Genomic DNA, 288358 nt, shown 5'->3' on the forward strand with positions numbered 1-288358 from the left:
TTTACTTCAACAACCTAGCAGACCAATGCTAACAAATACATTCAGGATAACGGCCTCTTTGCCCCCCGAGTAAAACAGCTCACTGCCGTGCGATTCTAGGGATGCGGTCCTCAAGTACTGCTAATCACTAGATTTCAGCATTTTTACACACGTGCTTTTAAGGCTGGCAGCAGCTCTTCGTATTTTTGAAAATACAACATACTTGAAACTACTTGTTACCTTTTTTCACTGTCTGGAACACACGAGCCTCAACCTGTAAGAGCTCTCCAGTGAAAATTAAGATCACCCTGCATCAAATACACATTAAGGAAGGAACTCTCAAATCTAAGTCTCTATCTTATCTATCTTGACAAATAAAAGTTTCTGAAGACCCCAAACAATCCTTCTAGTGAACAAATGGAAGACAATATGCAAGCAATGCACTAATTGAACAAGGATTAGAAGTGATGATGGATAGCAGAAAGGAAATGACATCTGAGATTATTTAACTGATATTTGTGTCATTAACCACCATTTCTACCATTAACAGGGCAGATACCCTTTAAAAACAGAACAGTCACTACCACAACGGTCTTTATGTACTTTCTGTATTACAGAAGTTAAAATACTTAATCATGTCACAGAAATATGCCAGTGAAAGACTGCAGGTGATTTACTGTGAATGTCTAAATCACAGTAGTGACATTTGCGACGACTGTTTTCAGACAACAATGAATTTTCTGCACTTGTCTATAATAACTTTTGCCGCACTGAAAATGATCTTTTCTGGGATCTCTTCTTGTATTTTTTATAATTTTTGGATGATAATTATAATTCGACAGATGGACAGTAAACACAGGAACCCTTTTTAAAAGAAGTATTTTTAAATGGAGTAAAATTGAGAATTTTAAATATCCTCTCCGGGAGTTCCAGACTTCACCAAGAGATGGCGCAATTAGTCCTTGAGTTAATGTCCTCACTTGACCTTTTCAGAAGTCTAAATATCCACGACTCTTCATCTTCTCCTCTCCTTTCACTTCAGAAAGAGAAATGCATATTATCGAAATAATTCAGAATTCAAGCAGAATTTACTAATTCATTCAAAACTTCTGAGCTCTATTTTGTTTTTCTTACAGACATTGTTTAAAATGAAGTTTGGTTTCCAAGAATGACAATACACTTTCCAATAAATTTTTAGAAGAAGGATAAAGAGTTTACTCTTGTTAATTCTGAGATCTGGTTATATGATATTTCAGCCTTGAATAATAAAATCAGTACTAACTGCTCAAAGAGATGAAGTAAATACAATTTATAAAAATGCCACAGGTTACAATCTGCCTTCTAATTTATTAACATTAACCTCTCAAGTATATGAATATCCATGTTTTAAAGTTGAAATATGAAGATATAGACTTTCATGTATTTTATACGAACCTTTTGTTGGACTAGGCAAAAAGTTGTCACTTAACTCCATTAATCCATGAAAGCTGATTCAGAAAACTTTAAAACTTGATACATGCAAGACATCCCAGTAAAGATACTATTTACTAGAGCAAGGATTATTAATATGATTAAGGATAGCAAGGCTGGACCACAGCCACATTTAATACCATGGGTTTTCAGGTGTCAGAGCCCATCCGAACAGAGCAATTTGCAGGCTCAGGATCCCAGATGACACTTTTGCTAGAAAGGTTCTGCTTTAGTTGTGGCTGAGCTGCTCTTCACAAATGCTGTCACTTAGGGAACCTGTAAGCACTGATGACAGATCTTCAAAAGCATTTAGACATCTAGATCCCTTTGATTTCAGTAGAAGTCAGACTCAAACACTTTTGAGTAAGTGAGGTTTCTTCCTCTCAGAAGACACTCATTTTTTGGTATTTAATCCCTCATGTACTCTTTCATGTTAATGCAGAGTTGAGTGTATAATATGTTCTCAATAAATAACAGTAATATATATGCTAATAGTAATTTGTCTTTCATTACCTTTAATTTCAAAACATATGATGTGACCTGTTATTATCCCATAACGTGACTTTTGGAAATACTGCTTGATTCTTACTTGAACAATCAAGTTCAAGCACTAATGATTTTACAGTAGTAATCGGACATGATAGTTAAACCATCACCTAACCACTCTTCTTTCTCTTCTCTTCCCCCGTCACCTATATTCCAACTTTGCAATACTCATTAACCTCAAGCCATTCTGAGGAGAGAATTCAGAGTGAAGAAATGGAAGGCAGTTCTCTGCTATTAAAATACATTCTTAGAGTGGCAGACACAGTGTGTTTTATAACAATTACAATGCATATTTCTGCTTTCTTATTATTGCCTTATAAAAATATAGACAATCGAATGTACTTAAGGAAACTAGTAATAAGCAAATGCTAATTAGTTCATAAGAAGATGCAATTTTTAAACCTGAGCACTTAAAATCATGTATCTCAATTGGTATTTGAGCTCTCATATACACTGTTTCATTTTCACAGATACTGTGAATGTGTTATACATATTTATGTTACTGTCAGCAGTTATGTGGTAAGTACAAAAATGATCTTTGATGTAGATTCTTTTCTAAACAGATCTATGAAATTATCTCTATATTCAGTGATTGCAGTATCAGCCCTAAGTGTTTTTTCTCTGTGTACTTACAACTTAATGACTTGAGGATTACAGATTACTGCCCTAAAATATGCAGATACAGATATTATTTTATTAAGAAAAGTTATATGGGAATAGTTGCAGTTCAAAGTCCTGTTATGTTTGAACTCATGCCCTCAATACATCTTGCTAGCTAGAAGGTAAATCCTTTTATAGGATCTTTCTACATTTCTGGGCAACTCTTCTAAGATCTTGAATGTTTGTGTTTTCCTTCCCTACTTACATAATAGTTTGAAATCATGAAGGATATATTTGCTTCCTACCCTGGGGTAGAAGTTGGGGACACCATATTTCTGTGTAATAAATTAAATTCCGTTGTGGGGCTATTATACAAGATAGAACATCTTTTCTTCAACTCAGTTTGAATGGAAAAAAATAAGAAAAATTTATGTATATGAATCACATTATAATTTGGTTTGTCTTCTGGCTTAGTAGGAACAAGGCAATCAATCAAAGCAGTCAAATGCAAAAATAAAAAGCCTTATTTTAAGTCGGTGTACTTCTATTTCTTGTCCACCTCCCTCAGGCTTCTCTTCTTTTGCAAAGATTAGTCTTCTCAAGTTCCTTCTGAAAATCATTATTACTTAGTATAATTATAAGCTTTGTGTCTGTTCAGATTGATAACTCTTTCAGTATAATGACAAAAGTGAACCCTAGCTATAGCTTTAAGGAAGAGTCATGGTGGGCCTGATCCTGAATGTTCATTCACTTCCCAAAATCTATGGTAGGATTAGAACTAGCATTTCCCATTCTACAGTTCTGTGAAGATGACTTATCACGCAAGATAAGAGCCATGATGATTTATTTTTAGGCAAGATATACTTGTATATAGGTTTATTTATTTGTCCTCGTTTTCTCAGAAGGCTGCAAAGATAGGATTTGATTTTTTTCTTTCTTTCTGACATAATATTTTTTGAGGGAAGAAGTGTTCTTTTAGGCCTGGGGGGGATCAGATCTATGTACTGCAAAACAGGATGAATCAGAAGCGCAAAAGAACTGTCTTTTGTCTCCAAAAAGCCTGTGTTTCTGGGATCCTATTAGCTTTTATGCTAAAGTCAAGAAACCAAAGTCCCTTCTGAATCTTAGGGCGTTTTTCCTGAAAGCCATAAAACTACAACCACTTTAATAGTAGTTATGTCTTGTTATTTTACAATGTCTTTGGCATTTTTGTTTTACTAGAATGAGAACATAGATTAGTAGAGCAGCTTTTATACTCAAGTCACTTCAAAAGAAAATGAGAGAAATTTTGGTAACAACATAGGCAAGCAGAGCAACTATTAGGCTTTTAACAGTAGCTCCAATATAGCTGGTGATACCTGAACCTGTTTAACATGAGAAAAGGTGATGAAGAAACAAAGAGTATCCCCTACACTTAATCATCGTGGCTGCTGTATCTTAAATTTCCATCCCTAAAAGAAACAGGGAAGTCTTCCACTGAAGGGAGGTGAGTTTTCTTGGATCATTCTAGTTTGTGCTGTGGTTGAGAATGAGATGAAATAAGGCTGTCATTTTCCAGTAACTGGAAAATGCATTTGTATTTAACAGATACCACTGAGACAATTATCTTCTTGGGAATCCCTTAAATGGGTGCATTTTCTGACAAGGATTTGTATTCCATATTCATCTCCATAATAGCGGATTCTACAGGAAAGAATGGACCTGTTGGTAATTTGGAGTTGTTCTCTGCTGATTTTTATTTCTCATGTATTTGGCCCAAAATATTTTCCTCTTGATGTATAACAGGACTAAATTGAAACAAACTGATTTCCTATATTGTACATCATTGTAAGGGTGGAAATGGTTCTATTACCAAACTTCATTCACTTTAACTTTTCACTTTTTAACTACTTAACTGAGACCACTCAATTTATAATGATTACTCAAAAAATCTGCAGATTCACACTCAGATTTGGAGGAGAAAGGGAATTATTTAACATATCTTAGTTGTGAATCAATGCTGGCTTTTAAATAAAAAATTATTAAAAAACAGCACTTCCATTTAAGCTGAAGGGGTTGTGAAACAATTACTGCCACTGAAGACATATGACAATTATACAGAGTACAAATATAATCTTCAGTCAATAAAGCAGAACCAAAGAACGATCTTGAGCTGGTTAAGTGACAAACTGGTGCCACGATTTTCTCTGCTTTGAATTAAAAGTTAAAATAACTTATGGCAAATGGATGCAATTATATGAATATGAAAGTGCAAAGATTCTGATTCAAAGAACAAACGATTTATAAAGGTGAGGGCAATTTTCTACTAGTACTATCCAGGATTACTAAACTAGGGTTTAGTACCTACTAACTTATACTTGTATTTATAACTACCAGCTGCAGTCATACAGCAGTCTATGGAAATTTCCCTTTGGAAAATGACAGACATTTGGATCTCCTTTTAAAGGTGTTTAACTACCTAGGTCTTCATGGAGTCAGCCACTGTAATGTTAAAGGTCCTTGCACATTTTATGTTTGCTGACACAAATAATGTAGCTATAGGATTCCCAGTAGGCACCAGTCCTTATGTTCAGACATCTTTGCACATATCCACATCATGCTATGAAGTGTGATGCAGAAATCCCTGAGCTAGAAGGAACATGAGTCAACACTTCTGCTCACAGCAGAGCTACTCTGGAAGCAGTATAGTTGTGCTAGTGCAGCACTGCCACTTACCTACAAGATATATTTCATGGCGGTACTATTGTTGAATCCAAACAAGGCTGAAAGGAAGACTGCCTGGGGCTTTCTGTACTATTTTCTTATGCAATGCAGATATATCTTTTGTCAAATAAAAATGAGATTGTTTCCTAAGTCCCTTGGACACACTAAATTGTCTTCGTTGTTCAAACACAGCTGTTTAAAATCAACTTTTCCAAGTTGAAATTTTGTGACCCAACTATATGGACTGACTTTCAGCGTCATTTCTGGATTTTAAATGTTTAAAATAAGCATCTAGCTGCAACAGCTAATATTGCTGGCAATATAGGAAACCACAGTGACTTTTAAATATATTGTCACTCTGAATATTGCTTTATTTGAGATCTTTTAATTTCCTTATGCAGACAATACATAAAATCATAGCCAAGTCCTGTTGCAAGCCAGATGCTTTGATTATAACATTAAGATGCTGGTCTGAAGCAGAGCCAAAACTTAAAATGAGCCTACAGCTGATCTTACACATACAACAAGGAATATATATAAACTGCCTTATAACGCCACTCTGGCTGCCAGGAACTAATGGCAAAATAGTTTCACTGGATTGGCTCCCTTTTTAATCAGCTATACAGGCTGAGCAGAAGCCAAGCAGCCTGGGCCAAATGCAGGCCTGTTTTGAGCTTTTATTGGCTTGTCCACTTCTAATCACAAATCAAATAGAAAATAAGCACTTTAGCTAGTAACATGTTAAACTACTAGTCAATGGAAAAAGATCTTCAACAGTGATGGCTGCATGTTTTAGAAAACAATATAAAATAGTTTGTAACTCACCACCAGCCACCTCAGAGGGAGGTAGTAATGACAAAAGATAAATGCAAAAGCGAGCCTTGGCTACGCACAATATTATAGTACACAAAGTTAAAAAAACAAATGTTTAAAGGCCTCTAGGGATACATAAGGAAACCTGTTCAGAGTGGAAAGTCTTGTTGAGAGACCTACAAGGCAGTATTTAGTTTTTGACTTCCTCACAATGATGTAGTCTCAAGAGGAAATATTCTTGTTAAACAAACAAAGAAATACAGAGTCAAATTCTGTACTCAATTTAAGCTTGTGCAAAGACTGAGTTCAGAGAACCTGCTTTGGATTTCCAGCAGTGTAGCTAGGACAGATTCAGCTCATACATGCAAGGGAATTATTAAGGAGTGACTTTACTGAAATGAATGCACTTAATTCTTTGCCTAAAGGGAGATCTCCTCCCTGCTGGAAATAAAACAAGGAATTATGTGATTGTCCTCACTTTATATCAGGTTCTAGTCTTTGGCTATTGTATAATTTATGTAAGTTGACCATAGTCCAGGAAAGGAGTTTATGCATAAGACCACCACTGTGTGTGATCACCCCATAGGCTACTTGTCTTATGCTAGAGCTTGGTTAGAGGAATACTGAAGAGGCCAAGTATGCTTTGCACTGCTGGGGCTTTCCTATCTGCTTAGAGAACCACAAACTGGCCAGACCTTCCTGATTCTCAGTATCGCTAGCAAGTGAGTGTGAAGCCATAATGATTTAGCATTATCTTAGCAAAAAACTCAAAGGGGAAAAAACCAAAATTATTTATCAGTATTCACACAACTACACATCTCAGTTGTCTTCATCTTTAGTGAACTCATCTTTGCATCATCACTGTGACTCAGAAAGTACTTTTATCTCCACTTAATGGGTGGGGAATTGAAACAAAAAAGAGATTAAATGACTTGCTTAAGGAAAACAAAAAAGGCATGCAATGAAGCAAGTGATTAAACCCTGTGAGGACAAAACCTGGCCCTGAAAAACTGGAAAAGTTGCAGAAACAGAAAAAAAATGTGTAATCGAAAGTATCATGGGAGAGCAGCAAGACTGAAATTCACAGCTAGCCGAACGATTAATAAATTTTTGACAAATGTGGGATTTGAAAGAACCTTGCGAAGTTTGAGAAGTGTATTATGTAAGTGTTTGCAGAATTCTGGTCTAGAAGCTAGACAGACATATTTCAGAAATCTAAACAGAAATCATCTGAATGAAAAATGGCTGCATTTACACACAAGAAAGTTGTAAAGCAAGACTGCTCAAAATATGGATGTTTGGGAGCCAGCTAGTAATCATAGCACTACAAGAAAGCTGGAGGTAATTTTTATAAAGGCGCAGAAGGGAGCAAAGCAGAATAAGCTGGGGTGGAAATACTTTGCCAGCTGCTGGTGGGTGACGTGTGGAGCTGCAGCCTACATATTCCTCCCTGCCCTGGAGATTTCAGATGTCCTTCCATATAAGTTCTGTGTGGTCCACTGAATTCAATAGATTTTGGTAGCTGAGCAGCTGCACTCAGTTTACACTCCTCCTAATGGTAGGCACCCTTCAATGCACAATGAATTTCCTATCAAAAAGACTTTCCATACCACATGACTTTAATTCCAGACACTTTTCCATATGTTTATGACTTCAAATAAAACTCTCCAGCTAACAGGATACAAATTCAAAAAGCATGGAATCCTGATCTGCTGTAATTTCTGTAATCTTTTAATGCTCCATTGCCTCTTTTTTAAATGTGTTTCCCATACAGCAGATTTCAAACTGACCAGGATTAGTACTTTATCAATTTTATATGCCTGAAATTACAAATATGTATATACATGCATATATATACATACATATGTATATAAACACATATAGAGAGCAAGAGCCAGAGCCAAAGAGAGTAATGGCTTCCTAGAGCATCATTCATCACTGTTCTGTACTTGCATGCCCCTCAGAGTGGAAGTCCTTGAAAGAGAGACCAGGATAAAAATGAGCGCTGCTTCTAAGAAGAATGGATGCCAGGAGGTCTGGGAGAAAGCACTGGAACCCTTTAGGGTAAATAATCTACTTTCAGAATTCAGGTCTACAGGTGTGGGGGTCAAACCCCAGAATCTGCTTCTTCAAAAAGCCTCCCTTCAGCAGGTATGGGTTTCACAGACATTTGATAGGGCCAACAAAAGCTGGTAAGTTTGGGCCCAAGAAATATTTACAACTATTATAATTGATGGTAGTGCAAGCACTGGAAACCCCTCAACAAAATGTCTGAACTATCAGTGAATGAAAATTCTGAGGGTTCCAGAGTGCAGTCTCAAATGGAGCAAAGTAACTGTTACTCCAGGGAGCAGCAGCAAATACAAGTCATTGAAAACATTGTTCTGAAAGATCCCTGAAGAATATAACTAGCAGCAAAAAGGAAAAAAAAAAAGTAAGATAGCAAAAAGAAAAAAATAAATAACCAAGCAAAAGACAGAAATGCATAAGCACCTTAACAGTAAGAAAAGCTAGTATGCTTCACTGAATAGTTTTCAAGTAAATTCGCTCCTGTCAGTAGTCTCCCCTCAAACTCGTGGTGCCTTTCACATCAGTACACTGCTTGTGTGAAAGAAAGTATGAATACTTGCAGAACTGGACCAGAAAGGCCCACACAAGCTCTTAGTTTTAACCTTTGCAATGATGGTTCAGGTGAAATCCAATGGACTTTAATGGAAACATTAATATTAAAGTCTTATATTGCAAACGCACACAGAGTAACCTTAAACAAATGAGTAGTCTTACTAACCTCATTGTCAATGACTGGAATGCTCATCTATTTTGAATTACTCCTGAGCAGATTTCTTGCAGAATTATGGTATTAACTAAAGTCTATTTAAGTAAAAGGAAACAGTCTGACTGATCATGTATGTTGGGGGGGGGGGGGGGGGAAGGCCTAAATGGAAAGCTGGTCTGTTAGAAAGCATGAATTAACTGGGAGGATTAACAGAACTTTAACCCCTGTCATTGATCCCTGATTATGTCTCCCCCAGAAGCACATCCACGTCTCATCCTCACTACGATTTTCTGACGCTGGATGGAGGGAAGCAGAGAAGTAATGGCTTTGCACAGCAACCAGGAAGTCTGCATCTGAACCCTACATCTGCCTCTGAATATAACCTGACCCAGAGACTTGTCTTCATCACAGGAATTCCAAGTAAAACTAATCAAGTTTGAAGAGCTTTTCAAACACATAGGAACAAAAGCCATTAGTTGTATATTTTGTAAATTAAGGCTTTTCCCCCTATTACACAAGTACTGCTTCACTTTTGGCCACAGAAACCAACTACGCTGTGCTGCTCTTGGAAATGAATCGCAGAACATGATTCTAATAATTAAAATGTCTATGCTGACAGACACAATACAGTCCTCCTCTCTGATATACCTGTACATTTTGCAACTGGCAGAATTGTGTAGGCATATTGCTGAGACGAGCTGTCCAAGAATTAGAGGCTGCCAGGTAACTACCAGGCATTTAGGCAAGGGGATTAGAAATTTGAGTAATTTTAATTCCATATAGCCTGAAATGTGATATAGCCAAAAAAAAATTTTTTTTAGACTCTTTCTATGATTTGAAACACAGAACTGAGGCATAAAACATAGCCTAAATCACATCCATTACTGCATCCCTTGAATCCTTCTCAGGTCTTGCTGTACTGGACTGTGTAAGTGGAAGAAGAACACATTTTGTCGTTATGAAGTCATTCATATCCCAATCTCACAGCCAGGTATGCTAAAGCTTTGCAATCTTTAAACCTGAATTCAGGAATTCTAGAAAATCCTTACTGATCAAGATGTTGCTACAATATGAAATATGATTTCAATATAACAGTTTTAGGGGACTTCAGACTCTGAGAAGGTACAGAATTTGCAGAAATTTTACACTTTACAGTGTAAAATCTTTTTGAAAGTTACTTTTCCAGCTTGAATCTCCCACTCAGATTCTGATGTCCAGTTAAAGATCTCTAAACTTCTCATAATTATTAATAGCCACATAGAAGGAATGAGTATGCAGAAGAGATGTTATCTTGCTACGTTGATTATCCCATGTTTTGAAAACACCGGTGAGATTCCAACTCTACTTTTGAATAAGTATGATACGGAAGCTCTGTACTTCCAAGTACAATTCCCACTTTCTGGAAAGATATTAAATGTTTTTTTCTAAAAGCCTGATCCGACAGATGTTCTTTGAGAACATAATTGAAGTTCTCTGGATTGCTATTCTGTTTGAGTTACTGATCTTGCGTAGAAATTTGCTGTACTGGAGGTATTTTCGGTGTGGTCAGTGTTGCAGCAAAATACAAATCTTTAATAAAGCCTGAAGATATTTTGTTATTGACTTCCTTGGGAATAAAACTGCACTCACTAGATGCACCTCTGAAAAAAATTCTTCATGTGACGGTTGATGGCTACATTTTGGGTGGAATTTGACTAGTCTCAGAAAGCTGAAATTTTTCAGAGTCCAGCTCAAAGGGTACAGACTTAATAGGTGAGTGTCATGTCATGCCATGGTCTTTCAGAGAACTGATGATGATTATTTCTAATATCAAAACCAATCACTATAAATTCCTCCCCCCACACACCTTTTATTTACCGTTTTTCTTCTTGGTCCTTCTTCTGCTTTTTGTTCTATTTTGGAGCTGCACTAGTATCATAGAATCAAAGAATCAAAAAACAGTTGAGATTAGATGACATCTCTGGAGGTCCAGGTCAACTAGAGCAGATTGCTCAGGGCCTTATCCAGTCAGGTTTTCAGTATCTTCAAGAACAGAGCCCCCACAACTTCTCTGGGCAACTTGTTTCAGTGTTCAACTATCCTCACAATAAAGAAATGTTTTCTTACGTTCAGATGGAATTTCCTCTGTTTCAGTTTGTGTCTGCTGCCTGTTTTGTCACTGGGCACCACTGTGAAGAGTCTGACTCCATCTTCTTCACACCCTCCCATCAGGTGTTTATACACATTGATAAGATCCCCCCTGAGCTTTCTCTTCTCCGGCCTGAATGATCCCAACTCTCGCAGCCTCTCCTCCTATGACAGATTCTCCAGTCCCTTTATCATCTTTGTAGCCCTGTGTTGGACTTACTCCGGTAGATCTATTTCCTCCTTCTACTGGGGAGCCCAGAGCTGGAGGCAGCTCTGCAGATGTGGTGAGTAGAGGGGAAGGATCACCTCTGGTGATGCTCCTCCTAATGCAGTTCAGGTGGCTGTGGGTCTTCTTTGCCACAAGGGCACATTCCTAGCTCTAGGTCAGCTTGGTGTTCATCAGGACCCCAGGTCTTTTTCTTACAGCAAAAGCTGCTTTCCAGTCAGTCTGTTCTTTTACTGGTGCATGGGTTTTTCCTCCCAACATGCAGGACTTGGAATGTCCCTTTATTGAACTTCATGAGGTTCCTCTCTGCCCATCTCTCCAGTCTGTTGAGGATCCTCTGAATGGCCACACACCCATCTGGTCTGCCAGCCACTCCTCCCAGTTTTGTATCATCTGCAAATTTGCTGAGAGCGCACTCTTCTCCCATCATCCAGCTCATTAATGAAAATGTTGAATGGTATCGGCCACATTACTGGCTCCTGAGGGACACCACTACTGATTGGCCTCTACAAGGACTTTGTGCTGCTGATCAGAAATTTCTGAGCCTGGCAGCTCAGCCAGCTTTCAGTGCACCTCACTGTCTATTTCTCTAGCCCATACTTCATCAGTTTGTTTATGAGGATCTTATGGGAGACAAGAAAAGCCATGCTAATGTCAAGATAAACAACACCCACTGCTGTCCCCTCATCCACCAAGCCAGTCATCTCATTGTAGATGAGATGACTGATTGCTATCAGATCGGTCAGACAGGATTTCCCTTCGCAAATCTGTGCTGACTATTCTCAAATCCCTTCTTGTTCTTAATATGTTTGGAAATGATCACCATCACAAATTGCTCCATCACCTTCCTGGGTACCAAGGTGAGGCTGACTGGCCCATAGTTCCCCAGATCCTCATCCTTCCCCTTCCTGAGGATAGGAGTGACATTTATTTTCTTCCGGTCCTTGGGAACCTCCCCAAGTCATCATGACCTTTCAAATATTATCAAGAGAGCTCTTGCAATGGCATTGGTCAGCTCCCTCAGCACTGCTGGGTGCATCCAATAAGGTCTCATAGACTTGTTTATGTCCAGCTTGTTTAAGTGTTCCCTAACTCCATCCTTCTCTACTTAGGGTAATTCTTCATTGCTCCAGAATTCCCATGGATCTCAAGGGCCTGAGATTCCCAAGGGAAAATATAACCATTAAAAACCAAGGCAAAGAAGGCATTCAGTCTTCTCATTTCTGTGTCCTGGTTTGCTTGTACACTTCTGTGTTGCCCTTCCAGCAGATATCAGGGTGGTTCAATCCCCCCAAAAGGACCAGGGCCTGCAAATGTGAGGCTTCTTCCAGTTGTCTGAAGAAGGTCTTGTCTACTTTCTCTTTCTGATCGGGCAGTCTGTAGCAGATATCCACCACAAAGTCATTCATGTTGGTCCGTCTGCTAATCCTGACTCACAAGCCCTGCGCTGGCCCCTCATCATCCCCAGGCAGAGCTCCAGGCATTCCCGCTGCTCTCTCACATAAACAGCAACTCCCCCTCCTCACTGTCCTGGCCTTCCTAAAAAGCCTCTGTGCAGCCATTGCAGTCATATGACTCATCCCACTATGTCTTCGCGATCCCAATGAGATCATACTCCTGCAGTCACATGCAGACCTCTTAATTCCTCGTTTGTTCCCCATGCTGTGTGCATTAGTGTATAAGAACATCAGATGGGCATCTACTTGTGCTTATTTCCCAGAAGCAGTATGAGAGCTCTCCCCATCGTACTGTCCTCTCCGCATTTCCTTATTTGGGTGCATGCACTTGCGGTGGGTCCCCTTCTATCCTGTTTTGTCATTTTTGAGAGCCTTCTTGTCCACATCACCCTGCACCCTTTGCTTGCCAATGCAGTTGGGCACTTCTTCACGTGGTCATGGGTCATTTCCCTCCCTCCCCCATCATTCCCAATTTAGCTCTCCTTACAGGTTGGTCAGCCTGTTGGCAAAGCTACTTTTGCCTTGCTTAGTCAAGTGGATGTCTTCTCTTCCCAGCAGTCCCTAAACCTCAAAGAGGCTCCCATGGTCATAAAAGCAGATTCCTGTTGTTGACACCAGGACCCATCCCCTCTTCCCAAAGCTCTTTCCCTCACTGGTAGGACTGAGGAGACACCACCTGGGTCCCCCCCCCCCCCATGTCCTTCAGCCTCATCCCCAGGGCCATATAATCATTTTTGATACCCTCCAGGTTACCCCTAACAGTATCGTTGCTGTGCATGCGGAACAGTAATGGAGGATAATAGTCCAAGGGCTGGACAAGCCTTGGCAGTCTCTCTGCAATGTCCTGGATTCTAGGCCCCAGCAAACCCCCCAGGCAGCAGGTCAGGACAGCAGGGGGGGCCTCCCTCCCCACAGGAGAGTGTGTCCCACCACCACCCCTTGCCACTTCCTCTTAGTGCTGTTGTGTGATGGAGGCTCAGCCGGTTCTCATCCTTCTTGAGACAGTATGTCCCAAGGAATTTACTTCTCTACTTACTGACTTTGGCATCGGTAGATTTGTGTTATTATAAATACTTCAAAATTATCCATTGTATATGCATAGAAGATACTTCTCATGCCATTACTGCTCACTTTGGATATGCCATCAATGACATGTAAGGATAACAAAGTATAGATTTAAACAATTATTATAGTATGTATTTTACTTGTAAGAGGAAAAGCATGGATATTTTTGATGAGTCTAAGAGAAAAGTTTCAATGACCCTTGGAGAACTCTTAGCACAGTTGCAAGTATGGCTGCACCAAGCAAAATTACTCATTGGGGCAAAGCTAATTCTTAGTTTTTTAATGTGAATTTCAAAGAAAATTATGTTGGAGTGCACACCCTCTGTCCTGGTGAAAAATGCAACTTCCCCAGCTGCAAATATCCCAGAAGGAAAATGCTGCTAATCATAAAATCATAAAATCATAGAAATGAAGGGATAGAAAGACCCTCATCTAGTATAACCCTCTGTACACAGGCAGGATAAAAAATACTTGGAACTATCCTAAATTTCTTACCTTCTCTCTGTTTTATTGTAGTTTCACTGTGATGCTAGGGTAAATCTTTCTCTCTCCTTTCCTTGAGTTTCCTGCTTGTGAAATTTAAACAACAATATTGGAATTAATATTTGAAAAGTGTGCTGAAATTTAGCATTAAATATTATTTCTTCATCTTAATTATGAATCATAACTGTGACTTTGATCCCACATATAGCAGGGACTGCACATAAGCAGAAAATGCAAGGAAAAGGTCACAGTTCAGATCACAGATATAGTTTTCATGACATGATATACAAAGGCTTATTTTAGATTACAGGGAAAGATATAGGAGCACATGTTCCACTGGCTTCAGTAAAGAGCTTCTATTTACAGCAGCTCAGTATCTGCTTGGCAGTTTTATGTAAACATTAACCAGCAAGTTTGATCAACTACTGAAAGACATTTATTGAAAATAATAGTGAGATAACCTGTGCAAGTTTGGTTCAAAAAAGAACCCAATATAAGGATCTTTAAAATATGACCTATAAGATGCCAAATGTATTGCTTTGGAGCCAAAGTCTTCACAGCTCCCAAAGCTGATAGAAGTGTTATGGATAGGAATGCAGAGGGCAAATAAGGACTTTTCAAGAATACTGGACGTCAAAATGAGGAAAGAAAATATTCAAAATGAGAAAACTTACAGAGCAATAAAACCCTCTTGGGATCCCATTATTTTAGCCATAGCTGTGCCTCACCAATTCAAATCTGCTTGCAATCTCCATTTTATGTGTTCAGAACAGATTAATAAGATTTAACAACTCAGCAATGTATAAATACCAGAAGATTGCTCAGTCAGGCAAATGGACACACTCAAATCTCAGGGTAAATAACAAGAACACAGAATAGAGTAGACAGAAAATTTCACTCTGCATCCCCATAGAATGTTTCAGGGTCCCTCTCCTCCGGGTTTGGCTGCCTGCCCTCAAGGCCACTTCCAAGACAGTGCAGCTGTGGGACCTGGGATGGATCAGATTGCTAGAAAAGAGCTGTGTGAGAAGGGGCCTCAGCAGCACCCTCCCCACTTCGCTCAGGAGCTGCATGTCATCACCCTGAGCCTTGCTTGGCCAACAGTGCCATGCCTGTGCCTAGCCATGAGGACTCATACCTCGCTGGCCCAGACCCTGACCCATGGACTCGACTCCCTGGGTTGGTCCCAGACGAGTCCTGTCACTAAGGACTGCTGCCCCGTGATTGCTGGGCTCTGGCTGACCCTGGCTACTGTTGTGAGCCTGCTTGGCTCTTCTTGTTCAGGTGCTGTGGGACTGCACCCTGTTGGTGACAGCGCTGCCTAGCTGTTATTCCCGGCTCCTGGCTCACCTGCCCTTGCAGGGCACTCCCACTCTCAGGGCTCCCTGACAGGAGGTAAGGCTTCTCTTAACCAAAGAAAGAGCTGATCCCTCTGAGTAAAGTCTCCTCAACTTCATCCAGATAACAGGGAATCCACGGTGCTTGGAATCTCAGGATGGGATCCAAATCACAGAATCACAGAATGACTGAGTTTGGAAGGTACCTGTGGACATCATCTAGTTCAAACCCCTCCTCAAGCAGAGTCATCTACAGCACATTGCCTAGAACCGTATTCAGTTCAGTTTTCAATATCTCCAGGAACAGAGACTCCACTCCACTCTCTGGGCAACCTGTTCCAGTGCTCTGTCACCCTCACAGGAAAAAGGTTTTTTCTCATGTTCAGACAGAACTTCCAGTGTTTCACTTTGTGCCCACTGCCTCGCGTCCTGTCACTGGGCACCACTGAAAAGAGTCTGGACACATCCTCTCTACACCCTCCCTTCTACACATTGACAAGATCCCCTCTCAGCCTTCTCTTCTCCAGGATGAACAAGCCCAGCTCTCTCAGCCTCTCCTCATATGAGAGATACTCCAGTCCCCTCATCATCTTAGTAGCCCTTTGCTGGACTTGCTCCAGTAGCTCCATGTCTCTCTTGTAGTGGGAAGCCCAGCACTGGACCCAACACTCCAGGTGTGGCCTCACCAGGACTGAGTAGAGGGGAAGGATCACCTCCCTTGACCTGCTGGCAATGCTCTGCCTGATGCAGTCCACGATACCATTGGCCTCCTTTGCCACAAGTGCACACTGCTGGTTCATGGTCAGCTTGCAGTCCACCAGGACTCCCAGGTCCTTCTCTGCAGGGCTGCTCTCTGATGGGTCTGCCCCCAGCCTGTCCTGGTGCATGGGGTTATTCCTCCCCAGGGGCAGGACTCTCCAATTCCCTTTGTTGAATGCCATGAGATTTCTCTCTGCCCTTCTCTTCAGCCTGTCCAGGTCCCTCTCAATGGCAGCACAGCCCTCTGCTGTAGCGGCCACTCCTCCCGGTTTTGTAGCACCAGCCAACCTGCTGAGGGTGCACTCTGTCCCTTCATCCAGGTCACTGACGAAGAAGTTGAACAGGATTAGACCCAGCATTGACCCCTGGGGACACCGCTAGCTCCAGGCCTCCAACTAGACTTTGCACCACTGATCACAGCCCTCTGAGCTCTGCCATTCAGCCAGTTCTCAATCCACCTCGCTGTCTGCTCATTTAACCATACTTTCTCAGCTTGCCTATGAGGACGTTACGGGAGACAGTGTCAAAAGCCTTACTCAAGTCAAAGTAGGCAACATCCACTGCTCTCCCCTCATCTACCCAGCCAGTCATTCCATCATGGAAGGCTAACAGGTTGGTTAAGCCTGATTTCCCCTTCCTGAATCCATGCTGACTACTCCTGATCACCTTGTTATCCTTCACATGCTTGGAAAGGGTGTCCAGAATGAGCTGCTCCATCACCTTTTCAGGGATTGAGGCGAGGCTGACTGGCCTGTAGGTCCCTGGGTGCTCCTTCTTGCCCCCTTGGAAGACTGAAGGGACATTTGCTTTCTTCCAGTCCTCAGGCACTTCTCCTTATCTCCATGACCTTTCAAAGATGATTGACAGTGGTCCAGCAATGACATCGGCCAGCTCCCGCAGCACTCAGGGCCCATGGACTTGGTATGTCCAGTTAGCTTAAGTGATCCCGAACCCGATCCTCCTCCACCAAGGGCAAGTCTTCCTTTCCCCAAACTTTTTCCCTGGTCTCCAGGGCCTGGGATTCCTGAGGGCTGATCTTAGCAGTAAAGACTGAAGCAAAAAAAAAGAAAGAAAGTGTACAGATTCTAAGTTTGTTGATTTTTCTCTTACTATAAACCTAGTTACTGTTACACAACTGGCTTTCTAGTAAATGGAAATAATATAACACTAGATAACTGAATATTCTCCTCAGTATATACATCATCTTCCAAAATGGTTTGACTTCATCTGTCTTTTTCTCATATGTAAATCAGTGCAGGCAAAATAGAAGCTTCTTTCTCTTGCTGTTAGATAAAAAAGCTGCAGGGGTGGAAGACCCTAACAATAACAAAAAAGCTGAGGGTCTGCACCTAGAAAGTGATGCAGAACTTCATTGTACAGAATCTCTCAGTGTTTAGTAAATGGAGACAGAACATTGTGGCAGAACAGGACAACATCTTTACCCACAAGACCCTGAAATGCTTGCCTACATGTAAGCATAACTGTCGTGAGCTTTTATTGGATTTTGTTGGAGCAACTAACCAAAAGGGATGAAATAATGTCACCTGGCATTCACTTTATAAGCATGTATACACTAAAAATAAAAATTGAGAATGCATGTAGCTTTAATTCAGATTGGTTAAGCCAAGATCTATACCAGGTTAAGCAAAGACCTAAATCAGGTAAAAATACCATGCGAGAAAAGGTAATTTGGCTCTTAATTCTTTTTTTTTCTTTAGAGCATACTTTATTTTTATTTAGGGTTTAACATCTCAGTGTCTTCGCTCTCTCAGGCACTCATTAAAATCAATGGGAATCTGAAATGCTCCAATAGTGATAGAAGCTGGCCTTTGCCAAAGACACGGCTCAAACTTTTGACACTACTCTTCAGTAGAATTAGTGCACTATGGCTATATGCAACAAAGTTATTCTGCAGGCCTGCTTGCACTAACATCAAATGGAGATTTTGTCTGTGTACTGTAACTACTGCAGGATAAGGTTCTGCAAGAGATTTCAAGCCTAATCCTGTGAATTGCAGAGCACTCCCTGGGAAGTGTTAAGCCATTTCAAATCCCATGGATCTCAACAGGCTTTAAAGAACAAGTATTAAGGACTTACAGCTCAATTCTACCCTCATCATATACACTGAACTTTCACTGAAGTCCATGGAGTGATGGCTGACTTCATGGCTGACTACTGTTTGCAGTGAAAGCAGCTGCATCTTAAAATTTAATGTGTTTTATATCAGCCTTAATCTTAGTAATGACACTTAAACTTATAGCTGACTAGGCCCATTTGCTAAAACTGTATTTTATTACCAGGCTTAAGAGATTTAAAATAAATAAATTTTAATAGTGGCAGGTTTTGCCGCTATTGATTTCTATAATAAATTTGAAACTGTGACTTTCCTTATTCCTTTCCTAGACTTTTAAAGTCACAACTGCTTTCTGGCTTAGTTAAAACTCTATAGAAGAAATGAGATACCCAGATTATCAGTGGTTGTTACTGTATGATTTTCATTTGGATGACATCCTTCACTGGGAGATCTCACACACATTATAGCTGCCAAGAGAATGTTCTGGTAGTTCTCAGAGACTGCTACCCATGCACATCACCCCTTACGGGATGACTGTCCCCTGATAAAACAACTTAGAATATTCCACAAAAGTGAAATTGGAACTAATGGCTTCTGTTTAGTTTCTCTCCCTGGAACAGAACTCACAGTGAATGGAGCAGTTCTCATAGATTTACCGACCTTCACAAAAATTCCTGTCTCATCAGCTGGGAGGTAAGTTCATTTGGCAGCCAAATCCAACCTAACTGAATTCTAATTTTGTTATTTTCTGTATAATAGGTAGTTCACATTAGAAACAACAGGAAACCATGCTGGGGACATATCTTAGAGGACTCAACTTCTGTCAAATTTTACTAGTGAAAGTGGATTTTGCAACATAATCTGCAGCTGATATGAGCTGCTGTGAATCAAACCCAATTATGACTTTGGCACTGATGCTGCCTTAATGATTCCCAAGTATTTCTTCTACTTTAACAGAAGACCTTGGAAACTGAGGATACCTCTTTAAGGAACTACAGAAAATACAGCTCAGTTTCAAAGCCAAACTCTGGAAGACATAAAACCTGGAAGACAATCAAAAGCAAGATCCTTGTATTTAAGCATGTCCATTAAGAGATTCTGTGGTATTTTTTCTGCTTCTCAGGTATTAAAACACAATCTGAGACCTTAGGACAGTAAACAGTGTCCTATATGGATGAGCCCTTTTGTATCAAACCAGAATGGCATCTCTAAAGCTGTGAAAAGCCTTTGTGAGACTGTTTGGGTTATGTACCCCTATACCTAATGCCCTGTTCTTACCAGTGTCCTTAGAAGACCTGTGTGAAACTCAACATTTTGAAACAATTAATGCTGTGAATTTGGCATTCACTTAGTTATTGAATTAGTGAATCCAGGGAAAGGATACGATATTCATGATACCCTAATGCCAGGCATGAATGGAATGGCACGAGAGCTAATGAATCAATAGAATGGATGTGATATACCTGATCCTAATACCAAGCACGGGTTGTCTGCACGGACAGAAGAGGAAGAAAGGATGGAATGGGTGAGGAGGCTGAATACCGCTTTTTGATTTATGCCATTGCCTGAGGTCACCTACAGCTAGGCTTAACTACCCCAGTATGAAAGGGCTTTCAAGTTCTTTAGCTGATCTTGGCATACTGCAGATGTAGCAGAAAGCTGACTGGGGGTCATCCTACAAACACTGTGCTGAGTGTAAAGCCACCCCATGGATATGCATGTATGTGCAGATTGCCCCCCCCAAATTAAGGCGCTGCTTGTGAAGTCCTGTTGAGAAAACAAGAAGGAAAGTCTACATGATCTAAGTGAGCTGGCTGCTCTTCACTTTTCATATAGACATGCAGGCAGTTCAAGAGGATAATTTTGTTCTCTGGACCACATTTGGGCTTTTTCTCACTCCTGAAGTGTCAGTGTAGGCTTAGCCACCAACTCAACGGAAGCAGAAGCAGGTCCTTTTGGATCCCATATACCACATTTGGCTTTTGTTGGTGAACGTGGTCCCAACATATTAAGACACTCAGCAATTTCCTGGTCTTTAAAAACTGACAAACTGTAGAAAGACTTAGATGGATTTACTTACATTTACTTTTGTTTCAAATTTGTCATCATTTCACTACCTTCTGCTCAAATTCATCCTTGAGTCATAATACCAAGTAACATAGCCCTTCCCAAACAAATTTCTCTCAAAGTATTCATGACTTTTGCCTTTTCTTAAGTTACTTTTAGTGAGAGTCATTTTGATGTTATTAACATCTTGTAAAGGTTGCCTATTGCATCAATGTTCAGGAATAAAAGTGTTGGTTTGTGTTAAAATAAGAATTCTAATTGAGAACACAACCTCTTATCATAGTCTCTGTTCCTAAATATGAGCTCTGCAGAGTCTTTCAACATGTTGGCAACACAGAAGATGCCAAAATGCATCCAGGCTGAGCTTGAGCTAACCCATTCTCCTGTCTCTGATCATGGCCAGAAGCATCTAGAAATGACAGAACTGCACAACATGCAGCAAACATGAAATCATTCAGCATGGCTTCATCAAGGGGAAATCATGCTTAACCAATCTGATAGCCTTCTATGATGGAATGACTGGCCGGGTAGATGAGGGGAGAGCAGTGGATGTTGTCTCCCTTGACTTCAGCAAGGTTTTCGACACTGTCTCCCATAACATCCTCATAGGGAAGCTCAGGAAGTGTGGGTTGGATAAGTGGACAGGGAGGTGGATTGAGAACTGGCTGAATGGCAGAGCTCAGAGGGCTGTGATCAGCAGCGAAGAGTCTAGTTGGAGGCCTGTAGCTAGCGGTGTCCCCAGGGGTCAGTACTGGGTCCAGTCTTGTTCAACTTCTTCATCAGTGACCTGGATGAAGGGACAGAGTGCACCCTCAGCAAGTTTGCTGACGATACCAAACTGGGAGGAGTGGCTGATACACCAGAGGGCTGTGCTGCCATTCAGAGAGACCTGGACAGGCTGGAGAGGTGGGCGGAGAGGAACCTCATGAAGTTCAAGGAAGGTAAGTGCAGGGTCCTGCACCTAGGGAGGAATAACCCCATGCACCAAGACAGGTTGGGGGCTGAGCTGCTGGAAAGCAGCTCTGCCGAGAAGGACCTGGGAGTGCTGGTGGACACCAAGTTAAGCATGAGGCAGCAATGTGCCCTTGTGGCCAAGAAGGCCAATGGTATCCTGGGGTGTATCAGGAAGAGTGTTGCCAGCAGGTCAAGGGAGGTGATCCTCCCCCTCTACTCAGCCCTGGTGAGGCCACATCTGGAGTACTGCGTCCAGTTCTGGGCTCCCAAGCACAAGAGGGATGTGGCACTGCTGGAGCAAGTGCAGCGAAGGGCTACAAAGATGATTAGGGGACTGGAACATCTCTCTTATGAGGACAGGCTGAGAGAGCTGGGCCTGTTTAGCCTAGAGAAGAGAAGGCTGAGAGGGGATCTTATCAGTGTGTACAAGTATGTGAAGGGAGGGTGTCAAGAGGATGGAGCCAGACTCTTTTCAGTGGTGCCCAGAGACAGGACGCAAGGCAACGGGCACAAAATGAAACATAGGCAGTTCCATCTGAACATGAGAAAAGACTTCTTCACTGTGAGGGTGACAGAGCACTGGAACAGGGTGCCCAGAGAGGTTGTGGAGTCTCCTTCTCTGAAGATATTCAAAACCCACCTGGATGCGATGCTGTGCAATGTGCTTTAGGTGACCCTGCTTGGGCAGGGGGGTTGGACTAGATGATGTCCACAGGTCCCTTCCAACCTCAACCATTCCGTGTGTGATTCTGATTTATTCTTCATGTCTCTTCCCGATTTCAAATGGATTAGCCTGTCCCTGGAGCATGCTGAGCATTGTGCCTCTCAAAATATTGAGAAGATTTAATAAAGTCATTGTGCAATAATTTTGAATGCTATAAAGATTTGCATTTCCATATTTAGGGAAAATATTATGAATTCTCTTATCCTTTTCAACACAAGTTATACTGCTTCTATATATATCTTGGGATTTAAGTCTGAATTTAAGTTTGGATTTGAAGAAAAGTCTGAATCTGGCTTAGTACTATAAGACTAATTCATGTCCCCACATCCTGGGCAAGAGCCTGGATACGAAGTACCAAACTATACCAACATCTGAAACACAGATGTTTGAAACTCTGTGGATGAGACTCATCCCACCTTCCTGTAATGGGCAGTCCCAGTGGGGACAAAACAAACCTAACAGAGCAAAGCCACATCGCCTTCACGTGTGCTCAGGCCGTCACCAAGGGCTGAGTCACTAGGAAGACGCCTTGATGGTCTGGAGCCATCTTGATACGGCGGTACCCTTTTGGAAGCTGGATTTGGGTGACCATAAGCACGGGCAGGCACTCTATGCCCGTGGTGAGGAACGCCAAGAGGCCAGACCAGGTGGAGGGGCCCTGAGCTGCCTGCAGGTGAGGCAGTGGCACCGAAGGCGGTGGGGAAGGGGCTCCCTCCCCCCAGGAGGGCCCAGCATGGCAGGCAGCTGGGGAGCAGCGAGTGCCCGCGCAGGCAGCCCCGGACATGCTGCGACGCCAAGTCCCAGCTGGGTGGCGGGCCGCCATGGCAGGAGGGCGTTCAGCCGGGGCGCGGCCAGGACGGGGCCTGAAGTGTAAAGGTCGGCCAGAGAAGGCCTCAGCCGCCGCCTGCCCACGCAGGTAGACATGGCGCCTCCCCCGCCCGGAGGCGCCGGCACGGCCACGTCGCCTACACGCGCAGCCGCCCGCGCGCATGCGCCAGCAGCCGCGCAGCCGCCCTGACCGCGGAGCGGGGAGGGGGGGGGGCCAATCTCGCGCTGACTCACCGCCGCCTTCCAGCCGCGGGAAGGAACTGACGCTGCCGAGCGGCGGGACGCGCCGCCGCCGCCGTCGGGGGAGGCCTGCGCGCTCGGTGAGGTGAGGTGAGGTGAAGTGAGGGCGGGGGGGGCGGGGGGGGAGGGGGCTTCGCCGCCGCGGCCTCTGCCGGGGCCCGGCCGCCCGGGGGTGTGACCGTGCCCGACCGGTTGCGAGTGTCGCCCGGTGCCGGGGCGGGCTTTGCAGGGGCCGCCGGGCCGCGGCGGCGCGGGGGCCGCGGTAACGGTTACTCAGCTTTTTATCCCCCCTCCCCCCCACCCCCGTCGTTTTGATGAGGCCTGAAGCGCCGCGTGCGCCCCTGCGCGACCTTTGGGCCGTTGACGGGTGTTCTGGGGAGCGGTTTGGATGCCGGTTGCTGCTGGGGCTGGCTGGCGCGCCTGTCCCTTTGCATTTCCGCGGCTCGCTGTGTCACAGGCCTGCGTGGGCGCAGCTGGGGGTATGGCCCGGCGCTGCGCAAAACCAGGCAGTTTAGGTCCCGCGCTGTAATGACTACTGGGCTTTTAGTAATGGCTATTGGAATTTCTTCTTTTTAAGAAAACAAACTCTTGTTTTCTCTTAGCATTTACAGATGATTTTGTTTTACCAATATTAAGGTATAGATCAGTCACCAGTAGCTCTCAACTTTGTCTTTCTCTACAGTAAGTGGACTTACCCTTCTAACAAATATCAATGTATATATTCCTGTAATAGGCAGCACTAGTAAAACAAAACTTTCTCCAGATCTCCTTTAGTGTTGGCTTTGCGCATTCAACAGAGTGGCGGGAGCGTTTGTGTGTATAAGTCTATGTATTCTCACTACTCCAGTTTGGTAGGGACACCAAGTTGAGTCAAGGGTCCTTAATAATGAGCAAAAAGCAATAAATATGGGAAGTGTGATCTAAATGCTCCCAATGAAAAATTTCTGTGCTTTGTTATATAGTCTTCCTTAACTTGTATGTTACAGTAATTGCTTTCAGTAAACTGATTTAGCCCAGGTCGTAAGCTCTAATACCAAGATAACCACTGTCTGGTACAGCTGCATTAGCATTGCTTGTACTTAAATAACATTATGTCACTTACAGTTCAATTTAACTGTGCCAGGGAAACAAACAAGGGCCCCTTTCCTGTAGCTTGTCTTTTTTCTTTTAGTCTTGGGTGGGGCAGAAGTCTGTCTGTCTGCCGAGTTGATGATGTAAAGTGCCTCTTCAGCACTGAGGATAGGTAAAATACAGCTCAGGACGAACAAACAAAAACTTGTCAGGACAAGCAAAATGTAGTTAGTTACAGCCTAAAAAGAGAGGCTGCTGACCTATATAAGAAAGGTTTTGGGGACGTTTAGGGGCCAGAGCATCCTGACTGAGACCAAGCTATTTTGTCACTGTCCTTTGCAGCATATTAGAAGAGACTGCTGTAAGAATCTGCAAGATAATTATTCCTTTTCATAATATTCCTATGTAAGTTTTATATCTTTTTTTCAGGGGCAGGGGGGAGAATTGAGATAAAACTTTTCATGTGGAATCAGTTCTGGATAGGGATGGATTTGTTTTAGGGTGATACTGCTTACTTTGCAAGAACAGTATTTTGTATAACACTAATGGTCTCTGACAGGTGTAACATGGAAATAAGTTATACAGTGTTTTGAGAATTATGAACTTTAAAACAAGTTGTTAGGTGTATGTGATTTTTTTTTTTTCTTTTTGGGACCAAATGCTGTCCCAAATGTCACAAGCTGGGGTAAAGTTTTTAAGTAGTTTTCAGAGCAGGTGCTGATAGGCCATAGAGACCGTGGTAAGCTGACATGCTGTGGCCCTCCAGGTTTTTGTGGTAAAATACGGCTAAAAATAGGAAACTTTTCTGCTGTTGCTTTTCCAATTCTTGGGATTATTGTGTGGCAATTGTGCCATTCATGGGAAGGAGAGAAGGGGGTTGCAAGAAATACTGATGCTAATATCTATTTATAGTAGTGCCTTGGCATGCTGACAACAGTAGGCGGTAATCAGAGTTTCTAAAACTGAGGAAACAGATCAGACTTCAGTGTATTTTTGTTTTTTTGATTAATAGGAAGAGGTCCCTGAATAAAGTAGCTATCTGAACTGAAAAAGAAAAATCCCTTTTTGCTTTCTTTCTTTCTTTTTACAGTTTTAAAGTTTTGACCTAACCTTGATAGCTTTTATGAATTCAATGCTGAGAATGCAAGAAATTAAGTTAAGAACAAGTGAGCTTAGGCTGAACCTTACTAATAAGAATTTTCCACACAGACATGTCTTCCTTTTCTTTTTGCATGTTAAGGAAACAAGCCAGTGGTTTGGCATAGCTGACTCCAAAGTTAGTGCACGGTCACGCTGTTTTGCTTGAAAAATATTCTTCTTAACCCCACCTTGTAGTGGTGGTATTGTTAGCAACTGATATGCAGGGATGAAAAAGCAGATGTTTTACAAACTCCAGGTGTAGATACTGCTGAGGTTCTGATTTATATCTTATGATTGGAATCTTCTGCTGCATGATTTTGCCTATCTTTAGGTGCTCAGTTCCGACCTAGAGCAGCTGTGCTTCTCCTAGACATGCTGCTCTTACCGTCTTGCTGTCTGATTATAGCATCATTCTCAGAGTGCACAAATGGTTGTATGATGTTTCTATGGAAGTTATCTGGCAAGGGGAGGACCAGAAATGATGCACTGAAAAGTGGGATATAGATGAATAAATGGCATCATGGGGAGGTGTGTTTAGTTTAGCAGGTCCTAACCATTTTTTGTTTGTGGTGTTGGACTGGTAAGTTTGGTGGGCCTCCAAATGCTAACGTGAATATTAAATGTGTTCTTTCAAAGTAAAATGTATTTTATCAAAGGGTAGTAACCACAGCCCTTTGATTGGGAACCACTTCTTTAAGGTTTTTCTTTTGGTGATTCTAAATGCACTAAATATTATCTGTGAACTTTTCCCCTCTTTTTCTCAGAAGGGTGAAATGTTAGTGGAACTCTGACAGCACTGGAGGTGTCTTACATGATCTGTTTCCTTGGGGGGTCTCAGAGTCAGCAGAGAGGATGTAAGTGTGAATAATCCACTGTGAGAAGGAGGTCGTATTTTTGCTCAGATGAATAAGTATGACATTATTCCTATAGGTTAGCAGGAATATAAAATAACACCTAATGTATGTATTGTACTAATACAAAATTATAGCACTCAAATAACAGCTTAGTGACTAAGAGAGCTATTCTATTATGTAACTGAGATAAAAAACTTTCTGCCCTCTGTGCAAAACCCCCTTGGGAAATGTCATAATAAAACAATTTATTTAAAATAAGTTTTAGTCTGTTTGGGGTTTTTTTTCTGCTCATAGTACTTGGCCATTAAGTGTTACAGAGCCAGGTGTATTTCTTCCATATATCTTATAGTTTCTAATTCTTCTATGTAGTTTTTAAAGAAAGAAAACCTTCCTTGCTTAGTATTAAGCATGTAGGTAAATCCTTGGCAGAGCCTTTTAGCGTGGACAGAAGTGCTTTGGTAACATCATTGTGGTACTTGAAGTTCTCCTTGTAGAAAGCATGAGATTTCTAGCTTGTCAGGTTTCCAATACTATTGTGTTTCTAACCCGCTCTTGAAAAAATACTGTTAGAGTTGGAGGCAGTGGATTCCTGCATTTTTACAACGTTTTACAATTCCATTGCCATCTAAGTTTTGCAGTGATGCACAGGGTGGCCTCTTTATTTCTGATTGGTCAGGTTCCCAATTATAAAGTTCAGATCAGATACAGCACAAGCATCTGTCTAGATGAGGATGCAGCTTTCTCTCTCATTCCATTCTGTGATGTTATTTCCATCTGGTGCCTTTAGCTGAAAATGGGTAGAGTGCAGAAAGAGGAGAGTGAGGAAAGAGAGTAGCAGAGTACAGATCCTGAGCTTCAGGAGAACAGATTTTGGCTTACTCAGGAAACTTGTGGCAGGATCCTATAGGAGGCAGCTCTGAAGGTCAGAGGAGCTCAGGAAAGTAGGCAGGACTATAAGCAAAACATCTTTCACTTACAAGAACTCAGGAGACCAGCTAGATATAATGGGAGACTACCTTGGTTAAACAGGGAGCTCCAGTGCAAAAGGGCAGCAGACAGAAGGCAGAAGCAGGAACAGGCTACAAAGGAAAAATTTAGAAACGTTGCCTGGGTATACAAGGATGGTGTTAGAAAAGCAAAGCTCAGTTGGAGTTGAAACTTGCAAGGGATGTTGATGACAGCAAAAAGAGCTTCTGCTGCTACGTTAATAGTAATAGGTTGAACATGGAAAGCATAGATGTTTTCAAGGTGCAAAGAGAGCTGGCCGATGCCCTTGCAAGGTTGCTCTCTATCACCTTTGAAAGGTTTAGGAGTTTGAGGAAGGTCTGCAATGACTAGAGAAATGCAAATGTTGACTCATCTTCAAAAAAGGCAAGAAGGTAAACCTGGGGAACAGCAAGCATATTGGACTCACTTCAGTCCCTGGGAAAACCATGAAGCAAGTCCTCTTTGAGCGTGTTTCTGGGTGCATGAAGGAGAAGGTGATTGGAGGAGGATCCAGCAAGCTACTGGCTAGTGAGCCTAACCTTAGTCCCTGGGAAGGTTATGGAGCAAATCCTCTTAGAGGCCATTTCTATACACATGAAAGAGAAGGTGACTGGAAGCAATCAGCATGGGTTTACCAAGGACAAATCATGCCTGACCAACCTGATTGCCTTTAGTAAAGAATAAAATGATTTGATTTGTGGTCAAGGGGAGAGCAGTGAATGTCATTTACCTCAACTTCAGCAAGACTTTCAGCGCTGTCTCCCATGGTGTTCTTGTATCAAAGTTAAGATGTTACAGCCTGAATGGGTGGCAACCAGATGGATTAAAAAAAAAGCAAACCCAGACTGGTTAGATGATTGAACTTTGAACATTGTGGTTAATGAGTTCTACTCTGCCTGGAGGCTGGTCTCAAGTAGGGTACTGTAGGGGTCTGTCCTGGGATCTGTCCTGTTTAATATCTTTATCAGTGATCTGGAGGAGCAGACAGTGCATTCTAATAAAGTTTCAGGTGCTGGACACAAATTTGGGTGTACCACTCAATATACTCAACGGCTTGACTGCCATTAAGATGGACCTTGGCAGGCTGGGGGAACAGGCTGACAGCAATCTCACAAAATTCAACAAGGATGAACGCATGGTCTTGCCCACAGCCGTGACAATACATGCTCAGGCCAGAGAGGCTGAGGCTGGCTCTCTGGGAGCAGGGATGGCCTCGGGGCGCCACACAGCAACTCCGGCACCAACGGGGAGGGTGTCAGGGGGATGTAGCCAGGCTTGGCAGAGCCTGTGTGGAGCAGGACCAGGACAGCCAGCATGCAGGCAGCGCTGGGGCTCCAGTGGGGATGGCAAGAAACTTTTCCCCCCAAGGACAGTCCAGCAGTGGAGTTGGGCCAGAGAGGTTGTGCTGGTTCTGTTCTCAGTGGTTGTCAAGCCCTGACTGGGTAAAGCCCAGACCGGCCTGCTCTGCCGCCATGGCTGAGCCTGCTTTGAGTGTGAGGTTGGACTAGAGATCTGCTGAAGTCACTTACAGCCTGAATTATCAAGTAATCCCATAAAAGTGCAAGGTGTTCTCTGCACACAAGCAAGTGCCATCACTGAGGATGGATGCTGAAGACTGGAGGACAGTTTAGATGGTCTTTAAATTCATTAACTTCTGCTGATTCATGTATTGCATTCTAAATATCTTGCAGAGGTTTGGTATAGACCAATTTAAATTGGGGAGCTGTTTCTAATAGGAAAGAATAGATTCCTAGTCTGCCTGGAATAATTCATTTTTGCAGCTTATGAAGGTAGTGTGCTTCTAATGATCTCCTACTGTTTCTTCTTTTCACATGAATAAAAAAAATTACTTGCCAGCTGGTAATGTATAATTCTAGTGTGTAATAAAAAAAAAAAATGTCCGGGTGGGAACCTTCCATTATGTTGCAGATTGTTATGTAAATCTGGAGGAGGTCCAGGGTTGTGTGTGGCTCAGTTTGTATATACAAATAAGTTGAATGTGTTCAGACCCACTGGACATGCTCAACAAATTTAGATGTGCCCATAATTGTTTGCTGTGTTGATATTTTTTTCCTTTCAAAAATAGCAAGCTGTTAACTCTAGTTTAATGTGTGTTAGTTTATTATATGAATACCTACTGTCTCAAAATGCAATGAAATATACTTTAAGCCAATGCAAACCCATACATGCATCATCCTGAATGGAGTTAACTGGTTTATTCTTAAAATTGTCAGAAATGTAATTCACAAGTAGTAGGGAGTATTCTGCCAGTATAACTGCCAAGGATTTTATATTCACTGAGGTGGTAACTATTATTAAATTTCCTGCTGTGAATGGAATTTGTTCTGGCATGTAGTGCATTTGCATGTTTCCAGGTTTGATCTTGTCTTTTTCAAAATTAATGGCAAAATTCTTAATTCACCGCATCAATAGCATATCTTGAAGCTGGAGTACTGTGTGTATATATTTTGCCTGAGTGGTTACTGCAAAGATTTAGCATTTCAGGGAGTGCTGGATTTGGGTTTTTTTTTTTTTATTTTAAAGAAGCCATATGGCTTATCATCATATGATGTGCCTGAAGGTGTGTTTACATTGAACTGAAATGTCTGAGTACTTGCTGTTTGCCACCAGTTTCAGCAGTGTATAACAAGGCAAGCTGGTTTCTGATCTCCCTTCAGTTTAGGTTCCTGTGTGCATGTGAGTGCCTGCATACACCAACTTCCTGAGAAACTTGGAAAGTTTGAAAAATTTGTTTTTCTGTCAAGTGTTCCAGCCCCTAAATACAGTTACCACTTACAGTATCACACAAGCTTATTTGTTTTACTTCTGTTTTTGCATGAAATACTTGTAATATTTGTGGAGAGTTTTACGTTTTAAATCATGTTTCAGGAGCTCTGAACAGTCCTCATGCATCATATGGCTGTGCTGCATGGAACTATTCACAAGCAGTAATGTATTTGCTCCAGATTTAAGAATTGGTGATGACCTGCTCTTCACACAAGAGCAATAGATGTTCATCATTTCTTGGGTTTAAGCCTGTAAAGTAAGATGCTGTGGTGGACTTCAGAGGGGGAAAAATGCGTCAGTGTTTTGTTTCCATTTTAACTACAGCATGAACTAATGGATTATGGAAGAATCTTGAGTTTGCATCTCTGCCACTCACTTTAGTTATTTGTATGACTTCAGGAAAGCTATTTAACTTTTTGAGGTGTCTTTTTAGCTACCTGCAGAATGAATGTGCTTATTCTCTGTCCTTATTATTTAATGCAGTAACTTTCAATTCCTTGATTTGTAGACCTCTAAAGTTTTCAAAGAAATTATGTATGCCTCTGGAAATGCAAATATGTGAGTTGCTGTCTGGCATATATAAACTTGCTTTTCTTAGAAGTCACCAGCTCTTTAGAAGTAGTTGTGAGCTCCTAGAGGTTGATGGACCAGAGTTTGAAAATCACTGCTTTAATGCTTATGTCTGCTGTTAAGTGCAAAATGAATCTTGAGTATTTTTTTTCTGTAAATAGCATACTTTCTTGCCTAGTCCTAAGCCTTTTTTTAATGTCTCTTGCAGAGTATGAGTTAGTGTCATATGACAGAACCAAAAATGTCAGACGATATCAAGAAACGGTTTGAATTTCCTAATACGCTTATTCAATCGCAGGTAATTGATTCTTTTTTTCTTTTTAATGTTAATTGTCTGTGAAACCTTTGTTACAAGGCCTACTGCCTGGCTGGGTAAGGAAGCCATATGCTTTTTGCTCCCAAGCCAGGAACCTATAAAAGTCAAGTATTCTCAAGTTGCAAAGAAAAGCTGATTGTACCAACTGTATAATGCAGACATTGAATATAACTGCTCATCCCTGGAAAGACTCTACTTTACAGAGAAATCAGAAACTTTCCAGGACTGAAAGGTTTAAGTGGTATCAAATGCTTCATAGGGTCTTAATGACCCTATGATCTTAAGAGAAGCCAGGGGTTACCAGATGTCATGTGTTGGGCTGAAGTCCTTGGCAATACTTTACACAACTGTCTTTAGAATGGGTCTGATTTTCTCCTGTGTGGTGAGAGCTAATGATGAATTAATGCATTCTTGTCAGTCCTTGATGAATAACCATGTAGAGCTCCACTGTGATCAGCAGACTAAACTCCTTTATTTTCAGATCCATACACTGGCTGCCCATCATATCTGTCTGAAGCCTTCTCATGTAAATAAAGTTTTTATCTTAATACTTTTACTGGACAGTGAGGAAGAGAGTAATAGGCTCTGTTTAAAAACAGAGCTTTCCTGCTTTAGACATTTCTCTTTTTTTCAGCATCAGAAATGTATCTGTTGAGCTGTAAGATCATAGCTAACTTCCCCCACTTTCTCTTCCTTTTTGTTTTAGTCTTTCTCCTTGCTTGCCTCAAAAACTGTATGCCATGAAATGTATTTTGAATTCAAGGTAGTACTTGTAGCCACTTGTTTGATGGAGGAAGTTGATGCGAATACAGTCTGTGCAACCTGATGCCTCTGTTGCATTTTCACTTCAACTGAGGCTGCACTGATATACAATAATCCAGTTTTAAAGAGAGATGCAGAGGTCCCCTTCTGTTCAGCTTGGCATTTAGGAGAGGATGGCATGTCCCTGAAAGCTAGAGTTCACCTAAACTCTAGCAAAATGTCTTGTACTACTGATGAGTTCACATCATCTAACTTTTATGAGTAACACTTGGCATCTTTGAACCAGTTCAGTTTTCAGTGCAGAAAAATGTCCAGTGTTGCAAGGGGTGCATGTACTGCTAAAATCTTTTTTGGTCTACCACTACAGCTGCTTATCGTTAAGGGTTGCTAGTACTGGATTTTGTGTTATTTTGATTATTTCACTAGCTTCCACCTGTTTTCTGTGGCTCCTCAAAAGCATGCCATAATCTTCAAACTATCATCAGGTCAGGATTTGACTTCCTAAGGAACCTCTTCTCTTTTTGGGACCAACCAAGACATCTGCTCTGTGGGAAAAGTAACTTGCAAAGGCAGGGGTCAGTGAATTCAGGGTGTTGAGAATAGTTTTGTAGGTTGAAAGGTTTTGCTGATTAATCAGGTTCTTGGAATGCAGTGGGCTAATCTACAGTCTGACTTTCCTGTATAGGTTATTGCAAAAGCTTCTCTCTATTGATAAGCTTTTTTTGAGTGTAATGAAAATGGTTTTAAAGATGCAGATGTCAGTTTATATTTGAAATCTCTTATGAGCAGGAAAAAAGAAAAAGAAAAATCATAGATGATTTGCTTCTAAGTGCACTAAAATAAATCTAATCTGCGTTGGAAGCATGTGGCTATTCTTGCAATGGGGTAGCTGCAGAGAAACAGAATTATTTGACTTTGTCCCATTTTTTCTTATTCAGTTTTCACAACAGCAAGATGCCCAGAGAATAAACTGACTAGTTTTTGTTTGCTTGTTTGTTTTAGTCAAGATCAGGTCATTCATAAAATAAAATGGGAACACACAAACATCACTTTTCACTTTCAGATTATGTATCCAAACTTTTGAAAAGCATAGTCCTTGTAGTCTAGGAATGTTCCTAGTGTCATCTTTTCTGGAAATGTAAATTGTTATCTGAAAGTGCTACTGCTTATTGTGTCCAGCTAGCAGCTAATATCTAAAGCAGTGTAAATAAATGCTGAAGGAGAAGGAACCTGGAAACATTTAAAATAATCTATCTTCCTGTCTCTCTACACACTAACAAAACAGAAATGCTGGTTTGGATTTTTTTTGTCTTGTTGGCTTCCCAGTTTCGCTTTGCCTGCCCTAAGGCATTAGCGATGAGTCAGAAAACCAAAGCCTAGATTCAAACACCCTGAGGCTTTTGAGGCTGCTTCGGTATTTCAGTCCACATTTATATTTTTAAAAGCAGACTAAGGAAATCGGACATTCCTTCTATTAAAATAGAATGAAAAGTTTAATCTTACATCCCAAATGTAAATGTAAATTCTTTAAGCCCTGTTTAAGGAACAGCATTTTTTTGGAGGACCTTAGAAATTCAGGTATGAATCTTGTTTCGTGATCTTTTTGCCACGGTATAGCTTATGAGGAATACAGTTTAAATCAAACACCTGCTTAAAGTAAATAAAGCATTTCTGGCAATAGATATACTGTCAGATATGTAAAGTGCCTAAGCACTAGAGTGTATTTATGGTTAGTGTTCTGCTGAAGTGCTGCAAGACTTTGGGCAAGTTGCTTAACTTTGGGTAAGTTGCTTAGCTGTGCTCTGTTTTACTACCTCTCTTGCTTCCTCTGCCTTGTGTAGTAAATGATGCAGTATTTGCCAGTGCATGTAAGTACACTGAGATCTGTACAGTAATGGAGCTTTAAATGTCTGTTAAAGCTAATACTCAGGAATTGCAGATAATTTAATGTATCTGGTTCTAATCTTAAAAGAGGTTCTGTACACAGAGGCCCTTATATTTATGTGGAGCCCTGTGAAGGCTTGCTTCTCTTGTGCAGCAGGCTAACAGTAAAAGGTGATATGGCAACATTATGGAGGTTTTTGGCCCTAAAATACACTTCAAACAATAAGTTTGCTATTGTTTCTAGTTCTTGCATCCGTATCTTCCTTGGCCATCCTGTCAATACAGCAATGGTATAAAGTCTTCCTAATGGAGGCATGAAAAATAATATTTGATCTGTATGTGGTTTTATTTCTTTTTCTTTTGTAGGCAGTGGCTCATCTGATCGCTGCAGTACTGAAAGAAAATGTTTCTTCAGGCAAGATAAGACAGGCCTCCGACCAGGTCTGTGCTATTCTTTCATTTCTATCTCTTCTCTCCTGTCCATAGATGCTTACCTTTTTCTGTGGATTCTTCAGTGTGCAATTTTAATAAATCCTGAAAGTTAGGTAAGGTACTCAACAATATGTTTCTGGGCATACAGGTGGACACTGTAAATCTCTGAGATCAGAAGAGTAGTTTTACTTCATGCTAAATAGTATCAGACTGGCGAATACTAACATCTAGCTATGCTCAGTTGAAGAGAGTTTTATTTAAGTATATTTGCATTACCATGAGTGAAGATTCTGTCTCATGGTGAGCCATTTGAGTAGAAAAATTTGAGCAGAAAATTCTTTTATGTTTCTATCAAAATTTCAAAACATGTTGGATTTCACATATCAGCATTGGTGTTTGTTCTTTCATGTTAGTAGAGCTCATACTTTCTTTGGAGTCAGCTTGATGCAAGTGTGTACTTCTCCCTTTGGTTTGGTCAAGCTTGGTTAAGTGGAGGTCTCTCGTGTTAACAGAGAGGCATATGAAAAGCTGACATTTCCAAGTGTCAAAGTAATGCAGAAGAGGGATTAGTTAGGATTTCCTTCTCTTTTTTCCTCTCCCAAAGCTGAGTTGTACAGAAATGAGCAGAAAAAGGAGTTTTATGGATTTTTTTTCCCCCAGTCTGAAAACCAAAAACTAACAAACCCAAAACCAAATGTGAAAAAAGCCAAATTTTGATATGAGGACATGCTGAAGGTGCATAGTTTTTCTAATAGAAGTTCCCTTAATGTTCATGATCACATTCACAAATATCATTCTGTCTTGAGCTAGAAGGTGACTCCTCCTTCCTCTCTCCCCCACTTCTGCTTCCCCCTACTACCCAGACAGTTATTGAACAGAAAACCAGTAACAGCTTCTAAAATATTAATAAAATAAAATGGTTCCACTTACACATTCCATGCTCCTTTTTTCAGTACAGTTTCAGTGTTCAGTTGTTTAAAAATATTTTGCTTGTTTCTCCTCTTGAAACATACTAAGTCACCAAACATCGATCCTGTGAATGCAAGTTTAGCATCAAAATAAGTAGTAGGTTTGAAGGATACTGCCAAATCTTTGCATTTACCAGCAAGTGGAGAGAACTGAGGGCTTCATTTGATGAATAGAGATGGCTTGCCTTTGGATAGCTCTTTGTATACCACCCATAGCTGTTTGCGCTACACCCTGTTGTAGATGTGGTTCAGTTTTACAACAGTTCCTGAACTATCTCAAATTACAGCCTAATTTTTTAGGGAAACTAAAGTTACTGCTAGTTTACCTGAATAGGCCACGTTGCAAAATTCTTATGACTTATTATTCCTCAGAGACTCCTGTCCCTACTGCTGGGATAAGCAACTGGGGACAGCAGACTTGGGACCTGTCCTCAGGAAGGCCTTTCTTTGGTCACAGATGAGTTCCGCAGCTTCCTCTTTTGTGCTTTATAAGACTTCAGAAGAAGTTGTTGAGTAGGGCTTTACTTAAAAGTGCTTTTGAGATGAACACAGAGAAATTCATGTCAGCCTTCTCGTTGCTTATTTCTTCTTATTTTGATTTCAGACTCCGGCTCTGAACTTGCTCTGGGAAAAGTGCTGCAGTGAGAATGTGACCCTGAGAACAGCCTGCTCTGAAGGATTGGTGACACTTGTTGCAGAGAAACACGCTGATCTCAGCTATGTTCTTCATGGAGCTCTCAACTTAATTCCCTCGGCCAGGTAGTGTGTTTGCTGGATTCTGTCATTCCTTTTGCTGTTTGCCTTATACATGTAGTGGAAGAGGTGCGGCTCTGTGGATGAGAGCATCTTCCACAGGCCCTGGCATTAAGGGCTAATTTTGCCTTGCCCTTCTGCCAAAGGCTGTTGCTACCATCATAGCAGTGGCTGTGTGGGTCTGTCTCTTGAGATAAGAATTCATAGACCATTCCATCATGGAAGCTGAAACTGGTGGTAGGTTAGGCTAATACTCTGAACTTTGAACTGTAGCACCTCAGAAATCAATGCACTGCCTAGTTTTGCTGCCCCTTTCATGGGAAAGGGGAAAGAAAATGGCAGCGACCTCCATCATGGTATGGGAGAGGGGAAGTAACTTCCTAATCAGCCCAAATCACCAGTTGGTCACCTGGAGTCATCATAAGGCACTAGCTGGAGATTAGGGATGCTGGATTTGTTCCCAGGTTTGCTAAAGAATAAATCACTTTACCTAACTCTGAAGATATTTCCTCTTACAAAATGCTACAAATATGATGCTAACATCTCTCATTGGTGTTTTGAATTAAACTACCTTTGCAACATGCTGAGAGAATGCAAACTGTTGTATGCATAATAAAACTTCCAAATGGGAAGCTAGATGATGTTTTGGGAGGATGTTTCCATTCAAGTTTTCCTTGGTCTGTTTCTGTCTCTCTTCAGACTTTTGGCAGATGTATGGATTTCAGTAATAAGCCTTTCTATTTCCTGCCTAAATAATGGTAGTGTCCTTGCTTAGTCAAGGCTACTAATTGATGCCACACCTGCTATGTATTATGCTGGTGGCTTCAGCATGGAGGTTGTAGGAACCATGCCATTCAAGATATGTTTTTCAGTCCTCCTAACCTTCACACAATTAGTTTTAGGCTGAGGTTTCTCATCTGAGCCAAAGGTGAGTCTAAGTTTGAGAAAACTCCTGTGAAACACTTCTGAAGAAATCGGATCATGTTCAAAAAATTCTGTTTGTCCTTGTGACTGACTTGTTCAAAGTTGGGTTGGAGTTAGGATCTTGTCATGGTGATGCTGACTCTATGCTGAGTTTACAGTATTTGGATTTGGATCTGTAGGAAAGTTTTTGTAAATTATATGTATATATTTATAATATGAATAATTTCTGCAGACTACTGTCGTCCAAAGGACAAAATTCAGCTAGTTCAATCTGGGGTCAAAGGAAGAACTTGAATTGTTAACAAGAAGTTAAACCTGTGCTTTAGATGATGAGAATCTGAGTCCTATGGCATAATTGGAGAGAAAGTTTCATTAGCTGTGGCTCACAGACTAAGAAGAAAGTGAAATTCCTGTGCAGTCAAGCATTTGTTGCAGCATCAGCAATTTACATGGGGATGTAATGTTAATACAATTTTGTAATTCAGGAAAAAGAAAGTGTAAAATGGGATATTCAAGACTGAGTTAACCTTAAAAACAAACTTGTGGTATAGCAGAGTTAAGGGGCTTGGCTCTGTCCCCATTTCCACACCATTCTCAGCTTTTTCTTTTTGAAACAGATCCATGTGCGAGACCAACATCATGTTGGCTGCTATGGTAAGTGCTGGCTGTGCTGGCAAATCACCCAGGAACCTTTTTTACTTATATTTTTGGCATTTCTTCTCAAGCTGCCACAATTCAAACCGCATCCACTATGGATTGCAAAGCAGAGTTTTTATAGCTTAACCACAAAGGTCTCTAGGTTTAATATGTCTGTAGCCCCAGGAGTTGATTAACCTAACAGTTTCCGACTGCTTCACTTCAATGCTGATCCATTTTTTTGTCTTAGCCAGCTGTTCCTTCATTCTATTCCCTGCCAAGTTTTCATGCAGATTTGCTCTGGGGCTTTGCACTGCTGGGTGCACAGTGTCTTTGAAAGAAAGTAAACATGAAATTGGCAGCCAACAGAAAAGCATATGCAACTACTGAGCTCCATTCAGTACAGGATGGAGCTAGGTGAATGTTTTATTGGTAAACGCTACTTGTTTTGTGTTCTCACTTCTCTCCCTTCTCTGTTATGATGAATTTAGCAAGAGCTTAGTACGCCTGGTGTTTTTTATTTTGTCAGATGTATCAAATTCTGTGCTAGGGAAGACAAGTTGCATTGCCAGTATGCATGTCCAGTGCTTATCTGTGTTGACTTTTTTGTGGTTCACACTATCTGCTTATTATGCAAATGAAAAACTACTCTTGTCTCTGGCTTATCATCCATATTTGGTTTCTTATAGTCCATGTTTGGTTTCTTCTGAGGCTCCTGAAGTCTAAGCTTCAGGGAACATCCTGAGGGAGATTCTTCTTCTCAGTATGATGACAGTATGATTTCCTCTGCTGATAGAAATCATCATAGGCCCCTTCTGTTTTAGTAGAAGGAAAAATTCTGTGGTCTGTATTCAGTAGTGGATAAGCATAAATAATCAAGTTAGTTTATTCAAAACCAGTGAAATAATGAAATTATTGTAATATCTAAGGAATTATTGCCATACTATATTCGTGTATAAGTGTTCTTAAAATGCTTTCCTCACCTGAGCATTCATGCCTACAGTGAGAGCAAATCTTGGCAATATGTCATGCCAATGTGTGACTTTAGTTCAGGAATTGAATACAAAACCTAAAGCAGGTTCTGTTCCTCTGTTCTCCCCCTTGCATCTCACCTGGGAATTAGGTCCAGAAATACTGGAATTCCAGAACAATGAGGCCTGCTTTCTAGTTGTGTGTTTTATTGCTTGTTTTCTCTCTCTTCCTAGTTACTCTGTTGAAATTGAGGGATATGCTATCAGATTTACCACTTAACTGGCTCTTTCTAGTCTTAAATTATCTAAAAGGTTAAACACTTTTCCCCTTCTCTCTATACCCATTCATGTGTCTTTTATTTACTATATTAGGGTCAGTAAACCTACTATGCTCCTCTTTTTTCAGCTGCTTGGCAAGAGGACTCTGCCTAACCTTATATTTTCTTGTATAATCATCATTCGGTGTTTTGATACTCAGGTGTCATGCCAACCTGTAATTTTAATGATTACAGGCACATCTTATAACTGTATTCTATCAGCATTGATCTGGGTCAGTGTTTTCTAGCACTGTTTGCAAGAGTATGAAAAAGACACAGCAAAAGGGAATATACTTCTCTGCCACTATTAGGAGCACAAATCTGAACAGTTTCTGGTAGGAAGATTCACTGTGGAATCTGTGGTCATTCCATGGTGGACCCTATCAGCTTACACCAGACATTCATTCTGGAAAGTCTGTTTGGAGGTGGTGATGAGTATAATAAATATCTGAAAGTGAAAAGTGATGTTTGTGTGTTCCCATTTTATTTTATGAATGACATGAGTGTGGGATTATGATTCAATAATTAGATAATACTTTGCCTTTTTCGTTTTTGAATTTTCTGTGAAGTATATGATAAATATCAAGCCATAAGTATATGGGAAATATCAAGCCATATGATTTTTCTTTTAGATTAAATATTATTACCTCATCAGAGGAGGCTGGTGACATTTCAAGTATTGTCTCTGTGAGAAGTGTGCTGATGTATTTAGGCTGGTCCAGCCTGTACGTGTCAAAACTTAGTTTCTTTTAATAGTGCCTATGTAAAGTCTCAGTGTTCTTAGATAGAAATTGCATAAATTTGTTCAGATTTTTTGCTATCACTTAAAAGTCTAAATTTACATAGGTCCATTCATAATCAAAGTCCTTTCTGAGGAGGTAATTTTCAGTGTAGGGGATTTAGATGCTTTCTTTTGGTAGACAATTGCATAGTTGAAATTTCTGTGTACTATGATGGGTGTTTACCCTTATACGTGCATTCAGAGAAGAGCTGATTTTCAGGTTTTACCATATTTTAAAACACCAATTTCAATCAAATTAGGGACAGAAAATGTACTTTTGGAATGATTTTCTTCTACTAAATCCATCAGAGAGATAAATTAAATTCTTATCTTTGCTATAGTATCATCATTTTGCAAAAAGAAAAGCAAAAGACATGTGGATGCATGACTTGGCCAAAATTTTGGAGCCAGCTGTGAGGAGGTCCTTAAGGAGAACTTAAGTCTTCCTGGGTGTCAGTTTTGTGACTGGGTTCCTCCTCTTATGTAAGAATCAACTAATCCAGCTCTGTACATAATAGTAATGTATTTCTTTTTGCCAACAGGAATGTGCATGGTTTGGTAAAAACTATTTGGAAATTACTACAAATGCAAGCTCTTCAGCTGGGAAAAGATGGAGATGAGACTGTCTGGAATTTGTATGCAATCAGGTGAGTTTCACATCAGTTTTGTGTAGACACCCTCATAACTTCTTGTCTGATTTCCAGCAAAAACACAGTGTTGATATTGGCCTTTAGTCCCCTTTTTTTTGTAGTTTTGACCCTGCTAACCAATTTTGACAAAATTTCATAGTAGAGTAGTAAAGGTTCAAGAGATACTAAGTCTTGCAAACTTCATGGGAGGAAAAAGGTGACTGCATAGAAGACAAAGAATCTACCTGATGGGAAGGCTGCATTTTTGAACTTAGCGCCTGTTACCTTTATAAATGCCTAATTGTGGGGGAAAGGTGTTCTTCAAAGTTCAAGTCCCTCTGGACACTAAACAGCATAAGCCAGTAATCTCTCAAAGAGGAGGTCTTACTAGTCCCAGTCCTCACAAAACAAATCAGTAATTTATCGCAGCCGCCACTATGTATGCTTGGCAAGTGTTAAAACGATCCTTAACATACCGAGAACTGATGTTCTCTGAAGCAGTCTTTTCATTCCTTTGGACCAGCAACAACAAGTGAGACAGTTTTAGCATTAAAGGCAAAGACTGCTGTGAAGCAAGTAGAATTACCAGAATGTATGATTGCCAAAGCTTAACTTTCTGAGGTGTTTTGCTGCATTTTTAATCCAGCTCTGGAACTGCTTCAAGGCCTTAGTTATGATATTTAAGGATCTCACCGGACTAGGTCTGGAATAAATCTAAGTTTCTTTCTTTTCATAATGTGCTAAAACAAAACATGATTTAGGTAACAGTCCCAGCAGAACTGAGCTTCCTCTGTTTAAGAGAACTCCTGAATAACTTATAATGGTGTATTTTTAGTTGAAAGTTTCAAGGAGTTTTATAGTACAGAGATAAGATTGCCGCCAGAAGCTCAAAAGGGGATAACAGCAACAGGAGGGCTGTGTGAGTGGGAGAGAAAAAACAAATTTGAGGACTCGTTCATATGTAGTAGCTGGATGATATGGTGATAGTCCCTTTAATGACACTTTTATTTTGAGTAGACTGCAGACTGCTTTCCTCTCACCTGTTTTTTCTGCTTTGTTTCTGCTGTCAAAGTAAGGTTTCTAAATGCTTTTACTATAAAAGAGGTTGCTGTGTAAAAATGATTTCAAAATGCATCCAGAGCTACTAACATAGAGCTCCTTGTCGTGCAATAGCAGTCTTCATAAAGGGACATCTTGGTGTTTCCAGCAAGCTCTACAGAAACCATGAGTCAGTGTTGACTTTCATAGGCACCACTGTATCTTCTTCTGGAGAAGATCCTAGCTCTGGTAGAAGTCATGAACTTTTTCAAGGTTTTTTTTTTTTTATGCAGGTAAGAGCTATCAGTGTAGAAATGTTGTAGCTGTACTTGTTTAAGGATATAAAAGGCAGGTTTTGGTAAAGAGGAGTCATGTCTTTACTTAGACAAAATAAAATAGTAAGAAATAGAGGAACAAGCTTTGGGGAACTTGATGCAGGGCTTGCATTACTGAAATCTGGTGTACTTTTGTTTTTCTAGCTATATCAGTTCTTTCTACAAAGGTTAGGCTTTTACAGAACAGTTTTAATTGAGAAGGCAGGTATTGAAGAATAGTGAGATGGAACTCTTTTGGAAACTTTTTCCCTTTAGTAGTAAACAAACTGTTTATTCAGTCTTCTGGTGGAAGAGCCTACGTTAAAGCAACTTAATCCAGTCTCCAGTGAAAAAGTAGACTATGGCTGGAATGTAGAAGCAGCCTCTCCCCAGGTAGGCAAAAAAAAGACCTTTTTTTGAAGAAAAAGTACTGGTAGCGTACAAGGAAGGTGAATTTTGACATTTCAAAACTGTTTAAATTAATAGAGAACTGAAAATAAGCACCAGTCTTACACTTGTCCTAGACTCAGCCTGCTTTTGTTTTCTCCTTTTGCTTCTAATTAACTTTACTGAAGGGAGAAGTCAAATTTGCTGTTTGACTATGTTTCAAATATCTAATGGATCAAGGCCCTGTGACTTGATCTTTCAATTTCTAGTGTGAAAAAAGGTGTGTCTTTATTCAATGACTTGTTACATAACAATTTTTTATAGTTTACTTCTATCAAGTACTATAGCTTATTTCTAGCTAATTACTGTATTGCTCCTAGGGTTATTGCAAAGCAGTCATTAAAACTTAGTTTTGGAAAGAAAAATGAGAATATATACAATACTCACAAATAGTACCATCCTATTGTAATTATCCATATAATAAGGTGTCAACTCAGTGCATAAGTATTCCATACAGAAATCATCAATGGAGAATTGAAAGTGTTCTAAAGTAGTTTGCTATTGTCATCTCTCTTAGGACATTTTTAATATTACAAGGTAATAATTAAAAATGCCTTTCATATGTTAATTCTAGACAATATTATTATTATTTTTAAATATAGTTTCTCATTGAGATTATGTAATGTCATGAACTGTTCTTGGAAAGAAATGGGAGAAAATAATGTCTTGTAATTTGGGGGATTTGTCTAGTTCTTTTATCTCATTTTCTTTGGGGAAGTTTCTGTAATTTTAATGCTATGATTCTCCACTTTCTAATCAACACTGGAAAATAGAGAAGGGATTATCCTTATTTTTTACAAAAAGCAGGAAATGTTCATTTGACCCAATTAAACTGGTAGAAAACTGTGCCTTGCTTGTCACTTAGTTTTGGTCTCCCTAATCCTTTTTAGTAAGCTCTTTAGCTATCTCTGTTGTGTTTTGTTTTTTTTTTGGGGGGGGGGGGGAATTGGCGGGGAGGAAGGACTAATATTCCAAAGATGGTGAAATATCAAAACAAATATGCAGGTCTTTTTTAAAGATGTGTAAAATGAGTGATGCAGTTTTTAAATTGGCATATAGATTGCTTTGCACTGTTGTTCTGAGGTTGGGACCAGTTGTAGCAGAGACAGAAGTAGCCTGGAGGTTGGTCTCACTATGCACTAGAATTGGGTGCTCCCTATGGCTTTGTTATCTCTCTTATCTGACGTAAAGGTCTGCTGATTTCATATGCATATTAACATACCTGTCCAGTAACCTAAGCTCAAGTTGCATCGAGCAGGAGAGCAGGGAGGTGAGATGTTTATGGTAAGCCTTGTCAGCGTTATCAGTCCAGGTGGATTATAGCATGCATTTACCTTTCTGTTAAAACATTCATGAATGGAGAAGTTTCCCCCATCCCAAATCCTTCTCGTACAGGGAGCTGCATTTTACTTAGAACTGTCTTGCACTTTGTTATGCCAGTAATCAGTTTGTACTGATAACATGCTTGATGATAAAAAAGAAGACTTTGATATGTGTTTGATATATTTTACAGTAGGTTTATTATTTTTGGTGTTTGATCAATTTGGGGGAATATAAGGCAGATAACATGCATTTCAGATTTCAGCCAGGTGTTCCCCTGGCCTGAGAATGTGTGTTTTATGAGTGAAGAGATAAAATGTAGGATTCTAACTGCTAAACGCATTTGTGATGCAAAAAATAATTATTTTTCACCGTTGCCATCTTGAACTGAATTTTGTCATATCTCTACTAAAGCCTCACGGGTGGGAGAATAATTGTAACAAGAAATACAGTAAATGCATTCATGGAGAATACTTAATTACGTGAAATAGATTTTCAGCATTATCAGGCTAAAACACAACTTTGGCTATACATTTTTGCTGAAAGTTATTAACATTTGCTTTAATGAACTTATATTTTACATTATTCTTAGTGATTCACCATGCATGTTTTTTATTGTCTAAATGCTGGAAAGCTGCACCTCCCATGTCTTATCGGCTTACAACCAACACTCTGAAATCAAAATTCAAAGCAAGCAGAAATACTTTAAAAATGCATATCTGATGGAGTAAAGTGCTGTGCTGTGTTTCTGAAAGGACCAGAATCACAGCTGTATACATGAAAATGCATGGTAACTACAGACATTGTTTCCTCAGACAGAAAAAGCAATCTGTCACTGAATTGATGATGTAAATCAAATTGTAATTCTCCTGCATTCAGAGATAAAGCAAGAAGTTTGAGTTGACTTAAAGGTTAAAAATAACTTTTGCTTTATTGTTGCCCAGCATAAGGTTAATCTTTCTCTCCCTAGACACTCATGAGTTTGCATGTGGATAGTTGAATCTAGTTGTTCATTTCACTTTATCATAAGTCCTTGCCAGTGGGATCAGTATAGTAGCATTTTTATATCATTTAAAGATATACATCTTACAGTGCTCTGCTAGCAATGCTTTACTTAGGGTTGAAAATAAATTTCCATATACACATTTCACTTTTCCTACCACTAATAGCATTATCAAGTGGAATTTTGGGGAGCTGCACATTTTCATGTTTCATTATTAATCACTAGGCACTCTAGAGCTTAGGTTTTTTTTATCATCCACCTCAGTGCAGTCACATTAGTCTCAGAAGACACAAAATCTGTACATAAAAGGCTTATTTATTCTGGACACTAGGCCATTTTAATTTTAGATTTGTAGCGTTACATGCTCCTACTTTATGAGGGTTCTACTGACTTTAGTATCACAGCAGCATTTAGATGATTAATATTTTCTTCTAATTCAGAAAGGTGATTAGTTCTTTTAACAAAGATCTTGAAATAAGCAAGTGCTGTAACTCTGTATGGCTTTACAGGGCTATGTTCTTTCAAAGTCCCAGCATGATACGTGAATAATATTCCTATTTTGCTGCCCTAAAAATGATCCTGTCTTCTGTCTGTGATTCTGCTGGTCTCCAGTACCAGAGAGTCAACACATTTGTGTCTTGCATGCTGTTGTCTTAAAAAGTTGCAAAGGGGCATTAGCTTTAGCTTTTCCAGCCTTTGTACACAGATCGTAAGAGACTCTGCACTTTAACAAAAGATTTGCAAAATTAAGGAAGGTGGACATCATGAAGGCCGTGTAGGTAAGTAAACAAATTTTAGAGAAGTGAATGTAGGAGGTGCTGGACTAGAAGTGAGGGACAGATCTGTAATATATGGACAGTTTATGGTCTTAATTAACATCTGTTTTCTGAACATGATGCAAATACTCCAGCACATCAGCCAGCTTTCTGAAAGTCCCTACTTGAAATTCTTTATCTGCTTGAATAGGAACACACCTGTTTGGAGGAAAAACTGAGCAACAGAGGGAGAATCCAGTGCAAAGAATTCCATTCTGTGCTTGGTAAACTGTTCTAATGCCTGATTTTCTTCAGTGAAATTTCATTCTCTTTTTCTACTCTGAATTTGCCAGTTTCAAATCCAAGCTTCTGGTTCTTGTTTCCTAGCTTGACAGTTTTTTCATACTGCTTGACAGGCAGTATGAAATCTGTGTTCTCTATGAGGATGCTTAGACTTCTATGACACTTATCCTTTAATCTAATCCTTAATAGCTTGGGCTTACACTGAGATATGTATTTTCCCAATCCTTTAATTGTTCTTAATGGCTGTCCTCTAAACTTCTCCAGTTTTCGGAAAACGTACTTGAAGTGTGGACAGCTTAGCCTGTAAATTGAGGGAAATAATTGTGTATTTTACTTAGTGTGCTTGTTAAATGACACCTTATTGTGTCCAGTTTTGGGTCTCCTGGTACAAGAAAGAAGTGATAAACTGGAGTGAGTTCAGTGGAGGGATACTAGGATTGTCAGAGGGCTGAAGCATATGCACTGTGCAGAGACAGTGAAGGAGCTGGGCCTGTTTAGTCTGAGATATTGCTTTGGGGAGACCTAACAGCACCCATCCAAGCACTGAGAAGAAGGTTACCACAAGTGCAAAGCCAGGTTCTTTACTGAGGTGTTTGGTGGAAGAATGATGGGCAGAAAGTGTATGTTGAAATAGAGGAGGTTCTAACTGAATATAAGAAAAAACATTTCACTGTGAGCAGTGGAGCAGGTTGCCCAGAGAGCTAATGTAAATTTCCCCTACATTGAATATAATGCTGAAATAAGTTGTCATCTGTAACTCTTGGAATTATCCCAGTCACAGGCAGCAAAAGACTACAGCTCTGAGACTGAAATCTGCTGTGACCACTGTTTTTTCTTCCATACCCATTAAGTGAAGGTGCTTATCCTGCTTTCAAGAGTGTTTTTGGCAATTCCAAAGAGTATGCCATCTAATGTTCTGTTTGTTAGAACAAGAATCATTAAGTACATGAAATTATGTGCTTTCAGGCTGCTGAATGGTTAGGAAGCCGAATTCATTATTTTTTTACATTTCTCTCCCCTTTTTGGTCCATATGATTCTTTTTAAATGCTAAAATGGCACTGGCTTACAAACTGTTCAGTTAATCCAGGTAGAAATCTGGACATCTGCTCCTGAAGAACTTGTCCAGCTACTTTATTTTTACTTCCTTCTCCTGCGTGTATGTATAGTCTCATTATCTTAGCACGAGATCACTTCCAAATTTAACTTGTTTTCTTCTTATTACCTGCCTGAATAGCTTGAAAGCTACTAATTAAAGTATTTTTATAAAGATTTAAATACAATATGTTAAAGTACTCTCCATTTTAAACTTCATTAAAGAGGTGGCAGACATAAGAACAGAGTCTAGCTATCAGGTTCTATTGCTAAATTTCCTTCTGTCTTTAGGCATAATAGCCTCTTAATAGCTCTCAGTTTCAGAAATCCATACAGATACTGAATGTTTTTGCTCAGTCATTATCTGCGGTTTTTCTTTGTTATCAATATTATTAGTTCTGCTGTTTGAGTCCTCTTCCTGAGAATGTTCACATGCTCTTGTTTACATACTATAGCAATATATTAGCATTATTTGCTGTCTTTAAACTTTCTTGGAGATAGTGAAAAAAGATCTTTGGTTATACTTTTGAGTCTTAGTAGTGTACAGGTTCTAAAGTGTATATATATGGGATGACTTAGCAACAGTTTTCTTTATCTGATTTGACTGTATTCCTGAGGGTTTCATGCTGTTTGTTTAAAGGCACAGTTGCCTTCATGCCTAAATAGAAATTACCTGAGTATGTTTTAGCCTTCTTCCTAACAAGTTTTATCTATAAATATCCTCTTGAGTTAGACCAGCTGTGTCTGTGCTGATGTCTTGAGCACTGCAATTATGTCTCCCTCAATAAATAAAAGCTATTTTTTGATGGCTAAAAGCATATTACCAAAACCTTCTGCTTTGTGAATATCCTTCAGTGGCAAACTGTTTTGTAAGTCAGAACAAGATTTCCCCCATTTTCGCACTGTAAGATCCAGTGCAGTTTGAACCTTTTGGAGAGAAAGAGTTCACCAAAAGTTACTTTCACTTCAAGTATTTTTGAGATTTTTATTAAAAGAAGTTTATTGCAGAATCTAAATAACCTTCAGGTCAGCGCTGTTACCTAAATTACACAGCTACAGAGTTCAGTGTGTCATATTTGTCTGTAGTCTTCTACTGAAGTAGAAAGAGCAATGTTTGCAGTTTGCTTTGTTGGTAGCTTTATTCTGACCAGATCTTGAAGAAAACAAGAGGAATTAAGTACGAAAAATATTCTGTAACCAGCTTGCAAAACTCATCAGACTTTTCATTCAGCTAATGGTGATGCTTACTACTGTCTGACTAACCGTCAACCCAGTTAGTTCCCCAGAATTCTAATAACAATAACATTGAGAATGCTAAAGTAGCATAATAGGCAGCACTTCATTTAGTTTAAACATATTTGTCTATTAGATCTTTTTTTTTCAGGAAAAAGATCTATGGGTGTAGCATATCTCTAAGGTGTCCTGTTTACAGCAGATGGGTATTGCCTCTCTAGCTCGCTTAAGAGAAGCCTTAAGGCATCATCACATTATGTAATTCAGCTACACTCTTTAATGAAAAAAAGAACTGTTAGTCTGATATTTATGTGTATTTAATTTTTTTGAAGATATGGGACTCCTGCAGATCTCAGTTGCATCACCTGAAACTGGGATTGCTTAGTACTGCTCGTAATGACCCTTGTGACTTGATGCAATGCTGTTATATATGAGCATGTCTAAATGTATGTTTGTGTTTGTCTTCTGTAATAGACGATATGCCTCAGCTCTTGGGCTTTCTTCTCTTAACAGGTTTTTAAAAAAACATTAACAAACAAAAACACCACTATAAATCCTTTCTAAAAGGTTCATTCAACTACATCAGTCACAATAATATAATTAACAGAATTTAAATGAAACCTAACAGCTTCTTCACTTGCAGTGTTCCAGATCTGCTGTTCTGTGAGCTCACATGCATGAAATTCCAAAAAAAAAAAAAAAAATTGAGAGCAGATTTAAAATGGTAGGTCTGAGGAACAGTCACTGTGGTTAGCTTCAGGGATGGGAGACTTGTACCTGTGGACCCAGACTTTCTGAATAAGCAATCAAGTTTAATTTTGTTTCCCAAAGATCCTGTGAATATTGTCTTTTTATCGTATGACGGTCTTGGCAAAGCTAGTAATGGCGTTAGTAATGGCAGGGGGTTAAGTTGTCTGTTTCTACAGCTGATTTTATTTGTGGCTAGTTGCATGCTCACTTTCTGCATTACGGATCCAAATATGATTTCACTGTTTTTCAGAAACACTCCTCATCCATTAATCAGTGTGCTTGAAAACAGACCTGATTGCTGGCCAGTTCTCCTGCAGCAGATAACAGCATTTTTCCAGCAGTGTCCAGACAGGTAAATAAACAGACAATCCTACAAAAAGCAGCAAGCAGAGGTAACTAAATCATATCAATGTAATTTGTTCTTGAAAGCAGCTACAGTGGTAGAGAAATGTATGCAAATGGTAAGGATTTTATCTTTAGAAAAAGATAACTTTAAAACTTAATTACACAATTCAAGGGCTAAAAATGGAATCATAATAAAATGCTAGGATACATTTTTTTAAGAACTGGAAAAAATATTTTTCTACAGTTTTTTTCTTAACTTTTCTATTTTTTTTTATGGATGGGAAAAATTGTGCAAAGTTTATAATGCCTTTGGAATTTTTTTGAAAGGAGTCAGTTTTGATTAAATCTTTTTGTGAATGTCTTTTGCTTTGTAAGCGTGTAAAAATAGAAGCCTAGTAAAGTTAGAAAATTGATCCCCATTATATGTTAGATATTGTGGCTACTTGAACTATTAATGAAAAAACAGCTTACTAATCCCACCAGAAACAATCCTCTCCTATGTATGTTGGCATGTGGAGTTTTACAGGCATAAAAAATTATCTGTATTAACCAAGAAGCCAAAATCTTGACAAAAGGGAAGACAGCTAAGCAGGTACAAATCATCTGTACAAAATGGAGGATGATACAGAGAAAACAGAAGATCAGATCTGTTTGTCTATTTTTATTAAAGGATGATGTTTTTAGAAATTAGGTATTCTTCCTGTTTAAAAAAAAAAAAAAAAAAGGTACAGCCTTATTATAAAATATCTTTAACAAGAAACAATCCACCCGATAAAGTAAGGCAGAAGTACCTTTGCCAACAGGCTGGCCAGCCTGGTATAAGGAGGACTTTAAACTAGGAACCGCATGGGAGGGACGAAATGACCAATGATCAAGTGAGGAAGTACTGGATGAAGTTTGCAAGCAAAGGGTCTAGGGCGATGTGAACAGAAGGGACCTCTTAATCAACAAAACATAGTTGAAGCAGAATCACCCCAAGCATATGTATGTAAAAAAAGGAAGCACCTGTGGGACCACTTTAGGGGGAAAGCTCTCATGCCCTTTTAGGGAGATCGGCATACTGAGGTGCCTCTCTGAAGTGCCTATACACTAATGCACACAGCATAGGAAACAAATCAGAGGAATTAAGAGGTCTGCATGCAGTTACAGCTACAATCTTATTGGGATCATGGATGTGTGGTGGGATAGCTCATGCAGCTGGGGCATTGCCATGGATGGCTACAGGCTTTTTAGGAAGGATAGGCTGGGACAGTGAGGAGAGGGAGTTGCCCTCTATGTGAGAGAGCAGTGGGAATGCCTGGAGCTCTGCCCAGGGATGGTGAGGGGTCAGCTGAGAGCTTGTGGGCCAGCATTAGTGGGCAGCCCAACAGGGGTGACACTGTGGTGGGGGTTCTGCTGTAAATCACATGATCAGGATCAAGAAGCAGTTGAGTCTTCTTCAGACAAGTGGAAGAAGCTTCACTTTCACAGACCTTGGTCCTTATGGGGGATTTGAACCATCCTGATATCTACTGGAGGGGCAACACAGCAGAGCAGAAGCAAACCTGGAGCCTTCTGGATTGCACTGACAACAACTTCCTGGCACAGGTGATGGAGGAACTGATGAGGGGAGATGCTTTGCTGAACCAGATACTTATAAACAAGGAAGGACTGGTTGGGGATGTGAAGGTCGGAGGCAGTCTGGCTGCAGTGACTGTAAGATGGTAGAGTTAAGGATCCTGAGAGGAGACAACTAGGCAAAAATCAGGATTACAACTCTGGATTTTGGGAAAGCAGATTTTGGACTGTTCAGGGATCTGCTGGAAGAATCCCATGGGATATGGCCCTGGAGGGAGGTGGGCTCCAGGAGAGCTGGTTAATGAATTCAAGGATCACCTCCTCCAAGCTCAAAGCAGTTTGTCCCAACAAGCAGGAAATCAAGTAAAGGCAGCAGAAGGCCTGCATGCATGAAAAAGCTCCTCCTGACTAAAGTCAACTAAAAAGAAGAAGCAGATAGGAGGTAGAAGCAGGGACAGGTAACCTCGGAGGAATATAGAGACACCATCCAAGTGAGATGGGGTTAGGGAAGCCAAAGCCCACCTGTATTTGCATCTGGTGAGGGACATGAAGGACAAAAAGAAGGGCTTTTACAGTCACATAAGCTGCAGGGAAGGGAAATTGTGGACCCACTGCTGAATGGGGCAGGGGCCTTGGTCACAAAGAACACAGAAAAAGCAGAGATACTGAATACCTTCTTTACCTCGTTTTTTACTGGTAAGACCAGCCTTCAGGAATCCCAGGCAGATTCAAGAGACGAGAACGGAAATGTGGAACAAGGACTTATTCTTGGTGGAGGAGGATCAGTTTAGGGAACACTTGAACAAACAGGACATACACAAGCTCATAGGTGCTGATGCAATGCACCCACAAGTGCTGAGGGAGCTGGCTGATGTCACTAAGGCTGCTCTCTATCTCTTTGAAAGGTCATGGCAATTGGGGGTGATTCTTGACTGAAAAAGAGCAAATGTCAGTCCTATCTTCAAGAAGGAGCATCTGGGGAACTAAAGGCCTTTCAGTCTCACCTTGATCCCTGGGAAGGTGAGAGAGCAAATAATCCTAAAAAAACATTTCCAGACACATGAAGGACAAGAAGGTGATCAGGGGAGTACTCAGCATGGATTTACAAAGGCGAAATAGTGCTTAACTAATCTGATAGCCTTCTATGATGAGAAGACTGGCCTGGTGGATGAGGAGAGGGTAGTGGATTGTTTATCTCTACTTTACTAAGGCTTTTGACATTGTCTCCCATAAGATCCTCATAGAGAAAATGATGAAGAACGAGCTAGATCAGTGGGTAATGAGGTAGACTGAAAATGGGCTGAACTACCAAGCTCGGAGGATTGTGATCAGCAGCATAATGTCCATCTGGAGGCCAGTCACTAGTGGTATGCACAAGACATTGATACTGAGGCTCATATGGTTGAGCATCTTCATTAAAAACCTGAATCATGGGAAAGAATGCATCCCCAGCAAGTTTGCTGATGATACAAAACTGGGAGGAATGGTTGACCAGATGGTTGGGTTGCCATTCAGTGGGACCTCAACCAGCTGGAGAGGGAGACAGAGAGGAACCTCATGAAGTTCAACAAGTGCCAAGTCCTGCACCTGGAGCTATTAAGCCCATGCACCAGGAAATGCTGGGGCCCTACTAGCTGGAGAGCAGCTTTGCAGAAAGCACACCTGGGTCCTGGTGGACAACAAACTGACCATAAGCTGGCAATGTGCCCTTGTGGCAAAGGCAGCAAGGCCAACAGCCTCCTGCAGTAGGCGGAGCATTGCCAGCCGGTTGAGGGAGGAGATCCTTCCCTCTACTCAGCCCTGGTGAGACTACGTCTGAGGTGCTGGGTCCAAGTCTGGGCTCCCCAGTACTAGAGAGATGAAAACCTACTGCAGTGAGTCAAGCGACAGGCCACAGAGAAGACAAAGGGACCGGAGTGTCTGTCATATGAGGAGAGGCTGAGAGAGATGGGAGCATTCAGGCTGGAGAAGAGAAGGCTCGGGGGGGGGAGCTTATCCATGTTTATAAACACCTAATGCGAGGGTGTGAATAAGATGGAGTCAGACTCTTTGAGGTGGTGCCTGGTGACAGGACAAGAAGCAATGGGCACAAACAAACAGAGGAAATTCCATCTGAACATAAGAAAACACTTCTTTACGGTGAGGGTGGTTGAACCCTGGAAGAGGTTGCCCAGAGAGGCAATGGAGTCTCTGTCCCTGGAGATACTGAAGAGGCAATGGAGTCTCTGTCCCTGGAGATACTGAAAACTGGACTGCACGCAGTCCTGGGCAACTGGCTCTAACTGACCCTGCTTTGAATAGTGGTGGGGGGAGTGGACCTGATTATTTCCAGACGTCCCTTTCAACTCAGCTGTTCTGTGATTTTTTCTAAAATATCCAAGCTACCAACAACTTCAACATTGATTCATGCTTATCTCCAAGGAACTTGTTCAATAAAGCTTGAATGCAAGATACCAAGTGTTGTACCAGCCTTACAATCTAATCTTTTAATGATTTTTTACAATCATGTTTATGCATTTCAGATGAAAGGGATCTTTTTTTTTCCTGTTTTCTAGAAGATTTGTACAATCTGACAGAGTAATAGTACAGTGAAATTAAATTTTATATCATTGTTCCAAGTAAACAGATAAAACAAGATTATTTATTCATCTCTAATTTCTAGTGGGCCTAGGCTATATCCTCAATAGTAAGAATTTCAAGCAAAAGTATGTTTTGTCCAATCAGAGTAATTTTTACATGTTATTTGCAGACTTGTTCCTCCACTCAGCTGCTAAAACTGGTACTCCTGAAGAGTCTTGTCAGATGCCTGACTGATGGAGTGAACTTTGGATTTTTTGCTGGTGGCTTGTTTTGAATTTAAACAACAGTTGTTCTTGCTGAAAGGGCAAATGTCTTAAATTTTGTTGCTGCTTTTTGTGCAAAGGTTTCTGTAGAAAAAAGTTCTAGATTGAGAAAATGTTGCTGTAGCTTTGTTACTGACTTTTTTTTATTTAAGCTTTGCAGGAGGATTGTGCCTTGTTGGAAACAGATTCCCAATTTTGATTCCCAGTATATTTTTTCATGTATTAACTGTTAGCTTTATGTGATTATTTTTCTTAGTGTCAAGAACAGGCAGGGTTGCTAACAAAGTCAAGTCAAAAGAACTGTTCTGTGGTAAGTTCTTTTCCAAAAACCAGTGCTGGTTAAAGCAGTTCCTGTTTCACAGCTCCTTCATACAATTGTTTGTAGACCATCGGGTGAAAATTGGCAAAGAATGGAGGAGTTTTTTATATGAAAACAGTATTTCTGAATGTTGCTGTCCAAATACTGCTTCAGTATGGTGCAGAGTCCTCTTATGGCATTCAGCAAGGAAAGTAATTTTCTTAAATTGATAAGAAAAAAAAGAATAAAATATAGAATGTCATTGTAACCTGCAAATATAAATTGAGGTGGTATTCCTGCTTAAATACTGGGTCTTTTGCCAATGTACTAAATTGTACAGTTGTTATGTTATCTCATGATACTGCTAGGTGCTAGTAAGTCAAACTAGTTTTTCCTGTGAGATTTAGTAATGCCTTTTTTAAAAACTTTCTGTAAATTTTTGCATTGTGTAAATTATTCTGGATCCAGGGAGTGTTACATTGCTTGGTTTTCCTTGTTATTTGTTCAGTTTTCAGTAGAAAGTAGTCTCAGCAACTTTCTTTCTTGAATTGCAGGGCACAGAGTTCATGTGTTGATATAATGGTTCCATTTCTAAGATACCTGTATTGTGAACCATCTCAGTTACGTGAATATGCAGAGCTGAGAATGGGCCTACTGAAGATCTTATTAAAGTCACGTGGTCCAAAGAACAAGGAAGCGCCCTCTGTGCTGGAATCCCAGATTATTCTACTTCTATGTGATTTGGTTCCACACCTTCAGGTGAGTTGTAGCCTGATCCCACCTTTTATGTTGCTTTATTAAACCAATGACAGTATCATTTGCACACCCGTTGAGTGTGCAAATACAGTGCAATCTTCCATTTCCTATAACTTGATTTGTTGGTAGTATAGAATTCTAATATACCAGTTCTTCCTGGGGAAAGGTAAAACTTGTAAAGTGCTCAAATCTGCCAGTTGAAGTGTAAAATGAAATACGTTTGCAGTAATTATTTGCCATTAACAGCCTCTGTAAATATACAGTAAATGTACATGAGAGACAATGTTATGTGGTGGTCTTTTTGTCAAAAACATGCAATTTTTAATTTGACATGGGTAATATTAGAAATGAAATAAGCTATATGAGGAGCACTCGTGTACTCCTGCATAAATCCTGTCTGTCTTGCTGTAACAGGGATAGCGCATCTCAAGGTAAAACTTAATCCCTTTTAGAATATGCTGAAGTTTTTGAATGTACTTTTAAGTTGCACAGTGATATTTGCTGGGAGCTAGGGGCTTAGTCTTTTTATCCCCTTTGGATAGGGGGCTGAGTTCATTTCTCTTCTCTGATGCTTTGCTGTGACATTGGTCAAGCCTGATTATTCTCTCTGTACCTTTTTCCTTCCTCTGTAAAATGTGTAGAATGGCACTTTTCTATTCAAATAAAATCACTCAGATGTGAGATGCTATGGTATTATTGCTAAAGAGAGAAAGGGGTTGATAATATTGATCATAAAAAGCTGAATAGGCTTGATGTGAAGATATTGAAACCTTCTTTCTCCACAGGATTTTTACCAGTAGAGTGTATTTTCTATGGACAGCTACTTTTTACTGTCTCTTGGACACATAAAAATACTTATTATGTACATTTATCTCGATTCAAATCTACTCTTTGTGGGTGACAAGTGCATGCTGGGTTTTTTGGTCACAGGAATGATTCTAGACTGTCTTAAATCTGCCTGGGCTTCAATTTAACATTGTGTCCTGAATATATGAACAAGCTTTCAACTTGTTAAAAATAAGCTATAAAAATGGCACCAAAGAGCACTCATAAAATCAGTTATGAGCATTTTTTTCCTCATGCTCATTGGCACTTTCACCTTTTTCTTAGAAATGTGTTGCTTTCTTAAACTTATATGAGTACCTTTAATTTTATCCACTCTATGATTTTGCCCTGCCCAGGATGAGCCTTTCATAATAGAAGTGAAAATATTTGCTTCAGGAACCTTCAAGCCAGTTTGTATTGTTTCATAATTTGTCATTGCTTCTCCTCTGAACCACGAATCCATTTTATCCTTTCTTTACTTTTAGTCTTATTTAATCCTCTGTATTCCATAATTACTGATACACTTCCTAATCACTTTGTGTTATGATGTGAACCACTGGTCAGAGGTACAGTTGGCCACCTACAGATGCCTCTGGTGATGAATTCAGTGGGCAAGATGGTCCCAGTTAGAGCAGATAATTCTTTGTTCTTTGGTCCCTCAGAATATCTCTAGCATGGGCAAGATTAGGACCTTATCCTTAATGCTAGCTCCAGAACTTGGATCAGAAGAGCTGGGTTTGACTGGAGTTAGAATATTCAAGAGCAGAACAGGTGTCATATCTAATGCTAATGCATTCTGAGGCAACCTGCTGCTTGAAACCTCTGCTCGGCTTCCGGAGCGTAGGGATCTTGCTTTTGGGTATGGTATTCCAGCTTTTCTTTCTTTACTAGGTAAGCTACATGGTATTCTAGAAGAAGGGAATACTGCTGCTGTTACGAGAATACTTACCTGCTCTATGGAATCCCCATGCAGTTCATTTTTATTTAGCAATGGCTGAGGGAAATGCAAGGGCCAAATTGAATGCATCAGGAACAGGCAATTTTTCTCAACAGCCATTAAAAAAAAACTTTTTATTCTTTCATGTGTGTCTAATTTTACTTCAGAATATTAAATGACAGTTCATATATTGGTAAGAGATTCCTGGATTTAGTCTCTAGATGTTTCTCCAAAGTCTTATTAATACTCATAATGGAAAGATTGCATAGCTAATCGAACTTATTTTAAATTTGAGAGATAGGAAAGGAGAAATAAAAACCACAACTGATTTTTTTTAACTACCTTTTACTTTACAGCTTAAGGACTTGGCACAAGTTACAGAAGCCTTGTATTTTCTGCAAGAGCTATTTCTAAGCCTACTGTGCTATCCTGTGTTTTGGAAATTCCAGTTATCCCAATTTTGTCTGCAACTGTTATGCTTCTGTGAAGTATGTTTAAATGTAACGGGAGAATGTTCATCTGTGATCTCCTTAATAGAGGACCACTTTGAGCTCTTAAAAGAGGTAGGATTTCATGGAAAAGTAAAAAATAATATTAAGTGGAAAGAACATCATGTTAAGATTTCAAGGCATCAATATGTGGCATTCATCTGGAAGTGACCACTGTTTTGAAATCTGTGGGGGATTTTTCTTGGTTGAAAACCTTTAGAAGGCAGAAACTGTAATTAACTTATTCTGTATTTATCAGTTAGTCTTTTAGTGTGGAAATTAAACTGAGCTGAAATGGTTTGAAAAAAGTAACAAATCAGAATGTTGTAGTTTTTCAATCAGAAGAGCACTTCTATTACACTAATTGTGTTCTTTGCTGAGTGCATTGTGTCACTGTGTGTGTATTCACTATGATACATGAAGCAGTACCTTACAGAGTTTTGGTTGCTGCCAATTTCCACCATTTATCCCCACTGAAAAATAAGGAAGACTTGAACTCTTTTCTTTCTTCCTCTGTAGGTTTTTCCAATGGAACAGTATATAATTGGTTTAGCATTACTACTCCTGCTAACACCAGCAAGTCAGCAGAAGTCTGTCTTGAGTCTAGGTAAAGTGCTCCTTGTGAAAAAGGAATCCACACTCTTAAGACTGTCTCTTTGTTTCTTTCTCTTTAAAGAAAAAAGTAAACATCTAATGCAATGGCAATAAGGATAAATTTTCCTGCTGTACTGCCTTTCTACATGGATGTAAATGAACTCCCTGCTATCCTGCAGCTTATGTATGTTTCATTTTTGTATCAACAGTAGGGTATTCTCAACTGAGAATGCCTCATGCCTCCTGAACTGTTTGTTTCCACAGATCTTAAGAGCTCAGGCCTGGCAGTCTTGGCAATGTTCACTGACTTTCAACTAATGATTTTGGTTAATGCACTGGAGTCATTTCATAAAGTGAGAGACTCTGCTACATTCCATTATTATATTTCTTGCTGTCAGGTGCTGTGGTGTAAAGGCCAGAAATGTATGTGCCTGTAGATAGGCTTGGAGTTTTACCAAAAAATGTTTTGTATTTTAACTCTAGTATGCACTTACTGTAATTCTTGAGACTGTTACTTTGCTTGATCAGGATGTTTCCTAGAAATGTTTGTGTCATGCTTAAAATTACAACTGATGGTTCCTTTTTCCAAACCGATTTTTTTTTCCCTCCTGAATAGCCTACAAGCTCCTTTCCTGTTCAGAAACCCAGAACATCCCAACCACAGCCCTCGTTTTGGTGATGCCTGTGTTACAGATCTTATCTTCTACAACAGTTGGGGACTGCCTATCAGAGGAAGATTCTGGCACTACCAGGCAGCAGTTGGCTATAAATCTTTTGGAAATGTTACAACAGGAAGGTGTGAAGGATAAAAAGGAATTGGTAAATTTTAAGTTAGGCTTTTCCCTTCTTTGGTGTAGGAAGCATTCAGCAGTTTCAGTGCATTATACCTAGCTGACTAGGAAAGACTCTGCATGTGTGAGCTTGTTGGTGTGATATATTTTATGGAAACAGTCAAAAATACACATAGCACATAAAACAGACTGCTACTAAAGTGAAAGCATATTTGTGTGCTAGACATGGTTTTATTTATGACATGGGCTTTTTTCCTTTTAGAGACTACAGATTAAAGAGTTCACCTGCATTATTGGTTAAATAACAGGACTTGGTAGAGAACTAGCTTATCTATAGTTTATTTTGTCTTTTTAAGACTCTTGCTTATTCTCATTATCTTCATCTCTTTCTTAACATCATATGTGCCTGTTAGCCACCACTCTCTTTGAGGAGAAGAAAGGAGTTAGCACTTAGAAGCACCGCTAATTGTTTTTCAGCAAATTACCATGGATATTTTCATCTGAACTTTTTGTTTGTTTGCTTTTTTATTTACTTATATGCTTCTTAGCTGCCCTCCCATCCCATGCCCTTCTGTCCCATCTGTTCTGAAGATAGGTGATAAGAGGTCCTTTTTGGTCAAGACATTCTTTGCACTGTAGAAGTTGAACTCTTCACACCCTTGTTACCTGAGGTGAGGGAGGGGTGGTGATGTGATGGCCTGAAGACAAAAAAAAAAAAAAAAGAAAAGAAAAAAAAAAGCCAGTTCAGTTTATGCTGTGTTTCATTGTCCCAGAACCCCTCACCAGCTTGATTTTCCATTTTTTGTAGGTCTAAAAATCAAGCCCATTTGCACTCTTAATGAAAGATAGATGTTTTAGTCTCTACTAAAGCCTGCTTTCCTAATTCTGCTCTGAAAGAATGGCCTCTAGGCTGGCTGCAAGGGTGGAGAGCTGCTCACCTTCCCTTGAGGTAACTCGCCAGGGGGCAGCCTGTACTGTCACTGGAGGTTTATTTCCATAGCAGGTGTCCCAGGCACTTGAGTCCTGTATGCTTGGTGTCACTGGCCCAGCTACACAGCAGCTGCAATAAAGAAGTGACAAGCCTGGTCGAAATCAAGATAGAAAGTAGTTTAGTTTTGAATGCTTGTGATTTTTTTTGTGAACAACAGGGCGTAGCTGAAATGCTCCTAAGCCTTCTTTTGACAGGCACCTCAAAGCCGGTGCTTGGCATAGCTTTTCTTAGGTTGCTATCTGTGTTTTGAGAAGCTAGTTTAATGTCTTATGAAATTGTTAGGTTGCTGTAGGACACGGATTATGGTATATTGTATAACACTGGCTTTCTGTAAGGCAACTTTGCTATAGTAATTATGATATTTGGTATTTTCTCTAGAAAGAAAGCTTTTCTATTAAGGGTTTAAATAATTTCTGATAACTTTAACCTTTTCTGCTAGCCACTTGAGGCTGGAAAAACTCTTGTTTTCAGTAGGAATTCTCTAACCAGCTGACCACTTCTGGCTCATTGGTAAACACGCATTCCTGGGAAGTTTGTAGCAAGTAGTGTGATAGATTTTTGGTAATATGTGTGAGGCAATGCGAATGAAGAGACAGACGCTCATTTTGCCTGGTTACTGTTTGCAGAAAGTGTGTGATAAGCTTTGGTTCTTGATTGAAAGATTAAAAAATAATAATAATAAAATTCCTATTTAATGTTCCCATGAGTTCAGTCCATTTGTGCTGCAGGATCTGATAGGTGCTAAGAGAATATAAAGAATTTTGATCACTTAGACTTTCAGCAAACAGTTGTTGTTCTTTTAACTGGTAAGAAAGAAGAAGGAGCAAGTGCGTCTCCACAGAACAGTGAGCAGTCTTTGAATAACTCAAGAGCAAACACAGTTGAGTTATGGTGTATTGTCTTCAAGGGCTTTTTTTGGTTGTTGGTGGTGGGGAATTGTTCCACCTGCACTCTCAGGGTTTTGGAAAATGTTAGAACATGGCTAATCTGAACAGCTGCTATGCCATTGAGGGATTTACATGTATTTTTCTGTGCTGGCAGCTCGAGGTTTTCTACCAACCAGGCTGGAATGAGGTGTAGTGCTAAAGTAAAAATATGGTGATGGCTTCTTTTCATGCAGGTGAAATAAAGACAAACAGGAGGGAGTATGATCGTGTGTCAAAATCTTTGGGAAAGCAGTGAAGAACGGGGAATATCAGCTCAATATTTCAGGTCCTACCAATTCTAGCTTTTTTTTTCCCAAGCATTGAAAAAATTGACTGTAAATGTCTGATCTTGATTTCAAATCTTAAAATCTTGTAGGATCAGGCAACTAAACATTATAGCCTAAAGGTATTGAAGCTCTTCTTAAGCCACTGTATGTCCTTAGATAAAGTTTAAATAGTTGTATCAATACATGGCAATTTCACAAGTGTGTACCCAGAGGAGGATTTTGGCGCTAAGTGATCTTGCCTGTGAGAGAGATGGCACTGTAGGTTGCTGAGTTTTTCACAAACAGTAACTGTAATGGAATAAGTATTGGAATAAGTTAATTCTAAATTAAATGCTATTTTAAAAAGTCATCTAAAGTACAAGGGCATTATACATCCCATTAGACAGTATAAATTTATGTTGCATTGAACAATGTGATTAAAACAGAACTGTGCAGTTTTATGCAGAACAGCTATTGCCACTCAGTGATAATCTCTTTTCCCTTGTAATTCAAAAGTGAATGGGCCCTGCACCTGATGAAGTCTGAATTCCACTTCTAATTTTCAGCTGAGGGTCTCTCTTTCAAATGCTTTCTGGACCTGCTTCTTATATAAGTATTCTGCATATAATCACTACCTGTCAGCTATAGCCTTGATAATGGAAAGACATTTCTGAAAGCATCACATTTTCTGAGCAAACAAAGAATTAGTAGGACAGAGTAAAGTGGTTTGTTTTGGATGAGGGTTTTTTTTTGTTTTTAACAAAAAATTCTGAACTTACATATTAGTTTACAGGAGCTTTTAAAATATATATATTTTTATATATTTGAAAGACCTGACTGGGGAAGAGTAAAAGAAACTGTGACTTCTCATTTGATATTTTACTTCTTTCCTACTTCCAAACCTGATCTTCCATAATTACATCTATGGAACATTGAGTTCTGAGAAGTGAAACAGTTAATGTTGATTCACTTTTGTTTAACTTAAGCCATGGTGTTTATAGAGTGCTATGAAAAGTTAAGGGAATTTCCTTAAAATATATAATTAAGAAACTGATAGTTTCATGATGTACATGCCATTGTCAGGAACAGAGGTTTTTAATGTACTCCTGTTTTATTGTTTCCATTTTAATGAGGAAGTAGTACTTAATTATCTGCAGGAGCAGGAATGATGGATGCCAAGTAAAGGAAGAACTCCTGAGCAGGCAATTAGCAACATATTCAATCATCTTTAGTGCAAGAATTCTCAGAGAAGATTGCAAAGAAATATACTGCGGTTTCAGTTTGCTCTTTACAATTACTGAGTTGGGACCCTCAACAAAAGATTTATTTTGGATGACAAAACTTTATTAGCCATGTTTTTTGTTGTTGTTGTTCTTTCATGGTACTGTACTTATTTGATTATTTTTCTGTGCGTACATGTTTTGCTTGTTCTCAGATGTCCAGCAAGCTCCTCTTCCCCATAACCAGTACTTACAGTTCGTTGTATACCACCTGGAAGATCATAGAGCTCATGAAGGAGAGGTCTGCAATTACTGCTTGGTTGATTTCAGTGAGATCACTGCTACCTATTACAACTCAAGTCCCTAGCCATGTTTTTCTTCTGCTGGCTTATCTCCTGGTCCAAGAAAATGGAGACAGTCTTCGTGGTGTACTCAGTGCTATTACAGAAGTAGCCAAGGCTGATTGTTCTCAGGTAAAAATGTATCTTAATGAATTTCTCTGTTCTTCCCTCATCGGTGCCCATTACATTAATGACAATGTGTAACCTGGATTTATGGAAAACATCCTGACTTTTCAGTTTGTTTTGCTGTAGATTGTTAGAGCTACACTGTAGCTGAAGAGTTTAATTCCATCCTGACTGAGGGGAGTAGCTCTGAAGTACTGGTGGTCTTTCAGGGTGGGGGATATTAGGAGAAAGAATGTGTTTTTCAGAGGACAGAGAGAAAAATTGTCAAGGGAGACTGAATTCTCCTGGGTTTCTGTATGTTTGGTAGATCGGTTAAACTCAATGTGTTCTGAGAATTGTGATTTTTATTTTTATTTTTTACATTCTGTCTGGTTCCCTACCAGGGGGCTACCATCTTTAACATGCTCTTCAGAAGTATCAAAACTTGGAGGTTTATAAGCTGTGAATTAACAAGCACAGAGTAACTCAGCTGAAAAGAACTGACATAACAACTGGGGTTTAAGTTCTAGTGGTCTAATTTGGGATCATGGCATAAGAAATTGAGAACTTCCTGACCTCATCACAGACTTGCTGCAATTGTGCAAGCAGACTTTGATTCTTTCCAGGCTTTAAAAGGGTTCATTGTTTAAGGTGTAGAGCAAGGTTTTAATAAACTTTGTAAAAACATTGATCTTTAATGCAAGATGTTTAACAGAACTGCAAAGCGTTACAAAATATATGTTGTTTCTTGGGAGGGTAAATCCAAGCTGAATTTTCAACATGTTCAACTGGGTATTTTTGAAACTTTTCAGTGGCAGGGCAAAAGGAGACTTCTAGCTATAAAATATTTGTATGTCATCTACTGCAAAACAGTGGTTTTGTCTCCCTTTTCGGTTACTTTTTAGTTATTCAATCTTAGGAAAAAAGATTGGTTTATTTGCTGATATTACCTAATAAATAAATATGAAAATACAACACAAGAAAATTGAGAAGAGGCCACTAAATGATTTCTGGGCTTTGGTGACCTCATAAATCTTTCTCCATGTCCTTTTATGGTTACTGAAGGACTGCTGTGTCCCTTGATGTGTATAGTCTTGCTTCTTAAAAATATCTGAATATCTGTACTGTCTTTCTGTCTGCTTCAGTGCTAAATTGAAGCCAGATTTAGGCAGTGTGTTTATACTTACCTACATTTATCTTTCGAGGTTATGCAGGTATCTGGCTTTTTAACCTGGAAATAGTAACAGGCAGTGCAGGAGGCATTATACAGAAACAGTCAAATATGTCTCATTGTAAAATAAAAATGTGGTGAAGGAAAAGTGTTGCTTCAAATTTCAGATGTATCATAAAGACAAGCTTTATTTGCCTAAGTCTTTTTTAATTGCTTTCTGTTTCAAATAGATAACATACTCCATAGCACAAGAGTTGCAAAAAAATACAGCTTACGGAATATGTGCTTCATCATTTAGGTGCTGAGCCTTGTAGTTCAGATCCAGGGAAGTACTCCAGGATGTGCTTACTGTTGAACACATGCTGAAATGCTGTACTAAAAATGGCCCATTATGCAGTGTTTTTGGAGATAACTGCATTTCCTAGGCTGGAAAACTTTTTAAACCAGGGCCAGCTTCATTTTCTGTCAATTGACTGCTGTTAACCTTCCTTTTCATCTGTTCTCAAAGCTCTTTCAAGCTATTGTTTGTTTTGTTTTGTTTTCATGTGTGGGTGCATTTCATATGCACTCAGTGATACAGATTTGGGAGCGTGTTTTCTTTAAATGTTCTCTCATCTTGTTTGAATTTTTTGCATTTTGTAACTTTATTTCTAGCATTGCATTTGATAGTATTGTTGTGTTTTAATTAATTTTTGTGGGTTTTTTAATTATTTTCTATTTCTAGGTTTAAATGATATTTCAAAGTTTTTTTGTTTCATATTTTTAGACAGTTGAAATTTGAGGACAGCTATATTAAGGCCTCGCATTTGTTTTTTGCATCATAGGTGGGAAAAGTAGTTTGGACTCCTCTGTTCAGACACATTTAATTTAACAAACTTAGAAGTCTAGATTTCAGTCTGGAAAATATCACAGACTTCTGCTGTGGAATTACTCATCAGGGTTGTGAGCATTATGTGGTCATAAAAGAATGTATAGAATGTGTTAATTTTCATGAACTGTAAGATCATTGCTGTGAAAAAAGAATAATATGTATTGTGTGTTAGCCAAACCAACAAAAAGCTTTTGGATGAATTGTTCTGCAGTTTAGTTTAGTTTTCAAGAAGTGGATAACCTCCAAACACATTTAACTCGTTGCATTTCTTACTGCAGCTTGCGGAAATAGACACATACAGCACTTTGGAGGAAGGAATAGAATAAGAAAGGAAGGTTTCTTTGACTATATGACCAAATGACTTTGGTTCATTGTGGCTTTTGTAGATGCAGCATTGATTTTTGTCTAGAAGTAAACAATGGATGCGGCATATTGGCAAGAAAATTGTAAATTAAACTGAGGGGTGCAACCAGCTTGAGCAGTCTGCAACTCATCCGTAGCACATTTCAAATCTGAAGTAGCCATCGCCATCAGTGAAATGGAAAAAAAGTTAAAGGGTGATTTGCTGTTGTAGTATGTTCCCGCCTATGTGTGAATTAGAGAAGTGTTGTTGTGCTTCACTCATTTTATTGTTTTTTGTTCCTATTTCGTGCCACGCACGCAGATAGTGTTTTTGCTTATGTTTGAGAAAGGTATTACTTTGTTTTAGTGAATTCAGATTGTTGCAAACTCAAGGTAACAGTGGTACCACAGAGCCTGAACTGCAGTGTTAGTTATCTGCTGAATCCTTAAATTGTGCTGCCTTTCAGGCTCTTCTTACCCTTCCAAATAAGAATGGGACCCAGTTCTTTGGTTTGTTTTTGAAGTATTTGTTCAGTGTCCTTGCTGTGCTCCTTGTTGATTAGTATATAGAACAGCTGTCCTGCGGTGTTGAAAAGTCTGAAGTCAATGGAACTGTGGAGGTGCTAGAAGGAAGCTGGAACTGGCTCCTCAAAGTTTTTGGTGGAAATGCACAAAACAAAGTGCTTTTTATTCTTTTCTGGATGTTTTATTCTGTTTCTTACTTTGTCCACTTAGTCATTCTTTCCTATTTTCTTAGAATTCTTGTGATTTTCCTGCACAAGGATGTATCCTTTCTCTCTCGCTCTCTCGTTTTTTTTTCTCCATTCTGTTATGCTCTGACTATGTGTAATGGAAAGAAAGAAATACATTGCAGTAATACTTCCTAGATGTATTTTTCCCAAAAGTGTTAAAGCCCTAGAACAACTTACACTAGTAGAACAGTTTCCACAATGGTGGTGACATTGCTGACCACAGAGTACAACAGTGTGCTGATAATTTTTGAAAGAGCATGGTGTACAGTTCATTCAATTAGTTGTTGCTTAACTGTTTTCAGAGTGAACGGAAACCCTGAGCATTTCTTTAGCCTTTCTTAACAGATGGCTTCATGTATTTTAAGTTAGAATATAAAAAACATGTTTACTCTGTTGCAGGGTTAAAGTTCCTCCTTTGCCTTGCCTTCCCTTTGTTGTTGTGTCCCCCCGCTGCAGCCCCAAAAGCTGGAGAATTGAATGTTGTTTCCAGAAGTGTCGGCTAAAGTCTTTGGAAAATTTTTGTGTAGTCTTTCAGGATACAGGTTTACTCTGGTCATCCAGTTCACAGAGAGAGAAAGGCTGTCTGCATTGCTAACAATACTGAGGTTTCTGTTGTGAAGTGTGTCATAAATGAGTTTATTATTATCAGAGATCTGGTTTTTTGAGTTGTATATGCTATACTGAACTGGAGGGAAGGGTCCGCATAATACACATTGCCAGTTAACTTTTTTTTTGACAACTGCAGTTGTCAAAAGTGGTTTTTCCCTTGAGCTGTTTCAGCCCTTGTTTGAACAGTTTACTTACTGTGCTAGGTGCAAAGCTTAAGGTGTATGAAATACTGAGTATATATATTTAAATGCAGCTTTGAAAATTGGCAGTATAAAAGCAAGCAATCTCTAGTGTCTCACCTCCAGGAGGCATACAGAGATCCTTGATGCAGGTGTGCTAGTATTAGGATGGTGTTGCTGGAAAAGAGCACTTCTATTTTTTGTGTCATTTACAACTACAGTTTTAAGGAAGGGAGTGGGGCTAATCAAAGTGAAGAACACTGTAAAGTTTACAGATAATGAATATTGTGACCCAATCGTGGCAATGTGATCTTAAGCCAAAAGTCAGAGATAGTCTTCTGGATATACTTCCTGTTCCTACTGCAAGAGATTGTTTCTTGAGGTAAAACACGCAGATTGAGGTAGCTTTTTTGGCACGATAATTATTAGAACTTCCTTTCCCCATTTTAGATGAGAAGCATCTAATTGTGTTCAAAGGGGCAGAAGTGAGCAAAATGAACTGAACTTGCATGTAAAAACAAAGCTGAGCTGACGTGGAACACATCTCTTCCTTAACTTGTTTTTTTTCTTGCAAATCCATTCCTGTAAGTCTGAATTCAAAACTAGTAATAACAGCATATCCCAACTCTGAGTAGTTTAACATGTCCATTAAGTATTGTATAACCAGGGATACAGGCTGTAGGCTTTGTAAATAAATTAATTATTCTCAGGGAAAAGGGTAGATGAGTTATGGCTGCATGTTGTGACATGTGCAGCTGAAGTACATCTGCCCTTTCCTGAGAAACTTTTCTTCAGTTCTGATCTAAAGTGCTGCAAGTAAGGCAATTTGTTCTTGTGACGGGCTGGCCATGTAAAAAACACCAGCATAACTCCTGGAAATTCCAAGTAAAGTCTGTTTTTATCTGTAGACTGCCTCTAATTCAGTTTGCTGAAGTAGCTCATTGAGTTGTGTGATGAATTAATGGTGTATTCCAGAGCTTAAAAGAGTGAAGGTGTGATGCCCTGTTTCTTAACTATTTGATATTGTTGTTCAAAATGCAATTTAAAAATCACTTAAAGCAATAACTTGCTGAAAGAAATTACTTAAGTAAGATGGCACCTGAGCAGAATGGCCTGAACTGAGGCTGTAGGGAGTGATTCTTTTTTGAATTTCATTTGTGTAAATTGTAATAGCTCCACTGACTTACATGATTACAGATTTAGGGACAAATTTAAATGCAAGTCAGCAGAGTGTGCAGGAGCTCTAGGCAGGTACAGTGAACATTTTAGCATGAAATGAGTGGCTTTATTTGCTTTGTCTTGTTCTGCCTATTTTAAACCTAAGCTTTTGTACCCACAAACAGTAAATGAAATTAACAGACACAGCATCTTAAGCTAGCCATCGTAGTCCATCTACTTCAGAACCATCTTTGAGGTAATGGAAAAACTCCTTCCCATGACTGGGAAAAATGGCTTGTGTTCAAATGCAGTGATAAAGAGAAGTTTAAATTGCATCATATTTTTCTTTTTCCTGATGATCAGCAGAAGTCTATGTGAATTAGAAATTGTTGTTTAAAACATGAAACTCAAACCATAATTAGTTGTCATCCTCTAACTCGCTTGTATTTGGTTTGCTAACGGGGTCTGTAAATAGTAGGTTTTCCCTCTTTTAGATTATTGTTGACTTTAAGATACTCTGCTGCAGAGCATATGAAGTATTTTAATTCAGGTGTCCTTTTTACTGGTACAAAGCCATTTTATAATTAGTAATACAGCTGTCACTCTGCGAGGCAATGTTTGGAAATTTGGAATAAGAGCAATATTGTGTTTGACTGGGGTGATATTTCCCTTCTCAGTCTTCAGTAGGTGCTCCCAAGGAGACGTGATACTTTGCAGTAAGCAAAATCTAATGATAATTTTTATCCCAAAATATCCTAACACTTTTTAAAACTGCGACTTACTGGCTGGTTACAGTCCGTGCCAGTTGAACTTGGAATCACACAGCTACTGTCTTGATTGTGACAAGTTATTTTAGTTCTGAGTCTACTTAATGGCTCCAAGGAGAATTCTAGTGCAGCAAAACACTGCAATGAAAGGTTATCATATTGCTTCTTGTAGGTGGGGTGCTCTCTAAGGTAGGAAGAAGTATCTAGGACTGGTCTTTCTACTGCAGTGAAAGTAGTTAATAAAGGGGGAGGAAGCATTGGAGCACATATATGGGGGAAGTAAGTGATTACTTTGATAAGGCAAACTTTTAATGGGGAATGTGATGACAGCAACAAAAAACATATTCAGGGCAAATTCATACTTTGGGAATTGCTTTGTTTCTGTGTTTTATTTAGTTCTGTGTAAATAAATGATCCCTTAGAGAAGATGAGAAAAATAAGTGGTAAAACAGTGTTTAGAATGTCTTCTAAGTTAGGAAAGAGGACCACACCAACAGTGTGGTTAGGTATAGCAATAGCATTTTGAGTCATATCTCTCTCTCTCTCTCTCTCTCTCTCTCTCTCTCTCTCTCTCTTTTTTTTTTTTAAGTCATCAAGATAATCAGTATTCTGCTACTTCATGGTTTGAATGATTACTGCTTGTAGCTTGTCAATATTCAGCTGAAAAGCTAGGAGTGATTGCTGTGCCAAGATCTCAGTTGATCTTGTGTTTCAAGATAAAACAGAAGTGGGAATGTGTGTTTAGAATGCTGTCCTTCATTGCTTTCCTATTTATTGCAACTGCACAAGAGGGATTCCCAAACAGGATGTCCTTTCCCACACTGAGTAATGCTTTCATATAGAGACTAGAGTCTTTGTATTAAATTAATAGAGCCTTCCAAAAATCTTGTTAGGTGTAAAAATAATTGCAATATCTGTTTTTGCAGACATTGATCTGGCTTTGTTTTGGTTTTGTTTCTTTTCTTTCCTTTCCCTGAAGCCTACAGAGGAGTGTTGTGTATGTACCTCCTCTTTCCCCACTGAATGGAAGCCTGAAAGCCTTTTTATGGTGCAAAATGAGCGATTACATTTGATCACTGTTTAGCTGACACATTTTGGAGTAATGTCCTGAAACATTCTGGAAGAAAGTCCAGAAATCTTTTAAAAGGCCAAAGAACAAAAAGTAGTGCATATGTTATTAGGCTGTCTTTAATTGAATCACTGCTGAGGCTGCCCTGACACATGCTGTTCGTGAAAGACTTAATACAGTCCTTCTAATCGGATGAATTGTCTTGTTGTGCAAAAACTGTTATTACACTCTATGTGAAACCAGCTGTGCTTCAAGGGGAAAAAATTAAATCATCTGACTGAGAGGTCACTGGTGAATAGTAACGCAAGATCTATTACCATTATTAGAGGATTATGAGGCTTTAGAGAACATCCATTCTTTTATGGTCTTTCAACTGCTGAAATGAAATATTTTAGTGGTAAATGACACCCTTCTGGGAAATTTATCAGAAGATGCATTACTTTGTGTTCTTTGGAGAGGGGGATAGGAGAAAAAAAGGCAAAATGTTTTTTTTCCAGGTGAAACCATTGTTAAGGATCTGTTGAACTGGATTTGGCTTGCTTAAAAGTGTCTCAAGGGATGCCTAATAGTATTGTTCTATGTCTGATCATGTGAATTTTGGAGAGTTGCTGTAGGAGAATGGTCATGTTGTAGTCACTTCTTGTGGACAGATTCTTGGTGATATGAGTTTATTGGTTAGTGCACTGGAGCACGTGAAACTTTGGGGAACAAAAACTGGTCTCAAGAAGAACCAGGAGCACTTTTGAAAACCCACCTTGTTTTATAACATGTATAAATAAAACCTTATTGTCATTTACGCACTTCAGTGAAGGGGACAGTTCTTCAAATGTGCGTATTGTTCAGTACTGTTTGTCTTGCTCACAGGATATTAGAGAGTGCTGAATGCTTTTTAAAATCTGGTCATTTCACTGCCTTGCCTACTGAAAAACTGTGCTGGTGCTACACCACCTTCAAAATTCAGCCCTGCATTTCCCAGAAATAAAACCTGGAGCACTTCTCATTTCAGCAACATTTCTTTAGTGCTTTTTGTTCGGATCCTTGTGTAGGGCAATGAAATGATCTCTTTAATGTTAAAATTGACCCAAAAGAACACTCCAAGATATACATTCCTGCTAAGAACAACTGGCATGAATAATGTAAAGTGACACCCTACATTTAGAATTTAATTTGGGGGCAGTGTATTTGTTTTTTGGATTACATTGTTTGAAATGAGTTTTTCCTTTTGAACACAGTTTTGTTTGGTTTGCTGTTCTCTGTCTATCTCTTATTCTTTGTTCTGGCACAAGGACTGTATGGGGGACAATTTCATGTCAATAAAATGTAAGGAAATGTGAAGAAATGGGAGAGGAGAAGTTTAGCAAGGATCTTCCTTCCTTACTAACTATCTTTTCTTATGTTGTGCTTTTTAAGAATGGTAACTGTCTTTAGCTTTAAAAAAAAAAAAAAAAAAAATCAAATCACCAAATTGCCAAGGGTGAGAACAGTCATCAATCCTGTTGATGAAACTGCAGTGATTTGCCTGGCATGTTTAATCTTACTTTTAAAGAGAGGGCTGTTAGGATAACTGGGCATCATTTTGAGATACAGTTCATTATTGAAAACAAAACAAAACCCTGAAACCCTTTGCTGGGTTGCTAAGGAGAGACTTGACCTAACTGCTGCATCTTTAGGGATGACGAGGGATGCAGACCACACTGTTGCTAGGCAGCAGGTTCGTCTCCATCTGAGCGGGCTCCTATGTACCAAGAGCTAATTTTTCTTCATACTGGCTTTTTGAAACTGTTAAACCTTTGGAGATTTAATATAAATTGGTACAGAAATTAGTGCCAGCATTGTTTATCTGTTATATGGTGGAAGTGAGAAGCAGTTTCATTGTATTGGAACATTTTGGATTTTTTTCTTCATCTTATAATTTGAATATGTGTATTCACCTATTCAGAGCAAGTATACTTTAAAGGACAATATCTCTGTAGAAATATATAATTGGCCTTATATTGACAAGTGATTATTTTTTTCCCTAGAATTCTCTGTAGAGCTTAGCATCTCTTTACTAAATGTTAGCATAAATCTCATAGAGAACTTTCTTCTAATTCCTGTTTAATGCAGAATAAATGTCATAACTAGAAAATTAAGGCAGACTCAGGACTTGGAATAAACTTTTCCTGACAAATGAGGGAGGTTGGACCTGAGGAAGCTGACCTTTAAGGATTTGAATGCTTTTCTAACTAAAGACTGTGACAATCTTTTTTTTTTCTTTTTTTCTTTTTTTTTTAATATCATTGAGTCTGTGATTGTCATATAGTCCACTGTATCTACAACTCAGGAAAAATGTAAGTAGCCTTTTGATTAGAGAACTAGCTTAAGACTTGATGGAGTAGTGCAAGACCCAATGTCTGGCAAAAGGAGGAGGCATTTTGGGGAGAGATCTGTGGAAAGGAAATTGAAAAAGGAGCTTGAGCATTATAATGACACATCTGACATCTCTATTACTGATGTTTTATTTAGCCTTTTTGTGCAGTACAGGGTGAACCAATGACAGCATTTATCAGGGATGGATATGTTTTTTAAAAAAAGCCCCAAGTTCTGAGATTCTTAGACTTGAGACTCTTCCCTCCATCCATGCTGCATGCCATACTTTCTGGCTAACATTATTTATCAGAAGACTTTTCTTCCCTGTTGACCTGTTAACGGCTCTAAATAACACTGTGTCCCTCAGTGAAGAAGCACCCACTAACTTCTCTGATAACTTTGGGACTTTATGATGGCAGTGCAGGCTGATGCACTGGTTTTAATGATTGTCCCACCTGAAGGCATGGGATGTCCGTGGTTTGTTGATCACCCTGGAATTACATTTAACTAGTCAAAGATTTAGGTAACTGTAATTCAGTAGTAGGTGATTTATTTTTGTCTTAACACCCAATTGCAACAGGTGCCCAGAAATAAAACTGCTTCTGTCTACCAAACTTCCTAGCTTCCGATTTTTTCTTCTTCCTGTATTATTTGGTTTCTGTGCAAATCTCCTTTTCCTAGGGTTTGTCTTACCAAAAGAGGATTTTGATTTGAGAATGCTGAGCCTTTAACACTCAGGTCTTCCTTTGGGTTCTATTTAATTTAATCAGGAAGTTAGTTTTAATACTCTTCTTGTGTACTGCTGAATATCCTTTTCTCTTAGGCATTGCTATTTTCCCTTTGGCATGCATAGAGTGGGGAACATTGATATCTGCATGGTCCATAGGTTAGTCTTACAGTTCAGGAGTGGGAAGGGAAGGTAGGGCAATGATTAAATCTCACCTTTTGAATTAAGGTTTAATTTTCCATTTCTGAATGTCACTTTAAGAAGCTGTCATACACAGCCACATGCTCATGTGCTGTAGTTTACTGCTACTACCCTTCTGTCAATGGAAGTGTCCATGGGGCACTGCTCTTAATAGCGTCACTGAAATGGTTGGGATTAAAGAGGATTTGCAGTGTGATGCTGAACACTTGTGTCAGTACAACTGAGGGATACTGCAAACTGCAGGATAGAGGCAAATTGTCAGAGAGGGAAGGTATGGGTGATGCGTGGGAAGGAAAATTTAAGGAGCTTCTTATATTTGCTGGTTGAGAAAATGTAGTGCCAAACTGCATTATTTTTCACCTGCTGAAGCTTAATATACATTTCACATTTATGATGACAGTACAGACATGCATAGTTGTATGCAAGTATATCCTGGATTTAATGCAGACAGGTTGCTACTGTATCTGGCCTGGAACCAGAGTTGATGTTAATCAAACTCTGCCATGTGCTGTTGAGTTTGGAATGACTTACTTTGCCCACCTCCTTTTGTACTTTAGGAGTATCTATGTAACAAGGAATAGTCCTTATGGTATAAGAGTAATAAAGTATTGTGACAGTCTTGAAAGTGTCACCAGTGGTCTGAAAGCCATTTAGGCTAGGAGGAATGTGCTGATTAAGGCACATGATAGCATAAATTCACATAAGCCCATGGAGTGTGGGAGGAAGAGCCCCACTTGCTACATATGCCTGAAATGCCAGTGTAAGCCATGCAGAGAGTAAAATGAGGTGAAAGAAAGAGACTGATCTTGGACAAACAAGAAAAGGCAGTTCAGAGAATTACTGAGGAGGTAAGAACCAAGTGTTCAGCTCCCTACCCCAGTTACCATAAAGTTCTGTTCCCTGGTGATGCTGTGAGGTGGGTCGTGCTCTTGGAGTCGTTCCTTTGGCTTCTGTGGTAGAGAGATTCATCTCAAGAGCCGCATATGATGGGTCTGACAGGAACTTGGGGTCTAGAAGAAATGTACTTGTTTTCGTAAGAATTAATTTGAGAGTTTAAGGAGGATGGGGTATGTTACTTCTCAGGTAATAATGGATGCAGGTACAGCAGTGTATGCTGACAACCCACAGAAGGGTGTTTAGGGGGTCTCTCTTGAGTTTGAGAATTCAAAAGTTGGAATATGTGCCCTGTTCTAGAGACTTTGTTTAGGAATGTAGGCTTCTCTGGAGGGAAGACCAGTGCCTCCCTCACAAAAAGCATGAGGTGGAGAGACAGGTTCAGGACTAAGGAGAATGATTTAGAGAGTGTCTGATTAGAAAGTGTGTGCACTTGGGGAGGGACCAGGGAATACTCTGAAAGGGATGGGAAGAGGCTTCACAGAGACAATTTGAAATTAAGTACTGACCTTGAAGTATTGCTTTTAATTGTCATTGCTTCCTGTGTGACTGTGAGTAAATTACTCATAGCCTCTTTGTCTCCATTTCTCACCTGCATAATGGGAGTGATAGCCCTAACTCGTTGGCTGTTTTGGGCATGTTATGCATACATATTATGTAATAATGCTGCAAGGAGACTATCATGTCAGTCCAGTAGAACTGCAGTCTTTTTTGCAGGTGGGATTGCTTACAGGTTTGCTTATTTTTCTATGCTTCTGCTCAAAGGTTTTTTTTGTGCTCCCTATTTCTGAGCAACATGCAAGGTGAACTCTTGGCCCAAGGTAACAATTGACAGTTTTGTCATCGTCTAAAATATCACCCTGTACCTGTGTTAGATTGCACCCTTTACTGGGGCCAGGGAACTTCAGCTTCCTTGTATGTTTTTTAACAGTTGTTCCTTGAACACTCAGCATTTTGAAATGCTCCAAAGAAAAGGAAAGGAAAAGGTGTGTGATTCAACCACACTACATATAACAGTATTAAGCCTTTTACCTGCTAATTGTAGTGCACCATTTTAAAACTTGTTTAGAATAAGGTTAAAATATGTTGAAACCAAAAGGAAGGGATGTGTTTCGGTGGTCTTGAAAGGAAGACATTATTTACATGAGGAATGTAGCTCAGCTCTTTGATATCTTGTTGTTCTTTTAAATAAAAAAGGGGCAAAGTAATATAAAATAGACTCTCAGCTAAAGAATTTTTCTAACAGCTTCTCATCCTCCTCTTTAAAAAGTAGTAAGGTTACTCTCACCTATCTGAAAACTGATGAAAAGCAAGGATTAGAACAAATGGTGTTGTGGTAATGTGTTGTATTTCAGCCAAATTCAGGGGCTGTTCTGGTAAAAATCATATTTATGTTTGCTTTAGTAGAAGGAATGCTAAATATCTCATAACCTACTTTATATTGTTGTAAAATTGGTCTTACCTTATATAGTTAATGGTAATTTAGAACTTCATCAAACTTATCTCTGGCTGCAGCTGTCTTAGGCTACTTTGCTCTGTTGAGACAAGATTGTTCGGTAGGCCTCAGATAGTGTTGTTTAAAAACGATGATTGCAAAGGTTCAGGCTGGAGCAAAGTACTGAAGAATATAATATGAAACCCAAATCTTGTCGGACACTGTTCTTGTCACCCATATATTTTCTCAAAATCTTTAAGTTAACTAAGGTAATCAGAGTGTTTGTTATAGGTTTAGGTGTTTAAAAAATCAACAACAAAACACACAGGCAGGTGTGGACAAAGACACACACTCCTATCCCAGAAGAATGCTTGAAATAAATCTAAATCTGTCACTCAGAGTTTTGCATATTCAAATAAGCTGTTCTCCACCATCACCTTGGGTGTTTATACATACTATAAAATATGCAGGAGTAGATGGATAAAATAGTCTACATTTATTTATCTTTCTGAAATCCTGAAAATGTTAATGGATGTATTTTATGTAGGTTACATTTTGAAATCTACGGTTGCAGCCTAAATTCTTATAAAAGCACCTGTACAGATTTTCAGTCTTCTATTTACATGAATGTAACAGATCTGATGGTACATGTAAGATGGGATGTTTTAAAATAGCCCATTTGCAATTTGCATATTCCTCTGCCTATTAAAATCTTAGTTCATCTAAAGGAAAAAGTCTGTAACTCTTTATTTGTCAAACCACTCATTATGTATACAAAATCAGAGGATTGAATGCTATCTCTTTGGAAAAAATCTGGCTTCATATGAAGTTTTAGCTTGATAGATACTGCCCTCATCTGTTTGTCTGCTGCCTTCTCTTTCTTTTTGCTCTTTTGTGCCATTCTGTTTTTGTGTAAAAGAAAACGACCTAGACAAATTTAATTCCTACAAAAGCTGAAAAGCCATCCAGCTTACCTTCAGACCAAAGGAGGTCTGAAAGAAAAGTGGTGAGGGAAAGTTTCTAGCCAAAAGGATGCCTTAGTTTGAAATATTCAGGAGAGAAAGCAGTGCACTATGAAACTTGTGTTGAAAATGTTCCTGTGTGTGAGAATCTGCTCAGATGAATATTAGCTTAAATTCTTGGCCACATTTATTGACTCTGTTTTTACCAATTTGCAGTAAAACCACTCCTCTGTCTAGACAGATGGCAGCTACCTTTATTGATGTAGACAACAACCTTGGGAAATAGGAAGGGGGAGTGAGACTAGTCCCTTAGTTGAAAATTTGGGGAAATTTTGGTTTATAAAAGGATTCACTCTACTAAGAAATGCAAAGTAATATTTGGAAAACATTAATTAAAAACTTGTATTATATTTAATTCCATAAATATTAAATATAGAATCCAAACCAAGGATTTAAAATTTGTGGAAACACAGATCTGGATTGCTCAATTATAAAGATAGTGATGTTTTGTAGAACAAAAAGTACATTTGATCTGTACTTTGGAACCAGTAATTACAGAGGGAGGTATGCAGAATCCCAGAGCTCTTGGGTTCTTTTTATTATTCTTCCTCTGTCAGAAGACTGGTGTCTTCTAAGGGTTGAGATGGACCTTTGTACAGTGAAAAGTTTTATCATCTGAAGACATCTTCTCATGTAAAAAAGCATATCAAGAGAATGCTGTAGCTGAATTTTCCATTTTTTTAACCTATTATATATATAAACCTCCTATCTGCTTAAAGGGTCAGCCTCACCAGAGTAAATTTTCAAAGGGTTTTGAGATCTCTGAATTATTTCATTAAGACTGGATTTGAGAGTTGCTCTGTCTGTCAGCCAGGCACAGTAAGTATGGGATTACATATGCACTAGTTCTGTTCTGAACCAACAAAAATGTCTGATTTTTGGTTTATTCAGCAGGTTTTCTAAAGTTACAGTTATTTAAGATTATAGAAGGAAAAAAAATGCCTTGGGAGAGTGATACACTCACAAAGTAAACATTAGAAGTGAACTGGAGAACTTTGTACCCTGCTTACTGTGTAAGGAAAATAATTTCTGAAAGCTAGAAGACTCAAAAATAATGTGTCTGCATCTTACTACTAAATACCAAATTTCCTAATCAGTTTTTCTGCTCTTGGGAATGACAATATCTTTTAATATAGGTTATATCTATGGAAGACTAAATTGTGCAACTAAGTGAAAACAAATACTATTGTGTAAAAGCAGAATATAAGCCAGTGCTGTGTGATTTCATTTAAGTATCATGAAATCAAGTAAAAAAAAAAAAAAAAAGCAAGCCCATCAGCAATAGACTTGATTTTACAACATAGTGATCTGCATCTCCACTAGAAAAAATTGGAGGGCCTGCAAGTATGAAAATACTGAAAAAATCCTTCCCTAAATGAAGGGGGAATGGAGTAAATAAGTCTCCTTTCCTTTGCTGTCACTTTAGAGGCAGGTCTCTAGAAGTTTGTTACCATACACGAGCAAAATGGAGTAAATCATATTGCATTATATGACAGGTTGCAGGATACGATAGAATTATAGCAGCATCATTAGAATTCCTCTCTAATAATGGATATGAATTAGAATCATTTCTTCATTGATGTGGTATGTGAATATTTTAATATATCACTTTTATTTATTCCTTTTCATGTGCCTATAATAGAAATTTCAAGTAAAAATGAATTTATTATGGAAATTAGAGAGGAAGTGGGAAACTTTGAGCTATTTATGTATTCAAGTTCAAGAGGTAGAGGCTACATGAATAGCTGTAAGCATAAAATACAATTTTAAGTAGCTATTTTGTGGAATTCCCCACGTGGAAGGAATTCTTCAAATACTGGTTTGTGTAAATAATCATTGCTTTTCAAAGGGAGACCGGTGTATAGTGTCACCACAATATACATTGCATCAGCATTTACTTTTGGCAGTAATATGGTACATTTAGATAATGTTGCCCAGTGATTAAAGGATTCTTTTGAAAATTGAGATGGATTCCTGTAATAATATGTTTGAGCCCCTGCAGTCTTTTAATATCTTAGCAATACCCATTCCCATCTCTAAAAAGGGGCCAGTGAGTTATGTGCTAATTGCAACAGCCTTTATAAATATCTTCTGAGGTCTGTGGATGAAGACTACTGTTTATATTTGGGTCTGGAACTCCTAATTCTGTTAATTTTTTCTTGATTTTTCTTGCAACAGTTGAACAGTTATTTAAGTGTTCTGGATTATCCCAGTAGTTACAGCTGAACATGCATAACAGGGCGCTTCCAAGATGATGACTTGAAAAGAAGAAATAAGTTGTAAATCTTGTGAAATTACAGATATCTTGAATTTTCATGTTTTCCCTATTAGCAAAAGATTAATGCAAAAAGATGTGAGATTTTTTTAATATGGTCTCATAAGTTCATTGTCTCTTATGTAATACTACTTACCATGTTGGCAACCACGTTCCAAATTTATTTCCTTTTTTTATTCTATTTTAGGTCCCAAATCTGATCCCAGTTCTAATGTTTAAACTGGGAAGACCTCTGGAGCCTACATTGTACAGGGATATATTGTACACACTACCCACACTGGGTGTACACAAGGTCAGAATGAAAAATTGTTAGTAAAACAAAAGCCATCAATGGCATATCATTTACTTACAATCAGTGAGTGATTTAGACTGAAAAAGCTTCAGCATAACTTTATAATATTTATGATGGGCTATGACATTTGTTTTAACAGTGTTTTAAAGTGTGCATCGTGCTTACCTGTTTGTATTATACTATTATTTTGTTTATATATCCTACGAAAATGCACTTTAGATTAATTGTGCACTAAAATTTGTCAGAAAATGAGTTGGACCCTCGTTCTGATGTTGTGAAAGGCTTAATTACCTATTTGTGATACTTGGCCCAAATAATGATTTATAGCACTCTCCTTGTTCTTGGACTTTAAAAAAATTTTTTTGTTTTTTTAACTTCTTTCAGGTCTGCGTAGCTCAGATTCTACGTGCAATGCAGATGCTGGGGAGCACACCAAAGCTTAGAGCTATTACTCTGCGCCTGATGACATCCTTATGGGAAAGACAGGTTAGAAAAATGCTGTTGTGTCACTATGAAAAGATGTAGTTTAAAAACTTTTTCTTCTAACCAGGGAAAGTGTTTCATTTTGGAGCATTGCTTCCATTAGTGTATCATTATCAGCAGTATAAAGCAGATGGTGGAAGTGATGCCTTTATTGATTCTGTATTAGTGAAAACTTTCAGTAGTATGTCTTTTATGAAACCTGATTTTCATTTCATCAGGTCTAGGAATAGAATTATGAAATTTGTTTTTGAAGTATGGCTTTCTGCTTTGCATGATATGCAGTACAAATCAGACCTGTTGAGGTATTTCCGTTAAGTTACATGGCAATAGTTTGCTTATTTGTTTATGAAATAGCAATAGAGATTTGATTTGTAAAAGCCAGTTGGATCTCAACACAGCATTAGTCTCCAATGATGAAGGAAAGTAAAATATGATATGCAACATAAGTGGTCATTTAGAAGTCATGTAAAAATGCTAGCAACATAATGTCCTGTCACCAACTTTGCGAAGCATGATAATAATTTAAAATTAAATCTCTTCCAGGATCGGATTTACCCGGAACTGCAGAAATTCATGGCAGTATCTGATATGCACTCTTTGTCTCTTGACAAAGATGCTCAGTGGGAAAAGCTGATTGCTAAAGCTGCCTGCATAAGAGATATATGTAGGCAGAGGTAAGCACAAGATTTTATTGTCTGTTATCTTTGTAGGGAGAAAACCTAGGCCTTCTGTTAAAACTGCATGGTTATTTTTAGCTAGTCTGCTTTAATTGTGGGTAATGTTTTTCTGGATGTCTCTAACAACTCCTGAGTCAGTGTGTATCTCAGCAGCTAATCAGATTTGTGTTTTATTATAACTAATAGAAAGCATGTATAAGTAATGTTAAATTAAAATGAACAGAGACCAGCTGTCTTCCCCTTGAAACAAAACAAGTATCTCACACTGCTTCAGAACAGATACTTAAAGCATACCATACTCCACTCCCCCCAGTTCCCGGTTTTAGTCTGTCGTAGTTGTCCCTTGTACAGAAGCAGTACTCATTGAACTCTTGTATATAGAGTAGAACTTCTGTGTACGTGTGCATATTGCTCTATATCTTCATGTACTTTTGTTTTTTTTTTTAGGCCATACCAGCATGGAGCAGATATGTTGGCTGCAATTTCCCAAGTATTAAACGAATGCACAAAACCTGATCAAGCTTCACCTGCAGCCATAGTGTTACAAGGTCTTCAGGCACTTTGTGAGGCTGAGGTAACATTAAATTGGCCTGACCTCATAGATCATGGTTTTTCTTCTAGCTGACCTTTCTTTAGAGTGCTTTAGACCATCATAGAATTTTTTTTCTTCTGATAAATTTAATTCCTCTATTCATGCATTCATTAATTGTCCCTGAGAAATCAATACTGTGATCTTTCATTGCAACAGCTCAGCCTTTCAGGGCGGGGCTTGGAATTTTAAATCAACATCACAACTTGTGTCAAAACATCCTTTAATAAATTTTATCTTCAGATTTGAAAAGAACAACTGTCTGGTACATAATTCTGATTGGCTGAAAAGTTTATAAATCATCTTATTTCTGATACCTTCCCACTTGCCTGCCCTGCTGAGTGTCTCATTCACCTACTGTACCTGATAGTGTGTAAAATTGCTTGTAATGGGGAGACTCCCATTTTAGTCTAGTGTATTCATTAATCATGTAGACTGTCAAGCACTGAAACATGTTGCCTAGAGAGGTTGTGCTGTCTCCATCCATGGAGGTTTTCAAGGTCCAACTGGATAAAGCCCTGAGCAATCTAGTCTGACCTTATAGTGACCCTGCTTTGAGCAGGAGATTGAACTAGAAACCTCCTGAGGTCCTTTTCAACCTGAACTGTCCTGTGATCTTACGATACGCTTGAGTTAGGAGCCAGGGCTCCTTGTTTTCCCAGTGACATCCCTGAGATGGTACAGGCACAGACGTGCTGTGAATCACCCTCTAGGCACACCATGGACTAAATGGGTCATCTGAGTTAGTGGACTAATGATAGACTGCAGGAATATTTGCTTATCCCTGTTCTGCCAAACTCATTTTAAGTTTTTTCCACTTCCTCACTCTTAGTATAGTGTTTACCACAATGGGACTGATCCAGTAAAAGACTTCAGTCATTACTACATTATACATGTGAAATCATGTCAGCCCCTCAAGAACAACATAGTAAATGGTTAGCAGTCCATAGACATTAGTATTCAATATAGTAAAGAAGCTTCAGACATGTGGTTAGGAACTAACTTATACAGGATAATTATTGTGTTTGCTTTTGGTATAGGGTTTGGTCCTTCTTGACTTTTGTATGGTTTCTTTCAATACTGGCCTCAATTAGTATTTAAGCAGTGTTTTCCCAGGCTGAATTATATTTAGAATTCATTTGACTTCTGTGAATGAAAGCAGGAGTTGGGCCTGGGACAGAAGTTGCATCCTGCTGCTATAAAAAGCCCATATGAGAACAGAAGTACTGTACCACTGGTGAGAACTGGGAATGCTGAGACAACTCTCAGTACTCAGAAGAGAAGAAAGGAAGGAAATAATCACTTTGCGGATAGGTACCACTTCTTCCTCTTCTAATTCTTGCAGGTCCTCTTTAAACTGCTTTGCTTCCCCAGTTTCATGCCAAAGTATTGTTTTGGGAAAACAGATCTGCCACCCCGGGTTGCTTAAACTTCAATAAAGAATTATCTTGTGGTTTGGTAAACTGGGTAACCATTTGGGCTAAGTAATGTAGTCTGTCCCTTATTTAGTATTTAGACTCCAGTCTGCAGAGCAGAAACTTGAAAGGGTATAATCATAGGGATTGGTTAAAGGGTTTTGTTTTGGTGCTTTTTTCATTCTGCCACTGTCTCAATAGATAACCATGGGAAAGGGTTTTAATATCTTTGTCTGAGGTTTTCCATGTGCGGTACAGAAAACAGGTCAGAATGTTCTCTGCTTAGATGAGGATTTTAGTGAGAATCTGATTTTAGTCAATATCTGCACCAGTATAATAAAATATGACTTCATATGTGTAGTGTCGGCATAGCTGATATCAGAACCCTATACACTGTGTAATTTTTGTCAACTCTGAGTTCTGAGAGTCTCAGAAAAGCTCCTTTGTGAAAGTAATATTATAATAAAATCTGTGGTAATGTTGGGTTTTGGATTATAACTGTGAAAGAATAATTTTTCATTGAGTTGACTGCAGTAATTGGTGTAAATATAATGGCTTAACCTAAAGCAAGTAACACTACATGACTTTCTTATATGGAGCTAAGAGTATTGGGTTTGCTTTTGTGTGGTTTATGAAGATAGCTAAATCCTTCTTTTATGTTTTTGTGAGCATAACAAAAGGCTTTTAAGGAGAGGAGTATGCAGTGACTTGCATGTCAGAAATGCAAAATACACACAGTAGTTCTTGCCAGGCCATATTTCCTAATTCTGGTCAAATCTTTCGGGTTTTTTTGCCAGTGTGATTTCAACAGAAGCCAGTGTACTTTCTATGAGGCCATCTGTGCTGGTTTCTGATTGATTTCATGTGTGCAAGCCAAGAAACACTCAAGAATTAAAATGCTAAGCATAGTATTTTAAACTCTTTTCCAAGTTGTTTGTGGAAGTGGTTTCTTGCTGTTTACTCCATCAGTCCACATTTATTTGGTTTTTGACCAAAAAGAAACCAGCATAGCAGAGCAATATAATGAACTAAAATGTTGTGTGAAGAACAAACTGTGTTGACTGAGTTTGACATTAAGTAGCAATTATAAAGCTGGACATTGTTTAATCAACATGCAGTTAATAACTTTGCTCTTAAAATGGTGGTATTTTATTGAGATGTTATCAGAAGATCCGTTCCACTCTTCCCCTTGGGCTAAAGTTTCTCCCCTGTTTCCCTTTATCAGGTCTGGTTCACTCCTCATTATCTTTTTTCCCCTCACTTTATATCCCTGGCGTTGTACATTGGTAATACCATAATTTTTTGAACCCTGTAGCCAGTAGTGTAGGTGCAGTTCCCTAACTGTGCAGAAGATCTACTGTTGAAAGGAACTGCCAGGCTCTTTGTCTTGTCCCAAGATGAACTTTCTGTACAGGCAAAGAGTCTTCCCCATGTACTGAATGAGCAAGTCACATCTGGAGTACTGTGTTCAGTTCCAGGCCCCCCAGTACAAGAGAGACATGGAGCTACTGGAGCAAGTCCAGTGAAGGGCTACAAAGATGATTAGGGGACTGGAGCATCTCTCTTATGAGGAAAGGCTGAGAGAGCTGGGCCTGTTCAGCCTGGAAAGGGAAGGCTGAGAGGAGATCTTATCAATGTGTACAAGTATGTGAAGGGAGGGTGTCGAGAGGATGGGACCAGACTCTTTTCAGTGGTGCCCAGCGACAGGACGCAAGGCAACGGGCACAAACTGAAACACAGGCAGTTCCATCTGAACATCTTAGAAAAAACTTCTTCACTGTGAGGGTGACAGAGCACTGGAACAGGTTGCCCCGAGAGGTGGTGGAGTCTCCTTCTCTGGAGATATTCAAAACCCACCTGGATGTGATTCTGTGCAATGTGCTCTAGGTGACCCTGCTTGAGCAGAGGGTTTGGACTAGGCGATCTCCAGAGGTCCCTTCCAACCTCAACCATTCTGTGATTCTATAAAATGTTAACCTTACTGGCCTGCCTTCAGTCTGACTGGTGTGTTGAAACACCCACCATCAGAATATTTGTAATTTTAAGTATACACTTGATTTCCTAATTCCCTGCTACTGCTCCTACCAATCCTGCTGCTTCTTCTCCTCCCTTTATTTTCCTCCGTTCAAACTCTGTGCTTTATGCCCTTGCCAAATAAAATCATGTTACCAGCTCCTCATTCAGGTCAGCCACCAGAATCCGTTTTAATGCATCTTCATAATTGGTGCAATTCCTGGCTTTTGAAAGCTGGAAATGCCAAAGTTAGGTTCATAATGTAACCTTAATTCTTCCGCTTATGAATGTGCTATGTTACATATTCACAAACAATTCCTCCTTCCACACCTCCTGCCAAAACCCAACCTCTTTCAGTCTTAGATATATAGTGATCTGGCAACTTCATTTTCTGTTTTTGCATTAGTACATGTGGCATAGTAGTGCAGTCTAACTGCATGTCTGTTTATCTTCTCTTCCTCTTTCTATTTTTGCTATTCCAAGCTTTGCTGTTGTACGTATTTTGACACTTAGCTTGCTTTTTTCTCGTGACTGAAACAAAGTTCTAATGCTGTGTTTTGGTTTCACCTGTAAGATAGCTAGTACTCTTGCACTCTTTGTAAGAACTGGTACATACAGATAGCTTCAGGAAGACGAATAGTTTCAGGAAGACCGGATTTGCTAGTGTATTCTAAGTGGAGAAGCTACAACTTTTTCTAAACTTGGGAAAGCTTGATTTTCTTCTAAACATATAGTTATTTGGCTTACATTTTTAATCAGTTTTGTTTTAAACTGTATAATTTAAAAAACTTACAGCAGCTATTAACTTGTATGTTACTTCTCCCTTTTGGTCTCCAAACTCATGTTGACTTCACTGTAGATACAAATTATGGAAAATTGTGCTCTAAATCCTTATAATTTGTTAGCAGAAACTGGAAAATGGCTTATATACTCCACAAAAAGAATTCGCTTTTTGTAACTGAAACCTCAATGTAAACATTTCACATTAAAATGTGGACGAACTGTGTAGGCAGACAAAGATCACTTGTCAGCCAGTTTTACTGTGGAAATGGCATTGATGTGGTGATTTTTGCTGTTAATCCTCAGGAATAGTACTAGTGCTTCTGCCTCTGTGCACCACCATTTTGTCACATCAGCTGTTTTTGTAGTATTGGGCAAAGTGCATTTGGAAAAGAAGAGGTAGTTTAATTTAATTTATTCTTAAATATTTATCAATAAATTTGAAGTGTCATCAAGGGGCCTTTTTCCTTAACACAGTGCATATTAATTATGTAAAACAATGGTATGCCCTTTACTTTTTGCAAGTTGCAGGTATTTGTGTAGCTAGCTGTTAAGTATAACCCATTGCAGTAGAGGATGTCTGGTGCCTTTTGCTGCAGTTACCTAGAATTTACCTGTACCAGCAAGATTCTGGTAGATTTTGTCCTAGTTGTAGTTTAGAGGAAATTCTGAATACTTCAGGTGATCAGCGTGAAAGATGGGGAGCTGCTATGAGATAAATGATTAATACTCCATGTTGACTTGGTTACTGACAGAATAACTGACCGGATATACCGATTCAATTTTAAGGCTCTAGAGCAAAGCTAGAAAGGAAGACAACTAGTTCAAGAATGGTCACTTGAGGATCATTTTGGGACAATGACAGACATAGGTGTGCTGAGGAATCTGGTTTGCCTTTCTACTGCACCTATCAGATGGTTTTAATAAGAACTGTGACCCTACTGGGATACCTATCTCTCTTGTGCATACTCTAGGAAGAGATATTATGGCTGCTAGGAGGTGTTGGAGTTGTTCACAAAGCCATTAAATGAGACATATTCACAGCTGTATTTGCTATGTTATTTGAAGACCCCAGTTCGGCTTAGACCTTTTTTTTTCAGAATACCAGGAGTTTTAAGCAGTGTGAATATGTGTAGACTTTAAAAAAAAATCAAGAAGAAAGCACAAAGAAATCCTTTTCTCATATGGTATGTTACTTTGGAATAGAAAATGCATAGCCTGCCAGAAGATCATTGTGCACTGCCTATGCTAATGATCTCAGAGAAACTACCAGCTGTGCCAACCGTAGGCAGAACTCTTGAACTGTTGCTACACAGGTGTTGTGGTCCACAACATGACCAAAAGCAGAGGTATGTTGGAACTTGCTTTCCCTGGGAGAGGTTATGATGTCTGTGGGTATCAAAGGATGCAGCCAAACAATCACAAAGAGCTGTGCAGGTTGCAACCAATTTTGCTGCTGTTACTTTGCAATTATTACAGCCACAATTTCTCATTATAAAGCAAGTGAACAAGTCCCTGAGCAAGCTGATCCAGTTGGCCCTGCTTTGGGGGATTGGGCGAGGTGACCTCCTAAGGTCTGTTTTAACCTCAGTTATTCTCCGTATGGATAATTCTGTGATAGACCTGATGCACCAGTGTTGCTGAGATTTGATGTAAATGGATGTTTATCTCAGAGATGAAACTGTGCCCCAAATGATGTGCTCTGAATTTCTCTTCCTGCTACTGGGAATGAAATTTATTTAAATGTTGTCCTTCCCTCTCTTCCCATAATCTTGTCACCCTCTTAGGACAGAAGGTTAGCTGAAGCAAGAGTGCTTTTCTCCTTGAAATCAGTAAATATGGACTTCCAGTTTTTGCCTTCCGGCAACTATGTTTCCAGTCAATGCTGTGTCCAGCAGTAAGTTTGCCATTAAAAAAAAAACACACACACACAAAAAAAAAACCAAAACACAAATGTAAAACTGAATGCACTGTATCAGAAGCCCAAAGGGCCTGTAAGTTATATGGTTGTTAATGTCTCAAGATGGCAATGACCTGTCACCCCAAAAAAAAACAAAATGAGAAACAGCAATAAATATGAAGAAAAAAACAGACTTAAAAAGAACTTGCACCAAAGCTTTACCTTTGTGTGCCTAGATCTATGAATATACATTTTCTGATCAGCAGTGATTCTCTTTCTAATATTTCAGTATCATGAATAAAAGCTTTTCATCTTTCTAGGTTCCTAGACAGTGTTGCAGTTTCAGAAAACAGCCTTGTACAGTTAAGCCATAACCAAGGAGTCACATGGCATTTTCTCAGGATTCATGACCTGCAGAGAGAGTTCACCTCAGGCTGCTTATCACAAATAGTCAGCTGTTCCAACATAAATGTGCCATGCCAAGGTCATTATTGCCATTATAACCTTTTTATTCTTTCACTTTTTAAAAATGTGCATGTAAAGTACCTCTCTCTTCCCTTTCCCAGTGTTCCCATCCCCTTGCTCTGGGGTTTGCTAACAGCACAACATTTGGGGTAGTAATTTTCAGTAGGACTGCTCTTATGTCAGATAATTTTAGAGAATTCCTTTTGGAAGAAACCTGGAGAATTTTCCAGTTTAACATTTTAAGAGTTGAAAATAATTTATTAATGAAATGTGATGGTATAGCAATGGAGTTTGAAGTACATGATAGGCCAGAATGCACAGCTGTATTCAGTGATGGTTTTAGTATCCTCTGGCTTCTGTATTTATTGAATGGCAGATGATTTTTAGCCAGATTTAATCACATTTGGTTTTTGATCAGTTCACCAAGTTTATTTGTCAGAAGATGCATGAGGTCTGCTTCAGGAAACAGTCAGTGATCAGCAGTGTTTGGGCACAGATGAGATATACTGTATAGTCTAGATCTTCTCAGAATAAAGCAATAATTTGTAAGCTGTGATATATTCGAAGCTGCAGTACTTTTTCTAAGAAACAAAAAACACACGTGCACACATGCATCTATCCCTTAACAGATCTCTCCTCCCAGACCTGTCCTTGGTCCTTTCATGCATTTCTTTATTATGTCCAAATTTAAATTTGATGTGAAATATAACAATACAAGTGAACTCATATTGCTTCTGTTGTGTTTTTGCAACAAAAAATTGTTTCTTCCTCTTTGACACCAGCAGTGTTCAAAATGAGAAGAAAGCAACTTCCTACAAGCTCCTGTGCTATCGGTTGAGAGTCCAGGTGCAATATATTACCTTGGGTGGAAAATGTGTAAAGCAGACATAATTTATATTTTGGCAGAGGAGAATGGAATCACTTGAAGGATGTGTGTTTGTTTTCAAGGCATCCAATGAGAAATAAAACACACAAATATACAGCTGTGCATTTTAAAGTTTTTTCAAATTTAGTCAAGTTATTCTTTTGCATTCTTAAAGAACTATAGTTTCCAAAAAAATAGAATTTATGACTTCTGGATGCAGCAATGTGATTGTTTTCAAATATTCGCATAACAATAATAACTGTAAAGAACCAGAAGTTGGGCAGGGCTTTTACTAGAACTGACTCTTTGATACTGAGTTACAGAGTTTTCATTTTTAAGCTGTCAGGGGCAGAGCTATTAGACTAGCATCTTATAGGCCCATCTGCTTTAGCCTGGGAATTCTGTTGGAAGTGTTCCATATAAGAGCACAAACATTTTGGGTGATGTAAGTCTCTGGATTTCCATCAGACTCTGAGGGGGCTCTTAAAAAATCAGAACCATCAGACATTGGGAGGATTTAAATTTTGTCAGTAATGACAGAGCAACCTTGCTCAGTGTCTGCAAGTTGTGATTACCTGAATGAACACCACTCACCTGAAAGTAATATTATTACTAAAATTATGGTAATGTCTTTGCAACTGTTCACTTACTAAAAAGTACTGATACAGGCTGATGCTTATTTTTGTTACCTTGTTGCACTGAATTTGGAATGGGGTCTGAATTCAGAACAACACGTTCCCAGTGTGGTGATGCATGATGTCCTAGAAATGTGAGCGGTTCCTCAATACAGAGCTTTTCAATTAACTATCAGAACAATATGTGTCTTTCTAAATTGAAAAAACATTGGCTTTGGAGAAATCCATTGACGTTTAACTGTGTTTAGCTTCATGCACAGTTATTTAATGAGCCCAATGAAAATGATTCTGTGTTCAGTAGCAGTCCAGAGTACCACATACTGAGAAGAAGAGAGCATCTCTTCAAGACAAGAATGTTGTTGTTCTCTCTTAGAGATAAGAGTGTTAACGCTGCTCAGGCCTGCCAACATGTCAGTGTTCTGCAGGACTTGAACCTTCAGCTCTTTGAGCTTGTAATTTCTGTGAGGCTGGAGTTGCACAGCTAGTGGACTTTGGACTACTAACTGATACTGTGCTTCTGGGACATTGTCTCAATGCCTGGCCAGTCCCTCTAGACCTCATCCAAATTAGGGATTTAAAAAAAATTTTTTTTCTTCTTTAGGGTTTCAGACATTGGCAGCATTATGCCCAAGGGTGAACCTTGAAACTTCACTAGCAAAATTTTCTTTGATGGCTAAAGTACTTTCTTTTGTTTCTACCTCCTTTTACTTCAAAACAAAACAAAATAAACATCTGAAACCCATATACCAGAAAAACACACAAAAAAGTGTTGTTCTTTCCTCATGCCCTGTAGAACAATACAGCAACAATAGTGAGTGAGGAAATGGAAACATTTGATTGTGAAAGGCCAAGAAGACAGTGTGTGAATGTGATCTGAGCTTATTTTGTATGATCCAACTTCTTTTCTTACGAGTTAATCTCTCAAATAATACAAGTTCTTAGCCTTGATATATTTTGGGACTGTGCATTATATTCTGCATGCTGTGATACTGAGACAGCATTTTGGTGGCTGCAGTTCAGTAACGCGTTTCAGCACGTGCTCAGCCTGCTAAAGACTGACAAGTTAATAACAAAAAATGCAGAATCATCAAAGCAGTGTATACTGGCATACATGGATTGCAATACTGAAGAATGCATCTTTCTGTAAGTTAATGATGCCTATACTCTTCAATCGAATGTTTAGCATTTGGAAAATTGGTTGTATCTTTTAGCCAGTTTAGCAATTGGAAAATTGGTTGTATCTTTTAGCCAGTAGAAAAGTTGAATTTCTGCTTGACTTGCACTTCTCAATACAGATATACGCCAGTAAATTTCAAATCATTTGTACATGAACACAATCTCTGCCATTAGCATGAATGTTCTGTACACACAGAAAAGAAAATAAATCCCTTCTATTCATGAAAGCAAAAACAGTTTAAAATGTATTTTACAGTGGATTTTTATGGTTTGGAATGGTTTTCAATGTTGACATAGCTATTGAAATACTAATTGCTGTAGCACAGTCTAATAGCAACTGTGTCATGTATAACAGTAATACTGCACTAAGTACATGTGATACTCAAATGTGCATGAATGTGTATAGAAAACACTCCTCTGTAGAATTCTGTGTCAGATACACCGTATGTTAGTTGTAATGCTATTCTTGGCTGCATATCAGTAAATGGAGGGCCAACATTTTTGGCACACCAGCAGATCTTTGTTGAATATATATAACTTGGTGCCTACACTAACTTCTAATGTTTCCTTGTATGTTTTTCTTTTATTATGCTCTATGCCCTGTGCGTCTTTAACCCTCTTTCTTTGTTCTGTTGATATGTGGCTAAAATGAAGTGGTAAAGCTGAAATGTGAAGTACTTCCATGGTATTCTTATATTTCATAAAATGGTATGCTTACTGTGTTTATTAGTAAGCTGGATCTGGACACTGGAATTTTCCCTTTAGTGACTTTATGACCAACAGTACACAACCGTTAAACAGTCTTAAAAATGAAGTATTGCTTTTTACAGCAATAGGAGCAAAGTTATTAGAGAAAGAACAACAACAACGAAAGAATATTTATCTGAAAGCTTACTGTGCCCCAGTGGTAGGCTAGGTAGACCAAACTCTGACATGGCCCAGGTGTTTTGAACTGGTTGTCCATAACACGTGTTTCTCTAAGCACTGCTCGTGTTCTTCTGTTTGTCACTGCTCCTGAACTTTGGCATCTCCAACCAAAAGATGATTGAACCATAATTCTCTGAACTAAAGTTTCTAATATTTTCTCTTAATGATTCTCTAGCATCTGCTCAGAGGTTTCTTAACTTGAACAGCCTTGTTCCTTGCACCTGTAACTTTGTTAGTGTTAAACATGACAGTGTACAGTTTTCATAAACTATCACCACTCTGTCCTATGACTTCTCCCCTAAGTCCTTTAGTTCTCCCTGTCAAACATCATCTGATCTGTGATCTTTGTAATGTCAGCATATATTTTAATAACTGTAGTTGTGTGAAGATTGCCTTTTGCATTACTAGACTGATTAAAGATCATTAGGATTTGCTGAGCAGATCTGAGAGGGAGGAAGTGTATTGCAGAAAACTATAATGACGCCATTGGAGCCTTTACCATCAATCTCTTCAATTTCTTTCCTTTAGTGCGGGGGAAGGGACAAAGCAGGGGTTATCACCTTGCTGAGCAGAGTATTTTTGTTCTAAAAGAAATTCAGGTGTTCTGCTAATCCAGACATGTTCTGCGCCCTTCCCCTCTCCCTGGCCTCAGGTAGCAGGTGTGTGGAAAAGGATTGCCTTTAATTCTTACCTCATTTCTCAAATTGTTTGCTACAGTTGTTCTGTGAGCCCCTGTGTCACTGCCAACCTGCCAAAGTCTATTGCTAACTTCATATGAAGCAAGTTATGTGATGATGAATTACAAATTTTTATGTTCATTGTTTCACTGTTCTGTACCTAGTGTTGGGTATGGCTATCTCATAGATGATAATAAAGATTTAGTATTTTCTGACTAACCTCCTTTGAAAGCTCTTATGCTTATGTAATATGACAAGGTGACAAGGCTTCAGTCACACAAAATTTCAGGTGCATGCAAGCTGCAAAGAAATATGCAGTGTCCAAAACCAATATATTATTTCAATGTAGCTAATAAACATCTGACATATGTTGTTCTCACATACTTCACTTGCCTCCATCTGCCTTTGGGGCTAACTCTGAAAATGCTAACATGTCTAGTCATTCCATACAGTTGTCATAACATGCAATTTGCCATTGCTTAAGTGTGGTACAGACATGTACAGACGTTTGAAACTTTAGTCAGGTTATTGCCTTTTTTTTGGCTTACCGTGATGGTTACCTGATACTGGAGAACATATGTGATCCTCTAAGAAAGAATGACATGAAACTTACTTGTTTAGCTAATTATGTTTTAGTCTTCCTATGTGGTAGTATTGAATCAAACTCCATGAATATACAACTTGGCTTTATATGTTTCCCTGCGTTAAATATGTTTCAAGATCCATTTTCTTTTTGCTAGACAATCAGCTTGTTACCAAGTTAAAACTTCTGGATTGTTTAGTTTAGTTAAAACTTCCAGTCTTAATAGATATGCCTCTCTTTTTCAGTACTGAAGAAGTATTTCTGTAATTCTTGCAAAGAGCGTTTTGAGAGATGGGAAAGAGAGGCATTGTTTTTACTCAGAATGTAATCAGAGTAAGTGTTTCTAGCTGTCAGTGTTAGTTACCAAAGAAATGTATTCATGTGTTTGCTGCTCCTAGAAGGGAGTCAGCTCAATAGACACTCTTAAGAGCTTCATCTTCAGTTTTTGAAATTGCTCTCTAAAGTGTTTTTCAGAGTCACTGGAGTGATTGTTTAATTCAGCAATTACTTCTGATACCCAGCATGCTGTTTTTGTCGGTGCAGAGTAGCACAAAAACTATCCTCAGTGCATTTATGGAATATTTTCATAAACATAGCTTTATTTAATTTCACTGCATAGATGGCTATACATTTCTCCCTTAGTCTTCTGTCTTGCTTTGCTTTAGTTTCATAGATGTGGAAGAACTTTTCATAGGCTTTGCTTTGTTTAAAGAAAAGTCCTGACTTACAGTTCTGGTGTATTTTCCTCTTTAAAAGGCTGAGTACTTGCTCAGGCCTTGCTCTCCCGTAGCTATTTTTTTCTTTTAGACTTTTAATTCTTGCATAGTTATGGGTTTGGGTTTTTTCTTCTTTCTGTGCAACTTTTCTTGTTTTGCTCCTTTGTTGTTGCATTGGAACCTGAACCCTGAAAGACAAATGGAAGCAACAGGTTATTATTCCAGACAGAATAACGCAGGTATGGTGGCAAGGTCTGAAAAATTAAATTCCCCACGGGGAGCAGTGTGAGGTTTGCTCAGATGCTGCAGAGAAATTACTGAAGTTTTCATTAGAATATATTGCTTCTTGCAGAGAAGGGATGTGGGGAACTTAAAGAATCTCCCAAGGGAAAACAGAAAACCTTCAGTACCAATAATACTGTGTAGTCTAGCTTTTCATGGACCTTGAATACTTATCTCTGTGACTTTTGGTTTAATTATTCTGTCAGACCTGGGCCACTGGCTGAGCATCTTACTTCCATTTTTCAGTGCTTCAAAATGCCAAACTTGCATTGTGTTGACTGCTCATTGATCCATCATAAGATCTCAGCAGGTGAAAATAAACCAGGTGAGGATGATTGGTCCTACCCAGCCTTTCATGTCTCACTCCTGTGCTGCAATTAGAGTAATAGTGTACATGTGTAGTCATTATTTTCTTCACTGTGAAAAGCTGATTGAACCTGTTGTGGTGAATAGCTAGTTAGTAGCCTAGTAGTCTTTAAGATTTTTAGAAAGTAGGATGAATACAAAAGACATCCTAGATGGCAACAGTGTTTTTAACCCAGAGAAGCATTCTAAACATCTAACTTGAAACATTCTGAATGTTATTTAATACAGTAGTGTCTTGCTGAATGTGCAGACAGTCTGAAGCATAGGCTCATTGATGTACAGACTGCTCCTTTTTTATCCCAAGTGTACGTTAGTCCTGGAGGTAAATTTTGACATTGCGATTTATTAGGTATATCAAAACACAGAAAAATTTTTTTTTTTAAAAAAATAGAGATTGGTAATGACTAAACCTAACACAGAAAGAGTGGGTTTGGAGAAGGCACATGTACTATCCTTACTTTGCTCAGCAAAGGGTCTGTGCAGCTGCTGGTAAAGTCAGCATGTGAAATCATGGTGTCCAACATACATAACAAAAGCTGATCTTTTCTCCAGAGATCTTAAGGTTCAGTCTAAGCTCTAAGAGATGACTACATATAAACGCTTGAACATACAAAAAAGTTGACTTGCATGAAGGACAGATCTTATGCATCAGCACTCTAATAGTTGTGAATAACTTTAGGTGTCATGGCAAAGAGGAATCAGTAAGAGAACAGTGAAATAACTTGGTGAATATATAAGAGGAACTCTCACCCAAAAGGAGCTACATAGAGGACAGTGGAGGTGCTGGTGTATTTATTGAAAATAAAACAGGCAAAGGAGTTAAACTGGTTCTATGAGCTGACTTTGCAGTAAAGATTGTTCTCCTGCTACTGAAGGAAAAACAAGGTGAGAATAGTGGGAACACGAATATTAACTGTGAATGGATTTGAATGTGAAGACAAGTATATTTCATTGGATTTCTTTCTCTTTTATAAAGGAAGTAAATAACAGGATGCATGTTTCCTGAGCATTTTTTAATCAGGTTGGAAGGTGGGAAGGGCCGTTTGCTTTGACCCTAAATGCCATCATAGATGTCCTAAAGCATCTAAAAGCTTCTGGGTTGGTTTGAGGAACAATCCAAAGATTTTCCGGTGTGTGTAAAATTATGCAAGACTTTTTCAGACTTGAAGAAGAACTTGTAGGGAGCAGGCCAGAGCTCCACTTTAAATGTTCTTGTCTACTGCTGTTACTACTTACAAACATTATGAGATGGATGTAAGCAGTAGCCAGAAAGGACTCTTTGCCACATGTCTGTGTGGAAGCATTGACGTTTGTTAAGAGTCTTTTTTGTGGCTGCTCTGAATAAAGCAGGTTTTATTACTGTCTGAGATTTGAATCTTATTTTGTTGGAGATAAAGCTGAGCATCAAGAACTTCTGGTCAAGTGGAGCAATGCCTCATTTGAATGTCACTGCTTGCAGCTTTCAGCTATCCTTCTGTATTTACCGTATTTGTGCAGTACTGTGCAGACTTGCAGCACTCTACAACTGAAAAATAATGCTTGCATTTTAGTTCTGATACTGCTATGGAGCAGTAATATATCTTCATTTCATGAGGACCTTCAGTCTGAATAAATCAAAATCAAAATGCTTTTATAACAATTAAGCTGCACAGCTCTCCTGTGAGAGTTAACATGGGTATTCATGTTTACAGATAAGAGAAACCAAAGCCTTCTGGGGTTAAGATCCGGTGAAATAAAATTCCAGTGTCTACTTCCTAGTCCTTTCTCATAACTAAAGAGATTATTCTTTTTCTCCAAACTGTAAAATTTTATAATAATATGTGACACTGAAGTTCAAGGCAGATTGTCTGTGTGCTCGATAACAAGTTGCTTATCAATTTCATAGTCATATGGCTTTGAATTAAGGATAGTTTGGTTAAGTTCTTAAAGATAATCATAAAGTTAAGCACAAAAGGCAATTCTCTAATTAATAGGACTATTCATGAATTTAAGGCCAGGTCAAAGGTGGAATAGCTTTCTGAATTGAGGTCTGAGAAGTGAGGCATGTTTCCAAAATAATCTTCTAAACAGTTGCCCTAAGGGTTAACTATCTACAGACTTAATAAATAGAGCCAATATTTCCATGTTTTATATGAAGCAACATTGTAATACAGGGATTTCTCTAAAGATGTCTTACAATGCACTTGGATCTTGTTTTTATTCATTGTAATTTCCATAAGCCATAGAAGTTGTAATTGGCAAAGGCAAAAGAGTTGAGCAAATTTGCTGTTGCTTATCAAATACCGAATGTGACAGAGTAAAGGGTTTGCTGTTTGGTGCTAATGAAACCATTCAACTGTGAAGAGATATGCTGTAGAACATGTTTTTATGTTACAGCGACAACATCTCATTTGGCTGTTGGTGTATAATAAAAATATCCAGAACTGTTAAGCTGGTTGTTTAATGCTTGTTACCATGCTATAACACTTCCCAGTTTGTTGGATGTGAATGAGAATCAATTCTGTGGTCTCATTGTTCTGATAGTCTTGTTTGTCACCTAACCCCCAGGATGCATCTATTATGGACTATTAAATTTTAAATCATAATTGTTCAGCTGTGTCTACCCCCATAAGTATTAAAGATCAGGTTAGGTTTCTTCTTGTGCAGAGTGTTGCTTCCTTTTCAGAGGATTTGGGTTTATTGTTTGCTTGTTTCTCCTCCCAGTCATTTCTAACCTGCAAAAATACCAACCTTTAATCACACCATGCAAGGTGCTCTGAGTGTTTGACTTTATTGACATTACCTGTAACAGTGAGTTGCTTTGCCTTTTGGGGGGGTTGTCTTATAGCCGTGTTGGCCTCCTGAATTGAAATAATTGAAGGAGCATGATTTCCCAGTTTATACTGGGCTCTTTGCAGTATGGAGGCCTGTGGATATTCCTGTTTTAACCTACCACTGTGATATTTTGGTGTGCTTAATTTTTCTCTTGAAGCCGCTAATAGCTAGAATTGCAGAACTGTGTCTGAAGTGATTTTAGCTTTTATTCAATAGACAGTAACTTTGTTGCTCCTAGAATGACTACAAAGGGAGATTTAAAGGGGCAAAACTTGCATGTTCTAAGGACTTTGAAAGCAAATGAAAAGACTCCAAATTCATTATTAATTAAATAAAAATAAATTTCATGATTTTTCAAGCCAGTTTCACAGTTTTTGTAAGTTTAACAATGGAAGCATGATGTTACTATGGCCTGTGGTTTCCTAACACACAACCAGAGTGATTTATTTTCATGTTTCTAGCTTGTTGAAGTGATTTCTTGTGGTCTGTGTAAGTTGTTTAAGAACTGATATGCTCAGTACAGGGCTAAAGAAGCTATGGTGGCATTAGTTTTTATTTTAGCTTGACTTTTTCAAATGGCTTCTGGATTCCTGCGGTTTTATATTCTTCCTTTCTTTTCCACGAAATTACCAGGATTTGGTTGTGTTCAGAGATTAAGGGCACTTTGTTTTGGAGGGCTTATGGAGAATATAGTTACCCCTGCTTATATCTTGCTGAACTCCCAGAAGCAGCTTGTTCTTAAGCTAATTTAAACAAATGAAGTAGTGCAGTTGTGTTATATCCAGATATATCTGCTGCTTCTGTGCATAATACTAGTGTCCTGTCTATTCCTACTGGTAGCTGCTTTATCCAGTGAGGTGTTGTTTAGTACTGTTGCATGATAGCAGTTAATGTACTGTGAGGCTGTTAATTTAAATTTTTGATACACTTGCCATTTCTTTAATACAGCCTGCATTAATTCCCATCCCAAGTAGGATAAAAGAAAGTAAGTACTGGAAACAAATGTTGTGCCAGGTAGGCTGGGACTGCTCTTATTAATGGTGCCTCTCATTTCCCTTTCAGGTTGTTTGTATTCGCTCTACGTGGAGTGCTCTGTCTCCAAAGCTGAGCTGTGATAAAAGACCCCTCATTTTAAAAACACTTAATGAACTGTTTGCCCTGGTTCCCTCATTAACAGTGAATACAAATGAATATGAGGTATGTGCCCATGGCCTAAGGTGTGTTCCTTCTTTTCGTGTATCTCCGCATGCAAATTATAAATATGCCTACATATTTTTGAATAGCTAAATTGCACTGTCTGACTAATTCAAGTTAACGATAATGCACATTTCCATAGCATTGCACAATTTCAGATTGCATTAATGAATCCCAGGAGATAGGTGAGAAATACTAGTCCTCACTAGTGCAAGGTAATATGAGGCTTTCCTCTCCCAGAATGAGGGCATGTGAGCATGTTTACAGTTCAGCTCTGTATCCCCTTCATTCTGGCTCAGTTTGTGTTGAGGTGACAGCAGTTCCTCTCAGATGGATGGTGCCTGTTCCTTTAGCCAAGAAAAATGACGTGAATGCATGTTTTGTTTACCTTTATAGAAATTCAAAGCTCAAGTTATCAGCTTCCTTTGGAACAACACACAAAACAAGGTAGGTGACCACATGAAAAAATTAATTTGTGGTGTCGGCTGCTGAATATTGGGGTTTATACCTTTTTGTCGTGAAAAAGTTAAGTGTCAGAAATTTCATTTTCTAATAATGTCTTCTCATTGTCATTGACTGTTTAACACTGTTTCTGAAGCTCTGTGATGCTTATGAAAGTTGGTAACTGGTAGTCTTGAGATCATTCTCTTTGCCACTCCCAAGAACAGGTTTTACGCAGGCAAAAGCAGTTTGAGTTCCCCTGGTAGACTTCAGCTTGACATGATAAAGCTACTTTTGCTAAGCTGCAGCTGTGACATTTAATTCAATTTAGACATGCCAGGGTTTTAAACTAACTTGGATACTGACTGAATAACTATAACATGTGGAGCTCAGTACAGGGTAACTACACAGGTGTGTACATCTTGTTTCTTTGGTGGGGTTTTGTAGCACTGTGAATTTGGGACCATCACAGCCGTGTGGCTAGGAGAACCAAAGTAATTTCGTTTAAATGTAGCTCAGGTGTTTCTACATGAACTGCAGTCACAGTGTTGGCCTAAATAATGGGTCTTTCTCATTTGCCTGTTATGTATAAAGAAACTAACTGAGAAAGTGCCCGAGTAAAACAGTCTTATTTATAGAAAAAGAGTAAGTCTTTTTCGGCATTCAGTGGTTAGTGGATAGGCTTCTTATACAGAGAGTGTCTGTATGCTGTGCTTGTAATTTTATTTTTCTTCCTGCTCATTTTTCCAGGATGCTGTTGTAGCAGTTTCAGCCTATAGATCACTCTCTTCATTTGGCTCTGAAGAACATACAATTCTTCACCTTCCTGAACAGGTAGCAATGTTGTATGTTTAGCAGTGAGGGCATGTGACGCTTCCACCAGACATAAGCTGTATCATATTGGAAGGGAAAAAAGGCCTTGTGCTTTCTACCAGACAAGTATGGGAGCCTCAGACAAGGGAAGTGAACTCGTGCTAGAGAAACAGGATGCTATTATGTATGATTAGCACAGCTAACTCTTAGAAGAGGGGAAAGCTGCAAGTGAAAGCTGAGTGAGGTCTAAGCAGTCAGAAGGTAGCTTTCTTCTTTCATTAGTTAAATCAGGTTATTCAGGTGCCTTTGGGCACTTGGTTTGCATCTTATGTTCTTTTGGTAATGCTTGAAATCAGATCTTGACTTGTGAAGTTTTTAAGACACTAAGCAGCTCAAGTGCATATTGTTCCGTCCACTGCTGTCCACTCATGCTTAGGACTCCTGTTTCTGAATTAGGCAAGTTGATTTGAACAGTAGGTGTTTTTTTGTTTTGTTTTTAGGGGTTCTTTTTTGGAATTAAGATGAAAACTTTTCCTGTGCTTGTGTTCTGAACTTCTACAGCATGATATCTTGCTCTTTTTGATAAAATCAGGCAGAAAGAAATTGAGTTTTTTTATTTGAAACTTTAAATATATGTGGAGAATCTTTAAACTCTGAAACTTCAGTCTGATCAGTTAACTCAATAACATGACAAAATAAAGGAGTACAAGGAGACCAATGTGTAAGGTTGTCTGTGTGAATTGTGTGGGTTTTTTTTTCCCCCAATAATCTTGTATGAGAGGCTGTGCAATAATCAGTAATCCATTGATACTTTATGGTGTAGTAAATATTTCTGTAAATTTTTATTTCCTGCATTGTTACAAAATTGGCTCCATCTGGGTGTTGTGACTGCCTGTCATAAAAAGGTTGAAATAAGCAGCTTTAAAATTAAAAAACATACTTGCTATATATAAAGTATTGAAAAAAGTTCAGCATAAGTGCTACAAGTGAAAATGTGTTTGTGTGGAAAAGCACAAGATAGAGAATGAGAGAAATCTCTAAATACTGCTGCAGTAATAAATCTCTTTTGTGGTGGTACGTAACTCTGTAGTAATGGTGTTATTATTTTATGCTCTTTCACTAGACAATGAGTAAATATGTGTTCATTGAAAGCATTAAAATATGCTTTTCACGTTCTGAAAGCTAGTATAGAAAAATAACTTTTTTGATCAGATATATATTAAAATGTCAACATATAAGTTTTTCTGAATGGTTGAAGAAGAGTCTGACTGAAAATGAAGGCTTAGTACCATTAGTTCAGTCCATGGCTGTCATGATTAATTTTACTATTACGGATACCATAGATTTACATACTTGGGTGATCTTACAAGCCTGTTGTGCAGGTAGAAGAAAAACTTCTATTCTTTCAGCTTCAGATTAATGAAATGGAGTAAGATAATTGCAATGGACAGCTTTTCATATTGAGTGGGTATTTTTGACATTTGGAATAATGAAAGTTAATCAGTGTTCAGAGTTAAATGTTTTTGTGATCATACTTTTCTGTTTTAATCTTTCAGGCACGACCAGAAGTTGATCCTCTAGAGGAGACGGACATGAATGAAGAAGAAGAAGAGAAGGAAGTGGATCTCTCTGTTCCAGGCTCTTCCTATATCAAGCTGTTGTCTCTGACACCAGCTTCTGTTTTAGGAGGTAGAATATGTTTAGTATTTGAGGTTGCTGTACACCTTTAGAAGGACAATGACTATAAAGGCATGTAGCTCCTTTATGACAGAGTGACATGTTAGACTGCAGCCTTATTTTGTTTCTGGCAAAGTATCTTACCAAATTACAAGAAAAAATATAAAGTAAAAGTTGAAAGAAAAACGAACAAAACCCCCTAACCCAGTCTTAGGAAGACATGAATTCAGAGGTCCTGGCAGTCAAAAAAATGGTTGTAAAGTTGTATAAGCTCTTTCTGTTATGTGGTTCGTCCTATAGCAAAAGCTAGTTGCTTATTATTTACCTCAAGTGCCCAGTGTTTCATCACAGTACAAGCTCAAGAGGGAGGATGGTGCAGACATTTTGAAAGGCAGCTCTATTTTTAAACCCGGCATGGGTTCAAAAAAATCCCCCTAAAAACCCTTGTTTTTTTATAAAGCATAATTTTCCCAATATAAAGAGCACCATGCATTTTTTAACATTTTAAAATAATGTTAAAACAGTACAATGTACAAAATACAATCAATCAGTAAAATTTCAGTTCTATCCTTAATTTTAATGATACATGTTGATAATGAAGCATGCTTCAAGGGATCATCTCTGGTTGATGCATCTGTTTTGACACCTAGACAGTTGAATCACCTTTAGAATTTGGGGATTTTTATGTTCAGCTGATTACTTTTGTTAATGCTGTCTTTTATCTCCAGATACAAGGTTGTAACATTAGTACCTAGATGCATACATTGTTATCTCACTATTTGTAGAATATCTGGGATATTGATCTGTGATTGCAATCTGTAGGCATTACCATAATATAACTAACCTTTGTAGTATTTTTCTAAAGGGGGGCTCCTAGAAATATGCTTTCACAAAATACTTTGTGTGTTTAGCAGTCTAAAATACGTGCAGCTCTGCCTAGAGAAAGGGACTATATAACCTATTTAGTGAATTCTGAAGACTTTGCAAGGAAGCCAAAGTAACCTACTTCAGCTAAAGACAGTGATGCATCTGGGCAGAAAGCTCAAGCCATACAATGAACATTAAGATGGGCAACTTACCAGGAAGGTGGGAAAACTGCAAATGATGTTTAGAGAAAACAGACTGAATAAAAAGAGGCAGCTATCACAGGCTGGTATAAAAACATGCATGCAAACAGCTTTTCCACCCCAGAACATTCATTAAATAGATTCTTGAGTCTTCATCTGCTAACAAACACTGCCAATTAAAACAGAATACAGAGTACACACTTGAACAAAAGCTTTAGTTTTATGATCAGCAAGAGTTGTTGTCATGAATTAGTAACTCCCATGACAGGGTAGGAAAATGGATATCAGAAGCAAAGGCAGAAATGCCCCCGGAACCACTAGGTCTCTATTAGGTCTCTGAATCTGTGCCATCTGGTCTGATGGAATTTTGCTTTTACGTGTTACTGAGATAATTCAGTATTTCCTTACTGTTTGGTAAGAGAAGGACCCAAGTGCTTTTAAAGACAATAGTCTCTGTTTCTCAGTGTTTCCCCTGAAGTCCTTGCTAGTCCACACCAAGTCAACTAAAACTTCCAAAGAAAGTGCTGCTTGTGAGATCTTTCCTCCTCTTGCTTTTCCTGGTTGACTCCTTTAACTCTGAGCTGCTGCTTTTTACTTTTTCCTCCCTCCCTCCTCTTGCATCCTTGAGAAGAAGAAAATCTCTGATCTTTTTCAGCCTCCACATACTTCTTCCTAAGGAGATGAACACTTGTTGCCATAGCAACAAGTGTTCAAAATACAGAGCTCCAACCAAAAGATGGTGTTGGTATTGGCATTACTCCTGAGTTGTGGGATTTTTTTTTTTTTTCCAAGAGCCTTCCCCAGCTCTATGGGGGGAAAACATCTAAGCTTGCAAACAAATCTACAGAGACTATTTCTGCAGCAGAGCTGAGAAGAAAAACTAGAAAACAAAGTAGAATGTAGACTTTATATGGCAGTTGATTGGAACATGCTGCAGTTAGTTTACCGTAGCTGTCTGCTCATGTGAACCATTGGAAACTGAAGTTGTGGGGAATATCTTCTCTCAGACTCCTTTAAAACTGTTTTGTCTTTTCAATTTGCATGTTGTCTGAAAGCGCTGGAGTGTTTAGGGTAGGGGGAGGGTTATGGTGGTCTTTGTACAAACTGTTTTTGGTTTTAATAATTTTTTATCCTGGATGTCTGAGAACTGTCTGAAGCCCTGTAGTATGAGAAGCTTAAAAAAAAAAAAAAACACACACTATATAAAACACTGTAAGCTTCAGGCAACAGTTGATAATTTATTATTATTATTATTATTATTATTATTATTATTATTATTATTATTCAGAGAAACATCTGAGGTATTAGTTGCCTCTTTTTTTCCTTCAGACTGATTCCAAGCATTGAAGTACGGTAGTCTATCATTTGCAGCACATCCAGGTATTTCATGAAATTCACCCAGGTTTTCTAGTTTGAGGTTTTTGTCTGGCAGGCTACACCCTCAGGCTGTATCTCTTGCCTCAGAATCTGTTTTGGACCTGTAAAGGCTACTTCAGTTTGACTTCACAGACAAGAAATAATGATACATTAATTCTTTATAATTTTCAGCACAGCTTGAACATAAAAGCTACAGCCTGAGAGTGCAGAACTTAACCACAGCAGTAGATACTCTTTGTTACAGAAATCGTAGTACAAGCCTTGTACTTTTGTCTGCCTCCCATCTCCTGCATGCATGTGCTCTGTCTACTCTGTTTGCAGAGTCTGCTCTTAAATCTTCTAAAAAACAATGTTTTGTGAGAGAACATGTTTCGTTACATTTGTAAACATCAGTTTAATTTCTCACTGGCCTTCCTTCAGCCTGTGCCAATGTTACAGGTGTAACAGTCAATGTAATCAACAGTTCAGGGAATAGTTCAGACTATTTTCTTTTCTGCCTGAGCGTCTGACATGACTTATTCAAAGTCTCTTGAGCTGAAATTGCAGTAGCAGTGAATATGGTATCAGACTTGCAAGAGTTCTCAATTCCTTGACCTTGAGCATTGATTTGAATGTGTAGTTATTAGTTTAGCTGAGCATAACTGCACTGAAGCACAGCTTCAGTTCTGGGTTTGCTAGGATTTTTCTGGTCTCTCAGTCATCAGGCTCTGACCTTTGCTTTTCACCCTCCTGTTTTTCCTGTGCTTCACCCAGCATTTGAAGAGTTTGCAGCATCGCTTGTGAAACAGGAGATGACCAACATGCCCCGTGGTGTGTATCATTCTGCTTTGAGAGGAGGGACTGCACGCTCGGACCAGGGCAAGACTGTGGCAGGTGTTCCAAACTTCTTGCTGAAAATGTATGAAAGGAACAAACAACCAGGCATGACACCAGGCCTTGCAGGTAAGCTGTCACTTTCTTGAATCGTCAGAGGTCTGTTAATGGGCAAGCGTTTAAGTGAGGCACGTGTACAAGCTTTGACCCGAAGAGATTTTTCTGAATCAGAGTCTGAGAGTGGATCAGTTTAAGAGATAATCATATCCAGTGCTATTTGCATATGCTTACATAAGCCACTTATGCTTTTACATCATTGGCTTTTATTAAATTAACTTTGGAAGTTCTTTGGTTTCTCAAATGTGACATATGCAATACTCTTCTGAACTATTATGAAGAGAATTTGTACTGACCTTCCTTTTCCTTCCCATTTCTTTAAGCTGGCATGTTGTTGTGTTATGACCTTCCAGTCCATATGGGCAAAGATGGCAAGCCTATTAATCGTTTTCTGGCCAGCAGGGGACGCAATTTCCAGCAAATGTTGGTAGCCCTCATTCATGAGGTAAGGTGCTGGCTTTTCTTCCCGTTCTGAAGTATTGTACTTCCCTCCTCTCCCTTACTATCCAAGGAGTCTCATTTGTTTTTGCTAATTAGGAAATAGTAGCAACTAGCTATGGTATGTATGAATGTACCATAATTAACTAAAGTTTCTCTGATGGACAGTTAACTTGAATTGAACATGTGAATATGTTTTTTAAATATTCAGCACTGAAATGCACCTTATGAAGATCAATAGAGCAAACAGAAGCTGACATCTGCCTTTATCTGCCTTGCAGACTACTTATACCTGCTTTGTACCTGCTATGTCTAACCAGTTCTAGATGAATGGCAAGTCTGAATAATGACTCCAGGGAGAAGTGACATCCACCTTTTGTTAGGGAGTGCTATTTTATTCTGTCTTGTAATTATTTCAGCTCCTTGACCTATTATGCTGATGTTACTGATTCTGTGCAGTGACCTTTGGTAAACTGTAATACATAAATTCACGTAGCTTTGAAAAAAGAACAAGAAGTAAGCCACCCAGTTGGTCATTAGGGAAAATAAAGTGCTCATTACTAAATCTTTCAGAGCATTTAGAATTACGGTACTTTTATGGCTGATATGGAAGTTGATCTTTGAAAGCTTTAGAGAGAGGTAAAACAAAATGAGTAGTTAGACTAGACCTAGACTAGACTGGGGAAATAAATATTCCTTTCCCAGTTTTTATGTCTGTGAGAGCATTTACTAATGCAAATGGAAATGTGTTAATCTCTTAAGAGTTCATAAAACAACTCTGTTAATATAATAATTTTGCATTGCTACAGAGGTTAATAACATGTATCTTAAGGTGAAAATTCTGTTCACAAGCATGAATAAAACTGTACAAATTATTTCACTTTGTTCTGCCAAGTGTGATACAAACAAGACAGCATAGATGAACATAAAAAATATCTTCTGTCAAAATTTAGACTGGACTCAGGCAGAATCTCCAGAGATAAAAACAATATATGAGTAGCTGGGTATTTTAAAGTTTTTTTTTCACCCACAGCAATGCCAATTCTTACTCTAATTTTTCAAGGATAAAAAAGTTTAAATATTCCCATGACTTCTACCTCCCTTTCCAAAGTCTGTCCCATACACAGGCAGTTTGGTACTATGAGAGATTATTTGATTACATGCTGTTTTGTACAGAGAAGCCTTTTCTTCAGTGCACAGGCTGGATACTGAACCAGAACTGTATAGAAAAGGAAGTGTTTTGTCTAAAACTCCTACTGCACTCATAGCAGAAGTTGGAAGGGGTAGTATGAATAAGGTAGGGGTTGCAGGTGGAAGTGTGTCTGGCTCCTGATTTTGCTTGGTGACTATCACCCACCAGAACTGGAGCCTACCCCCTGCAGAGTTCCTGTACAATGCTGATGAAATCACTGACATCAAACATTTTGTTATGAAATAAACAGAACATGGGGTTTCAGTGGAAAGTTTGTGTACATGGGGGTTTTAGAGTTTTTATGTTTGCCAATGGAAGTGCATGGGGCTGTGTTCTGATCCTGTGATGCATCAGCCTGGCTCCCTCCTGGCTTTGCTCCCAGGTGCTACTCCATGTTTGCATTTGTACTGGTTCACTCCCAGGATCTCTTTGGAGCACACCAACTAGTTCCTTCCAAAGCAAACTTGCCTGCAGCATCGCTTGCCTGAAGTTTCCTGACAGACAGTATAAATGTGAACCATTGTGAATTTATTTGGTTTCTTCTACCTAGAGTGGTCTTTTAGCTCTGTCTCATCCCTCAAACACTTCCATGGATACACTTAAGCATCTCCTGTAAAAATACCCCACTAGAGGGCTGTGACACAGCATCTTATTTTGGGCACTTTGAACTGAAAAACTACAAAAAGTAGTAATTATGTCTTGAGGCCCCAGAGACACCACATTGATCACAGAGAAAATTTGGGCCAAGTGCTATAAGAACATGAGTCAGTCTGTATAAGTTGGACTTGGGGCTAGAGATCTCTCCTTGGTGCTGTCTACAAAGTCAGTGTCAACAGGGTTTTAAAGTACTTCAGTTACAAAGTTGTTCCCTCAAAATAGCAAGACAAAAATAAATAAATCCTAAAATACAGATCTCAAACATCTAATCAAGGATGCAAATTTTATAGATATTTTCCATCTTAATGTCTTTACTGCTGAAGAGTGAAGGTATAAACTGGAGATAATACCCCTCATAATCACAGGGATGTGAAAGTAAAAATTTATTAGGGCATTCAAGCAGTTGGAAAAACACTAATGGTGAGCACCAGGGGAAGCCCATAAGAATACTGAGAAATATGTTTTTGGAGGAGATGTAGAGTAATGAGTTACGAATGAGCATGGGTTTCTACAGAATCCAAAGAGAAAAGCTCAGCATTTTGTGTAGCTACTGCATTCTATGGGACCTGGGTCCAGTGCCAAAGTTTCTGAAGGAGGAAAAAAAAAGGAATTATATGATAACAGACATGTATTGAAATGTTTCATGAACTGAATTACGGTGGTATGAATAATTCTGCTATTCTGTAGATTTTTGGATACTGAATTTTGTGCATGTGGTTTGTTTAGGTTTTTTTTTTCTTTCTAAACTACTGTGTCTGTAAACAGTCACATGTTGCCCTGGTAAAACACCAATTACTATCTTTGGTAAAAATTTAAATCATGTTATTTGTTTGTGTGTACTAGCACTGATTGTAACATCCAGCAGCTCATCAAGAATTGATCTTTCTTGTACTAGCAAACTACCTTCTGAATCATAGAAATACAACCTTAAAATACTTTGTTTGACATCATGTATTTTGTATGTGAAGATATGCAGAACTGGAGATAGTATTGAACATGTACCAATTAATGAAGGACAGAAATGTTATAAAGATATTAAAAGTACCTCAGAAAAGTTTTACAAAGTCAGTTGGTTCAGGGTATAGGTAAACTAAAAAGAAATCTGAATATGTTTAAAATACATAACTAAATAAAAAAAGTCTTTAGACAAACTTAACTGTGCACTTTTAGCAATAACCCACAATAACTATGAACATTTGATTAAAATATATTGATATTTATGTTCTCAGATTAAAGTGAATTTAAAGACAAAATGGGGGAATGGGGGTGTAGGGATGCCTTTTTTGTCCTTTATGTAAAAACAGCTGGAGTTGAGGTTGTCAAAAAATAAAAATAAATTGGGCCTTTGCCTAGAATAGCAGCGAATTCCTAGGCTCATCTGACTGACTGTTACACTGTAGTATGTAGTTCAAGTCCTCAATCATCTTTTGGGGAACAGATTTAACAGTTAAAAACAAGGAGTTTAAACTATAAAGCCACCAAATAGCAGTATAGGACTAAGAAGCCTGAGTCAGTAGGACCTATGCTCATCTTTTTCCTGCACTGGATATAGGAAGTAACCATTTTTGCAAAGTCGTTGCTTCACTGAGTCCAACATAGCACATTAATAATTTGAATCCATAAAAGTATGCTTAATAAGACGTTTCTTCGCTACTGCTCTGACTCCTTTTCCTATTTGTTTTTTTTAACCTTATAGTGATTCTTTTTAAGTAAAATAACAAGTGGTGTATTAAAGTAAGGCCTTAAATTTGCCTTTAAAGCATAGCAGTCAGCATAAAGTTCTAAGAAAATTATGAGGTGGATGTAAATACTAAGAAATGAGGTTTAACTGGGAGATAGTCAGCATCTCTGCTATTGGAAATCTCCAGGAACTGGCATTTGCTTAGTTAGGGATTAGCAGTCATCGGTGTAATTACCATACTCTCAAAATGTTTATATCACTTCAGTGATTTGATATATGCTTACATCTATAGAATATGAGCATACAGGTTGCATGTTGCGTATCTAGCTGGATCTGTGCATGCTTAGTTATCATAATTGCACTTGGTTTTTGAGTACTGGGGAATGGGAAATGGCTTGAGGCAACCAATTTCACTTTTGTGAAAATCCTTATGTGTAAAGGGATGATCAGTGAGGTTCTGCTATCCAAGAAAAAAATCAATTACAGGGGGGTTGCATGCAAGCAGAAGAATTTTTTCTTATTATTTGTATGCTTTATAGATATTTAAATATATAAATACCTGTTCTAGTCGTCATTTAAATCTAACAGAAGCAACAACAATACAAAGGTAACTTGTGGTTAAACCTTAAGGGACTAGACTCTGTCTCCTACATGCTATCCTAGCTGAGGGACTGAATGCAGCTGTAATATCTCTCAGCAAGATCAGATTAAGATACAGAAGGGCTTTTTTTTAATGTTATTTGAACTGGTATCTCATGGGAGGCAGAATATGTGTTCAATGAACAGTGGTTCGTTTGAAATATTGTATTGCCCTTTACTGGTCACCATGACTTAAAAGAGGAATATTGTCTTTTCACCAGAAATGGCGATGTGCTGGTTGATTGTTCACTAGACAGATTTTGTTAACCTGAATGTCCTTTCAAAGACAGGTTACTGTAGTCACACTGGTCAGAAGTCACCAGGATCATGGGATTTTCTTTTTTTTCTCTAAAGCTGTCTGGACCACATTGGCCAAGAAATCCCTAAGGTTTGTCACAGTCACCTGGGCTAGATTAGCCAGTAATTACCAGTGACTGTTTCAGCCTTTGGAGTAATTCTTCCTAGGGTTCTGTGGGAATAATCTCATTCCACTGTCACTTGTCTCTGTCGTGAAAACAAATGAGGAGGAATAGTCACGTATGTTCACATCATGGGCCTTATCTTTTGATGGTTCTGTAAATGTATGTTTTGGGTTAGAGACATTAAAGCCATTAGGCTTTAATGTAGCTACCGATCTTTTATTTCCTTAATGGAAGTGAACTGGATGGTTCATGCTATATGCAGATGGCACCTGAAGCAGCTTCCCTTTGGCACAGGTTTGTTGTAAACGGTGGCTTTGACAGTGTCTGCTGGTGGAATGTTTTCAAAAGAAAAAGGGGGATGGTCTTGCCTTCCTGTTTCTTTCCATATTCAAGCATTTTGTGTTGGAAAAAGCATAATTACTTGAAGGTGCAATTGCAGTGTTGGATGCCAGTGTATGAGCTGGGATAGTGATTTGTGTAGTAACTAATGCTATTCAAATAATAATCATGTTATAGGCACTCTTTATATTCACTCACAGAAGAAGCATTCCCTGCTTTTGTTGTAGGTGAGCTCATTAGGTGTGCTGTGATGGCATGCACCTTTGAGCAGCAAGGGGAAAGCTCTTTCTGTTTGTTTTTGGCCTGGTTTGAAATCTCTTGTGTGTATTGAAATCGAACTTTATTCAAACTTTGATTGTAATACTTTAAGATGGTAATTGGATTTGGTAGAACAGGCTTCAGAATTTGCTGTGGTGTTTTCTTTTGCATGTAGGTATTTCAGTGGATGTAGTTCAGATTATGGGCTACTTTGTTCTGGCTTTTGCTATAGGATTTATTACACTCATTTCCACCAGTAATGAAACAGTATTCAGGAAGTAAGTTTGTAGGCAGATTTTTGCTTTCCTTTTCCTTAGTCTAATATGGCTTAGGAAAAGAAAGACAAATACTTTCTCACAAAGGAGTATTGGGGTGAGGGATGGGGAGTGTATGCACGCAAGTATGTTACAAAAAGCCTCTGAGCAAAACTTCAGAGTCAAAGAGATGATACATCCCTTCTTCACTGGTACGGATACATAGTGCTTGCCTTATATATGAAATCACTGGGGCTGCAATTTATATGTCCCATATGTGAAAAGCATTTAAACACATGCTTCAGCACTTTATTGACGTATGTTAGCATCTCAAACAAATTCTGTAGCCACACATTTGTTAAAGGATTGAGCTGAATTTAGGGCCCATGTGAGTTGCTCAGGGCTACCTAGGTGGAAACCTGTGGTGCTTAGTAACAAAACTCATTGGGATTCCTAGTCTCTCTGCCCTACAGCAAATTTTAAATTAGGTCACAGACATTAATAATATCAGTTTCTGGGTCCTGAGTTTTGCTCCTTAAATGATGTTATCTTAATTAGATTCTCAGAGAAGTGTTAGAAACAGCATTTATTTTGCTGTTCCCCGCGTGTTTTGTGTGCCCTCTGCTGGCTGTGAATCAGTGCCAAACGAGTAAGCGATGTTCAGCAAAGACTTGTGGCAGGACAAAGGCACCAGTGCTAAGAAAAGGCTCGTCCAGATCTTGCCCTGGTATTTGCTTTTATTGGGAATGCAGCAGTTGAGGGGAAATGGGCTTCTGATTTCATTTGAAATGATTTCAGGTTTGCCGAAGTTTGCAAAACTTGTGCCACGTGTTGTGAGAAGTGTTGAAATACAGGAGCAGCCAGTGAGTGTCCTGTGTTTTGCAAGAGCTCCCTCTCCTGGATTGTGGCCAACACAATTTCTGCTTGTGCCTCTTCTCGAGGAGGTACATTCTTCTTAAGCTGTTGAGCATAAATAGGCTCTAACGTTCAGTATTAGCACCCAGGTTGTGGTGCCTGTGGTTCTCATTGCTTCTGTTCTCAGGCTGTGACTGTTTCTTGAAAATGGCTTGCAGCTTGGTTTACCGAAGAACATCCCTGGATCAGGGTGTGGCAATGTTTCACAACCACTTTTAGGTGGTTCAAAAGCCCACTGTGCTGTTCCCCTATGCCTTCATACGCATAAACTGCACACTCAAAAAAATCTGGACTTTGTTTTCTGTCAGCTTTATTCGTGCTTGCTAGTGTTAACCAATGCTTAATGGAGTTTTTTTCCAGTGATGGAGAAGTAAAACCAGGTGGTCCAGGCAGCTAGTTTCCTGTACTGAACTAATAGTTACCACCACTGCTTATGTAATGATCTGAAGTACTAAGTCCAAACATTTTCAATACTAATTAGATGTTTTTTGGTTGTGCTCTTTGTTTGGTGAAAATATTCTACTCTCTCTTCCATCTTCCTCTTACTCTTCAGATACCCAAAATGCTTACCTCTATGAGAAAAATTAATTCATCAAAAGCTTCTCAGTTTTGCTAGTCATAGAGCAAGCACATCAATTTTAGATTTAACATGCAAAGATGCTACTAATATTTTCCTAATTAGACACATGGTCTAATTGTGTTTCACATGCAACAGTACAGAAGTCTTTTTCCCCCATGAACACCCTGAAGTGTTTGAAGGCCTGTTCTTGCTCTTGTGAAGAAGTATGGATTATATGGTATGCTTCGTATGAGACCAGACAAACCTAAATGCATGAATCTAAACTAGTTTTAGAACGGAGACAAAAGGGAAGACTGGTGTTTCTGCAGATGATTAAGGGAACTTAAGGTAAACAATTGTGACTGGAGACTTGCTGCTCGCAACTTGTTGAAGAAGCTGATGAGCAGAGATGTGACAGGACGTGTGAATACAATCTTGGTTAAAAAAGGAAGAACAATGTTATTGAGGCATTTAGAGATGAGAGGTTTTTGTGTAGGGTGTATCTATTTTCTGTGGGGTGGAGTAGATCATCTCTGTTTTGACTATTTATGGCTTTTAGGCTGTATTTATTTGCATGGGTTTATTAGTGCTTGTGGGTAGCTGTTTTAGGTTCAACTATCCCCCACCCCTACACCCAACAGTGGGCTTGAAGCTTTAGCACAGTCATCTTGTTCTTATTATAAAATCCATGTGGAAGAAGAATATTGTCTGCTTTATATAGACCACACAGGGCATTAAACAGATGAGATTGAACAGAAGGTGTTAGGAAGATGACTAACAGTGGAGGGATGGTCAGTAGTTTGTCTTGGTATCTATTCTGTAGAAGAGAAGCCTGTAGAGGTACTCATGGTGAAGAAGGGAGGGGTTTGCATTCCTCAAGGCCTGGAGTGTTTTCCATGTTGAACAATGACTAGCCTCCATGAAATAAAAAGGAGCAATAATAACCTTCTGGGATTGAGCCTGGAAGGATTAGTTACTGTTGGTGGACTTTGGACTATGTTTGATGACAGCTACAGAGGAGTTTTTCTGTAACTCTGGCAGTCTGGCATGTTCTTTTAATTTAAAAATGAAAAGTTTAGGCCTTAAACAGTGGATACTGAGATATATCCCATCTCACCCCAACCTGACATGTTTGCCTTTCCTTTATTAAAAACATATTACCCTGGAAACTGCTGAGATGAAATAACTTGTTTCCGATGGAGTGCAAATGGCTGTCATGACATTTCTTAATCTTTTGGTAGAGGCAGATGGTAAAAATAATTGGACACTAACAACAAAAATTAATTCTGTATGCCCGTCATGGAATATGATAAGACATAACAATGCACAGCCATCATTTTAATTATGAGCTTGTTTTGTTTCTGGGTCTGAAAACACAGTTGTTTAAAAAAGGATTTTTTTTTTTTAAATCCCATCTTATTTTAGTAAAATATTGCAGCAGTTAAGACTATAATCATAGAGAGAGAGAAAAGGGGACTGTATTAATTGGCTTTTAATACACATTTTTTGTGAACTAATATATTTTAATTTATAAAATACATAATATAGAGTTTGGTGAGGAAGGTACATATAGCATGCAGGAGTCTGAAGTTTGGGAAACCTATTCTTTTGTGGCCTGAATTTTCCAGTTTTGCTTAATCTCTTACTGCAGTTATTTTGTTAATCTACAAATGGCTAGAAAATGGGCTGGTTATTGAGACCAATTGACTTAACTTCATTTTTCAACATGCTCTGAAAATGTCTGTGGGTTACTGTTTGTTGTGATAGTTACTGAAGAGAACAGCTTTGGGCTCCTGAGGAAGGATCATGCACATATATCAGATTGCATATTTAGCTGTTTGGGTCATTTTTTTGTCATGAAGTTGAGGCTGCTGTACCTGTGTGAGATTTGGTGGTAGAAGGGGAGAGCTGTTGCACATTTCTTTATACTGTGCTTGAAGCAGTATTCATTTCCTCATACTTATATGCTGATGCTTCCTAGAAAAAAAGCTTTTCAAATTAACTTCCCCTCCCCCTGCTTTTTTCTTTAACAATTCCTTTCTGTAAAAACGTTTGAATTATGTACTTGGACATGGTTATACATACCCCATTATGTATACTGACGCCTTTTGAATCATCGCCCCTGTGTTTAGTAGTCATCTACTTGGATTTATTTTAGGTGTGTGTTTAAAGCTTTTAAAGGCACCTAGGAGGTCCAACAACTATCATAAACATAAACTGCACTACTGTCTTTGTTATGTATGCATTTTTCCCTACCAGTGCTACCAAATGTTGTGTTTATTGCCTTATGTAATTCCACTGCTCTCTCTGGGATCAATTAGTTGAGTCAATCTATTGAACTACCTGAAGCATCCAGTCCTGGCTGGCCTGGGTAATGAAGTTGAAAAAGTAACTTGCTGTTAGTACAAACAGAAAAGAGAACATGATATCAGTTTTAATATTTGACAGCCATGCGTAATATCTGTGAGCATGAGCAAAATACTGTCAGCAAATCACAGGCTGGAGAACACGTTTTACATATCCATTGAAGTAAAGTGTCCGTCTCTCTTTGAACTAATCAGTACAGCAGGGACTGAATGCTTGTAGGATCAGACCATTAAACTCTTAGCCAGTGTATTAGTGTTTGTGTAACAACAGAAGTCACTTGGTTTCAGTGGTTTTTTGATTTCATGACCAAAAGATGGAGCTTTTAACCTGTTAATTTTATTGAGAGAGACTGGGGTAGTCCTTCAGTCATATGTAGATTGTCCTTCATTTTAGCATTAAATTTTTCCTTGGGGAATGAAAGTATAGCACAAGACAAAACGTATATAGTTTTAACCTATTATGGACATGGTTTTGAATTATTTTTAGTAGACTTGATATAACCACTTCTACCCTTTCTAATGTGTTGCACAGGTTAACATTCAGCCTTCTGAATGGCACCGCTCTATACTGATGCCCCAGTCCTGGTTGGGATTTATGAGTCGAACATACAGTGCGGTCTTGCAGGTAATTTTGAGCTAGATGATGATATGCATGTTAATGTTCATTAAAGCTGTATAAATTTTCATTCTTGCAAGTAAGAGCATTCATACAAGTAACAATAATGTAAAAGTTAAGTTTAAGGTTTTTTAATAAGGTTTATGAAAATGACATAAAAATAAGGAGAGTCTTCAGCTAATGGCAGCAGGATCTGAGATGTGTGTCATACAGGTATAATTTCTGCTTACAGTTCTGATTCTTGCAGCCTTGTTCCTGTGCCAAGTTCCAGTAGGTCAGTTGTTCCAATTGCAGCTGACTCTTTAAACCATGAGGTTTTAACTTGAATTCTAACCTATTATTATGGATGGGAATGTCCTAATGACAGTATCACGAAGTGGACAAAGGCTATTGAGAAATAGTTAATTAAATGTAACTTCTCTCTTATTCAGTTGTGATACGCTGCCATACTCTGAGGGATTAATCTTTCAATTTTCCACCCTATCAAACAGTAGGAAATACAGAAATTATCCTAAAACCTCTCTTTCATTAGATGAGCTGACCTGATTTGTAGGCTAAAGTAGCATCATTTGTTTTTTCTACAGAAAAATGATCTAAGAAATTGTAACAGGTAGCTCCCTTCCAGAAGGCTCCCTTTGTGCTGCTAGAAGGGCTTATTTTTCTGTATTTCTAGGCCACCTCAGCTGTTCTCACAGTGTGAGCAGGTCAGGTTGCTGAGCAAATTCCAGAATCTTTTGCTGTTCCTTGTTTTACTGTATAGCAAAGCATGTGCTTCTCTAATGTTTTTGAAGCAAGTTGTATCTTGTCCATTAGCAAATGTCAGGTTATGAACTGAGCCCCTTTACAAAGCAGTTGCCTGCTTTTCAAATTGTAATTTTAAATCTTAACTACAGAGGGAGCCATTGTTGACTGCATTTAATTACTTTTCTATTTCATTTCTTCACCTCTGACGCAAGATTTCATGAGAACCTTGGCATTTCCCAGACTTGGTTCTGAAACCTCTTTAGGATTTCCTGCCTTTTTTCAGGGCAATGGAACCTAGTTTTGTTGCTTTTGAAACCCCTCGCTGCAGACTTCTTTTTTTTGTTTTGTTTTTAACTGAGATAAGATATTTTTACTTGTATGCTTCTATAGCATGTTTCCTCTGAGATGGCCAAAAGAGATTACAGTATAAGCTAAGTAGTCTGTGATTGTACAGACTCAGTACATAACAGTATTTTTGGGCAGGCAGGACAGTAATCCTTTCTCCGTTTGGAGACTGAGGTGCAAAGAAGTCCGGGTTTGGTTATCTAAGGTTAGGTAGTCTCTCCACAGTTCACCAAAACACTTGTGTGAGGATTTTTCCCCTTTGTGCACGTGAAAATCCTCTTGTCTTTATTAAAACTGCTCACATACTTGCACAGTTCTGCCAGTTTGCATGTTCTTGGGACTGAACCCAACTTCATGATGATCCTACGAACCTTGATTTAGTCTGCGATTTAAACCAGTGTTTTAAGTGTTCTGGGAAACTGGAATCAGTTTAAGCATACAGTAAAGTCCCATTTGATGTTATGCTTCTGAGAGCAGGGTAGAGTTTTTGTGCAGCCTTCTCTTTAATCAAAATCAATATATTATTCCTGTTCCTTTAATCACTTTGGAGTCTGCAGGATTGACTCCCTTGTGTTCTCAGATTTTTATGAACATCCAACCTGCAAGTCTTCAGTATTTGAAAAACACTGCTATGAGCCTGTATTTTTCAATTAAGGCATAATAACCTTCCAAGGAGCAACAATTGACAACTCAACCAAGACGAGCAGTAGTTGTCTCAAGGTTTGAGACTCAACCTGTCTGTAAGGCAAAGCTGCGTAATGTATTCAGATAACACTTCTTAGAGGCCAGAATCTATATTCTTTGAGGTACAGGAAGAACTGTAGCAGAAGGTTACTAGGAGGCAGGTCATAACAAGGAGAAGGATGAGTTTTGCTTGAAGTAATGAATCAAGAAACTGGTGTTTTGCTGTCAGAATTCATTTTAGGTAGTGGACATCTAAATCATCTTTGTCCGTTGTACTCTTTCCACCTTCCAGGGGGACTTCTCTTCCCATGGTCTAGAAGGGATGTCTCAGTATCTGTGGCCATTTGTGCCATCTGCAGCTGCCTTCCTCACTCAGAATCAGAAATTGCAAATTCTTTTACTTATTGTATTGTGTATTACAATGGTATCCTGTATCAAAAAAAATTAGGTTTGCTGATGAAGTAGCCTCAATGGAAAGGTTATATCCGTTCCTCAAGTGTTCCCTGAAGAAAGCCAGTTGTGATGATTGGCCATTTAAGATCCTCTCCTGATTTATGCTGTGATTCTGCAGGGGAGACAGGCAGAGCTAGAGATGCAGTTAAAACATGGAAAAGAAGATCCTGAAGAGGTGCAGTACAAACAATTTACAGCCTGGCTCTGGTAAGGAAATGCCTGTCTGCTGCTCATCACTTGTAATGGCAAGTGAGGGTGCAGAGGAAGGGGATACTTCAAAGGCTTTAATTTTGCAAGTTAACAGTCTGTATGAGGACTAAGGACAAAAAACAGATATAAGGTCCATCTGGAAAAAGAGGCTACTGAGGAATTGTCTGTAAGGGTGTTTGTACTCAAAGGTACCTTCCCCTCTACATTGTCTGAAACTTTCTAGGGAGAGCAGCATGAAGGAAGGGGAAATTACATTTGGTTTGTGTTATGTTAAAACACAGGCAAAACTTACTTGTAGCGACTGCCTCACTGAAAATGGCTTGATACAAGAAACGTAAGCCATGGTACAGTGTGTGTAGTAATGGCCTGAGGGGAGAGACCTCATTTCATATAGTAAGTTGGTACTCCTGAGCCTGAAGATACTGTTTAAAATCAAGCACGTAATGTACACTCTGATCATATCCTCAGCTACTTCTGTTTCAGCTGGCTGAGTTGTGTGTCTTACAGCCTCTCAAGATTTAGCCTGTGCACTTGGTGGGGGAGAAGAGAGAGAGAGAGGGAGAGAAAAGGTATCTTTAGACAGTATAAATGCCTGTTTCTGTGCATGTCCATAAGTGTACTGTGAACAAAACTAGTACAAACAAAACCAAAAAGATCTTTGCCCGGTTTAATCAAAAAGGTCTTACTAAGTCCCACACAGAAGGAATACAAAATTGCTTCCATAGAAGGAATACAAAATAGACAAAATAGAGTCTGTTGTTTTACTCTAGCTAAGCCTGGATTAGATGGTTTCATAAGAAGGTCCAGAATGATGGATATTACAGAGTAGGTTCTTTATGTAGTAGTAGCAGGATTTTCTGTTTTGCTCTACCTGATACCTTTCTTGATAGGGAATAAGGAGGAAGCATTTTCCAGGTGGGAGAGAGATGCAATACTGCTCTTGTAAATTTCTCCTAGTCTGAATTTTACTTTGTATTTCCTGATTTTATTAATGTAAGCTATGTGAAAAATGAACAGATTTCATTCTTCAAGGCTCTAAATAACTTCAGTACCCATTAGGCATTTAAGTGCTGCCCATTGATTTTAACCTGGCTGCAGACAGCTTAATGTGGATTTAATGTTAATGCTTTATTGTGTTAGTGCTGTGCAGTGTTGCGCTGATATTTGCCAAGCTGTTTCCGTTGAGGGCAGGTTTGAAATTGTATGCAAAAATAGTGTGCTTACAAAGGAAATACTGATTGGATTTTTTTAAAGTCTGAGTGACCTATGGACTCTAAAAATGCGTGTATCATAAAACAATCTTATGTGCTGTGGAACTGTGACTGAAGAGTATCTTTTTGTGTACAATGACAGTCATGGCTAGGATTTACTAATTGATATTGTATGTTTTGGTATACAGAATTTTCTTTTCATCACCCAAACCTGGCAGTATAGAAGCTTTACTGCATCTCTGCTTCTCTCTTGGTATAAATGCAAAACCAAATAAATGCAGACAAGTAGCCTATTATAAATCAACTACAGCAATATATAAGAAATTGTAACTACTCCTATAGCTTTCATTTAAATGCATTCAGGTTATTGTACTGCCTAATAGCATAAATGTCCATAGTGGTTTCCAGGATTATAATAAATATTGGATAATTTGTTATGGTTGTCCTTTGTAAAACATTTTATTAGGCCAAGACATAGTACAGTGATCTCGAAAGCTATGCATAACAGCTCACTGGGCAGATTTATGGCTATTGCATGAACTTGCATTTTCCAAAAAGTGAAGTCAGGTAAGAGCCCTTGAGACAACAGTAATAGTTTGCACAGGAACATGAAAAAAACATTGGGTAGCAGGTGACCCTGTTTACACTTTGATACCTGTGATTAGTTTGTGCTAAGTCTTGTAATAGCTGCATGAGGAATGAGATATGTATTGACCTAGAATGGCCATATGTAGGGCATATGGGGAAATTAGCTGAATTCATGCTGTGGTATAATGTCTATAGTGTACATTCTTTCTGTTTCTGTTGCAGGGTCAGAGATATGTTGACTGATGTCATCAAAGGTGCTTCAAAGTAAGTATTTATTACAGATGAGAATTAATTCTTCTGTGTTCTCTTTTGTGACAGAAGATATAAGATAGTATATCTTGCAATTGACTGTCTGCTAATTTCTTGATTTCACATCCTTGCTGTTCAGGAAAGGAACTCTTCCCAGCTTGTATGTTGAACATTTTTCCACTAGCTAAGTCATTAGAAAGGTCTATGCCTAATGTTTTGAATAAAACCTGTTTAGTGTCATATGTGTTATTAGTCTGTTCCTTTTTTAAATAGCAGATCCTGTTTTCCTTAAGTTACAAAGTTTATCTAGAAGCTAGCTGGTCCATAGTGAAGTATTGTCTGTTCAGAACTATCCCACTGTCTCTTTCTGTTAAGGGTTTTTTATTGTACCCAGACAAAAGACAGGAAATTTTATGTTTTCAGATTTTGCTAGGCTTGTTTGTTTGGTACTGGAATTAGCACATGGCTTTCAGGCAGCAAAGAGCATCATCTTAACTCTTCCTTGAAATTCTGCTAGAATAGCTTGACTTCTTTCTTTCACCCTGCACTGGCAACTAGTTTCTTACTGTGCTTTCTGCTTTGTTAACCTCAAATTGGCCGCTTACACCAGAGCACACAAGTGTCAGAAACACTGAGTTTTCTTAAGAACAAATTCTTATAAAACCTTATATCATAAAGATGTCTTCAGTGACAGAATTATATTGAAATTACACAGATCATATGAGAGTTGGTACTATCTTGAACTGTCTAGGGGACTGGTTTGAAATACTGCTGGGAGTTCAGAGTTCTGGAGATTTTAAATATTAAGACTTTCTATAAAAGTTTGAACATTTTTTCCCTTTTTTAGATTATATTTAATCTGGTCTTGAAAATATTCCCAGTTCCTCCAGTTCCTCATTTATCACTTCTTCTTGGAAGAGTCAGCTAAAGAGGGATGAAATTTGGATATCTGTTTGATATTTTAGCTACTCAGTAATTGCATGTATTAACTTAAAGTACGGTAGTAGAAAGAGATAAGTAAAGGAAGGGCAAAATAATAAGCTTTAAATATATCATTCTGGATGTCAGAATGAAAGCTATGATGTTAGTTGTAGAAATTTGTTGGCAAAACTAACTGAGGGAGTAGCACTTCATAATTTGGGAAGGAGGGGTGAATTTTCTTTAGGTAACATGAAAAGGATTTCCTGTGCTTAGAACTTCTTGTGTTGGCTGGCTTTCTCCTAGTCTGACACAGTGATAAAGTTGAGACAATATTTATTTTGCTTCATATTTTCAGTAAAAGATATGACATTGTTCTTTTTCCTCCTGGTGCTAGGATGATGGTTTTTACCTTAATTAAATTACAGCATCCAGTTTTTGTGAGAGTGTTTCAGAAGTTTTTCTCAGTTTGAGGTACATCATGAAGTATAACCACTTAAAAGTTGATAATCAACAACAAAAAAGGCTATATAAGTAAATTAGGAAATGATTCAATGTAGCATATATGGGGAAATTTAAAAGAACTTAACTAGCCACCTAATTGTAATTATCTGAGGTTATCTCTTATCTGAAAGGAGATAGCTTCAGAGTTTCAAACCGGAAAGGTCAGTGACATTCTGTTAAGATCCTTGTGTGTATTATTAATAAAACTAAACAAAAATTCAGAAATATTTTCATCGTCAAAATGAAATATTTGAGGACAGGAAGAAATTCTTAAATTTCCAGAGTGGGTATATATTTACAGCAATAATTGAGGAAGTTCTTTCAGAAATGCAAGACTGATCCAGAAAATGTAGTATGCTGCATTTTGGCCTAGTACTAACATATCAGTATCATTGGTCCAGTACAACCTGCCTGCCTAGCATTCTCTTATTTGAAGAGCTTTTAGTGTTATCCTGTGTAGCACTGGTACTAAGACCAACTACTGCATTTCTCAGGATACCATTTGCTGTACAAGATCACAGTTCTCATTTTAGTGGCAGCAGATTTCTGTTTATATACAACTCGTGTGTGTGTGTGTGTGTGTGTCAGGCTTTTTATAGAAGACAAGTGAGAAAAGAAAAATGAAATGCTTTTCTCTCCGCCATTCTCTCTCTAATTTCTGAAGATGAAATATGATATGCTTTTGCTGAGCCAAGAGACAACCCAACAAAATTCCTAGGCTTAAGATTGTGTTAATTAAGGAGTCTGTTCCCCATCAGACTACCTGTAGCACATACTTCCCTGCACTGAGGTGTGTTTTGTTGCCTGCATCTCTGTTATGCTTCTTGACTCTTCTTTGCCTTTTTCCATCCAGAGACAGCCCAGTGGTGAAAGGAAACTCTCTCTTAGCATTAACTGGTCTTGCGGTTGCAGTAGCCAAACATGAAAGCAGCCTCTCCTCAGACACTGAAGGGATGCCTGAGGTGAGTCAATCTTGGAAAAAGAAGTTCTGTACTCTTAGGGGAATATAATGAAGCAACGAGACCAGGTGTTCAGGGGGCTGGCAGGTGCGTATGCAGTCCTGCACACTTTCAGGTTTGAATTTCTCCATGCTCAGTGGATGCTATCTGGTAGCTCTCATGTGATCCATACAAAACAGCTTGGTGATTTCAGTCAGAGTAGGCACCTTCTCATGAGAAACCCAATGACTAATACATTTATTGTCAGTCTTGACAGATGTGATAAATGCTAATGGATACTGAGGCCTAGCCTCTTTTCTCATCTCTTAGTCAGTTACAACAGTGTGTTTTAAGGTGGTATATGAGACACTCTTCCTATTTTGGCATTGACAGAGCATGTCCTGATGTTGTAGTGACTGTGAACATACAACTTTTCCATGCATGGGTAAGAGAGAGCCTAAAGCCAACCAAAGAAAGCCAAAGCCAAACCAAACCAAAGCCAAAAAAACCTTTTTCCTTCAGCCAAAGAAAACCTCAGACCCAACAGCTGTCTGCTGTAGGCTGGGTAAAATGCATGCACTGATATGTGCATCCTTCTGCTAATGGTTCCAGAAGGATAAAGACTTCTAAGGAAAGAAGGATAATGCTCTGGGAGTCTTTTATTGGTTTAATTAATTTTTTGACTTCTAGTGACCTGGAATTCTTGTTTTGATGTACTAACTTGTTCAGCTAGTATTATGTACTCTTTTTGAAGGCCACTTTGAATGCGATATTTTTGATCTGGCTAGTAGTGGAAGAGTTTCCACAGTGTGACACAATGCATATGATCATATAGAGAGTGGCTTACAGAAGGAAGCTAAAACAATTTGTGGAGAAATGAAAAATACACCTGTGAGAGAAAGAACTTTTTCTAGTTAAGCTTATTTCCTCATTTGTTAAACATTACAATAACTCATTTCCATGCTGAAAGGCTCCATTCATCCATGTTTGCTCAGCATCTGAGACTTACTTATTTGTGGCAATCCGGCAGCCATTCATTGCTATTTTCCTCCTGGTGTTAAAATCAAGAAATACACCGCTCCTTACATCTGTGAAAAATGCATTCTCTTGCCATCCCATCCTCAACATTGGTCTGATTTATACCTTTTGAAAAGGGAAAAGGACTTTTGAGCCACACATGTAATAGGGACCTTGTACTCTATTAGCAGGAGAGTGTATCACAGTCCAAGGTACCATCTTTAGAGAGCATCATTTAAGCTAGATATTATTATGACATGGATGCATTATAGTTTTGTGTCACAGAGCAAGTTGAGCTTCCTGAATGTTTTTGTGTGTATGAAAGGGTGTGTATGATATATTTTTCTAATATCTTTTATTATTGGCTGCATCTTTAACAAATGTGTGTAGGGAGATGGAGTCTTGATTTTAAACAAGAGCTTTTGTCTGCCTGTATATGGTAGCTACCTGAGAAGAATTTAAGTGTTCCTGTCATAATTGTAAGATCCCTGGAGACTCTTGTGCTTTACAGCCAAGCTGAAATTACTCAAATAGTCATACTCACTTTGTGTGGCTACATTGTATTTTGCATGGGCTGAGAGAATTCATGAAAGCAGTAATATGCCAACACTGAGCTGTATGAGTTTGCAGTTGTGAATGTTTGTGGACTTTCTCCACGCTGTTATTCTGGGGTTCTCTTACTACTGTCACTTTTGCTTTCACTGTATAGTATCTTGATCAAAAATAGTGTCTATGGGAGGGATTTGTCATGTAAAACATGCTACTTGCTATGCATAAGAGTGGCAGTATAACCTCTTTGCTGATGCATCATGGCTGGAGAGCTTCTGTTCAGGTAGGAACTGGTTTAAGAAAAGATGATTATTTGGGTTTGATTTATATTACATTTATCACTTACAGGCTGAACATGATTTTCTTCCCACAAAGCATTGGATTTCTATGGTCATAGAGACCCTCTTTAGTATTGTGAATAGCCGCTATCACCCTAAAGGTCAAGTCTTCCCATGGTTCTACCAGGTATGTGTAGAAACACAAGTACACCTAAGATATTTAACCAAGTGATGTTAAAGGCAAGAGAATATGTCTGGATTTCATGCTTAGAATGCTTAGTCTGGAGTTTCCTGGTTCTGTTTGTCCTTGAAGTAGTCATAATATAGGAGAATCAAAAAAACCTTCTTTTTTTCTTCTAAGGTGTTTTCTACTTATTTCTGGTCTTACACTGAATATTTCTTTTTATTACCAAAGAAGTAAAAACCACATGAGATATAAATGCATAAAATTAAAGACAAAACCCTGGGTGTATTCTGCACGCATTTGAGAAACAAAACATTCTAACATGAACAGACTCTGAGACCACAGTACCAAACTTCTGAGTGATTCTGAGAGCATGCCTTCAGGCTCTGAAATGCTAGCTTTCTCAAAATCTAGTAGTTCTTCTCATTTTACAATATCTCTTGAACACCGAAGGACCAGTAGAAACTATGTCATATGTGATTTCAGTCTGATAATCAGCCTGAGATTCTCAAGCCATATAAGATTTAAGTATCGGGCAGTTCTTTAAATAGGATTGGGAGATGGACTGAAAGCTCAATATAGACCTTAAGAAATAGGTATAGTTAGCTCTCAACTATCTGTGGTCAGAATTACCAGTTTGGAGATTCATGGTGTCATGGATAGAGGGGGAGCTTGGGTTCTGCAGGGACACGTACCGGTCTGCTAATGCATCATGATGTTTTCTAACCTGAATTTTGGTTTACTTCTTGTTATATCTGTGACAGTTCTGATGTTTTTCTCAAGAAGTCTGAGACAGCTAGCTGGGGGAGTGTTGGCAAACTGATGAAACTACTGCTCTCTCTCCTGTTGTGACCTACCATACATTGAAAAGGAAGAACAATAAAATACTCCCTATGGTACTTCATGTATGAGGTCACTCTAAATGGATGAACAGTTTTACAATGTTATCTCTCTTGCTCTCCTGCTTTCCCTGTCTCCCTCCTCTTTGAAGTGATGGGGAGCATAAAAAGCAACTGCATCTAGTCCAGTCAATGAAAAGTTTGTGTCAAAAAGCTGAAAATTGCTAATGAATCTGAATCAGCTATGGCATGTGACCTCTGTCATCCCTGATAGGGGATATAGATCACTGATTTAGTGCAGTGCCTCATCCTTTGTTTACAATTCCATACTTAATCTTATTTACACTTAAAGATTATGTTCTCAATTACCATAATTTTAAACTGGTTTCAAGTTAAGGCAGATGGAAATGATGCCATTGGCAATGCCATGACAAACTGTTTGTTGCCAGATTGTGATACAGCTGGGCTGCTGTTTGGTGCATACATATTTATTAAACTCCTAAAATGCTGAATGTTATTAGCTGGAAGGGAATTTTATCCCCTTTCCCCAGGAGGAAAAGAAGAAAATTCTTTTATATTTTGTTCTAGAAATCCTATTCTGGTGAAAATACAGCGAGTGCTATAGCTCGTTGCTGCGCAGCCACTGCTTTGTCTCTCCTGGTGCCAGTTTTCATTGTATCATGCAAGGAGAAGGTTGAAGAAGTCCTGAGTATGCTGACTGCCAGGTTACCTGGGAAACCAAATGCTGATGAGTCTCAAGCTGTTCAAATCCATATGGGCCTTGCTTTGGGAATGTTTATCTCATGTTTGTGTGAAGAAAAAGTCAGGTAGGGATTGCCATATGTAACACAGGTGTGCAAATACCTTTCTCCTTTTCCCTGCATGTGGCATTTAAGTTCTGAGGAGTAAAGTATATACAAGTCATAGTCAAATGATTCTTGAGGTGCTTTGCAACATTCCTTAAAAGATGTCCTCATTTATTTTCATCGTCTTTTTTCCTCTTCTGTGTTTTGCTGAATGTTTTTCTCTAAATATTTTGCCATTTCTTCAGGATGAATGATTAATTTTTATAATATCCTAAACTGCTTGTGCAAGTCAGTCAGCTGAACAAGCCACACAAATAACTCTTTTTAAGGGGGTTAGCTGCCCTGGGAGATGTTTCTGTAAAATAATTCCAAATTCTCACTGGTTCTTTTCTAAGCAATGTTCTGCACACAAACTAGTGTCCACTTACATCATGTAAATTATGCACATGGAGACGCAGCTACAAGACAAGCAGTGTAATGCGTTGTCTCTGAGGTGTGTTGTTACTGCTGTGTTGGCAGCAAAAGGATGTTCTGAAGTTGGTAGAAAATGCCTCTTTTCCAGAAAGTTGGCCTCAATCCAGGATTATGGTCTCAAACTTCAGATCATTCCAAGAAATTGAAAGATGTAGGTTTGTTTTTATATACCTCCAGCCCCTTGACTGCTTGGGATTGTGTTTGTCTATATACCCATAATACAAGCATAATTGCTGCACAAGCAAGGATTTCAAACACATTTGACCATCAGCTGTTAATTCGCTCCGTGAAACTAAGGTTTTTGAAGCATCTGCCTATGTTAAAGCTTTGTGCCCCATTCATCTGTTCTAATATTCATGTTTTGCTGTCTTGATGCATTTCTGTCTTCAACTCAGCAGCATAGTTTGGGGATGTACTGTCTCTGGATAATTGGTCAGTAGTGACAACTAAGCTATAGACAAGCACTAAACGGCTCCTGAGAAAATGACATTAGATCATCTTGGTGTTTTGAAGTACGTGAGCCTGGGGTTTTTTGTTGGGGTCAGGAGGGAATTGAGATTATTAATGTGACGTTTATCTAAAAATTTCTTATGGACTGTAACAAATCAGATTTTATTCTTTCACCGCCCTGCATAATTTCAAAGCTTAATCTCAAATATTCTTCCAAGTGTTGACATGAACCAACAGTAAAACTTATAAGGATGTATCTATAGCTAATACCAAATCATAGGGATAATTTACCTTAAAGATGTCGTGTTCATTAAGATGACCGTGGACATGTTTTTGTAACGGGATTCCTGTGACATCTTTGGAATGAGATGTAAAGGCAAAGGGATGAAGAAAGACAGACTTCTGGAGCCTAATATCTAAAACCATCATGAATTTTCAGTTTATAAATAGAGTCCAGCTGAGATTTTCTCCAGCACTTGGAGATATAGTTTCATTCTGCTGTCATGTTTGTTGTAAAAATTGTGAGTTTCTCTGAAGGTGTCGTAGCAATATGGGGTGCCAGTTAAGGTCTGAATATAATATGCTTTGTATTTGTTTATCTGTAATATGTTTGTATGAATGTGTTGCACATGACAAGTCATACAGTTGCTGCTTACAGACCAGTATGAGAAGCTGTTATAAAAAGTAAAGAACTGTATTTAGTGGCATGTTTGGTCTTACCAGGAGGCCTGGTAGCCTATATTGTTTAAAGAACAGAGCTGTTTTGGAGGATTTGGGGTTTTTGTTTTGTTTTCTTTGTAGTGATGTACCTGGTCAACAGATGAACTTACTTCTAATGAAGTCCCTAGATGCACTGGAAGACTGCTGCTTCAACACCAGTCTGGAGTACAAGTGAGTTTCTTTCATTAGTGATGATAGTATTTTATTTTCAGCTCCACTTTGTTCATTAATACTTTCACCCGTAAATTCTTCACAGAGGATTGTAAAGATGAGGAGATGGCCTATTCCTGAGCGCTTTTTGTAGAGCCACAGGCTCATGCGGGCTGGCAGGGACCTTGGAAGGTCCATGCCCCTGCCCAAAGCAGACCAGGTTGCACAGGGCTTTACCCCATTGGGGCTTGACACCCTCCAAGGACAGAGACAGCACCACCTCTCTGCGCGGCTCCACTGCCAGGCTGTCCTTGGTGGGGGAAAAAGTTTCTCCTCATCTCTGGCCTGAGCCCCTGGTGCCCTCTCTTGCTGCTGCCTCCCAATCGGTGGCACCTCCCCACACTAGCCACAGGCAGAGGCGGTACCCGGTGGGGCCTGGGAGTGCTGAGCAGAAGGGAGGAATCCCCCTGCTCTGTTTGGGCTGGCCCTGCATGCATGGCCTCCAGCGCTGCTGCCTCAGCACTGCCTGGCACTCACGGCCCTGCCCTGCTCGCTGCCGCTGGCTCCGTGCTGTTCTGCGGAGCTGCTGCTAGGCCGGCCTAGCCACAGCTGCGCCTTCATCCCAGCTGAATTTCATGATATTCCTTGTGCCTGTTCCTCTGGCTCTGCCATCTCTTCTGAGTTAATTGTGCTTATTTAGGTGTATATACATATACACTGCCTCTTCCGTACAGTCCCTAGTGCAATGTAAAAAGAAATAATTAACACCACTGTTCCCTACTAGCCCACAAGAAAAAACGTTGGTCGTGTTTAAGAGAGCCACACAATCTTGTTCACAGGCAGCGGGAGCATACCACCAATTCTAGGAGCAGAGTTGCTCATTTTGCCTGCACATGTTGATTAATGAAAGATACTTCTGAACGTGCCTCCTTGTTGCTCTTCAGTCGTTGCCAAGATGCTCAATGCAGCTTAGCTGCTGCTTCTTTGGAGCCCATTACAGGAATGTGCATGTGGGAGCAATACAGCCTGAGCCCAGGAGCAGCTGCCTTGCCTGGCTTCTTTATCTGGGAGAGCCAGGCTGTTAATTTAACAGCTATGGATGGCATGTTGAATACTGAGGAAAGTAAATAGATTTCATTTCACCAACTGCAGTTTTTCTTCAGGTGTCTCAAAGAGATGAGCAGCCCACCAGGAGGGCAAGAAATTTTTGAAGGGTGTCACTCAATTGCTAGCATTGGCAAGACAGGAATAATTTGCACAATAAAACACTTGGCATGTATCAGTTGCTGGTGAACAGTCACACCATGAACATGTGGCCACAGTAGTACCTCACTTCCGTGGTAGCTATTTCTCTTTTAGAGTAGGGAAGGAGCTGCATTAGTTTGTATGCCTCAGTGTGGGTGCATAGGTTTTTCTTTGATTTTGAGCATTTTTCTACCCAATTCTTCCCTTTCAAAGGAAACAGAGCAATAATTCCAGTTCCCTTGTGCCTTCCCCTTCTCCAGTGATCTTCTGAAAAGCTCTGGAGAGATCACAGCTGCACATCATTGGGCTACGAGCTTGGACAGCTTAGTCAGGATTCAGATTGCCCTTTGGCTGGCACAGAATAAGGCACATGGTGCACAGGTGGCTGTATCAGCTACATCACTTTGTTATACCCATTGCTGATTGTTTGTGTGACATATTAGCTGGAGATAAAAGCCCCCCAGAAAAGTCAAACTAGACTCCCCTGACAGCAGGAGGCAAACAGAAGAATATGAAGCAATGGTAAGCAAGAAAAGGAGTAATAAAGAATTTCTTATGCTGAGCATAATGGAAACATTTTAAAAAAACTAGTTCTAAAGTTGATGTGTGGTATGAGCACTCTGCTTCATGAGCAAAGAAGTAATTTAAAGCTGCAAATGTTGCAGACTATTTGTATGAGTTTGGCATGTCTCAACCTCTGAACTACTGTTATCTCTAAAGGAAGGGCTCTTTCAGCCTTTGCTTGTAGTTACAATAGGCACAGCTGATTGTGGGACATAAGCTTTCTGTTTACCTTATGTGAGTGTTTTATCCATGCTAAGTTTCCTGTTAAAATAGGTTGGAAGTTTTTTGAGAGTAGGTATATCATGCTGTACAAATGGGGGAGGAAGGAAGTTCCGTTTTTTCTAAATGCCAGCAGTAATCATTTCCCCTCATGGGGCTCCTCTGAGGTTACTTATGTTTAATAGGATTCTAGGAGGGCTGATAAGACTCCCAGTACAAATTCATCATTGTGCCATAATTTAGATTTCTGACTTCTCTGATCTGCCAAATTATCAAAGGCAGTATCTTGTATCATGCTGCCATCTAGTGAAAATAAACCTTTAATTCCTATTTCCCCTGTTTGCCCACCTCCTGTTCCTACCCTGGTAGCATACATACACATGCATATGCATGCATATACATGCATTCGCATATTGTTGTACAGTAGATGTTCTAACTCACCAGTAAATTTCTCCTGATTTTTTTAAAAGATGCGTGTCTCTGCCTAGTAATATATTTCTTTAGGGTGTTAGGTGAGGCATCTCACACATTGAGATAAAGAAGTTTTTGCTATTTTTGTTTTGTTTTTCTGCCTTGAGTGCCTAGATAATAAAGTTTAGCAAAGTGTGTGAGTATACAAACTGGAGCTCACACAACACATTTCACTGATAACGTCAGCCTTGATAGAAATATTGATTATATACGTTGTTTTTTGTTTTTTAGGGGAATTCTGTTTTGAATTTTGAATTTTTTTTTGGGGGGGGGGGAAGAGGAATAACGAAAACAGCTATTTCTAATAAATAATAAGCAACAGGTATCTTTTTCCCTAAGCCAATGCTTTATCATGGTGGGAGTCTACTTATGTGCCATAAGGATCTGTACATCTGTGTAAGTTACATGAAATACTCTAAAAAGTTTTCTCTTTGAAAAGGTCACTGTGAGGATAGTGCTTCTAACTCAGTACTCTTTTATCTGTCTTCAACCACACGGGGAAGAAAACAACAGTGAAACTCATCATCTTTAAAGAGGGGGAAACCATCTCAAATAAGTATATGTTAATATTATACTTCAGTTTTTGTCTGAAACAGAGTTTCAGAGATTGCAGAGCCTTAAGACATGATTTTAAGTGGAAGGCGCTTAGACATTTTCAGGAGCTGTGTGAGAGGACATTAAATCTCCCCCTATGTTAGGTAGAAAATGAAATAAATATGGTTTAAAAAGAGATACTGGTATAGCACTTTTTGGTGATGTGTGTATGATGAAACATCTATGTAATATATACCACAAGAGGGATTTTTGAAAGTGTTTTTATACAGTTCTTTATGCTACTAGATTTTGTCAGACATTGGTCATGGAAGCTATTAAACAGCTCATTTTTTTTCCCGAGCCTCTTGTACATAGAGACTGAGGGAAGGTTCAACAAGCATTTGCATTCATAACTGTTAGCAACTTTTCTAGTTACTTACCTAGATTATGTTGAATATATTATCTCAAATCAATCTGAGTGTACTGGGGGAAAAAAGAATGAGAACCAAATGAAAGGCAGGCATCCAATTGTAACAGTACAGCATTTGGATAGTAAACGTAGCAGAACGTATGCTCCCTGTCTTGCAAGGTTTTGCTTTGTGTTTTTTCTCCTTTCTGCAGACAAAGAAAAACATGACATGTTGAAGATGGGGTTAACACTGACCTTTGAAGGGTCTGCTTGTACAAAGTTATTGAGAATACCAAGGAGTGGTAATGTTTTCTGGCTTGCCCATTACTTTTCCCTTATTCAATATGAATTCTACAACAGCCTTACAAACATGTCTTTTTATATAAAGCCATTGCATGGCAGAACTAGCATGTATCTGCTAGAATAAATACTGGAGAAATATTGAATAAATGATGAATACCGATACTGAAGTGTTGAGTAAAGGTGTAGTGAAGAGCCAAGTTAATCTGAAACATGACATGCGCAATAGTCTTTCTTAAAGTTGGTATTCTGAGCAATAAACCAACTTGCTTTTATGGAGTTTTCATAAGGTCTGTAAGTGTTTGATATGGATTTAAGGCATTTTCAACCCAAAACTGTCATCAGAATTTTTTACTGTTCCTAGAGAAACCCGCCAAACTTCAAGGGACCTTGGGATTATCAGCATTTAACCCTTTAAAATGTCATTTTTTCCTTCACCTGAAGATATAAACATTTTATTTTGTTTCACTGTTTGCTCATGAAGTCCTTTGTGCTGTGCTGTGATGAACTGTACTGCCCTGTACATTTCCAAGCTATCATGTTGAGAGGTGACAATAGATTCACAGATGGGTAATGGCAGTAGCGCAGTGTATCTGATATACTGGCAGTAAAACACTTGCAATATATTGGGAAATTTGAGATATCATGCTGGTGAAGTGAATGTTCATTTTATGGAGGTCACAAACAAGATGGCCAAGTGAGAAAGATTGCTAAAGATTGCTAGTTCTACGGTATTTTTTCTTTTTACTTCACAAAAAGAGTGTGTGTGAAATTTTGCTCTTGCTTCAGTCCCCCCTTACATTTTGTTTTTTGCAAAGTGATGGCAACATAAAAAAAAAATTGTAACTCTAACTAGGAACATAGTAATCTTTCTGTGTATTTTTGTAAACTTGTAGTAGAGTGAGTGTGTATGATTCAGATTTGCTCTAAGCCATATCCTTTTTTTGTTGGCTGTTCATAAACTCAAGTATACTACTTATTTATAAATATTGATTCCAGAGATTTGTTGCATATTTTTCACTGGGGAAAAAAGGGGGGAGGGGGCTGTTCTGCAAAGATACCACTGAGTATTCTAGCCATGCTGGTCACCAGTTGTTGAAAAATGTTAGCTTGAAACTGACTGAAGTTATTCTCAGAAGTTTATTTTTTGTTTAGCTAAGTAAAAGCAATAACTTCCTATTTTTGAATTGGATAGCACAATCTTAAAAGAGTGCCTAATATCCTAGCCACGTTCAGTTGGCTATTTACTGTGTGCAGTGTGGGTCATTGGCATGCTCATGAAGATGCACAAGGGAAAGGGCAGCTTCATCTTCAGGTAACAGCCGCTGCTTTCAGCTGTTTTGTATTTGTGCAGTGAGAGCACTTTTCAGAGCAGTGGGTATCCATTGTGCTCTTAGTGTCTTGTGATGGTAGCCAAGGCTGGTTGGGAATTTTCTGACAAAACTCTTTAGCGTTAGGGTTGATGACTTGTGGAAACTGGAACTCTTTGTGGGAGCCATGGGTGCTGCATTTAGTAAGAAAGTATTCTCAAGTCCAGAGTGGAATTTCTGGTCAAAATCTGAAAAAAGAGTCAGACACCATGAAAGCATTTGTATCAGCTGCCATATTAAATTGCGTACTTTAAACCTTTGTGCCCCTTGCTGAAATTCTGAGTATCCTCAGCATCAAATTGTTAGTTCTGCTGGGATATGTCTGCCCTGTTGAAGTTGGTCCACTGTTGTGTGTATATATATTTTAATACATATGGGTTAAAATGTGTACCTAACTCTTATGTTCTGAAATGCAGCTGAACACCATGACCATGCAGCCTTCTTAGCTGCTATCTGGCTCAGGCAGTAGCTTAATCATTTTTGCAAACTCAAACATCTCTTGCAGATGTGACTGAGAGAAACAGACCCTAAATGCAAACCTGCAATTATTGTGTTTAATTGGGGTATCATAGAGTTTGGGATATCGGTATGAATCAGATGGAGAGGTTTGGATCCAGACTTCCCTCCTGCCAGATGATGTGTTTGTTCACAGAGCTATTGGTTCTTCCAAAGTAGAAGAAATAAGGAAGCTGTTTATATAAGTCTTGCTATTTTGAACTTACCTTTTCATCACATGCTCTCTTTTCATCTTGTGTCTTCTTAGAAGGATCATCTCAATATGGAATAGAAACCACTTGTAAAATTGACTGTCCTAATTATCAGTGAGGACCAAGAGTTCTTACTGCTCAGCAATCCAAGCTAATTTGGTGGTGAAAAAAAAGAGTTCAGAGCAGCCAAGGCATCCTTAATCCTTTTTCTTTTGTCTTTTCTTTAAGCACTGGATGTATTTTGGGAGTGGGACTTGTTCTTTCGCATATGAGTCACAGCAGCCAAACAGAATTGCGAGTACATGTTTCTGCTTCACTGCGAAAACTCTGTAACTACCTGGATGGCAGCGAGGACCAAAGCAGATGGGTCCAGGAGGTATGGTCTGTTTTATCACAGATTTTAAATCTTCCTTTCTCTTTGCTTCCTCCTTTTAATAACTCAGCTCTTTACTGAAGCTTTATATCCGTTGGGTATTTCATGCACCCTTTTTACTAGAATCCTTGATTTCTAATGTTTTCTACCCTATCAGCCTCGTTTTCTATCTGTTGAACAAAAAAATTTTAGAATAACCAATAATACAGCGCAGACATTAGGAAACTGCCTGATAAAATATAAAATCATTATTCAGAGTGCTTCTTTAGGTCCTTAACTCATAATGAAATTGTCGAAAGTTGGGACCTTTTTAACTGTGCATCTAGGTCCTTCTCTGAAAGTTGCTGTCGCTAACTAATGTGAATCTTGTGCTACTGAGTGCTGCTGCAGCTCTGTTTTCTGTTCTTATTATAACATTGCTTTGGAGGCTTAAACTGAGCTGTGCTAAGTTTGAGCATGCCCTTCAATATATTTTGCCAACTACTGTGACTTCTGACATGGGTCCTTGTACCAAGAAGTGTACAACCTTCTTGAGGTAAAACTTGAAAAGGAAAGCTGACAAAACTGGAGAAGTTAGTAACAGAAAGCAAGGATGAAAATAAGCAGGTGTTTGCCGTGGAAACCTCTCCTTGTTGTGTGTAAACTTACAGCAGCTGTATGGCTGAGTTTCATAATGCTCTGTTTTTCTAAGGGATTTAACAGATACTGATAGTGTTCATTCCTTTTTCCTTCTTGGTACTGTTCTGAAAGCTCTTTTTTTGTAATAAATGTATAATTTTATGGAGTTTAGGTTTTTTTGTCAGTTCGTGTGTGTTGGGATTAGCCTTTTGCTGTTTATGGATCATGTGTTAAAATAACTTATATCTGTGAAATCATTTATCCCTCCCTGAGGATCTCTGAGTGCTTTACTGAAGTTAAACTGATGTGCGAACTCTGTACAGGGTTCAATACAGCAAATACTGGGAAGAAATGCAGCAGCTATTTAACATCATGAAGTAATTCGAGATGAGAAGCAAAATCTGCCTTTTCCAGTTAAAATCTCTGTAAGGAATCACATAGATAATTACAGCAGTAAAATTTGGCCAGGACCTTGAGATGAATCTGACTATATCTGAGGTGCACTAGAGGCTCTTTCAGAGCAATAAATGGCTGAGGTACTATACTATACTTGAGAGAACTTTGGCCTGCTGCAGTGAGAGATCCAATATGGGCATTACTTCTTCCAAACCAAATTGTTGGCAATCCTGCCCAACAGGTAGGGGATCTCTGAATTCCCTTATGGTCACATGCTGTTCTGTTGCTTAGTTTTGTACAAATGAGGTTAAGCAGTTGGCACAGTTGTCCTGTTGAAGGTCCAGACTTCATTTCCTTACCCTCCATGTCTGAGAGTGAAGAACAGAAAAGCAGTGTCGCTCGTGGATGCTTCTGCATGGGGATCTGAGCCTAGTCCCATACGTTGTGTGTGGGAGACTGTTGTACTACATGCTCCTCTTTTGTCCTTATGGGCCTGCTAGTAGCACTAAAGGGATCACAGCATGCTGTGTATGTTCACATAGATAATGATCAGATACTCATGCTGAGAAAAATAACTTCATTTCTGTGGAAGGTCAGGATTTTGCCCTAAGGAAACAAAACCACAAGTACTTCCAGGCTTTAGTTGCGCTTTTCTAATGTCAGCATAGATGATGAATCTTTCTTAGGAACAATAAACATCTGAAAATATAAACTGAAGATGGCATGGCTTTTTTACCATGCTAGCACATTGCTCCATTGTTATAGAACACATACTCTCAGCAGCCTGCCTTTCCTGCAGATTGATTTTCTTGTTGAAGTATGAGTTACGTGTGGTATTTTATAAATTCTGTCCTATGTATTATCTGTGATTCTGATGAGACAGTAAAACCAGCATCCCTTTTACCACTGGTGGAGTGTCAAATGAAGAGTGAAAGCCTTACCACTAGCTTACAGGAAGAAAATGAATGAAGCTTAGAGTGATGCTTCTCAGTTTCTGGCACTGAGGAGTTGTGTGAGAGCTGTTGCTGGGTACACAGGCCCTGCCCTCATAGCAGATACTTTGCAGATCACCTCTGGACAAGGAACAGACAGCAGCAGACAGAATTATAAAATTTGCTTCTTACAGCAAAGAATTTGGTTTGTATCAGAGTTCAACACTTTCTCCTGAGAGACAATAAATATACTGTGTAAATGCAGGTGTGACTGATATATGGAAAAACAAAGAACTCCAGAACTGCAGCAGCAAACACAGCTTTCTATTTGAGGTGAAATTTGAGAATTTATGATAACGTTTTACTGCTGTAGTAACCAGGTAGTATAAAACCTCCCTGAGGAAGTAAAGATAGCCTTCTTAATGATTTTTTTGTGTGTGTTTGTGAATTTGATCAGACTCTGGATATCAGAATTAAACAACTTTGTTTTTCAGGTCCTTGCCTATTCTGTGGCCTGTTCCTGTGTCTCTGCTTTCAGTGTTGGAATCATAGAAGCAGCAGAGGCTGAAGGGGCCATGAACAAGCTGCAAACCTTGGTGGAAAGTAATCAGCAGGTCATAGTCAGAGTTTGGGTTTTGCTTCAGTTCTGTAGTTCTGTTTGTCTCTTAAGTATTTCATATTGCATACTGTTCTACCCAGTCCATCATCTGAAGAAAACATATTGATCTGTTTTGAGCATTGACTAACATTTGAGTGTGTTGTGCATACAGTGCAGTTACCATGACGACCATTTGTTCCACTGATACACTGCCTGTAGCTGTATAGCAAATACCAAAGAGTGAAGCTAAAACAGATTTTATGTATGTTTGATTGCATTTAAAAGAGAAGTTAGTACTTTTGAGTTCATAGTGTCTTTAGTTCCTGTGCCTTGCCAATTATTGTTTCTTTTAAAACATTTTTATTAAGATCTTTTTCTTGGTAGGAAATACATTTTCTATGCTTTTGTGAAATTTTACTTTCCCATAGACTTCAGACAACACATCATATCCACAGCCACAGCTTCTTCTGGGTGTCTGTTTCATCCCTCAGTGTTTTAGGATCACCCTGTAAAAATGACCAAAATAATCTCTGTATTTCAGTACTTGTTCTCCTTCTTTGTTAAATGCTTGCCGGGGGGGGGGGGGGGGGGAGGGGGGAGGGTGTAGAAGAAGGAAAAGCACAACCATTTAGAATCAAAGCCAGCTACGACGATGGCCATCTGTCTAGTATGTTTATCCAGAAAATGGCAAGTCAGATTAAACTACCTTTGCAACTGCTTTTCATCTTCACATCAGAAAGTCCACTCTAAAATAAGTCTCCAAACCAATATATGTGCCAAAGACCAGTATCTAATCTCAGAAAATCCTGTGTCACTTAACATGACCAAGTACTTAAAATAAGAAAGCATCCAGTATTTTTAAAGAAGATTAATTTTATGGGAAGTGCTGCCTTAGAAATGTTATATGATTTTGTTTTTTCTGTTTAGGAGAAGAATACATGGTCCTTTGGAAGATACATTTTTTAATATGCATCTTTTTTACCTTACAGACATCTGGTTTTGCTCTAGCTCTAGGTACGATCGTTCATGGTTTGTCAGCTTGTGGTCATGGGAAAGCTGAAGACCTGGGTAACAGGCTAATGCCAGCCTGGATTAAAATTGTACTTGCAGAGGTAAGGGAGTTAGAATTCTTATCTTGGGGACTTTCTGTTTTTTAAATGAATTGTAGAGGCATAATTCTCCTTGTTTCTGCTGGAGTAATGCTAGGAAAAGTTTGGACTATCTAAGCATGTTGTTTGATGTTTGGAAGCAAGAATATGCCTTTGGGCTGTTTACTAAAATAAAAAAAACTTTGTTTGTTTTATAAGAAATACTTAGTCCTCTTGGCCTGTGAGATCTTATTTCGGATATCTTTACTCATTTAAACAAAGGATGAAATTCAGGTTATTAAATGAGGATGCCTTGTGGAATTAGGTACTACTTAGCAAAAAAGACTAACAGAGTGGTGATTTTCATGTTTCAACTGTTTGTTTTAAGTTTATCCTCTTAATTAATTGTTTTATTAAGTAATAATTTGCCCTATTCCGTTTTCATGATCTGGTAATTGCTGTCTGCATGCTCAAGGAATAGTAAGCACTGCACTGTAGCCTCTGACTGCATTTACAGCGTCAGGTGGAGCTGAACAGTTCTGGGTGGATTGAGGACACCACTTATCACTGCTACTGTAACTGACTGGAGCGTAGATTAAAATGTATTCATTTGTTCAGCTTGCTCTTCAGTAGCAATAATTTATCTTATTGCACCAAAAATTGTATATGTGAAAACAAACTCTAAACTTAAACTTTAAGGTGGAAGCTGAAGATGAGTACAAATAAAAGAAGCAGTGTTTCAGAATTAAATTGCACTGACATATTTTATGGGGAGTAGACTAGGCCGGAAGAAAGTGCTTTGACAGGGAGAAACGCATGTTGATTTCAGACTGGGAGGGGGACAATTTCCATATAAATAAAGCCTTTCATTCAAGAACAATGGGAGGACAAATGATCCAGTGGGCAGGAGGCCAACCTGAAAAAGTTTTTGAACTGGGAGATATAGAGTGATAGCACTCATGTTTTTAAGTTGGAACAAAAGCCTTTTCTTGAAAGTGAACAAGCGTGTTGTGCTACAGCTGCTGCTGTATGACTCGAATGTTGCACTGATTCTGAATTATACTTTCAGGGTTCTCCAACAATGCAGCGTCTGGCTGCTGTCAATGGTCTAGTTGCACTGGTGGGTTCTGAAGGAGGCATGATACAGGTGAGAATATTCAAGTACATGGTACCTAGAAACTGAGTTAAAGATTTGGACTCGAAAGCAAGATGGAATTACATCCGTGCATCCTTTTAGCGGTGATTATGTACCGCAGCATTCCATTTATGCAATAGTAAATAGTGTTGGGTCTGCACCGAATGGGGTAGCATTGTGGTGTGGAATATGGGGTCTGTTCCATTTTCCCATCATATGTCCATGTGTGGTGCCATTGGGGAAAAGCTTATGGCACTTCTCCCCCCTGCCCACCCTCCCCCCCCAAAAAAAACCCATGTACAAATGTAATCTGTATTTTTAGCACCCATTCTGTGTTTTGTTGTTTCCTTTTTTCCCTTATGAAATTCTTAGAGTATTTTCTTTTTCTCTGGCAGCTGAAATCTGAGAGAATTCAGTCTTCCCAGTTTCAAAGTAAACTCAGTGAAGTCATCAGAACCCTTACCCAGGTACGGGAGTTTCCTCCGTTTCCTACTCTGGATAATGCAGTATGGTACTGTAGCACCTTGCACAAACAAGACAGTTCTGTGTAAAGAAGGTGCATAACATCCATGTCTAGCTTCAATAAGGCAATGCAGCATTAATTTGAGGGTTGCTGACTAACTGGTGACCTATTGTCTCCACAGATAATCAGTTTTTCAGGTCAGATTGGCCTTCAGACAAATGCAGCAGGACTTTTGGGACACCTTCATATGTCCTGTTTGTCTTCTACCCAGAGCAGGGCATCTGGTAAGCTTCTGTATTCTTGCTGCTTAAAGAACAAATAGCGGTAGCACCTAACCAGGAAGGGAGCAAGGGACACATTAAACACTGCAGACTACACAGTGCAGCCATATTAAATGATATGACGACCTTTGAACCAGAGGGCTCATGGACCCATGTGCCAGACCTAAAAGCTGGAACACAAAAACAGGAATCAGTGTGCTGAACAGGATGCCCCCCATCTGCTTTTACTTGCAATATCAAAGTAAGATTCTAAGTTGTTCCAGTCAAATTTGTTTATTACTTCTGTTTTTGTTCTGTTTAAAGCTCCTAGTATAAATTATAAATTATTTTTAAATTGCATATGGCAGATGTGTTTGTCATCAAAGTTATCAACTCCAAGCCCTGAGAGTTGATTAATCTACTCTTTATTTTAGCACTTTCTACTGTTTAAGAAAGCCAGCACAGGAAAAGCTAGCCAGTAACAACAAAAAAGGGCTAATTTTTCAAGAGTATTTTTCTAGAAGAGATCTTTCTGGTTAGCTGAAGGCTAATAATAGTATCTGTGCCCTTTTAGTTTAGCTGTTAACACGGAAAGAAATTCATATTCTGTTGATACACCATTACCTTCTGGTGCTGTTTCAGTATCCGCTAGGTGAAATTAAAGCAGAATTGGACCGTTGATGAAATACCAGCAATAGGAGGGAACTGATGAGGCGGAAGCTGTTCACTTCACTGTGAACAAAATTGGACTCAATAATGTGAAGTGCAGATAAATTTTCTCATCACAAAGGAATGTTCTTAGGGTTTCTACTTCTGGATAGTCTTAGCAGAGGTGCCTGCATTTAGATAGATATGGAAGGTCTGCTCTTGTCTTAAACTTCTGAAGCTCTCCGTTTTTAAAGCCTGACTTGCACTGGCCTGATATGTATTAGGAAAATTGTTACCACTAGCTTTTCAGCTGATGAATGAATTTGTTTTTCAGACCTGTCACCTCTCACCAATACTAATATTTAGCTTACCTTTAAAAAAAAAAAAAAAGAGGTGGGAAGGCCAATGTGCCTATTAAGAACTTTTGGTCTAATCATTTTAAATCATTTACAGACTTAAAGTTAGCTCAAACATGGTTCAGTTTGGCCTTTAAATTTACGTGTGGGCTGGAAGTCACCATTTATCCTGACAGGTTTTAGTATATACACAGTCTTTTTGTCTTCACAGTTCCTCCAGATTTTAGCTACTTGCCTGAAAACAGCTTTATCAGGGCAGCTGTTGACTTTGCCATTGAATGTGGAAAGAAAGGTGAGAAGGATCAAACTACAATATCTCTCTAGGAAAACTGGTATGGTTGTAAAATGTGGCCCTAACCACCTGCTTTTGTTTGCTGAAAGAACTTTTCTAGAGGGTAAATTGAGCTTCACTAATGCAGGACTTAAATCTCTAAATATTCTGCAAAGACTTTTAAAACAAGAAACTGAATTACACTGACAAAGAGTGCAGGATGATATAGTCGGGACATTAGTGTTTTCTGCTGAATTTTTCTGACTTTTTCATCCTTACACCTTCCTTCTCCCCACTCTGCCTGTGATGGTGCATCTTCTCCCCTCTGGGAATGAAAGTCAAATCACTTTAAATGTTTGCGTGTACCCTCAGGAATACTCCGTCATCAGGCAAACTTTCTCCTAACCTCTATTTTAGTGATACTTGGTTAAATATTCTATGTATGAGTCAAATGGGTTAGGACTGTTTGTGGTAAATGCACAGGAACCTGAAGAAAGGATGCGTCATGTGAGCAACACTAGTTAGACTTGTTTTGGAATGTAGTCTTAATGGAGATAAGGCACAGGAGATTATTCCTGTGTGTAACTACATGAGCTCAGTGCTGTCTTATTAAGCAGGCTTTGCTTTTGAAGGAAGTAAAAAGTACAGTACCTGTTCCTTGCCTCCAGGAGGACTTTATTGAGTTAACTCACTGTTGCCTGTTTTAGATAATTTCCCATATAAATCTGAATAAATGTTGTCCTACTGCCAAAATGCGAAAATACTTACCCAACTAAGTGAGTAGTTGACCTGTAGTTAATTCATAAACTGCTTCAAGTGAGAGGGACCAGAAAGTTTCCATTTATCAGTAACAAAATTACCTTCGGAAGTAGACCACTTCTAAGTGGTTAGAAAATATAACTATTGATTACAAGCGAGACAGCTAATTCGCAGCAACAAACAGAAGAACACTAAGTGATTTTATAATGCTCTTCAGTTTTCACTATAGACTGGTCTTCAGTGCAATATGAAATTGTAAACTATATTCACATTTCTTTCTTGAGCTGTTTAACCAAATATATGTGTATAAAATTTAGACTGTGGTTGACTGTTCTATTACAGGCCCAGAATCTGTCCCAGCTCAGCTGGTGAAAGTAGCACTGGCACCCATTGTGTTAGCTGGAGAAAGTCACCAGTATCCACCTGTGAACTGGGCATCCATTCTTTCTCCTTTGATGAGGCTGAACTTTGGTAAGTTTCATAGTTTCTTGGAGCTTTTTTTGTTCTTGTCATGAGACTTCCAGGCTAATGCAACTTTCACCAGCTGTAGAGCCCACAAATGTTTACAAGCGTATATTTGCAATAACTCTGTGGAGATATTGGATGTGGAGACATTACTAATGCACTAGAGAAGATCAGAGCTAGTAAATTTGAGGCCAGGTTGAAAGTTCCTTAAAATATTGGAAAGTTTGGATCAGATTTTGCATTTAGCCTGTTACAGAAGAGCCTAAAGTGGAAACTAACTGCATCTTATTTTCAGTACATATTAAATGCAGGCCCAGTGCCCATGTTGGAGGATGCAGGCAATTATATCACAAGTTTGAACTGCTCAGTGGTTCATCTAGCTATTGCTAGTGTGAAATACAATGTCTACTAAATTGCACTGGGTGTCAAGGAAAGTTTATACCTTTTTCCATCATGATCCTGATTTCTCAGTGCTTTCTTCTAGGAGCACTTTTTCCTCATGTTGAAGAATGGCTTTGACCCTTAAGTATGGGTTTGGGCAGCTTGTATAGTATTTTCCCATTCAGGATATCTGTTGATATCAGGTTTTGTTGATACAAATGTCTGAGTTTCAAACTCCTTTCCTTAAAAACATCTATAAAGTTTCTGTTTTCCCTTGTTTGATTCTGCTGAGTTTTGTTTCTCCTGATTTATGTAATTGTCATTACTGGCCTTGCAGTTTCTTTTACAGCTGGGCTAGGCAAGTGCTATCATGTCTAAATTTATTTGTTATAGAGCCAGGAAAAAGTAAGTTGTTCTTATATCTTTTGGGGGGTTATTTTATTTATATGGAGTGCTTGTATCCAAAGCACTACAAATCATTAAACTGTTCTATATGAAGCATACTTTGCTAGATACAAAAAGATTTGTCAACATATTAAAAGTGTTTGCTGATAGTTGGGCTGAAACTTCTGCTTTATTTGGTATTCTTACAATTGATTGTGAAGTCTTTTGTAAGAATAAGTAAGAATATCCTATACTGAGCTGTGCAGTCCATGCTGATGCAAATTTGTGTGCAGCCTTATGAATAGCTGAAACTTGTTATATGTGTGGGGAATTTTTTTTATTCCTGTTTTTTACTTAGGAGTTTGACTTTTGTAAATCAGGGGAGTTCCAGAGGAAACAGTACCTCAGTTTTGTGCCTACATTTTTATTGACTTTAGACAACATTGTAGACTACTTTTTTTTTAATATGTAATTTCTCTTAATTATCCCTCTGTAGTGTTATGAAAGTTGCAGATTGTATTTAGATTATATATGCATGCATAAATAAAGACTTCTAGAGTGTATACGATGAGAGAGACTTCTAGAGTGTATATGAGAGAGACTTCTAGAGTGTATATGATGAGAGAGACTTCTAGAGTGTATACGATAAAAGTTTTAAGCAGCTTCTCTAGAAATACAAAGGTTAATGTAGTCCTGCTGGGCTAGAACAATTACCGTCCCTTATTTTATGAGTAGAGAAGAAATTTTAAGTAAAAATTTTCTTCATAGCATCTGTTTTTTTTTTCCTTCTGCTTTAGGTGATGAGATAAAACATCTCTGCCTTGAACTTGCTGTGACACAGGCTCAGTCATCTCAAAATGCTGCAATGCTTTTGGGGATGTGGGTGGCACCTCCCCTTGTCTACAGTCTCAGTGTACGTATATAAGAAAACTTGTGGGACCTCAGCACCTCCTTCCTATGAGATTCCTCACCTAGAGTGATGTTCAAGATGTCTCACTGAAAAACAGTTACTGTGGCTCGGAATTCTGTAGAAATATTGTTTAGCAAATATCTTAGACTGAAATGGCTCTTCTGGAGGCTTGGAATTCAAGGCATGTGTGAGCTCTGCTACATTGGTTTTTATTTAGATTAAGACATTTTTCCTCTCTTGTGATACTGTAGCTCTGATAACCAAAAGATGCAAGAAAGGCACAGTATGTAGAAACAGGAAGTATCTTTTATTATACTAGCTGATGGACATGGAGAAAAGTCCTACTTACCTGTCTGAAAGTTTGCCAGTTTCTTTCAGCTATGTCACTAACTCTGGTAAAAGGTGTTACTTCTCCTTGAAAACTTTGCCTGAGTAGACATTTAACAGACTAACCTATAGGAGAATCAAATTTGGGGTTATCGTCCACTATGAAGTGCAGTTTTATTTGTGGAAGTTCAGCATGGACTTGATGAGACCTCCACTGTACAGTTTTACAGACTCCCTGAATCCCACAGTACCCTTTACTGTGCAGTTCTGTCAGCTGATATTAGCTGAGGAGCCCGTTCAAGACAGTTCTCAGAAAACCCATTGTGGATTTCTGTGGCCTTTTCCAGTTCAAGTGGTTGTTTCCTCTTGTAATTTTTAGTTCTTTAGCCTTCACAAGTATATAAGCACTTAGTAAAGATTTTAAGATATAAATTATTTGGTATAGTACCAATAAAGGAAAGATTTGATTTCTGAGCCCTTATTTCTCGGTGCAGTGGGATCTAGAGATCACAAAATGAGCTCAGCTGCAGGGTGTGTTAGTTTTGGATCATTTAAGATATTGTTCTTTTTTTCTCACCAGACAAAAATATTGAGGGGCTTGGAGTACCCTGTTTCTGTCCTTGGCTGCCTGTGTATGGTCTGTATGCTTTTATGCAGGAATGCACTGGGCACCATATAGGGAAGTCACAATTGTCCTTTCAGTACAAAAGCCAGATCTGTGCTGAGGTAGAGTTCATTGAAAGGAAGATCCTCAGTATTTAAGGAGAAAAGAATATTGCCATGTTTCAACTCTTTTTAATTCAAGCAGTTCATCAAAAGAAGAAAGAAGAACTGAGAAGTATTTGTGAAAAGATCCATTTCTACTGACTTCGAGTGCTTCTGAAGTGGTGCTTGAGCTGCTTTTTACACTTTCATCCTTTATAAAAATAGCTGAAGGTCAGCGAAGAGTTAGAATCTGTAACTAAGAGAAAGATGAGCCACGTATTTTTAACACAAGAGAAAATTAGAATCCTTGATATGTACTAATATAAATCTTGTGGGGAAAATCACTTGATTCTCTGGCTACTTGAGAGCAATATAAAATTTTGTTTTAGTCTGTTGGATGATGAATGAGACCTCATTGTCTTAAATAGCTTGTATATAGTACAGGGAACATGAGTAAAGAAGCAACAGAGGAATCTAATTATCTAGGCCAAACAGAAAGACAAGAATAATGAAGATATTTCATCTAGAAAGTATGGCAAACCTTATGACTGTAATACCTTGTATTTGCTTTTCAGATGAAAATGCAGAAATACCTTTTCATGTCTCTGCCCCTGTGGATGAAACATATTTCAGAAGACAAACTACAGTCTTTTACAGAAGTGTTTCTGATGCAACAATTTGAAGCGAAGAACCGCACCAAAAACCCAGAAATTTGCCAGTGTGTTTTACAGGGTCTCAGCCAGGCAATGAAACTTCCAAACCCTGCTCAGTACTGCTGGACCTTTCTGTGCCGGGCTGCTGAGAAAATATTTGAGCTTTTACCAAATGAAATTAAGGTAAGGAATAAGTATGGGGTATAAAAATTCATAACCCTGTTATGAACATTGTAACTGGATATTTTTACTGATTTTGAATCCTATCTTTTTTTTTCACTGAGCCATCAGATTTGCAGCATGAAGTAGGATGTAAAATTGTAAGTGAGAGTCGTTAAGATTCCTGTGTAATTTCAGTATAAGTTGCTTTCAAGTATTCTTTAGGATATGACTAAGCTGTGAAACCGATCTTATGTACACTATTCTCTCATTTGGTATTTGGTAATGGAAAACTAAAGAATTAGTGCTGAAATAAATTTTATTGAAACAGAGGCAGAGAACAATCAGAAGATCTTTTTTTTTTTTTCTTCCCCAGGGAGAATTCAGCTTCTCACAGTGCTCTAAAGAAACCATCTAGTCACAAAAAAAATACCCCTGAGGAAGAACATTTTTAAAAAACAATCTTTAAAATTTTTCAAATGTAATTATGCCTTAATAATTAAGTACACTGAACGTCAGAGCAAGTACAGAATTTGTAAAATAGAATAAATACTTAATCTAATTGCTAGCCTCTCTTTATTCATCATAATCATTAACAAGGTCCCTGGATTCTAATTTTAATGGTGAAGAAACCTTGTAGTATACATACAAACATATATTCATGTTTCTGTTTCCAGAGGGATGAAGTGGAGATGTATATTGATGTAGCAAAATGTATCTCAGAAATGGCAGATTCAGAGATTGATCGAATTGTCCAGATCTCTAAGGTAATGATTTTTTTACTCCTAAGCTCTTATCACCAAATTGTGTGAAATAAACCTGTCTTACTTTTTGTGTGTTTGTGCGTCAATAGAGTATTTTAGCTCCTGAAGACCACTGATAAATTTATATCCGTCATGTGTGTAAGTTAGCTTTGGCTCTAAATTACGGGCATCAGAGAGAAACAAAAGTGGTTAGGATCTGTATCCAAAACCCTCTTACGGCAACTGCACTATTACTGGTCATAGCTTGGTCAAGTTCAGAAAGGGCTCTGTTAGCAGAATAGGAACAGTATTAGATCTTCTGAATCCCAGTCCAGTGATACAAACAGTAGACCATAGGCTTCCTGTGTTAACCTAACCACATACTTAAAACTGCATCCTGGTAACTAGCTGTGCTTGGATTGATAAATCCTTCCTTGTGTTAAAAATGAAAGGTACTCTGACTGAGCAGCCTTTCAGTTGTTAATTGCTACATTTGTATTCACACTCAATGTTTCATGGTGGACAAGATAACTAAGGACAAGATAACAGTGGAATATAAAAGCTTTCAGCTTCTAACTCATCAGATCAATTGGCAGTGGAATTCTTAGCAGTTGAAACATATTGTATGCTAAGGAAATGATGGGTATGGAACGACTTGGTGATTTCAGATGAAGTCGTTATAAGCAATCATTCCCATGCTCTTCTGCTTACTGACAGATTCATTAGGGAGACCAAGCATTTAAATAGGATAGGGAAGCCAAATTGTCAGGTTTTAATCAGTTGTCTCTTTAAGCTGTGATCTCCACATTGGAAAAGGCAATTTGAGAAAATCTTTGTTGTCACTGCAGTGAACCTGTCTTGCAAGAAGATTTAAGTCTCCAGAATGTCAAGCTGGCTCATTTCAATTTAAAGGGGAGTATGGAATTTAAAGCAATGTGGAAACAGTCCAACTGTACTGAATTACACTGTGCTGGACCATTTAGAAGCATACAAAATTCAAGTAGTACGTACGATCTTCTGTTTCATCCTTAATAATCTATCTTAGAGAAAATGAGCCTGCTAGATAATTAGAAATTCCTCCTCTCTTCATAAAGAGGAATGCAGCATTTCCTACTGCTCTCATGAGAGGGGTATGTTTTAACTTAACATGTTTTTTTTTTATTGCATTTGCAGAACAATATAGAGAAGGCCACCTTCACCAAAGTGTATTTAATTTCTCAAGGCAGACTGCCTCTGATGAACTTGAGTTCCTTGATTGTTACTGTGGCAGGGTATCACCAAAAAGAATCTATTACATGGATGCTCTTACATGGTTTCTATCACACTCGAATTGTGAGCCATGAAAACACAGGTGAGGCCAAGCTTAAAGAAGAATCAACAGCAACATGAACAAATATTGATGGGTCTGAACTGATACTTTTTAAAAAAATTTAAGATAGTCTAACCAATGGTTTCCAGACTTCTCTGGTTTAGAGACTACTTTCAACCTTTAGAATTTTTTTTAGCTCTTCACATACTTAAACATTGCTTTTATGCTTTTTTAAGTTATTTATGACTCCTTGGATCAGCTACAAGTCACTTATCTCAGCCAAGTGGTTCGCAGACCACAATTTTGATTAGATCAGTGTCTTTTTGTTTTTTCAGTATAAGATAGTGTTAGAAATGTACCCGGCACATTAGAGACCAATAGCAGTTGTACAGCCTTGCTGTCTTTCAGAGCTAATGTCGGAATTATCTGTGTGTGACACAATAGACAGAGGTTTCCATGAGATTGATTGATTGAGCCAGGGAAATAGCTTGTTCTTCTGAACTCCTTCTGCTGACTTAACATAGGAAACAAATTATCCTTTCTCATCCCCACCACAGCAGTTGATTATCTGCTGAGTTAATGATCTGGGTTAGCTCAGCTAAGGGTCTGATAAGCACTGGAGCTGATGCAAGAGAAATATAATCACACAGGATGAGGAAGAAACAAGGGGAGAGGGAAGAATGAGATCTCTCCATTCTCACGGCAGCAGGATCTTAGGCTGATTCAGTTATTCACAGAACAACAATTTTAAAGCATTTTATTGCAAGTGCTTTAGGTGCTGACTGTGGTTGAAGAGCTTCAAACAGCAAGCAGTGAGTTTTGGATGAGTAGAAGGAGGTTCCTTTGGGTAAAAGGGGAGGCAACATGGAAAAGGGGGCATGTAAAGAATAGCAGCAGAAGGCAATGTATGAAGTGACATGGTCTCAAAGCTGGAGATGAGATAAAGCTGTGCTGGACAAAGGAGGCAGAACATATCTTGGGCAGCAGAATCTAAATCAAGAGAAAAAGTATTACTAGCTCTAGCAGAAACTTCATGAAGTAAGTAGAAATAAGAAGTATTACTCTGAGGTTAATATCATGTTGCATCCTTGGATTGAGGGCTGATGATGCTTGTAAGCCTTGGCTATACTGTACTGATTCTGTCTGGATTGTGGGAGGTTTTGATCAACACTCCCCACATGTACAGTGACATCAGTGCTAAAGCTGGATGAAGTGTTAGGGGAAGGACCTCAGTGAGGTTTTAGGAGTTAGAATTCTGTAGTGGTCACATCCACAGACTGGGTTAGTGGGATCTGCAGACTCTCATTATGCGAAATGATTGTCTCCTGGCATAACTTTTTCAGTGTGTTTAGTGTGTTGCCTGCATTACAGGGGAAGTTTTAGGTAATATTGTTGAATTGCCCCTATGCCTTCTGCCACTGGTAACTGTAAGTTAAATATGATAATGGTATTGGTGATTGTTGTTCCTCCACAGTGAGTGCTTTGTTGCTATAGTGATTCCCTATACTTGCTTTTTAAAGAAAAATGGTACATTCTAGTGTTTAATGTGAACCAACACTCTTGTTCTTTCAGGAGTGATGAAAAGAATGGACTGGCTGCTGGATCTGATGGGCTATATCAGGAATGCTGCATACAAATCAACACCTATACAAAACGTGGATCTTAAAGAGGTACATGCTGTGAAAATGATTGGCAGCTTTCAGGCAAGAGAAAAACAGTTTTTAACATAACATATGCTTTTTGTCAGCAATAAGTATTATTCCCCATGCTTTTATCTTTTAAAAAACTGTCATCTTATCCCCATAGAGAAATTCTTCTCCATTTATTTTATAAATGTGTGTGTGTTTAGAACTCTTACTTTAAAATAACTATGTCATCTAAATTGTGAGAAAAGTTATAAGCAACCAGAGGAAATCATTGCTTCAAACTTGCTGTATTTAGAACACTTAAAGTTTGAATTCACCAGTAGAATTGTCAAATCAGGTCAGAACTCTGCAGCTGCTGTTTCAAAGAGGGTTTGGGCAGTTTTAGGGCACCAATATTGTTCATTGTTACAACTGTTCAGCCATTTAAATCTTCCGCTTCAGGACATAAATTGCTACTTGGGTTAGAAAGGAGTTTGTTGCATTGCTGCAATATTTCCCAAGTGGTTGTGACATCACAAAGGTGTCCATCTCTCTAATTTCCCTGAAGAGTCTGGCTATAAAGCTGAATTTCCTCATTTAAAATGAATGGTGGATCAGCCTTAACTAAAAGGTTAATTTTTAGAAGAGTTTGCTTACCTTCTTTTCTTGTAGGAATTCTAGATTGAATTAGATTTTTAGATTTTTTTTACTTTATTTTTTGTTCTGCCTCAAAGCATGAAAGAGTATTAAAAACTCTTTAGTTCTTGCTTTAGAAGGTTAGCTGAGTTTTCAGGTGACAACTCCAGAGATAATATGTTGAAGAATATGCCATCATATGCTTTTCCTTATATTATTCAATTAATGAATTGTCTTCAATGAATTGTCATTGAGTTGATGAATTGCACCTCTGTCTTTTTTTCTATTTAGGCCATAGACTTCCTCCTGTGGCTGTTTGCAGCTTCTGTGGTTGCCTGGGCTGACCATGGTGCACCATTGTTGCTTGGCCTCAGTGCTAACTGGTCACCGTGGAAGCACCAAAGGGTATTACCAGAATTGTCTGAGAATCACATTGGCAAACACCCCACTGACAAGCTTGCTGTGCAAGAGACTCTAACTCTCCTTCCCAGCAGCATTACCCTCTTGCTAGCTAAAGAGCCTTGGAAAGAACAAACACAGAAGGTAAAACTGCAAGTAGTGGTTGCAAAGCACTCCATTCTTGGAGTCAGCTCAAGTCTTAGGTGAAACAGTTATTTCCTCTGTATGTATTGCATCTGACATGTGGTCTTGTTTTTCTTTATCCACAATTAGACATGATTTGTCTCATGTAATGTAAGTTCTCAAGTAAAATGTGTGAGTTGCAAGGAAATAAAGAACATTCCAGTGCTGGGAGTCAAACTCTAAGTGGGTGCAGCTGGGAGAGAAAAGCTGGCAACTGCTGGTAGAAGTTAGTCTTATCTAACTTAAACAATAAAAGGCAGATCCTCTGCAGCTGGATATCACCACAGTGGCAATTTATAGTAATCAGAGGTCCTCTTTCCAGCTTGTAATGTGTCATTTTATTTTCAAGCGTATGACAAAAACAAGTGTGGGAAATTGTGCCTAATTTGACAAACCCACAGTATAGATTGCTTGTGAGATCTATGGAGAAACTTACTTATAAATCAGTAGATTCATAGTTAACTGTTTTGTGTAAACTGGAATCCATTCAGGACTGGCTTGTGCATGCTTCTTGTGCTCAGAGCTCCCACTGAAGTTAGTTTGGAATGTGGGAGGAATGTAGGAGAGGGCTGTTAATATGCAAGTGTCTAATTAAGCTTTAGGAAAGCATTTGAGAATGTGCCCTTAAAATCATCCCGATAAGTCTGAAATATCACCTTCTCCTCCAGGCAGCATCCACTACCAGAAAACAATGAAAAGAGAGAGAGAGAGGACAAAGAGGATAAGAGTGCTGAAGGATTTGCCTTAAAATGTTTGGCCAAGAGAGTGATTAAAAAAATCATATTAATAAGTTAATGGCATAAATAAACAAGATGGACCTCTTCTGTGCTGTTTGAGAAACACTTTTCCAAATCAGCATGAGGATGGACAAGATAGATTAGAAATTGTTTACTGTGCTTTCTTTGTTACAAAGGATTACTGCTGAGATGATGGGAAGGACCAAAGGTAGTTCCAGAACTAACACTGGGAAAAAGTACACTGACAGCAAGAAGCACTCTCTGGAGACTTTGGGTATTTCAGGCAGAAGGTCTTTTGACCACTGCCTCTGATTAGATAGTTACTCAGGTTTAAGTGTAATCAGATGTTGCCTATCAAGCTGAAAAGAATTTGTGGTGCCCTGATACAAAGGCTCTTTTAATTTGGATTTTCCTTTTTATTTCAATTTTTAGATTATTGACTGGCTTATCAATATGGCAGAAAGCCCTAAGGAAGTGTTATCAGAATCTTCAAAGGACCTGCTGAAAGGTGGAGTATTTGAATTGGGTCCTTACCTTTCCATAACTATTAGTGTAGAGAAAAATCTAGTTTGTTAAAAGGAGTGTGATGAATCCATGCTATTAGCACATGTAAGAGAGCTATGTACTGTCTTTAAGGGAACATTCACAGGTAAGATAAGATTCCTGTCTGTGACACCTTCTTAAATTCTTTGATATCTAATCTGTTGACTCTCACAATGTGTCACTGAAGATCCAAGAAACCTCAAGGTATACCTGGTCCTACAAGCCCATTTCATTGGTTGATCTGTCAGTCTCCTTTAAAGTTATCCTTAAAAACAAATGCAACATACTGTTTAGAAACCCTCCAATACTATAATAGGAAATCCATAACAATTTCTTCAGTCTCAGCTGGGGATTGAACAGTGGGGAAGGGACAAGAGACAATGAAAAGTCTAGTGTAGTGGACTGACAGGAAAAAAGAGGAATGGGGGCTGTTGGCAAGGGTGAAAAGAGATGGAAGTTATCTCATGTTTTGAATTGCAGTAATATCCTGTGGCCTTAACTTGCACCACATTGCTCACTTAGATGTGTAGGATTGTGATATGCAAGTAAATTTAAGAGGACATCACAAATATTCCTGAATGAAGTGAGCTTTTGCTTCTTCGATTAACTCAAGGCATCTCATTTGAATCATCTGACTTGTTGGTCCTAAACATGGCTTCAGGAAATCTGGTTAGAATGTCTCTGCATTGCTAGGATAACTAGCCTTGTTTGGAGGACCTGTGATCTTTAGTCACTGTCTGTTGACAGTTTCAAACTTCTGATATTGTGTCTGCTTAATCTCTGGAAGACATAAGCTTAGAAAAGCAGAAACAATGCTGAGGGTTGTTGGGGAATCTCCTCTGATACATATATATATTTTTATATATGTGTGTGTGTGTGTATATATATGTATATACATACATACATACTCACTGTGCTCTGGTTGAGAATGAATCAAAGTTTTCCTTGAGCTTCTTTTTTAAGTACTAGAACATCAAGTTCCCTCCTGGATGACTTGAATGTGACTGGTTTGGTAACTGGATTTTGCCCAAAAGCATGAATCTTTCAAGTACTGAATAAATCAGTGAATTGCACAGAAGACTTAAGGCTCCATACTTTATGATCCTCCCCTTCCCAGTGCCTCCCATCTCCCTTCTTGGATGACTGCTTATAGGATCCAAGCTGTTGGTTGACCTATGTGCCATTTCAAAGTGATGGTCTAATTAGCAGATCATAATGTGATATGGTTTGAGTGGGAAACATGCCAAAAAACAAGTGAAAAGTGCAGTACAGCCTCCTATTTCAGAGGGATGTAGAGACTAGTGTATTTTGTAAACAGTAGAAGTGGCATCAGAAGCTCACAGGCTAACCATGAAAAAGTCATGAAAAGAGTCACTAAGACCTGTGTTAGCAAAATGACTAGGGGGAGTACTCTTGCAGCTTTTGCAGTCTGGGCTGTACATACTAATGTGATTTGTCCTTCTTTTCACAGTTACGCTTCTGGCCTTGAGGTCTCTCACAGAGTTCAAGAAGAAAGCAGTGTGGACTAAAGCTTATGGGTGGTAGCTGCAGACTGTGTCTTACCCAATGAAGAAAACTGTCTGTACTTGAAAGCAAAATCCACATAATACTACTATTCAGGCATCAAGAAGACCAGTTTCAAAGATTTTTGCCCACTAGAAAGTTGGGGGTTTTGTTTTTTTTGTTGTTTTTTTTTAATTCACTCTCCTTGCCAAAGACTCATAATGTGAAAAACCATTTGCTTTTCACTGGTAGGGCAATCTCCTCTTACAAACTATCTAGCATTTGGGCTGTGCTGAGTCTAAATGACAAATGAACATTTCAGAGTTGTTTCAGTGACAGCTGGAGGGGAATATTCCTTTAACCCACAGAAGCTTTGTAGGAACAAGTGAAAAAAATAAAATCTTATAAAAATTGTTTGGATGAGGTCTATTTATTAAAGCATGTTTTAGTACAAAAGACTTTAGAATGAACACTAGTTTTTAACTGATAGCATTTTTTAGGAGTAATAATTGTTGTCTTTAGTGATAAAGACAACACAGCTTTACTAACTGAAGGCATATAACATGAGCAGGGTTTCTGAGAGAAGTAGTATGGTTGTCAACTTTGCAACAGCTTTATGGGGATTATCAAGATAAATCAAGGATCCTAGTGGCTGCTAAATCCCCAGTTCCAGGATAACTGCAGCTTTCTTGCACTTGAAACTGTTCTTGCCTCCTTTATCTTCTGTTGCCCATAAGAGCTTTCCTCTGTCTCCAGGGAAAAGGGGCACTACAGCAACTCTTTTCTGCCTTTGCAACCTTAAAATAGATCAGCCCCTGCTATTTTCCTTACTCAACTTCCTTCTCTTTATGAAGGATTGGAAAACTTCATCTCTTCCCAGCTGTGCAAAGACAGAGCTTAAAGGAATGCTTGTGTTTAGCAAGCCTCTTCACTAAAGTAAACAAAAATTAACTGAAAATAAGTGGTTGGTCACTGGTTCATAGTGTTTTCCAAAGTATTCTCAGTGAAAGCAGCATTGATTTTAGCTATCTTGAATGAAGCATTGTGGCCTACTTCTCCAGGCTATGCCCTGCTGCAGGCATTTCCTTCATTTCAGGACTGACAAAATTGCCCGTGTAGAGGGAGTTCTCCTCTGACTTCACCCTGTGCTTTTCTCACCTAGCAAGGTTACTGTGGGATGGAGCCTAATGGCTGCTACTCATTCCTTCAGTGACTAGGTATGTGGAAGTTTACCACAGTATTCTGTTCTATTTCCAAAGTAGTCTTGTAATAGTGGTAATCTCCTCTTCTGTAAACAGCCATATACTGAGGAGAAATTCAGTCTAACAGTGAATGTACTGAAGATCTCACTGAAAGCAGTTGCCACCCAGGCAGCACCTCGGTGCATAATGTTCAGAGCACCTCTAGCAAAGGCAAATCTGTGACATGTTTTAATGGTGCTGTCTCTAGTGTACTGCATCTAAGTAACTTATGACTCTAGTCATCTGACTTTGCATGTGTATTAGCATTTTAGTTCAGATGAGAAGTGTGCTTTTTGAAAGGAGTTTCTGGGTAATGCCCACATACTATGATTTCATCTGCATCATGGGGCAGCATGGCACTTCATTCCTTCTTAATTAAACCATACTGAGAGAGGCACTGCAGGGACACCCCAATGTACTCCTATAGTTCTCTGTGTTTAGCCTACAGGGCTGAACTAGAGCTAGTCTGAAGTGAAACAGTCTGAAATGCCTATAGATTGGCTGTTGGGTCCTCACTACGAACTCTATCTCTTTATAGATCCATTCCTATTCAGCTGCTGTACATACTAGTGTAGGCATGACCTATGATGGAGATTGGTCTTCCTTTTGTGTAGTTAGTGCCTGTGTTGGAGAAATTAATATGATTTTTATTTCTAGGTGATATGTTTTAAAATAATAGGTTCCTTTGAAAATGAGTTTCTAGGACTCAGGTGGACAAGTTAACTGCGATTTCATTTTAAATGTGTGGGGAGGCAGCAAAGGGAGCTGATGATGAAGTCAGTTGACAAGTTTCATGGCTCCAGCATAGCTGTTTTGTGGGCAAACAGAACAGATAAGGAAGGGCTAAAAAAAAAATGCTGTTGCTATGTGTATCATTTAGCAGATACAATTCCTTTTCCACACTGTATGTGTTCATATATACATTTATACAGTACATGAGGTGTATCAAAAGTAGACAGTTTTTTAAATAATGCCAGAAAAATGCAGTAATCAAACATCCTTCTTCTGGTCATAAAGAGACTGTGTAGACACTTGCAATTACAAATCACACTGACAGCTCACTGAAAAACTTCCTACTGATATTCCTTCATCCTTGTCTTTAGAGAAGTTTCTTTTTGCCTATGTGTATGTACTCTTCACCAGAAGCTGGAGGGAAGTCTTCTATAACTAACTAACTTACCTTTCTTCGGCAATTTAGGTTTGGGATTCCTCCTCCTCATAAATTTTAAAGACTCCTCCTATTTTTCAAGCGTTTTAGTCAGCTTTAAGAATTAGTGCAAAGAAAGAGCACCCCATCCTGAATCTTTATTAAGTGTATATATTTAAAAAAGTCTTTGATATCAGATGTTGTGTTTCCTCATCCAGGGTATCTTAACTACACAGAATCTTATGACAAATTAGATCATATTGCCAAAGGGGAAAAATGTCCATCTTCCACCTTTAGTGTGTTTACAGTGGTTTGATCATGAACTCTTCTTGTTCTGGCTCTCTTCTGTGATGTTGTCAGCACTAAATCATTTTGGGTCCCAAGTCCAAAGTGGAAGTACTTTTGTTTCTCTAAGAATGTCCAAATTCCTACCTCCCTCTGAGCAACTTTCAAAAAACCCAAGGTTGCCCCTATACTGTTGCATGCAGTGACCCTGTTGATGATGGTTCCTAAATACCTCAGTGGCAACAACAGTTTGCCGGCACAATGTCCACCAAGTACGTTAAATAAAAGTAGTAATATATGATCTTTCATAACAACCGAGCTCATCAAGAACAACCTAACTGTTTGCTTCCTACAACAGTCTGAACACCCTTTTAGCTTCATGGTTGAGAAAGCTGTACAGGCAAAAGCTTCTTCATAAAGGAAAATAAACAAAATCATATTAACTAGTATCTTCCCTCTCCCCCTTCCACTTTTCAGTCGGGCTCAAATAAACAGCCTCACTCCCCCTTGCTTTAAATTCAAGTCCATATGCAGATGATAAACAACATAGATGAAACATGAGATGAGTCCCTGCATACCTCTAAGCAGTTCTTTGTGCAAACCTTGTAGTCCATTTTCTGCTTTGCAAAATCCACTGGGCTGCTGTCTCTGCTCTTGATTCTCTGTCTCAAAGAGGCTGCATTCTGGTGGCATTCCCTTTGCAGATAATAACCCAGAAGTACAAGGGGCAAGTCACGTGAATAAAGCAACTAGAATTTTGCATCTGGCTTTCAGTAGTCATTAACTCCATTTTAAAGACAATATATATCTTGGCCTGACTATATCATGCTACTTTTGTTTACCTGTCTCCTGTTCAGCATGCAGAAAACCATTGTGGGGAAGAGATTCTTATTGTCTGCTGGAAGCATGATTATAATTTTTATTTTGCCCCTTAAATATCTCCTTGGATATGTAGTGGATGAGCACCTGGTCACTTGCCTTTGTGTTCTATTTGCATTTTCTTCTAGAATCTTGTCTGGAGAAGGGAACACAGGGCCGGAATGTTTTGGATCCATTTTGGATGCATGGGGCTAATTTGCATTTGAACCTCACAAATTGTAAAGTTTCCAGCTTCTACTCCATAAGAGATTCAAGTTTTAGCCGATTTAATGTTTACATATCCGATTCACATACGTGTTTGCCTAGCACAAAATAATCTTATAAATTAAATAGTATTGCCACTACAGAACAGCTGTTGCTGATGAAGCAAGAATTAAAAGCAAAATAAAAATTTTTAGTGTAATTGAGGGTGGGGGCACTTTTTCTGATTTTTTTGTTTTTCAGAGTTCTCTAATTAGTTTAGAAAAAATATATTCACTTTAAAAACTGCTGCCATTTGAAGTCAACACTTTCAAAGGTGATTAGTGATGTTGAGCTGCTCCATTTTGAGATGTCTTAAAGAGACTTCCGTTTTCTGAAAATTCCACACAGCCAGATCATGTGCATACAAACGAGCTGTGCCTTGAAAATCTTTGTCTAATCTATTTACATGTGATGGGCTGCAGCCTGCTGAGAGTATACTCCTTATTTCCAAACAAAATATCAACTTAGTTTCTCTTCTTTTTGATGTTGCCTGCCCCTAGGTGAGCTTTTCTTTCTGAGAAGAGGTTCTGGATGATGAAGTACATACCTGAATCAAAACACAAAATGAGGTAAGCGCAAGAGTATGAAGTCCAAAATGTCTTCAGTTCATTTAGGAGGAACAGTATGAGCCTTCCTCTGGCAACCCCAAACAGCTCCTTCCATGAACTTAAGAACAGAGCACCACATTTCAAAAATTAGGTCCTTCTGTAAACCTTGCCCAAATGTTCAAATTTGTTTTAAAGCCAGTGACAGAATGAAGGCCTGGCAGTGGTGGTAACTGCAATTCAAGTGTTTTAAAAGTATTTCTATGTGAGCTAGGGAAAAAAAGGGTCTGTTTACACCCAGAACTTTTCTTTTTTATTTTTTCCTCCCTTTGTTATGGTGGGAGGAGGGATAAGCTGTAAAAGTCTTAATTTAGATGTATCTTCGCATACAGGCTGGGAGGGCTAGCGCAGAATGAGAATATGATCAAATAGAAATTGATAAAGAAGACTTTAATTAATGGCTGTAATGCTAAGATGATCATTGACACACTTGTTGTATCTTGGTTTTGTATTTTTACCCCCCACATTCTGTCTCTTGCAAAACTAATTACTTGTTTTTGAAAGACAGGAATTCAAATAGGCTGGTGACAAACTTCCCCACAGTGCTCTGCAGGAGATGTTGCAGAGAATGTTAAAATTTGTGAATGGAGTTGTACTGATTTTCTTATTAGCCTTCGAAGACATCTCAGTAGTGTTAGGACCCTGCTTTCTGCGAGATAAGTCACTTACCTATGAACAGCACTAGCAAGTACACTTTCAGAACATAGGGAAAGTAGATGGAGAAGGCGAATGGAAAGGGCAGCTTGATGGAGTATGTGCCAAAGGATTCAAAATAGGGCAGTGATACGCAGATTGCAAATGCTGTAAAATAACATAGTAAATCTTTAGTGAAAAGGAGGTGGACAATAATCAAAAAGCCTCATGTAATTGAGAGCCTAAGTTACCTGTAAGGCACAGATAGCCCTATTATGTGCTGCATTTGCTGTGTCATTTGAATGCGTACGTATGTGCTGAAGCTGTACGTGCTGCTTTTTCCTTGAGTACAGTTTTATGGGTCTGAGGTGCTAACTGATCTTGATACTAGAATTAGCTAATATTTACTATTCAATACTAAGTTTAGGCACGGCTGTAGCTGCACTGCTGTCAATATGGTATCTGTGGGCACATTTCCTTGCGGTAAGTATGATGAGCTGTTCTAGTCTAAGTATGGCCTAAGCTGGTAGGGTCAGCTGCAGCAGTGGAAAAGTCAGTTTTAAGATGTAAGTTTGTTGTAAGTTGTTTAAGATGTAAGATTTAAGTTTGATATAGTTAGTATGGAATGGGGGATCTGTGTCTCTTTCTTGGGGCTATTTTGTTAATTTACTCAGAAAGATGAAGTTTTGCCTGTGCTGTTAAAAAAAAAGAAAAAAAAATCAACAGCAACAATCCAGAGTACCCAAATAAGGCAAAAAGCAGAGGAAAGAAGAAAGATAAGTGACATACAGGTAAATATGACAGTACATAAACATTTATTTGTAACTGTCTTAGCAACACAGGAAGAAATGTCTTAAAAATGCGAATGAGGCTTGAACTGATCAAATGTTACTAAAAAAGATAAAGAAAGCAAGTAGGTGGTCCCTTTCTCACCTCCTTACCTTTAGCCAGCACTGAGAGGGGGTAGAGCAGGATGCATAGTGAGAAGTTGAGCCATGTCAGTGGTAGGTAGTATATTCCCGTCCTTGCTAGCATGTTGTAAGTGTACCTGCAGCAAGAGGAAAGGGACATGATCTCAGAGGGATTAAGCACATCTTCAAAATAAAGACATCTGTGAAATCCTCTGTTTTCTCAGTAGAGATTGGAGCTGCCCAGCTGAGAAACTACTTCAGAGCAATACAGCACTGATTTTGCTCAAGCTCTAATTCATGTCTAAATATAGATGGTTCGTTGTTTCAGGTGTTGTCTGTGGTGGTAGCCAAGAGCAGGCAGGCTTCAGCCCAAAGACGCTCTCAGAAACTGGTGAGATTTCATATTGCTCTGTCAGAAAATAGATTTCAGTTAGGGATGTTATGCTTGAAAGGGGCAGGTAAAGCAGAATCTGACTGTTGCTTAGGATTAAGAAAACGTGAGTTTATAACTACTAGCTGAACTATTGCTGAAGGATGTTAAGTACTGAGGTATTCACAAGTAGCACTTGCTCTTCTGTAAGGCAGCTACTTGGTGTGAAAAAACAGCTACACTCCAATGTATTTCAGTATTTTATTCTCACAGTGGTGAAAACTGAGTGCTGATGTTAATAATAGCTGTGAGTGTTTAAAAAAAAAAAAAATCCAATCAGGGTTTAGCAGCTTAGGAGAACACTTTAAAAACTGCTGGCCCAGTTAGAGAAATGACTGAAAGTAAATGTCCTCCCTCAGTTACAGGCACTGCTGAATCCTTGGTCAGAAAACAGAGAAACCAAGCACCCTCCTGCTTTGCTTTTGTCTCAGTTTTTGCTGGTGATAGAGCTCTAATGATGCTCTTCAGCACAATGTGCTTTGCTTCCTTGTGCTGCGAGGTGTAGGAAAATGTTTCAACTGTGTCAGAAAAAGGAAAATGGAAAACTGGTTATGTGGGTCACCCCAGGAGTCCCAAAACATAGACCAGTTCCTCCTTGCCTGCATGAAACTTCTGCTGGTTTGTAATGGGATCCCCTCACCTGGGCAGCATTCCCCTGTGAGTTACCAAACTTCACCAAGTCATTTGTGTTACTGTGGCTCGCTGGGAATCCAGAGTGGCCAGAATTTCAGTCCCCAAAGATAAGCTAATCCTAGCTAGCTTCTGTGACCTAAAAGTTGTGCAGCTACTTTATGAATACTTGAAAAACTGGTTTGATCGCATTTTTGGTCAGTTGAAAGGTTCCTTGCCCTGTTGTCTTGCTGGAGATATCAAAATAAGGATTTTTAAACCATACGCGGGATTGTTTCTGATGGATGGAACAAGCATTAAATTAACTTTCTGTGTTTCCCTCTTATTTGTTTGAGTAATTCTGCATCATTCCTGAACTGTAGAAGAAGAATTTGACAGATTAGAAATGTATTATCGTCTCTCAAGCTTGCCTTCCAGGCTTGCCTCAAGATTGTCTCCATTTTTTTCTTACTATTATTTTGAAAGCATAATCTCAATGCGGTATGAAAGGGAGACTCTTCTAGAGCCACTTGCTCTCAGTAGACCTCCTTGGACCGTTTATGGTAATAAGCAAAAAAGACCAAAATGGAAAACTTTGCAGAATTTGCTCTCAGTATATCATTACCCATAATCCACAGGACATTTATGTCCCTGACAAATGAGATGGGAGAGCTTGTAATACTTCACAACTATTTTTTTCTAAGGAGTGGAATAGATTCCTGTGCATGTTTAGAGATGGTCTCTCCTTTGAGATGCTGCACTTATGCTCTAAAATAAACCAGATAAGATTTCTAAATCAGTATAAATTGTCATACATTATTGTTTGAATTGTTCGTTTACTGCTCTAGACCACAGTATCTTGCCTATTAAACAGCCCCTATTATTCCTATGATGTTGGACTGTGTTGTTAAGCAATGATGTAAAATGATATGTATTGACAGTACTGTGTAGTTTATTTATTGCTTACGGTTTTGGCCTCTTTTACTCCAGCTGCCCAGAACATTTTCATTTGAGACTGAGGTCTACAAAATTAGCTTTACAAAATTCAAAAAGAAATGGGGCAGAGGGATAATCCATAGAATTAATATAAGTAATATATTAATACATGTAGTCCCAGGACTCTGAAGCTGACTTAAAGTCTGTTCACTTATACCAGTCATTTTGCTTTTTCAGATCTCTTTTTATAAAATCTATTTTCTCTGGTGCCTCAACCCGTATTCTCAGTCAGTTCCCAAAGCAATGTATTTAGAATAGTAGAAAGTGCATATACATATACAAATTTGCTCTCATATAGAGACTGGCAAGAGGGCTCTGTCTTTTTTAAACGCTTCTTAATCCCATATGTCTTTTTTTCCTTAAGTCTACAAACTGAGATCCATAAAGCCTTAAGCACATTTGAGAAATGACTGTCTGCAGACATCAATGAGAAAATCAGTAAGGTGGGACTTTCACGCTCATACCTTTGCCTGGTGCTCCAGGCCCAGCAGCCTGGGTAGCTTTCCATCATATATAACTTTTATGATAGAAATTGTTAATTCTATTACTATCCCTTTTGCCTAATGTGAGTTTTCCCCGTGGTGTGATATATGCCATACTGAACCAAAGTCCTGGCTGTCTGTGGCAGGAGCTCTTGGCTGTTTGAAAAGCACAGTGTAATTAACACATAGTAATTTATCTGTCATAGTAAAAAGTTTTTTGGCTGCTGCCTTTCTATGCTGTGGTTCTTTTATCTAAATGAGATGTTAAAAAAAAAAAGTGTGCTCTTAAAGCAATAGGATTGTAAATCAGTTTGGGCAAATGCCATTTCCCTGGAAAATAGCTGTGATTTTCTTCTAAATTTGTGTTAGAAAGGTCAAATTCTTTGAATTAGAAATGTTAATGCAGTGATTTACCTCTGTAATATACTAGCTGGGTTTCACTCAGCTTCTCAGATATGCCAGTTGTACCAATCAATAAGTGTAGTTTATCAAGTCAAGCTTTTATTTATAATGGACAATACGCTTTTCTACCAATTTCAAAATAATGAAATAAAGAGCCTGCAACACAGCGGGTGGGTTCTGCTTGCTAGAATGATCTGCTTTCCTCTCACGGTTTCCCTTTGACCTCTTACCTGACCACATCTAATAAATTCCAGAGGAAAAATAAAACACACACGACGTATTTCCCTTGAACTTCTTCCTGACTGTTGATGACGACAAATAAAACAATTATTCTCTCAGTGATCTGAAAAGAAAAAAGAATTGTGAATTCAGATGGCATGTTGTATGGCTCTCATTTCTGTGTCGTTTTGACAAAATAGGAGGCCCTGGGTGAATCCAGTTTGTATTACGCAAGCTCCAGTGGATTTTTCACTTCTTGGTCTGCTTTTGTTTAAGACCCTGCAGTCCCCCAGGTTAAGGAATCAGAAGCTTGGTTGCAGCTACTATTGTAAGAGTGGTGGTTTGTTTGCCAAAGGGGATGAATTGGGGTGTTAGTAGAGGAAAGCTGTGGACAAGGTTGCTGCAGTGTCTGGCGCAGAGCCCTTCTTCCCCACGCTCAGTGCCAGGGACAGGCGGGCGAGCACCCACTGCCTTGCTCGGAGTCTTTGTGTGTGTCCTGGCCATGAAAAATGGATTTAAGCTTATTCTCCTTTATGTCAATCATTGCCATAATATTTACATCATAATAACATTTTTCTAGTGGTCAGACCTTAGCCTACCCACCAGATTTGCCTTTACAAATGACAACATATGAGAAAGAATTAAACCAGCACCACCTCCTGCTTAAAAAAATATTTTGACAATATTAGAGCTCAAGAATTTATAAATAAGTGTCTTTTCACAGCATTCTGGGACAAGCTTCGTATCTGTATACGTGCCCTGTTCTCCTCCATGGAACCTGAAAAATGAATGCATCTGCAGTGTTGAGTACTGCCTACAGCCTCCTGTGAAACCCTTCCAAATCTCTACTGGCTCACTCTGATTTATGCTCTATTTGAAAGTGTTAAAGGGGAAAAAATGCATGTGTTCAGCTGGCGTGACTCAGTATAACCTCACTGAGTTTTATACCAACTGGCCCACAGAGCCAAATCTTCCCTTAAGAACCTTAGGGTTGAGTGATTTTATGGGTAAGATGTCGAGCCCGTGTAAGGTCATGAAATGAGAATCAAATAGCAGGGTGATTTTTGTATGTGCGTTCATTCATCTTTACTTGTTTCCCCCTCCCCCTCACTCCTACTTTAAACCAAAAATGAAATTGGCCTCTCAGCAAGTTTGCGCAACAGTTTTGCTACGTAATGTTTACCAGTTCTTGTGTGGAACAGTTTGGCTACAGACTTTTTTTTTGCAAACCACATCTGTCAGATAAAGCAGATACAAAAATGTACAGCCGTCAATTTACTATGCAGCAAAACTATGCGAGAGCAATTTTTCATATAGAAACAGAGTGTGTCCCTCCCCTAGGGATCTGGTTCCTCATCTTGAAAAGCACTGAGTGGCCACAACAGATAAAAAAGTTTTATCACCTCTCACCCTGCCCTGACTGTAATTTTTTGCAGTAGATCCTGTCAGTCCCTAGCTCAGGAAGTGATTTCTAAGAAGGTAGGATGTCGAGAGGCTGGGAAATGGGGGTGGGACACAATTCCTCTCTGTGCACAGCCGCAGGGGAGCACGGGAGAACTGCAACTGCTGCTGCCAGATCCGAAACCAGATGCAGTGGAGATGGGAGAGGTGAGGTGGAACAGCCATCTCGTGAGGGAAATCAAAACAGAGATGAACATGGGGCCAGCCCTGAAGAGGCTTGTGTGCTGGAATGCAAGGAGTAAAGGAGGAGAATAAAAAGAACAGAATCTGGGTTAAAATCATTTTGGTGAAGGATGGCCAGAGAGTGCTCCCTGGGTGATGGGAGCGGCTTGTTATAGATGCTAAAATCAGATTAGGATGTGGAGAGAAAGTCTTGTAATGGTGCTAATGTGATATATGTTTCAGGAAATTGTCTTACCTGGAGACCAAAGATTTGTAATACCTTTGAAAAGGCCCATTTTTCAAATAGCTATTCACTCCTTAAAAGGTGATGCAAGGAGGCAAAGTGCTAGAGAACAGTGTGGATCGAGTGATCCAGACCTGATGGCATTTCAGTCAGAAGGATGAGCAGTAGACAGGTAGCTACCGTTCCTGGTTTCAGAAGGACAAGCGTTGACCAAGGACGTGGAATGGCTACGGCCACCCACAATGCACCCTTGTGGTCTGAAAGTGGGGAGAAGCTTTCAAACTCCTCCTCTGTGTGGGGAGCAGACACACAAGAGGCTGCAAACACGGCCTGGCTGGGACTGAGAAGATTTCCAGCCACTGGGGGACTCATGTTTGGGAGGAGGAGTGGTGTGGGCAGTCAGTTTTATGAGCTGCAAATGATGGGAGTGAGTAATCAGACTGGGCAAAGCAGGTTAAGTTTAGTCTTTAAGTCTAAATGATCACAAAGCAGGCCCTACCTAGGTCTGCTGCTCCTCATGCGCAGCAGCCTTGGGCAGCAAGTGGTGGCATGCATCAGAGCCTGCAAAACTGAGAACCGCCGGTAGCCTTGCTTTGAAGCAAAGCTGCAGGGCAGCATGTGAGGCTGGTTGCTCTGCAATGAGAGGCAATCGTGGTGCCTTCCTGCATATGGATATTGCTATCATGCCTCTTTCTTGTGTAAATTAAGAGGTTGCCTGCTGCCTGCCCTTGTTCCCCTTCAAAACACTATGCTGTTTCCTTTTATAGTCCTCACACCCCTTTAGGTAGCCCACACAAATGAGAGGAAGAGGTGATGGGGAGTTGGAGGATGGGAACCTTTGAAGCAAGAGACAAGGCAGGGTGCTATTTGGAGGAGACTAGTAAATGTCCCCTGCAAGCATGCCACTATACCCCCCCCCCACTGTATACACATGTATGTGGTCACATATATAAATATATATACACACACGCAATATGTGTGCACGTATATGTCTGTGTATATATATAGAAAACATGTTACTGCTAAACCACAGCTTGTTTCTTTCTTAATTTGTAGCTTGCATGAATGAAAATATGGTATTCTCTGCCAAAAACTCTTGCTTTAAAAAAAAAAAAAAAAAGCAAAACCAGAAGTCCTGTGTTTTCACGCTGATAAAAAGGAAGTGCTGGCTGACACCTCGCAAAGCATAAATGCAATGGTTTCATTTTTCATTCTTTGTTGTCCTTTGTGTTAAAATCAAACTGGAATTTCCTTCATCTCCCAGCTCTGGTCTCTCATAGGATTCAGAAACTGCCATATGTTGGCATAAACTTCCACAGTGCAACCAGGCCATTTGAACCAAGTAAGAGAAAAAGACCAAATCAGATTAGCTGAGGTTAGGGCAGGAGCAGGCAGCACATTCACTTCCATTTTTTTACTAAGCCTGGCTGCCAGTATCACTTGGTACCAGAAACCCAGACCTCCCCCTCAAGCAGCTCTCAGATCAAGCGGGTGTTTAAAAAAAAAAAGAGAAGATTAGAAAAGTGCTAGTGAATAAGTGAATCAAATTAGGAATTAGTGATTTTGATATGAAGCCATAGCACATTGGTTTGGCCTGGTAAATCTGTTGTATTTGCACATGGGGTGAAGAACTACACTTTGTTCACAAAAACTTGAGGGGTGAAGTCTTTCCCTAGGTCTTCCCCTCCCACTCGCTGGCTGAGGTACCAGTGCCATCAGCCTTTACACCCTGACCAGGCAACTAAATCCCACTATCTCTTGTTTTCCAGCTCCAGCTGCACGTGATGGGCTCTCCTTCTCGGGCGCCCACATGGACCCTCGTGCTGCAGGACTGGGAGCCTCCCCTTGCACCCGCCCAGAGCCCGCCTCGGCCTCCCTTTCCCCGGGGCACCTGTCGCACGGGAATCATCTCTCTTTAGCAGCTTGGCCTGGCCCTGACCTGCCCAGCCCTGCTTAAATATCCAGTGGCCTGAGACTCTCTCCTTTGACAAGGCCAGTCTTGACCCATTTTTTTTGAGGGAACATGTCTGAGCTTGCTTTTCCATTATCTGTAACATGTACCTCAAGTGTTCCCTGTAAATGCCACTGCGTCATGACAAATGAGATTTTTGGCAGAAATCCTTTATCCAAACTCTGCTTAAAGCTTGTCTCTGCTATGATACATACAAAATACTTAGCCATCATGAGGTCGCATCCACATCCATCCTTTTACACTCAAGGTAACGCCACCACTGCCACATGCTTCCCTGGATTTGCTGCAGCCACCTCTTGTCTCACCCTAGAAATGGACTCTGAGACAAACTCAACTGCAAATGTGCATGCGTGTGCTTCCAAGGATGTATTTTCAGGTTAGAGTCAGGTTCTGGGCAGCCACTACCAAATTACTGCAGTTTTACCATTGCCATGATCACCTGCGACAGAACGGTAGTCTGCAGTTGGGTGAGCATCTTTGCTGTCCTTCCCTGGAGCACTGTGGAAAACCTCCCTGTTCTGCCCAAGAGGCATGGAGCCAGGTGTGGAAATCACACCAGGGGATGGCTGGCATGCAGCTGTGTAACCTGCACTCTCACTGCAAAAGCAGGCCAACCCAAGAGAAAGCAGAGCCTCCATCCAAACCAGCATATGTCACTTGGAAAGCACAAAATTACTGCTAACATTAAGGTAAGAGTTTTGTTCATGGCGAGAGGAGACTTTGGGGACACGGCCAAGCAAGGATCCTGCACTAACTGTGCTGCGAGGTGAATACTGAGAGTCACTATGTCGTATCCTTCCTTGACCCACCTCCTCTGTGCCGCCCCGGAGAGCACCGCAGTGGTTGCAGTGCCTCTTGCTCAGGTCTCTCAGTGTCACTTCTAGTGTCTTTTATGGTGACACTGCTGCACAAACTCTGTACCAAAGGGGGAGAGGAGGTGAGAAAATGGGGATGTTCTTTGCTTTTTGTGCTTACCTCAGCTCTGCAGTTTACCCACAGTGAGCACCACTCGGGAGTGTTTGCACAGGCTGCCCTGATCTCTGCTCCTGTGGAGCTGGCAGGAAAGGAGGTACCAAGCCTGAGCTGGGGAATGCGTGACCTCTGCCAGGACGGACCTTGCGTTAATGACTGCCTTAGACTTAGCAGGCTGCTTGTCTCTCCAAGACATGACAGGAGATTTGTTACAGGGTATGTTAGATTAGATACTTCTCCCTCCCTCCCCCCTTGCCCAGATCAGTATAAGAGCATGTAAATTCAGGCTGGGGAAAAAACAGTTAATTGCATTTTGACAAATTTGATGCCGTACTTGGTGAGCATCACCAAAAACAGAGATTAGTCTCTCAATTATTAGTCAATCAATTTCTGATGGAGAATTCAAAAGAGGAACATCTTCGCCCTTTTAATATGTCATTTGACAAAAATGGGCTATCCAGAAAACTAAAAACACAACTAACTGCTTTTAGTCTTCTACCTTCTGACTGCTGAGAGCAACACCAGTTTCGCCAGTATTCAAATACTAAGGATTGGAAGGTTTGAAGTTACACTCAGCTCAACAATTTTATTTTTTCCAATGCATTAAGAAAAGTACCAAAACCAGAGTTTAACTCCAACAGGAAACAAGAGTGTACTAGGGAAAATGTCAGAGGATCATCTTGGGTTTTGCTGTAGTATGTGATACCTAGACCAGTTTTCTGCCTACAACTGAAAGCATGCTCCAAAAACCCTTTAAAATGTCAGAAGCTCTAGGTGTTGCCGCAAGTTAAGCATATCTGCATGAGTGTGGGCAGAGACCCTGAAAGAAAGAGTATGAGAATTCTCTTCTCTTTTCCCTGCCAGTACAGGCATACCTTGGAGATATTGCGGGTTCGGTTCCAGACCACTGCAATAAAGCGAATATCGCAATAAAGCAAGTCACACAAATTTTTTGGTTTCCCAGTGCATGTAAAAGTTATGTTTACACTATACTGTAGTCTGTTAAGTGTGCAATAGCATTATGTCTAAAAAAAAATGTACATACCTTAATTAAAAAATACTTTATTGCTAAAAATTGCTAACCATCATCTGAGCCTTCAGTGAGTCATCATCGTTTTGCTGATGGAGGGTCTTGCCTCGATGCTGATGGCTGCTGACTGATCAGGGTGGTGGCTGCTGAAGGTTGGGGTGGCTGTGTCAAGTTCTTGAAATAAGACAGCAAGGAAGTTTGCCACATCGACTGACTCTTCCTTTCATGAAGGATTTCTCCATAGCATGAGATGCTGTTTGAAAGCATTTTACCCACAATAGAACTTCTTTCCAAATTGGAGTCAATCCTCTCAAACCCTGCTGCTGCTTTATCAACTAAGTTCATGTAATATTCTAAATCCTTTGTCATCATTTCAACAATGTTCACAGCATCTTCACCAGGAGTAGATTCCATCTCAGGAAACCACTTCTTTGCTCATCCATAAGAAGCAACTACTCATCAGTTCAAGTTTTATCATGAGATTGCAACAAGTCAGTCACATCTTCAGGCTCCACTTCTAATTCTAGTTCTCCTGCTGTCAGTTCTAGTTCTTTTGCTGTCAGCCTGTCCTTTGAAGCTTTGAAGCCAGGCATCGACTTCTCCTCTCTAGCTATGAAAGTCCTAGGTGGCACCTTCTTCCAATAGAAGGCTGTTTCATCCACACTGAAAACCTGTTGTTTAGGGTAGCCACCTTCATCAATTCTCTTGGCTAGATCTTCTGGATAGCTTGCTGCAGCTTCTACATCGGCACTTGCTGCTTCACCTTGCACTTTTATGGTATGGAGACGGCTTCTTTCCTGAAACCTCATGAACCAGCCTCTGCTAGCTTCCAACTTTTCTTCTGCAGCTTCCTCACCTCTCTCAGCCTTCACAGAGTTGAAGAGAGTTAGGGCCTTGCTCTGGATGAGGCTTTGGCTTAAGGGAATGTTGTGGCTGGTTGGATCTTCTACCCAGACCACCAAAACTTTCTCCCTATCAGCCAGAAGGCTGTTTGCTTTCTTGTCATTTGTGTGTTCACTGGAGCAGCACTTTGAATTTCCTTCCAGAACTTTTCCTTTGCATTCACAGCTTGGCTACCTGTCTGGCGCAAGAGGCCTCGCTTTCGGCCTGTCTCGGCTTTCGCCATGCCTTCCTCACTAAGCTTCATCATTTCTAGCTTTTGATTTAAAGTGAGAGCTGTGCGACCCTTCCTTTCACTTGAACACTTAGAGGCCATTGTCGGGTTATCAATTGCCCTAATTTCGATATTGCCGTGTCTCAGGGAACAGGGAGGCCCGAGGAGAGGGAGAGAGATGGGGGAACAGCCAGTTGATATAGAGCAGTCATCACACACACAACATTTATCAGTTAAGTTCACCGTCTTATATGGGCACAGTTCATGGTGCCCCAAAACAGTTCCAATGGCAACATCAAAGGTCACTGATCACAGATCACCATAACAGATATAATAATAATGAAAAAGTTTGAAGTATTGTGAGAATTACCAAAATGTGACACAGAGACATGAAGTGAGCACGTGCTGTTGGAAAAATGGCACTGATGATAGACTTGCTTGACACAGGGTTGCCACAAACCTTTGATTTGTAAAAAACGCAATATCTGCAAAGCACAATAAAGTGAAGCTCAATAAGATGAGGTATGCCTGTACTAATTTTTCTTCTGCCCTTAATTTTTCTCTCTTACTCTTAAGCAATTCTGTTCTGCCCACACTCCATGACCTCCAGCAAACCCTGTTTGTTATCTAGTAATTCAGGAGACTCAAGATGCTGGCGGTTCTCGCTGCCATCTCTTTGCTACCCCACGAGAATGTCTCACACTAGTCTAAAAATAAACATGCACATGTCAGTGAGGAAACAACATGGAAAAAAAACGTCTATGATGCTTAGGCTCTGAATGCATTGCCGTCTGGCTGCAATATGCTTCTTGCTCAGCTAACCTTCAGCTACTGATCCTGTTGCTGCAGACAGGATGCCAACTCCTCCAGAGGGCTCCCAGGTGAGTGCTCACTGGGCACTCCTGGATTTTGCTCAGGGCCAGCCAGGCTAGCTGGAAGAGTCTGAAGGGCAGCTATTTCCCAACACAGCTCTATTGTGTGGTGTTAATTTCTGCAGCTAGCAAACCTAAAGGTGGACCAAGCTCCTTGCTGAGGAAGGGAGGTGATCCATTCAGGCTAGGTTAGCATGGGCTTGTCCCCAAGGGTGGCTGTGGTCAAAGTGTGTAGGTCATGGAAGGAAGAGCCTCAGGAAGGTGGCTTACCTGCAAAAAACGAGGGAAGAGACGGCTTTTATCAATGCCAGCAAGGATGTGTAGGATCTCCAGTACTGATAACAGCTGGCAAAGGCGCATCACGAGTCCTATGGAGTAAAATGTGTCGGCCAACGAATCTACAGCCAAAGGGGGGAGGAAAATTAGACTGCAGTTATACAGAAAAATCTGGACCAACTACCAAGTTTGCTCTTGACCCATGGCCACTGAAGATGACAAGAAATAAAGTTCATATGGTACCAATTCTTGGGGTTTCAGAAGAAAAGATTTGGGAGGGGAGGAGGGAAGAGGGAACTTTAACTGCAAAACTGCAATGACCAAGCTTTTTCTTCCACATTTTGCCTTTGAAAACTAGGGCATATCTATTATTTTGCTGTATCCAAAAATATGGCAGCCTGCTGCTTGCTGTGCTGGGAGGTGTGCAATCCACTGCCTTCTGCTCTGAGATGCAGAGAGAGGAAGCTGAGGAGAGGCTGGGATTCCCTGTATCTGATCCAGGGGCAAACCCTGTGCAGGATGTTTTGGTTTTTAAATATCCCTTTATACAGAGGAGTTGTTGCAGTTTCTGCCTGTATCTATAGCCATGACACTTCACAAAACAAGCAGACCAGAAAGTAGATATCTTCTGTGCTTACAGCTGCCCACCATCTATAAATTACTTTAAATTTCCAATCACTAATTTTCTGGTTTTGTGCCTTGACTCCTTGGCAGCTGAAAGAGAAACGTGCTGTAATGCTTTGGGAGATAAAAAGTTGTGCGCAGTAAACGCAAATATATTCCCTCCTAGTGGTTTCAATGGGAGTTATATATACAACAATGATTGGACCTAGTCACATTTAGGTCTGTGTCTAAGTCAAATGTTATGGGCAGACTACCAAATACTGCAGCTCATTAGCCTAAAAAGAACTTGATTCTTGATGTGGTATAGCTAGAACATAGGTATCAGTAATTTGTTCATCCTTTTTAACATTCATCTGCACTGGAACAAGTAGTATTTTGTCACTCTTACTGAAACTGCAGCCCTCTCTACCCACTGTTGAACATAAACCTGTTCAGGATCCTAAGTTTATTTCTAATTTGGTGTTTATGTGTATCACTGCCTCTTAAAATATTTAAGTAAAATACAGAAGGAATCCTACCTTTGCCAAATGACATGAACCTGATGATCATATTGGTGAATATCCAGGAGTGTCCACAGAACTGTATTAAGTCATACGCAAAGAGGTAGGTGTTCATGGTAAAGCTGTGGAGGTGAAAATGGTAAAGCAAACTGTATTATTCATTACGACAGTCAAACTCTTGGTTCTTTACAAATTGCGTCCTCTTTGACCAACAGTAAACAGCTCAGTGACCGCTGTGTCTGTCATTAGTCACAGAAGAGTACTCTTCTCAGCAGAGCAAACGCTGTCTGTCGCAGTATATACATGTACAGACACTTGCTTCCCCTGAGGCCGGCGTCGGGGCGGCCCAGATGTGCACCCCTGTATCCCTGTGGCAGTCCAGGGACCTACAGCACCTCCCAGGGACACCGGCCTCCAGCCTCCTTTGCTCCTGGGCAAAGGTGATCTTCTGGCCAGAGAACATGCCTCAAGCTAACATTTAAAGCAGTGTAAAGTGCAGTGCAAGTAATTCACAGTGCTGCAAGCAGACAACACAAGTACAAATATTTATAAAAATGTAGATAAGGAAATGGAAAGGAAAGCCACAGTTCAATCTATACTTAGTGCAATCTGAAAGGTATCTGTTTTTTCCTCGTTTAACCACCTTGCTCTGCAGGTTTTCTTGATATATGTTAAATTAGGGACTTTGTCTTTCTGCACATCTTATGTTTCAAGTTGCATTTAATAAAAGTGAATCTTCTCCTGTTGGGGCAGAGTAACTTCTATAGCTATTCCAATCTAACTTTTATAGCTATTCCAAATTTTTGCAGAACTCCATGGGTTCTGGAGATATTTACTTTCCCCCTTCCAGAACGCTATTTTCTTCTGACTTATTCCAGAGGGAGGTTTGCCTCTTATCCAGATACAAAAAGGAGTGTCTACCTTCTTTGAAAATGCCTTCGTCAGTTTTGGACTAGAATTCATCTCCCATATGAATATACTTATAATTAACGAACTAGTTAATTTCCTGTCACAATGGGTAGTAAATCCCTTTCCTTTGCCCCTTAATCCAATGTGTACATATCGTGTGATGCATCTCTGCTGCCAAACTTTATGCATCATTTTTATCTACATATTAACGAACAGTGAATGTCTTTGTTTAGAAATATCTAAAAATGATGAATGAACATACTTCTTTCCTAGCATAGTAACATGCACAATTGGCAAACTGATCTAGATGAAATGATTTTCTAAATTTTTATTCTAAGTATGTGCTAGGGACATCATAGCAAATGTTTTTCTTTCTCTCTTCTATTAAGCAGGATAGCTGCTCTTCATGTCATTACTTCTAAAAGCCCAGAAAGAATTGATGGCATAATTTATGTCCTAAGAGATACTGGTGGCCTTGGATAGTATGAAAATAAGACACATCATAAGAACCCAGAGAATGTTTTCAACACACTTGTATGATACAACTTAATTGGACTCAAGTCCAGCAGGATCTATAAAAATTGTCCAAGAATTCCATCAGCTTTCATACTGAACGACACTTTGTTCTCTCTCTTCCTAAGAGAAAAACAGAAGGGACACTGTACGTTAGAAAATGGCAAAAAATTAAGACCATTGTTCTGATTTCAGATGCAGCCTTATTCTTGGAGCTCTGTAATGTATGGAGTATTTATAAAAACAGCTGTAAAACTCTTGAGGCGTTGGCAGCCAGTGCCTCCACCAGTCCCTCAGTCTGATATTGCCATGTGGGCTTTGCACTGGATGCAAGCCCAGCACATGGTTTCTCTCTTGTTCTGAAGTGCAGTTTGCAACATCTGCCTCTCATCTTCAGAAAGGTTTGGGCTTATTTTCTGAACACTTCCTCCATCAGCTGGCTAGAAGATTGTTTTCATAACAATTCTTAAACTGCATAATCTTGGCTAAGCAGAGCATAACTAAGAGGACTTTTGTAAACAGAGCTTCATGCTAGTGTTTAGGCAATATGGGTGCCATTTTATGTTAAAATTTATGATCAGAGTTCGTGAACAGCAAGTCTCCCTCACTTGGTGATGCTCTCGATGTGTGAAGGACAGGCCCTTACCTCAACATGGGGTTTTATCCTGCTGTGTTAATCCCAGCACCAAAGGTACCTAACCAGTAAGATCTTTAACAGAAGTGGAGAAATTTGCAGAGAATGAATGGGGATTTAAATGTAATCAAAGGAAACTGAAATGTGATCGTTCTCTAAGGCCTTTCTTATCCACCAGGAGCTGAGGCTGGCCTCTTCTGGGGAACCAGAAGCAGACTGAGGTCAACTTGTCTCACTGTCCTGACAGTTTTGTGTCCCAATACCAAACTTCAGCCATGCTTTTCTATTTAAAAGGTCACTGGCAAAAGGGATTGCCTTTAATTAGACTTCCTGCATTTCATGGTTCATAGTAGGCACCAGTCCACATTTATCTTGCACCATCTGCTTTTGCAGCACCCCAGTGGGCAAAATACCAACTAGGAGATCAACCAGATGCCTGCAGAGAGATGTCTGAGGACAGCCTCTGCTTGGATGCACTGGCTGGCCATATGAACGTCACTTGTCCTGTCCAGTATCCTGGTTCTCAAAAAGGATTTGCTGCTGCCTTTGCTACTTGTAGTGCTCCTTGTGCTTTAATGCTCCTAAGTGGTTTTTAATATCTCTCAAACTGAAGGTATTGTGGGGACACTGCACCCTTTGGTACACTGCCCATACAGATGTTGGAGGAAAGACACAGACATGGGTCTCGCAGTAATCAGACCAAGAAGGCTGGATGTGCTGTCTGTTGTTTTAGTTGTCATTTCTGCCTTACTTATTTTCGCTGATTTCACAGAGACACACTGAAACATTAGATATCAAGCTTGCTTAGTGGAAATACTTCACTTTATCTTCTCTCTCTGGGCTGGAAACCTAGAGAACTAGGTGAAACATCAGATCACTCAGACTTAGTATACACAGCAGCATGTTCTCAAGCATCCTCTGTTCCCTCTGCTCACTGGTGAGATTTTAACAGTAATACAGTTTTGGCTTGGAAAGTCTGATGTGTTTTCACAAGCAGAACAATTACAGAAAAATATATTTTTTCTTTTTTTTTGGTCATTTTCAGTCTGAGGATGTTTAAGATGTCTCTGCAGCGCTCTCCTCCGAGGCGAGCGTGGGAATGCTTGCGTTTGGTGCCTGCAGAGCGGTCACAGCCGAGCAAAGAGCAGGGACAGGTGCAGGGTCCAGCCTGGCCGGGGGCGGCCATGGAGGAGCTGGGTCCCAATCCGGGAGGCTCCTGCACCCGCCATCGTGGAGCAGCCGCCGCTGCTGCCTTCCTGTGGGTGCGCAGTGGCCGTGGTGAGAGACGCATGAGGAAGCAATCCCTCACTGAAACCAGAGAGCAATGTTCCCTTTTCTTCTTTTTCTGTAGGAAAGGTCAGCTAGAAAAACCCCTCTGCTGACATGATTTCCTTTTAAGTCATATTGGTTTGAACTTCTGTCCCTTCCCCCTCCAGCCCCTGTTATAAGCGTTGCAGCTCAGGAAAGAGAGAGCTACGGAGAAACAGCATAAAAGACAAATTTTTCTCCTCTAAGCGCATCCCACCCTGCTTTGTTTCCCCTTTGTTTTTGCATTTGAACAGTCCAGGTCACCTTTGCTCAAGAGATATTACCTGTTGCAGGGACCAGGTCACTGCTGCGGCTCTTGATCTTTCTCTTTCTCTCTCTTTTGCAGCTGCAGCAGCTGTTTGTTAGGAGATCACCCCTCCTCTTTCCTCTTCCCCCACCCCACGACGTCACCATGTATAGCACTAAGCAGGAACAACACTGCACTTCCCGAGAAAAGAGTTTCTAACCCAAAATATCTCCACCCTTTTTGCCCTGCTCCTAACCCAGCCAAACAGGACATAACATAACTTAGATCCATTTCTTGCTGTTGCACCTGTAGCTAGTCTGCAAATCCCACTAACTTTGCCTCTCAACCCAGAGCAATATTTTGAAGGATCACCAGAGAGAAGAAATGCAAAATTAAAAACCTGTTTTTTTCCTTCTGTTTAAACTGTCAGAGCTACAACAGTGCTAGTAACACATTATTAAATACTAAGACTGGGAGCGTAGCATAGAAGGGGCGCTTCAGATTAGTTCACACAGATAAGAACTGGAAAATTCAAATTCAAAATATTTCTGCTAGAAATGTCTGTTTATTCATATCCGTGTGAAATATGGGCACTTTCGGCTGGAGAAAGGTATGGGTACATCATAGCTTTCTTCTGCCTTTAAATGTTTTGGGTACCTCAGCATAAGTCAAATGAAGAGTAAGGTCATTGGCAAGGATGATAGGTGTACAAACTCCTTTCTGCCAATAGCTTAATTTTCCCACTGGCACTCAAGTTGAAAGCATGTACCATCTTACAGAGAGGTTTAAAATTTGGCATTTTGACTGAAGGAGCCACCAAGGACATAATGACTATCTGGCAGGATGTCACACATTAAAGTACAAAAAAACTGGGGAATAAAATGTGCCTCCATGGGTCCCACAGCTGCTGTGAGTGGTGTGGGGCTCCTGGCAGGAGCTCACAGTGGTGTGCTGGAGGGGCAAGAAATGCTTCCCAGGCGAGTGCATGGGTTCCCGTCACTGGGGCACTGTAATGGACTTGGCTAATCAGACACTATCCCTTCAGGTCTGGTTTTCACAGGACTGCTGAGGTTGGAAGGAACCTCTGGAGATCACCTAGTCCAGCCCCCTCCTCAAGCAGGGTCACCTAGAGCACGTTGCCCAAGACCATGTCCAAATAGGTCTTGAATACCTCCAAGGAAGGAGACTCCGCAGACTCTCCTGGAAACCTGTGCCAGTGCTCAGTCACCCTCACAGGAAAAAGGTTTTTTCTCATGTTCAGACAGAACTTCCTGTGTTTCATTTTGTGCCCGTTGCCTCGCGTCCTGTCGCTGGGCACCACTGAAAAGAGTCTGGTCCCATCCTCTCGACACCCTCCCTTCAGATACTTGTACACGTTGATAAGATCTCCTCTCAGCCTTCTCTTCTCCAGGCTAAACAGGCCCAGCTCTCTCAGCCTTTCCTCATAAGAGAGATGCTCCAGTCCCCTAATCATCTTTGTGGCCCTTCGCTGGACTTGCTCCAGTAGTGCCACATCCCTCTTGTACTGGGGAGCCCAGAACTGGACGCAGTACTCCAGATGGGGCCTCACCAGGGCTGAGTAGAGGGGGAGAATCACCTCCCTCGACCTGCTGACAATGGTCTGCCTAATGCAGCCCAGGATATGAGATATTTTTTATGAGAAAGTCCTTCTGTGAAATACTTTTTTTTTTTCCTGTGCATGGTTTGCAGTTGAAAATGCATATGAGGTCTCTTTAGCCATGCAATTTTGTTACGGTGTTTTTGTAGTGTGATGACCTAAGGCTATGAGAAAGGAGGATTTGTAACAAGAAGGAACAGCTTTTATCAGACCAACTCCTGCAGCTGGGAGAAATGGGAGTGCTTCCAGACACACAGGTAGCTCTCCAGGGTTTGAAGAGATTTTGTGCTTAAATATTTTAAAATTCTGTAAGTTAAAAAGGCATTCGTATGAAAACAAATATTACACACAGCTATTGAAAACATGTTAGCTGGATATGGGAATACTAAAGTCCTGAAATAAATCTATCATTTATTTTTGGAAAAGAAACTTTCTTCTCCACTCTAGCTGCTTGTCTTGCAGACAGACTCCTGTCTAGAAACTACTTAACCAGCGTTGAAAAAATGCATCTATATAACTGCTGGCATCTCTTAAAAGAAGCTCCATGGCTGCTCAGCGCGTGTTATTCCTGAGTCTCCTGGATTTCTCAAAATCTAAAGCAACCGAGTTTGATTTTCCTGCATCACAGAGTGGGAAAGCGTGTGCTCTGCCTGAGAGCTCTGAATGCGTGGGAGCCCCTGTGGGCAGGGGCTGTCTGTGAAAAGTAACAGCAGCCCTGAAGTATTTCATGTGATATGAAAAGAATCTCAGTCTCTTCAAATAGGAAACACATTCACCAGCAAGAGGTGTGTGGAGCGATTAAGGGAATGCTGGATAACTCTGCGTAAAACACCTGCTCCTCTTATGCATGGTTTTTGTTTCCAAAACTTTGTTCTAAAAGCAACATGCAGACTTGTTTTATGAAAATAACCCATATCCCTTAGATTTCATTTTAATGACATTCATAGCCATTGACTTCATGGCTCCTTTCCTCTGTAATTAAAGCTTTTTGACAACTGAATTCAAGCCTGTGTTTTGGTCAGTGGATTCACTGGTTTAAGCACTGATCAGTAAAAGCTCTTGAACCCAGGCTTGATTTGAAGCACATGCTCTGGTGGTGCTCACTTCAGTTAAAGCAAGTGTGTAAATCCTTGTTTGCCTGGGGGCAGCAGCTGCACCGTCCTGGCTAGTCCTCCCTGCACCGAGTTGGTGGTCGGCCCCTCGGCGCTCATGACCAGCCATACACCTCTGCGGGAATACCCTGATTCGGGGAATTCATGGCTTTGAAGCATTGTTCTTCCAGACCACAAGCCCAGTATATATCCCATATATCCCAATACTGCAGGTGGGGGTAGTCGATAGAAAACATCAGACTAGTCTCTCAGCATAGGACAAAAATGCAATGCAGTGTATTTCTGTGATACACTTTAACTCTGATTTTCATAAAACTATCTTTACATGGAAGTCGCTTACTTTTATGATTCCAAGGATGACTTCTTTCCCAGTTGATTATTGTAACCTGTTCTCACCATTCCTAAGGAACCAGAATCTGCATATTCAGGGACAAAATCATCTATTTTTTCAAGGGAATTTTTTTTTATTATTTCTCTTTCTTACGGAGGGTGTTGTAAATAGCATCCCTCTGTTTTTCATTTGAAAAAAAAAACTTTTATCCTTTACCAGGAGTTCCTGTCCTTCCTGCTCATGCCCAACCGGTTCCTTTTCAGCAGGGGAAATCAGCTGGTTTTGTAAGGGAGGCAGTGCAAAGACCTCACAGACCTCCCAAATATACCACTACAGTTATCAGGAAGAATTAGTAGTAGATGGGCTGGGGGAATTCCCTTTTTTCAGTGTTAGCTATCACTGAGTCACTCATAACGGAAGTTGTGATAATAGTTTCAGACATCTTCAAGGAGCTAAATAGTTTGCACAAGTAGTGACTGTTACCCTGTTGGGGGGAACTTTCCTGTGCAAGAAGGAAATGTGCTCTATTTTTCTTTTTTTTTAAAAAGACAAAATGAAGGTTTAAGTATCTTGAAATACTGCTAGTGTCCAGTGCTTATATTCAACACAAGTCCTTTTTGAATACACGTGAGTACAGACAGGATTTAACACTTGTCCGGAGGGCAGTAGCGTGAGTTCTGCTACAAGTAGCAGAACCTTATTTTCAAATACTCAAAATTACAATGACAGAGCAGATCAGCTACAGCCAATGTGAGCTTTATCCAAAAAGCGTAAATCAGAACTGAGTCCACCTCTGAAGTCAGAGAGACTTGAAGAAAAGGTATACTGATTACTTAAACAGAGAGCAATGTTTCTGCAAATATTTGAAGCCATGCAGGCATTTTTTTACAGTGGAAGAAACACTTTCTGGTTTATATAAATATATCTGTCAAGACACTTCCTTTCTGGGAAAATGAACTGTAACATGCAATACTCCTGCTAAAGTCCTGAGGAAGTAATGTGGGTTCTGGCCTACCAAGATAAGAAACTTTAGGAATATCGCAGTCAATAATAGTTGAAGTGAGTCGGCATCATGGTAACTGGGGTGTGGAGGGCAGTTTTTCAACCTGGAATCTCATGATTCCATCCCTTTAAAGCAAATTTTGACTTTGCAAATACATTGCTGTGTTTCACCAGTTATTTTGTGGAGGGGAGTGTTACCTGTGCTGCATTTGCTTCAACACACTTTCGAAAACCAAATCATTATTTGCTCAGAAAACTGGATTCTCCTCCTGTGAAGCTCCCGTGTGGATTCAGGACCCCAGCTTTGCTGCGTGGCGCTGGAGGATGAACCCACCTTGCAGTCCATGGCGGGGAGGACTGAGGCAGGACACGAACGTCTCCATGCTGGTCTGCTCTCTGGGTACCACTGCTGCAGGTGTCCGCAGACAGGTTGTCCTGACCATCCCTGTCACCCACTTCGCTCCTCTGGGAACCAGGGGTGTTGGAAAAGCCCTTGCATCTTACCAAGATTTTTTGATATCAGTTGGACTAGTGAAAACATTGGTAAAAATGATTCATCCTTGCCCATATTAGGAAGAGTAGGAATGTTTTTGGATAGAAAAAGGAAAATAGTCAGCTTATTGGAAAGTACCAAATGAAATCTTGCAACTGTCCTGTGAACAATCTTCCTTGCTTTTTCAACTTTTTCACTTTGTGATTATCTCTCTAAAGCAATGTAAACTCAGTCTGCCACTGAAAACTAAGGACCGATACTCCCTTCTAAAATTTCTTCATCACCCTCCTCTGCTGGTCGCTCCTTGGAAGGGGCTGGCAGAGAGGGGAAATAGCTGGGCGTGAATAACAGGCCAAGGCCGGCAGCCAGCGAGGCCCAGCGGGGTAGGCAGCATGGTGCAGCGGGTCCCCAGTGCTGCAGCCTGCGTCTGTGCCCGGCGCTGCCGCCACCACGGCTCGGCCCCGCCGCGCTCTTCCCAAGGGCACCGCATTCAGCTGCCCTTTCCACCCGCAGGGACTAGTCCCGGGGCATCACCTGGAGAGCTATTTCCACAGCCTTTTTGTTGTTGTTGTTCTTTCTTTCTTTCTTTTTTCTTTTTCTTTCCTTTTTTTTTCTTTTGTTTTGGGGGGGAGGTTTTGGAGGTCTGAAATTTAAAAATGAAGTAAAGCAAAGCCCTGACAGAACAAGCCAAGCCCTTACCAACAGACATTGTATACACGGAAGAATTGCCTAGAACAGCTGTATTGGACTGTGATTTCTGAATTTTTTCCAGAGTAAAGTGTGGAATAAGCGTTCCTCAATTTTACATTTTATTGGTGGACGTGTGGCATTTGACCCCAGTCCTGAAAATCCGTCCCAGGAAACAGACTCTGCCTAAATGAAGCCCATCAGCTTTGGTGCAGCTTCCCAAAAAGCCAGCACTGTGCAAGTAAACAAGATGCTGTGGGCCTAGGCATGAGAGCGGCCACGGACAGCAGTGTCTGGGATGTGGTTGCTGCACAGTGCTTGTGCATGACATTTATGAAAAACTTCGTAACACTTTCTGCTTTTGAAGCAGTCCCAGCTTGGGAGGATCTTGTTTCATCCGTGTTAAATTTTCAACCTGGATTTGAGACTTCGTGTCCACTATTTTATTCATTCCCCTTTGAAAACGTGTTCTGCTAGAAATTGTATTTTGTTACTTTTATTTAGTTTTTGTAAAAATACTAATGGGAAGAAATCCCAGAGGGCTTCAGGCGGCTGGGGGCATTGCATAGAGTTGACCTGGTTACGTGATGGTGACAACTGAAGCACAGGTAGCTACAAAACATTACAATGGCAAGGGAAAGGGAGAGGATCTGCAGAGTCTTTATTACCTTTCTTTAGCAGTCCACAGTAAAGCAAAGATATATTGTAAATGCTGATCTGCTATTTTCTTTTTCCCTTGTGTTTGTTTGGCACCTACATCATTCCCAGGGTCCCTATCTGTGAATGGGTTCCCTAGACATTGTCTCAGCACAAATAATGTGATAGTACCTCATAGCCAGCCAAAAAATAGTTGAAACCAAATACTGATTTAAGAGCTCTTGTGCCTTATCTCTGAGACCTTCTTCCTCTTAGCTTTCTTCAGGCTTACTCCATTGCTCTTTCAATTCCCCTTTGTGAACCCAATAGCAGTTTATTGATAAGTAGCATGGTCACAAGGTCTTGTGAAAATGCACGTACTTTCACCTGCAGTTCTCATTGTACATTGACCTGCAGTTCTTACTGCTGGTGTTTTAGCTACAATCTCACTTTGCCCTCTAGTGCCCATTCTGCTATTTCCTGCATTGCAAAGTGCTCCGTTGACTAAAATACTGCCGAACATATTTTCACTCGGTGGTGAGATTGCATACAATGATCTGAGAAACTGCTGGGGACAGTTGTGAACTAAGAAGAAATCTTAATGGGCTGAGAGTTTCTGAAAAGATTACTGGGCCATGAATTAACATCTCCTCACTGTAGGCAGGTGTGGCAGAAAACCCTGGGATTCCTCATTAGAGGGTGGCTGAAAATATTTCATGCCATTTCCAAGCTTCATTAAAAATGGGGCCATTTCAATCGCAGTTTACTGCCTTGTAGAAGCCGCCTAGAATATCAGAACCCAAAAGCCAAGTAGGCTAAATGTACTTTTATTGTACAGGTTTGAAGAAGTGCAAAAAGCAAACAAACAGCAGAAAAAAGATTTGAAACAGTCCACAGCTGGGCCATTTAAAGTGCCGTTAGTCGCAAAGCCCAAGGGATACTCATTTGGCTGTAACATTTGTGGTGGGGTCTCACCGTGCAGAAAACAGCTCCCGTTCTTTGCTTTGTCCCTGAGGTCTTTCCTGGCATTCCAGATCATGGAAAACTTGCTATTTGGTAGTTTTTCTGGTATTTCAGCTTTGGACCTGACATCCATGGCTCTTGCTGTGCCGTTCAGCTTGCATCGATGACTAGTGGAGAGACAGCTCTGCAAACCCTGCAAAAGAGACCTGTGCCTCAGACGCAGCGCCTTAGCTCATCGAGCACATTGCTGCTGTTCTCACCCACCCACTGTTCATACACAGATCTTTTTCCAATAACCCCCCCTGAATGCTACTATTTTGCATGGCTGGAGATCAGGGAAAGCTTTCAAGGGTCTCCTGACCAGATGTCACAAATAACCTCTAGATATTCCTGCCCTCTCTCAGGAGCCTCTGTGCCTGTGCTTGACCCCAAGGCAGATGCTCTACCTCTCTCCTACCACTATGTGGTTGGTCCCCAAAGTCCCTGTCCAGCGCTCATCAGCCTTGACCACAGAAAATGGCTCTTTAATTAGTTTAGCAACACAGCCAGGCTGAAACTATGTTTTCTCCCTTGCTAACATACAGCAAGCAACCAGGGAAAAAACTAGCATTTGAAATGGAGTTACCCAGGGACACTTTCCAAGGGTAAAATCCTGGCTTGGCCTCACAGAAAAAAATGGCTTTTTCCCCCATTATAAACAGGCTGTTGTGAAGCCTATGATTGCTTCATAATTATTATTATTCAAGGCTAAGTGTGTGGTTGTATTATTCAAAGCTAATTATGTGGTTTGGGGGGGATATTTGCTGGGATACCAAGGGCTAAGTATTTCTGCAGGTTGATTTGTGAGCAAAGAGAGAGAGGCAGAAGATTTCATGCAGCAATGAAACACAGCACTGCATGGTGATGTTTGAGATTGTAGTAGCCAGGACAAATACTTCCATGAGTAAGTAGGACATGCCACTGGCTGCAGTGACTTTAGGGTACTTCTAGTTTAAAAAGTTATTTCAGATAAGGTTGGGACAGAATTTAAAGCAAATAATAGGAAACAGAGGAGCAAAGAAAAGAAAAGAAAAAAAAAAGCCTTTTCCCTGTAATGCTAGAGCAGGAAAAGATACTTTAATTAGAAGTAGCAGTATCCAACTGAGTTATTGCAGAAGTTACAGCTATTGCAAATAACTTCCTGTGTAGACAAATACTTCTAGAGTGGCTTTACCTCCTCGAACAAAGCAAATGTTAGAATGGATTGAGTGTAAGAACAAATCCATTCTTGGAAAAGAGCATATCTTGAAAGAATAATGAGTGATATCAATCTAAACCAGGACCATTTAAATAAAAACTATACTATTTTATTTTTGATGCAGACTCAATCAGTACAAATCTATTAATTCTTGTAATTTGATGGATTTGTAGCCCATTTACAAGTAAAAGATTCTTTCTATACAAATGAAATAGGGACAGATAGATAATAACAACATAGTTTCTCAGCAGAAAATGCTATATGATAACGCCATTTGTCATAAGATTACCATCCTTTCCGATGGAATAATCCTTACTGGAAATAAGACCCTTACTGGTCTTATAGATTATTTTATAGTTAACATATGGACCTTGTTTACCAGATAAGAATTTACTGACATTGAATAATATATTATATTTGCAATAACCCTTGTTAGCAACATAATAATTTAAATTCAATCTAAATGAATTAGAAGCATTTTCACAAGATAGATCATAGAAGAAAAAAACAAATATAATTAATTTTAAAGCCAAATTATGTCAGGTCAAAATCTTTTTACCTTAGTTGTTAAGCCTCCTTATGACTTTATCAACAAATTGAAGACATCTCCTCATTTCTGCACGGCTGACCTCCCAGGAGCACAGGCTATGTTGTCTGTCTTTAAGAAAACAGTCTATCTTTTGGAAATACTTTTTCAGTTTGAGCCTGCTGGCTTCTCTACTCCAAAAGTGGTGGGTCCGCTTCTTGATTACACATGCCTCCACTTGCTCAATCTGCTGATAAAGTCCATTCTGGAATTGCTCTAGGGCTCGCCCATCCCACGCAGCTAGTGTCAGGTTCTTGCTAAAGATATAGAAGATGTGTTGGAAGATCTCTTCAATGGCCACTTTGACAGTCTCTTTCTGCCTGGGCTTCAGGACCTGCTCAGGGAATCTGAAGGACATTTTCTCTCTTACACATTGCCGAGGGAACTTTTCACCCATTTTGTCCAAAAGTTGCAGGCTGCTCTCAATCACTTTGCTTTGCTGTAAAGGAAGGTGATTACAATGAAGACTTGAGATTTTGGTGGTGCATGACAGAATGAGACCAATCTGTAGCAAGCCAAAAGTGCTCATGATAAAGATAAGTCCTTATGTTCCTCCTTTCCTCCTGAGAGACAGGCTGGAATGCTTTGAACGTCTTTTGTAAGCTCCTGTCTTTCTTCAAAATCTTTAATTTAATTATTCGGTAGGAGGTTTCTTTCATCGTTTTTTGGTTTTCAAGGTTTTCCCCCTTGTGTATGCTTTTGACACTTACCACTTTCATTTTCTGCTTTATGACTTCATTGTCTTTTTTTTGCCACTTACTTTTTATATCAGCAGAACATTAAAATGCTATGTATATCTTAGATTATCTATTCCCTCTCCCTCAAGTTAGTGTTTCTATACTGACTACACAGTCAGTATACTGAAAATTTAAAATAAAAGATTACAGAAATATCCCCAGTTTCTTAATATTTTAGAATTGAGAGAACATGCTGAAATACAATAACACTGTCAACGGAGGGCCAGGGACTTGCTGAATACTGCTGGCATCCTGTCATCTCAGTAAGACTTATACTTCCAAAATTTAGTTAAGCTTTGTCTAGCTATTTTAATTTGGGGGAAATATTTTCTTTCTTCTCACCTTTATTTCTCTTGTCCATTTAAACTCCAAGGACAGGTTTTATTTCACTAAAATATGTGTATATATATTAAAATATGTGCATATGTATTAAAATGTGTATATATTTTAATAAACATACAGTACTAGGTAAATGGAGCTCTGATCTCACTTAGAGACTGTAAGTAAGTGCCATGGCAATACAAATACTCACATGGGAACAAGTTAGATTCTTAGAGGAAGTACCTTGTATTTTCCCCATCTGAGTAACTGAGGAATAACTGAGGTCAATGCTAGTAAAGCACAGGTCTGAATTGTGAAGTTAAATGTGGAGAGAATGAAGAAAGAAGACAAAAAACACTCTAAAATTCAGCCTTTTGCTAACCATATAATAGAGCAGGTCATGAATATCACAGGACAGTTTTCTGGGAAACCTGGCACCTGTAAGATGCTCTGAATTGTTGCAAAGAAAATGCAGGGTAGTCTTGGGTTTGCTTCAACAAAACAATTTGGAATAAATTTCTGGTCTTTTTCTTTTGATGAGAGCTAGGCTTAAACTATCATTTTTCTGGCTCGCTATCCTCCTGTGCAAACAAATCTCACTGCAAAGTGATTCTCTGCAGGTGATTATGTCTTAATGAAGCAGTCAGAGAAACTGTTTTTTCAGTCTGAGACCTGGCTCTGTATTTTCGTGCAGTTGTTGCAGTGCCACCCATTGCTATGTGGTTGGCTTCAGTCTCAGCCCAGTAGTGACTCTGACCAGACTTATGGACCATAATAGACTATTTTCAGGCTTTCTTTATGTTCAGAACATAGGTATTTTGGTGGCTTTAAAAAATCCTAAATTAACTGAGCATGGTAATTCACATGAGAAACTCTTTGGATGCCTTGACATTGCTTAAGCAGCCTTGGGATGGATGGGGTGCTGGTGTGAGGAACGAATGAATCCCCTATAGTTTCTCTGGAATGGCAGTATTAAATAAAAAGACTAAAATATTCAGACTTATAAAATGAGTAATATGGACCAAATCTTTTCGTTTAGTGAGAATCATAGAGAGAATCTTAGTGAGATAGTTTGGAAAAACAGGACTGAAAACCTTTACTGTCAATAGATAAAAAAATGGCCATGAAGATATATTACTTGTGCAAAAATACAGCTGTATAAAGTAAAAGAATAAATATTACTACAGCTCTTTCCATAAGTTATACACAAGTAGTTCATTTTTTCTAAGCTGTGATTATGTGATCTTAATCCTTCTAGTAATGTTAAATAAACAAACTTCTTTATGTTTATTATACCTCCCAGACACACAAGTTGTTTTCTTTTCTTTTTTTTTTATTTTGAAAAATACTTTTTTACAAGTTTTCCTCTCACCTCAGAGCTGGAGACACCATCCAGCCACCCTGGGTGTAACATGAGTGACAGATCTAATACAAGGGAGGGTAAAAATAGAAGACTGCATCTTCAGAATTTCTTACAAAAATAGAGCTGGTCAAGAAGTTTTGTTTTCTTCTCTGTGTTAACAGATCTGTTGTCCACTCTTCCTCCCAGCAGTTCCATTTGTCTTAGTTTGTCAGGTTTTGTTTTCTTTTATAACAATGTGTTCTTCCCTACTCAGCCAATTTCTTATCTTTTGCATTGAGAAAAGCATGATAGCAACATTGAATAACTCATGGCACAGTCTCCCTTGATCATACATCTTTATTGCTTAATTCAGAAATAAAAATTCAGAAATAGACAGTTCATTAAAAGTCGTTGCTAGAGGAGGCGACCGAGCATTGTGAGACTGCAGTGCAGAATGCTCTTGTTTTTTTCTTTCTATCTGTGGTTGAAGTACAGAACACTTTAGCCTAAAATTAAAAGAGGAAATGGGCTTAGAAAACACAACTGGATTTCCAAGCAGACCTAATAGATCATTCTTATAAAACGAGTACTGATCTTTGGTTCCATACAAGAAAGATCAGCTCTAAAAGGTCAACTTGCTATTTATGTATTCAACACAGGAGGAGACTAGAGCTAAACACGAGCACAATTTAATGTTTTTCTAACACCTTTAATCTGCCACAGTTTATCTCCCTAATGAAAGTTTTTAATTTAATTATAGAATGCAACAGAGAGATTGAACAAATATTCACTATCCCTTATGACATATGGATTCTTTTACTCTAGGCTCTAAAGCAAACAGCAAGCCTAAATTCAAGCTATCTATGTACTAGCAATTAGAGCAGGGCTTGGGAACATTCTTGCAAAATAGGAACATGACTGTGTATCCTCCAGCATGCTTGTGGCCTGTGTTAACCAGCCCCTATTAAATCACTTAACATAACCTTATACCAGCATTCTCAAACCAAAATAACCAGTTCCTCTCAACATTTTCTCTACTCTAGCTATCAGTTTCCTTTCTCCTTTAATTCATTCAAGACACCCTGATTTTAACAAGTCAGCATGCCACTGTCCAAACAAGTTCAGCTTGTCATCCCGTAAAATACCTTATCTTCAACCCCAACTAGATAGGCCCTGCCTGTGTTAAAAGCAAATCACTTTTCTCCACTGTTTTTCATCTGCCTTATGCACCTAAATTCTTTCTTTCTTACTCTTTTTAAGCAAAAACATCAAATACAAGCAAGACTGAATTCTTTACTCTTTTCCTAAGAGCATGAGGATGGCCAGATTCAAGCCTTGTGCCATGATTGGTGAAAGGCAGGGGCAGCCAGAAGTGCAAATGTGCTGGTCAGAAAGGGGGTAGTGCATATTTTGTACCATAGCTGGAACCACTCAACAAGGCCATCACATGAAAGAGAGATAAAGTTAAGAAATTTTTACAGTTTTTTTTGACTAAAAATTTACCCTGTGAAGAAGCATACCTTACTCACTTTTAAATGTTTAAAATACAGTTGTGAGATGCTTGTAGGTTTGCAATTACAGAGACAAGTGGCGGGACATGGACCATTTTGGTGGTCAGGACACGCAGGTTTGGCAACAGGCATTCAAGTGCAAGGGCTGGATTTCTCATTTCTCCAGCACTGCAGGGGTGGCCAGCACCAGAAGGTGTCTCCTCTGGAGACATCCAAAATGCAGGAGCAGGGCTGCCTGCCCCACAGAGGTGGAGGCCAGGGGCCAGGTAAGGAAGGGGAGGCCTGGATGGGTGTCAGGGCTGCAGCGAATGCAGGTGCCTCCATGAACGGAGCAGCTGGGAGAGGAAGGGAACCAGCTGTAGCCTCCAGAGGCAATGGGTGGCTGATGGGGTTACTGCACGCTGGCTACCCACCTTTCTGCCCCCAGGTTTGCTGCCTGGTGGCACATGGAGGAGGCAGAAAGTTCCCTAGGCCTCCATGAGGACGATCTCCCAGGTCACAGGGAGGTGATTTTGGCTGACGATGATGAAGACATGTTCAAGGATGGCACAAATGGTGCCTGTGGCATTGCACTCCAGGAGATACATAGGACTGAGCTGAAGGGGCTTGAAGCTGTCCCTTGCTCCTGGCATTTGCTAGGGAGGTTTTTGCCCAAGCTAGACATCCTGGTTTGTTTTGCTCTTCTGGATGTGAAGGCAGCCCACTGCCAAGAGGCAGCTGCAAGGGCCACGAGCAGCACAAGGCAGAGCTGGAGCAAAGGGGCCAGTGCTGTTGTCTCCAGCCATGGCAGGTTTGAGCAGGGAGGGCTGGAGAGCAGGAGGGACCTGCGATGCTGAGGGTGCTCCTCATCCCTGCTCCAGCACTGATGGAGCAGGGCATTTCTGTTTTCTCACTTCTGGGCCCTCCTCTGAGGCAACAGCAAAGTGCTGCTCTTGCCCCGGCAGGCAGCGATGTGGGTGTCATGAGGTGGGTTTTCATGTGGGGCAAGTGGGCAGTGGCAGCAAGGTGTAACAACAAGGACAGACTGTGAGTGAAAGGAGTGCAGTTTTGATAACTGGCCCTGACTTTTGCCTGTACCCTCTTTCCATTGGCACAATCCTCCAGTGAAGGACGAGGAGGCCATAGGGAGAAGAAGAGGAGTTTTATTCTCTCAGGAGGTTGCAGGAGATCACACTTGCTGGTAGCAGAGGACACTGATGGATGAGGAAAAAGTGAAAGGGGAATTGTGATGGTTCCTTTTCCTCTCCTAGTCAAGCCTCAGTGAGGGATGCAATGAATAACCAAAGGTGCAGCAAGGAAAGGCCCTGTTAAAGAGCATATGCTGCTCTCCCATGAGGGATCTCTTTTCTGCCCATGGTGGCCTTTCCCTTGGCTGACCTGGAGAAAGTTATCCGGTGTGAAGATGTCTGAAGTTCTGTCTCCTGGTGGTCTCCTTTCCCATTTTGATTCTCCAGGTGCCGCCCAGAGCATCACATGGATTTTTCAGTGTGTCAAGGTGGAGGTTTAGCTCTGTCCTGAAAATCCAGTCTCTGCACTCAGCTGGGAAGAGGTTTGCCTGCAGCCAACCTGAAGGTAGTTGCTTTGGGAGGAAATGCCCCCCCCCCCCCTTGGGCCATCTTCAGTCCTTGGCTAAACCCACCATAATTTGCCTTTTGGCTGCAGAGACCCAGGCCTGCTGTGGCCTGTTCTACACAGACCACACAAACTGAGTGCAAGCTCACAGTGCCCATGAGGCTCCTGAGAGCGTCAAGAGCCTGATGGAGGGACAGGAGATCTCCAGGGACGTTCCTCTGCTGGCATGTCATGGCACAGGTGCCCCAGCTGCATCGAGCATTATGTTTCTCCTCCAGCCCTCACCCCGTGTGTGGAGCAGGGAGTGCTCACAGGGCAGCAAAAGGTGCTCTGGGCAGAAAGATGATGGATGGCTGAGGGGGTTGCAAGGCATTTGGGCCAGGGGCTCAGTGGAGTCGGACTTGCTGCTCATTCTTGTGCATTGCTTCACATCTCTCTTTGGGATTCATTTCTCCCTGTCTTCCTAACGTACAATGTGAGTGTTGGCTGTAGGTTTTGCAGCACTTGCCAGTGACTACGAAGGACACAGGGCCTTGTTTCCTATTGAAAGCCTTAAGCAGAGAGAGGAACATTTCACCACAGGCATTACAGCCCATGTTTCTGGTAATGCTAGTGTCTCCTGCAGCCCCCCAGGCTTTGTGCACGGCAGCAGAGCAGGGCCCTGCAGACTCAGGCAGGGGATTCAGCCTCACAACAGTATGGTGGGTGTCCCCAGGGCAGATGGGGACCTGGGGACTGGCACACAGGGTCTCACCCCTGCCACCTACCCAGGCCAGGCCTCCATTTCAGCCCAGCCCAGAGCTGTCAGTCCCTGCCCCACAACACCACCTTCGAGCCTGCCCTTAGCACTGTTCTTGAGCTCCTCTCTGGGAGTCCCAGAAGGACCTTGGACCTGGCCTGATACCTGGTCTTGCAGATGCTCGCAGGGCTGTGGATAGTACCTGCTGCTATGACCACACTGCACTGCCACCTCTCACCGGTGTCCTGGGACTGTGCCTGATGGTGCATCATTGCACCATCACCACCCTCAGCTCCCAGCATGCTGTTCCCCAGCAGGCAGCCCCACTCTTGCTCCTTGGACAGAACAGCACAAGGTCCTTTACAAAGTAATGGCTGCTGTTTCTGTTTTCTGACACAGAAATTCTCATCTTGTCAGTATTGTCCCGATAATGAATGAAGGACTCTGGTCGTGTTTTGTAGAAACTTGTTCCCTTCCAGCGCCATTGCATCCCCCCATGGGTGGGATGAGAGTGAAGAAGATGGGTAAAAACTTTGGGGACTGCCAGGCACAGTGAGCTGTGAGGAGTGGTGCCAAGTGCAGCTGGCAGAAAACAGTGGCATCCCTTGGGGATCAATTGTGGGACCAATACTCTTTAATGTCTGCCCACCTGTGGCAACGGGAGCATTTGTGGCAGCTTCTGCAGAGCTGCAGCTGGGAGCAGCTTTGCAAAAAAGGCCCCAGGGTCCTGGAGGGTCACAGCTGGACCACAGCTGGGGCAACAGCTTCTGCACCCAGGCAGCAAAGCAGCCCCTACATCCAAGGTCACATGAACAGGGCAGCAGCAGGCAGGTCTAGGGCAGGAATCCTGCCTGCCATCCAGCAAGGTGTGGGCCCAAGCAGTCTCCAGGCTTGGGCTCCCCAGCACGGGACGGACAGTGTCACACAGGAGTGAGTCCAGTGGAGGGTGGGCACAGGGCACACGAGAACAGGCAGAGGGCACTGGGTACTGGCTACTTACCTTCCTCCTTCCCCCAAGACCTTCATCTCCAGAAGAAAGCCTGGTCACTGCAGCCCCAGTGGCATCTGACCATCACCTGTCCAGCCTCCCCTCTACCTTGTGGGGAGCAGAGGGTCCAGCCATGTGTTACCCCTGCATGGCTCAGCCAGCATCAGCACCAAGACATTTTCCTACAAACCTCCGGGCTCACATCCTGCCACCTTGCCCTGTCTTCCAGCACCTCCTGGGGAGGTCACATTTCCAAGGAGGACCATGCTCTTGGATCTGGACCACCTCCTCCTCCCATGGCTTCAGGGAGTCCTTGTACCCTTCACCACCTTCATCAGCTGCTCGATGAGATGCTCTCAGCAGGCACTCGCCCCTCCAGTCTCTCTTCCGAGCCAGGCCCACAGGCCTGCACCCACCTCTTGCCCCTTCACCAGAGAAGCCCTGTGTCGTCAGGCTACTCCAGCTCTGCCTAATGCAGCCCATGATACCATTGGCCTCCTTTGCCACAAGCGCACATTGCTGTTTCATGTTCAGCTTGTTGTCCACCAGAACTCCCAGGTCCTTCTCTGCAGGGCTGCTCTCTTAACAGGTCTGCCCCCAGCCTGTCCTGGTGCATGGGGTTATTCCTCCCCAGGGGCAGGACTCTCCAATTCCCTTTGTTGAATGCCATGAGATTTCTCTCTGCCCTTCTCTTCAGCCTGTCCAGGTCCCTCTCAATGGCAGCACAGCCCTCTGCTGTAGCGGCCACTCCTCCCGGTTTTGTAGCACCAGCCAACCTGCTGAGGGTGCACTCTGTCCCTTCATCCAGGTCACTGACGAAGAAGTTGAACAGGATTAGACCCAGCATTGACCCCTGGGGACACCGCTAGCTCCAGGCCTCCAACTAGACTTTGCACCACTGATCACAATCCTCTGAGCTCTGCCATTCAGCCGGTTCTCAGTCAGGCAGGGCAGATGCACAGCTGTTCTGTCAGCCAGGCCCAGAGCTGCTTTTCTGGCAAAATCAGGGGTGTACAATGAGGAGCAGGAGGGCTGGAGCCTGGGACACTCCTCCAGCCCCAGGACTGTGCCCATTCCCTGCCCCACTGCACCAGGGCACCAGCAGACCTGGTGGCTCACAAGGTGGAGGGGAGGGATGGACCCTGGCGCCCTGGGGCTAACCTCCTTTCCAGCCATACTGCTGGCTGAGGGTGCTGCGCTGCATAGACCCTGGTGCTGGCACCTGGCCCTGAACCTGCCCCCTTCTCCCCTGCACCTTCTTACCCAGGTCCTTCAGCCTTGGGGCTCTGTCCTCCACCACTGCCTGCAAGTGCTCCTGCAGGAGTGAAGGGGAAGGGGCGCAGGGCAGCATCCTCGGGAGACCTGCGCCAGTTGCAGGTCCCAGCACTGCCTCCTGCCAGCTCCCCTCTGGCACTGCCCTCACTCCCAGGTCCCATCTCCCAGCCTACTCTGCAGGCACCAGGACAGGCAGAGGCGCTCTCAGCCCAGTTCATCTCCAGCTGGGACAGCAGCTCCTCCAGCCTCCAGAGCTCCTTGTGGCTGCTCCAGCACCACTGGCCAAGGTCGAGGAGGAGCCGGAGATGGGGTGACCCCCAGCAAGTGCCCCAGTTGCCCCAGTCACAGGGTGCAGGCAGAGTAGGGAACACACACCTCCCTGCTGAGCTCCTGCATGGTGCCTGCAGCTCCTGCTGCTCCTTCTGCTGCACCGAAAAAGGGTATAGCAAGGACTTGGGGTGGCAGCCCCAGCCCCTGGGCACTTGGGGCCACTCTGCACGCCCTTGCACAGCAGCAGCTCCCTGGACATTGCCCTCTGTGCAGCTCTGCTTCAGGAATTCCCGCAGCCTGCAGAGCTCCACCAGCAGCCCCACTAGCTCCTCAAGCACATCCCGAGGCCCCTGCTGCCAGCAGCAATTGCCTGCAGTCACGCTTCCAATGCACAGACCCTCCCTGACCTGTGTATCCTTGCACCAGCATTGGGGCCCCCATTGCTCCTGGTGCCATGCACTTCTGCAGCCTCCCACATTCCAGCATCCAGCAACACTGGGACTGTACCACAGCTGTCTGCTCCCTCAGCCAGGCGTTCACGCCCTGCAGCACCTCCTGCATCCACTGCAGCTCCCCCAGCTCCCACTTCTCAACCTGCACGTGCTCCAAGGTCAGCTTCAAATCCCAAGTGCTTGCACAGGAGCCTCCCCAGACCAGCACTTGCGCCAACATGCCTGTGACCCCACACCTAGCACTCCTCCCTGTGCACACGCGCTCGCCTGCCCCCACTCACCTTCACCAGCCCAGTGCCGGGGATGCAGCAGGAGGAGGCTGGGGATGTTGGGGGCCGCTGCTGTGACAGGTCCCCTGCAGCCCCTCCTGCCGCACTGCTGCCCTGCCTTACGGCCTCTGTGATACCACCTCTGACATCAACACTCCCCTATGACATCACCATACCCTCGCCCCCATGACATCACCGCCTTGCCCCAAAGACTCCCAAGCCCTGGGGGCAGCAGGGCAGAACAGTGTCTGTCTGAGTTCCCCCGGGCCCTCTCCTGCCCCAGACCCAAATATGGGGCCCAGCCAGTGCCCAGCAGGGCCCCAGCAGGGAGGGACCTCAGGGCTCCCCCCACCTCCTGCCCCATGCCAACCACGCTGAGTCCTAGTGGCAATCCCACACCACCTCTCAGCCCCCTGACAGTCCTTGCAGGAGGGCTTTCCACTGCGGTGGGTCAGGGCGCAAGCTGCCCTCAACATGTGGCCTGAGGAGGGTCCCAAAAAGGGGGATGATCCTTGCCCTCCGTCTCCTTGCCAGGCCCCTGTTCGGCAGCCCTGGATGCTGCTCCCTCTGTGTTTCACTACCCAGACCCTTGGGGCCCTTCCAGTAGAGCTCCAGGCTGCCTTCCTGCCCTCACCTCCCACCTCACGCTGGGTCAGCTACCAGCATTCTGGGGATCCTGCTGCTACACAATGTCCAGCTGCACTGCAACCTGGCTGCAGCTGTGGAGAAACCTACTCAGCTGGGAGAAAGTGCCAGAAGGGAGGATGCTGTGGAGACCCAGACAGAGGAGGGACAGATGAGTCACATTCATGGGTTGCTCAGGGCTGAGGGTGGGTAAATGCCTGTGAGCAGGGGTGAAATCCAGGAGAGAAAGCAGGCAACTGCTGGGAGAGGACAGGGTTGGCTGGGGGCATCCCCCAGGATGGCAGGACAAAGCAGCAACCCGCAGGGTCTGTCCTGGGAGCTGCAGAGAAGCCCTGGCTCTCCAGCCGATGCCCGCTGGCCAGCAAGACCTGTTAGCCGGTGTGCTCTTGTCCCATTGTGTCAGAGGGATCCAGCTCAGCCTGCGGTCCTCCTTCCACAGAACGAGTCCAGAGCCACAAAGCCCTGAAAGCCCAGGCTGCAACATCAGTCATGCAGCCAGAGGGTTGCTCACGGGACACATCCGCTCTTACCCGAACCTCTCCTCTTCACCAGTGGGATCAAGCAGAGCACCACTGGGGTTCCCATGCCCTTCAGCTTCACATCCAGGACCCCAGGAACTAGGTTTAAGCCCGCTGTTCAAGACGTGAAGAAAAAACCTGGGGGACCTCTTCATTCTCAAGACCTCTTCTGCAAGACTTAAATCTGCCTTGCCTGAAAATGCTATCCATGAAAGACAAGTCTTTAGTGACTTGTAAAAGTCACTAATGCCTCTTGGAAAACACAGGACGTGTTTTCCAAGACAAAACACTGGGTCAAGAAGCAGCTTTCTCACAGGGAGAAGCCACAAAAAGCAGTCAGACACCTGTACTGGCACCCCCCCACAGACAGGACCCCCAAATGGGATGGAGCGTGCCATCTTCACATTTGCAGGGCCCAGCCCTGGCAGAAGTGGAGGATCACCCTGCCAGCGGCATTCAGACCATGAGGGGAACCAGTGTGGGGACAGGAGAAACAAACACCACTTCCCCACCCCAAAAAGCTTCCCACCATATGGAAAGACCCCAGGGAGAGGTGTTGAACCCAAGCAGAAGACAGCACGGCCTGATGGACTTGCCACTTTGACAAGCTGACAGGCATTGAGAAATCCCTAGTACATCCCTGACTAGCAATGATCTCTCTCTGTGCACTACAGAGCGCATCCATACCAGGGTTCAACACACTTGCCAGACCTTCCCGAGGCACTTGTAGCACACTCATATCACACCAGGGCTTCTGTTCCCAACAAAAAACACCTTTATCAAAACCAAAGCATCTCCTGAAGTTTGATGTATGACATTCCCACCTTTTTTCAGGGGAGCCAAAGCAGAGGGTCTTGTGCCTCTACTTTTCCCTGCACCCATGTCTCACCGCTTCTCCTGATCCCATCTCCCTGTCCCACACGGCTGCAATACCCCCAGCAGGGTGTCCCCCACACCCCAATATTTGAGCCCTGCCACCCAGGAATACTTCACTGACATTGCAAGTAGCAGCCCAAAGGCTTTGTACTGAGTTTGCAAGGCCTCTGAGCTACCAGTGGTCAGGCTTGCTCTGTCTGGCCTTATCTTGGCCTATCACAAGTGGTGTTTTGCCTTGCTTTAGCTGCAGCAGCCCCTTCTCTGCTGACCATGTGGTTGCAGCTCATTTGTACGTCTACAGTTTGCAACAAGAAGTCATTTTTCTGGGTCGAAGGAGGTATTTAGGACACTACCATAATGCCATTGTGCAGGGTAACAGAGTTCTGGCAGCAGAACAGAAGCCCTGAGAAGTGAGGGCAGAGGGTGCAGTGAAGAAGAGGCCAGGCTTTGGATGGTGAGTGATGGGGCACAGGCTGGGTCTGGAGACTCTGGGGCTAGAAACATCTCCCTGGGATCAGTTACAGCAGTGCAGGTCTGCAGCTGGGCAAAAGCTGCTTTCGGGGGAAACAAAGAAAATGTAGCTGGCATACACAGAAGGACCCATTTACACCAAATGCAGATGTAACATGGATCTGCAGCTCATGGAAGAAAGGCAAGGTGTAGAAGTGTCTCAGAGGTCAGGATTAGTGGCAGAGCAGCAAGGGCAATGTTGTGGTGGGTGTCTGCTACAGACCACCTGATCAGGAAGAAGAAGTAGAAGATGCCTTTGTTGGACAACAACAGAAAACCTCACATTTGCAGGCCCTTGTCCTCCTCAGGAGCTTGAACCATCACAGTTTCCACTGGAGGGACAATCCAGCAGGGCACAAACAATCCCGGAGCTTTCTGCAGTGCATTGACAACAACTTCCTGGCAGAGGTGATCCATTGATGCAATGGAGCCAACGAGGGCAGGTGCGTTGCAGCTCCTGATACTTGCAAACAAGGACAAACTGGTCAGGGATCAAAAAAATTGCAGGATCACAACCTGGACTTCAGGAGAGCAGACTTTGGCCTGTTGAGGTAGTGAGCTTGGTAGTGAGCAAAACTCCAACAGAAGAAGGAAGTGGACAGAAGATGGAAGCAGGGACAGGCCACCTGAGAGGAATATAGTGATGTTGTCCGAGCATGCAGGGATGGAGCTCGGAAGGCCAAGGTCCGTTTGGAGTTGAAGCTGGCAAGGGATGTCAAGGACAACAAGAAGGGCTTCTTTAAATACATTGGTAACAAAAGGAAGACTAGGGAGAATATGGCCCACTACTGAATGGGGTGGGTGTCCTGGTGACAAAGGCTATAGAAAAGGCAGAGATCCTGAATGCCTCTTTGCGTCAGTCTTTACTGGTGGGAGTGGCCCTTAGGAATCCAGGACCTGGAGACCAGGGAGAAAGTCTGGAGAAAGGAAGACTTACCCTTGGTAGAGGAAGATCAGTTTCAGGATCACTTAATCAAACTGGACATCTGCAAGTCCACAGACCATGCAAGTCCATGATGGCATGCACCCATGAGTGCTGAGGGAGCTGGCTGATGTCATTGCTAGACCACTCTCAAAGATCTTTGAAAGGTCATGGAGATAAGGTGCCTGAGGCCTGGAAGAAAGTAAATGTTCCTCCAGTCTTCCAAAAGGGCAAGGAGGAGGACCCAGGGACCTACAGGCCAGTCAGCCTCACCTCAATCCCTGGAAAGGTGATGGAGCAGCTCATCCTGGAGGCCATCTCCAAGCATGTGGAGGACAAGAAGGTGATCAGGAGTCGTCAGCATGGATTCACCAAGGGGAAATCATGCCTAACCAATCTGATAGCCTTCTCTGATGGAATGACTGCCTGGGTAGATGAGGGGAGAGCAGTGGATGTTGTCTCCCTTGACTTCAGCAAGGCTTTTGACACTGTCTCCCATAACATCCCCATAGACAAGCTCAGGAAGTGTGGGCTGGATGAGTGGACAGTGAGGTGGATTGAGAACTGGCTGAATGGCAGAGCTCAGAGGATTGTGATCAGTGGTGCAAAGTCTAGTTGGAGGCCTGGAGCTAGCGGTGTCCCCAGGGGTCAATGCTGGGTCTAATCCTGTTCAACTTCTTCGTCAGTGACCTGGATGAAGGGACAGAGTGCACCCTCAGCAGGTTGGCTGGTGCTACAAAACCGGGAGGAGTGGCCGCTACAGCAGAGGGCTGTGCTGCCATTGAGAGGGACCTGGACAGGCTGGAGAGAAGGGCAGAGAGAAATCTCATGGCATTCAACAAAGGGAATTGGAGAGTCCTGCCCCTGGGGAGGAATAACCCCATGCACCAGGACAGGCTGGGGAGCAGCCCTGCAGAGAAGGACCTGGTGGACACCAAGTTGACCATGAACCAGCAATGTGAGTTTGTGGCAAAGGAGGCCAATGGTATCATGGGCTGCATTAGGGAGAGCATTGCCAGCAGGTCAAGGGAGGTGATCCTTCCCCTCTACTCAGTCCTGGTGAGGCCACACCTTGGTGTAATGACTTTAGCCAAACTATTTATTTTTTAGTTTTTTTAGTATCCTTTTGTTAGCCTAATCTTAGGAACAGAATGTCTCTTTGGTCCACTAATCTTTTTCACTGATGCTTTTTCTCTTGCAGTCTTGTTCTCTCCTGACTTCTGGGACTATCTGCTCATTATCCTCCTTCCCTTCATAATTACTCCTTCCCTGCCACCTTTGTAACAGTTTCCTCTGTTGCTTCTTTCCACATTGTAAAGAGAGAGATCTCACGTACTTTCGTATTTGTGTCTTTCATCCAGGAGCTCCGTGTCCTCTCAGTGTCCAATAGACCTTGAACTACTCTCTTTGTGCTGACAGGTTCTCACAGTTTTATGTCTTGTTTACTGAAATAACCATATTCTTGGCCTTAGCAGATTTTGCTAGGTGACCATTTAAAATGCCAGAAAACTTACATTGTCTTAGACTTGTTTTGGTTGCATCTCCATTCTCTTTGAATCGCTGTCTCACACAGTTCTCATCAATCATAGTCTGCTTGCCTCCATTTCCCGGCCTGTTCTCTTCTACTTATCATTTTTCTTTCCTTGTCAAGTATGGATCCTTGCCTCCAAACAGCCTGGGCTGCCAGCCGCTGTCAACAGCATGTTACGTTTTCAAAACAGTACCTTCAAGATTTCTCCCCAAATGTTCCTTCATGTCTTGGACACATCTCATCTACACACCCACAGAAAAACTGCAATGGTCTCCTCCAAATTTCTGTTTAAGGCTTCCCTTTACTATGATGATTCCAACAAAGTCATCTGGATATTACTTGTTATATGAAATCAGGACTATCAAACGATTTCTTGGTGTTCGTCATGACAAAATAAAACCCTTTTTAAATATAAGGGAAAGTGCAATTAACAACACAGCTGAAGAAAACAGCCAACTAGATGCTACTCTTTTACCCTATTTCTACCATTCTCCAGAATCGTTTATTTCAAATAGGAGATTTTGGATAAGTCTAACATTGTCTTAAAAATTCCAGGTTAATTTTTTTCCCTGAAGACATTAGCTATTTTTTCTAGCATATAGTGTATGCACGCAATTACTAAGAATAGTTCCCAATGGGAAGTTAAGAGCCACTGTTTTGTATATGCCTTCCATCTACACCAAGCTACACCCAAATAAAAATTACTATTTTTTTACTGGCATGACTTAAAAATTTTAATAAAAGAGGCAGCAACTTTTTTGTTCCAATCTTCTGTTTGGGTGAAAACAAGTGTCACTGGAGAATCTGTTTTGTTTCATTACTTTTCTGGGCTAAAAATAGCAGCAAAATCATTGATAATATTAGGTTTTCATATATTATTGTAAGACTTTCTGTAACAGCTTCAGGCTATATGACTTTTTTCCATTAAAATGCCATGCTGTAAAGATCGGGCCTCAAAAAGCAATAATTTTTCTGCTAGTCTGAAACAGAGTTAGAACTTTTACTTGTACTCCAGATCTTATTAAAGTCTTGGGCCTTTCCAAGACTTTTGTAACTTTGGTTATTTGTCTATAATAGCTTGTAGGTTTTTTAAAAGAATTTAAGGAAAAAAGCAAGAGAAAAACTTATGTTTTGAGTCTTGCTAATTTTCATCAACTAAAAACTCTAATGATGAACAAAATCTTTGTATTTTTGTGAAAGAAAACATTTTCTAAGATAGCAAATTGCTTCTATAAATTAATGTCAGCTCACAGTCTCACAAACATATGCTACAATTTGTAAGAGGCATTTCAAAAAACAAGAACTATGTATAGATGACTGCTTTGGGTATTTGGGAAGCATAAAAGCATAAAAGTACATATAAATGCCAGCTATCTGGAAGCACTTTATATTTATACTAAGTCCAGCTGAGAACCTTTACTAAAGGTGCATTCTCTAAGAACAGTCAGAGCTGAGATTCCCTCAGATTTAGGAAGCTTTAGACTTTTCCACTCCAATATTTTTAGAGTGATCCTCTGAAAGCCAAGGACCATTAACAGACCATAATATAGTCTTCTTATCATCTAGACTTTGTATTAGCTTGTCTTTTCACCATAATGACCTTAATGACATAACCCAGACATGCTAAGTCTTTTACCCAAATTCATGAAAGACTGAAAAGTTCAATGGTATAATATAAATTGTGTAATGTGTATGTATACATACACAAGAAATATAATATGAATACATATATATATAAATTTCTTCATGAAAATGGAGAAAGTAAATATCTATTTACATAAATATAATCAGTATACAACAAGTGTATTTGTTTTATAGAGGCTTTGGGGGAGGGGATTTGTTCACTTGACTACGCCTTCAATCAGTCAGGAAATGGCTTCACTTAGGAAAAAAGAAATAGTAGTCAGAAAATATTAAATATAATTTCCATCTCTAATATCAACAAATAGAAGGATCTAATCCTTCCATTGGTTAGACAATTTGGAAATGCTCTTTTTCTGGTTCCACAGGCGCTGCATTGGCACTGGCATGGATGGCAATTCCATCAAACACATAAAAAACAAGCTATCATATAAATACAATATAGAAGGCCAAATGTGTCTGTTTAAATCAGGATTCTAGGTGTTATATATGCAGCTAGGAGGGACAGGGACAAGGATATTGCCCATATATTTAAGGTTCTTGTATCTAAGAGAATTGCATTTTTCTATTTTTGCCTCACTCAGGTGAAATTCTGACAAGAAAGGTTCTTATCAGTTCCTAAGTGATCATTATTTTGCCACTCGTTCCTACAAACTCTGAGGGAAGTCCAAAGGAATATTCCTGTTCAGAAAACTAAAGGTAAACTCTGGGTTTACTTCTAAGTATGTGTTTAAGCCTTAATGAAGTTAATGAAATGTAAGCAAGTGCTTTGGAGTTTTTCTGAGCTGCACAATGATATGTTAAGTTGCTTGGCCATTTCCTATGATCCTTTGGAATGCAAAATGAAATCAGGAGAAAATTAAAGGACTCAGATTTATGTGGAAGCTTGCCCAAAAAGGGATAAACAGTAATCAAGTGGCACTGAGCCTATAACATGCTCACTATAATATGCACACAAGAGGGCAGCACCCTCAAATATAAGATCAACCAAAAATATAGCTTGTTGTGCCTATTTGGTTCTCTAAGGTCTCTAAGGTCAGGAGTTAAGCTCTCCTTAAGCCACGGTTAAGCTCTATGGAGAAGAACTTAATTAGGAGCTCTACATTTCAGAAGAGCCACACAGTTTCCCACCATATTACAGACTTGGATTTTAAAACTATGAGAAGGGAAGTCTCAGTCAAAAAGCTGAGTCCATGTGGTAACAGAGTGCAAATTCTAGGTTATTGCCTTCATGTTAATAAAAATATACCTAGTTTACAAGGGATTTCTATCGTACGGACCTTCAAATGTCTGAATGTAGAAATGTAGAAAAGCATCCAAGAACATTTTTTCAAGTTGTTTATGATATTGCCAAATTAGAGGAGATATCTGGGCACAAAAGACATTACATAGAGTGATGTTGCTCTGATTCTGAAAGCCTCCAGGTAAAAGCATGTGGACATAGATGAAAATTCCCATCTACAAATCCTTCTGTGGAGTTAGGCAATGTAGCTGTCCATTCTTGGAAGAAATTTGCCAGCTGACATCACCTAGGCCTTGCAAAGCTGAATGAGACAACTCCTGAAGATCTTTACTACACGTGACTATTCCCTCCAGCAGCCTAACATTTGTGGTGAATTCAATGGCATGGCAGAGGCTCAGCATATGAGAGTGAATGGAAACAATTAGGTGTCCCTTATGGCTGGACATTTAGAGAGTGCACAGGACAGGTTCAAATGCAGTCTCTGTTTTAACTTATATGAACTGTGTTCTCCTCATCATGAATGGCACTGACTGCAACGTCTGTCAGCTGTGACGTGGAGTTCATTTGCTTGTCCTCAGCCTCCCCTGGAAGGACACGGTTGATGCAGTATGGTATCTGGGAAAGATTTGACTGTTTTGGGGGGCTTGTTCAGTAAATATTTACTTGTTGTCTGATTTGTATGTATCTCATACAACTGGAACAGAGAGTTGTTTGGAATATGTGAGGGTCCTGAGAGCCTTGGGAGTCCTTCAGATGTTGGCAGAGTCACAGGCCATGTGAGTCAGCACGCCCATTTACTGCTTGCTTCTTTTCCAAGGCCGTCCTTGTTGTGTGGCCATCCCATGGCCACATTACAAGAGTTCCCACAGCTTGGTAGAGGCACACACTGTCAGGTGCAGAGGTCTGCTTCCTGCCCTGGGATCAGACTGTGCGCACCACAGAGAAGATATATGCCCAGTCCAGATGGAGGCCGGAGGAAGAGGCGTGGATGCTTCAGAGACTCCCATACAGGACTATGTGACCTTTCCTAGCTGAGCCATCACATATCCCTGCTTTAGTTGGAAAGGAAGGAAGACAATTTTGCTGTATGAAAACATGTTAGTAAATGTTTACTTTTAGATGTTCCTATGTAGTTCAATGTGAATGAAACCTAGAAATAATTCTTACCAATGAGATGGATAGTCAGGTCTCTATTAGGTCTTCATTCAAGTATTTTAATATTGTCAGATGTACAAGCAAGTCTGATATAACTGAAACCTAGTGAGAGGCAGGCAAGTCAAGACAGTACCTGACCTTGTAATGGACTGTTGGAGACCAGGTGATTTGGACTCCATCCCAAGGTTTTCTACTAACTCTGGACTGCTTCATAACATTCATCAGATGTCTTTGCAAACTTCTCCTTTCCTCTTGCATTCCTCTCATCCATTCTTTATCTTGGTTTTGGTTGGCTTTTCTCTTTTTTTCCCTTTTCCTTTTTCCTTTTCTTGGTGAGGAGTTCCTATTAGGAAAACAACAGTAGTATCCCAATCTTGGCTGGAACTGTTCTGTTTCACTGAGATATGGTCAGGATAATTGGAGTAGTACCAATTTCCCTTTTAAAATATCAGCAGGACTAAACAGAAAAAAAGATAAGCACAAACCATCTATAAAGATCATTGTGAGTCTTGGCCGGAAAAACATGTCTGTCAGTCTGTGGAACAGAGACACATGGTAACTTCTGTCTTCACCTGTATCCTTATCTTGCCATTGGCACAGAAACAATGTCAAAACTTCACAATGACCCATGGTCCTACAGGGTCTCATCATCCACCAGATTTTGTTCTGATGCCACAGAAGATGAAAACCTCATACAGCTGTTTTAATGATTTGGACATGTTCACTGAATCTTATAAACAAACAGCCCAAACATGAGTTAATTACCTTTCACTCCTCAAAGCACTATAGATTTTCCCAGGATGCCTCCTTCAGTCATGCTCTGCACATAAAGCAATGCAACAGCATACATTACAGGAACCACTATTGTGATCCATTCAGCTGTGCGTCAGAAAGAAAGTAAATATCATATTCATCATTAAAAGAAAATCTACTGTTATTTTTCATCACTGTGAGGACTGTATGTGCAAGCTGATGTGCCACAGAGCTGTGGGCAAGCCACTAAGCAATGCATGAGATGGGTAAGACATTTCAAAAGCCTGTGGCAAACAGTACTCAGTTCCTTTTGTACTGTTAACCAGCAGTGATCCTCTGCCATTTTTAAGGACGAGTTATTTGCTGAACAGTTCCTTACTGAGCCTGTGGCCAGCAGCAGCCACAGGCAAAGGAGCAGCAGCCCAGCCAGCTCTTGTGCAGGTTTTCTTGCCCTGCATGTAGAAGCTTGTAAAACAAAGGTAGCCTTCATTAGCCTAAATGAGGAGGAATGGGGCCGGTGGGTGGGAGGCTGAAAAGAAGGACAGATTCTTTGGTTGGAGAGGGCCATGACATCCAGTCCTGCCGCAGGGAACTTTCTTCCCCTGCAGCAGCACTTGCTTGAAGGCCGTAGCACCACGACTGCTCTCAGGGTGTCTATTCCAAGGCACTTGCTGCATTGCAGTTTGGCAGTCTTTACTTATGTGTTTCAACAGGCCTATGAGCACTCTTCCAGTTTTTGGGGCAGACAGCGTTATTGTCAGGTGTCTATTTTTAGTATATGAACATCTCTGATAAAGATCCTACTTAAACAGATAGGGCCACTTAAACAAATAAGGTTTTGGCCTCCTTGGCATAAGTATATATGCTGACAGTGTCAGATTTACAACTTGTCTCTATTATCGCTTCCATGAAGTTTTACTGGCTCTCTGTAAGACTGAAATGAATATATATCTGACCTTAACTCCCAGAGTGTGATTGCACAGCTTGCCACAAAGGTTTTTTTCTCATGTATGGATACAACTCTTGCAGTAAACGGGTGTATGGAGGCACCAGACTGCTAAACATGGCGATGTCTTGTACACCCTGCAACCTTTCTGAACCCAAACAGGTAAGACTAAAGTGACATGGCTACAATGCAGGAAACACCTGCCCATTTGAATGTGCTTTTGTTATTCAAGTATTCACTCATTATTTGGATTCCCAGATGACAGAGCACTAAAGAGATTTCCCCTTTCCTACCCTGTAGCACTGTCATGACCACCACCTCTACCTATGCTTCTGACTCAGAGACTGCAGCTGTGTCTCTTAGATCTCCCTATTGCTGTCTACACTTCTGGTATCTCAACAAGATCAGATGGCTCCAGAACAAACATGGAGCCATATCTGGAAACAGAAGTTGATGCAGTATTCATGAAATGCCTCAGTAAGTAGTTCATCTCTCCATGAGAGTTTTTTATATCAATAAGCCATGATCCAGACACTTATAGGCTAAGACACTTGAAATGTGAAGCCCAAAATGATTTTGTAATAATGCTGCTACCACAATGACGCTGAGATGGGAAGAAGGATCTAGCTTAAAGTCTCTTTTCATACTCAGATCTTCAGCTTCACATATGCAGGGACTAAACTCACTTATATTTACACAGCGTATTTACACAGGATACCACTTAACAAGTCAGAATAAGAGATTCTCTAAAGTAAATTTGCCCCACTGGCAGTATATAACTTGATTCTGGGATGATTTTGCCTTACCCATCATTTTTTCTGTGAAAATATTTGCACTGCAATTTCTGTCAACGAGGAATAGCTGTTGGGGCATAAGGTAAATCCTAGAAGCCAAACACCATGCTGAACAGCCCAGTACTTGAGTTCAAGAGACCTCATGTCTGCATGACCCACAGAGATGTCCCATCCTTGGCCACCAGCCCTAAGTGTTGCAAAGGCAAAGGAAGCAGAGAGACAGTACCTTCATCAGAGTAATGTCCAAAGCTATCTTTTTGCAGCATGAAAATGGCCATCACTTCCTGACATTTCATTACAGCCTTATTACTGATTTTTTTCCCTCCCCACTGACTGAAGAAGCAAGCATCTAAAACACAGAAAATGCAAAACAATCTATGAAAAGCCCTCAGCTATAGGGGTGTTCAGAAAAAAATCTGTTGAGAAGCTAGAAGGTAATTTAGGGAGGAAGCAACACCATCCCTGTTACCTGACCTGTTCTCAATATATATCATCATGTCACCTTTGACAATGTCATGTTCTTATCTATCTAATCATTTTACTGGTGTCTTGCCTACTACCCTGCTCCCCACCAGAGGCTGAGGTTTGGAGCCAGTTTGCTGATGATCCCTGCCCTTCCATATGCTCTGGCACCTGTGCTAGGAGCAGAACTGAATATTCACATCTATGGTTCATCTCATAAAGGCCTCCACCAACAGCTCTCTGCAGATGCTCTAAGCATGTTATAATTAGGAACCTCACCTAATTGTTTCTTGCAGATTGGAGATGAGTTATATTCAGGAAAGAACTTAAACCATCAAAAATATTTTCCTGCATGTCCAGAGGGCTGCTGCAATTCACAGACTTAATATTTCTGCTGTAAACAAAGCAAGTAATTTGTCTCACTCCATATTTCAGGAGAAGTAAACTATACTTTTCCACCAGAAGGAAATTCAATAATATTAATGGCAAATATTAACCTCCAGCTGCCAGTTTTCTGTTATAGGTAGAATATACTGGCACAGATTCAGAAAGCACTGATGAATAGTTATTTGCACGCATTCCTTTCCAATTGGACGAGCAGCCCAAAGTCTGAATGGTTATGCGGAAACCACATTAAGACAAAACTCCTGAGAATTAGTACCCCCTCAGCAGTTTTCGGGTATTTTTCTGTTTTCGCCTGTGCCAGAAATACTTATAAAATTCCAATGTAGAGATCAACAAAAGGAGGTAAGTGAGGCTGACAAATCGAGCTACATCCTGGTAATCCTGGTAAGACCTGGATTATAGCTACAAGTGAAAATCATACTGTGTGTGACTTGCAATAGGAAAGCTAAAGATTCCATTACTGGAAGAACCTCTGCTAAAGAGCAGCCTGTCTGAGGTCCCCTCTGCTTCTGGCGGGAGCAGATTGAGGATATATCCGAGATAAACTGAAGAGCAGGTAGCAGGAGCTGTGCTTTCCCAGGGGCAGCACAGCAGTCAGCGGGGCAGTCCACAGGCAGGGGAGTTTCTGAAATAGAAAATACAGGTGTTCTTGGTTTTGGCAGATGGAAAAAAAATGGCAAGTTCAATTTGTGTGAAGATGTGGATCATTTCCTAACTAGTGCCAAGTGTGATTGTGATTAATACCAAGGAAACAGAATTGTTTCAAGAGCTCTATGTCAACACAGATCACTCCCTCTTCCTGAACTGTGGAAACTCAAGTATCATTTACTTTGAATACTATATGTAATTTTGAACAATTAATCTTTGAAAGGGCAGAATAGAAACAGAAAGGTCCTGTGAAGAGTAACAAAAAAGAACAGTGTTAGGGAACACCTTCAATATGAGGAGAGAAAAAACAGACTAGGAATCTTTGGCTTGGAATAGTTATAAGTGAGAAAGATGTAGAGAGGAAATAATTATTCATTATTTCTCAAAATACAAGGACAAAGGGGCAAAAGAATACAGCATCAAATTTAAACTGGAAATAGACGAAGCATTAACTAAGGTGTGGAAGTACCTTTCATGGACTGTTGCATTAATATAAGTGGACTCAAAGTGGGATAAGGCTAGTTAATGGAGGGTAGCTCCATCCATGAGTGTTAAACACAGTAGTTTGGAGACAAGACTTACCAAAGAATCTGTGAAAGACCATTATTGGAAACAAAATACTCATTTAGTGTCTCTGTATCTGAGTGTCTATGGCTGTTCTATTTATAGAATGTATAAATATTCTAAGATGATTTAATTGTCTTATTTAGTGATTTAATTAGTCCTGGGGTTTCCTGAGGCTTTTCTGCTTTCTTTTAAACTTTCCCTTGGGACAATCTGTCTCCTTGCACACATTTTACTACTGTTGCTTCTGCTGGGATGCTATTATTATGGGAAATTTGCAAGACAAACTACCAGGAAAAGAATTATCTGACTTGTGATTTATGTATATTTGTCGTGAAGGTCCTGAGAGAGCAAACACAGTGTTCTACTGAGAGCTTTCTGAGTACTATCACACATTGCACTGAACGTGCAGACATTTTGATGTCCTTTTTCAGTTCAATTCACTTTCATGATAAAAGTCATTCTGAAACTTCTGCACTAAAACTAGAAAGCAATTGAAAAACTGTTTTTGAGTCAATAACTACAAGATCAATAAAAGAATCTAGGTCATAATCAGTGCTAATTCGATCTCGTGTAATTTTACCAAAAGTGGTGCTAAGATAATTAGAAAATAGAGTTAAAAACATCAGACATTTCTTTTTCCCTTTGCTATCTAATTCAAAGATATTTCATATTAATTCATTCCTTAGGCTCAGTTCCTTGTATGTTATTTAGATTACAGCTAAAATCTCCTACTTTTGCATGTGTTCATTTATCTAATCAATCTGATTGAGCTTTTAGAATGACAAACCTGTGTTCATTAGATAAATAAGTAGTTGGATTTAGCATATACAGGGTTTTCCTAGCTTTTAACTCCAGTAAAAACCATGTCATTCCTTGAACTATTGTAATAAATTAGGAATCAGACAGCTGGAATATTACCTCTAGCTCTTTCTCTCTGTTAAAGAGGTATTATCTGTTATTGCCTGTTACTAAAAATTCAGATGAGCAATAATGCACAACTAAATCACTATCAAGAACTAAATCAGCATGTAATCACCTGTTAAAGAGTGACAAGTATAATTATATCAGCTCACTTAAAATGCACTTTAAGTAAAAATCTGCTTGTGTTTTGCAGCCAGGGGAGAAATGGCCATGTATCTGATTAATGACAGATGTTTTATGTCGCCAAGGCTGACAATTGGTCTCACACTGTAAAAACAGTTAAGCTAATGTGTCTGATGTAAGTTCACCCTTATTAACTGGATATGTTTTAGACAATCATATTTGGCAATCAGTACTGAAAAATAGACTTATTAATGTAGAGGGGACTTTTGTGATTAGCTGATTGAGACTTCTCACATAGTAAAGACCCAAATCAATCGTACGTCCTGGATAACCCTATTACAGTATATTGAAATCACTTCATACAGTTGATGATTGATTATGCTAATCTAAATTGCTCAGTATATCACCTAAGGCAGACACTTTGAAAGGGCCTTGCAGGCAATCCATTATTTTTGGTCCACTGGCACAGGGCAGGCCAGGTTTCAGGAAGTCTGGTCGTGCCGTGCAGGTCTGGAGCGAGTCAGGAGGGAGTGATGACCAGCAGGTCTGCAGCCACGGCAGGGCAAGAGGGGAAGACACGGGATACCCTAGCCCCAGACACAGGACTGATAGAAGTATTTTTCCCAGGACAGGCAAAACAGGAGCCCTGGTCATGACTTACAGGGTACACTTGGACTCTCAGTTTCATGTCCCAGGTGACAAAGCAAACAGGTAGCTGACATTATCAAACAGACGTCCATGTAGAACAGAAAAGGCTTATATGCGCTTGAAAGCAGGATGAGACTAAACAAGATTGGCCACGAGCAGGGAAAACAGTAACACAGGGTTGCTCAGACCACACTTCCCAGTTTCAGGCATTTTGCAGATTGCATTCCCAGAAAAGGTGCATGGATATTCTTCCACCAAAATCGGGGCAGATATTGTGATAAACATGACCACTTTCCTAAGAAACATTAACATGGCTCTGTTCTTTGTAATGAATCTTATTTTTGAAACTGAAAAGACATTGAGTGAAATTTTGCTGGCATAAATTCTGTTTGTGCTTAGGATTTCATACACCATGCTCAAAACATGTGTTGTCTAATCTGGAGCACTTATTACCTTCAGGCTCATAAACACATCTCAGCTTCACCCAGTCACACCAGAAAATGACTCCTTCACAACTTTGCAGCCCATCTTGTGTTGTGAGTGGCTTCAGTTAACCAGCACTTGCAGTATTTGCCTGCTGCCTGCAATACTTCAGAATCATCATTCTATCTGGGTTGACAAAGAATCACTTACCGGATCTTGGGAATGGTAACACTTACCATCCTGTTCAAAATTTCTTCCATTTTAACCCTTCAGGCATTGTGCATCAAAACTGTTCTAATAATAATTTCCACACCAGGGGAAAAAAATTGACAAGAAAAAAAAATCCAGAAAGATGAATTGCATCTTGCAGAAGAGGCAAATATTAACTAACCAAATGGTGATATCCCAGGTATCTGTGGCACAACATGCTTTTCTATGAACAGTAGAAATATGAACAATTTTGTCAGTGATTTTTAAGATAAACTGACCTCTAAAAAACACCAGAAAAAATAGACTTAATTTGGCACTTGGATCATTTCTTTTCTATTAAGGTGAAAATGAATAGCACTGAGTAAACTAGAAATGCAGAAGACAAGCTTCATCTCTCTGCAGTTGTGGTTTCTCTCACCATAACTAATGCATCAGTCAATCTGAAAGTAGTATCCCACTGCTTGCTATATATGCATGACTCTGCAAATGGATAAATAACTAGGGTATGCCACAGCTATCAGAAACAGAAAAAAAAACCTCATTATTTTATCAAGACTACCCTGCTTAGCAGAGTGCTACTGTTTTATAAAGTATGCTTACCAATCCAATTTTAAAGGTTTCAACAGCAAAGTGATTTCGGTCAGTAACTTTCAGAGCTTTTCACAGATAGTTGCCACCTTACAAAATGATTTTTATGTTCTTAGACTTTGGCCATTTTTTCCCCTTTATTCTATGACTTTTGAAGATACAGGAAACTGCAAAATTATTCTGGAGCTTCTGCTAAATTCTTCCTTTTCAGAGGGAGGCACTGGCTGTGTCACACAGAACATGAGAGGGTCAGCTCCCAGGCTTCCTAAGATGGTATGTCCATCATGGGGAAGGTGAGACCTCCTGCACTGCTTCCTGGGCAGTCCTTCCACACAGGATTAAGCTCTCCAAGAAATCTTCCTACCAGGTGGTCATGCACAACTGTCTAATACACCTTCTTCCCATACTTCTTTCAGTGCTCCAGCTTCTAACTACTGCTTCTTCTTTGCAGTGATATGATAATGATTCAACTTTGCAGTGGAGAGGAATTTGTCTAAAACACGGCTGTGCAGTCAGGTAACCATATTACATAAAACTAATCTCTCCCTTACCCACCTCAACAGGTTTTGCCAAAGTATAAGCCAGCAGCACACAGCAGCTCACACAACTCCATGTGGAGACTGCATAGGCTGCATAGATTAAATTTACTTCTCCACTCTTTCTCCTCTTTTGCTTTCTTTCATATTATAAACCACCCCATGTAAGACTACAGTCTCAAAACCAAGATATTTAAGTTCCTTAAATCCATAGAGCATGCTTTAACATGTATTTAGGAAACCAAGGCAAGAGGAATTTGCCTACAGAAATCTGTAAGAACATCATATGCCTTGCCTATGCCGATTTGCAACTTAGCTAGATGTCTAGGTATCTTTGAGGAACCTAACCATCTGTATTGTTGTTTCTTCTAGTGCCTCAATACCTTTGAAAATCTGGTCTTAGGCTTCCTAGCTAGAAGTAGCAGATGTCAGAACATCCCTTGTCCAAACTATTATGCATTGTCACTGATGACACCACAAAGTCAAATGAAACCTTTTCCAATCACAGTGTCAAATATTAACTAAAGTTAGCCTTATTTGTAACTAGCTACAGCTCTGCATCTATTTCAGTGTAGAGGGCCCCATGCAAAGAAAGGTTCTGCTAGTAATTAAATGTACATATTTAGATAGCTCATTTATTCACTAGTGAAATGCCTGAGAGTATCCCACTTACGCTACTGACCAAGGATAAGCAAATTTCCAAAAAGTGACCTTGCAAGGCTTGCAACAGGTCCATAAGTGTTTGGGAGAGCTGTGTTTTGTATCTGTTTACGCAATACAGACAAGATCTCAGAGGCTAACTGCTATTGGTCATTGCACTGTTATGCGTCCTATTACTGGAAATATAACCAAGTCAGTATATAGGTTTGTCTCTGATAGACCTTGTGAAGTTATTGAATGTAGTTTTCAATAAGCTGGTAAAAAAAGCTAATAATTTTGCAAAAAATTTTTTTTCCCCTGAAAGCCTTTTTTTATGAACAAAGCATGCACACAGATTGTCCAGCAGCATGTATTTCAGGACATGTAAAACACCACATTTGCCATTTGCCCCTCACAGCTGTCATTAGACTCGTCCCACAGATCAGTGCCTGTCCTTCTTCCCTGACAAAACTGATGGCTCAGGCATCTTGCTTCCACCCCCCCAGACACTTTTGGGCCTGCTGGAGCAGATATTCCAGGTGCCATCTCCTAGCTCTGGAGAGCTATGGAGGGTGCCGGGTGAAATCAGCCACAGTCAGAAGTCTGGATACCTTAAAAAATGCAAGCCTTAACAGCAAAGAGGTACAACAAGAAAGAATGGGAAAACAGATGAGAGAGACATTAGAGCAGATGCTGGTAACTACAGCAGATGGATGCTCGCACCAGGTTCCTGATATTGCCGCTGTCTCCAGCACACACTTCTCTAGGTTTCCTCACCACCACCTCACCTCGCACCACAAAGGCTTCACTCGCGATGATGCAAGTGCATCAGCCTTGGATCAACAGAGCTGCCCTGGGCTAGCAGCAAACTCTATGTTGCTCCAAGGCGAATTTGGCTCACAGAGAGGGAGGAAGTTCTCAATCCACCTGCTGTGAAAAACGGTCACAAGCCCTTGTCATAGAGAAGTCATACTACAAAATGACTGCTTCATATTTCTAAATGGTAATTACTCCGTTTATTTTTTGTATCTCAAAGACAAGGTACAAAAATCCTTTTATTGGGGAAATTTCTACTTTATTCATTCTCAGAATTCTTCTTGTCATATCCACATTATCTAATACAGTGACAGTTAAAGCTTTTGTTAAGTCTTCCAAAGCCTCTGAACCATTTCTGGGGGAGGTAGGGAGAAATTCAGAGATGTGCAACTTCCCAAGACAACTGAGGGTCCATGAGGAGTCAAGGAATATTCAGCCCTTACATGACAGCTTGGATTTGTGGATCTCAAAGTACATAAAAGAAGAGACCATCGACAATTTTATTTCCAGATGATATAAAGAGATTAAGGACCCAAGTTAGCTAAGTACATAGGTGAATTTCACCGAATGCTTAAGACCACACCTTTTCAACGAGTTGTTCAGGCATAACGGTAAGAATATGCTTGGAATATCAAAAAGGCCAACAGAATTTAGTTATTTATTTGTTCACCTATGCTTGTGGTTGAAGCAGAACCAAGACAGGGATTAGAAATATAGCGGTACTGTGTCCACTTAGAATCTTGGAACCCATTTTTCCACAGGAATACTCATTTTGCTGATGACATATGATAGATCGGAATTAACAAACTCGGATAGGAAGCTGGAAAACACCGAAATAAGAATGTAGATGGAGGAAAAATATTGTAAAATAGACTCTGCAGTTCAAAGTACCATTATCACAAAGCCTTATGTCCACTGAAATATATTTCCAAAGATGTAAAAAGTACAAATTCTGACCTCAAAGAGAAAAATTTAAGCTTATTTTTTAAAATAAGCTTAATGTAATTTGTATTCTGGCAGAAATCACTCAAAGCTTTAGTTTGCAGCCAAGAAATGTCTTGATTATGTCTCAGAACAGAACTATAAATAATATCAGAAATACAGAAAAAAAAAATAACTTGACCAATAACTTGGGGTTTCAGGATCCACTGTAGGAAAAAGCACTTGAGCATGTCTTTAAATCCATCCCTCCCACAGCACACGCTTAAGTGTATTTCTGAACTGTCCTGTTTCCTAAAACATCAGAAAATTAATTTAAGTAAGAACATCTACTGTGTCTTCAAAGTAAGTTAACACCAAAAAACAGCTCATCCCTGCGGTATTCTCAAACTTTCTGCTGCAAATAAATTGTTGCATGCTTTAGTAAAATGGAATCATTTTTAAAAATGCAATTTAACAAGTATTCTATTAAATATATTCATTTTCCATTACCTGTGACTGACCAATAAACCCCTACAGTAGAAGGCGCAGTGGAGATGGGCAAGGGTGAGGTGCCCATCAAGCTGAGGAACAATGTAGGGTATGACTGACGACAATTGTTGCACAGAGAGCTGACTTTATCTCAAGACAAAGGGGACCAGAGGGTGATCTTTCTTTTAGATAAGCAGCTGTGTCAGCTGAGTGGATCAACTGGTGTAAATGTTTCTCCCTGAGCTCATCCAAAGACTGTGAATGTCTCCCTGAGATAACCAGACCAACATGAGGGGAGTGTATGCATAGCTCAGCCCAACATAGAGCATAAAACCTGAACAACTAACAAAAGAATTTTGAAGACAATAGCAGGCTTGAATTGGCCTCAACCCATGTATTTCTTCCTGTCGACTGGGGACACTCAGCATTATGATGGTGAGCATATTATAGAGACCAGTAACGGGGATCGCATTGGTATTGTGATTGAACTGTGTATTGCAGTTGCTGCATTTTTCTAAGTGTAACTTACACTTGTATTGTGATTTCAGTATTTGCTGTACCATTCTACTTATTTAAAAATCCCATGTAACATCAAACATTTTCAAATAAGTAAATTCTGATTAAACATTACACCCTCTGTAGTGAGAACACCCACGGAAGATCTGGCAAGGAGTCAGTGACGGGCAGAGTACATGGTAGCAGGCCCAGCGTGTGATGAAACTGCACCCTGACCAAAATCCCATCAGGGCCAGGCATGCACATTCCGGTTTGTTAACAACCTCTAGCTGCTTCCTGGACAGTAGTCTCCCAAGGTTAGCGCAGCTGAGATAAGGAAATAGTTCTAGTAGATTTAAAGGGCCCTCAGGATACAACGAGTCAAGTCCTGTCTGGGCGTCTGACCCATGTGTCTGACCCATGTCTCCAGCAGCCTCCCATCAGTGACCCTTCCACGCAGTTCCTGGGAATCCTTGTGCAATTTGGAGTGTAAGTAAGCAAGTCCTTTATTAAATCAATCCTGTTTAAACCCTTATGAGCCTTGGGTGTCTCTCTCCACCGGTATCCGACCCTCTCTTGCCCACCTTGCAGTCACATTTGGCACAGTCGGCAGGATACTGGTGTGGAGATGCCTCTTTGGGGGCGAAAGGCTCAGGGGGAGGCGGGGAACCACGTTCCTCAGTGGCCTGCTGCAGGTTGGTGGGCACCTATGGCTCGCAAGCTGGTGGGGTGGGTTGCCCCCGCAGCACGGCCGGAGCTGGAGAGTGAGCCGGGGGCAACCCCAGAGCGGCTCGTTCAACTGGTTTCCAAGCTCCAGCTGGAAAAAACAGGGCTGGCGGTGCGAAAGGCAGCAGGGGATCTGGGGTAGGTCCTACTGACTGGGCTCCGCACCCTGGACGAGGCATTGCTGCCACAGTGCCAGCGAAACAGGCATCTCAAAGCCACCAAGGAGGCTTGCCAACTGTCCCGAGAGGTTGCAGCTGCAACCGCAGGTCGAGCCAAGAAGCTGGAGCACCGGTGTGCTGTTTTGGCTGCCCGCATTGCAAATCCCCGGTGGTGATGGGGCGTGGGGGACAGTGAGAAGTCCATCTCCTGGCTGTGCAGGCATTGGTGATAAAAGCGGATTGGGATCCGGAAACTTGGGACCCTGATGAGCTGTCAAGCTCGGAGTCGGACATCAAGCAAGAGGGGGAGGCAGCTGCCCGGCCAGTGGTAGAGCAGCAGCTCACCGGCCCAAGCGCAGCCAATTTGCAAGGGACCACAACTGCTCATGATTTTAAAGCATCAGAGCTGCAGCGGGACATGCATGGGCGCTACCAGCAGCAGCCCCGTGAAGGGTTGTTAGCATGGCTGTTAAGGGCTGTGGGATGATGGGGCGGAGGCAGTTTATTTCACTAGAGAGGAGCTCGGTGGGATGGGGGCTCTGCCCCAGGACCCCAGGCTGCACCCTCTGCACCCTGCAGCACAAAACCAAAAGGTTTCCCCCTCCCTAGTGGAGCGGGTGCCGGGCATGGCCCCCGGGGGTGGGGGACCGTGGCAAGCAGCCGGGAGAGCGCAGGAGGAGACCCGTGACACTCACAGCCCTGCTGGCAGCGTGCACGGAGGGTCAGCTGCCAGCAGCACAAAAACAGACCAGGCAGCGTTGTCCCCGTTGTACCCGCTTAGCTCCACAGCAGTTGCAGACCAAAAAGCATTATATCTGCAGAAGACAAAAGCCTGAGGAGGTGTGGCAAATTGATTATATTGGGCCATTACCGGAAAGTCAGCAGCATGGATATGTCCTGACCACTGTAGATACCTGCCCCGGTCTATTGTACATCCAGTCCTGCACCACAGCTACCCAGGCTCACACCATTAAGGCTTTAGAAGACTTGACTGGGTTATATAGTTCCCTGGTGGAAATCCAAAGTGATCAGGGCACTCATTTTCCAGGGAATGACATTCAAAGTTGGGCCAGAGAGTGAGGAATAGCCTGGACATATCACATACCCTACCATCCGCAAGGGGCAGGGTTGATAGAGCGAATGAACAGGCTGCTCAAAGAGCAGCTGCGCAAGTGTCCCCTACTGGTACCCTCACAGGCTGGAGCAAAAACGTTCATCAGGCAACTGTCTGCCTCAATGAACACCCACCGCATGGCTCTATGCCATCTGCTCATTTCAAAGGGGAATCCGTCGAGCGGCTGTGTGTGCTTAGAGCTGCACCCCCAAGCCTACCTCCCCGTGTGAGCCATGCCTAGGAGTGCAGGGTTGGGTCTGCGACTGCCACACAAAGAAATAACCCTAGAACCAGAGAGTTGTCATCTTGTGAGTATGGGGTTGGCCATCACCATACCTCAAGGGTATTGTGGTTGTGTGGTGCCCTGTAATAGTTTAGCTCTCCAGGGCGGGTGGACATCGTTGCAGGGGTCATTGATTCAAACGGCCTTGAGGAGGTGAAAGTTGTGATCCATTACACTGGATCTCAATCCCTGCGATGTACACAGCGAGACCAAATAACCCAACTGATATGTGAGCAGACAGGGGTCTCCACTACCCAAGAATAGATTCCTTGTGGTTCACCCAGCAACCAGGTGGTTTTGAGTCTACAGGACATACTGTGTGGGTGCATGATCCAGCTAAACCCGAACAGTCGGAAGAGGAAATCATTGGTGATGGGCCAGGAGACACCCACCTGGTACTAATCAAAGGCGGAAGCGCCCCAGTCTATGTCCCCTCTAGGAGACTCTCCCCAGAAAACTGAGACCTGATGAATATGCCGAGCGGAGCCACAACATTGCTGCTCTCCATCCCAGCCCTGTACACTGACAGTAGCTGGGATACCAACAGAACTGCGGTGAGAGCATCGAACCCAACATCCACAAGATAAAGAGCCTATTTCAAGTACTACATGATGTAAAGTCCTAAGAATCAGCGCAGGACAGCCCCTGGAAGTGACTGTCGTCATGGTTGTCGAATTTAGGACTATGGGGAAAACACATTATGCTCCTGGTCTGCTGGGCTGATTAGTTTTGTGTGCATATATGTTATAATTTTCTATATATATATTCACTATGATTTAGTTGCTTGTACACCTTAGCTGTTGGTTAGGCTAATACCAGAAAGGCATGTCTGAACCTTGTCCACACACTGGTGGCCCCAATACCACATCTCTGTCAGTCAGGGGTGGAGTGTAATGAGAACATCTGTGGAAGACCTGGCGAAGAGTCAGTGACTGGCAGAGTACGTGGTAGCGGCCCCAGCATGTGAAACTACACACTGACCAAATTCCCATCAGGGCCAGGCATGCATATTCCGGTTTGTCAACAATGTTTAGCTGCTTCCTGGACCGTAGCTACTCAAGGTTAGCACAGCTGAGATAAGGAAATAGTACTAGCAAATTTAAGGGGCCCTCAGGACAAGACGAGTCAAGCCCCACCTGGGTGTCCGACCTGTGCATCCGACCTATGCCTCCCGCAGCCTCCCATTGGTGACCCCTCTGCACAGTTCCTGGGGCTCCCTGTGCAATCTGAAGTGTAAAAGTCCTTTATTAAATCTATCCTGTTTAACCCTTCATGAACCTTGAGTGTCTCTCTCCACCGCTATCCAACCCTCTCTTGTCCACCTTGTGGTCACACCCTCCATGTGTGGAATATCTAAAAGAACCTCATCAGAGAATATTGGACTCTGACAATAACCGTTAATGCTTTGCTTTTGCCAAACCTCACCTATGTCCTCTGAACATTTAGAAAATTCCTGACACTTGACTGAGACACTAAATGGCCAACTGATGAAAACAAATCAAATAAAATGAACATTGATTTTAAGGGAAGCTTTTAGGTACACACATGCACTCAAACACGGTCACAGACCCCTGTTCTTATCCCCCCTATTCTTATCCCTATTACTCTTGTTTTGGAAGAAGAAAAACAAACTGTCCTTGAAAGCATGGTGATTTTTAAATGCCTAACAATTCTAGGGAAAATGTAATTCTGCATCTCAAGTCTTGTAGTAGCTTATGAACATGTGATTTAATTCACACAAATAGTTCCACTAAAGATGACTGATCACATGTTCAAAGTGAAGTATAGCTAGTGAATACCAGCTAGTGAATACTAGCCTGACACAAGTTGAAGCATCATATCTAAGAGGGTTTTCACTAGTTATGGGGATCTCCTCCGATAGCTGCAGCTCAGCTAAGGCCAGCTGGAACATTACAGAGAAGGAGTAGAACGCAAACTTAAGTCTTTTGGGTCAACCCTATTTGCTGATAATTATGCTTTTTGCAACACACTTCTGTATGCAATCTAACCAGTATCAAATCAGAAATCTATAGCTTAATAATGGAAGAAAATTTTTGAAAATCAGTGTAAAACACATCTTCACTCTGGTTAAAACATTCCTCATGGACTGGGATGGACAGGAGATGGCGCTCACTTTCCGTAGTTCTTTCCAAGGTTTAGCCACAGGCCAGTGCACAATACAGCGTATAGAAAAATGCTTTAAAATCTTGTACTTGCTCACATAATTTGATACATGTGAAAAAAATCTAAAACATACCTCAAAGTACAGATTCTAATCAAACACAGCATCATGGCTATTCTTCAGATCAGATTATGAAGCTGATTTATGTCTTACACTTAAAGATACTAAATTTTTAAAGCCAAAAGTTAATCGCCTAAAGCCATATTTAATTTGTGATCCTGAAAAGTCTTACACATTTTCAGTTTAATGCAAGACAAACAGAATGCCCAGAGCTCTAATGTTACACTGCTTTACTGACTTCAGCTAAACTAACCCAAACTTACCAAAATAGAAGCTCAAACCCAGTGAGTTCACAAGTGCTCAATGTATATAATGAAGCATGGACAGAATATTTAGGAGAACAAGAGTATCTACAGAATGAGACTTAAATACCTTTTAAAAGAAGCATATAATTTTCATAAAACACTGAACAATCAGCAGCTTCTTGTCACTGCAATGACAGTCCTAGAAAATCAGGCTGCTCATCTTACTGACAAGCTACAGATTCACAAACCAAATAACAGGAACTTGTTTTCTAAATCTTTGTCTTACTAACCATTACCAATAATGAAACACAATTAAGTCAATAAATTTGATTATTGAATATTTTTAAAAGGAAAAGACAAATCAGATGTTTTAGTTCATTGGATTTTGCTTAGAACCCAATTCTCCATTTCTGTTCATAAAAAAGTACTTGTTTCAGATTCAAAAGTTTCTAGAGATGTCATAAAAACTAAACTGAGATTTACATCTCCGCTTTAAAAGTCAGTGCTGATTTACAAAGAAGTTCCTCACAGCAGGTTTTTGGATTGAAAAAATACATACTTAATATTATTTTTTTCTTCCTAAGCAAAATTTTCAGTTTTTCAAGACATTCTTCTACATGAAAATAATTTCAGAAAATAACTAAAAATGTTCTCTCAATTTAAACTAATATTCTGCCAAATGCAGCAAAGCTCTTTGAGGCCAGCTGTGCTAGTCCACATACAAACATGCTGGCATATCTGCAATATGCACCGCATGCAGGGCTATGCAGAGGGCACTACAGGTTTTCTTGATTTGGCCTCAAATAAATTCCACTGCAGGCAATCAGCCCTGCATTGGGAAGGCAGAGAGCATCCTTAAGCACTGCAGGAAAGGGGTAGCCCACAGCTGGGTGGAAAGACAGAAGGGGACGAAGGCCAGCAGCAAAGCAGAGCGACACACACACAGACAGCCCTCCTCCAGGGGAATATGCCAGCTGCAGAGGTCTGATCCCCGTCCCAGGAGCTGGGCTGCAGAGATCTGTTCCAGTGCCGTGTGAGTGCAAGATGGTTTAAAGGCAGAAAAAAGCTGACTTGCTCCCAGGCGCTTTGACACCCGACCCAGCTGAGATAAAGCCGGAGGCTTTCTGCAAGGCACCACATCCAGATCCAGGTGGGCCTGCCATGTCTCTGGCATCTCACCTGTGCTCTCTCCCAGTTCAGGACATGCTCTATGGCTTGGACCACATCTTCTTTGCAGAACTGCAGGATGTTCTCCAGCCTGCTCCGCTTATGGCTTGGGAAGACCTTGGTGAAGATTTCAGTGGGATCCTGTTGTCTCCAAGTGGCTGTAAGAAGCCTGGTGCCAGAGCTGCTGAGAGTCCTGGGCTACACGTGCTCATTTCCCAATGTCATGTCTGAGGAAGAGTGGGATCCTGAACTGGCTGCACTTTCCAGCAGCTCTGAAGGACCGGGAGGCTGAACATTGCCCCTCTTTTCTGACGTGTCCATGGGACACAGTTTCTTCCTGTATTCTCCAGTGGTCCCTGCGGATCCAGCATAGCATCTCATGAGAGGAGGGTGCAACATAGCTGCCAGGCCTTCAGACCCACTGCAGTATGAATTACACTTCTGCAACTTCTCTTCTGAAAACATAAAAATATTTTAGAACTTACTGACTGCAGTTCAACAGTTTTTTAAATAGGTGACAGTTTCCCATACAGAAAAGTAGACTGCGCTTTACAGGGGAAGAGGGACAGTGAATATTGGGGTAATGAAGTCAATGGTAGAAGTCACTTTGAAGTCACCAGAACAAAGTCCTTAATATAACAGCTTAAATAGAACAGTTAAAATAGACCACAGAAAAGACTTTTGGAGAATATGCATATTTATGCATAGCAAGTATGCATGTACCATGCAGGAAACATGGAGCCCAATTCTGTGTGCTCTGGGAACTTGTCAGGCTACATGATCACACAAGCCTGAGCTGCACTTCTGGATTTGCACAGACTTTTCCAGACATATAACCTCACTTTCTATATAAAGCTTTAACCTAAGAGCAAATCTTCGGAGCTCAGTGGTTCAACATCATATTCATTTCTTACTGTGAAAAAACATGAAATTCACAGTTTGCTTGACTAAATCCTGATGCTAATGTGACTGTGAACAGTTCTCCTTTTGCACCTGAACTGAAAGAAAATACTACAGTACAATATGTGTACTATTACTACACATAGTTCCTTCAGAAAAGATACATCAGTGTTAAGATAAAAGGTTTCAAAAACCTAGCAATTGATATTCATCGTGAAAATCCCCATGCTTTCTTACAGGAAGAAGCAAAGCAAGCATTTAGTGTGACAAAGAACCACATTCCAATTAAAACAAAAAATGCACATTGCCCAAATTCCAGGATTTTTAGCCTCATTTGGATAACTGGGAAGGGGAGGAGTGGAGAAAAAAGAAAAGTGCAGGGGCAGAGACTGCGACAGGGCCTGCATTAGGCCCAAGGCGGGGAGTCACAGACACTGCTGGAGCTTTGCCCTGCACCCGGCCCTGCCATGCTGGCCAGCACTGGCAGCACTGGGTTGCTAATGATCAACTGGAGATAAATTGCCACACAGCGTCTCTGTGGCATACACATACAGCGAAAAATTTCTACCATTTTTTCATAATACAATACAATACAGTAAATTTTCAGGTCTGAAAAATGAGCCTCTGAGCCTACAAAGACTCTTCCATAGGCCTCAAACATAGCTATACCTTAATCCTTAAAAGCCAGACTGTGCCCACTAATAAACCAACTTCACCATACCGCACCTTTTCAGGAAAAAGGCAAACTAACTTCAGCGAAGGCTGCTTAATCCGTGCACCCATCTGACATACCCATGCACTAAAGCGCACCTGGAGCAATGCCATCCGAGGCTTGTCTAAATTTCACTCAGAAAATGTTAACATTTCCACAGACTTTGAAAGACCCAGCAGTCCACATGCCATAAGCACACACTGGATGTGGGACTTGAGCTAGCCTTGCTGTGATGCCAAACTACTGCCAAAAGAAACGATCAGCGGGGGCAGAAGTTATACCCCACAAACACAAATAACCAAAATGAATTTGCAGTTGGGCAAGGCTTGCAGCTGTCAAGCCTTTGTTGGCTCCTATTTCTTAAAACAGATAAGTATCTATATTTATGTTTATATAAATACATATTTTTATATATCTATAAATGTTATCATACTTCATTTAGTTGAGCAGTACACACCATCTGCATAACAGCACATCACATGGCCCCCTCAGCAAAAGAGATACAACTATACTCAATTAAGCAGTGCACAATATCCATGTAATAGCATATAATACACAGTGCCCTCCACATACTGTATTTTATACTTCATTCTGCAGAACACTGCATAACACAGCACCCTCCACTTTATATATAAAAATATACATAAGTAAACATGAAGATATATACATACACACACACATATTTTTATATATATAAAAATGACCAAGACAGTAACGTAATAAAAAATATATATGTTTATTTCCTCACACAAGCTCTTGGATTAGTAACATCCATTAAAATAATGCAATTACTAATTTAGGAAGGATAACCCAAAACCGTCAGTTGCTGCACTAGTAATTGGAAGCACTGCTTATCCCTGCTTGAAAGCTTTCTTGTTCACTCTCTTAGTGAGAGGACTCTCAACCTCGAGGAGTTACCTTAATCCAGCATCCCAGGAAAAGGGGAGGGGGGGGATACTCATGGTCCAGCCGGAGAGGATGGTCAGGTCACGTTCCCGTCCCTGCTCAAACTCTCCTAGCTCCCAAGTCTCTTTTTATACGGCTGGGGCTCTGGGCAAACACCGCTTTTGCTGACTTTTAGCAAGTTTCACAATCACAGGACTGTCTGTTTGTCTGCTTGGGAGGACCCTGCTAGCAGGCAAGACCACAACACCTCCCTATCGCTTCCTCCCTCCCTGTGGGTCCATGCAGATTCCGGGTGGCAGGCTTCTTCAGTCTTGTTAATTCTTCTATTCCACAGCCTTGCGCACGTCAATCCTTGCGCATATCCGTTGGCAGACTTTAGTCCTGTTAACTCTTCTGTTCAACAGCTTTGTGCATATCAATTAGCAAACTTCTTCAGTCCTGTTAACTCTCCACTCACTCGTCAGTCCACCCCTCATCAGTCCACCCTGTGACCAGAGTCACAGTGGTACACTCCCCTCTTTGCCCCTCAAGGATAGTCATGAGTTTGGTCTTCTTGTTGCAATGGCAAGTAGCCTGTGTTTAAGGCATTTACCTTAGCAAAGATTGTGCATAATATTAAAGCTTTCAAGCAGGCAAAAACAATACATATAATAATTATCATGAGTACAATTATTATGACAGTTTGTAAACCCGATATGAGCCAAGCTGATATGAACAGTCCATAATTTTGGAACAATTTTTGCAGCCAATTAAACCCATTATCATTATGCTGTTTAATGTCCAAAGCTAGGCATTTAAGGTTTGTGATCTTCCCTTCAATCAGGGTCGAATGGTCGCCCAGGTTGAAGCAGCACATGCCTTTGAATTCTTCACATCCATGGTTGTGTTGTAAAAGAAGATAGTCAACTGCCGCTCTATTTTCTAACACACCAGCACACAAGGCTTGCACATCTCTAAGCATTGCTGATAGGGTAGCAGAAGTGGTGTTGATAGTCTTAGCTAAAGAACATGCGATCTTTTTTACAGCTTGATATTTCATAGCAACTCCCACCCCAGGTGTAAGGAATGCTCCAGCTGAGATTTGTGATGTTGAGAATAAGATTGCTTCTGAATTACATTCAGCATCGAGGGATGAGGCCTCCCTCCTCTTTCGTTTTTGATTCCCAGGTATTTCCTCTATATCTCATTTGCTTGCCATATAGATGCTAAAACAGCGGAGGGTACAGGGGCCACCAGTAGCATTGGCTGGAATGTAGGAGTAAGCTTTTACCCTGCATAGCCAAAACATTCCTGTAGGGAGCACTATATGTGCATAGTTAAAGAGGTTACATTGGTTATTTGATCACATTTAAGAGGAGGCCCGTCTTCCACAAAGTTGTGGCATGTTCGGGTTTTGCCAGTACAATTTACCATCATAGCACATTCAACTGCAGGAAACATTCCTTCAACCTTAATTTCTATCATTGTTTTATTATACTGTGTTGTGGCGGGACCTCATCGAGACATCAGTTTGGGCTGCCAAAGTTCCTCCTTCTAGACAAAAGTGAGTAGCATTTAGTATTTCCCTAGCTAACTTTTCCCAAATATTGACATTGCTGCTCCATGGGTTTGAGATCAATGTTGTCACCAGGGCCATCTGGAGTAGGAACATGAGTCTCGATATGGTATCCTATAAGAGAACACATTTAGATTTTTCTCAAGGCAGGGTGCCTCAGGATAAGTTGTTAACAATCAGGAATTATCCACTGAGAACTGATTCGATGGGTTTTTTTCTGTGGCATCAAGCGCTTCCCATGCAAGGAGTCCTTGGGGTTTAGACAACGTCAATGGGACTACTCCAATTTATGGTAGTTTTGTTACCAAGGGCCTCAGACAAGAAGTTGTCTCAAAGGGGGAGAATGGGGGAACTGTTACCAGGGGCCTCAGACAAGAATGCACCCAAGGACTGTGACTGGTACATCCTGAAGGAGTACAGATAAACCAGCAGAAACCAGGATAAGGAACGAGACAGCTTTCTCAAACAAAGAGATGAGCCAAGCCGAGACCATACATGGAAAAGGAGCTCAGAGTTCATGGAAAGACACTAAGAGGCACTTCTTCAGCAACCACTAGGGACCACCAGAGACCACCAGGGACCACCAAAGACCCCATAGAAGCACCCCAGAGAGTCAGACCACATGCGTAATGACTATGTAAATATGATAATTAGTTCCAGAAAATAGAATGAATATGTATAATCATTCTGGGAAATTTAATGCATATGTATGTAACAGAGCAATATAACCTTTGGCTAAGGCAACATACAGTGTGCAGGTTGGGTGGAGCTATCCCCTGTGCATGCAGCGCCATAATAAAGAGAATGCCTGCTTGTTAATGCTACATTGGCATTAAGGAATTTTTCTCCTGATTTTGGGGACAGTTTTACCATCACAGGCTGTCCTGGTTTACCAGGTGCAGGATCAATGTCAGGTTTACCCTTAATGATGTCCGTATCGTTAGGGCAAAAGGCCTGGGTTCTGGGACTACCAAATGTTCCCCATCGATTATTAAGTAGATGCACTGCATGGTTAATGCGTAGGTCCCAATTCTCTTTTTCTACTTGAGCATGTCTTTTAAGTAAGCCATTGTCTTTTAATTAAGCCATTGTTCTTATTTCTAAGGCAACTGCTTTGTATTGCCACCCCATGGCTGTTCTACGTGAAGAGGCGTTGGTGAACCACACTCCATTCAGGTCGGACTCTTCAGTGAGTGGTTCAGCTATTGCAATGGGAGATCTTGGGTAGCCCGGTATTGTTTCTGGTACAAGGCTTGTTAGGGATAATTGGTATTTGATTATCTTTAAAGGGTATTGTTTAACATTAGTTATCTTACTAGGCAGCAGCGCAGGGAAGGTTTGCAAAAGCTTGATATTAGCTGTTCCAAAGCTCCACCGGGTACTGTTTGGGAGCATCCAATTTCTTTAGCTGGGTGGGGCGGACGGCAGAGCCCCCCCTTTTCACTTGTTCCAGTTTGCTCACTATCTGTTCTATGTCCTCTGTTTTCTGGTTATCTGGCATGGATCGTGGGACACCTAACGCCAGGGCATGTCGCCACAACCTATTTTGTTTCTCCCTCTCTCCCTGTTTAGCCCCCATTTCCTTATTGTGCCGCCTGGGGGGGAATGTCCTCTCCTCGAGGCATACGAAGCAGTAGCCTGTCTAATGCGCTTTTCCCATGGTTTGGTATCCATCCCCATCTCTTGCGCTGTTCGATGCACTTCTAACAAGGTATCCGCCCATGTCGGTAGTAGCTTGGGGGGGGGGGGGGGTGCACTGAGGTTATTATGGTTGTGTGCCTCTGCAGCTACAAGGCAATCTCATGTTGCTTGTAGCTTCAGCTTTAACACTGTAGGCAATCCCTGTATGAAGGGTGTTAGGCTGTTTGGGCTTGCCGGGGCTTGTGTGGGGACGTCATAGGCTCCCCTCTCATATATCTGCTGTATACAAGCCGCCTTTTGTATGGCTCCTGTAAGCCCACCGTGGGTATTTATACCTATTCTCAAAGATTAGGTCTTGTCCCCCTGCCCAATAGGCTACTCAGGAGGTGAGGGGGCGATTCCCAACTCTACCCGTCAGGAAAACTCCTGGTCCCCAATAACCTGACACCTCCTCTTCACTTAGTATTATGCAATCACCTCCTGTTAAGGATACCCACCACAAATACTCGGTTTCCATTTCTGTAGGTTGCCTGCAGTATTTCTCTCACAGTTTTCCCATCTCATCTCCTGAGTAAGGGGTAGTTCTAATCATGGTTCTAGCGCTACCCCATGAGGTCCTGTCGTGGTTCCGGTTTTCACAACCAGCCACACATCCAGAGGTAAGGGTTTTGGAGAGTACAAATCGCCATCCTCCTCCAGTCTACTGCTGTTTCCCCATATATCTCTGTCCCAGTCGCCCGGGTCCTCCACCAACATCTTTCTAATCTGAGCTGCCTTGGGGTCTTCCTTGCTGTCAAAAGGACAAGTTCTAACTTGTTTTGTAATTTCTGATTTTGTTCTTTCTCTTGTTCCAATTCTCTTTCAAGATCTACACACTCCTGCACTTTTTCTTGTAACGGTTCCTTAGTTTTTCAATGGGTCCAGTTGGCTTGTTGGGCTGCTAGTAAACAGGCCCCTAAGACGGCACATATACCACCTTTTCCTTTCCCATCTCTTTGGTTACTTCTGATTTCTTCTGTCTTACATATGACAGAGGCTTCATCTTCCCAATTATCATTGCCCAGTCAATCCCAGGGCTTGGGGGTCAGCATCCATGTCTCCTCAATAACTCACGCAGCAACATAGTTCAGAATGTTTCTACCCGGTTACCCTAGCTTATATACCTACTGAGTCTGTATCTTATCCTATCTTATCCTATCTTATCCTATCCTACCCTGACAACTATGCCAAAAGTTACTGTCACGCTATGAAGGTTCGATAGCAATGACTGAGACAGTAACATAATAAAAAATATATATGTTTATTTCCTCACACAAGCTCTTGGATTAGTAACATCCATTAAAATAATGCAATTACTAATTTAGGAAGGATAACCCAAAACCGTCAGTTGCTGCACTAGTAATTGGAAGCACTGCTTATCCCTGCTTGAAAGCTTTCTTGTTCACTCTCTTAGTGAGAGGACTCTCAACCTCGAGGAGTTACCTTAACCCAGCATCCCAGGAAAAGGGGAGGGGGGGGATACTCATGGTCCAGCCGGAGAGGATGGTCAGGTCACGTTCCCGTCCCTGCTCAAACTCTCCTAGCTCCCAAGTCTCTTTTTATACGGCTGGGGCTCTGGGCAAACACCGCTTTTGCTGACTTTTAGCAAGTTTCACAATCACAGGACTGTCTGTTTGTCTGCTTGGGAGGACCCTGCTAGCAGGCAAGACCACAACACCTCCCTATCGCTTCCTCCCTCCCTGTGGGTCCATGCAGATTCCGGGTGGCAGGCTTCTTCAGTCTTGTTAATTCTTCTATTCCACAGCCTTGCGCACGTCAATCCTTGCGCATATCCGTTGGCAGACTTTAGTCCTGTTAACTCTTCTGTTCAACAGCTTTGTGCATATCAATTAGCAAACTTCTTCAGTCCTGTTAACTCTCCACTCGCTCGTCAGTCCACCCCTCGTCAACCCCCATAGCAGCACATAGCACAGCACCCTCAGCACTGTACACGTATTTATGGTGCTATTACATTGAATTTGCCCCAGCAGCACACGGCACCCACGGCCGCGCCCCCTCCGCGGCCGGGCGCGCACATGATGCAGGAGCGCTCGCCCCAGCCCGCGCCCCCCGCGTGGTGGTGCTGAAAGGGAATATGAGAGGCGCATCGCCAAAGGGGGCGCGTTACTTTCGTTGGCACAGGGTTATTGGTAGAAACTGGCCAGAATCAGACGAATTGCTCTTATGTGGGAGGTCCATTTCTCTCTTGTAATACCTTAGGAGGAATGGGCAAACTTACCTCCTGAGGCCAGGTGGCCACATTCATCACTGTGCTTTCTAAATCTAATGTCCTTACTACTCAGTAGTAAGTTATTTCTATTAATAATATTAATGGCTTTTTCCTACTGAAGACAGCAGGAAAATCCAAAGCCATGACCGCAGGGCTCTGTTAGGTCGTTCCCAAGGACCACCCCCACTCAAGGACTGTCCTGCTGCAGTGCCCCCTCCTCCTACCCCAGCCACTGAATTTGAGGGTGTTTGCCAGCTCCATCCTAGACGGGCCAAAGATGCACAGCTTCATTTGAAGACTTCAATGGTACGCATCTGTGTGCTTGCACAATTAAACTACAATGGATGTTAACTAAAAGTACTCCTCATCCTCGCTAGGCAGCTAAGCAATGCTCAGAAAAGCATGGTGATGGATGGAGGAATGTAAAGAAAAGGAGCCAGTCCTGCCAACTGTGCAGTAAAGAGGAAGTTTTACCAAACCTCTGACTATGAGGATGGGAGGGCAAACCAAATCCCCATAATTTGGTGTCTTCTCAATTCACCTGTTGCAGGTCCCTTTTTTTTTTTTAACTCTTTCTGCTTTCATTTGTGCAAAGCTCCTACTGCCTTCCGGAAGTGTTTGCGCTAATAAGAATTGAAGGATTTTGTGACTGGCTATCTCAACAGACGGAGGTAGCCTTGGTAATGTATCTGTTGTTGGAAATAATGTTTTGAGGGCTTTTTAATACTTTCGAACTGTCTTTCTGTAAAAGATTCTCTGAGACTTTAATCATCCGTGTTTGTGATTAGGTGCTCTCCGCTAATCACAGCCAAAGCTCTGGGTGGGAGGTGAAGTCTGTACTTTGTTCATTGCTTGCCCCTCATGTCTCTTGGTTCTAGGTCCTCTTTGAGATTCATTTCTTTTGTGAGCATAAGGTTGTTTTTATGAGGCAATGTCAGCCTCTCACGGGGCTATTTTGTGTGATAGAAGGTGGTAGTTTTGGATAAACATCTTCAGAGTCAGTGCCAGGAAAATAAAAGCCACAAATCAAAACTGAACTCTGGGAAATTCTTAATAGAGGGCTTTCTCTGAAAGTTCCCAAAAGTGATATATATTTTTTGATCAGCTTTATGACAACTAGTAAAATAACAGTTATAGCTCCTGCTTTCTTGAGGCAATTTAAAGTTACAGTCTGTTATGTGAGACTTTGATCATGGGTTATGTTCAGTAAATTATTCCCAAATGCCACATGCTATCTCTTCAGTCCTTCAAGACATTACTGCTCTATTAATTTTAAGCAAGACTTCCCACTGAAAGTAATGTAGATCTTGGGCTGGTTTTGCCACACATTGTCTCAATAGTAGAAAGGAGAATTTAGCCATAACAATAGGAGATTACTTTAGGTGTCTTATATGACACAATGTTTAAAACCTTCTTAGATTTCTTCTTACCTGGTAGTCCCATCTTCAGCCTGTACATGCACAAAACTGCTGTCTTAGTCATTTTGACCCTGAAAATATAGTCAGATCTGTGTTTTCTTTTGATTTTTATCCTTGCCACTTTCCAGTCCAGATTCACAATATATGTAAAATATTCATGAAAATTAATGAGAGCCAAGTCCTGCATTACTTAAATAATTAAAAAGTGCTTCCAGCAGGAAGGCCACACACACAACACTAGCAGCCCTTTCTACTCATGAATTACTTGAAAGAAATATAAAAAATAAAATCCCCAGTCTAAGCACCATTTTGACCCACTCTCCCCCCTCCTCACAGTGTTGTAAAGAGGGAAACACCATAAAATACACTTAGATATTTTTTGCTATTATTATTAATTCTATACAGAAGGTGTTTCAGTACTACGATGATGTGCAGCAATACAAAAGCTTAAGATCGAAATACAACATGAACACTGAAAGGTGAATAAATCACATACCCTAGATATGCTAGTTTTACAACCCCAAAGCTGTATTACATCCAAGAGTTAAACTCGGAGAGCTTCACTTTCATTCAAAGTGGAAAAGAGCCCAGGAAGTCCTAGAGGGAGTTCACAGCAAAGGGTTAAATATATCATACGCCTTTCAGAGTTGACCTGTGATAAGGTACTGGAGGAAATTCAGGGGCGGGCAAGAGCAGCTGGGCTGTTCCTGCTGCAGCCTGTTCCCTGTAGCACTGAGATGGGTTTTGCTGTAGGAATGATAAGGATATTCTTACTATGTAGAAAATAACATCCTCGTCAAGTGAATGCTGTCAGTGATCCTGAGGACAGAAGGACACAATGCAGACTGTGCGACACCACCACCAACGCTGCTGTTACCACTCATCTTTTGGCAAATTGTTTTTTGGCCCTTCCTATCCAACAAAGCAGGAAACAGCTAACATTTTGCCCAGGACTGCAATAAGAAAGCTGCTGAAACTGATGGACTTTTCTGAGCAAGAAGAGATGCTGAGCAGGTTTGATTTCTTCTTATGCACGTCGCGTGCCCCTGTGAGCCTGCAGAGTGCTCCTGTATGCGCAGTACATCTCTTGCAGCAGTGGCGGAGCCCTGGCTGGGAATTTTCTGAGTAACCAAAGGTGGGCTAGTACCATAAAGCATTGTTATGCTATGGCTTTCCTTACAAAATAATGTCTTCTGGACACAGGAAAATAAAATGTGCAATGATTACAATATAACAGCAATCCTGCTGCATGTATTTAAGCCAATCCCATGGGGAATTTGCCTGAGTATCAGTAAGATAAGATTCAGTGGGTAAACTCTTAAAAAGGTAATGTAACTAATGTTAACTTCAAAAGAGACAGAATGTTACCCAAAATATTCTGTTTTGGAGCAATAAGAAGAGCAGGTTTCCATTCTGTAAAACTGAATCAAAAGCACCAGCCTTGAATTTCTAAAAGCAACTTCCTCCAAAACTGTGCTTTCAAAAAGCACATGAAATCATAAAATAAATGAGGTGCTTTATAACTTTTTTTTCCCCCTTCTTTGTTAAAACAAAAAAAAACCACAAAGCCATGTCATGTTTAGAATTGGGGAAGAAATTTTAAACCTAATCCCCTCTTCTGGCAAGAATTTACACTACTGCACACCTGTAAGAACATGAACAGTACCAGCAGGTACAGAGGGACTGAGTTTAACAGAGAGCTGTGCAACAGCCAGTCATTCAGCTACTACACTGTCAAATTATCTCAACAATACCAATAATATTCTCATATTATAAATTTACTTTCATTGATAGATTGCAGATTCTCCATAAAATAACGGGAAGATATAGTACACACACACACACACACACACACACACACACACACACATTTTTGTAATTATTCACAAAGAAATTTTAAAAGTAGGGGCACACAACTAGCCTAACCAAAGTTCTTCAGATGCATGGGAATTTATGAGACAGTATGATCTAGAAGGAGTAAAATGGCAGGGTTAGCTTGAAGGGAAAATAGAGAGGAGGCAGGAGAAGAGTGGCAGCGGCTAGCAGCAAATAAAAACACTAAGACAGGAAAAAAGAAGACAAAGAGTAACAAGTGATTTGGCTTAAGCAGATTCAGATTTACTTGCACACAGTAGAAGTGTAAATGCATGGTCCTGAGTATCTAGGGACACTCCAAAGAAATTAGACTAACTGAACTCTTAAAACCATCAGTTCAAATGCATTAAATCTCTCTGTGGTCTCTCATTCAGTGTTAATTTGAACTTTTTTTTAGTTCTGAATCCCATTAAATTAAGTTGAATCAAAGCCATTTCAATTTTGAATGAGAGTGTCCACAGTGAGGTTTTTAAACAAATCCACTTAAAATTCCTGTCTTTGGACTCACCTTCCTGTAAGCCTTCATGCTGACAATTGTCCGTTATTTGTAACAGCAAGATATAGCCAATACAAAAACTATACACATCATGATTGTTGCACTACTCATAGGAAAAGAAACATGTTGTTTTCTTAAAAAAAACCACAGAAATTCTCTAGGCTTTTGAGCATCCCCAAGGCATAGCACTAACAGAGGATGTAAGTCTTAGTATGATGTCTGTCAATCATGTTAAATAGTTCATGTTTGTCAATTGCAGGACAAGAACCTAGTACCAAATAAATTCAAAAAATGTCCTATATGATGCATTAAATCTGTCTAAAGCCTCTGTATCTATCCCCTCCCCTGAGGTGCCTTTGCCTTCTGTTAATGATGGATGTGCACTGCCTGGGGGGAGGGATAATTTTAAATTAACTTATACTTACCTACCTTCCAATTAACAACACAAAAATAGTGAACATCCGTGTGTTGACATATGGTCATAACTGCATCACAAAGTTAAACAATAGCTGCCTATAATTTGTATCTTCAAAACCAAACTTTTTACAGCAGAATTTCCTTGCAATTCCTGTTTGAAAATACTGAGGCATTTTTTCAAACTCAAGATTGTAAGCTGTTTTGTAGTCACTCTTCAGCACAGCTGCCCTTTGAGCGTGGACTCCCAGACCCTGTTAGGCCTGCCTGTCTCTTGAGCTCCTGGTTAAACACCAGATTTATAACACAAGGAAGAAATGTAAATAAACTGAAGACTGTGTTGGGATTTCTGAGGGTCACATCATCTTAATTTACTTCTGTGCAAAACCCAGGTCTAATTCTGCCACCCTGCTCTCTCAGTATTACACCCTTCAGGGCATCTGTAATCACACGTGTCCTGATGCTGTGACTCCGGCTTCTTAAACCAGCAGGGAGACACCAGACAAATATTGCACAGCAGAGAGAGCTGAGCAGATGCGAACCCTGGAGGCACCAAGGCCCCACACACTCATTGCCCTCCTGGCAGGGTGGGCCAGAAATGCCTGATTTCCCAGGATGTCCACGATGCCTTGGCAGTCCCTGCCCCTTCTCCCAGGGGGCATCTCCGCAACGGTGGTCATCTATATATGCTGCCGCCAACACCTATGGCTGTCCCAAAGGAGACAGCTGAATAGCTCATACCCCTCATTTGACTCCAGGACAACAGGCTGACCACCACACTACTAGCAAAACATGATTTCGTACAAAACTAAATGAGAACGTCGACGTCTCTCACCTAATAAATAGTCCTGTGAAAACAATAGCTGAGCATTCCATAGCAAAAAAAACCAAAACCCCAAACTCAAAAACTGAAACAGAAAAAAAAAGCCCACCCTAGGATCTTAGGAATTAGCAGGGAAAGAACAAAACAAAATAGAGGATTTTGTTACGTCTCTGTACAGATCCATGGCGTGCCTGAATCTTGGATACTGTAGGCAGGTTTTTTCCTGAAAAAAGATACAGCAAGACCAGAAAATGGCAACCTCTGATTGTCAGAATGGTGACATGAAAGGTCAGATATCTGGAATAGTTTCCCTAGGAAGAATAATCTGCAGTTCTTCAGCCTGGAAACAGACAGTTAGGGAAAATTTTAGTTGAAAGCTATAAAATAATGAGCAGTACAGAAAAAGAAAAGAAAGAAAATTTGTTCTCGTATATGAGAACAAGGGGACAGCAGATGAAACCAAAAGGTCTGAAAGAGAGCAATTTGAGACACTTTTTCTGTGCTGTGCTGTTAAGTGGTGGAACTCATTGCTACAGGGTGTTAGGGATGATAAATTTGTACACAGATCCCAAAGGCTTCAAAAGGTTCATAAAAGAAAACAACATTAAAGACTATAAAACATAAAGATACCCCCACTGGCCAGGACGTCCCAGGCATAGGTGACTGAAAGCTGAGAAAGTAATGCCCAATAGGTGGTGGTGTTTGGTGTGAGAACAGTTGCACTCCTTGCTGGACAGCTGCAATTGTCCACGAGGTTTGAAGGGCCGTTGGTCCAAGCAGATCCGTCTGCTCTTGTGTTCACTTTGCTCTGTGTAAAAGACAACAACAGACAGAGGACAACTGAAAATGAGGCCACCAACATGTCCTGAGGGCACTGGTCACCCTAGAATAGAGACTTAATAAATAATCATGAGCCTGAGCCAGTTTTGCAGACCTGTTCGGATTGCTGGGCCCTCCTCCATCACAGCCACCAAGGACAGGACTTGGGGAGGGCGACAGAGGAGGAGCTGAACAGGAATGCCAAGACCAGGGCTGCGCTTCAGAGGTGTCCCAGCCCTGGGACTAGAAGAATGAGCATCCCCAAAAGAGAATCTCCTTCCTTCTCCTCCTAGGATGCTCTCTGAGAGTTTGGCTTTGCTCTAATGACCATTTTAGTACCTGATCCAAAGATTCGTTAATGTTAAATACATAAATAAGTCTGTTGAGGCCTCCAGAAATATATGACTTCCATGGGAAATCTTCATTTCTTAACCAATTCATTAATGCTGTCAGGCGGTTAATTTTAGGATAACATTTTTTCCCAAACATCAGCAAAGCCTAAGCTCACAGAAGAGCAATTTATAAGAAAAGGCACCATTCCCATACAGTTATAGTGGCTGCTCCCTGTTGTTTATGGAGATTTAAAAATCCTGAAATATAAAGAGAGTTAAATAAGAGTGTAAATAGGAGTGTGTAAATAAATACATTTCTTCGTGTATAAAGTATTTATATTCCAACGAAGAGAAGAGGTTTCTATTATCACTGTTCAGTAACAAAGCAAATTTTTAATACTTTGAGCTTTAAAAGAACTGCTTTTTCAGACTGCTTCACAAGTCATTCATATGAATGATCTGCTGGCTGGATACTCCCTTTCTATTAAGCTGAAGGTGGAATATTTTCCTTCCAACAGCATATTTCCATTGCATATCAGGTATTTTCTTCCCTTGGATTTACAAAATTTTGACTAGCCGGCCAAAGAAAGGTTGCCTCTCAGCTGGAGATGGCTGAGGACTCGGAGGACTCTCTGCAAGGGCTGCTGCCACGAGCAAAGCTGGAGGGAACTGGAACTTTGCCTCAGCAAAGCCTGTGCTTTCTGAGCAGGGATTATCCTGATGCACAAAGCTGGAATCCAAATGACTGTTACATTTGCAGTATGATAGTTAAACAAATGATAAGGATCAGCAGACAAGTGCAGAGCTGCAGAACTTATAAAGTTTCTCCCTCCTACCCGAAAGTTCAAACATTTCAGATGAACAGAGTCTTTGAATAGTAGCATTTTTAAATGTTTATTTTACTTGAGCTATTATAAAGAAAGCCAGCACAGCTTATTCTCTCACCAGTAATTGCTTAGTTTTAATAGGCTTTTTTATAGATTTTTGTCTCAGATCTTTTCTAATGCATGAATTTCTCTGCTGTTGTTGATTTTTTTTTCCCCTGGCCCTTTTTTCCCTTGGTATGTTCCTTAGGTATATATTGGTATATTTTTCTTACCATCTTCATTAGTGATCAATGGAGATTTTTATCACTATTTCAAGAATTGTCTTATTAAAATCCAGTTCTCTTGAAACGATTCAGGCAGAGAGGGTGTGCTAAGTTTCTGTTTTCAGGGACTCATATTATCATTTTCTTCTGTTTTATTCAATTTGTTCAAAGTTAACTTTGTTAACACCAGTTCCTCCAATACTTACTTTCATTCGGTTTCAATTATGAGCTAAAAATGGTGTATATTTTTATAAACACATATTTCTTTCAAACATTTTGGAAATCTGAGAGATAATACTCCCATTTTCCAGCAGGGAGTTGTTCCTTAAAGATCTACAGGAATGATCTAGGGGACTGAAAAGGGGAGAAACAGCTAATCTTACAGTTAAGGAAAAGAAGTGAAGATTTTGAGAAGTCATTAGTAATGCTGGATGCCATGATTTGGGCTGTCTAGCACTAATAATTTTTGTTTTTCACAAAGTAATAAAAATATATTTTATGAACATCAAGATTCAGATTCTGTATAGCTTGTCTAATTTGAAGTATCAGAACCATATTTCTGTTTCCAATTTCAATAATAGCACTTTATTCTCATTTTTGCCACATTCTCCTTGTATGACCCTATATGACCCTTTTATTAATATTTTTAGCTATTCAAATATATATCACTATCTAAGTCACATTTTCAAGCAATAAATTCCTTCATGCTGTATAAAGTACTGTTTACTCCAAGAATACATTCATTCCTTTGCATATACCACTTTTTAACAGCACCACTTCCTTAATTATTCAGAACTCCTTGATTTAAAAATTAATAAACCAAACCCATTGGGTTTTTTCCATTCTGAGGAATGTGGGAAAGATCTGTTGAACATAACCGTTTCTAATATTGAACTGTATCTTGATTTTACAAGTTCCTTTCCAAGGTATGCAAGTACAATCTTTATATATTGTATCTACAACAGGAATATGTTACCAATATTTCTTTCTGATTTATTCCTTTTTCCCATCCTTAACTAACAGTTTGTATTAGCCAGAACTGAACTGTATTAAAGATTTTCATGAGGGTTTTGTTGTTATTTGAGATCTAGTGGTGAAAAATATTATTCGGATTTCATTAGCCCTCAATTCCCAAATGAAAAGGCAAGGTGCAAATTGTCTAAAATTTTATGGACCAAGCCATAACCTCTGATAAGTCAATGGAACTTTACCAGGGTATCTGGAAAAAGGAAGGTATTAGGAAATGGTTAGCTATGAAAGTGGCTGCTTCAAACAAGTCAGAACAAAGGCTGACTGGATTTTTGAGCAAGAAGATGCTGAGAAATCTTAGTACTATAAAATAAGTAGGACTTGAAGGAACTTAATATCTCCCAGATGATGGTGAGTGCAGGAGAACAAAAGGTCATTAACCCCTTTCTAAGAATTGTTCTCGCTTTGAAAATAGGTAACAAAGCAGTTTCATCAGTTTGAGGACTCAAATAGTAGTGCTGGCTGAGATTCACATGGGTGGAGACCAGAAGAGACCTCTGGATTCTCTCAAAAAGTAGGATTCATTAAAGAAGGCAATTTTTTTAGTCTAAGTCAGCCAACCAGGCTCCTCCTGCAGGTCACACATTGCCTGAGGACTATTACTTCCACCTTCCCTAGGGGAGCACGAACTGCCCTTCAAAAAGGAATAGATCTCTTCTTTGGCAGGAGAGACAGACAAACTGACCACTTCAGAAGAGCCACCTAATTCTGGGAGAGCTGAACTTAGATAAAGAGAATCCCACACAGGACAGTTGCCTATGGGCTGCTTATGACCATCTCTGTGCAGGATACCATGAGTGGAGATAAAATATATTGCAACTGAAAGCAACTGTAAAACTTGAACTGTGGACTCTGCGTGTACTGAAAAGCAGGGCCTCAGGTGTCCTCTGCTGGTCTGCAGCTGGAGCTCCTCTCATCTGCGTTACTCTCTGCACTGCCACGCAAGTGCAAAGAAAAGCAGGGAGGAGAGACCAGCAGCCAAGGCTGCTGCCAGCCGTGCGCACACCAAAACCAGATGCAAATGCATGCTTCAGAGCTGTGTTGGGTATCTGGAAGGAGATTCCTACTCCTTGGCATTTAACGAGAGGCTGAGGACAGGGCATTTCCACATTCCTCTGCTGAAACTTTCATGTACTCTTAACATTGCATAAGCCTGTCCCTCACATTCTCTGACATAGTAGGTTGTGATATAACAGAAAGCTTCCCCAAGCTGAAAAGATGCAGTACTCTAAAAAAATACATTAAAACTAAATGTTGTGTTATATTTTAACTAGCAGCTCACAGAGGAATGTTTCATACCTCATATAGTCATCTACAGCTGTGCACAGTTACTGAAAAATGGTGTTGTTCGAATTTGAGACCACTTTACAGGCACTTTCCACCCACCTGAGTGACTACACAAGGTGCAGGGCAATGGGGAGTCTGGCCCCATGCATGTCTAATAATATCAGCAGCTCTTCTCTGCACACACACGCACAAAACCCATATCCTCGTGCAAACAGCCAACTGCAAAGCTGCCCACTTCACAGTCAGTCGCACCCTACCAGCCAGGCTGTCTTTCTGATTTCAGCGAACTGGTTCGTGGAGCAAAATATCATGCAGTTAAAGAGAAGTGACTATTGCCTACATGTCCCATTGCAGCACTGTGCTGTGAAGGGTGGGCTTAGTCCGCAAGCAGTGTGTTTTGCTAGCCAGGATTTTGTGATTCTGTGACCTGCATCTGGACCAGTGCACCGTGGTGGCCGAACAACTTCGAACATGGCCCGGTACCCTGGTGCAGCGCTGGAGCAGCTAAACATTACAGCTTAATTGCTCTGTATTTCATTATAATGTTATTTAACTGTGCTGGGTTAGTGCTCTCCACAGATTTCAGAGTAATAATGTTCTCCCCAGACTTAAAAGGTAGGTCAGGATGACCTGCTGCATTTGTACAAGTAATCTGGTTTAATTGTTCAAATGTACCTGCATGGAAACACTTTGAATCTTGATTGTACATAGAACAATTATTCCCTTATTTAAAACTAATGTGATCCATGTGACATGAATTGGAAAGAATGCAAAGAAAAGGTTTGAAGACAGTAGTTGGGATTTGAAGCCAGTTTCAGTGACATACAGAAGAAGATACTGTATTACTCCATTAAGCTTCACACTTTCCTGTCAGTCACAGGTAGTAATAGTGCTGGTGAGCAGAAAAGATTTCAGTTCAGCTAACTCTACTCTTAAGTGGATGTTTCCTAGCTAAAGGAATAGTCGTGAGCCAAACTTAAGCACAGATAGTCCCACCCTTCTAAAGCAAGCTATTATAAATATGTTAGACCCATCATTTTTAAACGATTAGCAAAAAGAAATAAAACTATTCTCCATTCCTGAGATAATATTACAAAGGAAAAGGTTAAGTTGGATAAATATTATCTAATCTCCAAGCAGCTCAATGGTGAAAGATAGAGCAGGGGAAAAAAGGGTTACCACCAATACAAGCTATTTTGCTGAGCTGAGGACAGGACTCATGACTCTGTATAGTACAGTCAGTTACCAGCAATCTCTCCATCTAGTTTTCTAGGAGGCTACATTAGTAGACTTAGTAAACTGGCGAACCTGGTGTAACTAGTATACATTCAGGGCTATCTCCACTGAACAACTGGGATGTTAGATTCACTTCACAAGGGAATGCCACTTTTCCTAATCTCAAGTTGAATACATACACTTTTAAAGACAGCCAATTTTCTGTATGTAGATAGCTCATAAACTAATTTTGACTTACAATAAATGTGTATTTACAGGGCTTAAAAATCTGTTAGACAGACTGAAAGAAATTTTGACCCAGAGTCTGTTCATCTAATATTTTTCCACTTTTTTTCTAATAATGTCAGGTGATTTACTATTCAACTGACATGACTTAATTTCTTTCTTCCAGGTGGATGGTTGAAATGTTGTAAACTATAAGAGCAATTAATACTGGAAATGATGTACTTTTAAGAAAGCGTTTAGACAGTGTTCCAGAGCACAATTTGTGGAATTTGCTGGATTTCCCAGTTTCAGAAATAATACCACTTAAAAAATAATCTATCAAATATTCAGGTCTTACTGAACAAGGAATAGTATGACACTTATCAGCTACAGTGGAGCAAATGCTCTATATTTAATTTTCAAGTCCCTTTAAACCCATTGGTGTCAGTGAGCTTACTCATGTAGTATGTTTCAGAGAACTTGAATAGCTCACTAGTGTGAAGCACTGGAGTACACTGGAGAGGCCACAGAGCCTCTGCTGCTGGAATATTTCAGAGGAGCAGCCAATTTCTTCAATGCAATTTCTGTGTATTCATTGCCTAAACAAACACAATGAATCAATCCGTAGGAGAAAAAAAAAATAGCATAGCATACTTCAAAAATATCCTGCAAACAAGTAGGTAAAAAAAATGTGTGGGAAAAGATGATTAATGACCTTTCTCCCTAAAACTACCTGCATGAACCAGTGTGAGAAAGTATGCAAAAAGCTCTGGGTGCAATGAAGTGAGGCACAACTGTTACAGCACTTGTGCATGCAGATCTTAATGCATGTCACTACTTCTTCCTCCTTCCTTTCAAAAGAATATATTGACTTTCCTTCTGGCATTGCTAAATTTGTAGGTTTCTTTACATTTCAGTTCCCAAGATGGCTTGTGATACAGGCAAAGACAAAGTACTCTTCTTTTAACTTGCCGCAGTTTGAAGTACAAATATCAAGAGGCATTCTTTGCAGTGAGATTTTGAAGAAAGTGTCATGGATTTTTTGCCATTTTTTTCCCCAAAGAATGTAATTTAGATTTTGTCCAAGAATTACTACATTGGAAAAAAGCACTAAAAGTGTTTATTTCTAACCATATCTATATCTATCTATGTCTTTGATCCATCATTTACCATCTCTTTGTTCTTTCTCCAAAAGTTAATTCAGTGTTGATTAAAATTACCAGTAAAACATCACTGCGAGTCAAATTTCTCTCACAGGGAAGACTAATGACATCCCCCAACACATACCTTAATCCTCTCTAGCAGGATACCTAGCACAGCTGTTTGAAAAAGGGCAGTTTAATGCCATAACTCAGTGAGTCCCCCAGCTTTCTGTTGAGGGTCAAGTGACTGCAATTGTATTTTGGAATGCATTTGCAATTTGTAATGGAGGTGGATGCTTCTCCCTGGATCCAACAGTTACTCACTGAAAGAAGATTACTGTGTCCACTTGGAGCCCTATACCATATCAGTCAGTGCTGCTTAATAGATGTCAGGGTAAATGCAAAGAACTGCTGGGTTGTGGTCCAGCACCCTAGGAAGCCCCAGTTTCTAATATCTCCCAGACTGGGAAAAACTGGACTAGCCATCATGTCAAACTAGTTTTATACAGTGAACTAGACACAAAATTAGCTAGGTCTTTTCCTGATCCCCTGAAGCAATTAATTCATCCAAACTTGAGCATTTCGCTCTGTGCTTGTACTTATTATTAAATAAAAACAGCTAAAAACAGCTATTTCTGATTTTAAAAAGAAAAAATCCTCCAGTGATCCAAACAGACGATGTATTCTGCCTCCATTTGCCAAAGAACTTAAATTAGTGTCCATTTTACAAATCCAGATTAAAAGGAGAGGAGGATTGGTGCTATAGCAGCATCTTAGCCCCTACTATTCTGCTAAAGTAAGCTGATCTCCTCTCTGGCCTCAGTACTATTGTAACAATGATATTCCTGATTCTAGTTACACACAAATCTCTCTGTACAAAGTCACTTTTTGTTTATTACTTGTTTGCTTGCTGATTTTGGAACAAAACTACCCAACTTTTATAACATATGTTTTCCTGAAAAGGAAAGAAGAAAAGAAAGCTGTCTTTGTTCAGGTAAATCATTGTCTCTTAAAAGAGAAGTTTTGGCTACAGTGCCAATAAGCCTTTCCAATGAAGCACCATACAAATGCAGATTTAATTTTTTCCTACTACATTTAGGTAATCTGTGAATATGAAAGCTTCATTAAAACACTCCAGTGAAGCACTCGTCGGTTTTACATGGAGTAACTGAGGCACAGTGCCGTCTCCTCACAATCACATTATAAAATGGCTTCAGAAAGATAACCTAGTTGCTGATTTCTCACTTTTTCACAAGACAGGTCCTCTTCCACTTGCTAAAAAAAATCTACGGTGCAGCAGTCCAGCCTCTGCTTAGTTGCTCTTAAATGCTTCCACAGCCATCTCATTGCCTACAGAAACTACAGATGTTTCAGTTTGAGGACACAACAAGCTGCCACAGAGTTAAGGCTAGAATATATATACGTTCTGGTATATATATATATGTATGTATATATATTCTGATATATTTAACAACTAATGACAGAAGGAAGTTGCTGTTGTTCTGATCCCCATACCAGAAATGTGTATGAAATAGAATAGGCATAAGTAAACTCAGAAGGGAAATTCAGAAACACATGGCTGAAATGTGAAGGATAAAAACTGTACCAGTTATAGCCCTCCCTGAACTTCCTAAATTACACATGCAAGACTTTTTCAAATCGTAGGGTGCATTTAATACAAGTACCAGAACTGGGCAGAAGTATAGTGGAGTTGCACTGTCTTCCAGAAAAGAAACAGATAAAAGCTAAAAAAAGGCAATGAACTGAAAGAAGAGGGCATGGGACTATATACTGCAATTCCCATGAAACAGACATGCACTGTTTTCTTAGGACAGTTCAGATAAAAATGCTCAACAGTGAATATTTGCTTTCTTTGAACAAGTGAGAAGATGTAGACAGATATATGTGATTCTTTCAAAGTCCTTTCAGCTAACTCCAACTAACAGCAAGCCCACAGAAGACTGTAGACAGGATGCAACTGTTTTATCATTGACATGGACCAAATTAATTCTTAGAATTATTCCCATGATTTCAATAGGGTTTCACCAAACACAGATTTATTTGTATTATTGAAAGTGGCTAGGTGAAAGCCATGAATTCAGAAGTGACTTTTGCAGGTTCAGCTGAGCAGAGCTTTGCCATTTAAATCAGCAGCTCCAAGTAATACTGCTCTTTTGTTACCTGATAGCAAAAGCGGAACTGATATGCTGACACTAAAATAGGTTATACCATATTACACTTTCCCAAAATCTAAAACTCAGTGAAAACTCCTGTGAAAGCACAAAGCTTTTCATGTTATCAGAAGTGTAGAGGTTCTTAAGATACTCCTTGATGATTAAAATATATCCCAAAAATGAAGCTGAATTTCAGTAATAACCTGACATATATGTTTGATGTCCACCAAGATTTTTAAAGGTTTTTAAACATTATTCAATACTGGTAAGAAATCAAATTTAACTATCTATTGTTAAACTACAGTCTTTTCACGGAGATCAAGGAGATCAAGGATTATCTCCCCAAGCACATATTAATTACATACCATCTCTCCCAGTAACACGGAGAACCCCACTGCCTGCACCACAGCCAAGGAAGGGGAAGGTTGTCTGTACCTACTAGACCCTTTTGAAAAGAAAACACAAGGCTAGCAAAATGTCTCCATGGTTCCATAGGCTATTCTCAGAAGGGCAGAAGTATTACAGCTGAGAATTTTCATTTCTTTGCTTTTTGCAAGAGCCCCCAGATGTACTTTTTCTCCCCTCCAAAATAGCAATTTTTATGGCCATTCTTTGCCATTACTAATGCACACTTCTGAGAGGTGAAAATATACCTCCTGCGTGGACGCTGTCTCCCGGCCCTTCTAGTCCCATCGTTGTCCTTGTCAGTCCCATTGTTCCTGAAGAGCGCAGTAAATGCACCAGACACTACCAGCATGGTGCAAAAAGAACAGGCTTTGTTTCCACATTTTCCAATAAACTTTCCCCCAATATTTCATGCAGTCCAAAGAAACCTATCAATAAAATTTCATGTCAGAACTTCACATTACCTGTTCTAAGCTGAAAAAGAGAAACAGCACTGCTTTAAGAAAGCGCTATTTTCAGCAAAGTTCACTTAAGAAAGGGGGATAGGGAACAACCATGAGACTGTTCACTCTATATCTCACTCCAAGTGGTTCAACAAACAGGTAGGATTCCTCAAAAGCAAATACCATCATTCAGAAAGGATGATTCCTTTGGTATCAGGAAGTAGTGTTCATGCAATACTAACTGTGAATAGTAATATCAGCAAATATAATGATTAGCACTTTATTTTAGTAATACTTAGGAGAACACCAAATGTTCTTGTAGTTTATATTCTGCCTCAAAACCTGACTCCAAAGTGTAAGATTGAAGGTTCCACTTAAATATTGAAAAAATAACCAAGAACCTCCAGCTATTTATTTACTGTGTTTCAATATTTGCCCTTATTGATTCATCTTTTTCAGTTCTGTTCACATCATAGCTAAGAATCCATAACATGTTGTTTACTTTAAAGGGTTAGAGACCCAGGTGCTTGATAAACTTGATGACAAGGCAGGATAGTGCAGAGCTAGTGTCTTAATTTACAACAGAGCAGGGCTGGGGTCTTTGTTTACATAATCTCATCCACACAAAAACATCTGTATCTCAAAAGCTTGGCATAGATGGGAAAAGAGAAAAGAACTTCCAGCTTCTGAGAATCACAGTTCTTCTGTGGCCCAGCTTCCCTCCTCTCATGCACTCTGCCAGCAGCATTAGCTCTGCCTTCCTGCCCTTTGATTTGCCTATTTTAATGCCTGCTCTTACGTTACCCAGCCTTTCTGGGTTACGAGACAAGACAAGGAATCTAGCTGAAGAATTGAAAAAGAGAAGCAGAGGTCACGGGAATGATCTTTGTCCTGAATGAGAGATACATCAGTTTCTTAATCAACTACCACAGTATTGCAAAATGAGGAGAAAAGGGTTGCTTCTGCCTTTGAAACTGGAGCTGATCATTCTATAGATCAAACCAGTTTCCCTTTTGACTAAGTAGAAAATAAAGATCTAGAAAATAATTGATGTCTCCATTGCATGGAGAAGGAATATGCTTTTTATGACCCTTAGCCTTTATCTAAGACTTGCTTTAGCACTGCTACACATGAATTAGTCCTAAAGACAAATCTTTCTTCCCCTTTCCATACCAGCCTTAATTAAACAAACACTTAAGCGTAGAACGAGATGGAGAACTTGCTCTTGGAAACACTTGCACACACAAGCACAGAAAGAGGGAGAGAAGCATTCTTTCACGCTTCGTTTACAAAAATATACATGAAGCCAAAAGAAAAAATATGAAGAACAAAAGAAGGAGCTAATTTAGGGATAATGAGTACAAAAATGACTTAGTAAGGAAGAACAAATATGTGCCAGTAGATTAAAAGCTTAGCCTTTGGGCAGGATTACCTTCGAATTGCCTGCTCCAATAACATGTTTTCAAGCATAACTGAGGTGGGAATGTTAAACAACAAAAAAAAAAAACAAAAACAGTTGCTAAACAGCTTGTCCTTCCCAGAGCGTGATAAGATCTGAGATAAAATTAACTATTGCATTTAAAAATGTACTTGTTTTGCCAAACACGATGTGATATTTAAAAGGGTTTTGATCTTCCTATTGTGTTCCTATTATTTTCTTCCTCTTACACACTTTGTGGTCAAAATTCCCCCATAGACCTAAAGAAAACACTCCGTATAATTCAGTATGTTTCATGTCTGTCCTCAGCTTCCCCTGAAGCCCAGATGTGCTAGGGAGAGCATAACACAACATAGCACTTGATGTTGCACGACCTGCTCACAGCATGGGTGAGCTGGAGATAAAGCAGCTAATCTTCAGACAAGGACATGACAGAAGTGAAAACCCAGATGATGAGACAGTCCTAAGCCCTGGACAATATGCACAAAAGCTCAAGCTAAGGAGCATGGAAGTCATTGCTTCCTCTTCTTGCTGCAGAATAATGTGAGTGAAGCTGGAGGAGCAGGCAAGCAAAAAGACAGGTGATAAGGCAGAAAGAATTATAGTGAAGATCTGCCTCTAAATAACTGTAAACTTACCTCTTCTTCCAAATATCAACTTTATTACACCTGATTGTTTTGATTAATCCCAGTCTATATTATGTGTGGAAATCATTGGTTTCTGCAGAAATACATATGATATTCTTCCCACCAGAGACTGACTTTCTAAGTGTCCAAGTTCACCCCAAATTGTCCACTCCTCCAGATAAAGATAATATGGACAGTAACCTGCAGGCTTTTTGTCTGAGGCATGACAGCCTTGCTTCCTCCAATCCAGCCCAGAGTAGACTGAGTTCAGTGAGGAACAGGGGTGATTCCACATTTCTTACAAAACACATGCACATCCAGCTGCCTGAAAGAAACATCAGACAATTTGTTCAGTTTAGATTAGTACACAAGTAAAATAAGTTTGGAAACTAAAGCTTAACAATTTTTCTGGAGTTGTGACCAGAGATCCTATCTTCAGGTGCCTGCTTGCACTTTGAAGGAACAAACAGCTGGGCATATTCTGAAAAAAACTTACCATCTGGGTGCATTTAACACTTGAATTTATATCCTTATACCTTACTTTAGCCCACAGAATACAAGAATGCTAGCCTCATTTCCCTTGGTATATGTTGTATGATAAGCTGTTCTCCTGGAGTAAGATACAGACAAAAAGGCAGAAATCATTTTTCAAAACTATGTAACTGGCTAATACTTTACCATGTACATTTTTGTCTCTCCAAACAGTGATGCACTCAGACAGGTTTGGATTCTTCTAATTATTTTGTTCATTTTAATTACTCCAAGCCATATTCTCTTCTGTATTACTTTTGAATGCTAACTATTGCAGTGGATTCCAGCAATTTCTTAGAAGTTACATTAAAAAAGAAGAAAAGAGCATTCAACTTCTACAACTCAGCAAGGTTGCGAATTTAATGCACTGCCGCCCTGTAAAGGGAACGCAGTTGACTGCCTACCGCCAGCAACATACTCTGCCATGTCTCCAGTCAGGATCCAAAATGAAATAACTCACCCAAATCCCATTGAAATCCAATAGGAACAGGGTACTGAACCCACTGAACTGGCCTGAAAGTCCTATCGGTAATTTCCATTTTTAACAGTGAGAGTTACTTATTTTGCAAGCTGATCACCTTTAAAAAAAAAGACTGTCATCCTGAAATTACACTGTGTCAGGATGTGCATTAGACAAATAGCACTGCCTCATGAATTGTATGTCCACTGTGTCACAACTCCTTGAAGAAAGCTGAGCTAACAATTATTTCATCAAGCAAAACATCCACTACCTGCAGTGATTTGGTGGCAGCCAGTTCCTTCACTGGCTACTCAGTTACACTAAGAATACACTATGGTTATATGACAATTACAAAGTAAAACACAGAGTTGTATTGTGTGTCTGTGAGCTACCTAGCTACCTACTATTTTGTCAGCTATTTTACAACACGATAAACCTGAACAAAACAACTATTTTATGATTTAAAAAAAATATTTTCAGTTTGTAAGCCCCTACTCAAGCTGTTAAGAAACATGATCAGTAGTGCCTCTGCCTTACTAGGTTAACTGCAGCAAATGTCCACTTAATTACTATCTTTATAACCAGCAGTGAGAAAATGCAACACTACTCCTGTCCCACAGTAAACATTAGCAGCATCAAAATACTAAAGTTTCCTTTTCTGCTTAAGTAAGATTGTCAGCTGCTGGGAAAGTATCACATTTTGTACACACTATGTGAACGATGTCAATAAGCTTTATACAAATATAGATAAGTATTCCTTGGAAACAGTGAAATATCGCATCTGATTTTGCTTCAAGTGGCAAGTTTTGTATTGTGCCATGGACAGAAACATAGAAGAAATAATCGAATATATCTTGGGAACTATGTGTACACTCATGGCAAAAACAGGGCATATAAATTAAGCAGAATTAGCACAATTCAGGTCCTTACATGACAAGCTTTCAAAGTATTGTTTTTTTCTCTGTGCCTTCTGAGAAATTCCTCAGCATGCACGTTGAGACAAATCCCTCAGTGGGAGGGGAATTTCTTTCCCTCAGTTGTAGTGTTATTGTTGATGTTTTTGAGTCTGTGTTTCTGAGATACTAAGCACCTGCATCTCCCACTGATTTCAACTGGAATTGTAATTATTCTGCAAGGTCAAAAATTGAATGTCTCTTGAAAATTCAGCCAGACACAAAATGGCCTGATTTTCGTAAACAGGAAATGCATACAGTTTCCTTGTTCCTGTACTTTTATGATCCCAAACATCATGCGTGCTATGACTTTATAACCAAAGAGGAAACCAAGGCATAACTAAGACCTGAGATAAATGTTCACATTTTGCACTCTCTGCAGCTTCAGTGGCTTCCAATTTTCATGCCTGTGAGCAGTGGTAAAGGCTTCAGGGCTGAGTTGCCCGTGCTGCCACCAGTGACTTGTGGCAACCACGGAAAAATTTGTTAATTCTCCACCCACCAATTTAATACAAAGCCATCTAATTCCAGTAGAATTCAGTAAAGAATGCTGTGCACAGCACTTGTAAAAAGAAAAAAAATCAAAAAGGTCAGACTATGATGTGTAAAAGGATTTGTGAATTGTGTATGTTCTTCACAGAAAACTGTAGTGAACTCTTGCTGAAAGCTTGAGTTCCTCTGAATATTCCTTGTCACTTTCTTATTATTTTTTGTCTGAATAGAAGATAAACTATGAACATAATGTACTTCATGCTTCTGTGTAAAGCACACTACAGAATTACATCCAGTGATATCTGACTCTTGCCCATTAACTTTGGAAGAGCCAAATTATTTTCAAGACTCCAAGTGATGATAAATATGCCATATCTCTTAAAAAATGTTGACTTTGAAAAGTTTAGAGTTCAGCTTCAGTTTCAGTCCAGGTCTGTGTCATCACTTCTCTTTTTTCAAAGAAATTATGTTGGTGAAATTAGTGAATGACATAGACATAAGATTGGAGTAACAAACAGTGAATTGGGTTTACAGTCTTGACATTAATAGACTATTTAACAAAATAAACTCTCTTAAAAGAGGGTCTTTTGTGATAAGCTTGAAACTATACCCGTGTCTTCATCTATGAGCAGAGAAGTGCAGAGAGGATTTCATACAGAAAATGTTAGACATGAGTTAACCCAAGTTTTCCAATTATGAGATTATTTTTTAAAACACCTTAAGAAAAAAAATACTCCCAATATGTCTTTCATTTACTTTACTGGCTTGAGTGACTTCATTAGCACCATTTTACTTCAAATGATCATTTCTGCCATTTATTTCTATGTCACAGCTGTGAGGAAAAGTAACGACTTTATTTAGAGCAGCTGATACTCTGCTGAAAAAGATAGACAAGCTTTTGGACTCAGCTGGAATTCATTAGACCTGACAAGAAGCAACAAAAGCCAGCCTAGATAAAGGTTAGATGCAATTTCTTTTAGTTTAAAGTAATTGTAGCTTACATGCAGGGCAAGATGACATGACAGAAGCAAGAAGATGGTTACCGCAGCTGAAATGACATGATTGTTTGTGTATTTTTCCCTTCTTTCCTGTTTGATCTATTCTAAAAAAATAGAAGATAGTTCTTTTGTTTCAATATTACATCTTAGCTTAAACAAAAGCTATTTAGTTTTCAGGAAAGGATGTAAACAAAACAGTGTTATGTTATGGGTTTGCAGAGTATATTCAAGTGACATTTGGCATTTCTGTAGAAAAAATCTGTTGACTGTTTTGAGAAACCTGTGCTGCCAGCTTTATTAGGGGAGGGATTGCCCAACTGAGACATCTCTTTTTCAGACTCAGAAGTCACCCTAAAAAAGTTATGCATCAGCTTAGATTTGAACTATCTTACAGATGGATATGTTATAAACTTTAATAACAGAAAAATGAAGAATGAAAAAAGCCTGGAAATAAGGAACCTGTTTCTAACAAGAAAATCAAATGGAAGAGTTTACCAAGAGAGGACATGGATTTCTCATTACTTTAAAGCCTTTAAATCAAAGTTGGGTGTCTCTCTGAAAAGTCATGCTTGCAGTTTAAATTACATTCTTTGCTCTACATTTTATAGGAGGTCAGACCAGAGCAGCTTAATGGTCAGTTTTGTCCTCTAAAGTATAATCAGGATCAAAATATAGCCTTACATTTACTAAAATAACTTTCTCCTGAACAAAACGCAAGTTTCTTGGCTAGAATTTGGCAGCTGCTTAATGGGTAAACCTCAATTTGGGAGCTATGCTGGAATATTTATCCAGGTGACAAGCACTGTAGGACTTGGAGTGAATGGATTGATCCAAGCCTCAAAGTTTGGCCAGGACAGTAATGTAGGTAATTCCCATTTGGGTTTTAAATAACCACATCCCACCAAAAGCTGATTCTGACATCTCCTCTGATCAATTACAATTCCAAGTCCCATGCTAGTGCCTCCATTTGGTCAAATCTGGCCTCCACTGGGGACATACAGCACTATTCAGGAAAAGGGGGATGCCTGCTTCTTAAAGATGATAACCTATTTTCACAGAAAAGACAAAGAGATGTACACTCAAACATTTCCTCTCAGTCCCTTCCATTAAGATAAGTGGCAAACAGCCACAAACTGTTTTGATTCAACACAGGAAAACATCTTTCTTTCAAAGCTGTGAAGGTTTTCTGCTTTGGAGGCAGGGGAGAAAAAAAGAAAAGGGCATGTTTTCTCTTATGAAATCAAGTTTTATAGAAATGTTGTTGGCAAAAGCTTTTAACACCACTAAACCATTTGTAAATTTGAAACTTAACAAGATGCCACTAAGGGAAGGGAGAGAGCTTTAAGGAAAGCTTCCTTTCAATGTTTGCTCAGTGCTAATGCAAAGAAATCCACTTCCAGAAGCCAGACAAAACACAAATTACATGATTGTTGAGTATCTTATTTTTCTGGATGGCCAACCCACAGCTACGGTTCATGGGCACATAAAGTCCAACTAATACACTGAAAACAAGCCCTATAATGTCACCAAATCACTATAATTAAAAAAAAAAAGTACATGTTCTTTCAAAACAATCATTTCAAAGTTTGAAAATGTTCTCAAGTGCATATGAATGGAATCACATCAGTAGAGCTGGATGAAATATTCAGTTAGTTTCTGAGGAAACAAAGCTGTGAACATTTCTTACCACACACTCAGAAATTTGTCTCGGCAATAATGATTCAGAAATGAAGATTTTTCATCATGTCTAAAGACAGCAACATAATCAAATCTCCTTTTCATGTTTCATAAAATTTACTCCTCTAAAACTCTTTTGCTTTATTAGAATTTTTCAAAATTACTTGCCTTATGAAAATTACTTTATTACAGGAAAAGTTCTGCGTTTCATTTTGAAAAACAAGCTCTAATTCTATGCCCCAGTTTAGTAATTTGAGAGATGGTTTCAGAAGCATTAAGAATCAAAAGCAACTTAGCTTAAATCAGCATTATACGGTCTTAGCGATTCTAAAAAGGCAAGTCAAACCCTGGAATGTAGCATCCAAATTTAGAAGCTATTCTTAAATGTGTGGACCTCAGGGCTTCTTTTAGTAACACAAATAATATCACATGTTCTTGTCTATACTTAATGCAGAATTGTATGAATCATCATGCTAGTTCATACAGTTCCTTCCTGAACTTGACATAACTGTGTCATAAAGGTGTCCATAGTCCTACTGGAAAAAGCCCTGTATCTGTTTAAAATGGAAGGAGTATGCAGGCCCTCAGCCTACCCAGAATTTGGGCAAGTGCTTTTAGTTTCAAGCCAGATTATACAGTAATCTTTTGAACAGCTTCCTCTGACTTTAATGAAATTGAACATGGCTCCGTATTAATGAATCTTTCAGAATATAGCTTGAAAAATATTTTTGGATGGCTTTTTAGTGCATCTTTCTATCATACAGCAGCTGAGGGGAAGTGATAAGAAGACATTACGTAAATGAATTTTCTAAGCCACTCTATCGGTCATTCTTAGAGACAACATTTCACTTTCATACTCTGAGAATGTAAAATTGGACTAATCCATGCACCCTAGCAAGGCCTTAAGGGAAAGTCGGCTGTTGTTTCAGAAACAATGACATCTGCTTTTGCAGCAGAACATAAAACAAGAACTGACCACATACATCAGTGGAACAGTTCTGGGAAGGCTGGCCAATATATGTACTATACTGCAGGTAGTTAGAGGTCACACAAGATTTGGCTACTTCCCTTTTCTATTAAAAGATGGTTTTAATATTGAGAGCCTAACAATGACCTCGGTGTAGGACTTTTCTTGGGTATTAATAATAATAAATTTTTTGCCAGTCATATTTCATTATTTATCCACAGAAGTGGTCAAGACTGAAGTTATTTTCTGTTTTGGCTAAACATAGAAATATCAGTCAGTGTTTGTATTTGATTTTCCTTTTCTAAGTATGCAGCCACTAGTCCTGGCCTTGAGCACCCACGCAAATACAAGCAGAACAATTTCAGTACAGCTGAGACTGCAGAGAAAGTTAGCAAGGATCAGGCTAAGGGTTGTGCTTAGGATATGGCAGTCTCTCTATGCTAGCTGTACATGGGAGCACGCTTCCTGCACATCAACACCAGGTTGTTTATTCCAGGTTGCAGCCTGGGTAAGGTACCTTGAATATCTGCAAGGTAAAAAGTATGCACACAGGAAACCATGCCTGTAAACTGTGTTTGTGGGCTGGCCGTCTGGAAGAGAAAACTGTTGTAATTACCACGTGGTAACTTGTTTATGCAACTAGGTGCTGGCAGGAAGGAGAAACTGGGCCTTCGTCCTGCCAGCCTCCCAGCTTCATATGGCAGCTTTGCCAGACAGCTTCAGGTTGTACAAGCTAGATTAGTGATGTTTTTTGGACTCAAGGCAAGTTAAGCAGTAGGTGTAGCTACTTCTCACAGTGGCAATAAAGGCGGGAAACTTCAGTACACCTTCATTCTTTCAAGCTACATCGTAGACAGAGGGCAGCCTGAATAGATACAACCATCATTTACCAAAGCTAAAAGAGTGTGAATTGTCTCCTAATCTGTCCAACTAGAAAATCCTGCTTAGGTGCTAACTACTTCCAGCTGAAATCCTAAATATATAATTAACATCTAATAGCACTGTTTGAATTTCAGGAAGTATGTTCTAAGGTAACTGACTCCAAGTTTGGCATAAACTAATTATACACCCTGCTAGATAAAACTCATATCTTCTCAGGAAAGTACATTTTCCCATCCACATGGGTTCTTCTTTTTCCTTTAGCCTCTTTCTCAGAGTGTCCTGGAAAACTGACAATGACTATTTCATTCTTTAAAGAAGCCAGCAGGTGAAAAAGACTTGGGCCTTGTCTTGTTTTTAATTATTGAAATGTCATTGAAAACTAACCACACAGCCACACAACCAAGAATAACTCAGACATGTCTCAGTGCCTACCAAGATACATTGTTCCATCATAATTAACCATTCTTGCTCACTTGGGCCTTTTTACCATGAAATATCTCATGCTTTCCCAGAAAAAAATGACAAAAATTGCACTGCCAATGTCAGGTCACTGGTATACTAGACTGTATAAATAATGACTCACTGCATTGCCCACTGCAGAAAAGCTGGGCTCCACACCCATGTGACTTGTTTGGTCTTCAGTAATACTCTTTTCTTTAAGAGAAATAAGCTTACTTTGGATCAAAATGTTGGATTCAGTGGTGGAGGACAGGTCATGCCTCCAGTTCCAGGAAGGGCAGTGCTCTTTAGCTCCCTTTCAGGCTGGATGGACCCATGGCTATTGGAGTTCCTCTGTGTCCAATGCAGCATTTTCTCTCCCCTCCTCTTCCACAGTCCTGCTCTTGATCACCTCTCATCTACAGACTCTTACCAGAACCTTCGTCCTCTTCTTGGCTGTGGGCAGCTGCCACAGTGAGGCGAGGAGGAAGCGGAGATGTTGCTTCTCCTTACTTTGAAGAGGAAAGAGAGAGACAAAAAGCAGGTTTGCAGTGAGACTGAGTGCACACAGAGCTAGGAGAGCAGGTCAGCGTTGCTACCTGGAGGCCTGCTCATCCATAAGGGTGAAGAGAAAGGACTGCTGCAAGGAGGCAGGAGTGAAAGCAGCACATGCTGGGGCCTTGTGGACTCTCACAGACTCAGAGAAGACACAAAAATGGTGCTGTAGTCATCTGCCAGGTGCCAGGGGGCTGTACCAGCCTGTGCCAGGTGCCAGGTGCCAGTGGGAGCATCCCACTGCCATTGTGTGCTCCACACGCAGCCCTTCGTTCACCCACCGAGTGCATCTGTGAATACCCTGTGCTGCCGGAGGCTGTGGGCTGGCCCATGCTGAGTGCCCGGCATGTGATGGCCTTCAATAACATGGTGATTTGTGCTTAGTCAACCCTTCCCTGAAAAGGTAAGAGATGTGGACAGCAAGATATGCCATGAGGTTTCCTCAGAGAAGGTCGTACAAGGAAAGCATGTCCTCAGCATGGAGCACCAGGCTCACCTGCAGTCCCCTCAGGGGTGGTCCTCACATGATCCTGCAGATTTCCCCTGGTCACGCTCTGCAGTTCCTTCAGATGGCATGGGCTGTGACAGACCCCTAAAACTGCCTACTAGCACAACCTGGCCTTCAGCCTCTCACTGGCCCAGTTTCCCTCAGTCCCAACCCATTCCCTGAGCCTAAACTTCACCAATTATTCTGAGATCCCTTTAGGTCATGCCTAACCACCCAAGCCATGCTGCTTCTGCTGTTCCCTCTGCTTCCCAGCCTGTTCCTAGGTAAACTCACACAGCTCCAATGCAGCATCACAAGTTCCCAGCAAACAATCTCTCTCTTGCCTATAGCTCATGCTCTCATGGTTCTGGCTTGCAAGATAGGACAAGAGCAAACAGGTATCTTCTCATTCTGAACGTTGTGAGAAACTGCTTCTATTTTTCATTGGTGTTACTAATGTCAGGTTTTGGTAGAAATAAATTCTGTTGAAGAACATAAGATATTCTACCAAAGAGAGGCAATAGGTAAAAATTACAACTATGAAATGTGTTGTAACAAAAAGTTTGATTTTTCATCAGTGCCAAATATTCTCTTTTCCTGATTGTGCTCCATGGGAAATAAGAGTGCTCAGCACCCCACCAGATCAGACCTTAAATTAGCTGAGGGTATGAATGCCTTCTGAAGCCATGCAGTTATGGTCAGTGGATCACATTCGACATCTGATTTTAGGAAAAAGATTACGCCCTTAAGTTGTTCAGAAACCAACATCATTACCAGGAACTGCTATTTCATGTATTTTCCAGGTAATACTCCTACAATATAATCTTTCTGATCACTTTCAAACCCAGGAATCTTGGGAGAAAATTTCAGGGCCGGTGTTAGGAAACTGAATTCAGATACTGCCTTTGCTCCCTGAACACTCTTATTCCTCTTCCTTTGTGCTGAGTATCTGTCCCCGTTGTGTGGCAATGTCATCTGTGTACACATTCAGTGTTAGATTTTCTACATGGCTGAGCCTGAAAGCTCTGAGCTTGAGGGCTAAATGTTTCCCTAAGGCTTGACAGGATCATAGGTGCAAAAAGAAAAAAGGATAGAAGATAGTGGGGGAGAATAGCCTGTTAAGTTGTAGCAACAGTCTCATGCTGTGAATAAAGACATTCATGTTTGGAGAGTGAAAAACACTTTAAACAGATCTCCTTTTCTTGTTGCACAGGTGGCAAGCTCTAGAAATAGAAGACACACAGAAAAAAGAGCAGCATAACAGCTTCCTATCAATTTATTAAGTCTCCCAGGCAACAGATTCATTCCAAGATAATGATTTTTGTAATAGTTTAATAATTTGGGGTAATCTAGATCTATGAATGGTTTCATTCAGTGGGCAAAAATAACAACAGGTAAGAAAAATTGATTTCCACATTCATCCCTCCATTTAATTCCAGAAACACCCTCCATTTAATTCCAGAAACATGAAAGAAGGTCCCTTTTCTTTCTATTTATCATATATTTCAACCTTTCTGTCCAACACCTAAGGATACATTTAACTGAGAGTCTGATAGTCTTGATACTTTAAAATCCTTCCTGTGCTCCGGAAAAGTAGTTTCTTCTTCAACAAGCTATGTTTCCAGTGGTTTCTGTGGAGGAGGATCTGTGAAACCCATGGGCACACCGACTGACAGCATGAGAATTTTCTGACTTTTGAACAGCAGCAAACGTAACTTCCCAGGGCAGCCCCACAAGCTGTTCTGCTTCAGAAACTCCTCCACACTGACCTGGGCCTCCAAACAGGCACGTGACCTGAATCAGAAACTTACTTTTTTTTCATGAAAGGCTTGTGCTGAGGGACTCACAGCTCAACAGAACAAGAAAGTACCTGTAAAGCTACTCCAAATCAGGCAAAAGTTCTGAAGCATAGGACAGAAAATTACCCAGTGAATTAAAGTTTTATGGTTTCAGGTTTAATATGAATCCCAAAGTAAATTCAGGACATTTGAACTCCATATGACACTGAGGTAGAAGGAGCTCTGTAATCTGAAATAGTTAAAGCTTGATCAAGTTTCACTGGATAATAGATAACAAACTTTCCACGTATTAAACAAAAGCTAATTATGCACTTTTCCTTGTTCAAGGCTAAAAAATTTTGAAAAATCAGTGAGTCCCATGTATCATTTTCTGTACTTTGTAATCATTCTCTGAATTTCACGATAAGTTACCCATTTGCTATCCAACAGTAACTTTAAAACAGAATCATCACATGCTGCTTTAAGGAGTTTTGTACCCAGCAGAGGGAATACCTGGGAACAAAAATTCAAAGCTCACTGACTGTTATTCAAGTTTTCCAACAAGAATGGAGGATTTTTTCAAGGACCTCAAGTCTTATTCAGTGAGTGAAACTTGGATGGATTTTTGATCCACTTCCATCAGTTTCTGTGAATTCAGATATACATGCACGTTTAACACTGGCAGGGCAGCTCAGATCTGACACACACACATATCCCAGCGACTGCTTTGGGTATCTGAAATTTCACTTCAGATCTAATTTCAGACTCCAGTTCACCACAATCAACTGCAAAGGTAATTCAGTCTAAAAGTGGTATTAATTACACAAAACCTTAATCTTTCTTCTTGTACATCTTCCATCCCTAAGCTGAAATGCCACAGGGATAAAGCTCATACAGTGCTTGTGGTCTGAGGTAGCAGAAGCTCAGGGAGAAGCAGAGCAGGACACAAGCAAACAAGAAGGATTTTATCTTCTTAAAGAACAAACCCTGAGAAGCCATGTCACTACAGCTGAATGCAGTCTTCTCTTTCTTCTTCCAATTCCCTCATCTTTACATTTAGGTCAAAACAAATAAAATCTCACTCCTTTTATGTTTGGGAATTGCAGTATTGGGAAACAGCATTACAAGGACAGATGCTACGTGGTCTTCTTGTGAAGTATGAATCATATATGGCACGAAATACTATGAACTACTAAAGATCCTGGTGCAAGAACTGAGATATCTGAAGCTGCTTGGTTCACACAAATACTAATACAAGCAGTGTAAAACTGCACAGCCTTATTTTTGGGGCATTATGTGTGCTCACAGTATGAATACCAGTGCTGCTGAGTAATGAAACATGGGTGTTTATTTCAAGGGCCCATAGATGGACTCAGCAGCTTTTTCAGTGAGGATGCAAATCTAAAAAACAAGCAAAAGCTTTGCCTAATTTTTCTGGGATTTAGAAGCCAAACTACATAATTCAATGTCAGCTCAAGCAGATATTGTATAGCAGTTACAGAATCTGTACAGTATAGTGTGAGTTTTATAAATTATATCTCGGTATTTTTCATAAAATAGCTTTATATTAAAAAAAATTCTTGAAGCTCTGCTCATATTTATGACTACCAGAGCTGTCCTTCCCAGTGATGAATGAATAAATTTACTTGGATTCACTTTGAACAGAGAAAATATGAATTTCAGCATCTTGTTGTTTCTTCCAAGCAATTTTAGCCAACAAAGTTTAATATCAAGCCTTAAAAATGTGCTTCCAAAATCTCCTGAAAAAAAAAAAAAAAAATCAGTCTGCCATCAGGAGTCTCCATACAATGGAAATACTCTTCTATAGAAGAGAATAATGTATCCTTAGTATTTAGATCTTTCATCACTTAAATACAGAGAGATGGTGGAGATGCTTAAACCATTATTTCCATCTAGGATTGTAGAAGAAAGATAATTTTGCACCAACAGCCTCTCTACAGCCTAGTGGTCAAAAAGCTAATTGACATAAAATAATACCATCCTCCTCTGTAGGTAGAGAAATGAGTTTCTGTTCTGTGGAGACAGCTGACAGGGACGGCCAGGTAAGTAATGAGCAGGTATGGCAGGATTTGGTGTAGACCTGGTTGTGTCCCCTGTGGTCTCAAAGTCCAGAGATTTGAAGCATGGCTAAAGCCTCTTGGAAAATTATGGCAAATATCTTTTTTCCTGTCAGAAAAAAATAAAGGCTGCTGTAAATGTTATGTTTCACTTTTTTTCCTTTCAGAAACAAAAGTTGAGAAAAAGCAGCATTTTCTCTGTGTAGTATAACATTTTGAAAACTATCATAAGAAAAAAAATGAGTGAAAATGAGACATTTCTTGTGAATATTTACATTTTGGTTGAATGTGCACTTTCCATCCAAGAGATCACAGGTTGTTAATACAGGAGATTGTGTGTGCAATAAGGTATCACTAATTTTAAATAAATATGACACAGTTAGGCCTCTCATTTTGAGCTTACTGGAAATATATAATTTTCTTTGTATGAATGTCATTGGTCTACCTATATGAAAATCAGTGTTCCAGCTTAATTTTGAATGAAATTATATATCCAGACTCACTTTCATATCTCATGATGTTCCAGTCAAATTTGGGCTAAAGTAGAACTTCTAAGAACAGCCAGGAATAGCATTAATATTCCATACATTCATAAATCAAAATCCAACAGAAAGAATATTTTTAAATAGTCATTTCCCTGCATTTTTGTTCAGCCTTGAACTGCTAGCATGAACCAAAACACAAAATATATTAGATTTCCTTAAAAAATGAAACTAGACTTTCAGTTTATTTAAAGGGTAGCTAAGAAGCAGGCCAAATAAACACAAATAGGAAAAACTGGATTTTTTTCAAGTTTCATTTCGTTTTATGCAACACGTGAACAAGGGAATATATGGTCAGTAAACCAGTATTTGTCTCAGTCTGGTGCTTTTCTTATTCTAAGAATTCAAAAGGCAACTAGTCATCAATGTTGTTAGGCATTTGAAGCATCTTATGTCACATGCTGCCTCCAGTTGCTTGAAGGTGAACTGGAAGAAGCTTGTTTGTGTTCCCAAGAGAGGACAAATACTGCATTTTCCATTCCAATACTTCTATTTTTAGACTGATGAAAGCAGGATGCCTCACAAAATTCATGCTTAAACTAGCAAGTCTCAAGAAAACAGTGAATGTAAAAAAAAATGTTTTGAGTTATGTTAAATTCACTTTGTAGCTGACAGAAGTCGTTGCAGGAAAACTACTTCAGATAAGCCCTCAGTCTCTTCCATCCTGAACAAAAGAAAACGTAATGCACAGCACTGAGTTTAACTGAGAAAAAAAAGAAACCATTTAACATGGTAAATAGTCAGGAAAAAGCCATACTTTTTGTATGATGCAGAGCTTCAGGTAAAAGCAAGGCTGGAATGCCAGCATCCAAGCCTGATGGCTCAAACAGGCAGACTCTCCTGGGGCAGGACTTCACCTGCAGAAATGCTCATCCCTATGCTACTTTTATATCTTATTCTGCCCTTGATTTCAAGCTACAGCTGCTGTGTTTTAAGAAGCCTGGATCAGATCAGCTGCCAAGATGACCTCACCTAGACCCTAATAACAAGCTGACCTTTCTGAACTTGATTTGGGGGGGAAATGCAGGAAAATTTTGCAAAACTCACTTCCTTTTCAATCCCAAATTAAGAAATGAAAACAGTTTTTCTGGGACACTAAATAGCAAACTTTTTTCCCCAGATCCTACTCTCAAAAACCCTCGTGTAAACTCAGAAAAGCTTTAAGTCAACAGAGTTTTCTACCATGTGATAGAGTGACAACAGGCACAATCCTCTAGTGATGTCTGTTCCAGGACCCACTCCTGGAGTAAATGGAATTACACAAGGAGTAAACGAGAAGAGTCAAAGATGGTTCATGGATTCATTTTCCAGTGCTTTTGCTTGTAGTTTAGAACTACTACCAAAGAGGGAAAAATGAGAAGCGCCTGTTCTGAAGAGAAATTTGCTTGTTTACTTCAACCAAACCTTTATAAATTCTCTGTGCTCGTTTATCTTACTATCTCCAGAAAAGGGCTGTAGCATCTGCATAAAGGAGACTGTGTGTGTAAGCTTACAAAGTACACGGGTCTGCACCTACTGCATCACTCCTCAGATAGCTCAGCTATAACCAGGGAGAGGAAACAACTAAGTAACCACTAAACCAGGTAAAAATGAGAGGGGTCAGAGAGAAAAGACAAGGATAAAGAAAAGTCAGGGAAAAAAATAAAACAGAACTTGTGTTCCGTATTGTATTTCCTTTTTCTAAGGAATTCTGTATTCCTTAGACCCATATTCTGTAAGATATAGGTCTATACTGATGTAAACGCGCACAGGTCTGCTGTCCATCAGTATTCGTAACAGGCAAAGGTGCGGCGATCTGTAATAATATCCCACCTGAGGTTTACTGCAGTCAGAACTAATGAAATTTAAAAATGGAATAATTTAACTCCTGTCCCTCCTTCCTGTATCGTGGAGGGCTATGTCCTTTAGTCTAATGTGAACTTCATTATTAATATCCTCCAAAGTATACTTCAAGGAACACAGGCTCACCCTGAAGAAAGCATAGAACAATTAACATGTCTCTCTCTTAAATTCAAAACTAGCAGCTTTTCAACCTTCAAGAGAATGTACAATAGTAAAAATGGGGGGGATATACTGAAGCTGAACAACTCCTATCCCGAATATAAATTGAAATAGTATAAATTGTGCCTGATAAAGTTAAAGCTCTAATAAACCAGTCAGAAACATAGTGCCTCAGTAGTTAAATATTGCAAGTACTTTAAAACTGTTTAAAAGATATGCTGAAATGCAATTTGATGTTAATGTCTGTTTAGTGGCTATGATTTTACTGCAATGATATAGTTATGAAACTTGGTTTGTCTAAATATTGCTATTAGCACAAAAATAACAGTAGTCATTTAAAGTGTCATTTTAAAATGACAAATTCCAGAAAAATCTGATATCTATCTTTAATACAAGCTATTGACAATGCACTAAATAAGCTTGCATATTCCCACATACAAGCGCACATGCTGACATATTCCCTGATGACTACTCTGCGTTGCAAAAGTTACAGAAATCTGCGCTCTGAGAATAAAATATATCACTAACCTTAGCTTTGCTGGAGTAAAGCAGTGTGAGATTTCTGCAATTTAACTGTCATTCCATTAAAGCCTATGCACTGGGGATGTTTTGGACCCCCCAAATTCCAATAGTAAAGTCAGCACCAGTATCTATAGGATATATTTTTTGAGGGAAGACTCTTCTAGTTCTTCTGTGTGCTGAGCCTGTTTTAAGATTTATCAACATGACTGTCCTTGATTTACTTTTCAGAACAAACAGACATGGACTGCAAATTCCAGAGAATAAAATTCTTGGTAGATGCAAATGAAGAGGATGTCATTACAACTGGGCAGCTTGCTGCTGCAATTTATTTGTACACTGCCTCTAGGCATTGTACAACCATGTGGTGAGGGACAGATGTTGCCCTGAAGAACTTACATTTTGAATATACAGAGCAACCGAGACTGGGAAAAAGGTATATGGTATTGTCAAAGAAGTCTGGAAACAGGTCACACAGGAGCTAACACAGATTTAAGACAGATTCAGGAAGTGACCACAGGTCTCAAGTCTAAGAAAAAAACAAAATCTCAAGAGTTTTAAAGAATTACTAAGATGAAATATGAGGTGGGTTTAGTCCAGTATCCTGTATACCAGCATCACCTAGTATCATTCCTCAAAAGGTATGATCCCTCAAGTTAGGTAGCTCTGTATCTTAACCAGATTTCTCACAGTTAAAGTTTAGTGAAACCTGAAGCATGACATTTACATCTCTTCCAAAATTTACATCAGTCTTTTTAATTATGATATCTGAGAATTTAGTTACCCATACAGATGTCCAGTTCTGCACTGAATCTGTGAAGTTTCCCTCATGGCTGAAAGCTTCCATTCTGTGGGACGTTATTTTAATGTTGCTGGAGGCTTTGAGCACCCTCTTGTGGCTTTTATAAAATATTTTACAAGGGAACCTAGACTTCCATTTGATAGGCGACTGTGCCCAAGCTTTATAATCTACTAGGATAGGTTCATATCAACTGCTGAAAATAAACTGTCATTTTGCTTAAGCAAGAAGAAATTGTATCTACCATTAAGGAGAAGTAAATAGTTGTACACCCTACATCAAACTCAACTGCAAGCATCACTTACAGCCACTGCCCTCTGCGCTTTCCCATCGTTACAAAGTCAGCACAGATTTCCCCAGAAAGGAACTGCTTTGCAACTCTTCACATGGAGTAAAATTTAATATGTTCAGTGCCAAAAACAAAAAAAGTTGAATAACACAGAATTGGCGTCACCTGACTTGCCACTTCCTAATGTGTTATGGTCCACATCTCTTCCCAACTTTGGCTCTGAGCCCAGACCAGGGACACCAGGAGGAGCTTGGGCCCCACAGGTGATGGCACCCACGGAGCCACTGGGGCAGCAAGCCCCATTCCTGGCTCCAGACCGGCAGCCTGGCCTTCCCCGCTGAAGGAGCGAATGCAACATCTCAGAATGCTGCAAAACACAGACCTGCCTATTTTGGGCAAGAGACCAAAAAAACAAGCAGGTCTTCTCAGTGAGCTGTTTATGAATCAAACTACAAAACCACGGCTTATCTCAAGGAAGTCAATGGTTAAGTAACTTCTAGGCAGAAATATTAATCTTCTTCTGGCATAAACAAAAATCTCACAAATCAAATTTACTGACTTTCTCAAACCAATTTATCCTTAACTCTCTAGACATCATTTGCGTTTTTTAATATATTGTGCCAAAAATAGCCACACATTTCCTCCTTGTCTTTGAGCCTGTTCTCAGTGTATAAAGCAAAACATAACAATACCAATATATTTTAATATAGAAGCCAATCTGAGGGGAAAAAATCTTAAGCTATGAGTTTGCGACAACCCAGATGCTGGATGCTAAGACATAGTGTTTCTTAGAGCAAGCATACTAATGCCAAACATTCACTGATTCTGAGGTGTTTGGTGTATCAGTGGTTATAGCACAACCAAAACTCCTGCTATATTTGGCATCCCTAATCAGCAATGAGCTTCTAACTTCTACTTTGTAAATTCACTATTTCCTTAAAATAACATCTTAACAAACTAGCTAATATCCCAGCTATGTCAAGTGCAACAATGAATATTCCTCGCAAGAGCAGCTGCATCACATGTTTTTTCACTATTCAACTGCAGTCATTCTTCCCTAATTTTTTCCCCAGTTATCCTTCTTTCCTCTGGAGAGAACAGTGTCGTGCATTCCTAAAGACTTCCAACTACTTATTGTCCTCTGTCACTGCCCTGGTTTTTCAGCGGGAAGATTGTTTACCAAATGAATAACACATGTTACTACTATTGACATAACACACAGTTTAAATTTTGCTTCAGTGCAGATCTATGACAAAACTGACACTTTTGCATAGAAGCTTTTGTGGATTATGTACATGTCTACTGTGGGCCTTGGGTTTTTTATCTCCCTGCCAAAAACAAATTACTATATAGTAAATTAAAGATAATCTCTCTCACACACACAAAAAAAATTGAAGTACATTTCTGTAAAGTGTTGCAGACACATAGGCTATTTAAAGGAGTGAAGTGGTGCAAATATAAATTTTAATGTGAAGTCCACATGTTCCATCCTGGAGAAGTGATTCTCAGCAAGTCAGAAACATCTCGAGAAATGGAGGTATTCAAACAAAGATCTCAAACAACCGCCCCATACAACCTGTTCACAAACTGATGATCAAAATAACTCATGTGAATCAGAAAATAAGCCTAAATAAAAATGAATTCAAGAAAATTGCAATCCAGATGTGTGAATTCTTAATCTGTAAATAAAAAAAGAAACAAATTTCCAGATTTCACCAATTCCTAGTGATTTCTTATCATCATCAATGCAAAAATGGAATTTTCTTTTTTTAATCTTTGTAACAAACGGGCTTGATTCTACAGACATTTATATCCAAACAAGTTTGCCCATGCAACTACTTCTGATTGTACTAATTTGCATACTTTTTGCAAGCTGGTCTCTGAAATCTCTTCTAGATTGATCTGGGAGGGTAAAGCTGGAATAATAATATGTCTGTGGACATAGTTTGAGCAAGAGGTCCTGCTGGAACACAAGGCCTCAGATCTAGCTATCGCCTTTAATGGGAGCCAAAGCTGCGACAAAAACTGTTCAAGGGCAGAAGCATGGTGTGAGCACCAATTGCGTTATGTTGTTGCTCTCGTGTTCAAACTGCTTGAGCTTAAAAAGGAGTAGGTAGGGGTCTCAAGGCTAAAGTAGGACAACTCTGCCCAAAAAGCATGTAATGGAAATGAAATATAATAAGCACGAACAATGAGATCAGTGGGGTGTCTCGAGATTCAAGGCCATCTTCATGTAGATAACTATATCAGTAATACTGTATTAGGCGGAAATTACCTAGATAACTGCGTCAGAAACACTGAGTTTGGGTACAGATGTAATAGAACCAGGACCAATGAGAAAAAAGTAATCAGGGGAAGGGCTAATTGGAAGCCCCTAGGTAATTGGGCAGAGTTTGCGCAAAGCAAAAGAGGAGCAGGGTTGATAAGGGGTGGGTTCAGGAAAATAAAAAGTAGCGAATAGGTATGAAATCTGGTGGTGAACAGTGAATGTGGGGACGCTATGGTGGGAGGAGCACAGGCGCCTCTGGACAGCGGCAAAGGTGACCTGCAGACCCCAGCGACCACGGCAGAGGAGAGGTCCCCTGGGACAACCCACTGGACTCACCGTCAAGTCTGTGCCTGAGAGGCTTGGCGTAGGAGGGTCAAGTAAGAATAAACTTATGAGGAGCCATAGACTACTACTAAGTGCAGGAGGAAAGAAGAGCAGAATTGCAACTTAATAATACTTAATACTTAATACTTAATTAATAATTAATTAATAATTAATAACAATACTTAATACTTAATAATAACTTAATAATACTCTGTAAGTTATAATTTTTCTTTATAGTAAAATAACTATGTTACAATGCTAATAATAAGCAAAAGATTGTAACTTACTATTACTTGGAGTGATATAATTGTGTAGTAATATCACTCCCGATAGTAACTGGTTTTAGTTGATTAAGATAAAAAAAATTTTTAAGGTGTGTTGCCTAATCAATATATAAGCTCTATTTTCCTTAGCCCCACCTAAAGCCTCCCAGTAATCAGGGGAAAGACACTTCTTTATTTCAGTGGTAACTGAAATGAATGCTGAATACAGGGGAATTTAGGAGAAGTGCAGGGGAGGAGTAGTAAACAGCAAGAGCAAGCAGGCATTAATATGACAGATCACTCTTTATTCCAGGACTCAAGACTTCCTTTCCATTATTTCAATGATGCCCTTTTCTAAATTATTCCATTTGCATTTTCCTTTTATTTGTATATTCTCTACCAAGCAAAATGATAGTATTAATTTCCCCAGAAAATTGGTCATACTAATTATTTCAGAGTAATTAAGGAAAAGACTGGTCTTCAAAATACTATTGGGTTTAATAAGAGAAGATATCAAGTTGGGCTAACTGACTGGCACATATGAGAGATCTTTTTCTAACAGCAGTGGATACAGTGATTGAAGACACACCGTGAGATCATATTCAGGTAATGTAACTTTCTGCATGTTTATGGAAGAGTCAAAACTATTCTCCCACACATTCAAAATTCAAGCTAAAATTCCTGTGCTTGCCCTGGGTGGTTTAGTCATTTCTTTCCTTCCACAGACTGACCGTTTTTTGTAGGTGATATAAGGTCCAACAATACGGAATCTCCACCCATTTACTATTGAATTTGCCTTATGCTAAAGGCATGCTATGCTAGTGTAACCATAAAGCCAAGAAACACTGTGTTACTATTACATATAGTATGCTGTTTCCTGTTACAACCACTATAGACACCAGTATCTATGTATCTTATTATAAATGATATCCTGGCTTCTCAGTATTATCAATACATCAGTAAGAACAGTAATGCCATTACATCAGCGTAACTGGTGACAGTCAACACACCCGTCTGCAAGGCAAACGAATTTATAACCAGCAGCCTGCATCAGCTCTGTGCTCAGCTAAAGAGAGCTGTTGGCATGGAGCTGAGTGCTGCAGCTAACCTGCTGCTGGTTGTGTCTGCAGGCACAGCATGGAGAGGATTTTGTGGCTGATGGGCAAATACCGCTGCTTCCTTAGGTGAAATATATCCAGTTCCACTGCCTGCTTCCTACACCATCAGCTTGTGAAATGGGGATGAGAAAGAAAACGGTGCATAATTTGTACACTGTTCCTGTCTCCTGTTCCTTCCTCAGCTCTCTTCCTGAAAGAAAGCTCAGTCAACCAGCTGTCTCCAGCAAACACTCTGCTGAATGCAAATGTAATCAACTGACAACCAGAACAGCTACCTAAAACATCTTACAAATGACCATTTAGACTGATTTTAAATAGGTATGCCTGACTTACGTAGTTTCACACTTCTGTGTCCAGAATGGACAACTTAGGTGCCAAAATACCCTACATCGTGCATCCATATTCATGTGACTGAAGATAGATGACATCGAAAGGCCAACTGAAAAGACTGTATTTGCACAAAGCTGCACAGGCCACAGTGTGTAGCCACTTCTTTCTTTCTTCATGATGGGACTTGGTTTGATCTCTGTCCTGACCACTGCATCCTGACTGAAAACCTAAATTTCCTCTTTATGAAGAACTTGAAGTTTCAGCCTGTGATCAGAGATTGTGCCACAAAACACCTAAACCTTGGTTTGCCTTTGGAGAGTCATTGAAGAGGCAGAGGCAGAAATAGCAGCTGTTAAGGAAGGGCTGTTTTCCCCCAGACAAAGGGATATTAGGTTCACTAAGGAGGTTTGCAAAAATAGTCAGCATAGCTTGTCTTGGGAACCGGAGCTTGGGCTGTGCAAGTTAAAACAGCACATGGGTAGCAACAACAAGGTGAGCGAGGGGCTGCAGGTCCACAAGAGACAAATATAACGCAGAGAGGAGAAGGCACATCTAGCTGCCATTTCACATGCCATGCTTGTTTTCAGGAGCAGTCACCATTTTAGTGGGTCTCTAGCCTATACTTTCTTTGCATCTTAGTAGCCTTTTGCATAGACTACTCAAAGGTTAATCCAACTATTGAAGGACTAGACTGGCTCCAAGCAGAGGACAGAGCTGCTGAGAAGCAGGTGGAGCTGGTAAGTGGTCAGGGGTGCACAGGAACCAGAGGTGTCTTTCCCCAGTGCTGCTCCTCACACCTCACTTCCATGCCCACCCAGGAAATGTGCTCCAAGCCTTACAGAGTCATCAGCTGCTTGCAGCACACACTGACTCCTGCAGAGGTTTTCCACAACTAGAGCTGGTAAAAGCTGCATAGTAGCAAATATTCATTTTGTCCTCAGTTTCAAAACAGCCTTGACAGCCTTGATGGCCTTGACTCCATGGTATTATATAAATGGTGCTTAACATTAACTATTAATATCAATACAAAATGACTTAGACTTGATAAGCCTCTGGTCTTCTGCATGGAAGACTTGAAATGCCTATAGGCTCGCATGACAAAAGCTGTCATATCTGTTATGCTATAATACCTTTTGCTGATCAAGATTTGTATCAGATCTAGAAGTCAAGTTACAACATTGTTGGGCATGGTTTAATTGCTACAGAAAGGACTTAAGTTAATCTTTAAAACTCCTCATTTTTGTAAATTCCTCAACAACTCTTCACTGTGAAGATAATATTTTCTATTATTTTTCATTCCAGTACATTTTATTTTGAGCCATTTGGGTCCTGCTACAATGAGGCAGAAACTGTGCCTAAAACTAGAAGTTTAATGTGCAAATTTACATTGCCTCCACTTCTCAGAGCACATTAATAACCAGAACTACAATTTCAGCCTTAGAGTTTAACCGTCGTACACGTACATGTACTCCTTTGGAAGAGAGGATAAGGAAATAGCTTTTTGGCAGGAACTTAAGTGGAGCCTGCTCCCGTCTTCCCTTCACAATTACCCTTTCTCTAAGGCTCCTGCCAATCCTTACCAAAGTCTTAGCACAGTCACATACTCAGATGATAGATTAAAACCTTCCAACCCCAAATATGCCCAGAACAAGTTGTATTGCATTTCCCAAACTTAATCTGGCTCCAGCTTCTAAAACACATAAATTATTCAGCTCCATACTTTCTATCTTCCCAAAATATCTAATCCTAATGCTTACCAAGGCCCTAACATTAGAGATTAAATCAGCTGTAGTGACTAATATTAGAAGTTCCCCCTTCCCCCACAGTCAGGGAAAACAGCTGCAGAGTCCGTTAGCCTTCTCATTACAGCAGTTATTTCATCTCCTCAGCCTCCTGAACTCCATGACTTTCTCATTCAAGCTGTACTCATGGATGAACTTGAACCCTGCAACACCAAAGACGAGACCTGCACAGACTGCTGCGTGGTGAAATTAGCTGGCATCAGCCCTAAGCTCAGCATGGTTCACCTTTTGAAACACACAGTGACTACAGGCAGTCAAAGAATTAACCATCTTGTATAACTCATGATATGTATGGGTGAAAGGCACAGAGCAAGCATGGCTAGAGTGTGCCAAAACAGGAGGGGGAGCTCACAACTCACCAGCCAGAAGAAGGAGCGCACAAAGGCAAAAAAAACCTTAAACAAACCCAAACATGCCCTAGGGTTTAGCCAGAAGTCAGAAGAAGAGCAGCTTTGCTTGTCCCCATTGCCATTTCTCCTTAAGACTGGGTGTATATTCTCGTCTGTATCTACCACCCAAACAGCAAACTTCTCAGTGTGATTTCCTGGGCATGGAGACACCAGGATGGAAGCTGGCAGGGCTGGGAACTGTGGCCTCTCATCCTGAGGTGTTACCTAGCCCTTCTGCTGTGTAGTGAGCAGCTGGTGTCCTGCAGGTTATGATGCAACTACAGAAAAGCCCCTGAAAATGCTAAAGAAAATGCAGATGTTTCTACTATTGCACTGGCAATAATGAGCCACTGTTAAGGACCTGGCTGTGCTTTAACTTCTATTGATCTGTTCTCAGCACTTCCTTCAGGACTGCGTAGGCAGTGAAGAAAGCTCCCAGATAAACCAGCCGTATAGGCGTCTGACTCAATCTGCAGTTCTGGACTGATCCAGCCAGGCATGTGAGACGCTTGGGATCATGAGGTGCTGATAGCATTGCAGACAGGAGGAGAACACAAAATTATACAGAACTCGCAGCACATCTAATGCCAATACCGATCATGCAAAATGTCAAGAGAGGCCTTCCAAATCCACCTTGAAAATTATAAATAATCTTTTTTTCTTTAAGAAATTAATTAAACAAAAGAAATAAAAATTCTGTAATGGTGTCCTTTTTGCAGGAAGTAAGGCTTGAAGAAAGCTTCCATCTATAACAAATCTTGCAAGAAGCCTGAAATATGTGGCAACAAGGCAACATCACTTCAACCCAGTTGTGACAGCATAAAATAAAGCCTTAAATCAGTACCAAATGCACCCTACGGTGAGTAATGAGGTGAGTGACAGTCATTTCACCTCAGTTCAGGCACCCAATAGATTACTTCAGTTGAGCTAAGTTAGAAACTTGTCTCTCTGGGGCTCCCCCTTGTACTTAGAGAAATTCATCTTTTCCTGAAATCACTTTCTGGCAATGCCTGTCTGCCTCTGCTCCACACATATACAAGCTCAGCTGGCTGATTTTACTGGTCCCAGTGGGTGTTTCAAGTTATAGGGGATGAATTCTTTCAAGTGTCTAAGACTGAAGTGGCTCCTCTTGAAAAGATGCTGCACTTTCAGGAAAGATGTGACTACATAAACGCAGGCTAGGTGTCTATCTCACACTTTTCCAGACTGCAACCCACTTTTCTTCCTGCAATTTTCATGTTGCTTGCTGAACACCAAAAAACCCTGAGCACTATAAAAAAAAGAGTTGGGGGGGACGCTCTCCATATCCTGCAAACACTGGCATGCCTGTGAACTTTTCTCACAGAGGTGAAATTAAATGCACTTTTCTCAGGTATCAGCAGGATCAAGTCATAAGTGAGTATTGCCATTAGATTTAGCACAATGTGCAGAAAGCATTATATTAGAGACATGTGTGGACATGCAGGCCTTGGTCCAACAAAGATATATGCACACAAACAGTACCATGAAATTCAGTGAGACAACTTGCATTAGACAAGAGTCCCCTACATAATAAGTGCTCACCTGACTGAGACCAGAACTGACAACATTTGCCCTCTGTCTTCTCCAAATGTCAATTAAGTGCAGTAAAATCGACTATCCTCTAATTCCATGTGGATGTTAAGGGAAAACAGGAAAGGAAAAGTGAGAGCCCCCTTAAAATAATCATGACCAAGGACTAGCAGAGAAAATTTTTTCAAATGTCACTATTAACACATAAATAGTGTAGGATAGGCCAGGTAAAGGCATGCATAGATGCACACAAATCACTTCTTTAAAAGTTTCTTGGATTTTCAGGCTAAGACCACTTTTTTTGAAGGTGTGTTCCTCCTGTAGGAGGTTTAGGAGTACCATCTAGCATTGCCATTTGGCAGACAGCATGCTATTAATGCAGTAAATCATTTTCCTCCTGACAGACCCAGCATCCCCTCAATTACACCTAGAAAAGCGGGGGAAGAGTCACTGGCTTTCTTACTATATCATTCATGAGGACTAAATGTCAAACGAGCAACCTGGAAATAAATGACACACTGTGGAGCCCATCTTTCGAGGATACGGGGTACTGGATGCTACCATAATTTTACTGCTCACCTTTTAACAAACTTGGGAACTGCACTTTCTCTTTGTCAAACTGAGGGCTTCGTACTTGCTGTCCCATCTGGACTGGTCTTCATGAAACCTTTGGTTCAAGGACAAAAGTTTTCTCTCTGATTTAACAGGATGTTTATTTTCACTTTCTCCCCTTTTCATGGAATAAAATAAGCATATTCCTTAAAAGAGAAGAAGCAAGGAGAAGGTTTATTTATATGCATTTTAAGATTAAGTATTGGAACACTCTGTATGTTTCGCAGCTAAGTCTCACATGAGGAGTGCACTTCATATCTGCATTTGTACAGAAAGCAACCACAGTTATGTCAACAGAGAGCTGTTTTCCCCAATCCCAGTGCCCATCACACAAGATAGTAGGTCTGGCAATGTCACTGCTGTCCATCACAGCCACTTTGGAGGCCGCTGTGCTTGGAGGTAGTGAGGCAGAGGCAAGCAAAGGAGTGCTCCTGCAGCATCATGTAGTGCTGCAAGGTTCGGGTTACTCCGGGACGGAGGGAAGTCAGCCAAAGCACAGCCACCTGCTCCACCAGCAGTGCTGGTCTGAGGATTCTGAAGTAACTCGTTATGGTATCTCTCCACCACTGGGAAACACGCTATGTAGGTGACATTTTTAGACGACTCTCCCCCAGGCAATCATGAACAAGAATATGGAACAGCTCAAAGCCAAACCATAATTCATTGCTTCTGTGGTTTTATTTCCTTTTGCTGGCAGAAGTGCATCAGACAGTCTCTGTCCTGCACTGCAAGGAGCTCATGACCAGGAGAAAAAAAAAAAGCCAAAATTAAAAAATATTAAAAAACAATATTATACATTATTACATCTTTCACCAAGAGTTTCATGACCCTTTCCAGGCACTCTAACACTTCATCTTTGATGTTCATAGTCTCACAACAAACAGTCAAGGAGATAAAGACTTGGCCCAAACTTCCACCAACAGAGGTTGGTCAGTTTGATTTGCTGTGTTATTCCTACAAGAGATTCAAATGTGAGCAGGCAGGGCCAGGGAGATGTACTGCGCACAGAGCAGAAGGCAGCACTGAGCCCAGTGTGAAAGCCATTGACAAACACACAAGAATTACTTGCAACTGAATTGAATAATAAATGAGCATTGTTTTAAGCCCTCACATTTCCTAGATATAAATAGTCAGTTCCTGCATAACTTCACTAGTACCCTGGCACAGAACTTCAATCTTTCCTTGTTTGAGCACAGGAAACTCAAGGGAAGAAGTTCATCCTATGATTAACTCCATTTAGGTTTGACTTATTAAGGCTAACTTGGCCCTTTCTTCTCAAAAGCTGACAACAATTGGCCATTTAATATTTACTAGCTTTATTCCAAAATACATGAGCAAGCGTTTCCTTTCTGACTGTTAATTCTATATATTTCAAGCAGACTGCCATAACTTTCAGCCTTTATGAGGACAGATTTTCATGTAGAGTCAAAGTTACTATCTTTCTTTCATTTTCAAATCCTTCAGCTTTTAACAAATTATGTGTGATTACAAACATATATGTGTTATTCAAGAGTAAACAAGGATAAAATACACAGGTCTGCGAGCTTTTGCACAGATCTCAGATGGGTTGCAGATTTCCTCATACTACTGAAAAATTGAATATAATCATTATGAGCAATTGTGTGTGCATGCAGGAGCACTTCTTGTTTTAAAACTGGATGTCAAAATACTATAAGACTCACTGAAAAAAATGCCAAGTTCTGAGGAGCAGTGGCTACAAACAACATAGTACTACATATATGCTTAGTTTTAAAGATGTGGTCAATCCCACTCATGTCAGACCTTGGCAGGAAACTGACTTCTCCTTTCATCATGATTCGGTTTGTGTTTTAAGTGCATGAGCAAATAAGCTGTATACATATGTTTTGCCTGAAAGAGTTCACACACCTCCTGGATTGCAAAAACTCAGATAGATTAATTCCCTCTCACTGCAACTGACACCTATCTCAAATACCAGGCTGAACAGGTAAGTAATTTGAAATCTAGAGATGTCACAGGCTAGTTAATGCTCTGCAGGATATTTTCTGGCAGAGCTTGCATTAATTTCTTTTTCCATCCTGATATCTCTAAGATAGCTATATTGTCTTTTGGTAATGATTTAAAGCCAGCATTTCCACCATTGTGTCTGTGGGAAAACAAATCAGCAATTACTCATGATATATATAAATAAATATAAAAATATTTTCTCTGGGTATGGGATTCTTTTCTGCTATATTTTAGGGAAACATATGTCTTCATAGAGACATTATTTTTTTAAATGTCTGATCAGCTGTAGGGGGCAGCACCAATCACCTGAGATGCTTAGGTGTGAGACCCTTGATTCCTGATATCAGAAGCAACAAGCACTGCAGGGTTGTGCTCTTATATGTGCTATTATATTTAACTAAAGCAGTAGACACAAATCTGCACTGCAGCCCCATACCTTCAGTCTGGGCTGAAAGATCTCTGCAATTGCATACTTTGTCACTATCTCTAATTAATTTTGCTTTAAGACCCCTCTCTAACTTTAGTATTTTTCTCCTATTTATCTCACTAGCAAAAGTACAGTTACAAAACTACAGATTTCCTTCCTTTTTTCTCCAATACCCTTTCTGCATGGTAAATACTAATGCCTTAACCTGTGTTATGAATACTATTTTATTTAAACATTTTGCAAAATATGCAAAATATTACTCTCTGCTTGTGTTCCTCCCACTTCTATTGTTTCAATAATTCTATTTATGGCCAATCACTTGCTTAAGCTTTTAAATGCAGAGAAGAAGCTGGAGACATCCATCAGCATTAAAGACACTTTGATCCTTGTTTTTCTGCAGCAGACTGGGAAATCCCCATGAATAATAGGAAAGGAAATCTAGGGGGTTTCCCTGAAGATCAACAGACTGTCTGAGCATCTTCTAAAGTACTATGCAGCAGGAACGCTATAGAGTTGGGAATAATAGATATAAGTAGGAGTGATTCAAGGGATATGCTTAGGCTAAGCTTTTACAGGAAATTAGTAATAACTAACACATATCTTTTCAAGTTGGTTTCTCTTTTCTTGACTTCTACTACATCCAGGGAACAGAGAACCACAGAGAGTACTTAAGTGGTTTTTAGTGTTGCATAGATTAAAAACTTGCAACAAACAAGTGGCTGGAACAGAGCTGCACAAAGCATTCAAATGAATTGTCAATTCCCTGGAAAATGAAGTAGCATAGGGACAAAAACGTCTTACCACAGGAAGTTTTTTTAAAACATCACAACAATTTGATTTCAGCATTTCCAAATGGAAAATTTATTCCATCTGGAAAAGGTCAGTGTTTGTTTCCCTTGTTCAAAACAGAACATTCTCACCCTTAGTTTTGAAAAGGCAGTTCACTGAAAATGGGATCTAATTTAAGGGGGGAAAAAAGGAGTTAAATAATCTAAAAATGAGGAGGAAGCATCACTGTAAAATACGCAAAATATTTGGTTTGAGGGAGAACCAAATAAATTTGGGGGTAGTTCTTGGTACATTTTGCAGAAAACAGCTGTTTCGGTTTGACTTTAGTTAATTTCTATTCCTTGCTCAATCAGCAGTTCTTCTGGTTCAGTCAGCATAGCAAAAGCAAATTTATCAACCAGCCCTAATCTGGAAAAATCTTTTTAATTACAGTCCAAAATTTTGCTCACACCTAAGTGCAGGCATCCATGTCCTGAAGAAGTGATAGTTCCCATTTTGTTGGATATCCTTCACTTTAAGCTCCCCACAAGTGGCTCTTGCTTGAGCTTCATGCCCTAGAGAAGCAGAAAGGCAATCAAGTGAAAATTGGTTGGATCTGGTCCTTGAGGTGCCCCTGTCCTCCAGCCTCAGGTCTCCCCTGCAAACATCCTGAGGCAACGTTACTCCCTGCCATAGGAGTGAGGGGTAAGAGCTGCATAGGGTTCCTACTGCTGCTGTCCTTCTCTGCCTAAGCCCATGCAAAATCTATTATTAAGGTATTTAAGAGTATTTCATGTACTTATGGTACTACAGTAATGCATTTGGCCTCCGTCTGTGAATGTTCTATTAACACTGGCTGTAGGGGGTCAAGTTCTGGGTGCACTTACGGCTCACACTGAAAACCCAAAGAGGTGTCACACAGCCTCTGCGCCTGCAACTGCATCAGCACTTCAAGTCAACATTGTCTTTTCCCTTTAAGAGAAGATGGAATATTGTTATGAAAGGGGAGAGGAGGCAGGATGGGACATTGTTGCCTTATGCTACTGCAAGGCAGACAATATCTGGTGACAGCAAAAAGACCTATATGTTACGGACAAGCTGCCATGAAAACAAGAACAGATGAGGAAGCAAGATGTGGTGTCATACAAAAGACCATTTGTTTTATGGCTGTTCGAGGACTTGTGCCAGTAAATACTGCCAATAGCAAAAGTAATGTGTTGGGTGAAAAAAAGTTCACTGTATTTTGCCTAGCTTCACCAACACCAAGCACAGTGCAAAGACAGATGGCAACATTTAGATAATGAACAGTAGGACACTGCAAAACTTTGTTTTTCTAATGCCTCCACCTAAAATGCCTGTCTTAATGTAAATGCTCCCTTAAAAGAGTTCTAGTGGATAATAAAGAGCACATGAGTGGTCAGTAATAACTCTGGGTCTCAGCTCCTGATCCTAGTATCATTTTCTCACATTAAGCAGACTTTGGAGAAACTACAGAGCGATTTTTGGAACAAGGATATGCCTGCTTGTTCTGTCTGAGGGTCACAGTTGTTATGTCCCTTTCTCTTCTGCCCTCTTACATGCCTTTTTGTGCAATGGCACGTGTTCAAGGCTGTTGTGAAAACAGCCTCTGAATCTAGATCCCCAAGGAACACAGATGGAGCCATGCCTCATTTCTGGATTAAAGTGGGGTGTGAAATACACACAAAAAAGCCCTGTGCAGGTTAGGGCAGGTCTTGAGCTGCCCAGACACACAACCCCTGATTCCTAATAACTTTCAGAAAAAAATAATACAAGAGATTTGTAGAGTCGTGCTAGAGGACAGGAGAACTTCCAAATAGCAGTTTTGGACACTGATACCTAAGTGTTACCTAGTTCTTACTTCAGCTCCCAAAATAACTTTTGGACCAATCACTAATTTCCAACTGCAAAGTCTTCCTTCATTTTCACCGGGTAGGGCACTGAAAATAATACAGCTGTAAAGGCAAACTCAAGGGCAAAAACTGAGAAAAAAGAGACTCAAGAATATTTAACATTTAATTTTAATTTAACAGTCAACTCAGGCTCTTCTGTTATAGTGGAAAAAGTACTGCTTCAGGGCACTTAACTGGACAAAAAAGTTATACAGTTCTAGACTGATATAAGAGAAAAAATTAATGGTTCCTAACCTAACACACTGCAGGTGTAGTATTTGGCTGTTTTATTTGTTGTGCTATCCTACTGGCAATTTTTTCAATGAACAATTTCTTTTATGTTCCTTCCACTTGAGTGTTTCTTTCTTTGCCCAAGCTTATTTCCATGGAAGTCATCCATATTTTTCCAAAAATCTAAGGATTGTGATCATTAATCTCTGAGTTAGTGACAAGATTTTACATCTGCTAAAATTTATTGTCACCTGTTGCACCAATTAGCATAACTAATAGAAAGTCTATGTTATTACAAACACTAAAAGTTCAAACTTTTAAAGGCTAGATTCCTGTATTTTTAAGCCAAGTGGCTGATCTAATTGGAATCATCTTTATACATCTTAAATTCTTCTCATAAATACCTTAACATGTTTGTTACTCACCAGGATTATCTTCCATAAAAATCTACCGTCGTTTACCAAGCAACCCACAATAATTCACTTTCATAGTCACTAGACTGTATATTTGTTTCCCTGCTTTTCCCTGCAGGTGTGCTCTTTCTCATAACCTTTTATCTCCCTCTTTACGAGGAAATTGATCCATAATTTCAAGTCATGTACATCTGTACGTGCAGAAATCAGTTTGCTTTGTTGTTGTTGTCAGGCCTCTTCAACATGGAAGAATTCAAGTCCAGAGGATTTACTATGTTACACTATGCAGTGGGAATTCGTAAACTAACCGCAGCAGACTCTGATTCATCTTTTGACTGCTGAATTTTACATTCCTCTCTCAAACACCTGAAAAGATCACTCTTAATCATAAAGCAAACTAATTTTCACTCAGACACCCACAGTAAAAGTGGGAACTTATCTTAACTGTTTGCTCTCCTTCACAATAGCCTTATGGGCTTGGTTTCTTATCTCACACTCAGTTGCACTTTGCTGAATTTTCCTGAAGTCACCAGAGCCCTGGCCGTTCTCGCCACGCTCTTGCAGAGCATGCGCAGGGCTCTCCCTGGGCGTCCCTCGCGGCCCTGCATGTCTCCTGCAGTACGCAGCTGCCAGACCCCTTCTTGCACTGTCCAACGCACAAATAAACACTATCCAGCTCCAACCGTTTATAACTGCTGTAAGAAATAAATCTGAAGGAAAGCATTAAATTATTAGCTGCATTCCCATTATCTTTTGTGCAGGCACTCCAAATGAGACTGGAGTGCATTGTGCCAAACCCCATGCTCACATACCTTATCCAGCTCCCAGCTGAGCCGCGCGAGCTAGATGCCTGAAGTTAGCCGCACTGTCAGGGAATTAGCGCTTCACAGAGCTTTACAAGCTAAATAGCCATGACAAAGGATATCACATTATCTCTGTTTTACTGAGTGAAAACAGAGAAGGTTTGACCAGACTTGGAAAGACGAAGCAACAAGACTAAAATCCCAAGCTCTTTTAGAACTAAAATTTAAATCCAGATTTAACACTATTTTTCTTTTCTGTAAGTTTGAATTTATTTTACACAGTGTCTTTTTACCCTTAAAATAGTAGACTGGAGGTGGCATTGATTGAGGAAAGCCTGGTGCTTCAGGGAGGCTGAAGAAGTGCTTGGAGGGACAATCCATGTGGGGCAAGTGAGGGATACCTCCTGCACTGGGAGCTGGTTAGACACCAAGGAGTAGGTGCGGGAAAAGGCAGGAAAAGGAATTAAATGGACTGGTGAATTCAGTTTGTCTAGCAGAGACAAAGAAGACTTGAAGATGATGAAGAGGACAGATGATCTGAATCCAGGTCAGAGATGTTTATGCCCATGACTGTAGCTGGACTTTGTAAATTTAACAGAGATCCAGGGGACCTAAAGAGGGATTCACAAGAGACAATGACAAAAGACAGGGGAAAGAGCACACTAGTAGCTGGGTCTTGGATGAAGCTGAATGGGTATGAGTAAAGGATCTGAAAAGTCTGAAACAACCTTTCATTATTGTTTTGCTTTGGTTATTGACGGGAACATTGGCACCTCTAGAGGTAGCCAGTAGCAGTGAAAAGTGCAGCAATTAAATTCATTTTCTACATCCAGAACTAGCAGTCGTGAAGGCCACAGCAAGCTGATCTAAAATAAAGCAAGCTTTACCTTTGCATGTTTTCTTGAATTTATGAAACAGATGCACTATTTGACTAGCTTAGGAAATATGGATGGACAGGTATGTCTGAGGATGGCTTTCTGCTTAGATAGCTCACTTCTTGATGCTTGTCACTTTTACTGTTCATAAAGGGATTCAGCTCTGGGTTTATGGATTTTTTCTTTGATGTCAAATTGAGTTCAGAGTGTAGAATCACTGCTGATGTACACTAAAAACCTATGGATTAAAAAAATAATAATAATCCAGGTCTTAATAAAACATCTTTCCGCTAAGACAGAGCTAACCATGAGAAGTTTGAGCTACCAGAGCAGATCATGAAGTGAAGGGCTAGAGAAAAAAAGAATTTAAATTAAAATTATACCCTGAAAGATTTCTGCTCTGGTTGAGATTCATACCTTTCAAAATTAATGGGATTTTCTTATTCATATTTGCTTTTCTGTTTTAACAACATATAAAATCTAGCTTTCAAGCAACGTTTCACATCTGCAATAGGTGTCATGAAGAGCCACATATTAGTACCTTTACTGGTGATGGGATCTCCTTATGAAGGAAATCTTCTCAAAGAAATGGGACTTAGTATGTAATAGAATCACAGAATGGTGCACATAAAAGTAAATATATCATATCTACAAACAAATATACTGTCCTTATGAACATCTGTAAAAATTCCTCTACATCAGCTGGCATCACTGTTCACTTTTCAGCTACTAAAAATAAAACCCTAAATGATCAGTTACAATGGCTTATTTGCCAAAAGAAGGCCTATGCAGTCCTGCAGTTCTCTATAGGCACCTTTTGTGTTTCATGTTCTCCTGCCTGAAAAAAAGGACAGACCTTGGAGTCAAGTCTCTTATGCCCATTTCCCAGACTTCACAAATCACTTGACTTCAGGAACTTTTTTGTAAGGTTTCATTCCTAAGAGAAGTTCTCCAGATCAGAAGTATTTCCTCCAAAAATGTTATTCTTGAGTGAATTAAGTGGTCATAAAAATATCAGACTGATAGAGGAGGGAACAAAAAAGTTTCTCCCCGTAGAACTCCAACAACATATCTCAGCTGCTTTGAAGGGACCAAGTCTGGGGCAGTTGTAACTAATCGTTGATACTGTCAGCAAGGGGGCCAATTTTGATAGGATATTATGGCTTGATCCATTTTTCACTGAACCTGAATCAAACATATCTTCTCACTGAAATCAGAACATAAATATGTTTTCTAATTCTTCTGAGACATTTTGTGTATTTAATTTCCTACAATGAAATTAATATCACGTAGTGAAATAAACCATCTTTTATCCTTTTCTCCTGACTTCACTCAATAACTGAAAAAGAATGTAAGAAAATACTTTGTGCAAAACAGAATGGAATTCTGTACTTTATGATTTAGAACAAATTGCAAAATAAAATTTTACAAGATTAACCATGATCCTTTACATCCATATCAAATGCTCTCTTTTTCTAGGGTTCTCATTTTACTTATAACTTCATATTTGTACAAAATATAAAATAAACTGCTGACCACTTTGAGTCAAATTCCTAACCAATGCATGTGAGATAGGTGATTAGCAATGGGACAATGTTACTAAACAGCTTATAAGAAGTGATTGCAAGAAAAGAGCCTTATATTTTTAGAAATAAAAAAAAGCAACTAAGCAACCACAAAAGTTGCTGTATACTTGAAGTACATCAGGCTCTGCCTTGTAAATTGTGAGTTTAGTTACAATTCCTACACTTACTAAAGAAGGCCTCAACACAGCATGTGACTAGTTTTCTCCGTATGCCCTGGGAGATTTACAGAGAGTCCCTATCAAATTTAAGAGTGAGTCAATATCCTGTAGAATTCTGTACAATCCTATGTAATGGAATCTCAATTATACAAAATTCTGGGTTAAACAGAGTTCAACTTCATCCTCCTGGGTAGCGCTTCATACAAATTTTAGCCTTTTTCCATGTTAACCCTCTTTCAAGTTTCTATTCCCTAAATTGCTGGGTTCAGAGTTAAAGTGAAACTCTGCCCAAATGAAAATCAAAGAATAGTCTACCATTTTACCTCAGTTGAGAAGAATTTCACCAACTGTACTCAACTTTGTTATTACTAGTATTCTACTGGTTGCAGCTCTCTTCTCCATTGTAATTCTATTTAACCAAAGACTTTGGATGTCACCCAGATGTTCACATAAATTATATTGTACTTTATTTGAGACTGACCTCATTTATGTCCTACAGGCATGGAAAGACTTGGCAGTCTTTTATAACCCTCTTTTCTTTCTAAGACTGAAGAATCTCTAATCATACTTTCTAGAAGCGATGTGTGTTCTTATTGTTATTAATAAAGTGAGTGTCAAGATGAAGGTCATGTGGAGAACAATTTTTTTAATGCATGCTACACAAAGAAAAACAGTTATTATTTCAGACTACAACACTTTACTACATTGGGAAAGCTACTGGTCTCTTATTCATGCACCAAGTAACTCCTGCTTAGGTCATACAGCATAGTGTACCTTTTCCCCCAAACTGAAATGCCATGGACTTAGTATTAAGTGCATTCTTAAGCCCATTATTATTAAATCTATGGACTTATTACTCCAAATACCTGTATCAGCAGCGTTTACAAGACACAACAATGCATAGAGTGACCATGCAACCCACTCCACCGCAACACTGCTCCAGTTGTCAGCTCTTGCACAATGTCACGATTAATGCTAGTGCACCTACATGTTTGGGAAGAGGACAACGGGGTATATACCCACATTCTCTCGCCAAACAGCAACCTGACTGCTATGCAGAAAAAATCCTTTTAAACACAGGAAAAAAAAAAGTATCATAACAGAATGCAGCACTCCAGAGCAGCCTACACACACTGTAACTCATCCTTCAAAAATTACAATGTTTTGGTGTTCCAGGCACTTCCTAGAATTCAGATCTGCTCTACATTTTGAGAGCAGTTTATAAAGAAGTCTGTTTCTGTGGGATGAAACATTGCTAAGAAGGTTATGCCACTGTTTAATTTTTCTAAATAAACTCACATACCACAATTCTCTGAAGTGTTGTTCAACTTTACAAACTTGCTGAGCTAGTCAGTGGTAATTAGCTTCATGGAGATAGTTTATGTCTCTCCTTTTTATTTTATTTTTCGCTTCCAGGAAGAAGAGAGTTTCCCCAGTGGATGCTTCCATTCATTCACTGAGAGATCCCTCAGGCATATACACACCAAATACTTCAGTGAGAGTGTTCTCCTAACACCCTTTTATGAAATACTTTCATAGGATGTTGGAGATTCCAGACAGTAATAGCTTCAATTTACATGTAAAAATGGATAAATAAAACTTAGTTATAACCCCAGATTCCTTTTGTTCATTTTGTTAACCTGTTCTATCACAAAGACTCATGACAACAGCAAGCCCTTTAAAGCCCTCTGATTTCAGCGGGGTGTAAGTCAGAAAGATCAATGGTAAATGCTGAGAACTATCCTGAGAAAACACCACAAGAAATCCAAAACATTTTGGGGAAAAAGCATGAGGTTTAGACTGTAAAAATGTCTTTGGGGCACCGACAGAAGGTCAATAACAATTGATGTCTTCCCTATTTTGGAGAAATTCAAGTTAAGATGAGACAAGATGCACCTTGACAGCTGTTACTCTGTATCATGCAATGGCATAGGACAGTGGGTCAGTTCAGCACATGGACAACCATTCAGGATGATTCTCTAGTTTCAGATTTGAATCTTATTTTCTTTGGTTCATAAGGAGGTCCCTCTTCTTGCAGTTCTGTGGCACATCTGAAAAATGATAAATGCCTATGAAGCAAAGCCACGCAAGCCCATGTATGTTCACAACCCATCCAAACAAAACAGTAAAACCTACAAGAAAAAAAGAAGAAAACCATCAGCAGACATTTCCTACCTAATAATGAACTTCCTTATCATTTTATTTTCAAACTGCTGCTTTTTCATAACGTCTGATAATCACATGGAGGCCTTCTCCTTTCAGGATACACAAACCACAGGATTCCGATGACTCACACCAAAAGAGCTTTTAAACACACGAAGGACGGAAGGGCATGCTGTTTCTGCATTAAAGCTTCCTGCCAAAGTCCAAAACTAAGCATACATAAATATATTTGGACAAAGTTTTAGCAATAAGGAGAAATTCACCTCTCGGTAACCCTTCCGGTGAGACAGTCTTGCCCATCTTATGCACCATCCGATTGCATCCTGTTTGCCATACACTTCCTTTTTGAAAACCACAGCTGAAAGCAAAAACTGGTAAAACTACTGTTTGCACGCAAAGGTTCAATATCAACTTTTTGATGCAAGGATGTAACACCTCATGTATTCAAGACTCAGCAGGGTATGACTGATGGTCAGCAGAACAGGTGTCAGTGCTGTAATTTTCGATGTCCTTTGGTCAAGACCTGACATTTATAGCATGTTTATATGATGTTTATCACAATTGGCTCCAAACTGGTCAGCGGCTTGGTTTAACACCAACAGTAAATAACAAAGTAATGTGCAGTTCTCTCTTCCTGGAATTGTAAAGATGAGTCCTATAGCTGTCACAGCTTCTTCTCTTTCCAGAGCAAAGATACTGAGCCCAGTGTCCTTTACTGTATGGGAATCCTTATAGGGAAACTTTAAAGAAAAAAAGGTTGGTGAAATCTAGTGTATATGGAGGTGAAAGTGCAGCCTCACTGACACTGCTGTTGTCAGTAAAGCTTCTGACTTTTTTCACAGTGCTTCTCTGGAGACATGCCATCCCAGTCACCTGATTTTACCACCTGCATGGGCGTGTCAGAGAAAAAAATGAAGGCTCCAGGCCTCATCTCCTCAAAATAAAGTCCAAGTATCCCTGAAGTATCTGTTTCATTCATGTTTGGTGATTTCTCTGGCTGTGATTTGGACTTTGATGGAAATGAGTCAGCGGAAGCTCAAGTGAAATAGAACAGATGACTGTGTATGGTTTGCAAAACGGTAAACAGCAGATTCACATGAACACCAGGGGCCACAAGAAACACCTACATTCTCAAATTCTCAAATTCTCAAAATAAAGTGTTGTGGTCCCTAGATTTTATTGATCCCATGTACAGGAGTGTGTGTCTACACTGTGGCAAAGGCATGAATGAAGGTCATGCAAAGCTCTGAGTCCTAGAAGCATAGAGTGAAACACTCATGGCCTTATAGAGGACCTCAAGTTTTTCAACCTGAATTGCATTTTCTGCAGCTGAAAGTACATAGATTTCGGTAATTTAAAGCTAATTTGCTTATGCTGCAGTCATATCCCAGGGACCAACCCCTTAGCTACTGCAGGTGTGTTGCTTAGGACAGCAGCAGGTGCTACAACATGCAGTCTACTCTTCATGTAGGCAGAATTTCCTCACAGAGGGAGAGCAGGAGGGATCCCAAAGTGAAGAGGAGGGCAACGAGTCTGCGGTGATTGGTGGGGAAGGATGACGGACTTTTGTAAGAGACCTCCACATCACCCACACAAAAAGCCATGTGGATAACTACAAGCATTACAAGGATACACAGAAGACAAGAAGCAGGAGGTCTCACACTTTCTGCTGTGAGAATTATAACCCTCTTCCCTCTCCTCCCCACTTCACCACTTTATTATTATCCATATGCAGAGGGCAGATGACAACCATTTCTCTGGGGTGATGAGTACATATAACACTTCATGCTTTCATCACTCCCACACAGAGATGCCCACACAGGCCTGCCTTTGCAGTTGATAGAAGCACTTCTGGATACAGCTTCTTGTTGTTCTTAATCTAAAATATAAATGTAAAATTCAGGGAATATAGAACACCATATTTCAAAGATTGCATAGACTTTCATTTTTGCTGTTCTTACCTTAAATTCCTCTATTCCAATGTATTATGTGATATTCTAGTGCCTTTTTCCACTTAGATCCAGGCATATTTTAGTGAAATTTACTATAAGACCTACATAGTGCCTTGATGATGAAAGTTATTTTATAAATGCATATTACTGAACTATTGGGTTTGTTTATCCTATTTGTACTAAGCTCCCATGTTAACTAATATTCCCTGTTTCTTAAGAAACAAAAATCATCACCCACTTTTTCATGTAACTCGTGAAAATCAATGATCACAGAAACAATGATGTTGCTCATTTTGCATGTCTCATTTTGTAGTTCAGAATCTGCATCATTCTGGATATTTGAAGGAAGCATATACTCAATATCAAAGCAGCATGTGGATGTGTGCAGGACCTAACAGGACAATAGGTCTTGGAAATAAAGGAAAAGCATTTTAAATTTATTTAATCTGGTATGCATTTCAGTTTTTCAGAGATCTTGACTGAAATAAGGCTTTGAAAGCACAGTCTTATATGACATTCTCTTAGGGGAACATGGTTTAGGTTACACTGTTCTAAGGTGGTTGTTAAACTTGTTGGAAAAGTGTACTTCAAGCAGTGATGATATCACTGTCAAACAAGAAGTATGTATCAAGTAAGTGTTCCTACAGTTTATCCCAGTCAAGAATTCAATATTCTCATTAATATCTCTTTAGATGTGATGGAGAGCACAATCTTGACAAATTAAGAAAAAGATCTGAAAACACTGGGTTCCAATTTTCAGTAAGGACAAGTGCAAAATTCCAGACAAACAGTCACAGTCAAGCAGTTCAAACACAGGGTGGGAAATGATGGAGGGTGAAGCCCTGCAGAAGGGCATCTAGAGGAAGGTGGATACTAAATCAAACAAGCCAAAGCCCTCTACTGTGGCAAAAAAGGTAAAGAGCTCATCCTGCAACGTACAAACAGGTGTCACAGCTGAGAGGCCCAGGGAGAAATTCTCTGTGCTCTGCTGATATGACTTCAGCTGAGCTCTGTGCCCACTTTTAGGCATCATCTCTCAGGAAAGATGAATATACCTATAACTGAATATATTACAATTGGAGATCCCAAATGAGAATGCTCAGACTGCTCAAAAACACAGGTGATATGGAAAGACTGAAAGAACTGGAGTTGTCTAGTTGAGAGAAGACTGAAAGAAGATACAGTTCTTCAAAGAGGAAAAGAACAGGACAAGGAGTGGAAAGGTTTGGGAACCTATGGTAGGGGAGATTGAAGTCAGACCCTAACGGCATGATCTGGATAGCTCAGATCATCTGTGTGAAGGTTCTTGCATCAACTGTTCCTGTGGACACGATAGCCAAACAGTTCTCACTAATAATTGTCAGAAAGCAGGAGATGAACAAAACTTGTACCTGAATCAGCTCCAGAGCCTCCAGTGTGGCACCCAGGCACCACACTGGTCTTGCTGGTAGAACAGTGTTTAGAGCTTCTGGAAGGGGTGGAGGGGTTAGAACAATGAACAAAACAAAGGAAAGCTGTGGAGATACCCTGACTTGTCCAGAGGCTTGAACTGTATGGGCCTAGACCCTTACCCACAATGAGATACCCTCCAAAATACCAAATATCTATTAAAGTCAGAAAAAATTAGTTTTAGTGGAACTAAAACTAGAACACTAGAACTTGATTAATTGGGAAAACTCTAAGAAAGTAAGCCAGACAGTGTAGAAACAAAGGATCTGTACACAACTCTTCCTCTGCTCCCTGTGCCTCTGCGGGCAGATTCTCACGTCCATGCTCAGTTCCAGCCAACTCAGAGACTGAGTAGCAGCAAATTCTCTCCAGCCCCCTCTGGGAAGATCCCCTTTCTACCCCTCCAACACTTGGACATCTGATCCCTATCTTGGCACTGCTGCCTACGTGCCTTCTTCTCCCAGAGGGTTCAAGCCAACCTCATCACTTCTTAATGGAATCTAATATATCACTGAAAACATCCAGAGGAAATAAATACCGTCCATCACACCTTTTGGGGAAAAACATACCCAGTTAAGGTGTCAGTAAACACGAACAAGGCATTTCTAGAGTATAAGGCCAAAAGGAATCATTTCTGCCATCTAGCATGAGCTCTTAAATAACACTGACCACAAGATTTCTCTGCACTATTTTTTATTTGAACTGAAACAGAATTTTTCTTTTAACCACCCAAATTCCAATTTAAAACTTTCAGCTCAAGAATTTTCCACATCATCTAATACATTGTTTCAAAGGTTAATTAGCCTCACTGCTAAAAAGCTGCATCTCGCTTCTAATCTGCATTTGTCTTGCCTCGGTTGTCATTCACTGATTCCTGTGATACTTTTGGCTGCTAGGTTTAAGAGACAAACATTAGCGTTCTGTACATTATTTGAGTCCTGACAAGCTGTGATCAAATCACATCCTAACTTCCTCTCTGGTAAACCAACTATGTTGAATCTCCCAGAACAGGGTATGTTTTTCAAGCCATTACTCACCCCTGTGGCTCCTCCATGAACCCTGTGTACATTATCAACATCTTTCACAGTGTTGCAAAAATAGTTGTATCAGTGACACATGAAAAAAATTTTTAAAAACTCTCCATCTCCTCTTAATACTTCCCAATGAATTCTTAAGCTATTTTGGCCACAGTATTATAGGGAGAATTTACATATCATCCACTTCTCCCAATCCAAACAACACTGCCTATCTTCTGACCTTGTACTAACATATATTAGTTTATACATTTATATATTTAATCCAGATTGATTACTCCATAACCCAGCCTCTTCACTGTTTTTTCAGTTTCCCAATCTTTATGCCTTCTGCAAACTTTAAATACTAATAATTTTATGTTTTTTTCCAAGTTATTGACAGAAATGTAAAATGTATTAGACCTAAGCAGTAGTAAAGACCACTTCAATATCTGCCCCATAATTTATAAAACTGTGGTAATCTCATAAAACTCAATTTGCATGATTATGTTTCTGAGTCCTCATCTTTCACTGTTTCTCACAAGTTTTTGTGTTTTCATATATGTGTGTGTGTATGCCTTTGTATACAAAAGGTTAGTCCAGAACTCTTTCGTTGAATCCTTGTGACAGCAATAAGGCCATTTATCAAAATCACATTACAAAACAGAGACTGTATTGATAGGAAGTTTTAAGTGATGTATTTTGGTAGTGCCAGAGCTTCCTATTTTGACATTTTTAATAATGAAAACTTCGATTTTTCACTTCAAGCAATTTTTATGTCTTATTTAAGTGATCTTCAGAAACCTGAAAATCAGAGAAAAATGTTTATCAAAGAACCCTCGAAACAAAAAAAAAAAGTCAACCCAAGGTGCTCTCAAAGTGTTCTTTCTTGTAGGATATTTCCAAAGTTTGTTTTAATCCATTCTACTTTGAAACAAACTCTGAAATTGTCAGATTTCCTAGGAAACAAAATTACCATTTCAAGCCAACTCTTAACGTTTGTGCCTCAGTCAGTTTTCAAAGTATTGTGGGCAGGTCACAAGTATAACAAACCCCCAGATGCTGCAAAACAGGAAGGAATTGTAAAATTGCTGGACCTGATGGTAGCAAAACTGTGACTCACACGGATGCCAAACATTTGGGATGGTATGATTCACACACATTATCGTGCCTGGTTGCAAAGCAACATTTGCTTATGAGGGCACAGAGACTCACTCAGCAAGCTGCTCACTTCCAGCTGCAAATAGTACATCCGCTAATATCAACTGTAAATAAAGCTTACAGAAGAAAAGCACTATTGAACATATTGTACAGAGCCTTGTGTGACCTCTGCTAAGAACAGGTCAGACTCACCCCAGTGGCCTCCCAGGTCTCCATCCAGAGCCCTGCTAGCACCTCTCAGGAACACCCTCTACTCCCCGTTCAGCTATCCTGGGCTCATCACGATGCTCCCTCAACACCAAATATGAATACTCTCAAGGTGTTATGAAGACCCCACAAGAGCCTCCTTCTGCTTCTCCCCTGCCTGGAGGCTGCCTGCTGAGTCTATAATTAGCTCAGAGAAATTAAAGTAATAATCCACAGCTATTTTTTCAGTAGCCTTGCCCCAGCCTTTTGTGCCTGCAGTTGGCCTTTTGCGTGAGCGAGTTAGACAGCCTAGGGGCAAGGCCTAGACAGGGAAGTCAGAGCTTCTCGCAGCCCATATTGTGCTCTTTGCTCACTCCTCCGCAGCTGACAGGGCTTTTTGTTGTTTTTCACCTTTCTCATTTCACAGATCCCGTCTCCAGCCCAGGGCACACTTTCGGACATAACCCTTTCCACTGGTCCCCCACTTCAGCAACACAGGAGACACGGGCTCCTTCCTCCTCCTCCTCCTGCCCATGACATGTGCCTACTTGAGTTTTCCAGGCTGACAATGTTTCATAATGAGAGCCATCAAAGACAGAGATTTTAGACCAAGTACATCTGAATGCATGCTTGTAAATCCTGTGAAATGCTCACACCAAAGGGTTACTGCCTGGGAAAGCTCTTCCTGCAGGTGGTGTATAGCCCTGTAGGCAGAAAGAGTGGGTGGGACATGCTGGACAGGGCCAGCATATGGGGAGATTTAGACCAAAGGGAGGGATGGTGTTGGCAAGTAAAAGCCTCTGCTACCAGCAATGATTTTCAGATGCCTGATGCCCTGCCAAACTCATGCCTTGCAATATCTCACACCACCAGGCGCTCAGTGCACTGCTCCCACCGATCTCAGAGGGATTTTCCTCTCCTTTTGCTTTCCCCATATTCCTGATTGCCCAAAGGGACCTCAGCCACAAAAAGGCTGGAGTATTTTTCCAGTTAACACTTATTTCATTGGTTTGTTAGGTGAGAGGATCTGTTTATCTGCTTTCTGTGCACATGACAGGTGTCAGGTCTCCACAGCAAATCACCAAGTGATGGCAGGATGGAGAGGATTTGGCAAGACAGCTCCGAGAGCCAAGCATCACCGTGGGGTCTGTGGCTCTCCGTGCTGGTTACAGAGCACATGCAGGACCTCAGCAAGGGGCCTGGGAAAATGGCTGCGCTTTGTGGACCATAGTATCAAGGCTAACGCTGAAGAGAAAGTGTGGGGGTGGCAACAGGGTAACAAAAGTTCCTCTTTTCACAGTTAGTCAACCTCCCCAACCTCACAAAGGCAGAAGGATCCCCATTGATTTAATATTTTCTATGGAAGCCCTGCTTGTGGCAATTCTGTTGCATGTCAGATCTTTTCATAGAGGTTGATCTTGCCACCTACCAAACCATTTCTCCACTAAACTTCAGGTCTACATCATATTTAAGCAGCTAAGCTTGCTACTTATTTTTCTTGCTTTTTTTTCTTTTCTGAGTGACAGTATGTTTTCATGCATTGTTCAGTATCTATAGTCTGTACTTCTTTCTTCTTCTTTCAAGGTTCCTGTATCCACAGAGATCTGGGAGAATGAGTCCCATAACATTGTCACATGCTTAAGGCAATCAAAAAAATGGGCAAAGGGGGCAGCTACACCAACTGTTAAAATAAATGCAAGCAACAAATCCAGAGATCCACTGTGTTAGGACTCTCCCCTCTCCCCTGTGTATCACTTTGCCAATCTGTTTTGATTCAAACACATTGTCCTTCAACTCAGAAGAAGAGAAATGTTTGAAATGGGTAGCTAGACATTGTCATGAAACCATACATTTCTCTACACATGCAAATAATTGATAAATACTAGCAATTTTTGCTAAGTCACAAAAGTACCATCTTTCTCATGATTAATTCATATGCACCTTTCAGAGACTCATTCTTTTTTTCCCTGTCATTTATCTAAATACTTTGATGTTGGCAATGAATGAAACTCCTTAAATATGAAGTTTTCCTCTGGATACTACCTCACAAAATTATTGATCCAGATAAATTTTGCAGGAATAGGTCAGCTGAAGACTCAGACAATACTTGTGTGACCGACTCTCAAAATCTTCTGGTTTTGGTAGAACCAGAAAATAATGCAAGAAAAATTATTAAAAGAAAATTGACCATTTACAAAACCATTTGGTGAGAGTCACTTTAAGGTCTGGCTGAGCATCTGACTTGATGCATGTATCTGAAGATCTTTCTAATTAGTAGTCAGAGTTTTAAAAATAAGTGTTGGTTTATAGCTATGTTTTCCAAGAATGGACTAGACCATTCATGGATCCTTTCCAGGACCTCAGAAAACAGCCCAGGCACTTCAGAAGATGGGTGGTTTTAGAAGAATTACAAATGCATTATGAAGTTCTATCTCTTGTCTCTCATAAAGAGATTCAAAGAATGAGCTCAATAATTCAGCCACAAAAGAAACTTAGGACAATGCCAAAAAAACCCAGTCTGTTCACTTATTCCATACTGGGAGATTGCTCTAGTTTCTCATGGACTTTTTTTTAATGTAACAAAAAACACATTTGTCAGAGCAAGAGACCTAGGAAATTGCTGGGTGTTTTGACAAGCCAGAAAAATACATTAAAAAGCATTGTGTCTGTGACTGTCAGGAAAAAAAAACAGTGATCTGCCTTTGTTAAGAATTTGCACTGAGTGTTCTTCTCATGGCATAAGTATATTTTATTGTTTTCAGAGATACCAGATCTGTCTGTACCACCTGGTAACTACATTTTAGTAAGTGCATAAAGTACTGTGAACCCTGTAAGATACACAGGTGTAAAAAACTCAGACTTAATACTTGTTTAGATTGGCATTAAACCAGTATAACAACACCACGGTCTCAGGTGATCTCTATCAGATTAGATCCTGGACTACACAGTATTTTACACCATCCTACTCATTCCTTCTGTGATCCCACAAGGTGAGTGCCAGCAGGGAACAGTATTAAACGTGAGCATGTCTAGGAGACAGCATGCCTGGCCTGGGACTCATCTTGGTTGTGCCTGTTTGTTTGTTACAAAACAGGTTGCTTAGAGGTTGCTAAGGGTTAATGGGCTCGCTGAGAAAGGACTGTTACTTATTCTCATTCTTATTCTTGTTTTATTCCTCTTGTTTTCATGTTCTTTTTCATTCTTGTTTTATTCTGTTTTATTCTTGCTTCTATTCTTGTTCTTTTTTTATTCTTTGTTCTTGTTTTTATTCTTGCTCTTTTTATTCTTGTTCTCTGTTCATAGTCTTGCTCTAGATTTATAAAAGCAGATATACTGACACAGAAGATTTCTATGCAGTCTGCAAATCTATACTCTTTTCAGTACAAAATATTCCCTACAATATTTGCTTCTAGTGCTTTGTTCAGTCTATTTTAAACAGCTTGGTACTGTTTCTATCACCACACTTGTCACTTGTGAAACTCCCTCAGAGCCACTGTTAGGAACATTTTCTAACTCTCCAGCTGAGTTGTCCCTGTTTTCTCCAGCCCTTTCCATGGCTTGCTCCTTTCGATCATAGCAAGCAGAGGCCTAATCCTAATTTCACTGAAGCCTGCACCAGACATTCTGTGGACCAATAGCCCTTCGATTAGCCTTAATTTCCCCTTCTTCCTCAGAACTTGCATCTTTGCATTCAAGGCTGCCTCATCCTCTCCTAACCTGGTCCCCCAGCAATCCCCATCACTTCTAGCAAAGCTACAAGGTCTGCTCGTGGCACGGAGGGCGGCGCAGGTGGCGGCGGGCAGCTGCTCTCGGGGCGCAGCTCCCCGCCGCGGGGCGCCTGTGCTCTGCTCGGTGCACAAAGGGAAGGTGCTGCCAGGTGGCTGGGAGCCAAAGTCCCTCCCTTCCTCTCAGCCCCCACTTTCCACTGCACCTGAGCTTTGGTAAGCTGAACCTTGGCGAATTGGTAAG

The 288358-nt window shown here is 40.3% G+C and overlaps 3 protein-coding genes across 5 annotated transcripts; 1 reads left to right on the plus strand and 2 right to left on the minus strand.

Annotated features, from left to right (window-relative positions):
• The first annotated feature begins 23228 nt into the window (after positions 1-23228).
• Positions 23229-150963, plus strand: FOCAD (focadhesin). Of its 3 annotated transcripts, none has more exons than XM_067316125.1 (44): positions 23229-23308; positions 30846-30935; positions 33966-34040; positions 35604-35758; positions 39924-40028; positions 48517-48618; positions 53864-54068; positions 56184-56390; positions 56835-56922; positions 57526-57728; positions 61319-61576; positions 77558-77662; positions 78047-78148; positions 78689-78819; positions 79270-79396; positions 96088-96222; positions 96616-96666; positions 97411-97494; positions 99030-99162; positions 102348-102536; positions 102848-102969; positions 112777-112869; positions 115205-115293; positions 117318-117359; positions 119620-119728; positions 121619-121735; positions 123160-123398; positions 125103-125192; positions 131219-131366; positions 133804-133923; positions 134897-135019; positions 136065-136142; positions 136526-136597; positions 136775-136877; positions 138069-138149; positions 139230-139358; positions 140915-141030; positions 142635-142895; positions 143549-143638; positions 144788-144965; positions 146496-146593; positions 147476-147727; positions 148936-149011; positions 150518-150963. In XM_067316125.1, the coding sequence occupies exons 2-44, from the start codon at positions 30864-30866 to the stop codon at positions 150589-150591; spliced, it is 5427 nt and encodes a 1808-aa protein (XP_067172226.1). In that variant the 5' UTR covers positions 23229-23308; positions 30846-30863; the 3' UTR covers positions 150592-150963. The 3 variants fall into 3 exon arrangements, with proteins under 3 accessions (XP_067172226.1, XP_067172225.1, XP_067172227.1); XM_067316124.1 differs by having other exon boundaries at positions 23260-23313; XM_067316126.1 differs by lacking the exons at positions 144788-144965; positions 146496-146593; positions 147476-147727; positions 148936-149011; positions 150518-150963 and adding an exon at positions 144463-144615 and having other exon boundaries at positions 23260-23313.
• A 15-nt stretch (positions 150964-150978) lies between these two features.
• On the minus strand, positions 150979-172559 carry HACD4 (3-hydroxyacyl-CoA dehydratase 4). The gene is made up of 7 exons (XM_067316127.1): positions 172507-172559; positions 168877-168980; positions 167729-167856; positions 159643-159755; positions 156524-156630; positions 155619-155750; positions 150979-154891 (listed from the first exon to the last, which is right to left on the minus strand). The coding sequence occupies exons 2-7, from the start codon at positions 168971-168973 to the stop codon at positions 154809-154811; spliced, it is 660 nt and encodes a 219-aa protein (XP_067172228.1). The 5' UTR covers positions 168974-168980; positions 172507-172559; the 3' UTR covers positions 150979-154808.
• Positions 172560-181108: 8549 nt separating this feature from the next.
• Positions 181109-181663, minus strand: LOC106484418 (interferon alpha-10-like). Its single transcript, XM_013942612.2, has one exon. The coding sequence runs from the start codon at positions 181661-181663 to the stop codon at positions 181109-181111; it is 555 nt and encodes a 184-aa protein (XP_013798066.2).
• Between the last annotated feature and the right edge of the window lie 106695 nt (positions 181664-288358).

This window comes from Apteryx mantelli, chromosome Z (assembly GCF_036417845.1).
Source record: "Apteryx mantelli isolate bAptMan1 chromosome Z, bAptMan1.hap1, whole genome shotgun sequence".
Lineage (NCBI taxonomy): Eukaryota > Metazoa > Chordata > Aves > Apterygiformes > Apterygidae > Apteryx > Apteryx mantelli.

What these genes read in the sequence shown, in the direction of transcription:
- FOCAD (XM_067316125.1), top strand. Translation starts at nt 30,864, where the DNA reads ATGACAGAACCAAAAATGTCAGACGATATCAAGAAACGGTTTGAATTT. An exon ending in TGAATACAAATGAATATGAG is followed by an intron (nt 96,223 to 96,615) that starts GTATGTGCCCAT and finishes TTACCTTTATAG; the next exon opens with AAATTCAAAGCTCAAGTTAT. An exon ending in GAATTGTCCAGATCTCTAAG is followed by an intron (nt 143,639 to 144,787) that starts GTAATGATTTTT and finishes TTGCATTTGCAG; the next exon opens with AACAATATAGAGAAGGCCAC.
- HACD4 (XM_067316127.1), bottom strand. Translation starts at nt 168,973, where the DNA reads ATGAACACCTACCTCTTTGCGTATGACTTAATACAGTTCTGTGGACAC. An exon ending in AATTTATTAGATGTGGTCAG is followed by an intron (nt 156,631 to 159,642) that starts GTAAGAGGTCAA and finishes CTCTTGCTGCAG; the next exon opens with GTACACTTACAACATGCTAG. An exon ending in CCTCTCAGTGCTGGCTAAAG is followed by an intron (nt 155,751 to 156,523) that starts GTAAGGAGGTGA and finishes GTTATTTTACAG; the next exon opens with CATTTGCAATCTGCGTATCA.
- LOC106484418 (XM_013942612.2), bottom strand. Translation starts at nt 181,663, where the DNA reads ATGAGCACTTTTGGCTTGCTACAGATTGGTCTCATTCTGTCATGCACC.